The following is a 288,358-nucleotide window of genomic DNA, read 5'->3' as shown; positions in this document are numbered from 1 at the left end:
AAGGATGCAGAGCAGTTCGCTGTCCACACCGGCCCGTGCTGACTCTTTGGGAGGAAGAGAGCCGGGATCCTCTCCGGAGCACGTCCAGCTGTCAGCAGAAGCTTCCCCCTTTGATTGGCCGAAAGAGACCAAACCGCTCGCAGTAGATGAGGGGCACTGATTCTCACGGTAGAAGAGCACCGGTGAATCGAAATGTAGCCGGGAGAGGGAAGCACACGGATCCTGAGCCGGCATGGAATCACTCAAACCCGACTTTTTCTTCCTCCGAGGTTCCTGGGAGGTCAGAGACTGAAGAGCGGGAGGGGCGGGTCCATCTTCATGAAAGTAGGTGAGCCGCGAACAAAGCAGGGAGAGACTCATGCTCTCGCAGTGAGAGCAGTCCATCTCAGTAAGCACAGCCTAAGCGTGGGCGCGGCCCAGACAAGCGACGTACTCACTGTGCCTGTATCCCTAGTATGTGCAAAACAACACTTTTTTTAAATCAACACAATGACAAGTCAACAAATCAACTTAAAACACTAAAGAAATCAACCAATCTACTATATTACTAATCAACTATATTAGTAACATCTTGTCAATATCTGTATTAATAAATAAAACTGTTGTGGCTATCTGTGTCATTCTGCCCTTTTTAATTACAGCATAAGTGATAACCAAGCCCCCGACACCTATTTTGTTTATCTTTACAACAACGGCAAAGCAGAAGATCGGCTGCCAGTCCATGTGATAAGCTCATGCAACCTAGACATCTACACCTTTCCTTTTGATATTCAAACCTGCACCTACACATTTGGCTCATACAAACACACAAGTAAGTAATAACTTAGGCCATCAATTAAAATATATAATCATGATTAAGAACAGGCTAACATTCAGTTTCAATTTAAGGAAAGAAAACCACATTTACGTAAATTGTGTGGATAACAGTCAGCAGAATATTAAACTCTATAAAAAGTGTTTTCTGCATCTCGCTCACAAAATAAATGATTTTTAAAAAATGTACATCCACTGTGGCTGATGCAAATGAATTTCTCCCTTTACAGATAGAGATGTTCAAATATTATTTTCAGAAACAGTGGAGGCCACGTTTCAGAAATCTCAACAGAACATGGAGAATAAAGGGGAGTGGCAACTGACTGACATAACCGGACAAAAATCTGGCAACTCATCATACTTTAACATGGACGGGTTGGACAGCTGGGATGAACTTGTTTACAATGTTTGTGTCACCATCAATTCCTAAATATTGTAGTTGATAAATATTGTTATAGCAAGAAAATGTTATTTTTCAAACTAAGATTAAGTGATGTTAAATCCATAGAATTTAACCATTTAATCCATAGAAAAACAAAGAATTTTTAATTTGAATTAATTATTCCTTTGATTTTGTTTTGTTTATTGTTCTAATGGTTGTCTCGTATTAGATTGTCCTGAAGCGCAGACCAACTCTATATGTGGTGAACCTCCTGATCCCCAGCTACTGCCTGATTACCGTAGATCTGTTCAGCTTCCTCCTGCCTCCTCAAAATGTGGACCGTTCTGCCTTCAAAATGACTCTTATTCTGGGCTACACAGTCTTCCTTCTCCTCATGAACGATCTGCTTCCTGTTACAGGAAACACCATCCCTCTAATAAGTCTGTTATCAGACTGTACATAAAAAGCAGGGTCCAAAAGTCTTGAGTCCACTTGTGAAATGTTTCTGTATTGCATTTAATTCTAATAGAAACTTTTTATAACAAATTATATTTTTATTATAATTCTACGCTTCATGTAACGTTCTTTATTTTTTATCTTAAAACTTTACTTGCATTCAAATTTGAATCTCAGACTTTTGGACCCCACTGCACTTTTTGCAAAAACAATGCTTTTTTATATAAAATATGTAAAAATTAAAAATGTACATCATATACATCAGTGGTTCTCAAACTATTCAGGCACCTTTAATTAAATCAGAACTAAATCAGATCTATCTGCAGCCATGTTCCATCTAACTTTTTTCATTATTATTATTATTTATTTGTTTTTTAACACTCATATTCTGTTGAGATTGCCTTTTTATGAGATCCCAAAAATGTAGGTTTAAAAAACTTTAAATAAAAAAAAAAATTAATTTACCTCTTATTTTCCTATATACATGTGATTAATATGTTCCTCTGTACTCAAGAAAATGTAGTAGGTGGATATTATTGAAGCTTTAGCTGATTTTACCATAAAATTATCATGCATTTTGCAGAAATGTGACTGGTATTTATTCTAGTAAGTTTATTTAAACAAGTTTATTTTAAAAATACCATAGAAAAATACAATAAAGAAAATCTGTCAGAGTGAGCTTCTACCAGTTATAGTGAATCACAGCTTGTGGTAATTCATTTTTATTAAATTTTTTTATGTTTTCTATATCAGGGGTTTAACAATTTCATTGTGGTCATCTGAAGCTCATCAAGTATCATAAGATTAGTAAAAGTCATGAAGTATCCACCTGGTGCTTTTCAGTCTATTAAAAGTGTCTTCAGGTTATCAAACGGAAGATGAGACTTAATATTGTAAATTTCTAGCATCATGTTGTTTACCTTCTGTACTATAGTTTAAGACCCACTGATATATACATCAATAACTTTAATTTGAAGGTTGGGAACTTATGTTACTGTCTCCCTCTCTCCCTGCAGATGTGTTTTTCTCTATGTGTTTAGCACTGATGGTGGCCAGTCTATTGGAGACCATTGTCGTTACTAATATTCTTTGTGGCTCGAGTGACTATCCTCCTCTACCAAACTGGATTAAAGTGTTGTTCCTGCATTACCTGGCACGAATGGTTTGTTTGGGCCAGAGAATCTCTGACCAGAATTCTGCTCCTCAAAGTGAGTCTCATACCGGCTGAACAACCAGTCAAACATTTTCTGCAAAAAAAACAAGCAAATGAATTACAAGTTGGACTACTGGCAGTATAATGTGTGCATCTACATGAAAACAAATAAATAAAATACTGAATATATCATATACATTAAAATCATAAACTTTAAAAATGATCTATTAACAACATATCAATGATAAATCTTGTGTTTACTTATCTATAGATCACATTAATAACTCAAACTATTTCTGCCAACAGAAAACACCAGTGATATAATTTCCTGCTCACCTGAAATAGAAATAAACCAAATTAGATCCCGTGAAAAGGACATTAAAACACCATTAAATCTTGATGGGCAAGAACTGAAGGAACTAAAGATGCTACATGAAGATTTACTCACCATTCGCCAGCATGTTGATAAGCATTTCTCCAGTGATCAGAACTCAAAGGAGTGGATACAGTTGGGGGAGGTCATTGATCGATGTATGTTTGCTTTGTATGTTGTTTTCCTCACTGTTAGCTTCTTCACCATACTAATATTCTGGTTGTACTGGTCCAGTTTTGACAAAAAAGCATAAAGTCCCAGCTAAAACTGTACATGTTTAAATGCAGATTATCAAATTCACTGGTCGATCTCTTTAAAGACTGCTCAACTGCATACATGGACTCCTCATAGTGTCTTTTGTTATATAGTAGCTTTGGTAGTTTGCTATGTAGTACGCTCTTAATGAGTAATGGTGGACCAAGGTTTACCAAATATGAATTTTAGCCCACATTATGTGACGTTCTGTCCAATCCAGCCTAAAATGGATTTGAAACGTCTGGCCACAGGCAATAGAAGTATGCTACAAATAAAGTCAGGAAAAGAGTCATAAGAGAAAACATAATGTTCAATGATCAGAAGTTATACTGGTCTTATGATAAACATTCTGTCCTCTAATTTGTTTCAGCATTTAGTCCTGAAATAAGAATTAGAGTATCTTAATCTAATTGTAAATTATGAGAAGAATCTTTTAATGTTTTTGTTTAGTTTTATATGGCAAAGAAAAGAAAAAAATGTTTCATGTCTTAAATATTTAATTTTGCATCAATAAAGCAATGCTGTGTAAACACATAATGCATATCATGGTGGTGGCTTAGGTAGCAAGCTAGATCACCACATAGTCACTAGAGGTCACCCACACTTCAATTCTGTTATTCTCTCATTAAACTTCCATTGCAAATGTATTGCTGTAAAACCTTCTTTTTTTTTTACAAACTATTTTTTTTTACAAATGATGTTACCACTGCCACAGAGAACTTGAATGAACTTTCTTAATGCACGTAAATTATCAGCGAATGTAAGATGTAAAGTAAGTGTCAATGCAACACTGAGCCAATAAGTTGAGCCTATCATAAAATAGTAAATATATATATATATATATATATATATATATATATATATATATATATATATATATATATACTTATCAAGGTCCTGGAACTTTATTTGACATTACCACAGTGGTAGTCCTCTGAACACTCATGGCCTCTCACAGTCCTTTTCCACCAAAATAGTGAACTGAATTTCTCTCAGAAGCAGCCCACATTTCCAGCACTGACTGAAGAGCTGAACAATGATGTAATCAGCTATGTTTTTACTATCCTGCACCCCTACCTGTAACAAAGTCTTCATTTAGGGGTTTTGAGATCCAAAGTAAATTAATTAAATTAAAAACAAATGTGTGTGTGTGTGTGTGTGTGTGTGTGTGTGTGTGTGTGTGTGTGTGTGTGTGTGTGTGTGTGTGTGTGTGTTTACATAATTACGCCAGTAGGTGGCAACAAATGACCGTCTATATTAGTGAGTCATCTATGTGATTCGTTCAACTGAATCATTCAAAAACACTCATTCATTCAAACATCACAACTGTTTTTCAGACAGAAGCAATGGTATGAAATGTTACTACATATAATATTATAACTGAACAGCTTGGATTTTTACAACTGAAGCTAAACAAGTTTGTTTGTTTGCTTGCTTCTGTTGTTGTGTGATGTCTGACTGAAAAAAAAAATCATTAAACTTATGTTGCTGGCTGTAATAGACGTAATAGATAATAAATGGTCATAACATATTTTGATAATTTCTCTTTTACTTTCCTCAGCTTTGCTTACCGCGAACTACAGAAGAGCACATTTTACATTGCATTTATGGGTGATTCTTAGACTATGGGCACTTTTATGTTCTTTCTTTGGTCATATTTTAAAAAATACATATAATTTTGGACAAATTCCTCTTTCTTTGTCAAACTAACAATAAAACCACCTTAAAAACTTTTTACTACCTTTCTATTGTGATTTTTTCATACTTTCAACCTCCTTATAGGTGTCAAAATCACTGTTTTCTCCTTGTCGCACACCCAGACTTTTTAACTTCAACAATGAAAATACAGTTTAAAAATATGACTTATCTGGAAACTAATGTACCTGAATTAAGCACTAGTAAAATAATTAAAATACATAATAGTATTTAATGTGAGACCATAATTAATATGACTTTTTATACAAAATATGGCTGTTGCACAGTAGTGGTGTCATTTCCACCACAACACTGTAATGTCCCTTTAAAAAGTGTGTGTGAAAGATTGTTGAGGTGGTTTCTATGGAAATGTTCAGTGACATTATTTTGTTCATTGTAGGTCGGAAAAAATGTAAAATATTAACAATTTATCTTGTAATCTAAGTTTGTCCTCTTACACACCTTAAAACAAGACAAATTATTTAAACTTATTATGAGACTGTTACGTGACTTTTGAATAAGTTTTTTTTTTTTTTTTACTTCACAAGGCTAAAAGTGCCCCTAGTTGAAGAAACGCCCTAAATTGCTGTCAATGGAATAGCCAGCATTAATGTTTGTCACATAACAATAATATTAATCAATCGCAACATATCTGCATACACGTAATTTGTTGGTAAAGGGACAGCAAATGAGCCACTCGAATGTGTCGTTCAATATACACTTTAAATATTAACTTCCAAGATATGCGGTCCTACATATAAAAGCATGTCCAAACAATATGAAAAACGTAAACTGAACAAGTATTGTCACAAATAAAAATATTATTACCTTTGGCAAAGCCACAAAACAACTTCACCTCAGCTCCTCTTCCCACGTAATGAGAGAAAGCGCGCGTTCGGACCAAAAGTTTCTTAAAGCGGCAGTGCTCTGTACAGTAACAATCAAGCCATCGGCTACATGGCATTAACTCACAAAAACATAAACAGATATAAACAGAATAATGGGACAAAAACATGCAAGGCATTTCAAATAATCCATACATTCATAATAAAATTAATCTAATGTTATTAGAATGCTAGAAACAGTGGTGTAGTCTAGTTTTTTTGTAGTGAAGAATACTGTGATTTTTCCCTCCCAGCCTTTACTCACCCGTCCCAGAGCGTAAGCACCACCACACTCACTAATGCATACAGTTTGTCTACATGTAATTGAGAGCATTCTGAAAGAATGTATATGACCAAAGGGCGGTAAGACCAAAAATCTCTATCATGATATTTTTTTTAAGATTCTGGTGGTTTCAGGTAGGCTATCGCGTTTTTCCCCCACTGATACTTTATTGTGATTTTGGTTTATTTAAAACATTGTAAGGACAAATACAAATTTACTTTTAAAATGGTGGTAATCAAATCAATGAATAAAACTAACAATTTAGTTAATCTTAAAAAACTAAGACTTAGAACTTAGAACTTTCATTTTTTGGCAAGTTTACTGTTTAAAATAAAACGTATGAAAACTTGTGTGATATTCCTTTAAACTAATGTTTTAATAGATGTTGTTATTATTATTATTATTATTATTATTACTTTATTATTAGTATTATTATTACTTAAGAAATACATTTTACTGTGCAATTTCTTTCTTCAATTTCTTCAAGTTAGACCGAACTTTTAATTTGGCGGGTTGTAATGAAGACATTTGAGTTGCTGCATGTTTTAATAAACTGTATTATTATTATCATCATTATATCATATGTATATATATATATATATATATACTTTTTGCTCTTAATTGGCTCAATATGCTATTTATGTTTAAAAACAAAGGAAAGTAAAAAAAACATGTTCTGTATGTATATTGCAGTAGCCTATATGTTTAAATATTGCAAATTGTGTTTAGTGTATATTGTATTTAATTTACATGGCACACAAAAAAGATACTTGCATGATTCACACAACTATATTATATTCTACAGTCAACAGTTCAGGAAAGAAATTAAAAATCATTATTTATGGATTTTATGTAATGTAAAAAAAAGTAATTTAGGTTTTTTTAAGCCCCTCTAACACATCACACTTGAGAAGTTTCATTTGTTTATGTTTTGCATATCCTTGTTTAATCTAATTACAATACAGAAAAAAAGTTGCATTAGAGCAATAATGCAAGAGAACAACCTATTTTAGAATGTTAATGCTTTCCACTTCTTAACTGTAAATAATTTGTATGCTACATATCCCTGATGCTATAAACTATTTTGTTACTCAATAAAGGTATTGAGAAACAATAAAAGGAGAATGTTTGTTCTGAGGAAATTGAACTCCTTTAGTGTTAAAAAGCCTATACTGTATACATTTTATAATACCTTTATTAAGAGTGTTTTGAGTTTATCATTGCTCTGTTGGTTTTCGGCACTTTAAAGAATAAGAATCGTCTCCAAAGTATAGTCAAGTCGTGCTCAAAAATTACTGGTGTTCCTTTGCGGAGCTTAAAGGGTTAGTTCACCCAAAAATGAAAATTCTGTCAGTAATTACTCATCCTCATGTTGTTCCAACCCCATAAGACTTTCGCTCATCTTTGGAACACAAATTAAGATATTTTTGATGAAATCTGAGAGCTGTCTCACTCCTTCAGAGGCTGCTAGGTAATTGCATCTGCCGGCCCAGAAAAATTAGTAAAGGCATCATTAAAATAGTCCAAGTGACTACGGTGGCTCAACCTTAAGTGTATCATGGAAAGTGATAAACTTACAAAAAAATGGAAGGTATTAATCTAAAACTATGGAAGTAACTTGGAGAGAGTTAAAAGATTCTGCTTTTTAGGAGTTCACTTTGACTCAAGGTTCACATGGGGAGAACAAATCAGGAATGTGGAGGTTTAAGTGTAAAAAGTAAAAAAATATAATGATATGTTTAACAGGATTATAATGGGGAGCAGATTGTAAGTCACTGAAGTATATGTGTAAGTTTATGTGAACGGCCCCTAGAAGCAGACGTCTGAAATGAAAGGCAAGAACGGCTATTTATTTGGCTTTAGACAGTTACATGAAAATTTAAAAATGAAATATCATAATTATAATGTTTTGAGAGTTTACTTATGTAATTGTTGCATTAGGCTATGAATTAATAAATGTTTATTGATAAGATCTAGCTATTTCATGTCTTTTCATTTACAGTAGCATGAACCACGAGTAGTCGAGTAACTCGAGTATTGTTTTGATGAGAAATCGACTAGCAGAAATCAGTAGTCGTGCAACCCCTAGTGCACTACTATTTGAAGCAGGAGAAATGCCACTGAACATTCGACACAAACAATTGCTAGTAACATATTGTATAAAGGGACAAGGAGATCCAACCAAAAGAATACTGCAAGCTAACTGGGAAAGCGAGAGAGCACAAAAGTTAAGTTTTGGGTGGATAGGAGATGTGGCAGCTAGAGAATTGGAAGTGTGCGGAAAGGACCTCAGCGACCCCAGCATAGATGATATAAACTATTTAAGTTGATTTTAAATTACTTCAAATCAAATCAAATAAACAACAGTATGGATCTGGAAACAGAATTTTTTTTAATATAAAGAATTTTTCAAATATAAAGATTATATTCAGATTTATACCGATGGATTGAAGGATTCAGAAACATGAAGGACTGGATCTGCAATTGTCATTGTTAATCAATGAGGTGAGGTAAGCAGACGAATCAAAACTGATGATGAGTGTGTATGCAGCTGAATTATATGCCACCATGATGGCAAAGAATGGATGGTTAGGTAAGGGGAGGGAGGTTCAATTGATTGATTGCTTTATCAATTAAAGCACTGTCAGCTTTACTTGATAGTGATTCAGTGTCATCTCTGTACAGTCTCATGACAGGTATGTCCAATAGTCATCAGGATCTACTGCATGCAATAATTACAATATATTCAAGAATAGGGGGGAAATGCACTGAGATCGAACTGATTTGGATCTGCAGACAATATGAAAAACAGTGGAAAACATGATGGAAGAATTAGGAAAAGTTGGATTAACAGGGACAAGAATAAGGGATATACGGGAAAGTGGTGTGAATGAACAAGGCAGAAGATGTACTTTCAGCTTTTTAACAAGGACAGTTCTAATGAGGAGAATATGATGTAATGAACATTACAGGAAAATAAATCCAGAAGATGGCATTAGTGCAGCGCTTCTTGTTACTTTTAGTTTGTTATTGTTAAAACAACAACTCTGCATAGATCCAGCTTATTATTTTTCATCCTTTGCCTCAACCACGCCATGACAGAATACTGGACCAAGATATGGATCTAGCAGGTGCATTCATCCAACTCAGCCAGAGGGGTCTATCCTTACTGGAATAAACTATCTGCCTCTGTGAGTTAGCACAACAAACAAACTGAGATGATAACAGTCTCAAATTAATCTTTTGGATTGGTGCTAATCATGATGGTGGAATTACCTGAGATGGAAAAGTTCTCATAAAGGGAATATGTCCTCATTTGTTTGGCAAAGTTTTACACTGAGCTCATCCCTGAGTTCACTTCAGCCCCAGAGACCATGCTCATTATGGACAGACAGCCATCTTCACCCCGAACCCGAGCCCAGTAGTAGGTCTGACCAGGTGTGTGAGCTGGCAACACCATCCATCCTATTAAGTGTCCTTGTGGAATACAAGGGCATGAAGCAGAGCCCTGCCAATGCTCCTGCCTCTGAGGGTGAGCTGTAAATAATTTCTACAAAATTGTGTGAGGAATTGAAAGAGAGTGAAGGGATTAGCACCATGCCTGTTTCGTCTGCCAGCACCAAGTCTGGTTCCTCCCAGTCCCACCTCCTCTGTCTGTACCATGTCGGCCAAGGAGGCCGTATTTGAACTCTCTGCCTGTTCTATGTTGGCCAAGGAGGCTGTTTCTGAACTCTCTGCCTGCCCACTCTCTGCCTGCCAAGGAGGCCGTTTTTTAACTCCCCGCCTGTCGCGTATCGGCCAAGGAGGCCGTCTTTAAACTCTCTGCCTGTCCTGTACCGACCAAGGAGGTAGTTTTTTAACTCTCTGCCTGCCCTGTCACGGCCAAGGAACTTGTTTTGTAAACTTCTGCTTATGTTATCCAGTTCTTCTGCCCTGTCTTGGCTGGCTCCCTACAATCTTTCAGCTCCTCCTTTGCTGGCTCCTCTCGGCACCTCGGATCCACCTTGGACTTCTGGTTCCCCAACTCTACCCTGGTCTGTTGACCCTCTTGCTCCACCTCGAACCTCCAAGCCCAGTCAGCTCCACCTTGGGTCCTTGCTCCCTCTGCTCTGCCTGGGACCATCATCCTTCCGGGCTTCCTTGTCCCTCTAGCTTGGCCTTTGTCAGTCGTCGCTTTGCCTTCACCATGGGATTCTGGGTCTTTGTCTGCAAATTGTCCCCTGGCTCCATTGAGTTCCTCCTTCCCTCCAGCTCCACCTCGGTCCTTGATCGCTCCGGCTCCGGCTCCGCCTCAGTCCTACAGCATCTTGGCTTCACCTCGGCCACTGGTCCCCACGGCTCTGCCTAGGTCTCCAGTGTCGCCCGGTCTCTTCGGCTCCGCCTTCGTCTCCATCTCCACCATCTCCCCCTCTGTCGTCCCCCTGGTTCTGCCTTGCCTCTACATCAAGGCTTCACCATGGCTCCTCCCACCATCGGCTACACTGTGGGCCTGTATCCTGCTTGCTGTTTGGGGTCACTCCCTGGCTCCTCCTGCAATCGTCTCCCTAGCTTTTCTCATCGCCATCTCTTCCCTGGCTCATCCCGTTGTCATCTCCTCACTGGCTCCTCCCTTGTCTTGTCCCACGTGCCAGCTTCTGCATCTTCCTCATAAGCCCCTGCCCTTCCTACTCTGTTGGATTTTTTTGTTGGTGTTTTAAGGTGCTTGGACATGCCTTTTTGATGGGGGGTAATGTCACTTGCCCTTTGATTTGCCCTCATGTGTCACACCTGTTTCTAGTTAATTGTCTCATTTAGTCCCTAGTGTTTGCCTGTGTATTTATAGCCCTCAATTTCAGTTGTCCCTGGTCCATTATTGTCGATGTTAGATGGTTGTCCTGATTGTGTCTTGCTATTTATGAGAAGCTTGATTGTTTTGTTACATTTAATTGCTGTGCATAGATCCTGCTTTTGTTTTTCATTTCTGCTGCAGTCACGCTGTGACAATTCCAATTTTATATATAGTTTAAATGTGTAACTTTGGATGGAAACATAGCTTGTGACAGCACTGACGCCATCATAGGTACTTTTAAGGATTTTTTTGTTCTTCAACAGACCTCTTCTACAGCTTTTCAGATGACAAGGAGTTCAAAGACAATGCTGAAACTGGTTGTTTAATTTTAATCAAATGTTCAAGTTTTACAAAATCCCATCATTTGCATAGTGTAAGTGCTCTAAGCCATTTCTCAACCTTGGTTTGCTTAGTTTGAATGATCCATTAAACCCTTGTGGTCACTGCCTGAGTAGGTGACTATGTGAGGTTGTTATTCCTCTCATAATTCAATTTTAAAATTTGTTTGCCATTGTTTTCTGATGTAAAATTGTATGCCCTATGTCACTAAATCCTCAACTGTACTCAAGAATGTTAAGCTAATACCTGCTGTCCATCTTAATCAGGAAAGTATGAAGGATTGTAGTTTCTGTAGCCTTAACCTAAACTACCATCAATTCTATATAGTTTTGATGACTGTTGTGGCTCATACCAACTTAATAACTTTATTTTATTAACAATAACTAATTTGGGACTGCTAGTCTTATCTTACAATATTGTTTATTCATCAGTGTTAATTAAATTCTTACCATTTATATTTATGTTAAGTTAAATGGGATGTGCTTGTGTGTGTTTTATTATTAAATAAATAAGCTTGGTTCAAAATCCTAAAAATTTGTGTTGCTGCTTAATGACCATGGGAAATGTGAGTCCCTTGGCCAAACTAGTTGAGAACCACTGATCTAAATGACTCTAAGCATATGGAGTTAACCTGGGGTCTGAGAGTGTTCACATTAGCAGGTAATGAGCTTACACAAGAACAACTGACATCTCTCTTTTCAAACAGATTACATAAACAGAGAATATTTGTTTTCATTTTGAATTAGATCATTTAAAAATAGACAATTCAATATTTCTATATATTGTTCATGTCTGTGTGACAAAAATTCATTGAGTTTTGTTTCATTTTTGTGAATGCTCCAGAAAAAAAGTTTGCAGAGACCGGCAGAAAGCACACTCTGTATGTTTTCTTTATTTTACAGAACACAATGTTTTTTTTTGATTGTAAGTGGACACATATAAAAGTAGACTCTTTACAGTTTTGAATGATGTATAGCTTTTATCTGTATGACCATAAATTATTTTAAGTCGATTTCGCGATTTCGTTTTGGAAAATCCACCAAACGGAAAATTCGTTGACTCCAGAGCGTTAATTTGAGATTTTGAAATGGAGGAAGAAAAGGAATAAGAGATTGCTGATGAAAGAAAATGTGTTGGGTTACAAATGTAACGTTAATGTTTTTTTTGTGAGCATGCTTTAGATGTGTGTGCAGCACAGAAAACAGCACGTGAATGGTTTAACGTCATATTAGAATGCACACAAAGGAATCGATGAGAAGAATCGAAATTATAATTGTATGACAAATATCAGATTCCTGACCTATTCAATTCCAGAAATCTCATTCCATGTGCTGCTCATAATATTCTCTATATTAATCGCAAAAACAAAAATGAACACCATTCCTGCACTGCAAATGAGCTCCTCACATCCAACATCCCCCAGAGAGATATGGAAGTATTTCTTCCTAACAGACATAAGCACAAACAGCCACTTAAATACATCTATCTGAATAACACTAACTTTTTTTGCACTTACTATTTAAAAAACAAGCTTAACTCCCGTAAGAGCAAACACAACAACCTCTTGCACCCCAACACCCCTCAGAGAGAGGGAAGGGGATTGAAGGGAAGCAGGGGGGAACCAACAAGGATCTTAAGGCTTTGGCTTTTGCTTTCTCTTTGCCGAAATAACTTCCCTGAGATCCTTCTTCGCCTTCTTACGAGGATGCCGATTTTTTACCTCAAAAGTTCAGCCACAGGTGCCGCTCCGATAACGTCCGATAGTACGGGCCTTATTGCTGCTTAGTGAAGCAGAGGGTCTGTGGTGTGGCAGAGCTTCTGGATAGGGTCCAGGGACACCCCCTTGCCTTGGTTCAGGTCCTTCAATGGATCAGCCTGGTAAGCTTGCAGCACCGCCACAGTGTGCATGTCTCCACCAGCCTGGCCGCAATGTTGTTCGACAAGGCTTCGAGGGCAGGGCGGGGGTCTTCAAAGAGGATGCTGCACCAGGAAGTAGCCAGCAAGCGTCTCCACAACCTGGGGCATCCTCACATACCCATGCTCAGTCAACCCCTTAACTTTCGAGTAATGAAATAGATGAGTGAGACTTGCAGCTAGTGAGACTCGCAGATCTTAATCATCAAAGGCATCTGCTGTATCTAAAATTTCATCTGCTTATGTAAAGACTGAAGCGGAGCATGCTGCTCTGAGAGCAAGAGCCGCCACATTGGATAACCTCTTTCAAACCTGTTCCTAAAGGGCCACTGTCCTGCAGAGTTTAGCTCCAACCCTAGTTAAACACACCTGAATCAGCTAATCAGTTTCTTCAGTTCACTGTCTCCTGTTAATGTTATGTTCATGTGTGTAGTGCTCTTCCGTTCCTAGTATTTATTAAAAGTTATATATTCGTTCATTCTGCGTCACACATCTCTCTTCTTGGATTTATCTACACAGAAATCCCTGACAGGCATATCTAAACCACAGTTTTAGACAATGCCACATGCCTTAACCTCAGCTTAAGTATGCAAAAGAATGTTCCAGAAGTAAAATACTGACTTTTGCAAAAGTGTTCTTTGCTGCAACCCAGCACAAGCCAGATGACTAATTCATATTTGCCTAAGCAAATCAGCTATTCACCATTCTGTTATAATCACCATTCTAACACATTTCCTGTCAAACTGAGAAATGATCTTGAAATGAAAATCTGTGGGTCCCTGATAGTCACAACACTGACCAAGTACTTTATGGATATAGAACGTCTGTCAATATTCAAGGTAAGATTCAGCAATTAACAAGAAGGTTGGGTTTCAACTGAAAATAATTAGGAGTTGATTATTAGGAGTTAGAATGGGTTTGTTGGAAATAAACGTTTTGCTTTGTAGCATTCCAATAAGTTTATTCTAAGTATCATTATTCAAAAGTTATTTGTTTCACTCACAAAAGGTATTTAATGAATGTATGTGAAGATTTTTTAGAATCACAAGTAAACTGGTCAAAAAGACCGTTCCACATCTTACATGTACTTACTATGGTAATAACTGTAAATTAAGCAAAATTTCAAGTAACGAACCATAAACTAAAGCCTAACCCTAATTATATAGGAAGTACATGTTTTATTTAATATTACTCAGAACTTTGTATAATTACACTGTAACAAAGGCACCTTAAAATAAAGTGAAACTAAACTAGATCTGGGTCCGGTTGCATGAAACCTCATAAGTGGTTTGACTTAAGGGGGAAACAATCGTTGAGGTAAGGGCTTTCTTTGAAGACATTGCAACAAACGTCTTAACCATCACCCTTACCTAAGTGTTTACACTAAATATTCCATGATAGTTTATTGCAAAACATGACCATCAAGAAGCGGTTTATCTCCCATAATAAACAGAACTGATCACTTTAATCACTGATCAGTTTCAAATTTACTAAACCATACAGCTGTAATACAATATATAAGTTATGGGGATTAAACGTGGTCTGACCTAAAATTCAGGCAGAATGACATGTACGACGTCCTACACGCAATGCGGCTCGACGCCTAGTCCTGTCTACTAACCGGCTTTACAATAGGCTACTGGAACAAGAAATCTATGTAAATCTATGGGGGGGGGACTCACCCAAGCCTGCAGCTATAATAAGCCACTCTTGCGCACAAAATGAAAGCCTGGCACAGCGCACAGTGGAAGTAATGAAAATATAAGAAACCGGTGTTCATTCAATTTTATTTTTGACAATACACACTGCTTACAAAAAAACAAAACAAACATCAGTACTTCCTGAACCTCAATTAACATGAAATAATCCATTGCGTTTGAGTTCAGCAGATGATTAAAGGCAGGGACGGACTGACAATCTGTGCGTTCTGGACTTTTCCAGAAATATGCCTGTATTCATATTTAAAATGCTGTTATATTAATATAGTCATGTATTAAATGTAGGCCTAATGCAGTAATGTTTTGTTAAGTTATGGCAGTTTATTTTTATTTATTTTTTTCATTTATATTTATACTAAATGTTTGGGCTACTGTTTTTGATAACACATAAAAATAGGTTTATAGAAAATCAACAAAAAAAAATCTACAAATATTTTCATAATTTTTCAGGAATTGTTTTTTTTTCAAACGCTTGTAAGTCTGAACCAGAATATCAAGATATTTTATTATTTCCCATATGATGGTGAAAAGTAAAAAAGCTTCACCATGTTATGTATAATAAATATTGGAGTATAACAAATAAAAATTCCTTCTAGATTATTTTATCCCTTGAGTATAGCCCTCGCACACAAAAAGGTTGGACCCTGGTATATAGTTACTATATGTTTTATAATTACAAGTTTGTGTAATTTGGGGTTACTGTAGCCAGTGACATTTCATTATTTGTATTTTATGGCATTGTACATTTTTTGTTTTTATTTGAAGGCTGAGGCTTCATTAATAAACACAACCCCAATAATCATCATTGGTTTGGAGATGTTACTTGCTGTGAATACCTTGTCTGATAGGCTACAGTATTGTGGCATATAGTATCAGGACATCCTGGCTAGTGTCTGTCGCACACGGCTAGAGGCGAATGGCCGAATGATGGGCCTATTTGGGAGAAAGTCCAGGGCTGTTTTTTAGCCCCAGTCCGTCCCTGATTAAAGGGTTTTCTTAACATATGGGCTCTTATGCAACCGGAACCTGGTCTGGTAAAAACTGTTGTTAGTTTATTTTGAATTGAAAAATATTTTCCAAAGCCAAGAGGTCCAAATGTTCTCAAGAAACCTTCTTATTGATTTATTAAAGATTTGGTTGTATCATGAATACAGAAACAAATGCTTACATTTGTCATTGCAGGCTAGACAATGAACTGCCAATCTTCTACAACTCATTTCATCTTCACCTGCTTCATTATTCAATGTAAGATAATCATTTCAATAATCAAGTCCAAAACATGAGCAAATCCTAAAAAGAGACTGTCGTCCATGGCCTGTAATACATCTTTTTGGTTTAGTATGCATATAGCTTGTTTCCTTCATGACTATCTTTGTACTGTTTTCTCTCTTTGGGACCGAACCCTTCTGGCAGCTGCACTCATGAGATCGGCGGACACCTTAAACTGCTCTCAGCCAACCGCAGAGTCCCTCCTACAATCACTCAGAGAGAGTGTCTTCAACAAAACCCAAATGCGGCCAGTTATTAATCCAAAAACACCTACAAAGATCGGTTTGAGTTTCATTTTGTATGCCATTTTAGGTGTGGTGAGTAAATTTCCAAATATACCAATCACAGTATGCAGTCACATTACATTAATAATCTGCAAATGGCTAAATAGAAATTGTGGACGTTTTCCCTTCTAGGATGAAAAAGCTCAAATCTTGGAGTCATTTATCTGGCTGCGGTTTGTAAGGATCTATTATGAACTGTCACATTTGCCTTCAATTCCTAAAACCTTAAATATGATATTTTGATACTCATAATTTTTTTTTAAAGGTGTTTATATAAACAGAAAATTAATCAATTATGATATTTGCATTTTTGAAAGGAGTGGAGTATTGAAGGTCTGAGCTGGGATCCTGATGAATGTGGAACAGACAGAATTACACTGCCAAGAAAAAAACTCTGGAGGTCTGATATTGTCATCAATGAATTGTGAGTTCTAAAATACAACATTATAAATCAAACCATTAAATAAGGTTCTACTACAGGGCTGTTGAATGCTTGATTCTGTTTGGTAGACGAACATTCTAAGGTGTGCAATTTCTTCCCAGTAAACACACAACTAAAGTAGTTTCAGGCAGGTCTTGACCGCATTATCAATGGCTGATCTGCATATCAATGGCTCAAGCCTCCGTTACTACCTCTGGAATGACGTTTTGGAATTAGAAACTGAGGCTTGGCAATAGATGCGTAAGAAATTAGTCCTACACACAAGTGTTTTAGGGACAAAAATCGGACAAACATATTATAATAAAACATTTGAACAGTGTCTTGAGGTGTGGTAACCGTAAAACAAGTGGAATAATTGACTCTGGGCCATTGCATTATTAGAAAAATAATAGTGAATGTTACAGGCAAGACAAAATGGGTAAATTACTGAGAATTACTAAACGGATAGTTACAGATAATACTGGATGCTTCTTGGTCAATATACATAGTATTCCCCATCCCTAGTATGTGCAAAACAATATATTTTCAAGATCAGCACAGACAAGTTGAGTTGACTAATCAACAACCACACTAACCAACTATAATACTAATATTTTGTCAATAGTTCCAACTGTTGTTGCTGTCTGTGTCATGCTGCCCTATTTAATTACAGCATGAGTGATAACCAAGTCCCAGACACATATTATGTTTATCTATACAACAACGGCAAAGCAGAAGATCGGCAGCCAGTCCATGTGATAAGCTCCTGCAACCTAGACATCTACACCTTTCCTTTTGATATTCAAAACTGCACCTACACATTCAACTCGTACAAGCACACAAGTAAGTAACGTAACTTTTTTTTTTAGGATGTAAATTAAATGATCTAATCATGATTAATAAAATGTTAACATTCAGTTCTGGTTTAAGATAATATAATCAAATATACTTAATTTGTGTGGGTTTGACGATCTGTTTGGATAGCAGTCAGCAGAATATTAATGTCTTTAAAAAGACAGTTAGGTCGATTTTTATTAACAGTGTTTTAGTCATCTCACTTACAAAAAAAATAAAATAATTCTCAAGATTTCTTAAAATGGAAAATGCAAATGCAAATCTGCAATAATTATTAATCTGCACATACATTTCTCCCTCTACAGATAGAGATATTCAGCTATCACTTTTAGAACCAGCGGAGGCCACGTTTCAAAAATCCCTGAAGTACATGGAGACTAAAGGGGAGTGGCAACTGGTTGCCATAACCGGCAGAAAATCTTCCATCTCATACAATACCATTGGCGGGCTGGAGGGCTGGGATGAGCTTATTTATCATGTTTGTGTCACCTTCAATTCCTAAATATTGTACTTGATAAATCTTATGAATATTCGTGGGGAAAAAATCTACTAAGATTAACAGACATTTTTAAGTTCATGTTTAGTTCAGAATTTTTTATTTGAATGGACAATTTATTTGATTTTTTATTATTATTATTATTATTATTATTATTGTTCTAATGGTTGTCTCGTATTAGATTGTCCTGAAGCGCAGACCAACTCTATATGTGGTGAACCTCCTGATCCCCAGCTACTGCCTGATTACCGTAGATCTGTTCAGCTTCCTCCTGCCTCCTCAAAATATGGATCGTTCTGCCTTCAAAATGACTCTTATTCTGGGCTACACAGTCTTCCTTCTCCTCATGAACGATCTGCTTCCTGTTACAGGAAACACCATCCCTCTAATGAGTCTGTTATCACTGTATTTAAACAGTCTTGAATGTTTCAGTATTGTATTTAATTCTGATAGAAACTTGTTACAATTTTTTTTTTATCATTTTACTCTTCATGTAACATTTCTTATCTATAAATGTTTTTAAAATCTTAACTCTTCTTAAATTAGTTTTTAAATCTCAGACTTTTGGACCCTACTGTACTTGTAAAAAAAAAAAATGCTATAAATATATATGATATAAATATATATACTTTTTTTTTTTTTTTTTTTACTGTACCTCATATATTCCAGTGGTTCTTAAACTATTCAGGTGCCTTTAATCAAATTCAACCTTCAAGTACCAACTATCTGCAACCATGTTCAATCTTACTTTTTGGTAACACTTTATTTTGATGGTCCCTTTTGAACATTCTGTTGGCTATAAGTAACTTTGAAAACTACATGTCAACTAACTCTAATTAGAGTATAGACTGTCTGCTTAATATCTGCTAACTCTTTATTGTGATGCTCCCACCAGACATTCTACTGACTATAAGAAACTTTGCATTTATTAGGGCTTGGACAATAAAACGATTGCGATTCTTCAAACGATTCTGGAAGATTTCTTCCAATTCCTTACAGACACTGCTTGAATCTTCCATAAAATAATCCAATCGATTGAGATTGAGAGAATCGCATACTGAAAATCTCAGAATCGATTTATTGTCCCAGCCCTAGCATCTACAAGTCAACTTATTCTAACCCTACTAGTCTACTAATACTCTACTAACACTCTACAGAGAGTTAGTAGACATGTAGGTGCAATGTTACTTATAGTCAACAGAATGTGTTAAAGTGACCATCAAACAAAAGTGATTTTTTTATTATTATTATTATTTGTTCCCTTTCAATACCGTTCACTTGCTTTGCATTTTCTCAGAATACTGAAGCCTGATTGGTTCATGTCTGAGCACCTGCACAGACTAATGGCTTTTCAACCTGCCAAAACGGGCGGGCCGACTATTTAAGCCACTCTAAAAAGTAATTTGAGTCCGAATTTTTCTCCTTCAGCGCAAAGATCATCTGTCCTCACCACGGTTGACGGCGCAGAGGAAAAGGGCTATACTGAACTTCCCCCACTAGAGGAAGCCATCTCTGAGCATTTCTGCCCACCCATGGCCCTCAGCTGAAAATCTAAAGCCTCCCACCCATCCAAGCCATGTAACGGCCAGAGCAAATGCCATGAGCGACCAGGCTGGCTCCACCCCTTCACACGATGGCGGTCCTCCAGGTTTACCAGGCTAAACTCCTCTGTGACATAGACGAGAACAGCCCTGACCCGGCAGCCTTCAAAGAGCTGCACAGTGCAACCAACCTCGCCCTGCACGCCACTAAATCGACGCCCCCAAGCGATCGAACACATCATGACCAATCGGGTGGTTCTTGAGCACCACCTTTGACTCAACTTAAAGGAGATCAAGGATGCTGACAGCCTTCCTTGACTCCCCGGTCTCTCCTTTGGGCTTATTTGGTTCCGCGGTGGATGGCTTCACTGAACTCTTCATGGTGGCGCAGTACACATCACAGGCAATGTGTCATTTTCTGCCAAAGAGAACGAGTTCCTTGGCTGCTTCAAGTCGCCCTAAATCAACGTCGGCTCAGAGGCACACCAAGCCAGCTCCTGCAACTGCTTAGCCCCAGCAGAAGGCAGAACCCGAGGTGAAGCAGATCTTCCGTCCAGCAAAGCACTACCCATTTCCCAAGCGCCAGGGACCCCGCCCTAAACTATTACTGGACCATGAGCCGCCCAAGCAGCCCTGATGTCTTGGGCAGAAGGACGAGGAGGCTAAGTCCTGCCAAGGCCGGGCCGCCACCAAAACGAGCATGTGTGCACCTCCCAACCCCCTGTTCAGTTCTGGGTGTTGGAGGCATTGTGTTAGATGCCAGTACTTTTGTATTGTGTTTGTTAGGATCTGTGGATCTGAAGGATGCATACTTTCATATCCAGATAGATCCCCATCACATACCGTTCTTGAGAACGGTCTGTGATGGGGACCGTAACAGTATCAGATGGGAGTGGAACTGGGCTCAGTTTTCAGAAAGAAAGTAGTCTTGAAAGATGCCTCCAAGACTTGTTGGGACACCCTGTGTGACGGCAGGCAGGCCGGCCTTTGGCTTTTGGATAGAGCCAATGTCGGGCTGGCACAACTGCTTGGATATAATGGCAATGATTCTGGCCTTCAGGGAATTCCAGCCGGAACTCAGAGGGCACCGTGTCCTTCCAGCTCATACAACGTGATAGTGGTAGCCTTTATAAATTATCAGGGGGGTCTCAGACAATCTCCGCTCACTAAGAGCAAAACATGTGCCAGGCTCCATGAAAACTGGATCAGATATTCTGTCCCAGAATGGACCACCTCAAGGTAATGAAGACTCCACCCCCAGATGGTCCACAGATTTGGAGCATTTTCAGCTTCCCCCAGAAGGTCATGAACACGCAGCAGAAATTATCAATCTTCTCTGTCTGGTGTGCAGCCCGGCGTACAGACCCCATTTCTTGTGAGATCGCTTCCATTCTCTCTTTTCTGCAGGAGCTGTTGGATGGGGGAGTGCACTCCATCCACGCTCAAAGTATTCTTGGCAGCTATTGCAGCGTACCACGCTCCTATTGCTGGCCAGTCGATTGGGAAACATGACCTGGTGGTCAGATTCTTCGGAGGAGCAAGGAGGCTTAACCTGCCTCGCCCCAACACCATAGGGTGTACATTGAGCATTCCAGCCAATTCAGGCAGTCGAAGCAGCTGTTTGTGTGCTTCGGAGGCCACTCTAAAGGACTGTCAGTTACGAAACAATGATTGTCCTATTGGATAGTAGATGCGATATTGCTAGCTTACAAGTCCTTGGACTTGCAGTGCCCTATTGGGGTGAGGACCCACTCCACCAGGGAAATGGCCTCCTCTTGGGCTTGCTGACATCTGTATGGTTTTATAACCAAGACATCCCTGCTCTTCAGGCACGGATTCTGTCTGCCTAATCAATCTCCACACTCAGGGTTTTTTCTAGGAGATATCATACCCTCAGGCTCCGATCCCAAACCCGAGCGTGCCATCTTTGGACATTCTAGGTCCTTGACTCTAGTAGCCTGTCTGGGGACCTTGTCACTAAGCGCCGCCAGGCTACGGCCTTGCAGGACAGCTTCTATTCTGTGCTAGCAGCACAGCGTTTTGCAGTGCGTTCTCCATAATCATCCGAGATTGACGCAATGCAAGTGAAACGTATCGAAAGGGAATGTTCCGGTTACTAACGTAACCTTGGCTTGGGCTAAAAAAGCCATTTGTCTGTGCAGGTGCACAGATGTGAACTAATCAGGCTTCCATATTTGGAGAAAACTGAGTGTCCTCCATAAATGCCAGAGACATTGCTTGTTCCTGTTATCTCAGGAACGTTTTTTAACCCTCTACTGAGATTGTCCTTTTTATGAGAGACACCAGCAATGTAGGTTATAGAGATCATACACATTTCCTTAAGGAACCTATTAGTTTGCTATTTAAAGGAACCGTATGTAAGAAATGTATTTCAATTAATCATAAAATGGCCCTGATATGTCACTAGACATTAAGAAATCATGTTAATTGCAAATACTTATATCACTGACAACAGTAGTCCGGCCAGGATATTGTCATTTAAAAGTGAAGTTGCAGCCCTCAACTGATGTTGATGTTGTCATGTTGTGTTTTGGCCTGATGCTCCACCCTCCACCTATCTACCAATCATGAAGTCAGTAGTGTTTCGGCATCCGGGTTGCCAGCTCTGCTCTAGTTACCACAGCTGCAGCTACAAACGTGTCGGATAAAAAATGCCAGCCTATCTGGCAACCTCGAGTCAGGGGGAGGGGGAGGGGATACACCGCTCTACAGTTATTTGAAAGTGATTGCAGTACCAGTTTTGGCCACAATCTTACATACGGTTCCTTTAAATTTCATTAATACGTTTCTCTGCCCTAAACAAAATCCAGTAGGTGGATATTATTGAAGCTTTAGCTGATTTTACCATAAAGTAATCATGCACTCTGCAGACATGTGACTAGTATAAATACAATAAAGCAAATCTGTCAGAGTGAGCTTCTACAGTTTGCATTCCAGTAATAGTGAATCATAGTTTGTGTTAATAAATTTTTCTTAATGTTTTCTATATCAGGGGTTTTATAAGACCAGAAACAAAAGTAACATTTTCATGGTGGTCATTTTGAAGCTTTTTAAGTATCACAAGATTTGTAAAAGTCATGAAGTATCCACCTGATGCTTTTCAGACTATTAAAATGGTCTTCAAGTTATCAAACTTAACATGAGGGGGGCTAATGTTGTAAATTTCTAGTGTCATGTTGCGGACCTTCTATACCACAGTTTAAGACCCACTGATATATACATCAATAACTTTAATTTGTAGGTTGGGAACTTATGTTATTGTCTCCCTCTCTCCCTGCAGATGTGTTTTTCTCTGTGTGTTTAGCACTGATGGTGGCCAGTCTATTGGAGACAATTGTCGTTACTAATATTCTTTGTGGCTCGAGTGACTATCCTCCTCTACCAAACTGGATTAAAGTGTTGTTCCTGCATTACCTGGCACGAATGGTTTGTTTGGGCCAGAGAATCTCTGACCAGAATCCTGCCCCTCAAAGTGAGTCTCATACCGGCTGAACAACCAGTCAAACATTTTCTGCAAAAATATATATAATTAAATAATAATAATAAACCAGTTGGACAACTGGCAGTATAATATGTGCATCTACATGAAAATAAATAAATAAAAATACTGAATATATCAAATACATTATAGTCATAAGCTTTGAAATGATGCAGACTGTCTATTTACAACATATCAATGATAAATATTGTGTTTACTTATCTATAGATCACATTAATAAATCAAACTATTTCTGCCAACAGAAAACACCTGTTACATAATTTCCTGCTCACCTGAGAAAGAAAGAAACCAAATTAGATACCATGAAAAGGGCATTAAAACACCATTAAATCTTGATGGGCAAGAACTGAAGGAACTAAAGATGCTACATGAAGATTTACTCACCATTCGCCAGCATGTTGATAAGCATTTCTCCAGTGACCAGAACTCAAAGGAGTGGATACAGTTGGGGGAGGTCATTGATCGATTTCTGTTTGCTTTGTATGTTGTTTTCCTCACTGTTAGCTTCTTCACCATACTAATATTCTGGTTGTACTGGTCCAGTTTTGACAAAAAAGCATAATATCCCCGCCTATAAACTGTAACTGTACAAAACTGTACGTTTAAATGCAGATGTTCGAATTCACTGGTCGATCTCTTTAAAGACTGCTCAACTGCATACATGGACTCATCATACAGTGTCTTTTGTTATACAGTAGCTTATGTCTTAAAGCAGTAGAAGCTTTATTTTTATTGCAGACAGCATTCGGTAGTTGTGCAAGCACATGTATTATAACACTGTACGCTCTTAATGGGTAGATCACTGTTTAACTAAACTTAGCCCACAATATCCAGCCTTTGACCTAAAATTAATTTGAAACCTGGCCTAAGGCAATACAAGTGTGCTACAAATACAATTAACAAAAGACAAGCTATAAGAGAAAACTTGTTAAATTGTCAGAAGTTCTTGTGGCCTTATGATAAAAATTATGTTTTCTAATTTGCATCATCAGCATTTATGAATCACTATAGTCATGAAATAGGAGTTTGAGCATCTTGCTATGTAAATTATGAAAATAATCTTTTATTTTATTTGGCAAAAGAAAGCAGATTTGTGTAATGAATATTTCATTTTGCATCAATAGAGTCACTATTAGAGAGGACACTCTCACTTAAATTCTTGCTCTGATTCTTTGTTTTTCACTCATTAAACTTCCATTGAAAACATATTACTGTAAAAGTTTGCTTGTTATTTTTTTACAAACTAAGGATCAAGACAAAATTATTTTCTATACAACTTAATTGCATGCCACAGAGAACTTTCATGAACATTCCTAATGAATGTAAATGATCAGCAAACAAGATGTAAGTTTCAATTAGGGCTGGGTGATATGGCCGATTGAGATTATAACATGAATATTTAGCCTGTCATTCAGACCATGTATTCTTATCTGATTGTTTCTTGGCTGCATTTAATTTTGAGGAATTAAATATCTGTCTGGCTTTGGAGTTAGATGTCTGTATTAATATCTGAGGACCATCATTTTCTCCAAGAAGGCTTCGGGGAAGAGGTCCTGACACCAGTGGCTTCATTTGGCCTAGTCTTGTCACCCCGTATTTTGGCTCAATGTGGAGCAGATGGGGGTTCGGCATTGAGATGTCATCCTCCCTATATGAAAGTATGGTGGTTTAGGCTGAACGCTAAGAAAAGTGTGTTTTCTCCATTACAGAGGACCGCTTTTTCAGGTGTGGTGTGGGATTCGACTACAATGCAGGCACGTCTATCTCCTGCTCGTATCGGTTCTATCCTCACAGCTGTGAGCAAGTTAAAGCTAGGCCAATCACTCACTATAAAACAATTTCGAGACTGTTAGGTCTGATGGCAGCTGCGTCCAATGGGATACCTTTTGGCCTGCTGTACATGAAACCTTTGCAGTAGTGGCACAAGACCAAGGGGTTTCCCTGAGGGACAAGCCGTTCTGCATGATCAAGGTTACGCGCAGGTGCTTCATACTTTGGTTATGTGGAAGAAGCCTTGGTTCTTGTCCCAGAGTCCTGTGCTGGGAGCTCCTTGTTGTTGCGTAATGCTTATGATGGATGCTTCCCTCAAGGGCAGGGGAGTGACCATGGATGGTCGCTCAGTGTCTGTGGATGGGTCATCATCTATCCTGGCACTTAATTGCCTGGTGATGATGGGTCAGGCTCTACATTCCTAGGCACCAGATTCAGGGAGCAGACATCCTGTCGAGGCAGGGGCTGAGGCCCGGGGAATGGAGACTCCACCTCAAGGTGGTGGAGCTCATAATGAGGTGCAGATGTGGCTGGGGCTGCGTCTGTACTCAATTTCCCAGATTTTTCTATTCCCGGAAGTTCTGGAGAGCAGAGTTAGGGAACGTGGGTTTGACATCTGAGGGGGCCCAACTCTTAGACTGAGGTTGTTGAGGGCACTATAACTCCCTGCACAAGGAAACTGGCGAGAATCATCACTTGGATCCAGTTAACTGCCTGGTTGGTACAGTGCTGGAATTTCTGCAGGATTGATTCTCTGCAGGGTTATCCCCCTCCATTCTTAAGGTTTATGTGGCGACCTAGCTGCTTACCACGCATCTTTGGGTGGTGTCTTTGGGGAGAAACCGTTGGTGTTTCCTCCTTGGTGCATCGGATTAGGAGGAGTATGGTGCCTTTGCAAGCCTTCTAATAGGGGTATCCCTACAAGAAGTGTGTGATGTGGTGGGCTGGTCCTGTCCACACACATTCATCAGGTTTATAACCTAGATTTGGGCTTTACCCCTGGGTCCTGGGTGATTTCTGTCTTAGTTGTGCTTCCCTGATTTCACACAAGACAGGCACTGGTCACTATGGCAGCAATGGTATAGACGCTCCCATAGCATCAATCTCAACGCAGTGCAAGTTCCCTCGAAAGGGAACGCATCGGTTACGACTGTAACCTCGGTTCCCTGAACGAGACGCTGCGTCGCCCAGCCAAATCTGGCATGCCTGTGATTGACTTGCTTCTGCCTATCAGAAGCTGACAATGTTTGGTCTGGGTGCGCATTATAGCTTCCTGCCATGATGTCACCCGCCTATACACCATTGGACTGATTTCACAAGTGCTTCACGACACAATCACGCAGAGGGTTTATATTATTGATCTGCCTTACTGGTGGATGATGACACAATTTTCTTCTAGACACAAACTTTGTTGTATTATTTTCATGTTTTCACTGTGAAGATGCTTTGATACAATCTGCATTGTAAAAAGCACTACATAAATAAAGGTGACTTGACTTGACTTGAGGGTTTCCATAGCATCAATCTCGACGCAGTGTCTCGTTCCCTCTTCAGGGAACCAAGGTTGTAAAGTAAAGCAAAGTCGTAACCAAGGCGTTTTCCAAATTTGTTTTTTTATTAATTTTTAAATGTAAATTCTATAGTAGAAACGTTTCAATCTGGTTTAAAAGCAGCCCACAGCACAGAGTCGGAACTGTTGAAAGTTTTAAATTATATATTTGTTGGCTCTAGATAAAGGGGATGCTGTTATTCTGGTGCTGCTGGATCCGAGTGCAGCCTTTGATATGATTGATCATAATATCCATATCTCTCCTTGAACACATAGTAGGTTTAAAAGGTACAGTTTGGAAATGGTTTCAATCTTTTGTAAGTGATAGATATTTTTCAGTCAATTATGGAAACTCGACTTCACTAAAAGACGCCTACCTTGGGGTGTACCACAAGGGTCTATTCTCTCTCCCACACTTTTCTCTTTGTATTTGATCCCATTGGGCAGCATTTTTAGAACCCATGGAGTATCATTCCACTGTTTTGCTGATGACACTCAACTGTATTTACCACTAAGGCACCCGACGAAATCTTTGGATTCTCTTTTAGCTTGCCTAAATGATATTAAAAACTGGAAGGCAAAACTTTTCAGAATGTTAAATGAGGACAAAACAGAGGTCATTGTTTTTGACCAGCCAAATGACTCTACCAAGATCCTTTTAGATTCGAGCCTATTTGGCATCGTACTGTAAACATTCGGTATGAGATTTAGGCTTCCTAATCGATGATAACCTATAAATGGAGAAGCAAATCAATTCGGTGGTACGAGCTTGTTTTTATAATTTGCGTCGGTTTTTGTAACTCCCTCTATCTCTCAATAATCAGGCCCGCACGTATCTTGCAAATATTTTGATTCCTTATATTCTCCCCAGAGCATTGCATTCAGAAAATCAAAAACTTCTTGTAGTAAAAAGGTGATCGCGCTTTGCAGTTATGGGGCTAGCATTATGAATGAGCTGCCTCTATCTAATCACAAAAATGCAATCAAATATCAAGCTTCTCTCTCTCTGTTGCTCTTTCTCTCGGTCTCACTGTCGAAGTAACCATGGCAACGGACAGCGTATCCTGCTAATATGGCGGCGCCTTCCTGAAATGCGTGACGTCACATTCTCATTCTCTTTTAGACCTGATAAATCCTTACCAGTATTCAGGAACTTGCTGAAATCTCATTTAGCATTGGCAGCTTATAACAGGTAAACTCAATCTATGTGATATATGTGGTGTCTGTGATGTTTGATTTGTTCATATGTATGTTTTATCTTTTTTCTTTTTATGTAAAGCACTCTGGTCAACCTCGGTTGTTTTAGCAGTGCTATATAAATAAACAAGACAAGACAAGACAAGACAACATATACTATGTTAGTGAACCTTACGCAGGTGCAGATACCATGGTAATCTGAAAAACTTCAAATTCCATATCCAAAAAAACATAGTATTACCAAGGTACCATGTCCAAACAGCTAAAGTAAAACCATGCCATTTTGGATCATGAATCAATAGCTCTATTTTTGCTGCAACAAAACTTATGAAAAGGCTATGTTGGATTTGTTTGTTTGATTTTAATCAAATCTTCAGGATTACAAATGTCCATAATTTACATAGTGTAAGTGCTCTAACCCAACTCTCAACCTTGGTTTGTAGGTATGAACCCTTATAACCCTTGTGGTCACTGCCTGAAAAGTAATTTTTTACCCCACATTACTCAATTTTGAAATTTGTTTGCCATAATGAAATGAAATTTTAGTTTAATAAGTAAGATGTGCTATACTAGTATTTACTGAAATAAGCATCCAGATTAACATAATTCAAAGAAATTATTGTGGCAGGCAAGTAAATCACTGAATAGACATCGTAAAAAAGCTGCTTTAGAAGTCAATATACTGTGCTGTTTGTTTTATTTTCATAACATTGGACTACATTCTACAGCGTTCCATCTTACAAGTGAGATTGTCAAGCTGTATACTTAGAAGGCTTTTACACTGGTCATGTTTTCTGTGGTCCGAGTCCGAGTGTGATTGTTCCCGGTGCCCTCCACGGCGTTGGTCTGGTTTCACACTCAACTTGACTATATCGAACCCTGGTGCATTTGCATTAATTTTGCTTCATCACAAACGTGCACGGCGCATTACAGAAAACAGGACGCAGGTCAATATATTGTGTTTTTATTAATTTGGTGCTATTATGCACAGCTGAGTAAACGACACTTGGGTTTACTGTATGTGTGTCGCATGAAAGCAGCTTTCTGCTGCTTGCAAATGGACTCTTTTGAGGAGACAGCAGATTGCGAGCCTTTCATTTGCCGCTCTGATTGTACTCACTGTGCGCGAATACACTACATGCTCACTCGCTCGTATCCAAGGGAAATCATCAAGACTGTCATCCCTTACATGTGTTTTGTAGAACTAATGACTTCGTCGTCAACTAAAATGCATGAGCAAGTTACTTTACTTCTACTTCAGTCCCAGGTGCTTTCACATTCATGTCAATCACGTCACAGTTCCAGAGCAACCAAACTCAGAGCACCTCCTGCAGGTAGTCTCGGGTTCAGTACCCCGGTCCGCATGACAGCTTTCACATTACCAATTTTTCATGCAAACCGTTTCAAACTAAACTGCCAGTGTGAAAGCACCCGTAGTGTCATGGTGGCTTAGGGAAGAGAGTAGGAGTTGTGGATGTAAATGCAGTCATTATTAAAAGAAGATAATCCAATAGAACCAAGAACAGAGTAATCCACCAAGAAAGACAAAAACCCAAGTACAACATCTTACCATTACTGTAACAGCTAAGACAATAACCGACAACTCAAACTGAAAACAATGAGCTACAGAATATACTGTATACTGGGATAGTGAGGAACTTAACAAGACACAGGTGAACTAAATCAGTTAATATAGAAACATATGAGAACGTACTTGGAAACCTAAACTGTGTTCAAAATTGCCCCTCATTCAATATTCCTATATTCACTATACCTGTATGATATTATGCTGTACCCACTTCAGGGGGTTGCACACCGGATGAGAAGCGCAGCGCCACACCTTTAAAATTCAAAAACATTATTTTCTATGAGTGTCGTCATACCTGCACCACTTTATTGGACCAGCGGTTTGGAAAATGGATGAATGGATGATTGGGCTACAGGCGCCATCAGGCACAAGAATTACTTCGGCACGACCCTCACAGTGCATTATGGGTATTCTGTAGCCGTTAAGCGTACATTGGTTATACACTCGTTATTGCAGTGCATTTTGGGATTGAACGAGTGCACTTGATATGGTCCACTATGGTTATGGACACCACTACAAATGGCTGTTCCCTATTTAAGGGTATAGAGGGTGATTTCGGACACAGCTCTCGGAAACAGAAAACAGGAAATAAGAACATGGATACAACAGAACAAAATAAACATCAAAATAAGAGTCTTAAAACAGAAATTCAAAAGCAGGATATGACACTTAAGGCCCGTTTACATCAAGGACGATCACTATAACGATAACAAAAAAGATATTTTCTATCTTTTCTAAAGATATAGTTCTAAAAATCACTCTAAATATTAGTAGCAGAGTACACACCACAACTATCACTGCGCAGAGAAATCCACACTGAAACATCTGTAAACTCATATATCATCTCCATCGTAAAAGCTTGCTGAGGTGAAACTGAGACACCAGACATAATACATTTCTCATGCTATACTTCTGCAACGATCATTTTATTAGCAAAATATCTCAACACTCAATCCAGGTACATCCAGGTCACACTCAATCACCATTACATTTATCCTCCATTTTTACTGGACAAAAAAAATGCTGTCTATGTGTGGACGAAAGTCCAAAACTGAGACAAAGATGATGGAAAGAAGAAGATAGCAAAGAGATAAAAGACAATGCAGGATCTGGTTGTTTAATTTGAATCAAATGTTCAGGTTTTACAAATGCCCATCATTTACATAGTGTAAGCGAAACATATTGTTCTCAACCTTGGTTTGCTTAGTTTGTATGATCCATTAAACCCTGTGGTCACTGCCTGAGTAGGAGAACATGTGAGTTTGTTATTCCTCTCATGACTCAATTTTGAGATTTGTTTGCCATTGTTTTTTGGTGTTAAATTTTATGCCGCCTTCACATGCTATGGTCATAAATATGAGTTTGAAAATTGGACATGAACGCCGTCTCAAATGGATTTACTACTGGGAAGCTCGAGATTCATTTCGATACCCAAGTTCCCGAGTTGGGCGGGCCAAAAACTTTAAACATGGTGGAGGGGAGAACGATTGCTGCTGTGACTGCTCTTCTTTTATTTTTTTTATTTTTTTTCCCACAACAGCCACATCACCTTGTCTTTTCGTTAAAGTAGTGCATATTTACATATATGAATAATCATTTGAAGCATATTGTTTGTTTTATACATAGCGAAAATAGCCTGTATTTGCCCGAAATTCCAGAATCGTCAGCAAGCTAAACTATCTAGATAGTGCTGTGAATGTTTTTATGGTTGTCAGCGAATGGGACACTACAAAATTGAATATCTTTACATTTTGGCTTTAATAAGATTTCCTCAAGAAATAGTCAAGAATAAACCTGGTGTCCTCCATGATTCCTGTTCTTTCCGACAACAAATCTCTTGAATGCAACGAGCTCGTAATCACGACTTTAGAAGTGGGAAGTAGGACATTTCTGATAAAACTTGAAGGCAGCATAAATCCTCAACTGTGCTTGTTTTAGCAAGCTAAGCTAATTCCTGTTGTCCATCTTAAACAGGAAAGCATTATGGATTGTATTTTATAGTGGTCTTCTACATGGTTTACGCCACAGGTTTATTTATCCCATCATTTTATTTGAGCTTTTAGGCAAGATGGTAATTAAACAGACAACTGATGTTAGGGACATCACTGTACATGAATGAGACCAGGGACTTTACCCATTGGTGCTATATCAATAATGCTAAAATAAATAAGAACCCACTTTTAAATTCATTTTCAAGATTTTTAATTGTTAATTTGATTAATTCTGCCATCAAGGTTACTTAGAAATAATGATTAAATAAATAATCTACTAAAATTAAGAATAAAAACTTTAGAGAAAATATGTTTACACTCCATTTTCCATGTTCACACTTACATTCTTAAAAAAAAATAATATCTACATAAAAATCTTTATCCACAATAAAGAACATTAAATTTGTGGAATGGAAAGATTTAATGGATGTTAAAGGTTCTTCGTGGAACCTTCATCGATGGCAATAAAGAACCTTTGTTTTTAAAAGTGTGCAGTAAACTGTACGTTTTAGCTTGTTGGTACAGTTGTATTAATTTAGCTAAGTGGTTACAAAGGAAAAATCTATTAATGGTTAAAAACAGAAACAGCCAAGAACCACCATTGCCAAGACATTGTCAACTCAACCATCTCACTCACAGAAAGACAAGAACATTGATACAACTCTAGACAAATTTCATTTAGGTTGCCTGTAAAACATTTGCGAGAACTTTTCTTACCAGAGAAGCAGCTCATATTCTGGTTCAGGCCCCAGTCTGCTTTCATCTTGACTACTGCAAATTACTTGCTGGCAAGCAAATATTGAATATTGTTGAATGGCTGTAAAATACTGAGATTGATTTTGGAAAAATGGGTGTGAAAAAGCCATTGTCTCCAGTTCTGGTTATTCTAATTTGTGTAAACAAATAAGTCATATAAAAAGCAAGTGTTTAGGTTATTTAGCCATTGTGCTTTAAACCTCCACACATACAAATTGGCAAAGTAAAATCTGCTTAATATTTAGTTGCAACTGAATTGACTGAGGACCTAATGGCTTTTATCTGTCTTCCAAGAACACAGGTAAGAATAAGAAAAGTATGACAATTTTTTGTGTTATAACATTTTATTTACATTTTATGTGTATTGGCCATGGATTTTTATTTTTAATTAGGGTTTCCTTATTTTTAAGTATGCTGAAATGTTACAGTTGTTTCTTTATTTCTTTTTAGCTTGTCTTGACCTGGAGTTTTTAATTTCCCCAACTATCACTAAAAAGTGTTAAGGGAAATTATAATTTTGTACAGTTTAATATCTTGGTAATGTTAAAGAATCTTGGTAAAGCTTTTGTACAGAAAATATATTTTACAACTTTTGCGTTTGCTCACAAACCGTATGCTTTTCCATCAAGAAACATTGCGTTTGCTCGGGTTTCTCAGGGGAATGCAACACATTTGCAAGAGTTTTTTCTCCCATCTCATTTTTCTTTTCATCACCATGTCCCTTTAGGGGCTCCGTACTTTTATTTTAATTACTCAGTGGCATTGTAATTATTTTGTGCAAATTTGCCATATATTGCAAATACTAGATTCAACAGGCTTCAACATGGCTTTCCACTCACACTTGGTTCCAGTGGATCACCAACTGCTTCATTATACAATGTAAGATATATTTCCATACAAATCTTTTTTCTTTTTTTTTACTGTTTTGAGGTAATTTGATTGTAGATTTAAAAAAAAAAAAATCTTAACACATTTTGATGGTCCACTTTAGACGTTCTACTGACTATACGTACTTTGCAACTACATGTCAATTAACTCTAATTAGAGTATTAGTAGACTGTCAGCTTAATATCTGCTAACTCTTTTTTTTTTTATGCTCCTCAACACTGACTATAAGTAACTTTGAAACTACATCAACTTATTCTACAAATCCAAACCCTAACCTAACAGTCTACTAACAGTCTACTATTGGCGCTTTTCCACTGCATGGTACGGTACGGTTCGGTTCGGCACGGCGCGCTTTGGCGCTTTTCCACTGCATGGTACGGTACGGCTCGGTTCAGTACGGCTCACTTATGACGCGTTTCCACTGCATGGTACGGTACGGTACGGCTCGCTTCGGCTCGCTTTAAATGGTACCACCTCTGTTGAGGTTCCAAGCATACCGTACCGATACTAAAATGTGACGTGAAAACACTGCAGATCACTGATTGGTCAGACAGAATCATCACTACTGTACCAGCGTCATTGTATTTACGACACGAGACACTAAACCCGCTAGATTTAAATAGCCAGTAGACAACAGCCAACGCTGTAGCGCCTGTTTTAAAAGTATTTGCTTAAAAAAAAAAAAAGAGTATAAACTTAAAAAAAGAAATGGCTGAATCGTGGTCAGTGGACGAGGTGCAGACGTTCCTCTCGTTGGTTGCCGAGGAGTGGATGGGGAAACACGGAATGAAAAATTTGCATTTAATATGATGTTGTAATGCCAGTAGAGACGGTAACTATAACGATCAGTCCCACCCACTTTGAAGCGGTACTAACTGCAGTGGAAAAGCAACCGAGCTAAAGCGAAACGAACCGTACCGAGCCGAACCGAGCCGAGTCGTACCACACAGTGGAAAAGCGAAGCAAGCCGAACCGTTCCGCGCCAAGTCGAACCGTACCGAGCCGTACCATGCAGTGGAAGAGCGCCATAATAATCCAATGAAAGTTAGTTGACATGTAGTTGCAAAGTTACTTATAGTTAGTAGAATGCTTAAAGTGGACAATCAAAAATAAAGTTTATCCAAAAAGATGTATTAATTAACAAACACAAACCGCATTGTCCACTGCATAACCAGACCTTTAATGTCTATAATCTGATTGAAATACATAAAATGTCACTGAATTCAAGTATTGTTCTTTCAGCTCTCTTGCTAGGATCAGTAGAGTCGTTAAACTGTTCAGAACCAACAACAAAGTCTCTCCTTAATGCCATGAAAGAGGAAGTCATCAGCTACAGCGAGGCAAGGCCGGTTATAAGTCTGAAAACTCCCACCAACGTCAGTGTGGATTTGACTCTTTATGGCATTTTAGGAGTGGTAAGCAAATCTATGGAAGAATACAGCTTTTACTTTAAAAAAAGTCTACAAAATTATGTCATTAGAATAACACTAATTCCACAAAAAATGGTTACAGAATCCATATATTTTCCCTTTCAGAATGAAAAATCACAGGTGTTGGAAACATATCTGTGGGTGAGGACGGTAAGAGTCATGGCAGTAACAGCCGGTTTGCGTGATCCAATCACATTTTACAGTGCTTAATACATCCAAGACTGTTTTAACTATTGCAAGAGCACTATTTAAAGAGCAGTGCTGATAGAATTATCATTTTTTGTAGAGGTGGCAGATTGAAGGTTTGAGCTGGGATCCTGATGAGTGTGGAACAAAAAAGATCTCACTACCAAGAGAGAAGATATGGGTTCCAGACATTATCATTAACGAATTGTAAGTTGCACAAGTCAAATATAACAGCTTTGATAGTGACAAGGAAACAGAAACAACAAAACATTTTTTTACATTTCCAACCAGATCTCATAAAAAGTTTAATTTATGTGCTGGTGATTTTGTATGAATTTGTATAATGTGATTTGTATGGAAACGTAAGATTTTTTGAAAAAGTAATCATTAAGGTCCAACCCCAACCTAACTGTCACTGGGAAGTATAGCAGATTGTACGAAAACATACGAATGAGATCATATGAAATTTTATGAATTAGCCAACGATTCAGCAAAATGTAAAATAGTTGCCATGTGAGTGTGTTGGATTGTGCACATGCGAAAAGTAAAATTCTTGGTGAATTTCCCTGTCTGTCTTTAACCTGCCACTCACCATCATTTTGCAGCATGGATGAAAACCGAGCACCAGACACATACTATGTCTATGTGACCTCTACTGGTGAAGTTCTAGATGGATGGCCGATTCATGTGATCAGCTCATGCAAACTGGACATCTACACCTTTCCATTTGATTTCCAAAACTGCTCATATACTTTCAACTCTTACAAACACTCTCGTGAGTAAGCAAAGCTGAAAACTATATATCCTTGTTTGGCTACTTATGATTACATGGTTCTTGTTGGTCTCGTTCTCTACAGGTGATGATGTTCAGTTGTTCTTCTTTCGTTCAGCGAAGCAGATATTCAAGCAGTCTCTTGAAGCAATTACAACTAAAGGAGAGTGGGAGCTGATTGACTTGCTGACAGAAAAACCTGTACAGCTCTTTCTGGAAGGAGGATGGGATAACCTCGTTGTTTATGTTGGTGGCATTTTAGAGAGGGGTAATTCACTAAGAAAGAATCACAACAGTGATTTACTGTCATGATTTGGCGTATGTTACTCTGACTATTCAGCATTGCTTCAACACTGTGATCCAGACACCAACAAAAAAAGTTGTAAAGTATGTTTGACTACACTATGACCCTGTCCCAAATGGCACACTAAACACTCGCGGTCTTCCTCTGAGTCCGCACTTTTGTAACGTAATGCCGCTTTGACTGTCGGGAAGAAGTCTGCTGTGGACCGCGCAGCAGTGCGAAAATGCGAAAAGCAAAAGTGCGCATCGAGGGCGCATATTGACCGGCGACCGCATGGGGGGTGCTCGTGAGCACCCTACTGAAACCTAAAATGACTAAATTGGACACCCTACGGTATTATGGACTTAACGGACATGCGCACATGGCAGCCATTTTAACTCCACAAGTGCATATGAAATGTGCCATTTGGGATAGGGCCTATGTGTCTGGATATGACCAGTTACAGTATAAGGCTCTTCTTCATCATTTGATCATCATTCTTGTACAATTCTAACCATCCAAACCACTAACCATTAGGTGGAAACCGCCTTTGGAGGTCCTGTCCCATCTGGAGTTCCCACACTCCTTTGGAGTTTACTAAGTTGTATATGGCACAATCTGTAATGAGCCTAATTTTTACACAAAGCAGGTATATTACATCTTAAAATAACAATTATCACCTAATGGATTACAGCTCAAAGAGTGCAGCAGAGATGACATATTTTTGTAGGCAAAAACCCGGACTTTCGGTTCCATCGCTCTGAAGTCAAAAATGTTTTGAATGGGTTTTTTGGTTAAATACCTGAAATAAGGTCTGTGGTGAACACAAGCTGAAGATATTTTCATTCTATTTTACAACATAAAATACATCAGTAATACCCCCTTATGATTTAATAATAATAATAATAATTTAAAAAAATTGTCTATTGGGACAACAGAGGATGTCAGGATATTAATCGTCATCACATCGAACAGGTAAACTCATCTACTCAATAGTCCACTTTCACAGCAAAATCTTTCAAATTCAATCCTTCAGGGAAAATGTTTTTTTATTTTTTAAAATAAAGACTGAAAGAGTTGTCGGAAACTTAATGATGGTGACTTTTTGAGTCATGCGTCTGTGGTGTAGTTCGTTTATCTATAAAAACATTTAGCTTTTTACTTCTGCCGCTTGTATTTAATCTTAAAAATTCACAAAAGTTGTTCATTTGTAAAGATTATCATGATGGACAAAACGATGGTCACAAATTCTTTATAGTGGAAAAATGCTCTTTAGATTTTTAAAATGTTGTTCAGTCAATGGAAAACTTCTATTGGGGTTCTGTCGAATGAACCAGGGAGATGCTAAATTCCGGGACGGCCTATAAAAATATGTCATCACTTCAGCTCTTTATAGCCCCTTTCACATTGGGTAGTTCAAGGAAGTTAGTTATAGGAACTAGCCACCAGGGTGGTTCCCCGAGAACTAAATGGTCCTATCTAATGCCATGTGATTGATGCCCAATGTCGCAAGTTGAGCAGAAATACATAATCATGTTTTTCTTGGTCCCCTTAAAGTTGCGTTTGATTTTTTTCCTTCGCAAAAAGGTTGAGAGGTCCATCTATCACTGTTTTCCATGTTCGTAGAGTTAGTTCGTGGAGTAAATATATAGGCTATAATCTGTGTGTGTACACAGCTTTTATACGGCGGGTGTTGGTGTTTCGAGTGTGTTCGGCCAATCGGCTTACACTCACGTCACTGATGGTTCCTATTGTGCTGGGTAAGACCCTACTCTGAAGTAGGAGCTAATTTACTTCCCATAAAAGCCGTTCCTAGAACTAACATTGTTCCCAGTTCCTGCAAACACAAAAAGGGGATATGTTCCGCCATTAGTTCTAGGAACTATGAAAAGTTTCTTCCTGTACGTAAGCCCCTTATATCTCCGCTAATCGAACTTGGTTAGATGGTTAGTAAACAACCCAAAAGTATGATGTTATGCTTGATGTCCAATGCAAAAGGTGAGTCCATGGTACATACAACAAGGCCAGACCCTGACTGAGTGCAAGTGAATAGTGTAAATATTCCAAATGAGATGGTGATTAGCTACAGGTGTGTATGATTACAATTCAGGCAAGTGAGAGCGCCCCCCACTCTAGGAGCGGACCAAAATTGATCCAACAATCCATGGGGGAATGGAAGGAAGGAGGACCCAGGGAGGAGATGACAATGGAAGGAGCCAGGGAGGAGACCACGGTGGGCATGCCAGGAAGACGATGACAGTGGAAGGAGCCAGGGAGGAGATCATGGTGGGAGGAGCAAGGAAGGAGATGACGGTGGGAGGAGCCAATGGTGGCAGGAGCCAGGGAGTCACCTCAAGCCAGAGCTCCAGGAAGCAGGCCCACAGCAGAGTCATAGTGGAGCCTTGGTGGAGAGGCCAGGTGAAACCAGGAAGATGACTGACTGAGGTGGAGCTGGTGAAGGTAGAGACCCAGGTGGATCAGAAGAGAACGGGTGACACTGAAGGTCCTGGAGACCAAGGCAAGAGCCATGGGGAAGGAGGCCAAGTGTTATAAATGAAGCCAGAGTGCCGAAGGACTGAGGCAGGGCCAGTGCGACTCAGGACTGAGTTGAAGATGGAGGGAAGGAGGAGCACGACGGAGCCAAAAGGGTTGAGAGAGACGAGTTGCAGATGAAGGCCCGGAAGTCCATGGCGAAGGCAGGGCGACTACTGACCAAGGTGGAGCCGGAGGGACGAGGAAGTCCTGTTGAGCCATAAGAATGATGGTCCCAGGTAGAGCCGGAGGAGCAAGGAGCCAAAGTGGAGCCGCCAGGACGACGGGCCAAGGTGGATTGACGGGCTTGGAGGGTAGAAGTAGAGCCAGAGGGTCAACAGGTGGAGCTGGCGAACAATGTGAATCCAAGTTGCTAGGTGGAGCCAGCGTAGGAGGAGCTGAAGGCCTGAATGGAGCCAGCAGAGACAGGGCAGAAGAACTGGGTAGCACAGGGTTATGAGATGGCTTCCTTGGATGTGACAGGACAAGCAGAGAGGCCAAAAACAGTCTCCTAGGCTAACACAGGACAGGCAGAGAGTTCTGGAATTGCCTCCTGGTCAACACTGTACAGGCAGAGGAGGTGGGATTGGGAAGCAGGGAGAGTGCATCAACGATGAAGAAGACTTGGAGCTGGCCAACATAGGAGACTTGAAACTGACCTGAACCAGTGGAGAAGGAAGAGATTGGGAACAGAAGGAAATCAAGACATCAATTATTTCTGACTGAGAAACACTGGAACTCTCTAATGCTGGAGGATGATGATGATGACAATTCACTTCCTCATCCAGTTCCACCAAAAATTCCACAGGCACAGATGTAAGAACTGGCTCACACACCTGGTCAGACTGCTTTGGCTCAAGGACGGACAAGGCTGCAGGTACTGGCTCCGTAGAGGGCATCGGCATCAGCTCTGGCTCTGCGGTGGAAACTTTGTGTAGATGATCAAGGACATCATGAGGGAGGGAGTGGACTGGGAGGACTGCAGCTGAGTGGCAATGTCATCCTCTACCTCACCTATAGTAAATGATGAGCCACACAGCCACAGCAAAATTTCCATATATTGTGCCAGGGTCACACTGGAATCTCCTGCTGGCAACAATAGGTCGATGTTGTTGTTTAGTCCATCCAGAAAAAAGTCCATCAGAATATGATCATCCCACGATGTCAGGTGGCAATATTCCAAAAACTTCTCCACATACTGCTTGAATTTCCCAACCATTCAAGAAAATGGAAGACAGAATTTCCTCTCCCACTGGGTTCATGGTCTTTGGTCTGGCCTTTCTGTAACGACACACCAACACCGAGCAGGGAGACGAAACCAAGAGAGGGAGTTTATTGAAACAAATGGAGATCAAACAGGTGAGAAATGTGAGGTGAGTATGCAGGTACTGTAACAGTGTAACACACAGTTGAAGTCCAAATGAGATGGTGATTAGCTGCAGGTGTGTATGATTACAACTCATGCAAGTGTTCAGAATATGCTGTGACAATAAGCAGGTTCATGTTGATTTTCAAAAACATGGTTTTGCTTGTCGTCTGCACTTGTGCCAGAAACTGAATGCACTATTTGGTGGGACCACTCTTGTTGAAGAAGAGGATGGAAAATGTCAGAAATCAAATCAAATCAATCAAATAAAAACAACAGAAGATAAATTTGAAAACAACAAAAATGGATATACAATACAAGGAGGTTAGACAACTTCTTAGTGAATTCACCCCTAAGTGTTATGTTTGCTACTATGAAAAGAAGTTTACACTTGGGAACACTTGATACTAATATTTTCCCTCACTGTTGTGGACTAGATTGTCTTGAGACGTCGATCTACACTGTATGTGGTGAACCTCCTGATTCCCAGCAGCCTCCTGCTTTCTTTGGATCTCTTCAGCTTCCTACTGCCTCTTCAAAGTGTGGACCGTGCTTCCTTCAAAATGACACTCATCCTGGGTTACACCGTCTTCCTGCTGCTAATGAATGACCTGCTGCCTGTCACAGGAAACAACTTACCCCTTATTAGTATGTTCTCAAACCTTCTTATTCTCTAATTTTGTATCTTTTCATCTTTACCCTGCTAAAAAGGCAAAATGGTCACCAGCATATGTTGATGGTTTCCAGCATGGGATGCTGGTGCAACCTACCCAATAAGAGTATTTTGGTAAACCAAAGGGGTCAAAGTTTGGCTGGTTAGCAAGGCCCAGTTAGTGCTGGTATATGTCATAACAACCATCTGGGAGTACATTTCTCCATTGACGACCATCCTTGAGATGAATGGGAATGCTAACACCTAGCTTTTTCAAGGTATTAAAGACCTTGAGTTGACCAGTTTAATCCTGAAGATTGTTCTGGCTATTCAGCTTAAAACTGAAAGTAAAATTTTAATTTTAATTTTTGACACACAGTTGAAGGCATAGCCTTTTCTAAGTATACAACATTTAACATTTACGCATACAAAGGAGGTCAACGCATGTGCATTAACAACAACTTGCACTCTGTCTGCAGAATGCTTCATCCTTTTCATTCCTCCAATTTCTCACCATGAGTTATAACCCATATAAACATAGTGTTAATCTTTTAGCTAGAGTTGTAGAAATATGGGTACTTTCTGACCTTGGTGTGTCTGTCTCATCCCTCATTCTTTGACTATATTGTGAATTAATATCCCAGGGGCACTGTTACCACCTTGTAGACAAATTAAGAGCAAAAAATGTGCAACCTATGCAGATAGAGTATGCGTGAATAGACAAATCGGGCTGCAGGCATAATGTATGCGCGTACTGGTGATGCACTGTGTGCAGAAGCTAGCGTACAGATAAAAAGTGAAGTATACTTTGGACTTAAGTTTTTCAGGTCTAGGTTCTGACATAAAACAGCCTGGGCTGCGTTTCTCAAAACCATCGTAGACCATCAATGGTACTAATGGTCTCTACGATCTATACTTACGCTTACGAGATATTTAAAAAACACAGCCCAGGACTCTTTCAGAAGCAGGAAATCCTTCTTCACCTCCAGCCTTATCTGATCTGATCTTTCTCTCTCGATCTAGATGTGTTTTTCTCTCTCTGCATGGCCTTGATGGTAGCAAGTCTACTTGAGACTGTCATCGTCACCAATATCTTGTGTGGTTCCCGTGACTTTCCTCCCTTACCTAAGTGGCTCAGGATTCTGGTCCTGAAATATCTGGCTCAGCTTGCTTGTATGAAGAAATCTTGTGAAGAAAATGATAATGGTAAGGAAATACTTTCGTCTTCCCGGATTCTCTTACTAGAGCAGAAGTTTTCGAAGTGTGGGGCGCGACTCCCCTGACATGTTCTGGAAAGTTTTCAGTCCAAGGATCCAGTAAGCCGAATGCATTCAAACAGTCAGTCCAAAACAGCCCCAATGCCTCTCGGTTGGATAAAGCAAACCAGTGTTGCACTAGTAAAGTTTTGATGGATGACGATTGTAATCAAGGTAAAGACGATTACAGTGACAAACAGGAGTCATGTATTAGGCACACGAGACGAGAGTCCGTTATTATTGATGTGCAGAACAAACCATGTGTGTGCGGTGCTCTCGGCACACTGATCGCTATTGAAAATTTGTCAAAATTGGGGGGTGGGGAGGCGCCAATGTGTACATTGTGTCAAAAGGGAGGCCCACTTTCTTTGACTTTGAAAACCCCTGCACTAGAGTTATTTGTGCAAACTTTATATCAGATTTCATATCATTGATGTAAAATATGTTTTCCAACAGTGCTCTTGTTTCTTGTCTACAGCAAACAGATCTAAGAGCACTTTCTACATAAACACCATGACTGATATTCCAAAGAAAGGACAAGTCAGTGCAAGTCCAGTGAGTGTCAAGGAACAATGTCTAGAGGAAATGAAGAAGATGAGTAAAGATTTATTGGCCATCCGCCACCAAGTGGAAGAGCACTTCAGTAATGACAACAGCACCAATGAATGGATCATGTTTGGTCAGGTCATTGACCGTGTGCTCTTTATACTGTATACTCTCTTTATCATTGTGAGTTTAAGCACAATTATGGTTCTGTGGTTGCACTCGTACAGTCTAGACAAAAAGGCGTAGTATATTATTGCCTGCTCTGTGAACTGAAGACACCAAACGTTTGATGAGGTCAATGGAGCCCAGATTTATTCCTGATTTAATGCAAGGGATCATCAACAAAATACTCTTTATAGGAGCTTTAAGTGTCCCAAAACTTATAATTGCGTAGAATTATGTGACTTTTTTTGCTCTAGAATTTTTTATTATATATATTTAAACTTAGTAAATTAAATCTGAATATGACTGAAATCTGTAAACTGAATCTGACATTCTGTTTCATCTGTATCACCAAAACGTTTTATTAGTTTTGGTACAGGATGAATAGCAATTTCAACTTTAGTCTCTGTCCAGTTAAGTTTGAGGAAACACTTATAATAAAAATATCAAAAACTTTGCTCCTGGTTTTCTGGTTGTTTTTTCAAAGTGTTTGTTGAGTTGAGTTGAGTTGAAATAAATATATTTTAATAATTTTTTTTTTATTAAGAATTATGGTAAATGATGTAAATGCAATAATAATGCAGCATGTTAATAAAAAAAATAAAAATAATAATAATAATGTTATATGTTAGGTGCCATACAAACAAGGCCAGTCTGTGGATTTCAAGGTGGGATCGTGAAAATATAAAACTAGTCATGGCATTTAAAAAAAAAAAAAAAAAAACTGCAAAAGTAGATTTAATAAAGAAAGAGTGGCAACATCTTGAAGAGCCATAACAGCTCTTGTGTAAATCCGGTGTTCTTTCTTCTAATTAAATGTGTGACACTGAACATGTTTTTTTCGTCAAATGGAAAAACAAGATAGATCACTAATGAGTTCAACCAAATGGATCCAAAGCTATTAAAACAAGCTAGGTCAGTGGTTACTGAAGGTGTTAAACAACATGTAACCGCACATGATGTTGCCAGTAAAGAGTCAGCACACTTCACCTGTGGAAGTAAGCGGTGTGATTTAAACTTGAGCAGTTTTAAACAATAGGAAATCTCATCTACACACAGCATTATGGGACATCTTTTGCGTTTTCTTTTGGCATGTTTCATTCTACTTACAGGTAATGAACTGAACTTAAATGTGGAGCACGGACTTAATACTTTTGGTCAGTTTTGTCTTTGTAAACTTAGAAACAATAATGAAATATCTTGATAATGATTCAGCATTACATTTTATTCAGAATCAATAGTCTTTAAAAAAATTAATAAAAAATAAAAAATTATTTTAAAAGCAATTAATTCTGCTGGCTTCTAGAAGATGTGTGAAACTTCGTTGTTGTTTTGACTGTTTATTCATAAAATTATAATTACTTCACAAAAAGTGTTTTGTACAGTAATTACTTAAACTTCTATACAGCATCTTAATTCTGCTGTCATTGTGAATTTATTTTGCTTTCTATACAAGATAAGATTAGATAACATGGACTAAAAGGAAAATACTTTAATTTACGGTTTAAAGTTAAACGTGCTAAAAATATACAAGATAAAATATACACTTGGAAATGTTGGAAAGTAATTGCCTTAAAAGTGGCAGAATTCTTCACTGTAAAAAAATAAAAACAAAAACACAAAATTATAAGAGTATGTTTTACAGGAAAATACAATTTCAGTCTTTCTCTCTTAAAATGTCATGTTTAATTCAATTCATTGTGAAATTAAGTTCTGAGTGAAAATTGTTTCTACACCATATTTTTCAGTGTACAACTTACAAAAACACTGAATAGTACAGTATTTGCAACTAACTCCAAATAAAAAGTGCTAATAAATGTGAAAATTAAGTTAGACTAAGTTAGTTTCCCTGGTTTATTGTGTAATTAAGTGTTGCAGTGTGTGGTGAATATGCTTCAATGTGAAGACGGACAAAGTGGACCCACGTATGAATCTCTACAGCAAGTCATTGACAAGAAGTCCTTCAGACCTTCACTCAACCTCAGCACCCCCACTATCACCAACATCTCCTTCACTCTCTACGCTATCTTGGGAGTTGTGAGTCAATATGGGACTGGCTATATGTGTCTGTTTGTGTAAATTATCCTCGCATCTGAACATTTGATGCCTGTTCTGTTTTGCAGAATGAAAAAGCACAAATTCTTACCACATTCCTCTGGCTCAGGCTGGTAAGTTTGGTGCATAAACGCTAAGAGATGTTTGAATAATCACCTGAATATTACACAATCCTGTAATTTAATCATGTTTGGTTTTAGTACTGGTTCCATGAGTTCCTCATTTGGGATCCAGAACCCTGTGATGGCATTACGAAGATCTCTCTTCCAGTCAAAGATCTCTGGACTCCTGACATTATCGTTTTTGAGTTGTAAGTGCCATCTAGTGGGAAGGATCGGGACATGTTTTGTTTTTTGCTCAAAAAAATATTCCTAATATTTGTATATACCGAGCAAACAGGAAACATTCTCAGAACTATAGCTAACGTTCTGGCAAGGTATATATAAATAATGAACAAATGTTCTTCTAGTAGCCTAACTAGTATAGCATAGAATAGCATAGAGAAGAAGTTATTTGGTCTTTAGTGTATTTCTTTCTTCTGCTGAACGCAAAAGAATATATTTTAAAGAATATTGGTAACCAGACAGTTGATGTACCCCATAGGAAAAAAAATACTATGTAAGTCAATGGGGCCCATGAACCGTTTAGTCATTCTTCAAAATATCTTATTTTTTGTTCAGCAGAAGAAAGAAATTCATACGGGTTTGAAACAACTTGAGGGTGAGTAAATGATGGCAGAATTTTCATTTAATCATTTTCAATTTCAAATAATCATTTAAAGCGGCAGATGACAAAACTGCAAAACTTACTGTAACTTTCTTGATGTGAAAGGGCTTTAACTGAAACCGGCACTACATTTGTGTCTCACGTCACACTGAAAAAAATTGGCTTCGAAATTTACACAGAAATGGCAAGTAACACTTTGTATTATGCGCGAAATTTTGAAGTAGAAAAACTGAAATAGTATTTTTCCTGTAAAACCAATAATCTTTGAAAATCTCTCTCTCTTTTTTCATACAAATGAAACTGGCACCATTTTGCGTCTCAGGTGATCCAAAGACCTCAGAAGATTTATAGTATGAATATCAGCTATGTAATATTTTTGCAGTGTTCATCTTGTATTTAGGCCAGTTCTGTAAATTGTAATGGACGTCTTAGCAGAAGATAATAATATAGGCTACAAGTGAAATATAAAATAATTTCAACTCAAATGAATATTTGTCCTCTCTCTCTTCTGGTGTTTAGTGTGGATGATGATGTATCTCAGGCCTGTCCTTATGTGTATGTGAACCACACGGGCCACATCCGCTATGACAGGATGTTGAGGCTTGTTAGCGCCTGTAACCTTGAGATCTTCAGCTTCCCTTTCGACATACAGAACTGCTCTTTCACCTTCGGCTCCTACATGCATACCAGTAACATCACCGCTTTCATTGCTCTCCACATTTCCTGCCGTCTCAGTGCTTATTTGCCATAGAGGCGTTTCTCTTTGTGTGTTTCTGAGGCCTGTGAAGGTCCACGTTTCTTAGTTTCTGTGGACTTTCACATGTAGTAATGTAATATGGCAATAAGAAAATGTTTTGAACAGTTTAAATATAAGTTGTGAGTTTATATCTCACAATTCAGACGAAATAACTCACAATTGCGAGTTTATATCACAATTCAGACTTTATAAATCACAATTTTGAGATTATATCTCACGATTTGGACTTTATAACTCACAATTGTGAGTTTATATCCCAATTCGTACTATATTACTCACAGTTGTGAGTTTATATCTCACAATTCTGACTTTTTTTCTCAGAACAGTGAGATATAAACCCGCAATTCAAAAAAAAAAAAAAAAAGAGATATAAAAATTGTGAGATATATATATATATATATATATATGGTCCGAATTGTGAGATTCTGTGGTGGAAACAAGCTTCCATAATAAATACATAACTAAATACATAACTTAAAAAATAAAAAACCTTAGAAAAAATAATTGTATTCTAAGCTTCTTAAGATTTTTTTTTTCAAGAATGTCATTCTTTTAATGATATCAGGGCAGATAAATAAATAAAAAGAAGCTGTGTATTCAAGTCATTGTATGCGGGAATAGCATGGAAGTTTTAATGCATTTTGGAATAAATTAATAAATATGACAAAAAAATATAAACTGATTTCATGTTGACATGAAAACTAATGATTACAATTCAACAACTAATTTAGCTGATTAGGCAAAGCATGTTCCTGAATGTGTCTTTAACTGTAATTCTAATACCTGTAATACTTGTAACCCCTTCAGTAAAGGATGTGCGTGTCAGTCCTGCCCTGTCCTTTGCGGAGATGACCGGAAACTCACAGCGATACCTGCAGGCCAGTGGAGAATGGGAGCTGGTGGTTATACTGGGTGACACAAACATTTTGAAGTTTGGAATAGACGAATGGGACATCATCACTTTCTGGGTAAGAAAGGGACAAAAGCAGCGGGTATAAATGGCTCTGTTTAGAATAGCATGGTACTTTATTTCTCCAGTACATTTTCACAGCCAAATGATATTTGGCAAATTATCCATCTTATTTTGCAGCATGGAAGTAAATTATTTTCTGTGAATGTGTGAGACTTCCGATTCATTATCTGCTATAGGTAAATAACTAGAATAACAAAGTGTAGTAAATGGTAACACTATTTGCGCTATAAACCACTGTTTATAATTATGACAACAATACATTAAAATAATATGAAATACCAGTTTGCAATATAAAGCAGCATAATAAGCTGTTTTGTGAAAGCAGATCTGACACTGGAAGCCAGACATATTCAATGTACAAATGGTCACGCCCGCTCACATTAAAATTAAGGTGGATTGCATAGCATATAAAATAATTTAATAATTGAAAATGGCCACAAAATGTTCCTTTTCGATACAGTTCACTTCGCATTGCGTCAGAGAATCTTCTCTGATCTCTATGGGGAAACTCAGTTTTCTCAGAATACTGAAGCCTGATTGGTTCATGCCTGTGAATTTCAGACAAATGCCCTTTCAGCCCACCAAGATGGCCGGGGCCGACTGCCAATATAAATCGCACTGAATGGCTATCTAGTCAGATTTACTCTCCTTTACCGCAAAGATTAATCTCCTCGCTGACTCCGAAGAAGAAGCAGCCTCTACTCACTGTAAAGAACAGCCTCTGCGGCGGATCAAAGGCTCTTCAGCTCCAGACTCGCAGCTGGCATAGTTCCGGCAAACACAAAAGAGCAAATTTCACGCGTAAAGTCAAATATAAAGAGTAAATTTCTTTCCTAAAACAGCAGGGGTGTTTGTTGCAAAATGCCACACAACGAATGTGGATCATGCTGGGCTGCCCTGCATCCTTCGTACGAGCACTCTGAGTGCGTCAGCTGTCTGGGCCGCCCCGACTCAGAGGCTGCACTCATAGCTGCGAGAGCATGAGTCTCGCACAACTGCACTCACGGATCGCTTTCTTCAAAGAAGCTCGCACCCTCTCAAGCCGAGATTTAAGAAACAGCGGAGCCGCGGGAAAAAAAAGCTACAGGGCTGCAGCAAGCTCACGCCGGCCCAGCACCCACGTGTCTCGCTCTCCCCACAGTGTGCTGATTCAACAGTGCTCTTTACCCGCGATTCCCAAAGCCCCTCTTCTGGCACAAGTGGCATGGTTTCCTTCTTCGGTTCCGAGGGTGACTGTGATGACTCAATGTCTCAGGCCGCAACTAATGCAGAGGACTGAGCAAACTCAGGTGATGACTCCGCCCACCCAAAACCACAGCCCAGGCGATCGGGCAAACCATGGCCAACTTGGTGGTCCTCGAGCACTATCTTTGGCTCTACTTAACGGAAATCAAGGACACTGACAAGACAGCTTTCCTTGACTCCCCGGTTTCCCCCTCGGGCTTGTTCGGACCTGTAGTGGAGGGCTTTGCGAAGTGCTGGAGCCATGCGCCATTTTCTGCCCAAAAGAGCAAGCTCCTCAGCGGTGACTCAGAGCACACCAAGCCGGCGTCCACCTCCGCTCAGCCCCAGCAGAAGGCAGAACCTGAGGTGAAACAGCGCTTCCGCCAGGCAAAACGTTACCCTTTTCTAAGCGCCAGGGACCACGCCCTAAGCTAGTGCTGGATCCTGAGCAGTGCTGATGTCTTAGGCTCTAGGAGGAGAAGGCTAAGTCCCACCGAGGCCGAACCGCCACCGAAAAAACTGTGTGTTCACCTCCCAACCCCCTGTTCAGTTCCAAGCGTTGAAGGCGTTAAAGGTGTTTGTTGCCAGTACTGGACCCCCATCTCCCGCTGTTATGGCAAATCAAATAAAAAACGAATTCCTTCACAAAGAGCATTTCCCCTCAGTTTCATGCTGCTACAAGCGTCAGCCCCCCCCCCCCCCACAGTGCGACGGGCTGCCATCTGCGACTCTCCAACCTCTAGCCGCCCTAAGTCAGGCTTGGGAAGCCATTCCGGGCATGTCAAACTGGGTTTTAGAGACAATAAAATGGGGTTACTCGCTCCAATTCGCTCGCAGACCCCACCCCCGCTTCAGGGGCGTAATATACAATTTGTTATCGGACACTAACTCTCAAGTCTCAGCAACTCTCTTCTGCTAGAAAAGGGCGCAATAGAAAAGGTACCCACAGGGTGTCTACAGATATAAACAAGTAAAATTTAAGACTTTTTAAGACCTTTTTAATGCCACTTTGAATGAAATTTAAGACCAAACCTGTGATGGAAATACATATTATATTACATGCGTATTAGATTTTTAATTTGAGGGGGGAGTTTAGACTTTTTCTTTTATTTATTACATGTATCTGGCCTAAATGTATGCTCACTCATTGCATTTTTACAATGGGGTAATTTTGGTCTTAAGAATTTACACAACACAAGGAAGCTTGATTTCAATCTTTGAATTAAATTGAAAAAAGTAGCACAAATAAATACAATAGAATAAAGATACCAATAAAGAGAAATAAAGAGAAAAGTTTTTGCTTAGGTCTAACACTAGTATTCAGAAATACTACAGAGACTGAATAAAGTAATCAAATGTAAAATAACACTGGGTAGTATTTTAGTCCTGACTAAATTAAATACATAGGCTATTAATCCTGATTCCTTAAAATGAAAGCTATGGTTTGTTGTTTTGACAACCAAATGAATGACAGACACATATGGCTGCTGTCCCTTTAAGAGCTAGTGCACGGATCCTGTGTTCATTATACGGTCACGTGCGATTTATGCTTATTTAAGACATAACCGACTGTGTTTAGAGGATACTCACCAAGACCGAAATTGACATCATTTTCGCATGTTTTTGACTGTTAAAGCGATAAAATCCACGAAAAATAACTTTTGTTACCCATGAGCTGTTTAGGCGGCTTTACTCTATGTATGTGTGCAGAAAAAAACCCATCTCTCTCAGACAGCGCGCAAGTACTGAATAGTTTCAAATCGCGTGAATGTTTAATCAGGTAAAACTTTAAAAGACGTGCAAATGGTAAAGTTACTTATGATGCAATGCTGGCCCGATTATGCAAGTGACAATTCCGTCTATCCCGACTCCCGAAACGCGAGAGTGTATTTTTACCTCAGTAGTATGTTTCTTCTGGGAGTTTTTTTGTTTGCCGTTATGCTCATTTGTTTTGATTTCTTCCTATAAAATCTATCACAGAGACAAGCAGCGCGAGCCTCAACAGCGTTACCAGAAAAAGCCTACATTATCATTATCAATAGCTGTTTATGTAATAAAATCTGAATCATTCTCGCGATTCGATGCTTCACTTGTTATTTGACGGATATTAGGTCCGTCAGACTGGAGAAATTTTAGCGGTAACGTGACCAGAAATATTTAAGACCTATCGAATCTGAATTTAAGACATTTTAAGACTTTTTAATGCCTTTTTTTAGGAAAACTTTATTTAAGACATTTTAAGACTTTTTAAGGACCCGCGGCCACCCTAGCGAGTCAGGCTTTTACAGCCGCTACTTCCTGGTCCCCAAAAAGGATAGTGGCCTCAGGCCTATCCTCGATTTGAGATCTCTGAACCACACTCTAATAAGATGGGCCGTTCAGGATGCTAACCTTGAAACACATCCTCTTGCAGACCTTATCAATATACCGCCCTGCCATTCGGAATGTCGCTGACCACACACTTTTACAAAATGTGTGGATGTGGCTCTCTCCCCATTGAAACAGAGGGGAATTCACGTCCTGAATTACCTCGACGATTGGCTGCTCTTACCCCAATCAAAGGAGGAGCTGTGCACTCACAGATCTCTGCTCCTCAACCACTTAGCAAAAGCTCGTAGTCACCCAGCAAACACATGGCATTCCTGGGGACAGTACTCGACTCATCCAACATGCAGGCTTGGATCTCACCGGATCGCTCCCTGAAATTTCAGCAGCTAGCGACGGCTTTCAAACTGGGGAGCAACATCTTTTAAAAAACATTTCAGAAGCTACTGGGCCACATGGAAGCAGCCTCCTCAGTAGTTCCCTTGGGCCTTAAACATGCAGCCTCTACAAAACTGGTTGAAGGCCCGCATCCCACCTTGAGTGTGCCGCGAGGGCCGTGTCATTCTCAGGGTGAGCCACGGTTGTCACCCTGGAAGACACGCCATCTGTATCAGAGGGGCCTGGAATTGGGCTCAGTCTCCAGAAGGAAGGTAGTCGTGACAGCCTCCAAGACGGGGTTGAAGGAGGCTGGACAATCTCCTCAGGACAATCTCCGCTCGATACGAGCTCTGCATGTGCCAGGCTCTATGAACACGGGAGCAGATATTCTGTCCCGGAACAGACCGCCTCCAGGGGAATGAAGACTCCACCCCCTGACGGTTGGCATGATTTGGAGCATTTTCGGACAGGCATAAGTGGCTCTTTAGACGCACTGACCCACAGTTGGCCTCCTCTGCGCCTCTTTGCCTTCTTAGCACTGCACCCTCAGGTCATCAGCCAAATCAGGGACGACATATGCTCGGTCTTACTTGTGGCGCCCAGCCCGAGCTGTGGAGCCTCCACCTATGGCCTCCCGACGGGAGCCTTCAAGCCTCCCTTGGAGGGTTATGAAAACAAGCTCTAAGGCTAGGGCACCTTCTAGAAAATCTGACTAGATAGACTGTTCAGTGCGACTTATATAGGCAGTCTGCCCCTGCCATCTTGGTGGGCTGAAATGCCTTTTGTCTGTGAAATTCACAGATGTGAACCAATCAGGCTTCAGTATTCTGAGAAAACAGAGTTTCCCAATAGCGATCAGAGAAGATTATCTGACGCAGTACTCGTTCCCGTTATCGGGAACCGAGATTACGTGAGTAACCGAAGCGTTTTTTTTTTTGTTATGTTATGAATTAAGAAATTAAGAAATAATTTCTATGTCTTATTAATTGGTTTCCTCATTTTAGTTAAATCCTTGCCATGTTGTTGTACTAATTTATTTAGTCATTTTAATTTAATTACATTGTGGCCACGGCTTAACTAAAATCAGGGACCGAATTATTAAGTAGTGGGACCAAATGCTTAATGAATGGCCACAAATTTTTTTTTTTCACTTTGCAGAACATCAATTAATAATTTGTTCCCAAAGCGTATTAATTTGTATTACATTGTACGAATTCATTCCATGATTTAAAGGGAAAAAATAAACAGATATGAAATGTCAGTCCACATCTCACACCAAGAATGATAGCTACAGTAGATTGATAAAAAAATTAAAAATCATTCTAAAGTTAAAAGTGTAGCAGTCCACACCAACTGTAACCTTAACGACACAGAGGAACAATATCATTGAAATCACTTTCAGAATGTATTTTTCTAGATAATGAACAATAAAAACATTGACTGCCAATCAGAATCCATCCTGCTTTAAAGAGCTTAAGCATTAAAAGCAGCTGATGACAAAAGTGCAGCGCGTGTTTATAATAAATGTGCGTTGGTGTGGGCACTAATATAGTTATCATTTATGGTGTGAACGGACCTTTACCGTTTCTATCCTGCAGGTGGTGATAAAGCGACGACCGATTCTGTATGTGGTGAACCTGATCATCCCCAGCTCCTTCCTCATGATCATTGACATCCTGTCCTTCTACTTGCCGCCGCACAGTGTGGATCGATCCTCCTTCAAAATGACCCTCATTCTGGGCTATACGGTGTTTCTTCTCATTATGAACGACCTGCTTCCCAGCACTGCTAATGGAACACCTTTAATAGGTCAATTAGCCAAAACACACCTGTATGAGGCAATGTGTGAATGTCAAATGATGAACATTGGTCGATTACACCCTGGAGAGTAAAGTAGGCTGCTTTATTAAGACTCTACTTAAAGGATCAGGTCATCTAAAAATTACATTTGGTTATTTACTCACCCTCATGCTGGTAATTCAATAAATCTGGATTACTTCGTATCCATGCAAAGACAATTTTCATAGGTATATTTAAATCTCAAGGAGTGTAACAGCAAACATAATCCCAGCATCATTGAATGTAGAAAGTTCGTCAGACTTCACGTTCATTTACCAAGTGAACCCATTAGCATTAGCAATGTTAGTATTAAACATACGATAAATTTGCATTATTGTGTTATGAACTTTATTATGGACTAGTTATCTTTTAGTGGTTATTATTCTGAGCAACAGTTTGTTCTCTTGCTTCAGTTGGAGAATCTTTAGCTTTTAACCATCTATCAAATGTTGTATACTTTCAGATTTATTCTGAATTCCTCCAATGCCCTTAGCTAAACAAAACACATACGAGAGACATGAATGTATCACCAGTATTTTGCCTTGGGCAATGGTGAACTGTACCGTTTAAAAGTCATTATGCAAACGTTCTAGACCATGATGGACCAACAAGTATTCTAGAGCGCTTGGAATAAGTGTTAACCAATTAGAATCAAGAATTTACTTATGTAGTATAATGTGAACACTCATCAATCTCTAAAATTTGGTTTCACCTCTTTAGGTATCTATTTCTCTGTGTGTTTGGCATTCATGGTCATAAGTCTACTGGAGACGGTCCTCATTACCTGCGTTCTCCACCATAATTCAATGAGGTACAGGGAGGTGCCGCACTGGGTACAGGTGCTGGTGATGCACTTCATTGCTCGGCTTATTTGCTACAGATTCCCTGAAGACCCTTTAGCCAAACTAGAAGAGAAACAAGCCACCAACCCAACGCTCAGTCGACAGACAGCCACTAATGGTAAGACGCCCCAGCAAAATTTCACTAGCTATGTTTCCATCCAAAGTTGCGAATTTAACTTGTGTGCAAAATTTAAATATGGCATTAAACTTTTTGGCAATAAAGCACAGTTTCTATTCTATGTGTTCAAGAGAACAAAATCATTACTTCTTGGCAGTGTTGTAGTCGAGTCACCAACTGTCGAGTCCGAGTCGAGTCTCGAGTCCCCAGTGTTCGAGTCCGAGTCCAAGTCCGAGTCACCAAAGAAGAGTCAGAGTCGAGTCCGAGTCGAGTCACCATTACCTGAGTTCGAGTCCGAGTCGAGTCTCGAGGCCCCAGTGTTCGAGTCCGAGTCGAGTCATCAAGGTTGAGTCTGTGTTATATTTCAAGACTGCCTACATTTCTCCACTCTGGCACCTTTAAAGAGCTGATATAATTGTAAAAGAGGGTCTACATTAAACAAAAATGACACCACTGTGTATTAGTAGCCTAAATGTTGAAATAAACTTTAACAATGCTGTAGAAGTGCAGTTTATTAATAGTAAATGTTAACTAATGTAGTTAACTAGTTTAATAAATGGAACATTATTGTAAAGTGTTACAGATTTGTTATACACCGATTCAGACGTCTCGTGAATTCATTGTTGGACAGATGGTTAAAATGAGTCATTAGTTCGCGAATCGGATGTGTCATTAATGGACGTGTAGCCTACAGCACGCGTTGTGTGATTATCTGGGCAGTTTAGGACATCGCACAAGATTTGTGTCAACACAGAAAACATTACATCACTGGATAGGTTTTTTCGTTTATTGAAATTTTTGTTTATGTCAGCTGAATGTGCGGAACGCTTTTCAGAGAAGATAAGGCAAAAGTTTTTTTTTTGAACAATTCACACCCCGCGGTAATTCAGGAGAAAAAAATCTCTGAATGCTCCACGTGAAACTTCATTCTTTCGACCTTTTACTATCGTGTCAATTTATTTAGATTAATATGCGCGAGGGAGAGGGAGCAAGACAGCGCTCGTGTTGTTTGAAGATGGTGAGTGCGCGCGCGACCAGGGCTTTCTCTCTGCTCGTTCTTATATGCGGGGAAAAAAGAGATCCCGGCCGGTCTTGGAGCCCGAAATAGGAAAAGTGTAACATCTTAAATCAAAATTGTATAACCTATTTGGTCAGAAACTTCATCCAACGTCATTCATTTGATGAATGCTCAAGTCCGATTTTATATAGGCCTGTCCTCGAGTCCGAGTCCAAGCACGAGTCATCAGTCCGCGAGTCCAAGTCAAGTCACGAGTCCAGAGAATAGAGTCTCGAGTCGGACTCGAGTCCAGAGAATAGGGACTCGAGTTGGACTCGAGTCCGAGTCCAGGACTCGAGTACTCCATCACTGCTTCCTGGGAATTGGCGCAAAATATTTTTAATAAAAATGGAAGTTGCTTTATACATCATAAATGACTTTCATCTAAGGGTGTGTTCACACTTATAGTTCAGTTCGCTTGGTTAGTTTGGTCTGGACCAAAACAATTAAATTAAATTAAATTTAGTCCTGGTCTGCTTAGCGTTCACATTGGCATTTTAACACGGAACCTAAAGATACCGAACCTAACGGCTTAAGGATACATTCACAACCTGATTGGTCGGCTTTTATTACGTATATATCACGACAGAACTTACCGAACACCCAAAACAATGGTGTGTTCAGGGCTAAATGCGCTCATTGCATGTGTGTAGCTACATTATATGATGGTATTTTGACCAGCTGAAGAGCTTATAAAATGCGTAAAGGAGTCAATTGAACTGCACTAACAGAGCAATCGCACCAGAGTTTGTTTTAATCCAACCATGCCAAGTGTGAACACACTCTAAGAGCACTAAATCGCAATAAAAACGATCATGTCTGCGTTCCGAGGCGTATGGGAAACACAATCATGTGATACGGTTCTGAGAGGTCATCATCAACATGAGATCATCATCATTTCAGAACGAAAAAACCAATATTTGAGATGCTGTGCAATGAAATCAGTCCGCTGGTTAGTCCAGTAAATCCAATCAGATGCTCTGTTGAGGTAGCCTGGCTCCGCCCTCCTACGTACTTCCTCTCAATTTTCATTTTCCTTCAGTACGTCTTCTGGGTTTGTGGTATATTCGCGGGATTTCTCCGGCCAATTTTTACCTGTCCAATCAGCGAACAGAGGGAGTGGCTGAGAACGATGACGTTGAGGTTGTGCGCTAGTTTGAGTTGTAGGGTTACGTCACGACCAAATGTTAGCGATTGGCTATGGCAGATCCAGAGTGGCTCTGGGCAGATCCAATAGTTTTAAACTTCAACAGAGTACCCGAATTCAAGGAAGTTAATGCTTGTCAATGGGGAGTGGCCAGACTCCCTGTACAAATTAAATGTACAAGAGTCTGGTAGGACCAGGCTACTGTTGAGGCAAAGTCACATTACTTTGTTTGTAGTGCATCGAGGGATTCATTCGTTAAATGTGTTTCCATTGTAGTTTATGCACGTCTTCTTATCGGATAAAAAAATTAGCCTCCCCCTTTGAGCGCACAAGTTTTTGAGCATCTTGGCGTCTCCATCCAGCGTTTTTACATGTGAAATCCTGAAAGTTGCATAAAAAGAGGTGGATGGAAACAGCTAATGTATAGCATACTGACTTTCAGATGTTAAATGTTTGCTTTTTTTGTCCCCTAGTGTCTGGAACCATGACACTGGATGTGCCTGAACTCAGACAGATCAGTAAGGATCTTAGTGAGATGAACTCTTATTTGACCATTCTACGAAAGGAAGACCATCTACAGAACCAGTGGTGCCACGTGGGATACATCCTGGACTTCTTTCTCTTCCGCATTTACCTGCTGATAATCACAGGTTATGCACTTGTAATCATATGCATGTGGTGCATTTGGATGAAGCAATAGAAAAAGTACAGACTTAAGGAAAATAATGTTTAAATACATGTTTTCCCTTAGAGCATGTGATCACGTAGAGACAACAACACAATAATGACTCTAAAACAGTCTAAACATCTTTAATTGTCAGTAACATATTTTTAACAATAAGAAATTATATATGTATTTTTTTCAAATAGTGCATCAAAAGCCCCTGAATAAAAAAGGCAATTCAGTAATTTTACAAGAGTAAGCTCAAGTGAAGACATCATCAGCAGGATCAAATGAAAAAGTTATAAACTTAATATTATAGCTCATAAGCAACCATACAAAAGCAAGTTTGTTCATTCATTCAATCTCATAGACGTAAGGTCAGTGCAATTCAAGTCATTTAATGCTTGTTGCAATGTAGCACATGGTTGTTATTGCTTCAGATATACTCAAATAGGGTCTTTAAGGAATATATTTTATTAGATACTTCATTAACTGGTGGAACTATGATGTAGTGAATTATAATACGACTTACCAATGCAATAAACTCTTTTAATCGAATAACACTTTGGTACAACTGTCTTTTTGCATGAGCAGCTTCACTGGACAACCACGGTTTAAGACCATTGGAGATTTTGGACTGAATGTGAGATGTTCGAATGATGTTCCAGTTCAAACGTTAATACAGTTCTTGTTCAAACAAACATCAATCAAACTAGTGCAAATTAAATATCCAACAAGACAAGATTTGTTTAACACAGAACAGGAAATCAATACAAACAAAGTGCCATTTTTGGTAGGAGCAAAGTGTTAAAGCAAAAAGGCCTTTGAATTAACAAATAAAAATCAGTATTGGACCTCATTTGTGAAATGAGCTGAATAAATTTCAGTTTATACGGTTTGTAAAAGCATTCACGGCAAGTTGACTCATTCAGTTTTACAAGAGAACAAGAAGCTTCTGAGTAAATCACTCATAAAACCAAAAGAATTTTGGAAGAATGGGTATTCATTCAATGAGCGAGTGTGTCGGTGCTTCTTCTGGAAGTCTCTCCCGTTGCTGGTGTTTCTACAGCGCGAGTGCAGCTCTGAGCTCTCAACTACTGTTTTAACAGCATTCCTTTTCGTGTTTGTTTGTCTGATGGCCGGTTGAGGGCGAAGGTGGTGAGTGCTTCACTGGTACAGGCTGCACCATCCCTATCAGTGTTGCCGTGATCATTCCCCTGTGTGCTCCGGCACTGGTGAGAGTTTATCATTTCCTGAAAGAGCAACATGGGTGCGTTTGTGTCTTTTTCAAGATGTCATTCCACCCGTGCGTTTCTGGATGCGGTCGTTCCCTGTCCCCCTCTGACGGTCACATTAGTTGCATCACGTGTTTGGGATTACAGCATGCTGAAGCAGCTTTTGTGGATAGTTCATGTTCTCATTATGAGAACATGACTATAGCGCGTTGAGATCGAGACTCGCCTTCGTCGGCGAAGGTGGAGTCCCCATTATAACGCCCCACCCTAGGATGCCGTTTGGAATGGGTGATCAGAGGATCATAGTGATGGTTTCCCCGCCCAGTAACTAATCCCTGTGGGCCCCTCACTCCTCTATCAACCAGGCCTCAACGTGGAGCCGGCTGCAGGCAGGCCGCCCAGCCCGTCTCGGGCGCTGCCAAACCAGGTGGCAAGCGTCAGACCAAGCGTCCCTGAGACAGGCCACCCAGGGATGGGGGAAAGAGCTCTTCAGATGGTTACCGTTCCGCCGCTGGCTCCCCGGAGTCCAACGGTACCCGCATTGTCGAAGAAAGAGCAAATTCCTCTGTTCCTGGGTTCCAAGAGGGTCAGACTGGCGGTGTGCGACCCTGTAAAGCCTTGCACCCCTCAGCCCCCTCTTGTGTCACCAGCCGGCAGCTGGGTGCGGTTCGAGGACCCGATTACGCCTTCTCACACACCCCCTGCCAACCCGTGGAGACAGGTAGGTGTTGCATCGCACACTCAGACCTTCATAAGACTCGGTGGTACGAATCAGTTCGGCCGGCATCCGCCCAAGTTCAGCGCTGTTCGCTACACTCCGGTGTTGAGCGAATGTGCACCTGTCATGCACGTGGACATCGCAGTCCTACTGGCGAAGGGTGTGATTGAGCCGGTCCTTCCAGCCAATAAGAAGACCGGCATCTATAGCCTGTACTTCATTGTACCCAAGAAAGGTGGTGGGTTACGGCCAATCTTGGACCTGCTACTCTTGAATCAGGCCCTTTTCGGATGCATTTTCGAATGCTCCGTCCCCAAGACTAGTCTGCAGCGTTCGACCTGAAGGACGCGTACTTCAGATCTCTATCCTTCCACAACGCAGGCTATGCCTGTGTTTATGCATCCGAGGGTTCAAAGTCAGTACAAAGTCCTACCCTTCGAGTGCTCCACAGCCAGTTAGGTCTTGAGGTAAACTCGCCCACAAGCTGAGGATCTCTTTTTCCGGTAAGGAGATGGACTCGATCCAACACGTCTCTCAAGAGGAACGTGTCCGGTCGGTGCTATACAGAAGTGAGAAAGGGTCCTACTGAAACTTTTCAGAGGCTCCTGGGGCATACGGCATATAGAACGGCTTCCTCCGTATATGGCATTCCGTGAACTGGCTTCACGGCCGAGTCCCAAGGTGGCCGTGGCAGAGCGGCATGCTCCGTGTGACAATCACACTGGCCTGCCGCCAAACCCTCAGCCTGTGATCAGACCTTTTGTTTCTCTGGGCCAGCCGCCCCTAGAACAAGTGTCCACCAACACCGCCTGAGGGGCCACGTACAACGGGCATGCAGTAACGGGGGTCTGAGCGGGCCTCCGACTGCATTGGCAACAACTGCCTTGAGTTGCTAGCAGTACACCTTGCTTTGAGACGCCGCAAAATGCCGCTGCTCAGCAAGCATGTACTGGTCTGTACAGACAACATTGCGACCTTTGCGCTACGCTTCCCTCGAATGTCGCAACTTGCCTGCTACCTCCTCCTATGGAGTCAGAAGCTTCTGAGGTCGCTTCATCCATTTAAAATTCTTGCCTGCTCAATCGTGCCGCCGACGAGGCCTCACGACAGTCTGTGGCCTAGGGAGAGTGGAGACTCCATCCCCAGGCGGTCCAGCTGTTCTGGGATCACTTCGGGGCCGCACAGTTACATCTGTTTGCCTCTCCGAACTCGTCCCACTGCCAGTTGTTTACTCCCCAACCGAGCGGAAGACCCTGGGCACGGAGACGCTGGCCCACAGCTGGCCCGGGGCCTACGCAAAGATGCGTTTCCCCAGTGAGCCTTCTTGCACAACACTGTGCTAAGTCAGGAAGGAGAAGGAGAAGGTCTTCCTAGTTGCCCCTTAATGGCCTAACTGGACCTAGTTCCCCTGAACTTATGCTTCTCTCGACAGCCCCTTCCTGACCCATTCCTCTGAGACATCTCAGGGACGGGGCACCGTTAGCACCCACGCCAGGCCTCTGGAAACTCCATGTCTGGTTCTGAAGCGGAGGTTCTAGGGTATCTACCTCAAAATGATCGTAGATACCATCACTTCTGCAAGAGCACCCTCTAAAGAAATCAGGCTAGCTTACGACCTGAAGTGGAACCTGTTCATTGAGTGGTGTTCTTCTCACCGAGAAGACCCCCCGAAGGTGTTCGATCACTTCCGTGCTTTCTTTCCTGCAAGATGGGTCGGAGCGAGCTGTCTCCTTCTGCCCTCAACATGTATGCTTATTAACCCCCTGGGGTCGGCAGTCGCGCCGGCGATACCAGCTCGCTTTTTTTCTTATCAGTGCAAAAGAGACTCAAAATACTTTGATTTTGATCTTACATATAAGTGTTATACATCATTCAAAACTGTTAAATGTCTTCTTTTATTTGTGTACACTCATAATAAAAACAAAATGTTGTTTTTCGTAAAATAAAGAAAATAAACATGATGCGCGTTCTGCCGTCTCTCTCAATGTGAAGTCCATTCTGAAACGCGACCGAAAATGACCTGTAACTCAGCGAATGTGTCTCTGTTTTTAAATGATGTAAATTATATCAAAAACAAATATTCTCTGTTTAAGTAATCCGTATGAAAGCAACGACATGTACAGTTTCTCAAACACGTCCTCATTAACTCTAATGTAACTGGGATGTTTTCAGCTTCTAGGAATTGTGTACAGATCCTTGCAACATGGGGCCGTGCATTATCATGCTGCAACATGAGGTGATGGTCGTGGATGAATGGCACAACAATGGGCTTCAGGATCTCGTCACGGTATGTCTGTGCATTCAAAATGCCATCAATAAAATGCACCTGTGTTCGTTGTCCATAACATACGCCTGCCCATACCACAACCCCACTGCCACCATGGGCCACTCGATCCACAACATTGACATCAGCAACCTGCTCACCCACACGATGCCATACACGCTGTCTGCCATCTGCCCTGTACAGTGAAAACCGGGATTCATCTATGAAGAGAACACCTCTCCAAAGTGCCAGACGCTATCGAATGTGAGCATATGCCCACTCAAGTCGGTTACGACGACGAACTACAGTCAGGTCGAGACCCCGATGAGGACGATGAGCATGCAGATGAGCTTCCCTGAGACGGTTTCTGACAGTTTGTGCAGAAATTCTTTGGTTATGCAAACCGATTGTTGCAGTAGCTGTCCGGGTGGCTGGTCTCAGATGATCTTGGAGGTGAAGATGGTGGATGTGGAGGTCCTGGGCTGGTGTGGTCACACATTGTCTGCGGTTGTGAGGCCGGTTGGATGTACTGCCAAATTCTCTGAAACGCCTTTAGAGACGGCTTATGGTAGAGAAATTAACATTCAATTCACGGGCAACAGCTCTGGTGGACATTCCTGCAGTCAGCATGCCAATTGCATGCTCCCTCAAAACTTGCGACATCTATGGCATTGTGCTGTGTGATAAAACTGGACATTTTAGAGTGGCCTTTTATTGTGGCCATTATAAAGGCCTATTTATACTTCTGCGTCGAACTCCCGCCGTAGCTACGTCGTAGGCTGTGTGTAGCGCACGTAGCCTTCGGCATACCCTGACGTGCACCTCTCCAAAAATGTAACAACGCGTCAATTCTACGCAGACGCAAACGCTGTGATTGGTCTACTAGAACCCCTCCCTCGGGTTTCACATGCTCCCTCTGCATGTGTAATTGCGCGTCAACGCGGACAACGACGAAGTATAAATGAAAACCAACGCGTTACCTACAGCGTAGAGGCTCCGGCGTAGGTCCAACGCAGAAGTATAAATAGGCCTTAAGGCACACCTGTGCAATAATCATGCTGTCTAATCAGCATCTTGATATGGCACACCTGTGAGGTGGATGGATTATCTCGGCAAAGGAGAAGTGCTCACTAACACAGATTTAAATATTTGAGAGAAATGGGCCTTTTTTGTATATAGAAAAAGTCTTAGATCTTTGAGTTCAGCTCATGAAAAATGGTGGCAAAAACAAAACTGTTGCGTTTATAATTTTGTTCAGTATAGTATGGTTAACCTGATAGCTGAAGACCCACATTAGAAAGAATGGCAACTGGTTAGCATGCTAACCAATTAGCGTGCTAAGCTAACTAACATAAGACAACAAACCCAGGCTAGGTCAATTTCAGAGAGGAATATCTCGGGAACGGTGGCAACTATCAAAAATCCGTTTCAAATCCTATCAAAAATAATTTCTTTGTGGCTTGGTCCAAAGATCATCTGAGCAAATTTTGGGTAAAATTAGGCAAAATTTGTAGGAGGAGTGGTGAAAAAACTATTTATGATTTGCTCCAATATGGCGGACAGTAACATTGTTGGAAAATTAGAAATGAGATATTGTCGGAATCGGCATAAACCAAGGAACTTAATGACATAAAGAAATACAATTTTGAACAATGTTTTCAAAAGTTATAAGCGTTTCTGCAAAAAAAACGTATATCTCTGGAACACTAGGTGGCGCTGTGTTTAAACTTCTCATGTACCTTAAGGATATGGTGTCGTCCTGAATCTCTACCAAATTTTGTGCCGATATGTCAAACATTTTAAAAGATATTGCAATTTATGACAAAATTCAAAATGGCAGACATGTGGTACATCCAATCCTGGCAAAATGACACAAGGAATCCATAGATACCACATCTATGATTTTCTGACAAACTGTTAAAAAGTTATTGGCCAAAATAGCCATTTTCCAGATCTCATGACCTGTAGGTGGCGCTGTTCCCAACTTTGGCATGGACCCTCAGGTCATGGCTCCGATTAAGCGTACCAATTTTATTTTCGACTGATCAAAGTTTGGCCGAGCTATAGCTTCTGAAACAATTTTGGGTCGACCTCGTTAAGTTTGCGACGTCATAACTTTTGAACAAAGATGAATAAAAAAAATCTGTTCACTCATTTCTGTGCGGCTACACCAATCAGTGTGGATGAGCAAAGGGATGTTTCCATCCTTTCCAAATTACAGCCAAGGACAGCTCCTGGTCCGGACAGACTTGAGGGACGCATGTTGAAAGAGTGTTCGGCCCAACTAGGTGGGATGGTGACTCAGCTTTTCCATTTGTCACTGAACACAGGGTATGTACCTTAGGGGTTGCACGACTACTGATTTCTGCTAGTCGATTTCTTATCAAAACAATACTCGAGTTACTCGACTACTCGTCGTTCATGCTACTGTAAATGAAAAGACATGAAATAGCTAGATCTTATCAATAAACATGCATTAATTCATTTTAATGTAACAGTCTAAAGCCAAATAAATAGCCGTTCTTGCCTTTCATTTCAGACGTCTGCTTCGAGGGGCCGTTCACATATCGCGTCTTTCCGCGCTCAAGGTCGTTATTTCAAATGTAGGCGCGCGCTCATAATGAAAGCAACATGGTGCGCTAGTTTTTCCAGGCGGGTTTTTCCTTCTCATCTCCAGAAATATATCTAGTAGTAAAGCTAATGCAAGGGCTAGAAATCAATTAATCCTTTGCTGAATGATACTTCTTCGTCGTCATCATGGAGAGCGCAGTTTGGTTGCATAGCAACGACAGACGCCATGGGAGCGCAAGCGCTTGTATGAGACAGCGGCACGGCCGCGCGCGCTTTCCACACGTTTTTAGCATGGTTTTTAGACGCAATATGTGAACGGCCTCTTGCAGAGTTGGCCAATTACAATATTTTTGTCATCCTTGATGAAATACTTCCACACATCTGACGTGTGGTGTCTGTTGGTGAAGTGCGCCATTTTTAATTCATTTATGGTTAATGGACGCTCGAGTAGTCGATTGTTTCCGACAGCGTCGACTAGTGGTTGAAGTAGTCGATCTATCGACTACTCGACTAGTCTATGCAAGCCCTAATGTACCTAGAGCATGGAAGGAGAAAACCATTATTCTTATTCCTAAAAAAAACCCATGTCAAGGAGATGACAAATTTTAGACCTGTGGCACTCACTTCGATTCTCTGTAAGTGCGTGGAGAAGGTGGTGGCGGGGGAGCTTACCACCAAGGTAACTGAGTATCTGGATCCGCTCCAGTTTGCCTATAAGCCAAAACGGGGAGTTGAGAATGCCAGCTTAACTCTCTTGGATACAGTGACTGGACACCTGGACCTTCCGAACTCATTTGTTAGGATTTTATTTATGAGTTTTACATTTGCTTTCAACACAGTGAACATTTGTCTATTACTGAATTGCCTGCAGAGACTACAAGTTAACTCAACTCTTGTTTTATGGATTAAGGAATTTTAAAAAGATAGACCCCAACATGTTAAATTGTATGGGTTTAAATCTAATAGTATTATTGTAAATACGGGGGTTCCTCAGGGCTGTGTGTTATCACCTATTTTATTTTCTGTATATACGAACGAAATCAATTGTGATATTAATGGTGTCACTTTTGAAATATGCAGATGACATGGCTTTGGTGGCTTGCATAACAGATGAGCAATCCCTGGTCACATATAGACAATATGTTGATTACATGGTCCAAAGGTTCCAAGAAAGTTCTCTGGAGTTGAATATAAGTAAGCCGAAGGAGTTGTGTTGTGGGAGGTTTTGTTCATCAAATACCTTACATTCATTATCTGAACCACTTAGGCTGGGGGGGCAGGTAGTGGAACAAGTTGAGACCTTCACATTTGTGGGTACTGAGATTGATAGGCATCTATCCTTTACTCAGCATGTGAATAGCGTTTATAAGAAGGCTCAACAGCGCTTATTTCTCTTGAGAAGGTTCAAGGTTTTTAATGTAAGACAGAATATCCTGATAGCAGTGTATCACTCTCTTGTTGAATCAGTTATGACCTTTAATATTGCTGAAAACAACAAGAAAACAAACAAGAAAATAATATCCAGAGTTATCAAACAGGCATCTAAAATTATTGGGGCCCCGCAGATTCAACTTGTAGATCTTTATAACTGTGCAGTAAAGAGGAAAGCAGTCTCCATCGTTACTGACCCCTCTCATCCTCTGTACCCCTCTTTTCAGTTACTGCCATCAGGTTGCTATTCCTACTGCAATTTCTATTTTAAATAAGACTAAAAAGTTGTATTAGTATATTGTATTTAAGCCTTTATTTGTTTACATATTTGTAAGGTACTTTCTTTGTATTAATTGTGTTTTGTGATGTGTGCGATTGTACTGTGTATATGTGAGCCTTTATACAATTTTCTATCTAAAGACAAATTTCTATCATTGGCTGATAGATAATAAAGTTTTTTGAATTTTGAATTTGAAAGGGTTCAAAGGTTATAACCTTTAGGAGATTGACTTTTTGAACTGGTGGTGGCGCTATGAGTTGGTCCTAGAGACTTCAAAATTGGTCCAATTACTTTTCATGACCATCTTTACAATTGTGCCAAATTTCATCATTTTCCTATTTACGATTCATAGGGCTGCCATTGACTCCCATTTGGGAAAAATAATAATAATATCCCCTTCGGGGCTTGGCTCCTAATAAATACAGCTGCAAGCAGCAATACGGGGCCAAGCCGCTGAAAGAGCTGTAGCGAAATGCAAAGCCAAAAACAGCAGAAATAGAATGTACATGAAGAACATATAGGTTCAGAAGTACAGATAGGATGAAATCAAAATGAACAGAAGTTCTGATGAGAACGAACACAGAATGAAGAAAAAAAACACACTTATTTCTAATCCAAGAGTAAGAAAGTACAGCTCTTACCTGGATAATAAAGGAATTGAAATTACAACTTTATACACAATTTTAAAGTTGTCCCACACGGGACACAAACCCACTTTCTATGGGTCAGGTGCCTGTCACTCATCTCGTTGCTTTCATTGGATCTCTTCAGCTTCCTCCTGCCTCTTCAAAGTGTGGACCGTGCTTCCATCAAAATGACACTCATCCTGGGTTACACCGTCTTCCTGCTGCTTACATTAGTATGTTTCTCAAATTTTCTTATTCTCAAATTTTGTATCTTTTCATCTTGACTCTGCTAAAAAAGGCCAAATGGTCACCAGCATATGTTGATGGTTTCTAGCATGGGATGCTGGTGCAACCTACCCAATAAGAGTATTTTGGTAAACCAAAGGGGTCAAAGTTTGGCTGGTTAGCAAGGCTGGATTTACCACTGGATTTTATTAACCATAGAATAAAATAGTTGCCACAAGTACATTACAGAAGCCCTGAACCACAACATAAAAATAAAAAAATCTTAAATTACGAGAATAAAGTCATAGCATTTCGGGATTAAAGTCGTAGCATTTCGTAGCATTCCTATTTTCACTACATGTGCAGGGTACATAATGCATTAAAGGATTTCTCTTCTTTAGATGCGCTTGAAGTCCATCATACTTTCCAGACATATTACTGGTGTTGTCATATGACTGGCCTCTGCAATTTGACAGCTCCAAGCCTAAGCTCTCAACCATGGCAACAGCGCATTCTGCCAAACTTTCACCTGTGTGGCTTTCAATCGGCTCAAAAGCGAGAAAAGGACCATGAGATCTATTCTCATCGAAAGGGGTGCAGTGGCTTTTCATAACAGACGATCCAACTATCCAGCTTATGCCAGGGATAGGACCATTGGTGGTAAAAGGCGTTGCTTCAACAATGACTTACTTCTCATCTACCAAATGGACAGACAGTCTCTCGAGAATGGGTCATGTTCTCTCCATCAAATGGAAATATTTATTGTTTTGCATGTAAGCTTTTCTCAAAAAAGCATAAATCAGTTTGTGGAAGGATTTAGTGACTGGAAACACTCAGAACGCATTAGGGATCATGAGAAGAGGTATGTGCACAGGAGCTGCATGCTATCTTTACATCAGAGATATAAGGGCAACGCAACCATTGACTCATCTTTACTAAAACAAATGGAAGGAGCAAGACAATACTGGAGAGAGGTCCTCAAAAGAGTTGTGGCGGTGATTAAGTCTCTCGGGGAGAGAGGACTTGCCTTTAGAGTTGATAATGAGTTGCTGGGGTCCCCTCTAAATGGAAATTACCTCTGGATTCTAGAACTGATAGCTCAGTTTGACCCATTCTTAGCTAGACATATTGAAAAGTTTGGTAAGAAAGGCAACGGGAATGTTTCTTATTTGTCAACTTGTGAGGAATTTATTGATGTGATGGGAGAAAAAAACTAGGCAGACTGTTGCGGTTGAAATTAGAGAAGCCAAATACTTTTCTGTAATTGTCGACTCAACCCCAGACCGGTCCCACGTTGATCAACTTACTTTTATTTTCAGAGTTGTTTGGCCTTTTCTCGCTTTTGAGCCGATTGAAAGCCACACAGATGAAAGTTTGGCAGAATGCGCTGTTGCCATGGTTGAGAGCTTAGGCTTGGAGCTGTCAAATTGCAGAGGCCAGTCATATGACAACGCCAGTAATATGTCTGGAAAGTATGATGGACTTCAAGCGCATCTAAAGAAGAGAAATCCTTTAATGCATTATGTACCCTGCGCAGCTCACTCCCTGAATTTAGTCAACACCATAGAGGAAAGCAGCCCAGAAGTTGGAAATTACTTTAGCATGTTTGCAGTCACTGTATACATTTTGTTCCTCCTCTACCAACCGATGGGGGAAAGATTTCCACAACACCAACGGGATAAGTTTGAAGAATACTTTGGGCTTAAGTTTTTCAGGTCTAGGTTCTGGCATAAAACAGCATAGGCTGCATTTCTCAAAAGCATTGACTACGTTTACATGCAGCCAATAACCCGTTCAAAACCGGGATATTAGCAATAACCCGGTCGCGCACGGCCATGTAAACACCGGTAAAAACCCGGATATGCTCATATCCCGGTTTTTAAAAACCCGGATATTATACCTGGGGTACCCCCTTTCTAACCCGAATATTTGGTCATGTAAACGCGTATCGGCATATCCCCATCAAAAGGGACATTGATTTGTGTTCTGCGCATGTTCTATTCGCAAGGAATCTTGGTCTTTTGAGTAGAGACGGCGCATACAGAAACCCGCGTGCAGTATACCGGAAGTAAACAAGAAGTAGAGGTAAACATGGCGAGACGCAGCACAGCACCACACTTTTGGAGCGAGGAGGAAAGCGCAAACAAAGGCGATCGCTATCTGCCCCGAACTATTCATTATCCGCGTGCTGCTGCTGCTGTTGTTGTTGTCTTTGGATACAGGAAAAAGAATCGGAAATGACGCATATTGCGTCTTAAGGAAGTCCGTACGTCCAGACGCTAACCGCGCGTCGCCGTTTACATCGGGATATTGTAAATTCCATGTATACAGGAGTAACTCTCTCTGCTCACGCATGTAAACGCGTTATTCCGAATGTTTCAGAAACCCAAATAGTGACCCTAACCCGACCATAACCCGGATATTGGCTGCATGTAAACGTAGTCATTGTAGACCATAATGATCTCTACGATCTATACTTATGCTTACGAGATATTTAAAATCCTAAAATATTAAAATATTTGAAATCCTTCTTCACCTCCAGCCTTATCTGATCTAATCTTTCTCTCTCGATCTAGATGTGTTTTTCTCTCTCTGCATGGCCTTGATGGTAGCAAGTCTACTTGAGACTGTCGTCATCATCACCAATATCTTGTGTGGTTCCCGTGACTTTCCTCCCTTACCTAAGTGGCTCAGGATTCTGGTTCTGAAATATCTGGCTCAGCTTGCTTGTATGAAGATATCTTGTGAAGAAAACTGTGTTGGTAAGCAGATACTTTCGTCTTCCCGGATGCTCTTACTAGAGCAGAAGTTTTCGAAGTGTGGGGCGTGACTCCCCTGACATGTTCTGGAAAGTTTTCAGTCCAAGACAAGGGATGTAAGCCGTTCAGTAAGCCGAATGCATTCAAACAGTCAGTCCAAAACAGCCCCAATGCAGAGAAAACCCGGCCGATTTCATCAGTGATAGTGGAGAGAATAGTGTATTTGGCTTCAAAGCATGATCTCTCTCCTATTCTGTAATTGTTTCAGAGCATCCCAAGCTGTTTCTCATGGTGCTGTAAAATTTACACTGAACGGTTGTTCAAAACACCCAACCGCTGCATGAGCATAATGATACTCAAACTACAGCTCTCGGTTGGATAAAGCAAACCAGTGTTGCACTAGTAAAGTTTTGATGGATGACGATTGTAATCAAGGTAAAGACGATTACAGTGACATACAGGAGTCATGTATTAGGCACACGAGACGTGAGTCCGTTATATTATTAATGCGCAAAACAAACCATGTGTGTGCGGTGCTCTCGGCGCACTGATCGCTATTATTTTGACTATAAAATTAGTCAAAATTGGGGGGTGGGGAGGCGCCAATGTGTACGTTGTGTCAAAAGGGAGGCCCACTTTCTTTGACTTTGAAAACCCCTGCACTAGAGTTATTTGCACAAACTTTATGTCAGAGTTCATATCATTGGTGTAAAATATGTTTTCCAACAGTGCTCTTGTTTCTTGTCTACAGCAAACAGATCTAAGAGCACTTACTACAAAAACACCATGACTGATATTCCAAAAAAAGGACAAGTTAATGCAAGTCCAGTGAGTGTCTCGGAACAATGTCTAGAGGAAATGAAGAAGATGAGTAAAGATTTATTGGCCATCCGCCACCAAGTTGAAGAGAACTTCAGAAATGACAACAGCACCAATGAATGGATCATGTTTGGTCAGGTCATTGACCGTGTGCTCTTTATACTGTATACTCTCTTTATCATTGTGAGTTTAAGCACTCAGTTAACTAAATTGTGGTTGCACTCGTACAGTCTAGACAAAAAGGCGTAGTATATTATTGGCTGCTCTGTGAACTGAAGACACCAAACGTTTGATGAGGTCAATGGAGCCCAGATTTATTCCTGATTTAATGCAAGGGATCATCAACATTTATAGAAATACAGGCTGATGGTCGACCTACTGGGCATTGCTGCCTGACGCACCTCCACCGGTGCCTTTTGTGCAGGTGTGCTCCTCTGAGCACCTCGCTGGGCATAAAACGGATCATCAGCTGGGGACCACCAGTCATGGATGTTTCGCTGCTTTAACCCCAGTACATCTCCTGCTGGTGGAGCGATGGCAGGGATCACTCCCTGCCACCCCCTGCTGATGCCCTTTGTGTTATTTGGCCCCCACCCCCTATGCTTTCCTCCTTAGCCACAGCCAAAAGCTGCCCTTCTCTGCCTCCTCTGCCAGTTCTTTAATGGCTTTTCGACACCCTGCTCCTGTACATCCCATTTCGCGGAGCAGGCGAACCGTTGAGGACCCAAAGAAGCCCCTGCATCCCACTTAGACGGGACACGTGGTGGCTTTCCAGCCAGCCTCTCTGCAGTCTTCTATCAGGTCTGCATACTTGGCATGCTTCCGCTCGTTGGCAGCCTCCATTCCCTCCTCTCATGGGACAGTGAGCTCCACCAATCAGATGGTCTTTCCTGGCTCTGACCACATGATCAGGTCTGGCTGGAGCAAAGTTTCTACGATCTCCCTGGGGAATTGGAGCTGCCTCCCCAGGTCGACCCTCATATTCTACTCACTGCCAGATGAGAGGACTCTAGATGTTGCTCTCTGGTGAGGGTGGTTGATTTTTTCTCCGGCCCTTGCAAACAGGATGGGACTTCTCGTTGGCGCGGAAGGTCTACTATTAGCCTCCTGTCTACATGACTCTGCCACCTCTGCTAGCTTCCTCAACACCAGATCGTGTCGCCACCTATAGTGGCCTTGGGACAATGCTGTCTTGCAGCCCGACAGGATGTGCTGGAGGCTTGCATTGCTGGTACTGCAAAGGGGGCAGAGTTCTTCAGTGCCGAACCACTGGTGGAGGTTTCTAGGACAAGGTAGGTTGTCATAGGTGGATCTAATCAGGAAGCTGAGCCTGGCTTGGGGGATCTCACACAGATCAGACGATGACAAATGCCTGTCTGTGACACCTTCCCATGACATCCAGCCTCCCTGCCGGCTCTGAGACACCGCCTTCATGTTAAGGCACTCCTGCTCGGTCCTTGTCACTTCTGCCACCACCATGGCTCTCCGCTCTTCCTTGGAGGCCTTTGACCAGAAGAGGGGGGTCTCGCTCCTCCCAAGGCCTGCTCGACCCTCCTGGACTCTGCCGACTATTTCACGATGTTTCAGCCTGCTAATTGCCATGTCGACCTCTTCCTGGGCTTTCCACTTCCTCCCTGTTTGTATCTTAGGGCCAGCTGCTCTCACCAGTTGGGCAGTGGATTCCCTCAGCTCCAGCACCATCCGAGCCTTCTCCTGCTTGAATCCTAGGCCAATGGATCGCAGAGTTTGCTAGCCCATCCATCTTGTCTGCCACCGAGGAGGGGACTTCGCTCATCTTCAGAGGCCACATCACCCTTGGGTACAGTATGAATTGGTAGCTCCATACTTTATACTCTTTATAGGAGCTTTAAGTGTCCCAATACTTATAATTACGTAGAATTATGTGACTTTTTTTGCTCTAGAATTTTTTATTATATATATATACTTGTGCAATTCATATATATATATATATATATATATATATATATATATATATATATATATACACACAGTATATATAGATATATATATAGATATATAGATATATATGACTGAAATCTGTAAACTGAATCTGACATTCTGTTTCATCTGTATCACCAAAACGTTTTATTAGTTTTGGTACAGGATGAATAGCAATTTCAACTTTAGTCACTGTCCAGTTAAGTTTGAAGAAAAACTTTGAAAAAACAACCAGAAAACCAGGAGCAAAGTTTTTGATATTTTTATTATAAGTGTTTGTTGAGTTGAGTTGTAATATATTAAATTTTTTATTTTTATTATTAATTATGGTAAATGATGAAAATGCAATAATAATGCAGCATGTTAATTAAAAAAATATAATAATAATAATAATTAAAGCTGCAAGCAGCATTTAGCGGGGTTCAAGCATTTAGGGTCTTTAAGCACATAAGGCAGTTTAGTGAGTTGTCTGAGTTTTTGTTTAGGATTTACAGGCTTTTGAGTGTTTTTTGCCATACCCATTTTCTAAATGATCCTGTTATGGCTACCCAATGGGTAAAGTTAAAGTTTTTTATATAATTAATAATCTAGAGCTTCCAGAGAATTGTACTGCACTGGTATATTTCCGATCGGGCGAAAAACCTAGGACTAGTTCGCAAAAGTAGGTTTTTAACATAATCGCAAGTATTTAATGAACAAATTGATTGACAGCAGTAGTTCTTGAGGCAAAGTTGTTCTGTATGAGGAGATCTATCAAATGATATGCATCACGTGATTACATAGCCGTAAAACCTGTTAGCGTCAACTAGTGGCTGATTTTTCAAAATTCTTACAGACCTCTAGGGCCACGAGTCGAACATGCCCACCGAGTTTCGTTCTGATCGGCCTCCGTTAAGAGCAAACTAACAGCTTTGAATTAAAATGGTGAGGTATCCTGTTGTAAACATCAACCATGCCTGTTGACAGTTCTCTTTTGTGGGAAAGGAATGAAAAGTTCTCAAATCCGCAGCACAGCCTCAGACATAACATTTATATCCATGATCTGCCATTTTCACTATTGTCCTTGCTTGCTTCTTCACAATACCTGCAGATCTTCTGCTGATTCGGCTGTGCAGGTCTACATTAACACTGCCTGGCCTAGAACATGGACTGAAAAATGCAAATTTGGGGGGTATTCATTGTGATCTATATTATCAGTCCAATAATAATTTAAAAAAAAAATAGCTTTAACCATTTGTTTGTTGGCCAAAGCTGAAAGCTGATAAAAAGATTAATACTATGTCTAATACTATGTCTAATACTGCTGCTCCCTCTAGTTGACAACAGTGGAATTACAGCCTCCATCTTACAGTTGAAGTGTTTGAATGAATGAATGGGAATTTGGTTTTTCACTTATATCTCGGGAATGCCCAGGGCAAATTACACCACATTTGAATCGAAGCTAGTCAAGGACGGGCCCTTTCCAACGAGCTCTCACACAAGGTTCGGGGTGGTTTGGGTCGGGAGTTGCGGCCGTTCAAAGTCGGGGGTCCGCGGGCTTGCGATGCGCGGGGGGGCGCGCTCCCGAGGCCCGCGAGGACACGTTTCGATCAAGAGCGTGGAGAGGACCTTACCATCAAAATTTGAGCGCGCAACGACTTTCCGTTTTCAAGTTATGAGTGAATTTGTACTGGGGGGGCGTGGCCTAAATGCCGTTTTACTTTCGTTTTCATGTTAAATGTTAAAATAATGATTTTATAAAGTCTAAATATGAATTATATAACAATATTACGGAGTAGTATGATGAAATGACAGCAGGGGGCAGTAAAATACCACTTATTGGCTTAATATGTCATGGTATTCATTTTAAGGCTACATATTGAAGTGACCCTATTATAGCCATCCAAATGAAGAAGTTATACTTTTTCTGATAATTATTTATCTAGAGAGTCCAGAGAATTGCACTGCACTGGTTTTGAACATTATTATATGAACATTATATGTTCATAGATGGAAAACACTATTTACAGCCAATACAGGCAATTTACCATAGGAAATATATGTTTTTAAAGCCTTTTAACAGTTATAGCGCCACCTATGGTCCGATCTCCATAAAATGTTGCATGCTTGTTAATGATGTTATGTCACATATGCTCATCAATTTTTGTGAAGTTCTGAGTTTTCGTTTAGGATTTATAGGCTTTTTAGTGCATTTTGCCACGCCCATTTTCTTTATGACCCAATATACCCATGCGAAAAATGCAAAAGTTCAACTTTTTTTTGATAATTATTGATCTAAAGAGTCCATAGAATTGTCCTAGACTCGTTTGGTTCTGATCGGGCGAAAAATCTAGGACTAGTTCGCAAAAGTAGGTTTTTAACATAATTACAAATATTTAATGAACGTTTTGATTGACAGCAATGGTTCTTGAGGCAAAGTTGTTGAGCATGAGCAGATCTATCAAATGATATGCATTTTGTGACGATAAGTGTAACACCACGTGGTTACAGAGCCATAAAACTCGTTAGCGCCAACTAGTGGCCGATTTCTTTCAAAATTCTTACAGACCTCTAGGGCCATGAGTCGAACATGCCCATCGAGTTTCGTTCCGATCGGCCTCCGTTAACCTTGTCTAATAGGGGCTCAAATTCATTGGCCGATGGCGGCCATGTTTTTCGAGATACACCAATGTCCTCATAGACATACATGGCACCTCGGACCAAGACACTGCATACCAATTTTCAAGTCAATCGGACTAACGGTCAGGTGGTTATAGCCTGTTTTATGTTTTTTTCATGTTATAGCGCCACCATGTGGCCAATCGCCTCGATTTTTTTTACTGCGACCTCAGATTGATCTCTTACACGTGTGTACTGAGTCTGGTGAAGATACCTCATTTACTTCTGGAGTTATAGCCGTTTTAGTAAAATAGGCTCCTCCCACAACGTTAATTTTGCGCCCCCTAGCGACCGTGAATCGAAATTTCAACTTTTTTTCGATAATTATTGATATTCAGACTCCAGAGAACAGTTCTACACTGGTTTGGTTCCGATCGGGCGAAAAACCTAGGACTAGTTCGCAAAAGTAGTTTTCTGACAAAATTCAAAATGGCGGAAAAATTTGCATACCGGAAATGAAATCGGAGATATACGTTTTGTTCTTCAGGAGTCCAGCTTTCCATTGATATAAGACACTAGAGTCTACGACATATGGTCTAGGAGTTATGACCAGTTTCGCGCTTTTGGTCGCTATAGCGCCACCTATGGGCCAATCGGGGTCATACTCTCTGAACCTCTCCTCGATTTTTGTACTACCATCTGGCAAAGTTTCAAGGTTCCAGCTCTTACGGTTTGGGCTGCACGATGCGTTTTACGGCGGAAGAAAAATAATAATAAAAATCAGCACAATTACAATAGGGTTTCAGCACTTCGTGCTTGAACCCCTAATAATAATAATATTATTATTATTATATGTTAGGTGCCATACAAACAAGGCCAGTCTAATTAAATCTTTCTTCTAATTAAATGTGTGAGACACTGAACATGTTTTTTTCATCTAATGGAAAAACAAGATAGATTACTAATGAGTTCAACCAAATGGATCCAAAGCTATTAAAACAAGCTAGGCCAGTGGTTACCAAAGGTGTTAAACAACATGTAACCGCACATAATGTTGCCAGTAAAGGGTCAGCACACTTCACCTGTGGAAGTAAGCGGTGTGATTTAAACTTGAGCAGTAGGAATAGTACAATAGGAATAGTACAATAGGAAATCTCATCTACACACAGCATTATGGGACATCTTTTGCGTTTTCTTTTGGCATGTTTCATTCTACTTACAGGTAATGAATTGAACTTATATGTGGAGCACGGACTTAATACTTTTGGTCAGTTTTGTCTTTGTAAACTTAAAAACAATAATGAAATATCTTGATAATGAATCAGCATTACCTTTAATTCAGAATCAATTGTCTTTAAAAAAAAAATTAAATGAACAATTATTTTAAAAGCAAGTTTAAAAGTTAGTTTTGCTGGCTTCTAGAAGATGTGTGAAATTACAGTAATTACTTACGAATTCTATACAGCGTCTTAATTCTGCTGTCATTGTGTCATTATTTTGCTTTCTATACAAGATAAGATTAGATAACATGGACTAAAATGAAAATACTTAATTAACGGTTGAAAGTTAAATATGCTAAAAATATCCATTAGGGATGATCAAACAAGATAAAATATACACTTGAAAATGTTCGAAAGTAATTGCATTAAAAGTGGTAGAATTCTTTATACACTGTAGTTAAAAAAAAAAAAAAAAAAAAAAAAAAGATTTTTCCAAGTTGTAAATAAAACAAATTAAGTTCTGAGTGAAATTAAGTTCTGATTGAAAATTGTTTCTACACTACACTATTTTTCAGTGTACAACTTACAAAAATACTGAATAGTACAGTATTTGTATCTGACCGATTAAAAAGTGCTAATAAATGTGAAAATGGCCATCAGATGAAGTTAGACTAAGTTAGTTTCCCTGGTTTATTGTGTTATTAAGTGTTGCAGTGTGTGGTGAATATGCTTCAATGTGAAGACGGACAAAGTGGACCCACGTATGAATCTCTACAGCAAGTCATTGACAAGAAGTCCTTCAGACCTTCACTCAACCTCAGCACCCCCACTATCACCAACATCTCCTTCACTCTCTACGCTATCTTGGGAGTTGTGAGTCAATATGGGACTGGCTATATGTGTCTGTTTGTGTAAATTATCCTCGCATCTGAACATTTGATGCCTGTTCTGTTTTGCAGAATGAAAAAGCACAAATTCTTACCACATTCCTCTGGCTCAGGCTGGTAAGTTTGGTGCATAAACGCTAAGAGATGTTTGGATAATCACCTGAATATTACACAATCCTGTAATTTAATCATGTTTGGTTTTAGTACTGGTTCCATGAGTTCCTCATTTGGGATCCAGAACCCTGTGATGGCATTACGAAGATCTCTCTTCCAGTCAAAGATCTCTGGACTCCTGACATTATCGTTTATGAGTTGTAAGTGCCATCTAGTGGGAAGGATCGGGACATTTTTTTATTTTTTTATTTTTGCTCAAAAAAATATTCCTAATATTTGTATATACCAAGCAAACAGGAAAAATTCTCAGAACTAACGTTCTGGCAAGGTATATATAAATAATGAACAAATGTTCTTCTAGTAGCCTAACATTAATAGAACGTAGAAGGATAGAATTGAATAGCATAGAGTAGAAGTTATTTGGTCTTTAGTGTATTTCTTTCTTCTGCTGAACGCAAACGAATATATTTTAAAGAATGTTGGTAACCAGACAGTTGATGTACCCCATAGGAAAATAAAATACTATGGATGTAATGGACGTCTTAGCAGAAGATAATAATATAGGCTACAAGTGAATTAAAAAATAATTTCAACTCATATTAATATTTGTCCTCTCTCTCTTCTGGTGTTTAGTGTGGATGATGATGTATCTCAGGCCTGTCCTTATGTGTATGTGAACCACACGGGCCACATCCGCTATGACAGGATGTTGAGGCTTGTTAGCGCCTGTAACCTTGAGATCTTCAGCTTCCCTTTCGACATACAGAACTGCTCTTTCACCTTCGGCTCCTACATGCATACCAGTAACATCACCGCTTTCATTGCTCTCCACATTTCCTGCCGTCTCAGTGCATATTTGCCATAGAGGCATTTCCTTTTGTGTGTTTCTGAGGCCTGTGAAGGTCCACGTTTCTTAGTTTCTGTGGACTTTCACATGTAGTAATGTAATATGGCATATGGCAATAAGAAAATGTTTTGAACAGTTTAAATATAAGTTGTAAGTTTATATCTCACAATTCAAACGAAATAACTCACAATTGGGAATTTATATCACAATTCAGACTTTATAACTCGCAATTGTGAGTGTATATCTCACAATTCAGACTATAACACACAATTTTGAGTTTATATCTCACGATTCGGATTTTATAACTCACAATTGTTACCCTGGTAATCCAGAGTTCTCGTGAGAGCACAAGTTGAATTTGCTCAGCGAGTTACTCTGGTGTCGAATAATAATGCTCATTAAATATGCCCCTCGATCTGAGCTGCACCAATCACATCGGCTTATCTGATATAGGCGGGCCAGAGGCGAGCTAAACAGATGACGACAGCGGTAAAAAAAAAAGAAAAAAAAAGAAGGACGTTTTTGCTGTTTCGCCGACCGGATACGGTAAGAGTATAATCAGAGAATGTCTAATAAGGTTAGCTCCGCTGGTAGCTGGGGTTTATTGTTGTGATTGGTCGTAGTGTTATCCAGTTGCGTGAAGCGAGATTTTCAAATGCACGCTTGGTGCCGCCCCTCGAGCTGGCCGATTTTCATTAGTCGACGCCAGACCATTAATCTTTTAGATTTAGGTCTGGATTTCCAGGCTACACAATTGTGAGTTTATTTCTCACAATTCTGACTTTTTTCTTAGAACAGTGAGATTGAAAAAGTGAAAAAGTGCAAATTGTGAGATATGAAAAACTCATATATAGTCCGAATTGTGAGATTCTGTGGTGGAAACAAGCTTCCATAATTAATACATAAAAATAAAAAACATAAGAAAAAATAATTGTATTTCAAGCTGTGTATTCAAGTCATTGTATGCAGGAATAGCATGGAAGTTCTAATGCATTTTGGAATAAATTAATAAACAAAAAATATATAAACTGATTTCATGTTGACATGAAAACAAATGATTACAATTCAACAACTAATTTAGCTGATTAGTCAAAGCAGATTCCTGAATGTGTCTTTAACTGTAATTCTAATACCTGTAATACTTGTAACCCCTTCAGTAAAGGATGTGCGTGTCAGTCCTGCCCTGTCCTTTGCGGAGATGACCGGAAACTCACAGCGATACCTGCAGGCCAGTGGAGAATGGGAGCTGGTGGTTATACTGGGTGACGCAAACATTTTGAAGTTTGGAATAGACGAATGGGACATCATCACTTTCTGGGTAAGAAAGGGACAAAGCCAGGGTGTATACATGGCTCGGTTTAGAATAGCATGGTACTTTATTTCTCCAGTACATTTTCACAACCAAATGATATTTGCCAAATTATCCATCTTATTTTGCAGCATGGAAGTAAATTATTTTATGTGAATATGTGAGACTTCCGATTCATTATCTGCTATAGGTAAATAACTAGAATAACAAAGTGTAGTAAATGGTAACACTATTTGCGCTACAAACCTATATTCGTGAGAGGACGCTGGGGCTGTTTACTCGCCGCTTCTCCGTCTACTATTGCCTCTTGTGTTCCTGTTTCTTTGTGTTCGCTGTACCCCTTCCTCTGGACAACCTCTCAGCTGGTTCCCGAAACCGCTTGGGCTCTTCGGCCGGACTGTCGCCTCGTCGGTTAGCCGCTATCTGGCTGCCCTCGTTCACCCAACGCGTGGCGGCTAATCCTAGCTGCTTCAGCGGCTAACCCGATTGCCTACCTCCTTCTCACAGGCTACTCCACCAGATGCGAGCCGTGACCGAGACTGGATATTCAACTCTGCAACTGGTCGAACTAATCAACTACTCCATTCCATCCTGCATCCCAGTCATCAAACAGCTCGGACTTCTTCGTCAACCCCGTTACATCCACAGAAGCTTTCGCCGCAAGTTTGTTTACTTCCACCACGGACAATCCATTCCATCAATCTGGTCACCTGCATGCTCTGTCGCACCTCTCGCACGTCATCAGAATCCTTCCCCCACTGGATCACATAGAGCTGAACGCACTGTCAGGCTGCACAGAAAACCCGGTCTGGACTACAGTGCTATTCGCACTTCACATACACCTATTCTCCAATCATTTGCAAATTCACTCACTGTCCCTCCTCAACTGCAATACCCCCCCTCCCCACCGACCACACGCACTGTGAACTGGGACAACCTCAGATCTTTCCAGCCTGCCATTCCTGATGGAATGGAACATCCACCCTCTCACAACTACATCTGCAAACATTTACATTTACATTTATTCATTTAGCTGACGCTTTTATCCAGAGCGACTTACAATTGCTATATATGTCAGAGGTCGCACGCCTCTGGAGCAACTAGGGGTTAAGTGTCTTGCTCAGGGACACATTGGTGTCTCACAGTGGATTCGAACCCGGGTCTCTCACACCAAAGGCATGTGTCTTATCCACTGCGCCACCACCACCCCAACCCCAACCCCAAACCCAAACCCAACCCCTCCCGCCGTGGCGGTGCCCTCACCGTTATTTTCAATAAGAAATTCCGGATCACAGAACTCCCCCTCCCCTCAGTATCATCGTTTGAATATCTCGCCTTTACAGCTCTTTCCTCCTTGACAGTCATCCTCGATTACCGGCCACCTAAACCAAATCCCTCCTTTCTCTCTGATTTTACTGAACTCCTTACACTAGTCTCATCTCTCTCTTCACGTCTGCTGTTACTCGGTGACCTAAACATCCACATAGACTCCCCCACCTGCAAGCTGTCATCAGAATTCACCATTTTACTGGACAACTTCACTCTTACCCAACATGTCACATTCCCCACCCATGAAAAAGGACACATCCTCGACCTGGTCTGCTCCACAAACCAACCAAGCTCGACCTCCATCCATGCCTCTTTCCCCTCTCTGATCACAAACTGATACGGTTTCACCATCCCTTCTCCAAACCCACGCCCTCGTCTCCTCAGAAAAATCACCTTCCACAACCTTAAATCTATCGAACTCCACTGGCTTCCTATCTCCCACCGGATCACCTACAAAACCCTGGTCCTCACTTACAAAGCCCTCCACCATCTGGCCCCCTCATATCTTACTGACCTCCTTTCCCCCTACCAACCCTCATGGTCCCTCAGATCCACCTCAGCCAGTCTCCTCTGCATCCGCAAGTCCAACCTCCGCAGTTTTGGGGACAGAGCCTTCTCTAGGGCAGCTCCCAGGCTCTGGAACTCTCTCCCCCAAGAGATCCGCACCTCTGAGTCCCTCACCATCTTTCAGTCCCGCCTCAAGACCCATCTCTTCACCTCTGCCTACCCCTAGCCCCATGCCCCCTCCATTTTCATCTGTGCCTGCATCTTGTTTTGTTTTTGTTTTGTTTTGTTTTGCATTTTTCTTATTATCTACCTGCCCTGTAAAGCGACTTTGAGTTTGTGAAAAGCGCTATATAAATTCAATTTATTATTTTGATTATTACAAACCACTGTTTATAATTATGACAATACATTCAAATAATATGAAATACCAGTTTGCAATATAAAGCAGCATAATAAGCTGTTTTGTGAAAGCAGATTTGACACTGGAAGCCAGACACATTCAAATTACAAATGGTCATCCCCACTCACATTAAAATTAAGGTGGATTACATAGCATATAAAAAAATGTATGTGTGTTGTAAATGGCCACAATATGTTCCTTTTCGATACGGTTAATTTCGCATTGCGTCAGAGAATGTTCTCTGATCTCTATGGGGAAACTCAGTTTTCTCCGAATACTGAAGCCTGATTGGTTCATGTCTGTGAATTTCAGACAAATGCCCTTTCAGCCCACCAAGATGGCTGGGGCCGACTACCAATATAAATCGCACTGAGCGACTATCTAGTCAGATTTACTCTCCTTCACCGCGAAGATTAATCTCCTCACTAACTCCGAAGAAGAAGCAGCCTCTACTCACCGTAAAGAACAGCCTCTGCGGCGGATCAAAGGCTCTTCAGCTCCAGACTCGCAGCTGACTCAGCGCTTTCCGGCAAACACAAAAGAGCAAATTTCATGCGGAAAGCCAAATATAAAGAGCAAATATCTTTCCTAAAACAGTTAGTACTGGACCCCATCTCCTGCTGTTATGGCAAATCAAATAAAAAACGAAGTCCTTCACAAAAAGAGCATTTCTCCTCCGTTTCATGCAGCTGCAAGTGTCAGCCCCCCAACCACAGTCTGACGGGCTGCCATCTGCGACTCTCCAACCCCTCGCCGCCCGAAGTCAGGCTTGGGAAGCCATTCTGGGCATGTCAAACTGGGTTTTAGAGACAATAAATTGGGGTTACTTGCTCCAATTCGCTCGATGATTGGCTGCTCTTAGCCCAATCGAAGGAGGAGCTGTGCACTCACAGAGCTCTGCTCCTCAACCACTTAGCAAAAGCTTGTGGTCACCCAGAAAACGCATTGCATTCCTGGGGACAGTACTCGACTCATCCAACATGCAGGCTTTGATCTCACCGGATCGCTCCCTGAAAATTCAGCAGCTAGCGCCAGCTTTCAAACCGGGGAGCAACATCCTTTTAAAAACATTTCAGAAGCTACTGGGCCACATGGAAGCAGCCTCCTCAGTAGTTCCCTTGGGCCTTAAACATGCAGCTTCTACAACACTGGTTGAAGGCCCGCATCCCACCTTGAGCGTGCCGTGAGGGCCGTATCATTCTCAGGGTGAGCCACTGTTGTGCCAGAGCCCTGACCCCCTGGAAGTCACCACATCTGTATCAGAGGTGCCTGGAACTGGGCTCAGTCTCCAGAAGGAAGGTAGTCATGACAGATGCCTCCAAGACGGGTTGAACCATCTTCTGAACAGACTGGCAGCCCTCCTCCTGTGGGCACAGGACAATCTCTGCTCGATACAAGCTCTGCATGTGCCAGGCTCTATGAACACGGGAGCAGATATTCTGTCCCGGAAGGGACCGCCTCCAGGGAAATGGAGACTCCACCCCCTGACGGTCAGCATGATTTGGAGCATTTTTGGACAGGCATAAGTGCCTCTTTAGACGCACTGACCCACAGTTGGCCTCCTCTGCGCCTCTATGCCTTCTTAGCACTGCACCCTCAGGTCATCAGCCAAATCAGGGAGGACAGATGCTCAGTCTTACTTGTGGCGCCACTCTGACTCGCCACTCACTCTCTAAGGCTAGGGCACCTTCGAGAAAATCTGACTAGAAAGCTGTTCAGTGCGACTTATATAGGCAGTCTGCCCCGTCCATCTTGGTGGGCTGAAAGGCCTTTTGTCTGTGAAATTCACAGACGTGAACCAATCATGCTTCAGTATTCTAAGAAAACAGAGTTTCCCAATAGCGATCAGAGAAGATTCTCTGACGCAATACTCATTCCCATTATCGGGAACCGAGATTACGTGAGTAACCGAAGCGTTTGTTTGTTATGTTGTGAATTAAGAAATTAAGAATTAATTCCTATGTCTTATTAATTGGTTTCATCATTTTAGTTAAATCCTTGCCATGTTGTTGTACTAATTTGTTTAGTCATTTTAATTTAGTTACACTGTGGCCACGGCTTAACTAAAATCAGGGACCGAATTATTAAGTTGTGGGAACAAATTCTTAATGAATGGCCACAATTTTTTTTTTTCACTTTGCATATCATCAATTAATAATTTGTTCCCAAAACGTATACATTTTTATTATATCATACTAATACATTCCATGATTTAAAGGGAAAAAATAAATGGCTATGAAATGTATGTCAGTCCACATCTTAAGGCCCGCTCACACCAAGAATGATAGCTATATTGATACAATTTAAAAAAATCATTCTAAAGTTAAAAGTGTAGCAGTCCACACCAACTGCAACCTTAACGACACAGAGGAACAATATCGTTGAAATCGCTTTCAGAATGTTTTTTTTTCCAGATGATGACCAATAAAAACATTGACAGCCAATCAGAATCCATCCTGCTTTAAAGAGCTTAAGCATTTTAAGCAGCAGATGACAAAACTGCAGCGCGTGTTTGTAATAAATGTGCACTGGTGTGGACGCTAATATAGTTCCCTTTCGAGAGGTCTCTCGTATTGCGTAAGGCTAGCTTGCGCTATGGGAAAACTCCTTTTCTCGAGAATATTGAAGTCAAATCTTTAAAACGCAGTGCAGCTGCACAGCATTCACAGATGAGTGACGAGCGCGGCCATTGGCTGTGCTGCAGCAACTGCACGAACCTATGGCGAGGCGGCTCAGACGCGCGAACCAATCAGGGCACTTAGCGCCCTGGCACGTCAGAGCCCGCCAGAATGGGCATGGCTTATGGCTATAAGCACCCATTCCTCGCCTAGGAACTTCAGATTTTATCTCCTTCAGCGAACTCACCACTTCGCTGATCTCTTGATAAGAAGCTTTCTCGCCACCGTCGAAAAGCCTACAGCGGAACAAGCCACCTGCCTTGCAGTTCTGAGGGCGTCGGCTTTCCTGGTTTTTCAACTGGACACCGCCTTCAGCCCGCTGTTCTGCTGTGCCATCCGGTGCGCTATATATCCTTACAACGCATTAATGTGTTCGCCGTTGAGTCACACTTTTTCAAAAGAGCAAATTTGAGGCATTGTTGCAAATGCCTCGAACCACCTGCGCCTCGTGCAGAAGCCCTCTCTTCAGCGGAGATGGTCACATCCTTGCACTCGCTAAGGGCTCCCCACACTGCGGGCTCGACTGGATGGTTTAGCCGATGACAAGCCCCGCGTTTCCCGCTCTTTCTTCCCTTTTGCTTGAGCCGCGCAAAAGAAGCGCCACGCACAAAGGATGTCAGAGTGGACGGACACAAGCGATGTTCGCGCCTCGCGCCCACGGCTAGCTCTCTTTACGTTCAAGAGCCCCGCCCTCGCGCCCTCATTTCGCGCGTCATGCAGAGCCCTCTCGAGCTCTCTGCATGACCCAGACGGACACTGTGAGTTTTCAAAACTGCGTCACTCACATAGACGAAGGAAGAAAGAGAGTGTTTGAGTCCCGCCGAGGCCAGACCAACCTCCATTTCTCACACATTTCCCAGTCCCCTCTTTAGTTCGGGCGGCTGGAAATGTCAATATTGCAGCAAACGAGCCTGTTATAAAACATGCACACCTGCAAATAAACGGTGTTTAACAGGCGACACAAAACATGCCGCTCTCTTCTCTGCTCACGGTAACTGTCTTATGTCATTCCCCCCTGTGGCTCAGTGGTGAAATCTAAAGCCCCGTTCACACCGCCAGCGACTTTGTCGCTGTATGTCGCTAGTCTCTGTACTGTGAAGTCACTTGTGGGCGTTTGTTGTGCTGTCGCTCTAATGTTTTTGGTAGACTGCACGTCTGGCCATATCTATACAAAATACCATCACAAGTGATACAACTATGTCATTTTAATTTGACTAGGAATTAGGCTCAAAAGAAACAGTATGCTGTTGGGAGAGTGTTTTTATATTACCACAGTAGTGTTTAGTGGATTAAATAATTTAGCCTACTAGATTAATGATCAATCAATCAACAAATTAACTCATACTGTCATAAATTACTAAAACGTCATTCGAATTTGACAAGTAATCAATTTTCTTGTCCCTATAGTCAACATAATGCAGGGGAAACTGTAAAATGAACTGCAGCAGTGCTAAACTTGCGTCATAAAATTACAACACTCGAACTAAATGTGTGAATTAAACTCACGGAGACTGTCGACAGTTTCTTTTCCATGCATCATTTTATTATATCCATGCATGTGGTTACAGTCAAATCATATAAAACAGTGAAATCGCCCTTGAACTCTTTTGTCTTGCCTGCACTCGAGACGGTGACGTGAGCTGAGCTCCACTGAAAGTTTTCTTTCCTATTGGTTGTTGCTCGTGAAAATCGCTTCTCATTTGCATAAAGTTGAAATTTCTGAACTTTTGTCGCGGGTCTCGCGACGCTTGACGCGCCAACATTCCGTCGCCAACGGTCAATGTGTCGCCGGAAGTCGCCAGCGCTCCATTGAAATGAATGGGATCATGTCGAATCCCGGCTCTGGCAGGAGATGAAAATTATGCTGCTCTCTTCACTGCGCTCGCGGCCAGCTTTCTTATGTACAGAAAGCGGCCCCGCCCCTCGCGCCCTCCCGTTCACAATGGCGGGGTTCATCGCGCCAGAGACCCGAGTTCGAATCTCGGCTGCACTGAATCTTTTCACCAAAGCGAACAAGCTCACGCCGGCCCCGCCCCCAGACTCACTCTCTTTGGCAGTGTCTGAAGAAGGGATTGGTCGGGCTCAACTTTTGACCCCACACCCCATCTAAGCCCAGCATAAGTGCGATTGGACGAAGCATGGCCAGCTTAATCATGTTAAAGAGCCAACTCTGGCTTCCTACAAAAGGGGTAGTGAACATAATCCTCTTTAGCTCAAGCTGGAGGTATTTAAAATGTAGGTTTTGAGTCCACTGTAATGTACGCTTACCTGCAAACCTACGCTGTACCAACAGCGACTCTAATGAAGAAAGAGCGCTTTCTACCATTTTCCCCCTCTGGCTCATGCTGGAGGTGTTCTAAATGTAGGCTGTGTGCCCACTATAAAGTATGCACTGTGCCAATAGCACACAAGCATGGCCTATCATGAAGTGGTCTGGCCCCAGATTTCATTCAGCCATTGCTGGAGGTGTTCTAAATATAGGCGGTGTGCCCACTACAAGTGTGCACCCCTGCAAATGAAACGGGGACCCCGACCCAAGATTGTGTTGGACCCCAAGCCTCGAAAACCTTCCTAGCCACGGCGCTGGAGGTGTAATAAATGTAGGTCGTGTGCCCATTATAAAGTACGCACCCCTGCACATAAGCACTGTTCCCACAGTATCAAGCTTCCCCCCAGCTCACGCTGGAAGTGTAAAGAATGTAAGGCGTGTGCCCACTATGAAGTACGCACCCCTACACATAAACACCCCAGCCAGCGCGGGAGAGATAATAAATGTAGATTGTGTGCCCACTGTAAAGTACGCACCCCTACACCTGAAAACTGTTTCCACATCCCCGCCCCCCAAAGATTATTTAGTGCTTTGTAAATAATCCGCAATATATAAAAATGTATACGATGTTTAATAGGGAGCCAATGGAGTGTTGACAGAACAGGGCTAATATGGTCATACTTCCTGGTTCTGGTTCTTGCTGTGTTTTGGACCAGCTGTAATTTGTTTATTAAGCGTACAGGGCAACCACCCATAAGAGCATTACAATAATCTAGCCTTGATGTCATGAACGCATTAACTAATTGTTCCGCATTTGTCAATGAGAGCATATGACGTAATTTAGATATATTTTTAAGATGGAAAAATGCGGTTTTACAGATACTAGAAACGTGGCTTTCAAGTGAAAGATTTGAAAAAAAAAGCACCCCCAGGTTCCTAACCGACGACAAAGACTTGACAGAGCAGCCATCAAGTCTTAGACAGTATTCTAGGTTATTACGTGAGGAAGTTTTTTGTCCAATAATTAGAATCTCTGTTTTTTCAGAATTAAGTAGTAGGAAATAACTAGTCATCCAATTTTTTATATCAGCTATGCATTCCGTTAATTTTGTGAATTGGTAAGTTTCGTCAGGGCGTGAGGAAATATAGAGCTGAGTACCATCAGCATAACAGTGAAAACTAATTCCATGCTTCCTAATGATATCTCCAAGGGTAGCATGTACAGATTGAAAAGCATCGGTCCTAGTACTGAGCCTTGTGGTACGCCATACTGAACTTTTGATCGATAAGTCATTTCTTCATTTACTGCTACAAACTGATAACGTTCAGATAAGTCTGATTTAAACCATGCTAATGCAATTCCACTAATGCCAACATATTTCTGAGTCTATTTAACAGAATGTTGTGGTCAACAGTATCAAATGCAGCACTAAGATCGAGTAACACTAATAGTGAGATACAACCACGATCGGATAATAAGAGCAAATCATTTGTAACTCTAATGAGAGCAGTCTCAGTACTATGGAACGGTCTAAATCCTGACTGAAAATCCTCGCAGATATCATTTCTTTCTAAAAAGGAACATAGTTGTGAGGATACCGCCTTTTCTAGTATCTTTGACAGAAAAGGTAGATTCGAGATCAGCCTGTAATTGACTAAATCTGTACGATCAACAGTCTTCATTCAACCCCTAGCTATGCGGGCCAAGGCCTGGGAGGCTATCCCCGGTATATCAGAATGAGTGTTGACAGTGGGGAGTGCGAGTGTTAGACTACCTCGACGATTGGCTGATTATAGCTCAATCGGAGGCGCAGTTGATAACTCACAGATCCTGGCTCCTCAGCCATCTATAATGCCTGGGTCTCAGGATCTATATCAGATGTCTGGGTATCAGGATCTTCCAAGAGCACACTGTCTCCCAGCCAGAGTATTTATTTTTTCTGATATAAAAAATGATATTTCCTGATAGACTCTATACGAATGATACGCGCCTTACACCAGAGCGCGCGCTCTCCATTCAACGCCTAGAGGCATCTTTCAAAGCGGACGCCTTGACGCCTCTCAAAAGATTTCAGAGGATGTTGGGTCTCATGGCCTCAGCATCATCAGTACTCCAGCTAGGACTACTGCACATGGGTCCTCTTTAGCGCTGGCTAAAACCCTGTGTACCAGCTCACGCGTGGCAATCTGGCCACTTACTAATCAGTGCGAGCCACGGCTGCATCAAAGCCCTGACTCCCTGGAAAGCGGCCGACTGGTATGGGTGTGGTTTCAAAGAGAAAAGTGATCTCGACCGACGCCTCCAACCTAGGTTGGGGGGCCCTTTACGAGGGCAGGCCCATCTCTGGCCTATGGTCAAGCCCGGAGAAGCGCCTACATATAAACTGTCTAGAGGTGAGAGCGGTCGTTCTATCAATGAAAGCTTTTCTCCCATATCTAAAAGGCCACCACGTCCTGGTCCGAACGGACAACATGGCAGTGGTGTCTTGCATAAATCGCCAGGGCAGTCTCAGGTCAAACAACCTGCACGCCATGGCCAAGAGTCTCATTCTATGGGCTCAGCACAATTCGCTGGCTGAGGGCGGCGCATGTGCCAGGCATTCTGAATCAGGTTGCGGATATGCTATCCAGAGACAATGTTCCCCCAGGGGAATGGTCTCTTCACCCTCAGACGGTTCAGCTGATATGGAGCATCTTCGGCGAGGCAGAGGTCGACCTCTTCGCCTCAGAAGACAGCGCTCATTGCCGAACATTTTTCTCAAAGAGCAAGGACACGCTTGCCCACGACTGGCCGAGCCGTCCGCTATATGCATTTCCTCCGGTCACGATGTTACCACAGGTCATCGAACGGATCAGTGAAAGCAAGTGTGCAGTGCTACTAATAGCCCCTCTCTGGAAGACCCAGTTATGGTTCTCCGAAGTTGACACAACTGCTGGAAACAGCTGCTGGAAACAGTCCGCTAAGGAGAGCGAACGCAGGCGAACGGGAAAATCTGGCATCCCCGTCCCGACTTGTGGGCCCTTCATGTATGGCCCCTCAACGGGTACCCAGGTGTCTCCCGGATAGGGTGCTAAAAACGCCCTCAACTAGGCACCTCTACGCTCAGAAATGGGTGGTGTTCTCTGGCTGGTGCGCGGAGCCTGGACCCCTACTCATGCGGAGTACCAAGTATACTCGCTTTTTTGCAAGAGCTCTTGGACACGGGTCGCACCTCCTCCACGCTCAAAGTATATGTGGTGGCCATAACAGCATCTCATCCTCTTGTGGCCGGACAATCACTAGGAAGGAACTACCTCATCGTGCACTTCCTTAAAGGGGCAAGGAGGCCAAACCCTCCGCGACCCCCCTCTGTGCCTATCTGGGTCCTGGAAGCATTGAAGGGTGCCCTGTTTGAACCGCTTCGGTCTGTGACCTGAAGCACCTTTCGCTCAAAACCGCTCTTTTACTGGCGCTCACTTCAGTCAAGAGAGTGGGTGATTTACACGCGCTATCAGTGAGCGCGTCCTAACGTTTGGGCCTAACGACTCCAGAGCCGTCCTCAAGCCAAGGCATGGTTATATTCCTAAAGTGCTCTGACTCAGTTCAGAGCACAGGTTATTTCACTAGCAGCTCTTCCCTCACCAGAGGATAAAAGAAACGCAAATTTACTCAGTTCAGAGCACAGGTTATTTCACTAGCAGCTCTTCCCTCACCAGAGGATGAAAGAGACGCAAATTTACTCTGTCCCGTCAGGGCTCTCAGAGTTTATCTGGAACATTCTGCCTCATTCAGACAGTCGGAACAGCTTTTTGTATGCTTTGGCGGCCGCACCAAGGTGCTCGTCTAAAAGCAGAGATTATCACGCTGGATTATGAGTCTAAGGGCCTTCATTGCCCCTTAGGCGTCAGAGCTTATTCCACAAGAGGCATGGCCTCGTCTTGGGCTTGGTCAAGTGCAATACCCATTGAAGATATCTGTGCGGCTTCACCGTCCACATTTATGAGGTTTTATAACCTGGAAGTTCCCGCTTTGCAAGCGAGGGTTCTTTCAATACAAAATGTGTAAGGACAAACCCCCTAAACCTTGGGCCCGATACATATCCGGTCCTGGTTAAACTCGAACTACGGTTTCAATATATATACATTATAAGAGTTTGGCCCTTATTAGGCCTATTCCTTGTTTTTTCCCTTTACGAAGCCCGTCACGGACTAGCTTTATTGGGTTCATACTTTACTCTTTCTTAGCCTCAGGCATCTTGCCTCGGGCTACTGTATGGAGCGAAGTTAAGCACGTACGGCGTTTTAAACGGGGTTCCCATAGCGTAAGATGGCCTTACGCAATACTCGTTCCCTCATCTCAGGGAGCCAAGGTTCCATTATAATTCATGGTGTGAACGGACCTTTACTGTTTCTATCCTGCAGGTGGTGATAAAGCGACGACCGATTCTGTATGTGGTGAACCTGATCATCCCCAGCTCCTTCCTCATGATCATTGACATCCTGTCCTTCTACTTGCCGCCGCACAGCGTGGATCGATCCTCCTTCAAAATGACCCTCATTCTGGGCTATACGGTGTTTCTTCTCATTATGAACGACCTGCTTCCCAGCACTGCTAATGGAACACCTTTAATAGGTCAATTAGCCAAAACACACCTGTATGAGGCAATGTGTGAATGTCAAATGATGAACATTGGTCGATTACACCCTGGAGAGTAAAGTAGGCTGCTTTATTAAGACTCTACTTAAAGGAGCAGGTCATCTAAAAATTACATTTGGTTATTTACTCACCCTCATGCTGGTAATTCAATAAATCTGGATTACTTCGTAGCCATGCAAAGACAATTTTCATAGGTATATTTAAATCTTAAGGTGTTTAACAGCAAACAATAATCCCAGCATCATTGAATAGAAAGTTTGTCAGACTTCACGTCCATTTTCAAAGTGAACCCATTAGCATTAACAATGTTAGTATTAAACAAAAATAAAATTTCATTATTATGTTATGAACTTTACGGACTAGTTATCTTTTAGTGGTTATTATTCTGAGCAACAGTTTGTTCTCTTGCTTCAGTTGGAGAATCTTTGGCTTTTAACCATCTATCAAATGTTGTATACTTTCAGCTTAATACTGAAGTCCTCCAAGGCCATTAGCTAAACAAAACACATACGAGAGACATGAATGTATCACCAGTATTTTGCCAAGGACAATGGTGAACTGTACCGTTTAACAGTCATTATGCAAACATACTAGACCATGATGGACCAACAAGTATTCCAGAGCGCTTGAAATGAGTGTTAATCAATTAGAATCAAGAACTTACTTATGTAGTATAATGTGAACACTCAATCAATCTCTAAAATTTGGTTTCACCTCTTTAGGTATCTATTTCTCCGTGTGTTTGGCATTCATGGTCATAAGTCTACTGGAGACGGTCCTCATTACCTGCGTTCTCCACCATAATTCAATGAGGTACAGGGAAGTGCCGCACTGGGTACAGGTGCTGGTGATGCACTTCATTGCTCGGCTTATTTGCTACAGTTTCCCTGAAGACCCTTTAGCCAAACTAGAAGAGAAACAAGCCACCAACCCAACGCTCAGTCGACAGACAGCCACTAATGGTAAGATGCCCCAGCAAAATTACACTAGCTATGTTTCTGTCCAAAGCTGCGAATTTAACTTGTGCGCAAAATTTAAATATGGCATAAAACATTTTGGCAATAAAGCACCATTTCTATTCCATGTGTTCAAGAGAACAAAGTCATCACTTCCTGGGAAACTGGCACAAAATATTTGAAATAAAAATTCTATACTGTTATAGTTTGGTTAGTTTGGTCTGGAGCAAAACAATACAATTAAATTAAATTTAGTCCTGGTCTTCTTAGCGTTCACATTGGCATTTTAACACTGAACCTAAAGATACCGAACCTAAAGGCATAAGGATACGTCAGCAGCCATGTCACCCTGTAGCCCAAGACCGGTTGCAGACTGAAGCTAAGCAGGGTTGAGCCTGGTCAGTACCTGGATGGGAGACCTCCTGAGAAAACCAGGTTGCTGCTGGAAGAGGTGTTAGTGAGGCCAGCAAGGGGTGCTCACCCTGTGGTCTGTGTGGATCCTAACGCCCCAGTATAGTGATGGGACACTATACTGTCAAAGAGCACCGTCCTTTGGATGAGAGGTAAAACCGAGGTCCTGACTCTCTGTGGTCATTAAAAATCCCAGGATGTCTTTCGAAAGAGTAGGGGTGTAACCCCGGCATCCTGGCCAAATTTGCCCAGTGGCCTCTGTCCATCATGGCCTCCTAATCATCCTCATATACTGATTGGCTTCATCACTGTCTCCTCTCCACCAGTAAGCTGGTGTGTGGTGGGCGTTCTGGCGCAATATGGCTGCCGTCGCATCATCCAAGTGGATGCTGCACATTGGTGGTGGTTGAGGAGATTCCCCCCTTCTATGTAAAGCGCTTTGAGTGCCGAGAAAAGCGCTATATGAATGTAATGAATTATTATTATTATTATTATTACGTTCACAACCTGATTGGTCGGCTTTTATTACGTATCGCGACGGAACTTACCGAACACCCAAAACAATGCTGTGTTCAGGGCTAAATGCGCTCATTGCATGCGTGTAGCTACATTATATGATGGTATTTTGACCAGCTGAAGAGCTGTCGGAGTCAAAACAGTTCACACTTATTCAAATGAACCGCACTAACAGAGCAATCGCACCAGAGTTTGTTTTAATCCAACCAAACATGCCAAGTGTGAACACACTCTAACCCCGGATTTCCACCAACTGCGGAACGGCTGCGGATCGGCTCCGTGCTTCGTCGTCCTTCAATACCCACCAGGTCCGTATTCTTTGCGGAATGGCTGCGGCCATGACTGACAGCTGAAGTCACGAGGACCCACTAGATCTTGCGAATTCACGTATGATCGCGCAATATAAGTGCTGAATTGCTGCGGAGCTCTCCGGCATCCGGCAAAAATAGAAGCTCTGCGTATCTGCTCCGGAGGGCTGCGGATTGCCGGAGTCGGAACGCAGCCGTTCCGCAGTTGGTGGAAATCCGGGCTTAGAGTGTGTTCACACTTACCATGTTTGGTTGGATTAAAACAAACTCTGGTGCGATTGCTCTGTTAGTGCGGTTCATTTGAATAAGTGTGAACTGTTTTGACTCCGACAGCTCTTCAGCTGGTCAAAATACCATCATATAATGTAGCTACATGCATGCAATGAGCGCATTTAGCCCTGAACACAGCATTGTTTTTTATGCAACTTTATAAAGTTGCATAAAAAGAGGTGGGTGGAAACAGCTAATGTATAGCATACTAACTTTCAGATGTTAAATGTTTGCTTTTTTTTTTGTCCCCTAGTGTCTGGAACCATGACACTGGATGTGCCTGAACTCAGACAGATCAGTAAGGATCTTAGTGAGATGAACTCTTATCTGACCATTCTACGAAAGGAAGACCATCTACAGAACCAGTGGTGCCACGTGGGATACATCCTGGACTTCCTTCTCTTCCGCATTTACCTGCTGATAATCACAGGTTATGCACTTGTAATCATATGCATGTGGTGCATTTGGATGAAGCAATAGAAAAAGTACAGACTTGAGGAAAATAATGTTTAAATACATGTTTTCCCTTAGAGCATGTGATCACGTAGAGACAACAACACAATAATGACTCTAAAACAGTCTAAACATCTTTAATTGTCAGTAACATATTTATAACAATAAGAAATTATTTATGTACATTTTTCAAATAGTGCATCAAAAGCCCCTGAATAAAAAAGGCAATTCAGTAATTTTACAAGAGTAAGCTCAAGTGGAGACATCATCAGCAGGATCAAATGAAAAAGTTATAAACTTAATATTATAGCTCATAAGCAACCATACAAAAGCAAGTTTGTTCACTCGTTCAATCTCATAGACGTAAGGTCAGTGCAATTCAAGTCATTTAATGCTTGTGGCAAAGTAGCACATGGTTGTTATTGCTTCAGATATACTCAAATAGGGAATATATTTTATTAGATACTTCATTAACTGGTGGAACTATGATGTAGTGAATTATAATACGACTTACCAATGCAATAAACTCTTTTAATCAAATAACACTTTGGTACAACTGTCTTTTTGCATGAGCAGCTTCACTGGACAAGCACGGTTTAAGACCATTGGAGATTTTGGACTGAATGTGAGATGTTGGAATGATGTTCCAGTTCAAACATTAATAATGTTCTTGTTCAAACAAACTAGTGCAAATTAAAGATCCAACAAGACAAGATTTGTTAAACACAGAACAGGAAATCAATACAAACAAAGTGCCATTTTTGGTAGGAGCAAAGTGTTAAAGCAAAAAGGCCTTTGAATTAACAAATAAAGACCAGTATTGGACCTCATTTGTGAAATGAGCTGAATATATTTCAGTTTATACGGTTAGTAAAAGCATTCACGCAAGTTGACGCACTCAGTTTTACAAGAGAACAAGAAGCTTCTGAGTTAATCGCTCATAAAACCAAAATAATTGTGGAAGAATGGGTTCCTAGTTACAGAGCAAAAGATGAATGAATTTTACAAATTCATTGTAAAAATTACGCAAGACAGACTTACCATATACGAGCAGAAGAAATTTCGGCGAAAATATTTTGGGGAAAACCAAAAACAACGGATTTGTGAATGAGCAGAAAAAAAAATCCTATCTAAATCGCTCGCAAAAGTAAAAGGAGGAGGAATGATTTTATGCGCAAGCAAATTGTACTTGTGTAAATCGTTCATAAAACCAAAAGAATTTAGAAAGGGATTAAAACGAAAGAGCAAAACAAGGAATTTACAGAACCAAAAAATAAAAATGTAAGCAAGAAAAGTGGAAAAGTGGCTAAAAAATTTTGCCAAACCAAAACAACTTCCGCAAGAATGGTTTGTGGCTAAAATGGTTTTACGAACAAACAGAACAATTTCTGTATTCTTGTAGTTCTTGTGCAAAATTCTGCAAAAAATCGTTCTTGTATAAATAGTTGTCTTCAGTTCAATACAATTTGCGCTTCAATCGTTTACACAAAAATTGGTTTCACTTTTATTTGGTCCATTGTTGTATTCAAATGAATGTTTACGATAACACACAAACACATTCTGCTGGCATTTCACGCAATGAGGCCTATTGTCTTAGTAGCTTTGATCTTCAACACAGTAAGTTTGAACCTGACACTTCTAGAAACCTCTCGGGAAACAAAGGTTGTGCAAGACTCGCTGGAGTTCAGCTGCCCTTCTCCGTCTCTCATCGTTACAAACCAACGGCCATTAATGAGGCACGCGACAAGATACACGAATAAATATAACCAACAAAACGCGGACACATAAAAAAAACAAAAAACATAAAAGTTTACGACCCAGGACTCGACACCCTGTTGATTAAAACGAATGTGATTTTAAAGGACGGAGGCAACAGAAGCAAACAAGAACATGGCAAATCGTAAAAAGCAGTAGTTTTCTGTACGAAGGCAGCAATCCTTAAAAGCTGAAACATATTATTTGCACATAAACTCTTTGTAGCTTTAATTATCAATAATGCTGCAGTCAGCAGGACTTTTAGAGCAGCTTATTTGGGACTGGAATCAAGAAAAGTTTGTCTGAATATCAGTCTCTACATTCACTGTTCCGTTGTGCTCTCGTGAGATCTTACTGGTGTTATCATGTGCTAAGTCCCGCTCGCCTCGCCCTCATCTCCGTCCTCCTGCTCCTCCATGTTCTTGCGGGCCATCCGCTCTCTCCTCTCGGCAAGTCTCAGACAGCGAGGACACTCCTTCCCAGCCTTAAAGCAGCTCTTATGATAGCACGCACGACAATCTGCAAACACACACCAACCATTACAACCAAACATGGCAAAGGAAAAAAAAAAAACATTAGTTTGAAAACACTTTTTAAATACCTGTAGAGTGCAAGATAGAAAGATGAACAGACAACCCAAAGAAAACATTTTAGCCTAGTTTAATAAATGCATAAATAAATAAAATGTATAGATACATAAATAAATGCATAAATACATGCATAGAAAAGCATAAAGAAATAGACGAATGCATGCATAAATAAATAAATAAAACTGAATAAATAAATGCATTTAAGAAAGCATAAATAAAAATGTATAAATAATTAAATGCATATATATATATATGCATAAATAAAAACATGCACATACAAATAATTAAATGCATACATTAATAAATATAATAAATGTGTATAAATAAATGCATGCATAAATGGAAATGTATAAATAAATAAATGCACAAATAAGATTGTGTGTACATGCATAAATAAATGTAAAAATGTATAAATAAATGCATAAATAAAAAAGTAATAAATAAAAATAAAATATAAATAAATGCATTTATAAATGCATAAATATAAATATGTACACATGCATAAATAAATATAAAACTGTAAATACAAATAAACCCATATATAAAAACAAAAAAGCATAAATAAAACATGCATAAATTAATAAATATAAATAAAATTGAATAAATAAATGCATATATAAATACATAATGCATAACTAAAATTGCATAAACGAACAAATATAAATAACATGATATAAATAAATGCATATATTAATGCATACATTTTTTTTTTTTTTTATAATAAAAAAAAATATATAAAAATGCATCTATAAATGCTCACCATCACAACGCAGGCACTTGTTGAGCTCGTAGGGGAAGATAATGTCTTTGTCATTTCCACAGAACTCGCAGATGAAGCCCTTGGCCTGGCAGAGCTGTGGGAAAACGACAATAGACGAATAAATGAATCTAGATGATGAAATTTCAATTCCCCGTTTCAGACGCCTAAAGAAATAAAAAAGTTCTGTAACTCCTATCGAAAGTGTTTTCTCACCACACAGTCTGTGACGTGGCAGGAGCCGAGGCGGAGCAGATCCCGCAGCTTTGGGGCCAGGCAGCCGCTACGTACAGCGCTGAGGTCGTTGAGAGAAAACAGGTGAAAGTCTTCGGTCAGATGTCCGGGAAGAGTGTCAAACTGATCCAGCACACTGTCAACAGAGAGGAGACTTCTAATGCAGTGTTCATGGTGTTTCAAACTTTTTTAAAAATGCAGTGAAAACACTTACTCTTTAGCCAAACGGCAAGTTTTTAAGAGATTCTTCATGTGGTTTAACTGTTCCCTCAATGCCTGTAATAGAACCAGTACAAATACCAATCACAAATAAAAAGTCCCTACAAAACATTAAACATTACATGTAATTACACTGTAATAAGGACGCCTTGATAAGATACAATCATGTTCATGAGACATACGCGCACTGTCTCCAGGGCTTTGACCTTCTTGTAAAGGCCGCTGTTGATGTCGTTCGGGTTGAAGAGCGGGTCTCCTGAGATCTTGGCCAGCAAGTCTCGGGAAAAGTTGCTGACGTAGCTTTTACTGAAGTCCCACTTCCTAAGGACCTTTCCTGGCACCACGGCCTGTGCGTTCTCGTGACAGCACTGGCAAAAGTACCGGCCCAGATACTCACAGTACCTCAGCCTCTTTATATAGTCTATTGCAAAAAGAAAGCACTCAAGTCAACACACGTGTTCAAGTAAAGCAGGTTATTAGTGTTGGGCATCTGCGTTCTGTACCTGGATCGATGCGAATGCCACAGCCAGCGCAGCGGTAGTTCTGCTTCGCCACCACCACTTTCCTCCTGATAGGATCAATGGAGAGATATAACAGATACAGAGTCATGTACTAAAGAGAATGAGACTGAATGGTGATGGTCTTACTTTGGAGGAGGGTGAATGTTGAAGATGATCTGTGGTCTAGGAGGAGCCCACTCCAAGTTTCCTCGGACTCGGATGCGTAACTTGTAAATGTCTGCGTGTTCGCCATCGTCCGGTGAGATGGGAAGAGAATCTGGCATTGGAAGAAGCTGTAAAACAGAAAAATCCAAATTTTAAGGCAAGATTTTAAGCTATTTTGCTTCCATAACATGTCGTCTTTCAGTCTAATGGAAAGAAAACATCCAAAATGCACACTAAAGTGTTTGTTCGATTAAATTGAATATATATATGCATCTGTACATTTCAATTATAATACATATAATTAAAGGCAGTTTTCTCGTAATGAGTTTTTACTCCTGAACTGAGCCAGAAATCAGGGGTTTGCTCTAGTGTTCATTTTGTTCATGAAATCGATGACGAAAAATGTACGTCAAAGTCTAATGACTAAGACGAGACTGTGACGAGGCGACATCAACGTCATTAAAGGATTAGTTCACTTTCAAAAAATGTTTGCTGATAATTTACTATATAATGTCATCCAAGATATCCATGTCTTTCTTTCATCAGTTGAAAAGAAATTAAGGTTTTTGAGGAAAACATTCCAGGATTTTTCTACACAGAATGGACTTCAATGGCAACCAACGTATAGGTCAATGTTCAAAGAAGGTTCACATGTCCATCTCAATGCAGCTTCAAAGTCTCGACACGATCCCAGTCGAGAAATAAGGGTCTTATCTAGCGAAACGATCTTTTTAAAAAAAAGTGAACTAATCCTTTAAATGAGAACCGTGACAATATCAACATACAATATCATTGACGAAAAAGTTTAAAAGTTTAAACCCCCCAATCAGAACCAAACGCTTTTTCTACCTGGTGTTTTACTTAATCTTTGCCATTTGGCAACCATGCGCACACACTCTCTCTCTACAATACGGAAGAAGAACGGATGATCTGAAAACACAACCTGCCAAACCAAACATGTAAGCTGCAGTTTAACAATCTCCATTAAGATGTCATTCAGTCAGTCTGTGTTCTGTCACGAGCCACTTGCGCTGTTTCCTGCGACTAAATCTGCCATCAAAGCTTCTCTGTGATGAACTGTAATAAATCCAAACATGAATCTCGACTATATTTGCGATTGTGGTTGCTGAACAAACAGAATAATCACACGCATCACACACATGACCAGCGTCGGCCAATAGTGAGCCTACGTGGTGACGTAGAACCCAGACGCGCTGCGCTGTTACACTACGTGAATTCATTCAGGCCCACACAGACGAAAATGAATACTTGAATAAAGTCGTTATTTTTGTTGCTTTTTGCACGTAAAAAGTATTCTCGTCGCTTGATAAACTTATGGTTGAACCACTGTAGTCACTTGGACTATTTTAACGATGTCTTTACTAACTTTTTTGGTCCGGCAAGTTTCGATCTCATAGAAGCCTATGGAGGAGTGAGCCAGCTCTCAGAGTTCATCAAACATATCTTAATTTGTGTTCTGAAGATGAACGAAAGTCTTACGGGGTTGGAACAACATGAGGGTGAGTGATTACTGACAGAATTTTCATTTTTGGGTGAAATAACCCTTTAATGTTCTGCGATTAATCAATTGGGGAATTGTGTGATATCTATTTTTTTTATATATATTTTTACCGTATTCACCCGTTTCACGCTTGTTTCCACCATGGAATAAACAAAACAAAAAGTTAATTGCGACTTATCTCATAATTCTGACTTTTTTTCTCACAATAGCAACTTTAAATATCGCAATTGGGGCTTTATAACTAGCAATTCCGAGTTTATCTCACAATTCTGAGGAAAAAAAGTCTGAATTGGGAGATACAATATCGCAGTTCTGAGAAATTCACCATTAAACTCACAATTCTGTCTTTTTTCCAGCAATTGCAAGTTTTAAAGCCAAAATTGTGAGCTGGTTTTTTTCTCTCAGAACTGCAATTCCCATAACTCGCAATGACTTTATAACTTGCAATTGTGAGTTTATATCACAATTCGTTATATCTCAATTCTTGTGAGATATAAATTCAGAGTTGCAAGTTATAAAGCCCCAATTGTGATTGCAAGGGAAAAAAAAGTCTGAATTGTGAGATAAAAAGGTTTTAAATGGCGGAAACAAGCTTCCATAGTCTTGCCTTGATAGCATGATAAATGATTAAATAAACCATTATTTTCCAATATTATCAGCATTGCCCATTAAGTCAAGAAGATGTGTAATAGCGCCCCCTACCGTATAACACTGAAAACATGGAAAACTCCATCAAGCCCTTCTCAGTTGACCACTAGTACAGAAAACACTTCACACAAGGAAGCTCAAATTTGTATATTTGCATAGAGTCTGTTTCAGGCCTAAGGATGTAAATACATGTACTTTTTGAGGGGCGTCGTGCTCAGGAACCAGCCAGTCGAGCTCGGAGGCGGCGGGCAGCTGCATGCCCTCGAACTGCCTGAGGAGACCCATCGCCACGGACTCGGCAGAGTTGGACTGCAGCATGGACGGAGAGCTGTGACAAACACAAAGAATTCAATGATGCCCAAACAAAAAGACAATGAAAATGGAGTCTCTTCAAATGCCGAGTCACTGAGAGGTTTCAGAAGTGCTTACATGGAGTCTGAGCTGAGGAAGGATCTGCTGCTGGACACACAGCGTTTGATGTCTGCGTCTGAGAACAACGAGAAGAAACACTCAATGCTTCCTCCTATGAGAGCTGTGCGCCAATACACCAGTCATAATGTGACCGTTTTTGGATTATTTTTATATTATTGAGATGTGATTCATTCTTAGTGTCCCTAAAATATTTAGAGAAATTTATAAATATTGTGCAAATGTTTAGCACACACTAAATGTTTTTGAATATATAAGGCCAGACAAAAAATATATACATAAATTCTGAGTATATGTATATACATGTACTCTATATAATAATAATTATAAGTATAATGCATTATATTAATATTTAATATTTGTTTTTAAAATGCAACATTTCATTATACTTATTATTATACTGTTTTATGTATACATACATGAATATGTATATATGTACATATATTTTATATGTGTGTGTATGTGTATACATACAGGTGAAACTCGAAAAATTTGAATATCGTGCAAAAGTTCATTTATTTCAGTAATTCAACTTAAAAGGAGAAACTAATATATTATATAGACTCAATACATGCAAAGTGAGATATTTCAAGCCTTTATCGTACAGCTTATGAAAACCCCAAATTCAAAATCTCAGAAATTTTGAAAATGTTCATAAACTGTAAGCCATAATCATCAAAATTATAACAAATAAAGGCTTGAAATATCTCACTTTGCATGTATTGAGTCTATATTAGTTTAATCTTTTAAGTTGAATTACTGAAATAAATGAACTTTTGCACGATATTCAAATTTTTCGAGTTTCACCTGTGTATATATATATAAAATATTAAGTTATGTAGATGCGGAGTTTTATAAACAAAATGTCTATGCATACACATATTAAATAAAATAAAATAGATTATATATATATATATATATATATATAAAAAATGTATATTATATTTAAAAAATTATAACTAGTTGCAAAGGATTGATCAGTTTTCATTTCCCAAATGTCCCGTGTCCTAAAATTACATAACAAAATGGTATCAATCCCAATAACCATAAAGACAGAAAGCTGATTCGTGGCATTGGCTTTGAATAAAAGCTTTAAGATAAGAAAACTACAGACTTAATGATTAATATTAACAAAAAGTGATTCGGCGACATTATTTCATCCATTCTTATCATCTTATCATTCTGCTGCTAGCAGTGCTAAAGGTTGCAGGTTTATTTGTTAGTGCCATAAATAACAGACAGCAAGCGGCGACATGGCAAACAAAAGGCTGATACGTCATGCATAAAGACACACGGGATGGGATGAGGGGAGATGAACAAGCAAAGCCAAGGAAAAAGCAGAAACAGCTACTGTTGTAGAGGTCTAAACTCCTCCGAGCCCGTAGTCTATCATTTATCAAGCAGCAAAAGCTGAGACTGAACACATGGCTTCCCTTCGACCCCGTCTGCCTCTGGTACCTGAGAAGAGGGACGCGAGTGACAGGGACAGGCCGCTCTGAGACACCGCCAGCAGGGACTGACCATCACTGCCATCTGAGAGACACAGACCAGAGATAACATCTAAACTAGACACATTTACTGTCTTAATAAACGTCCTGGTCACGGCTCATCAGTGCAGAAACTGCTCTTGGTTCAAAAGGCAGTGTCAAAATATATTCATACAATGTCTTTTGCTCACCAAGGCTGTCAAAAATACAGAAAAAAAACATTAAATTGTAATAATATTTCATAATATTAAAAGACATGTCTATGTGAATATGTTGTAAAATATAATTTATTCCTGTGATCAAAGCTGAATTTTCAGCATCATTACTCCAGTCTTTCAGTGTCACATGATCCTTCAGAAATCACTCTGATTTCACGTTGACTTGTGCACTGAAGTATGATGTATTAAGTATAATAACACCTGCAATTACTATTCTGCTCTTTCCTGCAAAAACACACAAACCAAATCAAGAAAAACTTGATTCAAAGCTACAAATTAGGAATTAAAAATGAGCATAATCAGTGTGAAATCGGTAATGAGATTGGGACACACAACACACTTCTCATCACATGATATTATGGGCAATGAAGGCAATCGTGAGGATAATTATATGATCACAAGCGGGAATGAAGGCGTCACATGCAGAGATCTAGAGCTCCTACCTTTGAGCTCAATGTCCTCCACTTCTCTATCCGAGCCGGAGTCAGAGGGGTGAAAGGAGTCCTGGGAGCTCCTCTGTGAGCCCCCACTGTCAACAGATGGGACCTCTGTGGGGGATAAAAGCGGAGTATATTAGGGCTTTTTTACACCGGGTCATCATCATTCTAACGGGGCCGTGGTTTGATACATAATATCATTACTGTAATATCTGAAATGCTTAGAAAACTCATTTTCTGCAGAATAGATACACGTTACCAGCAGCTCTCTCTCTCTGTCATCTCTCCGACAGCGAGTTACACATAAACCCGCCTCCCCTCACTCGTTTCATTTGCTCCGGATGAATATTGTTGCTGTTAAAGGGCTTGAATTTCGGCGAGGGATTGTGCGTATTGTACAAATTGTACTAATTTCAATACTCTCAGTACTAAATTGAGCTCTTTTTCACTGCTTATTGCGCTTAAGCAGTGAAATACACACAAAATAATGTCAAAATGCCTTTCAACGTGATGACGTAGTTCCCTGTCCATTTGTTGATCAGCTCAATCTGAACTATTGAAGGTAAAAGTCTATAAATTATATATTTTTTGTGAAAATGACCTATCGTTTCGCTAGATAACAACCTCTTCTTCAGCTGTGATCGCGTACTGCATTGATTTGGACTTAAAAACGATGGTCACCAATGAAGTCCATTGTTAGAAGAAAAATCCAGAAATGTTTTCCTCAAAAAACATAATTTCTCTCCCACTGAGGAAAGAAAGATGTGGATATCTTGGATGGCATTGGGGTGAGTAAATTATTAGGAACTAATCATTTAAGTTGAATTACTGAAATAAATGAACTTTTACACGATATTCTAATTTTTCGAGTTTCACCTGTACTTATAGTAGAAATTGTAGTTGCAACTCTAATTGAAAGAGACTTTTTTCATGTTTAATACTGTTGCTTTAAAGAAATCTGTTGTATACAGTGCTAAACGTGACTTGACTGGAGTGCAGAATTGCAGAGCTGGTGCAAACATCCACATCTCTATGATCAGGTGCTTTCTTAACTGCTGTTTTCTCACCGCTGTCATTTTTGTTGTGCGTTTATTTTGTTAATGAGAGAAAAGCCTGCAGCACATATTTACATATTCATCTAAACGTCGCTCTCAGCAGCGTAGGCGGCGTCGGGATGTTCACTAACAGTAGATCTCTGCAAAGGTATTTCCAACTTCATTTGAACCCTGAGCGAATAACAAAAAAGTATGTTTATGTTAAAAGGCCTTAAACATCTCATCTTACGATTGTTAGAGGAAAGCGTTGGCTTCAGCCGCGTTCGGCGTATCTGCATTCTGCGCAGGCGGATTTTCTGCTTGAGCTGCTGGATTTCCGAGTCGCTGTCGCCCTCTTCCTCAGCCTCCTCTGCCCGCCTGCGCATGTTACACTTCATCAGCTCGATGGCCGCTATCAGGGACTCAGAGATGCTGAAGTGGGCGTTTTCCTGCAGTGACGGGATATGAATTAGAGTTATGAAAAACACGCATTAGATGAGAAAGAGGAATGCTGAGCGCAGTGAGGAGTTTGTGCTCACCTTTTCCAGGTCAGCACAGCTGCCGAAGTCCTGCTCGGAGAGGTAGCTGATCAGACTCTGACCCTCGGACGGTCTGCGGAACAACCCGTCCGGGACGCTGCTGTACTGGCCGTCTGCAAGTATGCATGAAGGGATACTCAACAACATGCTTATTTTAAATATTATATAAGATTGTCTGTCACCCTTTTTCAACATAGATCTGTACTTAAATTATTGTAGTTCATGAATGCTTTGAAATACAGACCTAATTATATTTATGCAGTATAATCCATTTATTCACTTTTTGAGCATAGACCTGAAAATGAAATTTCCGACGTAAACTGCCATAAATCTTGAATGCTTTGGAGCACAGACTGAAGTTTGGTCTCTTTTTAAAGATGACACTTAGCAGATTATTGTGAAGTGAAAAAGAGTTTAAAAAGTGAACTTGAATAAGTTCTTAAATTTTACATTTATTGTTATGAAAATGTACAAACATACCATTTTCTATTATTATATGAAATATATATTTTCCAAAATACTTTTTACTCTAAAACTGTGAGAAAATCAAAGCCATAAATCTAAACAAGCGGTGTTCCAAATATGAGGTTGATATCTCAAAAAATGAGCTTTCAGCAAGATTTTGTTTAGCCGCAGGACCAAATGTTTCCACTAGATTAACCTCCGCAAACTAATAGAAAACAACCAAAACAATCCAAGGTTTTTATTTAACACCGTGGCTAGACTAACAAATAAACAGACGTCAACCGAACAAAATATCCCGTTACAGTTCAGTAGTAATGATTTCATGAACTTCTTCACTGAGAAAATAGAAAGCATCAGAACCACAATTGTAAACGTTCAATCTTCATTTGCGTCTTATAATTCAGCTTCAATTATCACCCCGAAAGAACAATTACAGTGCTTTACAACTATAGAACAAAAAGAGTTAAATAAACTTATCACTTCATCTAAAACAACAACATGTTTATTAGATCCTATACCAACTAAACTACTGAAAGAAGTGTTACCTGTAGTGGAAGAGCCTCTCCTCAATATTATTAACTCGTCTTTATCTTTAGGTCATGTTCCAAGAACATTTAAACTGGCAGTTATAAAACCTCTCATTAAGAAACCACAATTAGATCATAATAATCTAGCAAATTATAGACCCATTTCAAATCTTCCATTTATGTCTAAAATATTAGAAAAAGTGGTGTCCGCTCAACTGGGCTCTTTCTTGCAACAAAATGATATCTATGAAAAGTTTCAGTCTGGATTCAGACCGCATCATAGCACTGAAACTGCGCTCGTTAAAATCACAAATGATTTACTTTTAGCTTCTGACCAAGGCTGTATCTCAATACTAGTTTTACTTGATCTTAGTGCTGCGTTCGATACTATAGATCATACATTACTCTTAGATCGACTACAAAATTATACTGGTGTTCAAGGACAAGCACTAAGCTGGTTCAAATCATACCTATCTGACCGCTACCATTTTGTCTATTTAAATGGAGAAAAATCGATCATAACTCCAGTAAACTATGGAGTGCCGCAGGGATCTGTATTAGGCCCTCTGTTATTTTCCATATATATGATGCCACTTGGAAATATTATAAGGAAACATGGAATTAGTTTCCATTGTTATGCTGATGACACTCAAATATATATTTCATCACGGCCGGATGAAAACGCTAAATTCTCCAAATTGACAGAGTGTGTTAAAGATATAAAAGATTGGATGACGCGTAATTTTCTTTTATTAAATCCAGACAAGACAGAGGTAATACTTATCGGTTCCAAAAAACGCCCACAAAACCTCGCACAATACAACTTTAACATCATAGGATGTCCTGTTACTTTATCCTCTACGGTAAAAGACCTGGGTGTTATACTCGATTGCAACCTGTCTTTTGAAAATCATATTTCATGTTACAAAAACAGCCTTTTTCCACCTTAGAAACATTGCTAAGCTACGTAATATGCTATCAGTTTCTGATACAGAAAAGTTAGTTCATGCATTCATGACCTCGAGACTGGATTACTGTAATGCTTTATTAGCTGGTTGTCCTGCATCCTCAATAAACAAGCTACAGTTAGTCCAAAATGCCGCCGCTAGAGTTCTTACTAGATCAAGAAAATATGATCATATAACACCGATTTTATCATCACTGCATTGGTTACCTATAAAGTTCTGTATTAATTACAAGGTATTGCTACTGACTTATAAAGCCCTAAACGGCTTAGCTCCAGTCTATTTAACGGATCTTCTATTGCCCTATAATCCATCGCGCTCTTTAAGATCACTAAATTCAAGGCCTTTGGTCATACCTAGGATATCCAGAACCATCAAAGGAGGGAGAGCATTTTCACATTTGGCTCCAAAACTCTGGAATAGTCTTCCTGATACTGTTCGTTGCTCAGACTCGCTCTCCCAGTTCAAAACTAGATTAAAGTCGCATCTCTTCAGCCAGGCATTCATATAATATTTTTAATCTTACAGTTCAAACTACAATCCGGCCTCTAGCTCATAAATGCCAGAGGAGAACTGGCCCCCGACTGAGCCTGGGTTCTCCCAAGGTTTTCTTTTCTCCATTAGGTCACCTGATGGAGTTTTAGGACACCATTGGGTCACTTGATGGAGTTTTTCGGTTCCTTGCCACTGTTGCCTTTGGCTTGCTCAGTTGGGGATATTGGGGATATTTAATTTAATTTTATCAATCAATAAATTCTACTAGAAACAAACCTTGTTGTATTATTTTAATTTAATACTGTGAAGCTGCTTTGATACAATCTGTATTGTGAAAAGCGCTATACAAAGATACTTGACTTGACTTGACTAGATTAATTTTCGCCTCCCATTCATTTCCAATGCAGGACCATTTTAAATTTTATAATCATGTCCATGATTTTTTGTGTGTGTGTGTGTGTTCACACAGCAGGTGCCAAAACCTTTACCAAGTTTTGTATCATTCCGATGAAAAATTCTAAAAGAAAAAGTAAAAAATAAAAAAAAATAAACGTAAAATCTTTTAGTCAAAAATTCCACCAGAATTAAGCATGTTTCAGCATGTTGGTTGTACCGCATTACTTTTTTGGTCGCACAACATGACTGATTAGATGGACAATTTTTTTTAAATATTAATTGCAAATTTTTATAAAAAATATCATTTTAAATTTGACTCTTTCTTCATTATATCAGGACAGTTGTACCACCCTGACATTTTGTACTTTTTGCTCCCAAAAAATACCTAAATGAATTTTAATTTACAACCTGAAAAAGAATGCTCATCACTGGTGTATTCAGGCAGAACTACATATTTTATGTATTTCTGAATAGATTAATAGATAGAGAGCATCATGTCATTGACCCATGAAAGCTGCATTCACTCACTGGACTCCATATAAAGTGAACTGTGGGAGCTGCTGTCGCTGCTCTGGGGCGAGAAAGGACCGCAGCTCTTCGAACATGGTGCAGCCGCAACAGATTCTGGGAAAAAAGCAGAAAAACATGACACCAATTATGAACAAATATGTTATATAGGATAAGGAAGCTAACAAATGCTTCTTCCTGGTTGCAGGATCTGATTCATGACGATAAACAAACACTAATGATAATGTAGATCTACACAACAAATAGTGCTTGAATGTTTCTAATTAATAACAGAATGGAAAAAATGCGAAGACTGAAAAAACAAAACAGAGACAATTTGTCCCAGGCACAACGGTGTATTTTCACTACATAGAAATAAGAACAAAAGGGAACGGCACAGGACAGGAATGCTGTGTCACAGCTAAAAAACGATGCTGAAGGCTGAAATAAAGAGAATCAAAATAAAAAGCGGCAAAAGTGAATCATGCAAAGGTGGCAGAAATGAAGGGGTGGACAAGATGCAGCACCACGGCACTGCGAACCTGCGGCAGGGTCCTCGATTATAATGGTGATTTTCCTGTGACCCCCTCCTTTACACACAGAGGAGAAAAAGAGAGAGAATAGAGTTGAAGCAGAGAATATTTCACCCTCATCCACAGCAAGACGAAAGAGCACAAGAGCTACAACAGATCGGAGCACGGGCTTGGAGATCCATTTACTGTGTTTATTTTTGCTTTTGTCTTTGCATGCAGTGTTGGGGAAGCCATTTTGAAATTTAAATCAAGATAATTAGATAGAATCAAAGATAGAGTTAACAAGAATTCACAACCCTTTTAACTTTCATAGCGTCACGTACAGTATAAACACGTAAACACAAAACTGACGAAACTTAGAGTGGGATTTGATTTTATACATCAGGAACTAAATTATTCATGAAAAAATGGTTAGAAACTGGGAGTTTAAGCAAAATCCGTCATCAGAGGAATTACAGAGATCTTTACATTTCTGCACTTTCTGAATGAAATGTTGCAAAAATGTATTTTATTTATTATCATTTTATTATATTAAAGGGATTGTTCACTTTGAAATTAATTTTTGGTATGTTTTAGCTTACCTCAAGGGCATCCAAGATGTAGGTGTCTTTTTTTCCGCAGTAGTTTCAATTTTGATATTTTTAGGTCAAACCGTTCTTGTCTGTCAGTCATATAATGCAGGTCTATGGTCACGGTCTCAAAACACAAGCACAGAGTCCAAATTAAAACAATTCCCCGTCGTCCAAATTAAACAATTCCCCATCGTAAGTACACATTGATGGCCTAAGACACGAAACGAGCGGTTTGTGTGAGAAAACGAACAGTATTTATATCGTTTTTAACTCTTATACGCAGACATGGCCGAGTGATCTGATCTGACGTGTGCGCAGACTGGTGCATAGATATATACACTAGATGTCGCCTTGTCTACGGCAGTTCATTGGAACGAATGTCTTTAAGGCGACATCTAGTGTATATATCTATGCACCAGTCTGCGCACACGTCAGATCAGATCACTCGGCCATGTCTGCGTATAAGAGTTAAAAACGATATAAATACTGTTCGTTTTCTCACACAAACCGCTCGTTTCGTGTCTTAGGCCATCAATGTGTACTTACGATGGGGAATTGTTTAATTTGGACGACGGGGAATTGTTTTAATTTGGACTCTGTGCTTGTGTTTTGAGACCGTGACCATAGACCTGCATTATATGACTGACAGACAAGAACGGTTTGACCTAAAAATATCAAAATTGAAACTACTGCGGAAAAAAAGACACCTACATCTTGGATGCCCTTGAGGTAAGCTAAAACATACCAAAAATTAATTTCAAAGTGAACTATCCCTTTAAGAAAGTGAATATGAGAAATTTTGACATTGGCTTTAGGTTATAATAAAACTACCTCTTTGGTTGCAAAATAACTAGCTACACTATCAGAATTTTATCTGACAAAAAACAATGGCATTCTTAAAAAAATTGGCAGCATTAAACCATAAACTGATAATATACAGCAATTAAAGTAGAGACAACATCCTAATTCAAATAAGATAATTAAATACACACAAAATCAGAAGAAACGAAATATTTATATTGCTATAATTCAACAAAATAAGCGCATAGTGATAATAACACAAGTTAGTCATTATTTACTAATTAATTTAAATTAATTATCTGAATGAACCTTCCAAACGGTACTAGAAAGAAGACATTTTAATGCGTTTAATAACTGATGTCTCGCTCAAGCATAAAACAATAATTTGAAAATGTTCAAATCAATTATGATGCCTATATCGATAACTATAATGATAACTATATTGGCGTCCACACCAACGGACAATTAAGCTTTTTTTATTATAAGCGCACGCTACCATTTTCTTCATCAGTTTCATGCTAAACCTCTTTAAAGTACAGGTGGATTCTGATTGGCTGTCAATGTTTTTATCGTTCACCAGCTGGAAAAAATCGTTCTGAAAGCAATTCCAACGACATTGTTCCTTTGTATCAGTTTAGACATCGCTATTCTCATAGAATTTGAATGATTATTAAAACTTTATAGTTATTGTTATTGCCATTAGTTGTCATTCTTGATGTGAACAGACTTTACGCTAATAAATGTTGTTTTATTAGTAGTTGTGACTTATAGTTAGTTTTGAACAAGGCCTTTGTTCTCGAGAACCTAATTAATTCAACTGTTTGTACGCACCATTTTTCAGTTTCTGGTTGAGGCCGGTGTCGGACAGCGAGCGAATGTGTCCCCTCGAGCTCCGCCCTGTGGCTCGCGGAGCCTCTGAGAAAGAGCTGCGGCGTGGAGGGGGCGGAGCCACAGGAGTGTGGGCGTCGGCCTGAGTGCCCATGTGTTCGCTGCTCTGCGTGGAACTCGACGAGTCGCGGCGTTTGTGCTTCCCCAGATTACCAATAGCCAGATATTCAGGCCCGTCGTCCAGATCCGCTTCCACACAATCCCGGAGGATCTCGGGCGGAGCGGGCGAGGCGGGTTCGGTGAGGGAGATCTGGGGGGTTCCTGCGTCCTGATGTCCTGTCCCGCACACCCATGGGGCACCCGGAGCACTGCTGGACGGAGCAACATCTTCAACACAAACAAAGAGAGTCACTGTGATTTTGAGGAACGGTCAAATTCGTTCACCGCAAGCATTGCTAACAGCCCACCTTCCATTCCCAGTTTTCCTCGCCAAACAACGGACTGTTCTCTGTCCGGGACATTTTTGACCGTAAACAAGGCAAGCATTTAGTGTGGTAATGGAGGCACAGAGCGGCCTGTTGTTCTGGCTGTGAATCTGCTGACCTGAGCTGGTCTTGGAGAGGGGGGTGCTGGGAATCTCTGCGAGGCAGCTCTGGGAAGAGACGAGTCTTTGGGATTGAGAGACATCCGCTGGCCTCCAGTTTCCTACGGCCCCGGGCAGCAAACACAGACTCTGGCTCTTCAGCAAACACAACGGAGGAGACTCTTTCAAATGTGAAAGCTTGAAAAACACAAGAGACAGAAGACATTAACATACACTGAACAAACGCAACACTTTTGTTTTTGCCCCCATTTTTCATGAGCTGAACTCAAAGATCTAAGACTTTTTCAATGTACACAAAAGGCCTATTTCTCTCAAATAGTGTTCACAAATCGGTCTAAATCTGTGTTAGTGAGCACTTCTCCTTTGCCGAGATAATCCATCCATCTCACAGGTGTGGCATATCAAGATGCTGATTAGACAGCATGATTATTGCACAGGTGTGCCTTAGGCTGGCCACAATAAAAAGCCACTCAGGCATACAGTATGCCATTGTTGATGGTTTAACTAACTTGAACTAACTGGCTCAGCATTATTCTCTTCAAACTGTTGCGTCCAAATTATAGTAGTTTAACTGAAAGAGAAAAATGACCATAGATTTCATTTCATTTATAAAGCAAAATTAAAACAACATAATCTTGTTGATCAATGTGCTGTACAGTCACACAATAAAATTACATTAAAAAAATTTACTTTCAGACAAAACAATGACTAACAAACATCTGTTAAGAGCCTCTTGCCAATTAACCTACTGAACCAAACGCTAGGCCTAATTCTAGCAAATGTAATTTCAGGTTAAAATAACCTAAAGAGGGAGGGAGTCCAAGATGTAAAAGATGAAGAAAGATTGCGCTCATGCTAACATAGCGTCCCTTCTGGCGACACTGAGAATGCAACAGAGTTTTGTTGAACTAGGCACTCTGACAAATTTTTAACAAACTGAAGCAAACTTCAAATCATGTATAATCGATTGAAGCACAATGTGAACATTTCACAGCGCAAAAACAGGATTTGTTTAAAGAAATTCTTAGTATAGTGTTGTGAATATGTTTTAAAGACGTGATGAAACGGAAGTAGTGACAGATCTTTTCTTCAGTATTGTGATGCATATCCCTAGTGAAATGGATTATCAAAACAGGAAAATGTAGGGCGGGTGCTTGACTATCCACTGTTGTTGATATGTGGGCTATCAAAACTGAAGGCAGATGAACGTGAGCTTAAAGGGGCGTGGTTTATCAGACTAAGGGGCCGTTTACGCAGCACCATTTTCAACTAAAAATGGAAAACTTTTTATGCGTTTTGGCCATTCATTTACACACCAGCGACGATTGATGGCCTGAAAATGCAAACCTTCGAAAACGAGTTTCAAAGTGCAATTTTTGCGTTTCTTTACAAAGTGACATTGCCAGCTACTGGCCACATACTGTAAAAGGTCCAGTTTTTACATTTTCATTAAACCTTGAAAGGTCTTTCTTTTTTTTTTTTACAAAAATTAAACATACATTGTTGAAACACTCACAATAAGATCTATAACTCTTAGTATAGTGTTGTGAACATGTTTTAAAGACGTGATGAAATGGATTTATATATATATATATATATATATATATATATATATATATATATATATATATATATATATATATATATATATAACTATCTTTATATGTCACATTAGAGCAAATAATATGTTCAAAATATGACCTGAATAAATGTTCTCAATAAACATGAAATGCAATAAACACACGTTGGTATACCAAAAGATTTCTGTCTGAAGATTTTTCTTTTTCTCCAAATGACTTAATTTCTTATTGGACACATTGATCTTACATCAACTTTCTCTGAACGGCAGTGAGATTACAACCAGGTTTGTGAGATTATGGACCGTTTCCTATAAAACAAACACAAACACTGACTGTTGCTAATCCTACAAATGCACAAATATTATGGTATAATATGAAAACCTTTCTCAGCTTATTACAAAAGCTTTATATGGACTTTGGCCTCCATGAATCCAAACAAATTCATTCCAACTAGTGGATGAAATCCCAACCATTGTTTGTTTGCTCAAGCAAAGTTATATATTACACTGCAGAGTCTCAGGTTTGTCAGTGCAAAAAAGGTGTCCTGAACTCTCAATCGTTGCTGTATTACAGCCAACATACGTTTACCATCTAATTAAACATTTAATCATTTAATTTCTTCAAGTCTGAAGTCAATTGTTTACAAGTTGAGTCAGTATTGATTTGTGACTTAAGGGCAACTCGAGTTATATTCTCGGACATGAGTTTCCATCCCTGGTAGGAAAATGTGTTCAATAAAGAGAAGAACAAATATTTATCTTCTGAGATATCTGAGGATCTCAGGATGATGCTTAATTATATCATCTAGATTCAGTGGTTACATCTTCTAGATTCAGTGGTTCCCAAACTGGGGTACGCGCACAGGATGCTGAGTTTTGCCGTTCATTTAATTCTACCCTGTCAAAAATAACATGAGCATGTATTTCTAACAGGCATATTACTACATATACTTACTATAGTAATAACAGTAAATTATGCATAATCACAACTAACCCTAAACCAAACCCTAACTGTAACTCTATAGTAAGTACATGTAGTTAATTAATATCACTCAGTCAGTACTTATTCAAATAATTATAAAACAAAGTGTAACTAAAATGCACCTGAAAATCAATTTAAGGGGGCAAATATTGTCCCTTATTGTCCCCTGGTGTATCATTGTTTCATTGTATCCATTAAAACTCATCTTCGATCACTAAATATAACATATTTAAACGTTTTTCTTTGAAAACAAAAATCTTCATGCCTTAAAATATCTTGAATGTAACTCTACACCCTTGCCTCATTTAGTATGCGCGGTTCTATGAATATGTAAATGAGCCCCGCCTCCACTCACTCACAGCAGCTCAGAGATCCAGTCATTGACGATCACTAGTTTGTGACGTCAGAAACACCAGCGATTTCAAACCGCGTTTTTGAGACTGTCTTTGATTCACTGCAGTTTTAAAGAGAAAATACTCCGCAATGGTGTCGACTTATGAATTTGCACATGGTTTGTCTTAAAGCATATTAAAAACACCACACAGACATATAAACAACATTAAAAGCTTGATTTTCACCACTGGGGGACTTTAATGGAAAAGGTGTGACTGCAGTCTAAGTGGAAGAGACGGGGGACGCAGAAGGATGTGAAATGCCACTGTAAAAAGTTTGTGAACCACTGCTCTTAATGCACATGCCTTTGACCAGAAGAATATAAAAACTAAAATGTAAAATGTCTGACCCTGACGGTGTCTATGAGAGCCAGCAGCCGAGGGTTATTCTGCTCCACCGCCTCCAGGCACTGGAACATGGCAGACACGTGCGGCTCACTCAACAGGAAGGCCACATCTACAGAAGATCACAATCATCAATGCTATCATCAGAACCAAACCACACAAGTATTAATGAAGTTTCGGTAGATGCTGAGATACCATTGTAGAATTTCTGTGTGTTTGCCTTGTGTTGCAGCAGTGGTTTGAGCTGGGCAGATAAGATGTGGCCTTGGAGACTGTGCAAAAGCCAACGCTCAGCTTTATAACCCTCGCCGACGCTCTGAACGCCACTGCTCAGCACCGGCTCCAACTGACTGAACTGCACGGGAAGAGAGTCAGGCGTCATTGAAGATGTCAGAACTACCTTTAAGAGCTCTATCAAGTGGGATTGATTTTTTGGATTGACGAATACCTGTTCTACGTGACGGGCGAGATGAGGGCAGAGATACCGCACACACCACACGAAACGCCAGTAGTCTTTCTGTTTATAGTAAAGCTGCAAAACAAAATAATCAAGTTAGATCTTGCACCACAGTGTAATGATTCGTACGTTAAAAAAATTTATTTTGGGAATTTCTGTTCATTTAAGTCAAAGCTGTTATAAAGACGAAAAACTGACATTAAAATAAAAAACAATGTAATAAATAAAAAAAAAGCAATGAAAACTAGGTATAAGAACTAAGTTATACAGAAAAAATTAGTTTTTATTTTATTTTATTTTATTTTAATTTTAATTTATTTTAGTTTATTTAAATGTATTTTATTTTATTTAAATTTATTTTAGTTTATTTAAATTTATTTTATTTAAAGATAAATGGTAGAGTTTTGATTGTCTGTAAAACAACCAAAGAAAGAAAAAAAAAGAAAAAAGAAAACACACATATACATATACACATAATATATATATATATATATATATATATATATATATATATATATATATACGGAAGATTATTGCAACATCCATTTCATGTTAACTTCCCAAAAAAAAAAAAAACTATTCATGGATGAATCATTCACGAAAAGTTCAATAACATTCATTCAGAAAAAAAGGATACAGTGAATTCCAATTTCATGCCAACTTTAAGTAAATAAAAACTATTATAGATTGTCAAAGCTATAATGACCCGGATGGAGGTTTCATGTTGTTAATCTATAAACTAATACAATCTTCTTCCTGGTTGGAAAGGTCACAGAGGCCATTTCTAATCTAATGACAAAAATGTAAGAAACATTCTTCCTCGTTTGATCCGCCACAGAGATTTTCAGTGTCTAATAGTTCCAGGTAAATGAGGCTGTTTTAGGACACATTCCTGGGGTTTTCCGCAGGACTTTCATGAAACACAGAGACATTTCTATCTTGTTTTTACCATACCTGTTCTTGTTTGAGGCCATGGCCCAGGATGTTGTTCATGTCCTTGTGCAGGCGCTGAAGACCCCCATAGCGGGACCACACATTAGGGTTGTTGGTCGACAGCAGCCCTTCAACAGTCGTCTTTAGATTCGACAGAAGTTTCCAGAGTTCCCATCTGAAACAACACATATGTAAAGTGCCACTACATATTTATAAACACATAGCGTGCCTCACACTGCAATACTAATGTCACAAGAGTGTTGTGAAAAAGAAGTGCCCTTAATGTATTGAACAGATACAAATGCCTAAAAAGGCATTTTTGTTAACTTTTTAAAGTACTATATAATTGATACTCTGGTCAATTTATTAGTGATTTTTTTGTGCTGATTTGATTAAATTATAAAAAAAAAAAAAAAGCTTAACAGAGTGGACAAGCTGATAACAGGGTGGACAAAATTATGACAGGGTGGAGAAAAATGATAATAGGGTGACGAAAAATTATAACAGGGTGGACAAAAATTATAATAGGGTGGAAAAAAATTATAACAGAGATTCACAATGCATCGATTTATTGTCCCAGCCCTATAACAGAGTGGACAAAATGATAACAGGGTGAAAAAAATGATAACAGGGTGAAAAAAAATGGTAACAGGGTGGAAAAAATGATAACACAGATTCACGATGCATCGAATTATTGTCCCAGCCCTATAACAGAGTGGACAAAATGATAACAGGGTGAAAAAAATGGTAACAGGGTGGACAAAATGATAAAAGGGTGAAAAAAATGATAACAGAGTGGACAAAATGATAAAAGGCTGAAAAAAATGATAACAGGGTGAAAAAAATGATAACAGATTCAAGGTGCATCGAATTATTGTCCCAGCCCTATAACAGAGTGGACAAAATGATAAAAGGCTGAAAAAAATGGTAACAGGGTGGACAAAATGATAAAAGGGTGAAAAAAATGATAACAGAGTGGACAAAATGATAAAAGGCTGAAAAAAATTATAACAGAGTGGACAAAATGATAAAAGGCTGAAAAAAATGATAACAGGGTGAAAAAAATGATAACAGATTCAAGGTGCATCGAATTATTGTCCCAGCCCTATAACAGAGTGGACAAAATGATAAAAGGGTGAAAAAATGGTAACAGGGTGGACAAAATGATAAAAGGGTGAAAAAAATTATAACAGAGTGGACAAAATGATAAAAGGCTGAAAAAAATGATAACAGGGTGAAAAAAATGATAACAGATTCAAGGTGCATCGAATAATTGTCCCAGCCCTATAACAGAGTGGACAAAATGATAACAGGGTGAAAAAAATGGTAACAGGGTGGACAAAATGATAACAGGGTGAAAAAAATGGTAACAGGGTGGACAAAATGATAAAAGGGTGAAAAAAATTATAACAGTGGACAAAATGATAAAAGGCTGAAAAAAATGATAACAGGGTGAAAAAAATGATAACAGATTCAAGGTGCATCGAATTATTGTCCCAGCCCTATAACAGAGTGGACAAAATGATAAAAGGCTGAAAAAAATGATAACAGGGTGAAAAAAATGATAACAGATTCAAGGTGCATCGAATTATTGTCCCAGCCCTATAACAGAGTGGACAAAATGATAAAAGGCTGAAAAAAATGGTAACAGGGTGGAAAAAATGATAACACAGATTCACGATGCATCGAATTATTGTCCCAGCCCTATAACAGAGTGGACAAAATGATAACAGGGTGAAAAAAATGGTAACAGGGTGGACAAAATGATAAAAGGGTGAAAAAAATGATAACAGAGTGGACAAAATGATAAAAGGCTGAAAAAAATGATAACAGGGTGAAAAAAATGATAACAGATTCAAGGTGCATCGAATTATTGTCCCAGCCCTATAACAGAGTGGACAAAATGATAAAAGGGTGAAAAAATGGTAACAGGGTGGACAAAATGATAAAAGGGTGAAAAAAATGATAACAGAGTGGACAAAATGATAAAAGGCTGAAAAAAATGATAACAGGGTGAAAAAAATGATAACAGATTCAAGGTGCATCGAATTATTGTCCCAGCCCTATAACAGAGTGGACAAAATGATAAAAGGGTGAAAAAAATTATAACAGAGATTCACGATGCATCAAATTTGCATTAACCGTGTTTGCATTTGAATGCATTGTATTTTTAGGACTTGCATTTTTATGGGTTGAAATTCAACATGGTTGTATATTTAATCTGTGAATATTTCAATTCCAAACATTTCATACACATTTTCATCATTAAAAATTAAGGGATTATCTCTAAAGTTACTGATGTGAAATGTTGCATTTTCTGTCGAATTTGAACCAATGAATTTGTGGAAGCGAAATAAAATGGACTGGAAATTGCCTAGATGAAAATTAGAAGGAATATTTTGGAAGTGAAATCTGAATATGGATTATTGAATTTTTTATAATGAAAATGTGTGTGAAATGTTTGGAATTGAAATATTCACAACTTAAATATACAACCATGTTCATGCAAGCACGGTTAATGCAAAGCATGTTTTTCAAGTTGTGCAATTCAACAAAAGCTTTTTTTTTTCAAAAACATTTGCCATTATTTTACTTCCATGGGAAACAATATGTAAAACATTGCCAACGAAATTTAAATGCACTTCTTCAACTTTAAACATAAATTACTTTCACAATCACTATGTTCACTCTGTGTCCTCTCTGTTGGCTCTTCTGATAAAACAGGGACATAAAATCAGACAATGAACAAAAACAAGCAAAAACAGAAGGTTTATTAAATATGATTAAATAATATTATATTAAAAATATGATTTTTCTTCTAACTTTTTTTCATATTTCCCTTAACAGGATGGACGTACTAAGGTTGACCACACCAAATTTAAAAGATAAAATTGGCAAAATCTACAATATTTTAACTATAACACTTTCATTTTATTGCAATAAATCTGCAATTAAGTGTTCAAAAACATTGCATTCAGTTCGCACTTAAGTATATTATTTTTAAAATACATTATTTCCATAATAAGTACTCTTGAAGTGTACTTGCTTTTTTAAATGTTTCATAACAATAACAAGAGTTTCTGTTATGTCATTTTATGAGTGTGAGTTTTTAGAGGCTCGTCGTGCAAATAACTTTGGAAAAATAACAGCATAAAATTTAATTTCGCGGTTACGTCTGCTATTTAACAGCTAATTGTGAGCGAGTCACAAGACTGTTGTTGTCATATGTTGTTTTTAAGTCGGTCTGCTGAAAACTGCTAGAACATACGATGCTGAATCGCACTATGAAGAGGGTCTGCCTCATTAATATTAATTAAGTCACGCTCCAACTCTTGCGGGGGCGTCTCCCATTGGTTGATTCTGCAGAACTGACTGCCGCCACTTACTAATATCCACAGTTCAGCCAATCAGATGATAGCATTGATGAATAGCGTCTCGTGACGTAATTAATATTCAAAAGGGACGTCTATACCATAGTAGGATTTACAACTTCACTAGCCGGCTAGCTCATATGAAAGCTGCAATCGATAGCTTTCTCAGCAAACAAGATTGTTATTTCACATATATCAGTTAAATGTTCTTAAACATATATATATAAGGAGTAAGAGGTGCTAAAACTGCTTAGTTAAGCACAATAATCTCCAAAACTAAAGCTGTGGGTCTAGCTGTCAAACTCAGGACTACTGTACATTTCAAGCGTTTTTGTTTACCTGCGCTCTCCATCTTCCGCCTCCACGGATATTTCCATCTCCACCCCAGGAAACGGCTTGATTTGGAGTTTAGGTCAGATGTAAGCACAGAAAGTCTCCGGACAGGTAGTAGGTGTTTCCACTGGGCGTCCTGCACCATAACAAGATAGGCGGATGTGACGACAGAGATGAGCATTCTTGAAATAGCGGAAGCAGATCATCTTTTCAAAATAAAAGTGAAATGGAGGATTTTATGGATTAAAAGCATAATGCACTATTTTGGTACATTTGAATGTCAATGTCAGGGTTCCTCATTTATGAACCCTTCGTGGTTCAGCATCCTGCAGAACTAGTTTGATAAGCTTTTGAATATAATATAACCTTATATATATATATATATATATATATATATATATATATATATATATATATATATATATATATATATATATATATATACACATTATGGCTATTTGAGAAATGACCCATATATTATGTGTAACCTCAGTAAATGTAAACACCAGCAAAATATTTACTAACAATTTAAAATAACTAAACAACTAAAATTCTGAATATGACTTGAAATAAATAAACAGAACCAGTGAAATTTCCATCTAAACTAATACAATATTATTCTATGTGGAAGCCATATTTTATCTCCAGCAAAGAGAAACCAAGTAAGAAACAAAACTTTAAAAACGAAATTTAAACAGTTTTTCAACTTGTTACTCTGTTGTTAATTTTTCAAATTGGTTGTTCAAACAAATATTTGATATTGCCTCATGTTTGACCACACGGTGGCGCTGTTCAACAATAATTTCTAGATGGTGTTAGGTGTGTTTATGACAGTAACTTCAGTACACTGACACTGAACTACTACAGGAGATATTCCACGAGTCATGTCAAGCTGACACATGAAAATCAAGACATTTTAAGGCTCTTTGCATTGACAGTTAGAGCCAAGGGCAGGATATTTCCATTTCGCTTCTGAATGTAAAATATGTTAGGATTGTGCAGCTGCAACCAGTCACTACATCAAACTATAATATAATATAAAATAATATAATATAATATAACATAATATAATACAGTAGTCAACATTTGAAGTGGATCAAAACCTTTAATCAAAGTTATACATGAATTTTGAACAATACCCGTTCTTGTCTTATGACAATTTTGATGAACTTTTTTTATCCACTTCAAATGTTGACTACTGTATAATAATGGACTCCGGTCAGTTGAATTATTAGAGAATAATGCACACCTGGGGTGGTAATGTGGTCACGACCTGAAGCAGTTACACTTCGGGTGTGCATTATTTTCTATTATAAAACGGATAGTTCCAGTCCTTGATTCTGATTGGTTGAGCCGCGTTCGAAGCCGTAGTAAATCACTCAACAAACAAACATCTGTGACCGCATTACATTAGTGTTACTGCGCAACTGCCGTTTGTGATTCTTTGTTGCTGCATGTGTTGCTTAGCAACTTCTTTGGAACTACATTGCCTGGCGGAGGAATACATGTGTTACTTATAACGTTATATTTTTTGTTGCTGGTGTTTATTTTATGAATAAAATAAATATTAAAATGAATATTTTTTTGGAGTAACGTTAACCGTTTTATAAAAGCAATAAGATAAACTCCGCTCTGCGTCGTGCCTTACAACGCAGCTGTTCTAAATCCCCTGTAAAACACAGCTTCAAGGGGCTTTTGCTTAAATAATTCAACGAACCGCAAAACATTGTTCGGGTGTATTTCAAGACATGTCAGGTTTTGTCCTTTAAACGCTCTTGTGAGTAGGACTAATTCCCGTAGTGTTTCTGTACAGCCTGGCATCACCATCCACTGGCCGGGCATGAACTAATACAGTGTTTCTTGTTGTTTTCGCGGATCCGTGTGAACGGGATCGACGCTGTCTCTGCACGCAAAAATCGCAAACGAAAAACGTTTCTATTTTTATTAAAACAGATGACGGTAAAAGTACCCTGAGGTTGGGGCTGTTTACACAACACTATTTTCAACTAAAAACTGAGAACATTTTATGCGTTTTGGCAGTTCATTTACACGACAACAGCGTTTTGGCGGGCCTGAAAAAGCAAACTTTTGAAAACGGGTTTCAAAGTGCAAGTTTTTGAAAACGATACCGTTTCATGTACGATACCGTTAGTGTCTCCATGTAAACTACAAAAACATGAATTTGCGAAAACGGTGATGTCAAGCACATGTGTATTTCCTGGTCAGTCTATAGTTACATAGTGTTTCTTTACAAAGTGACTTCGCCAACTACTGACATGGCATGAATAATACAGCGCTTTTAAGTCGTTTTCACGCGGGGATCGTTTTGACAACGTCGTCATCTGTACAAAGAAAAAACGTTTCGTTTTTAGTACATTGTTGTCGTGTTAAACCCTAAAATTCATTTTCATTTGCCGCGTTTTTAGAACTCCAAAACTAAACGCTCCAAAACGCGTGATATTCTTTTTCTGTACTTTTCATTTAAAACAATATAATTATTTGTGTGTGTGTGTGAAACTCATCTTTAAAAAGTTAGCAATTCATGTCAGTTAATATACATATTAAAACCAAAGTCTAACATCATGCAGGACGAACATTCTTCCAAGTAAATCCTTTAGTGTGTGTGTGTGTGTGTGTGTGTGTGTGTGTGTGTGTGTGTGTGTGTGTGTGTGTGTGTGTGTGTGTGTGTGTGTGTGTGTGTGTGTGTGTGTGTTGCACAAGAATATTAGAAAACATTTAAAATAGTCTAGTTCTCAATGGAACAGTAATTTATTTCTGACAGAAAACTAAACGTTTCAAAACAGCACATTACAAGGGTATTCTTAAGATATTCTCAAAGGCTCAGTGATCAAGTACAATACATTTTGCTTGTATACTACATTTCCTTCAACAAAAAAAGAAAACCAAGCAATCCTAACAAAAAAAACAAAAAAAAAGTCAGACCAATGCACAATGATTGTACAATATTTCTGTTTGGCTCAAACTGGGCAACAAAAATCAAATAAAACAAACCAGATCGCTGCATCAATAGTGCAAGAGGCACAAAAGACATTATAAACGAAGGACATATGCCTTATAGGTACATGACTTTAAATGATATCTGTGAACTGCAAACACTTTTGCGGCTTTTATTTATGATGTAATCAGTGTAAACTACACCTGGGAATATAAATCGTAATTTATTTTGTACATTTTCTGCAATGTAATAAACATTTGTCTGTATATCGAGTTGTACAACAACACCATGCAAATGAAAACAGATGGCTCAATTTTTATTATTTTTTTGCGTGTTGCAGGGACTTTGCACTTTCCAAGAGACCAAACATCGTTCACAGACTGCTTAAGTTATTTTAATGAAGAAGAGAGAGAAAAAAAAAAAAGAAAGCATGAGGTAAGAAAATGGTCTGATAGATCGTGTGCAGAACATGCTAATCAGCAACAAAGGATCGTTTGACGTGACGAAGAAAAAAAACAAAAATGCGAGCGAGAAAATGTGCGAAGCAAAACGAATGTACACAGCTTTTCTTCTTTGGTTACAAATATGATCAAATTCACAGCTTCTTCCCTCCCCCCCCATCCCGCAATCCCCAAATCCATCCCAGATTTGAAAATAAAGAACGTTTCAGAATTGAAAACCGGAATTTAAGTACTCAGGGAAAGTATATAATAAAATCCAACAGAAAAAAAAAATACTTGATAACTGATGCTCACCTGTACAACTGGCTATACTTATAATACTTTACAATCTATACACATGTACATTCAAACCCCCCAAACCAATTCACCTGTACAGGACTTGTGTGCATCAGCGACGTTGTTGAAATCACCTTTAGTGTTGGAACTGTGCCATGGGGACATTATTGCCTAAAACTTATTATCTTACATTTCAGAAACCCAAAGAAAGTTTCTATATATATATATTTATATTTATATATAATAGACCTCTGTTACATTGTTCAATTTACATTATGAAAATAGCAGCCCTCTAATAAATATATGCAAACAGTAAAACTAAACAGACGAAAGGACTTAATCATGCACGCCGGCTCTGGAAAACACACCAATCTCCCAAGCTTTTCCATGCTAGTTACCCTCCATTGTTAGCTTCCAGCTAACTCTCCACTTTTCTACCGAACTCTTTTCCCAATCGCCTGCACCAAACGGCAATCTTAAGAGCCAAACCAAATTTGCTTCTCCCAAAATGATTGTCTAATACTGGGAAAGCCAAGCAGCAAGGATAGTCGAAGCATGGCTCTCCGCAAGTGGCAAACGAAAGAAATCTCCTTTGCAGGTTTTTTTTGTTTTGTTTTTATGCAAGTCTCCAGAGCCCCATGAAGGTCTTCACGCCGTGGACACGTTGGGTTGCGGGGGCAAGGCCACGAGTTCGCCTCCTTCCTGCAGGATTGCGTTGGCTGGCGTCTGTTGGGGAGAAGTGCTTCCGGGGATGTTGTTCTGGGAGGTGAGCTGAGTCAACTGCTCCGTGTTGGCCAGGGATTTTAATACTGCGTTCTCCCTCTCCAGGACCGAGTTCCTCTCGTAGAGCTCCTTGATCTGCTCCTTCAAGACCTCCACCTCCTCGCGCACCGCGTACATTAGATGGCTTTTCACGAGGTCCTGGAGAGAAGAGCGGGACCGTGATTAGGTGCATGTTTCGAGCGCTTAGAAATTTACTTTTTTTGTATTCACAATGGTTTCTTATGGATTTCAAAAGCTTTTATGCCATTCAGCCAAAAATGTAAAATGATCCCATGATTTTCTCACCCTCAAGCCTCATTCTAGGTGTGTATGACTTTCATCTTTCAGCCAAACTCAATATGAGGTATATTAAGTAATATCCTGGCTCTTCCAAGCTTTATAATGGGAGTGAATGGGACCTGAGTTTTTGAAGCCCAAAAAAGGGCTTAAATATGTTATAAAGTTGTAAATATGGATATTTTTCTTACACACACGCATGGCTGTGCTTCATAAGGCCTTTATTAACCGGATTATGGATTACTTTTATGATGGATGGATGCACTTTTTTGGGCTTCAAAATCTCAGGTAGTATTTATAAATAGATATACCCATTATAAAGCTTGGAAGAGACAGGATATTTTTTAATATAACTCTGATTATGTTCAGCTTAAAAGAAGAAATGGCTTGAGTGCGAGTATTAAATGAGATCATTTGCATTTTTGGGTGAACTAACCCTTTAACTGCTTTAAAAATGTCATGTGGTGCAACAATCAAGTGTAAAAAAATAAAATAAAATAAAAAGTATAGATTACATGTCATGAATAATTAATTGCTAAATATCATTACATTTTGGGGAGTAATAAAATAACTTGAGGATGCCTCAAGTAAAATAACAAAAATATATATTTTTAAAGAAAGAACTAAAGTACTCACCATAGCTTGCTCTATTTTGTTATCAATGGCCACAACACTGGCACCAGAGGCACTGCAGGACAAAAGCAAAAGACAATGCTTTAGACAAAGAAGAAACGAGTTTGCATTGGTGATCTCATAATCTCAAGTCCTGTCAGACACGTTACATCACGTCAGTTTAATCACACTTCTAACGAACTGCCAACTATTCATGTGCAATAACTCAGAATTGTAAATCTAGATTACGTTTCCTTGTTGTGCTTATCAGCACATATCCTATAAAACCATACATTCAGTGGCACAAGATAAAAATCAGGAACGCACACACACGTCATCGCTATATTCCATCGCCCATTAAGAAACATTCAGAATTTGTGCATAAATAATGGCGTTATGAAGGTGTGATATTATTGCATGGTGCAAGAATTGTACATATAAATAAAAAACAGCTGATATCCAGCAAAATCCTCAATGTTCCTGATGTTTACAGCACATTTAAGGTGAAAATTGTTTTTAAAAATGTATATGTGGCGTTTTTAATATGCTTTAAGACAAACCATATGCTAATTCATAAGCCAACACCATTGCTGAGTATAAAAACACGGTTTGAAATCGACTGGTGTTTCTCACTGGTGTCGTCGACTGTATAATCGACTCTTCCACTTCTTCTGAATCAGTTTCTGGTTCAAAAATACACTGTATAAGTCTGAATTAAACCAGTATTCCCACTTGCCACTGAGCAGCATTCACTACAGTGGATCAGGTTTTCTGAGCTGGTGTGAGTGAGTGGGTGGAGGCGTTTAATTTGCATATTCATGATTACACCTATACTGAATGAAGCAAGGGTTTAGAGTTACATTCAAGATATTTCAAGGCATGAATAAAATTCACACATTTAAATATGTCATTTTGGTGATCAAATATTAAATTATTGACTAGAGGGACTTTAATTTACCATACCTGGCACCATATTTACCATTTTTATAAATACATGTAAAATCACGTTTATGTTGGAAAAACCATTATTAACCAATACAAAAGAGTGACCGAATTTAAAAAAAAAAAAAAAAAAAAACGCTTCAATGTTGTTGTTAGCCTTTCACAGACACGTGTTCTTGCTCACAATCTACGCTAACTTCATCACTGAAGACGCGCGTCACATCAACATCATGTGTCATGAGCATTGCGTTAAAACGCGTTAAAACTGTCCAACTTTACACTTTAACTTCGAGTTGTTTTTATTTTTTTTGCGATGGTCTTGAGTGCAATGCGCTGCGTGAGATCTAGCGCTCATTCAAGACCATCAAGGCTTTAATATACATATATAAATTTAATATGAAGTGCTAAATACATATACTAGTCATAAGCAGCACGAGCACACGTGTTTTAGTATAAGCGTACAACTTTCAATACAAGCTTTTAGTACATCTAGTTCGCGCGGCGTACGTGACATTCCCCTCATTCCACAATAAACCCAACATGTACGAGTCTAATATAATAATCATATTACATAGATACACCTTTCTCACACTTATGCTCTTTTACATAGACACACAACTCAAATAAGAATAAAAAATAAGTGTATCTTCGGAAAAAGCCACCCGAAGCACAAGCACATCTCAGCCATTACTCAAGAGTCTACCTATAGAAAACATCGCGCGATTTAATTCCGTTATGAAATCATAACATTTACCTGCATCGTGCCCTGTATGCTATTAGTCTGGCGGAGTATGTAGGAGAGGATCCGGGGGAGTACGGTAGACAATAGCTCATTTTGCAGCGCATGTTGGAGATGAGTTAGTCTCAGATGCAGAAGTGTGTGTTAGTAGTGAAGGAGCTCCTCAGCATTTAAGGAATCTGTGGTCTCGAGGGGGGCGTGGCTTCGGAGAGAGGCGGAGTCACACGTTCCACGCGCTTCGGTGTTTTTGGAACGCTGTCGCGCATGCGCAGCAGCGCCGCTTCAGTTTATGCCTGAACTCGCTCTCCTCTATCCTGCTTTCTTCATCGCGATTGTTTTATTAAACAAGATGTACATTGCACACAAAAACCATTCAGATGACTTTTCAATGCATTTTAAGAAAACACATTTAAACACATCTTACAGTAGAAACATGAAGGTTTAAGGAGGAAAAAAGAAAAACTTTTATTTTCAGTACATATGCTTAAATACGTTTACAAAGAAAAAGTAGATCTGTAGTTTCTATTTATACAGATGGTTAACATGCACAAACCTGAAATACATTTCAATTTGGTTTAAAGGTGAATAAACAGCATTCCTTGAATCTTACACTCATAACAGAATATAAACAGACACAAAAGGGTCATTTTCCTGGGATTCAGTGCCTTTTGTGTCCCCAGTAAAGATCATGATCTCACTTCAAATGTTGAACAATATTAATGTTAAAGCTGTCTTGCTCTTAAATAACTCCATTTGAAAGTTGAACATGAGACATTTAACAGCATTTTGAAGCACCACATATCAGCATTTCTCCTCGGTCCACCCTGTTATTGTTGAATACATTCTCTATAAATTAAAGTATAAAAAATTTTAATGGCATTATATCATAAAGCTGTCATCACTTCTTTTGGAGGGAAATCAACTTGGGCGAGTGAGCGAGATCCTCGATTACTACAAATTAGAAATATACAAATATTTCTAGACATTTTATCTTTCAAACTTGATGTGGTCAACCTTAGTACGTCCACCCTGTTAAGGGAAATATGAAAAAGTTAGTAGAAAAATAATAATTTTAATATAAAAATATTTTATCATATTTAATAAACCGATGTTAGCTTGTTTTTGCTCATTGGCTGATTTTAGGTCAGAATGTCCACCCTGTTAAATCAGAGAGAGAGAGACACAGAGAGTGAACTTATGTTTAAAGCTGAAGTAGTGCATTTAAAGTTATTTGTCAAAGTTTTAATATTGTAAAGTCCCGTTCAAAATAAAGTAAAATTGTAACTGGATGTCCATAAGAAATCATCCATCCATCCATCCTTTATACCACTTGTCCTGTTAAGCCGTTTATTTTTTGTTTGTTTTTTTACAATAATTTGATCAAATCAGGCAAAAAAAAAAAAAAAAAAAAAAGTATAATTCAGTGACAATGAACATTTACAAGAGTATCAATATTTGTATTACATTAAAAAGTAAACCAAAAAAAACATTTTATGCTTTAACACTTTATTTGTTATTTTTCTAACAGGGTGGACATTTTTGTTTAATAAATGGTTACATTTTATTTGAGCTTGACTAGAATATTTTTTCAAATGCTTTACATGACCCGATCATGACTAAACAAACATGTCTGTATGATGGCCAAAAGCCACCGAACACCAGGAATGACCCCCCCCCAAAAAAAGTGTTTTTCATTCACATGTATCTGTACAGTGCATTCAAGGACGAGGACAGCGAGAAGTCACCGGTCTCCAATTTAAAATGTGTGCACTCAGTGCTCCTACAAACAAGCTGAAGACTTCTCTAGGTACACGACGTGCTTTCTAGGACTTATCCTGGTGTCAGCTCCGACAGTAACAGCTCCCTGATCAGGGAACTGGACCACAGGCACGTCAAACACACGAGCATGGCAAACCCAAACATGCACACAATAAAGGCGTGTCCCAAAGTGCATCAAGTGCCTTTAACTTTCACAATCCTGTGCAACTAAAGCCAACGCGTTCCTTCAGGCAGTAAAACTGCTGTCAAGCAGATCTCAGCCTACAAGAATCCTCCATTAAATGGCCGATGGTGATTAGAAACCATTCATGTGTAAATCCTAATTTCATGAATGCATTAGCATTAAAAAGCAGGGACATCACTTCTGCTCTCAAGTCAAAAAAAGTGTGAAAGCTGCAATTAACCCCGAGTACGTCTCCGGTGGCCACGGGGTCTTTGTTGCCAAGAAGACTGGCTGCGTATGAATACGGCATGTGTCTATATATACACACACACACACACCGACTGACTATATAAACCTTTCTAAATCTGGAGTTGTTTACCCAAATACGACCTTTAGGAAAGACTGTCCGGATTGTACACACAAGTTTCCACAAGATCCGGAGTTTCTACTTTCTAGGAAACGAATCAAATAATACAATCATGACTCAATCTCACTGAATTTGCGCTAGTTGTTGCCAGAATATTGCAGTGGCTTAAGTTGGAAGTCTACGGAAGCGTATTGCATTCACTTGAGAGAAAAAAATCTACTCTGTTTTTCTGAATTAATGAGTTAATTATCTCAGAATTACTAGATAATTTTTCATAAAAAAAAATTTTATTCTGTTTTTCTGAATTAACGAGTTAATTATCTCAGAATTACGAGATAATTTTTCATGAATAAAAAGTTTTTGCTCTGTTTTTCTGAATTAATGAGTTAATTATCTCAGAATTATGAGATAATTTTTCATAATTTTTTTTTTTATTCTGTTTTTCTGAATTAACGAGTTAATTATCTCAGAATTACGAGATCATTTTTCATGAATAAAAGTTTTTGCTCTGTTTTTCTGAATTAATGACTTAATTATCTAATTAAGTCATTAATTCAGAAAAACAGAGCAATTTTTTTTAAATGAAAAATTATCTCAGAATTCTGAGATAATTAAGTCATTAATTCAGAAAAACAGCAAATATTTTTATTTAAAGAAAAAATTCTCATAATTTTGAGATAATTAAGTCATTAATTCAGAAAAACAGAGCAAAAACGTTTTATTCATGAAAAATTATCTCGTAATTCTGAGATAATTAACTCGTTAATTCAGAAAAAGAGCAAAAACGTTTTTTTCATGAAAAATTATCTCGTAATTCTGAGATAATTAACTCGTTAATTCAGAAAAACAGAGCAAAAACGTTTTATTCATGAAAAATTATCTCGTAATTCTGAGATAATTAACTCGTTAATTCAGAAAAACAGAGCAAAAACGTTTTTTTCATGAAAAATTATCTCGTAATTCTGAGATAATTAACTTATTAATTCAGAAAAACAGAGTAGATTTTTTTTTCCTCAAGTGAATGCAATACGCTTCCGTAGAAGTCAGATTATAATCCTTCAAAAACTATCAAGATATCAAGAGTTAAAAAACAAATTTTATAACCTCTGGCACTTGATTAACAGACGCAGAATTATTTGTACACTTTTTTTGCTGAGTTCGTTAGTATGAATTAGGGGTCGACCGATATATCGCCAAGGCCAATATTTTAACATTTTTAAAATATCGGCAGATACGTTTTTCTGATTGTCCGATGTGTTGGAAGTGGGACTTTTATTTTGACGGCGCTCTGGACTTTTATTTTGACTGGCGGGTATATTTGTGGCAATAGCCAACAATACATTGTATGGGTCAAAATTATCGATTTTTATTTTATGCCAAAAATCATTAGGATATTAAGTAAAAGATCATGTTCCGTGAAGATATTTAATACATTTCCAACTGTAAATATGTAAAACATTTATCTTTGTGAGTGAGTGCAGCACAGTCGCCAACACAAATGCACAACTTTAAAGGCGATTTTCTCAATGTTTAGATTTTTTTTGCACCCTCAGTTTCCAGATTTTTAAATAGTTGTATCTTGACCAAATATTGTCCTATCCTAACAAACCATACATCAAAGGAAAGCTTATTTAATCAGTTTCCATACGATGTATAAATCTCAATTTCAAAAAATTGACCCATGTGACTGGTTTTGTGGTCCAGGGTCACATACAGGCTTTATATCGCCAATAAAAAAAACAATATCGGCCGACCACTAGTATGAATGAGCATAACACACCTGTAAATCGTGGGATTATGTAGTTCTTGCAACATCAATAGACATGACATCATCTCATCTCATTCTCAGCGCCCTGTTTTACACCGTATGGTTTATGAGTATGTCGAGTAGATTATATCTACATGTTGCATCGTGACTAACAAAAGAAAACTTGAATTCCAGTCTGTTCCAGCTAACTTCCTCCTGTATAAATGACTACACTGGGGAAGTTCTGGAGAAAAGACTCTGAAATTAGTAATGAAAACAAACATGGATATACGTGGAGAGGAACACGTACAAACAATTCTTCTGAACTCACAGGGAATTCATATAAAAAAATATATATATTTCCATCTCAAGTCCAAACTTGTTTTTTAAATTGCTTCCTCGTGATGAACTTGGTGTTTTAATGCCACTCCAACTTTATTGCCAATTTTCATGGAGATTAACAAGTTGAAATACTATAGAAGAGCAATTTAAAAATGTAAATAAGGTATTAAAAGGTATTAATATAATGGACTCAGGGTTTAAGCTGTTCCTTCAGAGGGTTTGCTAAATAATATTTGCTAAAAATTTATATTTTAAGAGAACTTAACCCTCCTGTTACCCTCAAATCTACCAACATTTTTTACCCACTGGGGTCAATTTGACCCCAGCAATTGAAACCCCCAGAATGTGATTAAATAATAATAAATAAATAAAAATAAGTTAAGGTTTTAAGAATTCAACTGATTAGACATGTTTGTTCACATGGGAGATGTGCAGCTTTTTATTTTTCTTATTTTTTTCAAAAAGTAGACTCATACTTCCATAATTTTTATTTTGTTTTTTATTTAAAAAGTTTGCTTTAATAAACCATAAGTTCAACCAAAAAACCCTATCTGTTTTCATTCATTTAAGGGTCACTGTAGCTGATGATTATAATAAAATGATTGTTTAATACCGTATACCGTGAAACTCTCATACCGTTACAACCCTAAGTTAAAGCTATCTTTTTTTGTTTTATCAGCATTAATGACAGACACATATTAGGCTGCTGTCACTTTAAGAGCTAGTGCATGGATCCATTATACTGTTGAGCGTATCAGCTGCTTATGTTTATTTAAGGCATTGGCCTAACCGACTGTGTTTACCGGGATACTTGCCAAGAATCATAATTTTGACATAAGTGTGTGTGTTTTTGACCGTTAAAGCGCTATAATCCATGAAAAAGTACTCAGAAGACGCAGCGACTCAAACTCGCAGTGCTTTCTGAGATGGAGCAGCATTTACTGATCACAGAGCCGCTCTTCACTAACACACTCTCACGCTGTGCATATATTCATTTAAAATAAAAAATCAATAAAAAATCCACAAAAAAAAAAGTTTGCGGTTTCGATTTTGGTTTAATCGTGCAGACCTAGTGTGGACTAGGGGTGGAACGGTACATGTATTCGTATTGAAATACGAACCGTGACGCCCGTACCGCTTCGGTGCATGAATATACACGGAGAATACACGGTATAAAATTAAATAAAACTCACGTGCAAATTAAGTAATGTAATGCGGAACTACTGTTATATACGCGGGTTCTTTAGGGACAACTAATCTGTAGCTCCAACTTAGCTCTGAAGCAGAGCCGTTAAATATGTTTTTCAACGGCTCTGCTCTGAAGCTCCGTGGCTATAATGGACAGGCTGCGATGTCAAGTTTGCAATGCTGGAATATGTTGTGTGCGTGCGTGCGTGAGAGAGAGGCGCGGGCGCGATCGAACAGTGGAAACATAAAAACATACTCCGTCATTTTGTTCATAGGACATCATTCAAACTGCAAAGTGTTTACTTATATTTACTCGCAATAAAACACAACATTGTGCTTTTGTCAAACTGTAACCTACTACAACTGTCACCCAACACAGTAAGTTACACATTCTACATTGATTAAAAAAGAAAATCTAATTTGTTTTTAATGGTAGTATTATTTTATACAGAAATAAATTTATAATTCAGATGAGAATAAAGTTAGTGTTAATTAAAATTAAGGAAAACAAATATATTGATCTGAAATATAGCAAATTAATTTTAAATTCATTCAGGTACAATTACCAAACAGATCTCAAGGTCTTTTTGTCTTTTTATTAATTTAATTAATAAACGAATTATATAAAACCATTGTCAGTGCACTACAAATAAACTGGTTCTATGCCTTTACTTTATTGAACCGAACCGTGACTTCTGTGTACCGTTCCACCCCTAGTGTGGACGGTGTCGGGATTCAGGATGTTTGCTAACAGTTTATCGCTGCAAAGGTATTTCCAACATCTTTTTATCCCTAAAACAAAGAACGAAAAAGACCTCCGCTGTGAGTATACCAGGGCTTTTAAACATCACCGTTTCAGCCAGTTATTTTAGCCATCCAAAAATATTTTTGTTGCCAAAATTTTCATGCATCGCTACGAGAAACGTTTAACTTTTAACTTGAGCACTTGGCATTTCAGAATGGCCTGTGGTGCGTGAGATGCTGCAAAAAAAAAAGAAAAAAGAAAGATGCAAGTGCAACAGTCAAGCATATACATATGAGAGTTAGGCCTATCTAGGTATATAACAGCGTATAAGCATATGTTCACATAGAAATACAAAGGAAAAGCAGCTGAGTCAAATGAGAAACCGCAGTTTGAAATGCCGTACAGTCGTTCAGAGGGTCTCTTCCCCCAGATGCCCTGTAAGGCATGTGAAGTTTATGTAATTCCTTCAGCTCCAAATCAAAGCCATGAGAGATTCATCCTCAACACCCATTTGCTGTAAACAAGTCCAGAGTCTTGAGAGACGCCGCTAATTAACTCGTTGAGCTGTTGCATAATGTTTTGGGACAGGACACAGCTGGCCTAGAATCAGTGACCTCCTACCGCTGGTGGACTCATGTGGATCAGCCAATGGTCCTGTTACCGCCTCCATCCGCTCGCTCTACAACAGGCGCCTCCTGCTGTTCGCCGATGTGAATATAGTAGCTTAGTTAAAGCTTATTTAAATCTGCAAGCATTCATTGTTTAATGGGGACAATTAGGATAGATATGCTGATGAGTCTCTACACTATGAAAACACTTTTTCAATTGAATAGTTCTTCTAAATGAAAATTCTGTCCTCATTTACTCACCCTTAAGTTGTTTCAAATCCGTATGAATTTCTTTCTTCTATTGAAGACAAAAGGAAGATATTTTGAAGAATGTCGGTAACCAGACAGTTGATGAACTCCACTGTAATAAGTAGGAACTTATAACCCAACTTCCATAGTAGGAAAAACTAAACCATCAACTGTTTGGTTACCGGTATTTTTCTAAATATCTTCCTTTGTCTTCAATAGAAGAAAGAAATTCATACAGATTTGAAAGAACTTAAGGGTGAGTAAATGACAGATTTTTCATTTTGAAGTGAACTATTTCTTTAATGAATCAATTAATGACTCAATCTAACATTGAATCATTTTGCTTGTCAAACTGTCCAACAACCCATACACTTAGTCAGCTGTCAACAGTGCAAAAGGCAAAAGTCAAGTGAAGTGACGTAAAGGCCAAGTATGGAATTTGTACTTACTTGGAATTTCTACTCTGCATTTAACACACACAAGTGCACACACTAGGAGCAATGAGTAGTGAACAGACACACACACACACACACACACACACCTGGAGCAGTGGGCAGCCATTCACAAAGTCAAGTGCTCATACTCAATGCCAAGCACATGGTGTCCAAAAGAGGGGCTCTTAAAGGGATATTTCAGCGCTGGAAAGATGAATGTGTATTTAAATTGGGTCATTTATGTAGTAGAAATGTGAAATTATTTTAGAAGTTGGTGCCTTCTAGACTGAGAAAAGCAAGAAAATGTATTTTTGGCTCATGTGGATGAAAGACAACAACACCCAGAATGCACTTGCTTCGCTGCCCTACGAGGACACTCCCAAGCCACGCCTACCGGTTACAGAGGGCAGTATCGGAAGAAATGATACAACTAGGCTACTAGTCGACTCGAAACTGAAAAGACGCCGTTTTCTCGTGAGAGAAATCGGCTAATCGGTGAAGTATCCCTTTAAGTAGCCATTTTATTTTTTACAGTCAACCCGACTTCTAAGAATACACTGATTTTATTGAAGGTAGTCGTGACAATTTCCACATTGAAAATCAAAAATCAATCTTACGTAAGATCCTTCTCTTTAAGAAATATCTTTAATGAATTGGATTTAGACTGATTTGCTGTGAAGAATAAAGCTTGTTTCTGTCGAGGTCTCCCAACAGCATACATCCCAGTTGAGAAAATGGCTATTTGCAGGATATTTTGTTTACTTTGATTACATAACACAGTTCAAAGTTCTGTCATTATCCAAGTCTGGCTATTTTTAGAAGTAAATGCACAATTGAACTTTACCTGTTGGATAAGCAGCTTTCTTGATCTACTTCTGACAAGCTATAGAAACTAGTTCATATCTTTGCTCTGTTGGTTTCTTTCTTCATTCTTAAATTTAAAACAAGATGCAAGGCTGAATTTGCTAAATAATTAAATTACCAAAATTAAACAATCTCTTATTTGAACTCTGACTTTTAAATGGTCAACAATGTGCTTCAATTAGCCAGTCAATGCAGTTTCCAAGAATATCCGAGAGAAAAAAGGTCAAACCAATTCAATTATTCATCAGGTACAATTGATTGCATAATCTTAATTAGTAAGGAAATCTTTACAAAAAGAGAAATGGAACCATTCAGGTTCACCAAAAAAAAAAAGTAGCTTCTGTTGAACCAAAAGAGCGACATTTGGCAAACTGCCCAAATTGCTCTTTTCACCACAAAATAAGTAGACTGATAACATGTCAGGGTAAGTTGAGTTATGGAAAGTTGAGTTATGGAAGATTTTCAGTAAATAACTGACTAGATTCATTGCATGGAGAAGGGCAGCTTGAACTTTCTGCAAAATATCTCTTTATGTCTGGCAATCAAAGATTAGATTTTATTTATTTGGGTGAACAATTCCCTCAAGATAACTATTCAGGTCACACTTCAGATTAGGGTCCAATTCTCTCTATTAACTATGACTTTTGCCTCAAACTCCTAATTACTGCTTTTTATTAATTAGTAAGGTTGTTAAGTGATGTAGAATATGGTCATGCAGAATAAGGCATTAATATGTGCTTTATAAGTACTAATAAAAAGCTAATATCCTAGTAATACGCATGCTAACAAGCAACTAGTTAATAGTGAGAATTGGACCCTAAACTAAAGTGTTACCAATATTCTACATTCATTTGCAAATATATTGTAATTCTGGAACAGCGATGACTCACAGATATAACTGGTGGAATCAGTATCACTAACGACAATTAATTCTACCGAAAAATGATTTACAGTAAAAATGCAAATATTCTCAAATAAAAGTATTTTCATGGAAACTGCCTGTAACCAAAAGCCCTGGAGTGTTTGGACGAAGATAAAAGAGCAGGATAAATAGTCAAATAAGACATATCGCACGCTTTGCTTGTACCATAAATACTGTCAGAGAGACGTCAAACTAATGACAAGCATCAAACATACAAAAAAAAAAAACTGTCCTAATGATTTAGAACAATTATTCTCATGCTTTTCCTAAAAGTGCTGCAACCACCAACAAAGCTGTTAAATTGTTTTATAGTTTTGCATTAGGGCCGTAAATTTCCATGTCTAAAGACGTTTCCATTTTAAACATTTCCATTTGCACGTAAAGTGACAGCCCTATTCTGAATATAAGATGTCAATTCGGTTCATCTAATTATGAAAAACTGCAGAAATTCAGGTGAGTCACAGCACAATAAATCAGTCACTTAGACCTGCTTACAAATGCATATGGGTCACAAAACAAAAAGCCTCAGATTTTCTTTCAGGGCAATGACTTGACTAGTGTAAACGGTTGAACACTGTGCTTCTGTGGGGACAGGAGCGAACATGTAGCAAATATCAGAAATCTGACATGAATACCATACTTCCCACCAGAGTTATGAGTCACGCTAATTTTCAATCTCTCTGGCTCGCTGTCAGCACAACCCTGCCTTTTGTTCAAGAACCAACGACTTCTCAATCATAATCAAATGTCAATTTGTGCCTTTGAGGTTTAAGAAAGCCCAGGACTCAATGTACTTTAAAACCACATAAAAAAAAAACTAATATATCAAAAGGAAAGAGAAATAGATCAACAAATGACACATTTTAATCAGACATTTACCGAGGACTCTTAGAGCCAATTAAAAATCTGTTCAGGAGCTTAAGGATGGGAAAGACTACATGACTTAAGTCTGAACAGATTTTAAAACACTAGGCATCATACACTTGCAAACGTTGTTAATGTTACAGAGGAAAAACGAGCAAGGATCACACACACACACACACACTACCAGACTTTCAGGTTGTTCCAAATGCAACAAACTCATGCAAAATAGTTTGGTAGGAGATGCATGAAAAATGGTGTTGAAAAATTCTCCAATTGGATGGAGACTGAAATAAATCTGTCCAACATACAAATTGTGATTTTCAATTAAATCAGTCAAGTCAAATATGCCAGCTCTGACATTTGGCAACTAGCATAGACTCGTCCAGACTGTAAATCAGGGCAAAAATGTGGGCAAAAGTTGTGTATTCCGGCCTTTACTGAGGTTACACATCATATCTTCTTGATCAGCCCTTTCTTTGTGTGTATGACGAGTGCCCTTAAAGATGCCAAAGCAAAACCTGCCAAAGCAAAACCTGTCAACAATGGACCATTTTCACATTTCCAGGGCTCTCAGGAGTGGAAGGAGTCATAGTTGGGGTACACTAGTGGTCAAGAGGAGACCACAGCAACAAACATATTCCCATTTTGTCCAATAGAAAACGAAAAAATACATGATAGTAATTCCACGACTTTACAAAAGAGGAAAAAATTGAAAGAGAGATTGATTGCGATGTTCAGAAGAGAGAAAGACGTCAAATTCACCATCACTTTCTCAGCTGTTGTATTAGAAACTCCCTCACGGCAGTGTTAACTAGGGCTGAACGATTTTGTAAAATAATCTAATTGCGATTTAGTTTTACCAATATTGCGATTGCGATTTAATATGCGATTATTTTTTAAGCTCTTTATCTTTTCTATTATTCAACAAAAACAAGCAATAAATCATTGTAAAATAGGGAAGGGAATCTTTAGGCACCTCATGAGCCGATAAAAAAAAAAAATCTTTAATTGATCTTAATAAAACTTAAAATATTTAATTACATAATTATAAGTAGGCCTACTTATAATAATTACACATTAAAAAACTAAATTAATTCAATTACATGTTAATAATTTTAACAAATATAGCTTCAAAACAAATAACAAAGAGGGGGAAAAAATATTACAAGCAATAAACAGTGCTTTCAGTATTTAAGAGTAGGCTGTCTGAACGTTTCTATCCCTTTTGAAATTATAAGATGTGGTTTGTCCTGTATGTTTAATAACTTAAGATATAACTGACTGTCACATTAATTTCGCGTCATAAAAGCATTTTGAGATGCAAACATTTAACCACGTAGACGGAGTCGCTCACAGCCGCATGCTCAAGCACTCTTCGCAAAGCGCGCGTGAGTATTTGAAATTGAAAGCAGCTTCTGTCTGTGATTTTCATATTTTTAATATATAAGCCAACTGCATTCCAAGACATATGATGCCTTCGTAGAACATTTGTAAGTAAAATACCGGCGGGCGAGACCGCGCACTACAAAAGTAACATCACGCAGACCGCGCGTCTCATATCTTGTGCAGTGAAGACCGCGAATGTCCTTGTAATTCGCTTCAACTTTTCCGAACTTTATTAAAGATTATTTCTCGTACGGTTCGAGTGATGTCGTGTGTGTGTGTGTGTGTGTGAGAGAGAGAGAGAGAGAGAGAGAGAGAGAGAGACAGAGGAATTAGAAGCAAGCAGAATACGGTTGTTTATAAAGCACACGCATCATCACGTAGCCTATCTGTGTTTAAAACTAAGCTCAGACATAAATCTGAAATTATCTTAATCGATACAGAATCGTTGGAGAGAATCTATAACACAATATCACATAAATTAAACATAAACTGTTATTTCCTGTAGCCAGGCCTATATGCGTAGCGTGCCAAGTTGATGCTTCATCTGCAATACAGACTGGTTTACTCTCGAGTGTCATGTGACCAGACTGTAATCGCAGCTTTGCGGTTAAAAAAAATCGCATTTCATCATATCGCGATATTATCGCAAATGCAATTAATCGTTCAGCCCTAGTGTTAACTACTTTTTAGTCATTTAATGTAACATTATAGTGTTATAGATGTACATTACATTTCTTAAAAATGAAAATATAAAAAAGTAGCTATATTTACAATGTAATAACTGCATAAAAAGGGTGTTACTTTTAACAAATGTTAAATCCGTCATTTAAAACACTTAAATAAGAGTTTAAAAAGACAATTGTTTTTTTATATAAAGTTAACAGTTGTAATGTTATTTTAGAAATTCAATCTTTTTGAGGAAATAAACCCTTCAAATCCACCTATTCAGTTTGTGTTGAAGTGTGAAGGGTTAAATGAAAGACGCACGTTTTCTCCATTTCTCCAGAAACGCTGATAAAATAGCAAGCGCTGTTCATTATGGAAAACGCAAGTAACATTATTGGACATTGTTGCCAATTTATTATCCATATATAATGAAGAGCTTAATTTGGTGCAGAAAGCCAAAGCTTTTTAAAGCATTTCATCCGCAGAGATTACAAGCGATCCACCCGGATGACAGCATCAACACCAAGAGGCTACAGCTTTACTGCTGGAATTGTTGGCCGTTTTATGTTACGCTTTATTTGAGAAGACAGTCATTTTGCAGAATTACTGGTCTCGTTACCAACTCGTTACGCACAACTGCTGTAATTCTGCAGAATAGCTACATTTTCCCCGAACAAACCACAAGTTTATTACGGTCTGTTACATTTCATCGGCTGCAGTTCCAGTCTATTGATATGATTAATTATCAACATTGCTTGGTGGGTTAAAACATGCCACGATCGCGGTTATAATTTGGAAGTGACTGTCCCTAATTTGTCATGATATGACGGCTTAAATTTCATTTTGTTGGTGTTGCGTGTCATACATTTTGCAACCCGGCCAGTTATCACCATATTCCACTGAAAAAAACACATTTATGAGTAATGAGGATTTGCATTTTATCACATTTTGCTTTAGTTTGGTGATAACTCTCACACTCACATAACAGTTGCATTTCTTGTCAAGGGTAACTTAGTTTAGTTAAGGCTGAGTTTACTTTTTCCTCGTTGAGGGAAGGGGATAAGAGGGCCAAGGTTCAAGAGTCATGGTTCGCTACTGCTATCAACTCGCATACGTGTGGTTAAGGAAATAACGTCTATATCAGCAGGTATCAATAGTCTATATTCGGCATTCAAATAGGGAAACCGAAAACTAGGATGCAGATATACAAACCGTAGACAAAGCAGCGCTAGCTTAGCATTTTGAATAACAATCAAAAGTATTGAGTCATGAAAATATTCAGGCCCTGGAATGCTCAGGTAAGATGATGTCAAATGAAAATCTCCTTCTGTACGTGCTGTCTTGTCTTTGCTTAATTTCGCTTTTTATTCCCGTGCACTGTAGTGTTGTCATAAGTAGTGTTGTCACGATACTAGAATTTCTAACTTCGATACGATACCTTGAAAAATATCGATATTCGATACCATTTTCGATACCACGGAGAAAAAAACTGCCACAATATTACGTTTTTTTTTTTTATTATTTAAAGCTAAATATAACAAGTCTAGAACATGACAATGAGGGATATTTTACATGAACAAAAATGTCCTGAAGTAGTGCACTTGTTCAAAAGCATTAATGCTGGTTAATACATTAACGTTATTTGATGAACAGATTTAAACACAAACGTGTGTGCATTATATGCGATAACAATACTATTAGTGCTTTTAACAATACAGATTGTGTCAAAGCACTTAACAGTATCAAATTGGAGGATATAGTGTCAGTTATATCCGGATATGTATAATAATAAGATAAAACATAACATTTTCAGTTAAAGGCATTTCATTATTGAATTCAAAGATGTCATTCAATAGCTCAGTTTAGTTTAATTAGTATCTGTGTAATCAAATTGATGATAAGATATGAAGGCAAATTGCAGAATTAAATACAAATTTTTGAATAAAGTTAAATAAGCACAAGTTAATTTACATTTGACCACAGTTAAAATATTTAACGTTACTTGTCTAAGATTTCTCAGTCAGATTATATTAATTTTAAGAATTACGGTGAAAAAACGAGACAACACACACTCATATCAACAACAATACTAGGCCATCTTGGTTAATGTTTCAGAAATGTTAAAATGAGAAGAGTTACCAACCTCTCGAAATTATTTATATAGATCCCGATGTCGGTCTTTCAGGTGCTTTGCTATATTAGGCCCCGATCACACTAACGCGTTTTTCAGGTTCGATCACGCGCCTACACAGCACTCATCATCACACAGAACGAGCAGTGCGCTGCGTTTGTTATGTTGCTCGGCAACCACTGAAACAGCTGTCCTGTCAGTCAAGTAAACGTCAAATCAGCCTTTTATTAACTTTATTTACTTTCTGTTAACATTGTGGTAGTTACGGTTCGTGAAGTCGTTATAAGCTCCTGGTAACCCGCGAGAGCACCACAAGTTTATCCTCCATCATCGCACTCTCCGGGCGTTCAAGCAACTAGCTTTCATCATTAAAACAGAAGACCCGCGAGGCGCAGCAGGCACATAAACAGCGCGCAGAACGCTCGCTGGAAACCAATTGAAAATAGGCGCCTCTCACTGCAAAAAACACGTCAAGTGTGATCGGCCCCATTCACTTCACTTTTGCTATTTAACCAGAGCGAATGAGACGAGTGCGCGTGTGGTGTTTGTCAACGCGCCTTTGGAGAGAAGTGAAAGTGACAGCTCGGCTAGTATCGATACTTCAGGAAATTAGTATTGGTATCGTTCAGATATTTCAGTATCGATATTTATCGAAATATCGATATTTTTGACAACACTAGTCATAAGAACCGACTTTTACCGAAATTTAGAAAATGAGACGATACCAGCATTTCCCTCAAGCATTTTGAGCGCTGTTGAACGGATTCTTAAACACCTGGTTGGCCATTGTGTTCACGCGCTCAACATATATGTCTGTGATTGGCTACAATGGTCAACGTTTTCAAAGGAGGCGTCTATAAGCGGATCCCTAATATATCCACTGATGGACGGATCCGCTGATAGACACCGCTTTCAAAAGTTCACGTGCGTATCTGTGTAAGCCCTCGGTGAAGAGCGTCAAAGACAACATGTTTCTGAAGCATTGATCATTGCAGCCAATCAGAGACATATGTTGAGCGGGTGAACACAATGGCCAATCAGAGACATATGTTGAGTGGGTGAACGCAATGGCCAATCACAGACATATGTGTTGAGCGGGTGAACGCAATGGCCAATCAGAGACATATGTGTTGAGCATGTGAACACAACGGCCAATCAGAGACATATGTTGAGCGGGTGAACACAACGGCCAATCAGATCAGAGACATATGTTGAGCGGGTGAACACAACGGCCAATCAGAGACATATGTTGAGCGGGTGAACACAACGGCCAATCACAGACATATATGTTGAGCATGTGAACACAAGTTCAAGTTAAAAATTTATTTAGCCATTTCAACATTACAGTTGATATGAATTTGTCTTGGTATGCTCACATATACAACTTAATTAACAACAACACACTAACACAACAACACATTCCACACATACCTCACATACCCCCCAATAACATCAAATACACAGTAGTGATCGACCGATGTATCGGTTTACCGATATTTTTACCGATATTTAAGCATTTTCCCATAATCGGGTATCGGTTTTGTAATATCGGATTCGCCGATAAACGGCGCCATCTTGTGGCCGTTTTGAGAATTCCGCCATTGCAGCCCGCGTCTGAGGAGATCAGTCAACAACAACTCTGTGCACAGGTAAAACATATGTTCTGCTTGCTTTGCTTTAATTTTTCAACTTTATTTAACATAACAGACATGCAGAAATGAGATTTGAGACATGAATGCCTGATATAGCCTAGTTTATTTATGCAGCTTGGTTCTAAAAAATTGAGACGAACTCATGGAGTCACGTAGCGTAATCCGTCATGTCCTGCCCCAATAAAGACGTAACTTTACATGAATTAAATAAAACAGACATGAATGAGTGCATGTTGAAAATAAAAGCACTGAATTTAATTCTCTATCAGTTGTATTTGCTCACCATTAGTCTCGAGAAAAAAGTTCGTTCATATTGCTGAGCACTCACTGGGTTGATGATCAGGATGCTCACGGCCACTGAATGAAACTTTTGACAAGATTCTCTTGTTTAAACATCCTAGATTATATTATTTACTACATAGCAATTATTTCGCTAATAACGTTACACATCTAAATATACCGCTTTGTGGAAATTAATTATGATCAGGAATGCTCAAGCACGGCTACTGCATGAAACTTTTGACAAGATTATCTCGTTTAAACAACCTAAATTATATTATCATTTACTGCATAACCATTATTTCGCTAATACAAATCTAAATAAATACCGCTCTGTGGAAATTAATTATTTATTATCTCCACGCGCGATCGCGGTTGAGTAAGTTATATAGTTCTGTGTAAACGCATAGATAAACAGCACTTTGTCAGAAAGGATTTCATGATCTAGACCGACAAAAACATTATTAATAATTAATAACATACTAGTTGGAAAATGCAAATATGCTGTTTTGTTTGTTACTTTCCTGATAATGTTATATTCCAGCTAATATTATTCAGTGAATTAATATTACCCAGTGAATTATTCCTCACTCTTTAAACCTATTAAATGGCACATATAAACCTTCTAAAACTGTTTAAAATGAATTGCATTTCAATACAAAATACAATACAAAAAATACCTCCAACATGTGGAACCACTTAAAGATACATCACTCAACTATCTTTGAATATATGTTAGAATAATTTTTGTGCTTTATTTTTTACCTCATCAAAGCTTTTATTTTTAAACAAAGACACTTAGTAACAATGCACTTTATTTTTTGGACTCAGACCCCTCTATTTATTTGTGTATAAATATAACGTTTTTTATGTATGCAAGGAGGGAGTGATTGTTATAAATAAAATTGTTTGTTCAGTTCATTTGTGTTGTAATAATTGTGTCAAAAACAGAATTATAACAGTAAATAAATATCGGTTCTGCATATCGGTAATCGGCACATAAACATGCAAATAATCGGTATCGGTATCGGTTATAAAAAATCAATATCGGTCGATCACTAATACACAGACATTAACACATATTGCACATTAAGTGTGTCAGCAGGTTATAACCAGTCCATAAGTGCTTGGTGCAAAAGGCACAAGGCAAATACTCATAAGCATAAGGAGTTAAGATTGGGGTAAGTAAGGGTGAGTGGTGGGGTGGAAAACATCCAACTAGTTCATGAACTTAGTTTAATATAAGCATTCAATGTTCTAGCTTCAGACGATGTTTAAATAATGTATGGCTTGGGGATAGGTACTATCTCTGAAGCGTGATGTTCTGCTGATGATGCTTCTGTACCTCTTCCCTGAGGGCAGTAGAGTGAACAAATAATGTGCTGGGTGATAGGGGTCAGTGGTGATGTTTCTCGCCGCCTTAATTCTGGAGTCGTAGTGTGAGGCTATGGTAGGCAGACTATAGCCAATGATCTTGGAGGCTCTGCTCACTACTTTCTCTAGCTGTCTACAACGTCCAATCACAGACATATGTTGAGCATGTGAACACAACGGCCAAATCAGAGACATATGTTGAGCGGGTGAACGCAATGGCCAATCAGAGACATGTATGTTGAGCGCATCAACACAATGGCCAATCACAGACATGTTGAGCACGTAAACACAATGGCCAATCAGAGGTGTTTAAGAATCTGTTCAACAGCGCTCAAAATGCTTGAGGGAAATGCTGGTATCGTCACATTTTTTAAATGTCAGTACCGACTTGGTACCGAAGTCGATTCTTTTTACAACACTAGCGCACTGACTAATTTGCTAAACTGAACAGCCTATCAGAGCGATCTCTCTCACCAACGGTGATTCAACATGCTGAACCGGGCGAACTCCCGCTGACATGAGCCTGACTAGAGTCGACGTGTGGAACACACCACAAAAACCAGCCCAACAGATGCTGACGGCTGACCATGCTTGGTACATCACGGCCCTTTGACACTTGAGCCTGAAACCACTTCAAGAAATGCCATGCTCACTCCATGCACACTCACGGCACAAACCAAGAGTGCAATGTGATAGATACACACAGCGATCATACCCATCACTGATGGCCTTTGACCTGCCGATTGGAAAGGCTTGATAGAAAGCTGTGGAGGGGTTCCTTGCAGATACAAAAAAAAGAAAAAGAAAGAGAGAGAAATATGAATAAGGTCAAATATAAATGTCAAAGGTTTGGAGGGGAAAGATCAAAACAAATTTGCTTTGACTAGAAATAAAGCTTTTTTTTTTTTTTTTTTTTTTAGTGCTTGGATGCCTCAGGGGCTTTCAAGACAAAGTTGAAGTGAATGGCCATTCATATCTCAGAGTGAAAAACAGCACTGGCGTCGGAGCCACCAGAAAAAGCCCTGAAGGTTTCAGTTCAGCATGAATATGCCAAACGGAAAAAAACAGAACAGCCTTCGAGTGAGAGACACGGATCCCGAAAACAAATGATCGCATTGATTAACGGCCAAGTTTATACAGCCTAACTAAAAGGAGATTAATTCGATTTACTTTGGTCGATCATGCAACACACTGAATGTTACAAAGTGACCATTATCCTGTGACCGGCAATGTCTTGAATCCTTTATTGATTTTAAGGATTTTAAATCAGGCTTCACTGGTATAAAAGTCCAAGACGTATGGAAAATTATAAAAATCTAAAGCATCCATAAACCAAATCTGTTTAAATATGGTCTAGTATCAAACTTTTGGTCTAGAATACAATACTTAATAATTTAACATTTAACGTTACAAAAAAAGCTGTCGTATAGAAGCCACTAAGTCAATAAAGTCTAGATAGAAACTATCATTTGTTTTTGGGAACAAAAAAAGGTTCAGAAAAGTTTGTTTTGCATGGTTAACTAATCTGGGTTAAGAAATAAGGGTGAACAACATCATACCTCATAATTAATACATTACCTTTTAATAGGGGTGGAACGGTACATGTATTCGTATTGAACCGAAACGGTACGGGCGTCACGGTTCGGTGCTTAAATTTACACGGAGAATACACGGTATAAAAATAAATAGGCCTAAAACTCACGTGTAAATTAATGAATGCGGAACTACTGTTAGATACGCGGGTTCTTTAGGGACACCTAATCTGTAGCTCCGCCTTAGCTCTGAAGCAGGCTGCGATGTAAAGATTGCAATGCTGAGAGAGAGAGAGAGAGAGAGAGAGAGAGAGAGAGAGAGAGAGAGAGAGAGAGAGAGAGAGAGAGAGATAGATAGATAGATAGATAGATAGATAGATAGATAGATAGATAGATAGATAGATATATTTGTGTGTATGCGCGTGTGTGTGTGTGTGTGTGTGTGAGAGAGGCGCGGGCGCGATCGAACAGTGGAAACATAAAAACATACTCCATTTTGTTTATACAGGACATCATTCAAACTGCAAAGTGTTTAAGTTACTGTTAATTAAAATGAAGGAAAACGCATATATTAATCTGAAATGTAGCAAATTAATTTTCAATTCATTCAGGTACAATTACCAAACATATCTCAAGGTCTTTTTGCCTTTTTATTAATTTAATTAATAAACCAATTATATAAAACTATTGTCAGTGCACTACAAATAAACTGGTTCTATGCCTTTACTTTATTACTACAAACTTATTTAAAAAATACAAGGCTTAAGTAATTTATTTTCCTTTGGTGGTCCAGCCTGAGACATGCACAAGCCTTCTGCTTTTCTGTTTTGCTTTTCCCTCCATTGTACCGAACTCGTACCGAACCGTGATGTCTGAACCGAACCGTGACTTCTGTGTACCGTTCCACCCCTACCTTTTAATAAAAAATAAAAAATGTAAAACACCTTGCATATCATTGATAGGCCAAGACAGGCAAAACTTAGGCAAACTTCACATTTTGGAGCTAATTTTGAGGAAGAACCTGTGGATTTACTTAATTATGAAATTATGTTAAATGGGGCTGAGAATGCTACACTCTAATTGATACATGAAAGTGATTTTGCCAATTTAGAGCAATTTAGGATAAATGAATAAATGTAATGATTATATATGAATGTGCAAATGGAGGGGGAGGCATTTTGCAAATGATTAGCGTGCAAATTGTTATCAATAACCAATATCAAACCAAATCGAAAAGTTATGGGCTACAGCTTGTAAATTGAGGCACTAAAAAATTATAGAAGAAAAGCAAAAAAAAACAAAAGGACTTCATGGATTTGTGCTCAAATTCTGTTGAAATCGGCAAAGTTTCCATGTGTGCTGGAAAGAGTTGCGTAAATTTGCCCCAAAACCGACACGAATGCAGTAACACCAGGAAACTATAAACCCTAAATGGATTATTAGTGAAATTCGCTCAAATTGTGCACAAAACAAACGCTCATGGAAATATTCTTTGATGTTTCCATCAAAAGATGACGAGTGACGGGTGGAATTGGCCTGAGGAAAGTGAAGCTGACAAGAGGATTACAGAGAAACAGGTTTCTGCACACAGAGGAGTAATAACTCTATAGTGCTAAAGACAATTAATCTATAGAAACATCTCAAGTTAATTCAAGGAAGTGGGTTAAAACTAGGCCTGTCGCGATAATTAAATAACCGTCTGATCGCGATTATTTGATCTAACCGCGATTGTTTCAGACAACCGCGATTATTGCACTCTTTTATAGGCCTACGGCACAAGGGGGAGTCATGGACCAAAATAAATAGACAAGCACTAATTACGTTTTCCAGCAATATATTCAAAGTCATCTGAAGCCATTCCATAGCTTAATGTGAGGGACAGTATTTACATTGTTAAATTAAAGTTCACAAACTCGTCTGCAGCTGTCAATCAGTCCGTTCAGCATTCAAACTCTGCAGCTGTCAATCATTCCGTTCAGCATTCAAACAGCGCGCGTCGTCCGGTTACGACAGGATACACGGTAAAACTTTCTCCAATGTGACATTGACGTTATAATGCTTGATCTGTAGATAAAGGGCTGTGGATTTGCATAAAATGACTTTATTTTGCTGGAGTTTTTTGCTGTTTCTAAATGACTCGCTTGCTACCGTGTGCCTACACAGCACAAGGACTATGAATTGGCATCAGACGCACAATAACTGGAGTTTAAAACTGTTAAGAAACAAATTATCAATAAACTGTTGCCCTCGACATTTCTTCGCTTTGTGCCGTGAACTTTTAAATGCGCACTTGTGCAGCGCTGCGCACTGTGACTCCATGTTGCTTTGAGCACATCATTCTGCACCCGCGATGCGCATACGCGCTTTGTTCCGCTCTGTTTTGAAGCGTATCATATTATCATGGTTTGTGCACATTTGTTTTTGTTAACATGTTTAGATTTTTTATTTTTTATTAAATTACTGTGCAGATGTTTTCAAAAATTACTTTTTGCTGCTGATTTATACACTCACTAAGTTTAATAAACTAATTGTCATAGCTATTGAATATATTTATTTAATATTTAAAGGTGTTAACTGTAATCTTAGGATTAAATTCATCACAATTATTTAATGAATGAAGCACAAAGCCCTAAAACAGACAATTAATCGGCATAATCGCCAAAGCCCTAACACAGACAATTAATCGGCATAACCGCAATTATTTTTTAGTCAATTAATCGTCAGCCAAATTTCATAATCGTGACAGGCCTAGTTAAAACTAATACTCTGATTTATTTTTCAGGATGTCAGCTAATCAACTGATATTAAAATAAAAGTGTCTATAACAGGGAGCTGTAGAAATATAACCCCTCACAACCTAAATTAGCTTGAAACAAATAAAGGGACGAAGGTACAAACAGAGGAAGTGTTGTTAATGATACATTTAAATTCATTTTATCAGTAAAAACACTTCCTCATACTTGGAAAATCACAGAGTAACGTCCGGATATTCAAGTTTTCTTCATCTATCACCCATGTCAATTTCTAGAACTGTAAATGTTAGTGTTGTCACGATACTAGAATTTCTAACTTCGATACGATACCTTGAAAAATATCGATATTCGATACCATTTTCGATACCACGGAGAAAAAAACTGCCACAATATTAAGTTTTTTTTTTTATTATTTAAAGCTAAATATAACAAGTCTAGAACATGACAATGAGGTATATTTTACATGAACAAAAATGTCCTGAAGTAGTGCACTCGTTCAAAAGCATTAATGCTGGTTAATACATTAACGTTATTTGATGAACAGATTTAAACGCAAACGTGTGTGCATTATACGCGGAAACAATGCTATTAGTGCTTTTAACAATACAGATTGTGTCAAAGCACTTAACAGTATCAAATTGGAGGATAGAGTGTCAGTAATGTATAATAATAAGATAAAACATTACATTTTCAGTTAAAGGCATTGCATTATTGAATTTAAAGATGTCATTCAATAGCTCAGTTTAGTTTAATTAGTATCTGTGTAATCAAATTGATGATAAGATATGAAGGCAAATTGCAGAATTAAATACAAATTTTTGAATAAAGTTAAATAAGCACAAGTTAATTTACATTTGACCACAGTTAAAATATTTAACGTTACTTGTCTAAGATTTCTCAGTCAGATTATATTAACTTTAAGAATTACGGTGAAAAAAACGAGACAACACACACTCATATCAACAACAATACTAGGCCATCTTGGTTAATGTTTCAGAAATGTTCAAATGAGAAGAGTTACCAACCTCTCGAAATTATTTATATAGATCCCGGTGTCGGTCTTTCAGGTGCTTTGCTATATTAGGCCCCGATCACACCTAACGCGTTTTTCAGGTTCGAAAACGCGAGGCACACAGCTGCACTTACCATCACACAGAACGAGCAGTGCGCTGCGTTTGTTATGTTGCTCGGCAACCACTGAAACCGCTGTCCTGTCAGTCAAGTACACGTCAAATCAGCCTTTTATTAACTTTATTTACTTTCTGTTAACATTGTGGTAGTTAACGCGAGAGCACCACAAGTTTATCCTCCATCATCGCACTCTCCGGGCGTTCAAGCAACTAGCTTTCATCATTAAAACGGAAGACCCGCGAGGCGCAGCAGGCGAATAAACAGCGCGCAGAACGCTCGCTGGAAACCAGTTTAAAATTGCGCCTCTCACTGCAAAAAAACGCGTCAGGTGTGATCGGCCCCATTTACTTCACTTTTGCTATTTAACCAGAGCGAATGAGACGAGTGCGCGTGTGGTGTTTGTCAACGCGCCTTTGGAGAGAAGTGAAAGTGACAGCTCGGCTAGTATCGATACTTCAGGAAATTAGTATTGGTACCGTTCAGATATTTCAGTATCGATATTTATCGAAATATCGATATTTTTGACAACACTAGTAAATGTCATAAGAATCTAAATATATTCCAGTTCATTAAGAGAACTTGCAAATCCGAATGGGCTTTATGCACAGCTGCACTACTTCCTGAACTTCAGGCAGGTCCTTTGTTTCCTGTCTGACATTATTGGACAAACTGATTAATCCAGGTGTGCCTGACCACCTGGATTAATCAGTTTGTCCAATAATGTCAGACAGGAAACAGAGGACCTGCCTGAAGTTCAGGAAGTAGTGCAGCAGTGCATAAAGCTCATTGCCACTTTTCCTTTGTCGGGCCAGTGCGAGCCAGGGCTAACAACATGCTGGACGGGTCAATGTCCTCGGATCTTTAGCACCGAACCCAAAATCAAGCTGTTTCCCCACTGTCGGCCCGCAGCGTCACCCTGAAATCACGCCTCCATAGAGGAGAGTCACACAACACCTCACCCGTTTCACCAGCTGACTCGTTTCACCAGATCGAGCTTTTGCCGTTGCTGCACCAAAACTTTGGAACAGCCTACCTGTTTTTATTAGAACTGCTACTACACTACATGAGTTTAAAGCTAAACTCAAAACCTATAATTTTTCTTTGGCTTATAATTGTAGCTGATTTGTGCGGTGTCTGGTATGTACTGTGTTTTGTCCTGTATTTTATGTTGTAAATGGTGTTAATTCCAATGTTATGTGCAATAATGTACAGCACCTTGGTCAACAACCGTTGTTTTTAGTGGTGATGTATAAATAAAGTGGAGTTGAGTTGACTGAAAAATCTTTTTTATTTTTTTTTATTCCAGAATCGATATTAATTCAAATTCAATTGCTTTTTTTTTTTGTCCTTGCTTGTGGATGAGGTTGCCAGAAGTTGCCAGACTGAAAAGCACTAAAAAGTCCTCGCGCTACTCATATTGAGAGAGATATAAGACAATAGAGCTGCACGATTCATCTTTAAAAGACTGATCTCGATTCAAACACCCACGCGATCTTTCAATTCGTCTGTCTATTAAACTTTGACAGAATCATATCGCAACATTCAGAGCTGTGTTGGCGCTGGCGCTGACCCGGAGAGAGTCGTCATGAAACCGCTTCACAAACAGTCTTTTCAACCTCATAGTATCATTATTTCTGTGATGCAATAGTTCAAATTATCATAGAAGTACTGGGATAAAAGTTTACAGTTCAAATATGAACACTGATGTCTACGATAGAGATCAAAATCAGCTTTTGATAGAAACTTGGTGCTTAAAATAACGCATTTATCGATTGCATTGTTTCGCCACTAAGTGACGATAAGTGACTGTTAAAATGTTGATTTGTTATTGAATCATTTATTCAAGAGAATGTAGTACTTTATGATGCTTCTGAAATAAGTCAGAAAGATTCATTGTTTTTGTAAATATGACTCATCTTATACATCGTACAGTCTGTGTAAGGGTATGATTTAACTTTGGAAGCCTTTATGAGCCAGTTACAGTCTCAGCTGTAAGGTCAAAGTGCAAGAGCACACCTTCCAAAACACGGAGGCATAATGGCATAGTATATATATATACCAACAAACCCATGACTGTCAGAGAGCCGGCGACGGGGCTGACTCACCTCGACATTACTGAGAGGAATAAGACATCAGTACCACACCTGCCTTTCAAGTGAACAAATAAACTAGTAACTAATAATGGCTACTGCCATTTCTCAAACAGGTGCAAAGCACAACAGCATGGAAATACGCCAGACCACACTCATTCTTCAAAATCAACAAACTGATAGATAATGACGGCACTCATGAGTCAGGTAAGTGTAGTTGCACAACCCTTGGAAGATAAAATCTACAACCACACAGGATTAAAAGAATAATAAACTCTCTTTTAAGTGAGAGAGACAAAAGTCTGTACACTAGCTGTTCAAAATTATTCAAAGCTGAGCTATTCTGAGCCCTGTAGCAAATCCTGAGGCGTTCATCGTTGCTTCAACCATTTTAACAAGTCAATAAACTGATTCATATCTTCATATCTGTTAAAAGGTCACTTCCTTTTTCTTATGCTGTTAATAAGGGGAACAGAAAGTGATGAGTGAAAGTCAAAATTATCAAGGGCCATTTCCTGGGTGTTTAGTGGAGGAGGATATGCAAGAAAACCGTGACATCTCGCATCCTCATCAGTTAATGCAATAATCTTCAGTATCCTTAAAAAAAGACTAACTAGTGAAACGCTGGTGTCTCTCGGTCTAAAAGGCAAGAGAACAGATTATTTGGAGCAAATTCCCCTTTTAATAGCAGACCTAAAATTAAGCTTTACACACATCCTCCAAAATACCAAGTAAAAAGGTAGTTTCCAGAAATCAAGGTGAATATGAGTATATGAGTGTGTGTGTGTGTGTGTGTGTGTGTGTGTGTGTGTGTGTGTGTGTGTGTGTGTGTGTGTGTGTGTGTGTGTGTGTGTGTGTGTGTGTGTGTGTGTGTGTGTGTGTGTGTGTGTGTGTGTATTTAAGGCAAATAAAGAGGAAAAGCATGTTAACTTCCATCAATGATGGTACACAGGCATTCTGAAAACGTACACTTCCTTTAAAGCTTTACTGTCTTTCCTCTTAAACCTCGGATTTATTTGCCGCCCACTTTGCAATATTTCCGAGCATTCTCAAAATAACACACAGTTCCTGCAGCTCTTTCTGCATCTTTGTTCCCTAATCTGAGCTGCACAAGTGTTAAAGTCAATGCAATCCAAAATAAAAGCCAATAGTACTGCATTATAGAAGTAGTATTAATTTAGTTCGATTAAAATCAGCATAAAGTACAACACATATTAACATGAGAACAGCACTTAAGAAATCTACTTTAAAATTTAGATGGTTTAAATTAAAGGAGTAGTTGTTCACTTCAGAATTACAATTCTGATAATTTACTCACTCCAATGTCATCCAAGATGTGCATGTCTTTCTTTCTTTAGTCGAAAAGAAATTAAGGTTGTTGAGGAAGACATAGGGCTGGGCGATAAAACGGTATCGGTATTTATCGACGGTACACCATTGTCGGTAACGATATAAAAAATGTTCGATATAGCGCTTAATATTTTCTTTTGAAATGCGCGAAACGAAGCGGAATGAAAGCGGAACAAAACTGTGTTATTATTTTGTGCTTCACGGACCGTTTATCAGTTTGGACCATCAATGTCAGTGTGAGCCAATCTTGATCGAGCGACACTGTTACTACACAGTGCTAAGAGATCCAGTAAAGAAAGCATTTGAATTTGCTACAAAAGTAATAACATCACTGCGAGATCTAGTGAGAAGCATTCACACTTCTCCGTTATTAACGGATCAAACAGCGCTGACGTGGAAACCAGGAGAAACATTGTGCCATGAATGAACTAGTTATAGGCTTCAAGTGCACAGATCAGCAACATTCATTGTTATAGGCTATGCATTTAATGTAGTAACACTCACTGTAACCATGGAAGTGTGGCAGGAATAGTAAAATGCTTTCGAGTACGTCACACATCCTTTTCCAGCACTTCAAAACTCAAATATTATCATATTTAAATGTTATTTTTAATGTGATGACCAAAACATTATTTGTTCATCCTTCAAATATATTACCCACATTTATAAAACTAAAAAAGTTTCAAGATGTAGGGAATACTCTTTTTTAAACATTTAAAATAATTTCTCTTTTAATAATTATATATTTTTTTAAATCAAGGAAATTTCTGTGGCATTTCTTTCTTTTTGCCGTATGGAAAATGCACCTAACCGTGACACCACAATTTTGTGAACCGTTACACTCCTACGTATTACAGATGTTGATCTACCTCAAAGTTTGCCTTGATTCTTCTACGTTTACACTTTTACATTGCACACATTGTGTAACATTTTAAGAGCTTCTTTAACACTTACTTTTTTATCTTAATATAAGACAAAGATATTTTTGTTTACATTTTATTTTTGACTGCTAAAACTAAAATAATTTGTTGTTTGCCTTAATGTGGATAAATAAAATACAAAACAGTGGTTTAAATTCAACTTTTCTACTCTTCTTAAAAAAAAGGTTATATAAGGTTATAAAAATGTCAATTATCGATACCGAACGATATGAAACATTATATCGTGATATTTTTTTTTAGCTATATCGCACAGCCCTAGGAAAACATTCCAGCATTTCTCTCCATATAGTGGACTTCAACGGTTATCAACGGTTATCAACAGGTTGAAGGTCCAAATTGCAGTTTTAGTGCAGCTTCAAAGGCTCCACACGATCCCAGCCGAGGAATAAGAGTCTTATCTAGACAAACCATCAGTCATTTTCTAAAAAAAAAATCATAATATTTATATACTTTAACCACAAATGCTTTTGCACGTTCGCTTTGTAAACACTAGGTCGGTACTTACACCTATGTCACGCTTGACCTTTCAATGTGATTACGTGATGTGTGGCGCATCCCAGCAAGTGCAAGGCGAGCATTTGTGGTTAAAAAAAGTATATAAATGTTTGTTTGTTTTTTTAGAAAATGAACAATGGTTTGTCAAGATAAAGCCCTTCTTCCTCGGCTGGGATCGTGTGGAGCCCTTTTGAAGCTGCATTTTGGACCTTCAACCAGTTGGACCCCATTGAAGTCCACTAGGCTATATGGAGAAAAATCCTGAAACGTTTTCATCAAAAACCTTAATTTCTTTTTGACTGAAGAAAGAGAGACATGAATATCTTGTATGACGTTGTGGTGAGTAAATTATCAGGACATTTTTATTCTGAAGTGAACTCCTTTAATTGTCATTAAAATCAAACAATAATGGAAATATTAAATGGCCTTATGCAAAGAAAATGTGTACAATTTGGCCTAAACCCAAGTATGTTACAGGTCGACCTCTGAATAGCTCTCAAAAGCCTGTCAGAAACGGGGACGGCGTGTTGCGCAGCATCAGCACAGAATGTACAGATTTCTCCTGGATTCCTACCAACCGCTGACAGTAAACAACATCCATTAGCAGCATAACATCATGCAGATGTTACACATTTGAAGGCCTTATCAGTGCCTGTGCATAGACTGGGTCGCAGCTTCTGCACATCACAAGATAGGAAACACATGCTAACATCACCTAATCAGACTGAAAAAACAGCTCAACTTCTGCTGGCAAGCGTACAGGGAGGAAACAGTGGCACTGAAAACAAATCTTTAGGAACTGGACAGTATTGTTGCCACGATATCAAAATTACGGCTTCGATAAGATACCCGACTAAAAAAAGCGCGATTACCAATGCTGAATCAATACCACAGCAAAAAACTAAAACTACAGTACAAGTAATTGAATAATATGACAACTTAAATTTCATTGTATCATAATCATAATATCAATCACATTCGCAAACCTTTCACAATTCTGCACAGGTTAGGTCAGGGGTGCCCAACCCTGCTCCTGCCGATCGACTGTCCTGCGCAGTTTATCTCCAACCCTAATCAATCACACCTGAAGCAACCAATTAACGTCTTCAGGATCGCTTGAAAATGAAAGGCAGGTGTGTTTGATTAGGGTTGGAGATGAACTGTGCAGGACAGTCGATCGGCAGGAGCAGGGTTGGGCACCTCTGGGTTAGGTGATATGACCAAAATGTTATTTTTTTTAAATAAGAATATATTTTATAATCACAATATAGGGGAGCGCGGGGCACTACGTAACGCAGGGCTAGTTGTAACACTTGTTTTAAATACTTCCACACATGCTAGCATGACGAAACTTGGTGTATTTACTAGTTGCCATATCAACACAGTGTTGATATGGCAACTAGTAAATACACCAAGTTTCGTCATACAGAGAAAAAATTGCGCCAAAATTAAAAACAATTTGGAAGATATCCAAACATTTATTAAACCATAGCAAAAGTAAATTTCTTAAGTTCATTTTTCATTTTTGTGTTTATTTAAAATTAGACAAATCGGATATTATTTTAATCTCCAATATGTTATTTAACAGTTGATATAGTTCTTTAATGCTTCGCTAACTAGCAGAAGACACTAGCAGGGTTTAAATCCCAGTTGTGCAGGTGGGTCATGTTGTCACACTGCGTTACAATGTGCCCCTATTAAAAATATGCTATTATAGTCTATACTTTTATTAATTCTATTGAGAAAACATGAGAAAAAGGTGAATAAAGACTGAGAGTCAATGTTCAGAAATTACTAATTATTTATTTGTTTTGAGCTATGTTGTATAGGCTAGCTGTGTTTTCCTGTGTTCGTAGTCAAAACTCAAAAATGAGTTTATATTTAATTATTAAAAAATGCCATTATTTTATATGAAAACTTTAATAATTGCATTTTATTTGGAACATATTTTAGTTTGTCTTGTATTTTTTTTTTATTAGATCAGATAACATTTTAAGCTGTCATATGGTCATGTTACAATGTGCTCCCTCACATGTTACAATGTACTATGGGGCATGTTGTCACATTTCACTTCCATTCTTTCGGGGTATATCAAGAAAAAAGTACTGTATTAATAAAACAAAACCACATAATTGTACTAGACACATGTGAAATTAATGTGGGGGAAAATAAATACTCTGAAAGTAGATTTACACAAACTGACAAAGTCAAAAAGCCTTACTTTGTGCCCCGCTCTCCCCTAGTTATTTAATTTTTATCTTAAAATATATTTAAAATTATTTTATCTCTGAAAATTACAATCAATATGACAAATACAAGAAAAATACAAATTAAATAAACAGTGCTTTAAATGTTTCAGGTGGCTGATGTAGGTCTATTTAACAGTAGCATTAAGAACAACACACAGAAGGCACTCTAGCAATTTTACGGCAATTTCCCGGGATCAACGCGCTGTGTGAAAGGGGCTTAAACCACAGACATCAGCAGGTTTATTAGGCTGCCGTCTCTTTAAGACCTGACGCAAGGATCCAATACATTAGAACACACCTGATTTCTTTCTAAACCGTTTATGTTTATGGACATACCCGACTGTGTTTGCGTGGATACTCGCCAGGACGCGTATTTTATCATATTTTTGACCATTCAAGCGCAATAATAATTGAAAGAGAACCGACTTCACAACCACATGCTGTCTGAGAGGTGTGCTCCAGGCCTGAGCCCGGCAGCGTGAGTGGCGCTTTGAGCTCTTTTTCAGGGCTTATTGAGCACAATAACAGTTTTAAACATCAAACACGTCCCGCTCTTTATTTACTCTTATTATTTAGATCAGTTAGTACCGTTTTTAATAGCAGGGCATCAACACAACAATTGGGTATTGGGTACATTTTATGGGAATTTTTTTTTTTCTTTCACAAGGTCACTTGAGTCAGAAACTAACACTAATATAACTTTCCAAATGTTTTACCACTGAAAAGGTGACTGTAACCACAGGCAGCCCTGTGTATAAGCAAGTGTAAAGTGGTTTGCTGGACGGAAAACTGAAGTGCAAACAGTTGATGCTAGGTGTTTCCTCTGAACCACGCTTTGAGCTATTCATGCAAAGAACGTTTAAACCAGCTAGTCGAGTTGAATTTTCAATTCCCCTTCACAAAGTCTCACAATGTTTTCTTCATTTCTATTCTGTGAAACAAATGAAGATTAAAAGCCATAGAAACCGCCATTGTTTTGAACTCAACTGACTTTCATTGTACAGACAAAATAGTTCCTATAATATTTTCTTTTGTGTTACGCAGAAGAAAAGAAAAGACAAACACACCTGAATCAAGGTGGTCAGGATTACTTCACTACTATATCTAGCTAAAGTAGTCATGTGAAATAGGCTTATGGTTTTTAGCTCAAAACGTCTGGTATAACATGATTTGAGTTAATAAAATAATGTAAATAAATAAAATACGAGCAGTGCTTCCCAAACCTGTCCTGGAAGCCTTTCTGGATGTCAATGCAATGTAAATGAGCTGCTGATTTTAATTGGGTCAGGTGAGTAAAGTTAAGCGACATCCAAAATGTGCATATAAAAAACGGTAACACTTTACAATAAGGTTCATTAGTTAATGTATTAACTAACATGAACTAACATTGAGCAATACATTTGTTACAGTATTTATTAATCTTTGTTAATATTAGTTAATAAATATCCAGCTGTTCATTGTTAGTTCATGTTAGTTCACAGTGCATTACTAATGTTAACAAGCACAACCTTTGATTTTATTAATGTATTAGTAATGTTATAATTAATATTAACTAATATTAATAAATGCTGTAGAAGTATTGTTAATTCTTAGTTCATGTTAACTAAGGTAGTTAAATAATGTTAACTACTGAACCTTATTGTAAAGTGTTACCAAAACACACACAGCAAACTCCACCTAGGACAAAATTAACTCCTACAACAGGACATGTTTTCAAGGTAACATGCTTTCAAGTTATTCCAAAGTAAATATTAAACTAACATTAAATAAAGTAACACCTGCAATAAAATGTGGTTTACTTGACAATTTAGAATTTTCTTTTGCAACTATTATCAATAAAACTTGAGCAACATGAAGCATAAAGGTTTACCTGTCCTCATCCCCATCAATGTGAATAGCTATTCCAAACAGGCTGTTGACAGCAGGCGTGGGAAGCTGCAATCCCTCGGGATTCAGGGGTCTGATGGCATCTCTTCCCAGGAGAACCGAGCTCTGGAGCAGCAGCTCAGTCCTCCTCTGGTTCTCACCGGCCGGGCCAAAGCCACCGGGAAGCTGGCTAAAGATAGAGGGGTTCGTCTGACCCCCCAGTCCCGCTGCCGAACCGCTCGGGACTCCCTGAGGCTGGTTCTGCTGGGGCGGTACAACAGGGACCGGGGGCTGTTTTGGCATGCTCTGGGGGGTATTAGAGGCACTGGGCAGAACAACAGGCACATTTTGCACACCAGGGACCACAGCATGAGTTACTGCTGGCTGAACGAGCGGCACTGGTGCCTGTGAACCCGCAGATGTGGCTGATACGGTCCCTAGAGCGCCGCTGATGTTGGACTGGGGTAAAAGCCCCTGAACATCCATCGGCTGAGGAACTAATCCCAGCACATGAGTGCTTCCCGCCACGGGAGTCAGGACCGTTGACGGGCCCTGTGTCACTGAAGAGCCAAGAGGCTGATTCTGTAACCTATAGTCAGCCTGATTAGACGGGATAACAGTCTGAAGCATCTGGCCAGGTTTCTGTGCCTGTTTACCAGGGTAAAATGTCTGTGGTTGAGCTGTAGAAGGCATGCTGGGAGATTTAGCATGGGCATCACCGAAAAGGTTCTGGGCTACAAGCCCTAATCCCTGCTGCACAATCCCAAAAGTTTGCTTTTGAAGCTCCACAGGAGGGTTTGATAGTGAAGATACGTAACCACTGTCCGTATGCGGTTCTGTGAGGGTTGAAAGCGCATTATACGCCGCCACCGAACCTCCTAGGCCGTCTCGGTCCGCGCTGTGGTCCGCGGTGCCGGCGTGTTGTTTAGCGTTATCCGCAGTCCGAGCAGACGAGGAAGCATCTGTATCCCGCTCATAAAACTCAGTGCAAGTCCACCTCCCTCGTTTAAAGGGTTCACCTGTACCGTGATCCAATTTGATGACCCTGAAACGGGAACTGCAACCACTTACTGTAGCAGAACTGCTAACTGATGTTGATGATGCCTGGGACGCACTGTTAGATGCAACTGAAGCTGAAGTCTGGGATGGGCTCATTTGGCCTGCTGTCCCACTGACTGCACGGACATTTGGGTTTACCTGAACCGCACTTGTGCTCCGAGAGCCAGGTAACGTTACGGCACCATCTTGCGCGCTCGCGGTTTCAGCTTCATTATGTAGCGGTTCGTCCGTCAAACTGACGTCACACGCCTCCTGCTCGAAATCGCCACCTTTGGACATGTCGTACATCTCAGAGGACGACATGTCCTCAGTTCTGGACTCGTCCGGGTCGTCCAAACTCTCGGTGTCGTCCGTGATGCTGTTCGCCGCCACCTGCGCCTGCGTTACGCTCGTGATCTGGAAACAGCTCTTCTTTTTCGACGGCATTTTAGACATTTTGAAGCGCGTGAAGTGTGTCACTTCGACCTCGACACGTCAGACTAAAGCGTACAGCTCCAAGTTAAACGTGGTAACTCCTCTTAAATGAAAGTGTCATGTAATTTTCAGTTAGCGTCACGCGCTAACTCAAGCTTCCCTCCGAGCTCCCGTCAGCGCGCGTGCGTCCTCATCGCGGCATTTCTAGTACTTTTAATCCGTTAAATTGAAACTCACGAAGCTCCAAACACAATGACAGCTTAATTCCAGGTGTGTTTAAGCCCTCCAAGCCCGTCTCCGTGTTATCCGAGGCCTAAATGAAGGCCATGTCCGGGTGTGAGAGTTTCCCTCAGGCCGCTCGCGCGAATGAAACTCCAGTCGCTGGACACACTCGACTCTGAGGCGCCTTCAGTTATCAACACTCCCTCGTCTTCAAAAGCACATATCCTCCACGAAACACACTGCATATACATCTTGACACATGATAACACATGTTTACCATCCGCTTCTGGCGTTGATACAGTCTGTGGAGGGTAGACTGGGTGTGTTTGTGTGTCTGTCGAGCTAACGGCTGCTCTCTCGCTGCTGCTGTACACAAGATGGCTAACGCTACGTAGCGCACGCGCGGGACTATGGGTGGACTGCGCACAGGCGTGCGTAAGTGCGTCGGGAATACCGATCACGACGCAATAGTCTTGTCAAAATAAATGTCAGGGGGAATCAGCCGGCATAAATACTTTTTCCACACATCCCAAAACCTTTTATTACACTTTTTCTTTGATAAAGTGTTTGATAATCTTATTCATTTTAACAACTAATTAAATGTTAAACTAATTTAACATTTAATTGCTTTTTCTCCTTTGTACAGTGATTAAAACCAGCACTGCAATATAATATAATGTAATATAATAATATAATATAATATAATATAATATATTAAATTATGTTCGCCTGTGTACAGTGATTAAAATCTGCACTGCAAATATAATATAATATAATATAATATAATATAATACAATATAATATATTATAATCGAATATAATATAATATTATAAATTATGTTCTCCTGTGTACTGCGATTAAAATCTGCACTGCAAATATAATATAATATAAAAATACAATATAATATAATTATTGTTCTGTGAACACTGTTTCAAATATGCACTGCAAATATTATGATATGTTATACAATATAATATAACAATTAGCAGTTTTTAAAATCTGCACAAATATAATAATATAATACAATACAATACAATATAATATGGTAAATGGTAAATGGACTGCATTTATATAGCGCTTTCACAGACCCAATGGCCACCAAAGCGCTTTACAATATTGCCTCACATTCACCCATTCACTCACTCATTCATACACCGACGGCGGTGTCAGCCATGCAAGGCGATCCAGCTCGTCGGGAGCAGCTGGGGTTAGGTGTCTTGCTCAAGGACACCTCGACACTTGGTCAGGTGGAACCGGGGATTGAACCACCAACCTTCCGGTTTGTAGACAATCTACATGAACCACTGAGCCACTGCCGCCTGTCATAATGTAATATGACAATTATTGTTCTATAAACAGTTGTTTAAAATCTGCACTGAAAATATAGTAATATAATATAATGTAATGTAATATAATGTAATATAATATAATATAATATAATATAATATAATATAATATAATACAATACAATATAATATAATATAATATAATATAATATAATAATTAGTATTCTGTGAACAGTGTTTAAAATATGCACTGCAAGTATTGTAATACAATATAATATAAAATTATATTATATTAAAAAAAATTCTGCACAAATATAATAATGTAATACAATAAAATATAATGCAATATAATACTATACTATACGATACAATATTATAATTATTGTTCTGTGAACAGTGTTTAAAATCTAGACTGCAAATATAACATAGGCCTAATATAATATAATATAGTGTAATGTAATGTAAGGTAATATGATATTTATATTATATTATGTTACGGATTTAAATGTATATATAAAATTATATTATATTATATTATATTATATTATTTTCAGTATTTTGATTGTTTTGCTATTTACATATCTTACATTTCTGCCTTTTTTTCTGTAAAAAGTGTAATTTATTTTAGTTGTATAAATTCTGAGTCATACACAGGGGGATTTAGGTGGCTTATGTACATTTGGAAAGCCAGACAGGACACCACCAAAATAGATTTTCCGTTAGTTCTGCTGAAAACATAAATATTTTTTTGATTTCTTCACTTTTAATAGACATTGAAGTAGCCCAAAAATAAGAATGCAAATATATGAACTGATGTTATTCCATCTTGTTTTAATTAATGCGTAACTACAGATTTATTTATTTTTGCCCAGTCATTCTTCAAGCATTTAAATCATGTTACGAAATACAACTTCTTCTTTGTTTCGCCTTTGGGGAAAAGTTCACGCAGGGGGCGAGAAGGAATGCAGCGAGTGCAGACAGAAACATATTTGCTGGAGTTTGTTTATTAGTTCAGCTCATTATTTTAGGCATGAGTCTATTCCAATAAGCAGAGGAGGCTGTGTTTGTTTTGCCTTTGAGTTTGACCATCCTCTCCGCTTCCCGATCCAAACACCCAACACACTGAAAGAAACACTTGACGAGCTTTTTTTACATGAGAAGACACAGATGTAGCTTTCTAAAAACTCATTGATAGAGTAAATAGTTGATTTAACGGTAAATCCTGATGTTTATAAAAGTTACAAAATATCAACAAAAGTTGCTTGGGAATTCGGTGTCACTCAGAAGTTACACAACATGTGACTGTTTATTGTCTCTGCCTCCGTCCCGCGGTGAACGGGACACGCTTGTTGTTTTAGCTGGCTGTCCAAGTTCTCAAACCAGTTTGCATTTTGCCACACGAGGGCTTTGAGTCAAGCGTCTGAAGCAGGTGCTATTTGTCACGTCCAGGTCCAGACATACAGACTGTCTTTGTCTGCACTGCGGTCTCGTCCGGTTCATACAGCTTTTCCGAGATGTGCAAAAAAAAAAAAAAAAAAAAAAAGTTTAAAGGGAATTTTTTTTTTTATTATTATCTTTTTATTTTATTTAATTTTTTTATTTTATTTAGAAAAACAGGGACAGCGTACAATAAACATTAACCTCAAGGGGAGAGATGCATAGTACCAGGTTTTAGCTCAAGAGCTCATTTCCACCCGTAGTCCCTGGGCAGGCTGATGTTATAATAAAATACATAATACATCATACATACATGAATAATGAAATTTACATTGACCAAATAAATAATAAAAGTCTTCATATGCACAACAATCAGATCTTCACACCTTTCATTTACTCAAGTCTACTCTTATAGAACACATACTTACACACACACACATACACATACATACATACCTCCGGTCACATGTGGGTGCAAATTTGATTTGACAAGAGCCATTTCTTTGCCAGGCGTGAAAACGTATAAAAGTTTGTGCCTCTTATCAGCTCTGTAGGCAACATATTCCACTGACGAGCGGCCACACAAGAAAAGGCAGAGTTTCCAAATGCTGTCCTGCGTTTAAGGATCCTACATTCGCCTCGCACTGTAGATCTAGTGGCTCGAGCTGTTGTTTCAGAGCCCAAAGATATAAACTCTTTTAGTGGAGGAGCAGCGGTATCATGAAGGATCTTATACATCAAACACAGATTTGTGTGGATCATCAGATTTTCAAAGCTGAGAAATTTGTGTTTTACAAGGATATGACAGTGATGGAATCGTCTGCCTTTCTTATCGTGAATCTTTAGAGAACTTTTATATAATGACTCAAGAGGCCTGAGGACAGATTTACAAGCCTGCTACCAACTTGTCAAACAATAAAGAAAATGTGGAACAATCATTGCATTTAGATAGGCTCCTGAGGCCTCGATTGTAAGGGAATTTCGAATGTATCTGAACTGTGCCATATTAAATTTGATTGTATTTGATAATTTTTTTTATGTGCCTTTTAAAGCCTAAATTTGGTTCCAGTATAACACCTAAATATTTTACCTGATCTGGATTTGAAATGATTTGTCCATCAATTAAAATTTTAGGACAATTTTGTATTTTATAACGATTTGTAAAAAACATCGATACAGTCTTATCTAGATTTAAGTGAGGCCACAAAGAAACTTCCTTCATCTCTTTGGTCAGTTTTTGAGCGACTTCTTCCGCAGTTTTACCATGTGCATATAGCACCGTATCATCAGCATACATAGTAATTTTACTCTTACACACAGTTGGCAGGTCATTTATGTATAGTGTAAACAGCAGGGGGCCCAGAATGGAACCTTGTGGCACTCCCATGCTGCAAGATCCTAAGGGTGATTTTGTATTGTCGACCGCAACACATTGTTGTCTGTCATTAAGGTAAGATTGAATCCATGCTATATTGTATTTGTGTCAAGAGAAAAATCAGATAGTTTGCTGATGAGAAGCTGGTGATTAACGGTATCGAAGGCCTTTCTCAAGTCCAGAAAGACCGCCCCTACCACCTCCACCATCAAGACTGGATTTGATGTCTTCTAGTAAGTAGCAGCAAGCAGACTCTGTGGAGTATCTTTTCCTGAATCCAAACTGGCAGGGATGTAATGCATCAGTGTGGTCAAGATGCTCCTCTGCCACCACCTTCTCAAAGATCTTGGAGATGGCTGGTAGGATACTATAATAGGTCGATAATTTGACACACAGAGCTTGTCTCCTGACTTGAAAATCGGCTTAACTACTGCTTTCTTTAACGCCAAAGGAAAATTGTTTTCATTTATAGATTGATTCACAGCTATTGTTAGTACAGTAATTTTGAAGTTCTTTTAGAAGGGATGTATCAAGTCCAAATATATCCTTTGTTTTACTATTTTTCAAATTTGCTATTATTTTGGAAATTTTGTCTTTATCTATATTCTGCAACCTACAATAAGACGCATTGCCATCCCCATGATCATCTTGGCAGCAGTTCACTTCAGGAAAAGTCTCCGCCAGGTCTAACATAAAATCCAAGAAATAATCATTGCAGTGTTTAGCCAGAATAGAGCCCTCATTTTGAACTATTCCATTGATTTTGAGCTGTAAATGCTCCTGGTATATTTTTTCCCTTCCCAATAGTTTATCCATGCTCCTCCACACATTTTTACAATTACCTTTTGCCTCTTTGATTAAGTTTAGAAAAAAAATTTGCTTTTGCTTTTCGAAGCAGCATGGTAACTTTATTTCTCAGAGATTTGCAAATGTAATAATCAGTGGTTAATTTAGTTTTAAGAGAAACCTTGAGAGCTTTATCCCTCTGTTTCATTGTGTCCCAAAGGGATTCATTAAACCACGGGAGCCTCTTTTTATTTTATTTTCCATGTTTGAGCTGTGTATATTTATCAATTTTATTCTTTATAGCAGTTATAATATTATTGCATGTATGTACACAGCTTTCTCTATCAGTTTTGGAGGCCCAGTCAATTTCATTTAAATCATTTTTAAGGAGCTCTTGATTTATTTTAAGAATATGAGGAATTTTGCATTGTTTGTTTGATTATTCTTTATTTATGTATCTTGATTTATTTAATTTCCTGGCTATTAGAACAAAATTATGATCAGACAGTCCCGTTATTAGGTTGTATGTTTTAATTACCCTGTCTGGTTTATTTGTGAATATTAAATCTATCAAAGTTTGAGACGTTTTTGTTATTCTAGTAGGCTTTTTAATCATTTGTATTGAGTTTGCAATATCTTTTAGGTGTTTCCTCTTGCCTTTATCAAGCCAATTTATGTTGAGGTCGCCCATGAGCAATATTTCCTTTCGGTCATATGTTTTTAGAATTTTTGTTAAAGGAACACTCCACCGTTTTTTGAAATAGGGCTTTTTCACCTTCTTTCCCACATTTAGATAGGTGGGCAAATGCATTTTTGTCTCAGTGCATGCATTGTTTTAGTTTGACGGGGTCGGCGTGAGCTTAGCTTAGCATAATGAATGGAATCCTTTGTTGCCAGCTAGCATGTCCTGAATAAAAGTGATATAAAAAAAATAAAAAAACCTACCTAATTACTTCTTGTGGCCTGCGTATTCACAACAAGTACAAATAGCGATGCAGATTAACACTAGGCGATTTCCTAGGCAGATATTGACTTATATATTAAAGGTATAGCGGAGGATGTTTTACTTCCTGGTGGGTAGTCTAAACTATTGGTCCTCCTAATTGTCAATCATTCTGGTGAATCAATCAAACTTTTCAAAAAGTGGAGAGGGCGGGTCTTATCTAAAATTTGGAAAGATCCTCCGCTATACCTTTAAGGACTATATTAGGGGGAAGCACAGGCGAAGCACTGCTACTTGGGCGTGATATCTCTGCGCCCAAGTAGCAGTGCTTCGCCTGTGCTTCCCCCTAATATAGTCCCAAGTCAAAATCTGCATAGGAAATCGCCTAGTGTTAATCTGCATCGCTATTTGTACTTGTTGTGAATACGCAGGCCACAAGAAGTAATTAGGTGGTTTTTTTTTTTTTTTTTATATCATTTTTACTCAGGACATGCTAGCTGGCAACAAAGGATTCCATTCATTATGCTAAGCTAAGCTAGCGCCAACCCTGTCAAACTAAAACAATGCATGCACTGAGACAAAAATGCATTTGCCCACCTATCTAAATGTAGGAAAGAAGGTGAATAAGCCCTATTTCAAAAAACGGTGGAGTGTTCCTTTAAACCAGTATAGAAATCGCTTGTTGCATTTGGTGGTCTATATACACAAAGTACAATAAATGACATTTGGGGCGACAGTCTAACTGTAACACCAACACACTCTATAGTTTGATCTGGAATGTCTATTTGGTGACTGTCAATACTGTCTTTTACGTAGATCAAGACCCCGCCCCCTTTTCCCTTTCCTCTGTCCCGTCTGTATACTTTGTATCCAGGAATCATAAATGCCGATACAGGAGTTGTAGCTCTATTTAAGCTCTATTTAAGTAGCTCTAGGAGTTGTAGTTGTATTTAAAATCTTAATGGGAAGTTGTTTTATTCACTGTAAAAAAAAAAAAAAAAAAAGTTGCTTTCTTAAATTTTTAAGTACCATCAACTTAGATGTTTGAGTCATTTCAACTTAAATTACATGACTGTAAAAAATGAGTTGAATCTTGTTGTCAAAACAAAATTCAAATTTGATCAAATTTTGATGAATTGATCACTTGTTGTCATAACTTATTGATCATTTCATCAGTGTGACAACAGGCTGGTTCATTCTGCCTCGGAGAAGTTCAACTAAGTTAAATCTGGATGACAGTGTCGGGGTTTTTGACTCGTGTCAGGGAGTTTTTTTCAAAGGTGATGAGAGTGTTTGGTTAGTTTTAGGCCAAAGGTCTGTGGTTGTACATGGAAAGTGAACATCCTGTACATCTACTGAAACCAGACGACGTGGTTTTTGAGGTGTCCAAGTCAAATTTCATGTCTTTCAAGGCCAAGTCTCAAATCTCTTTTGATGATAGTGTTTTGCTTGCAGGTTAGTTTTACAAATCTACAAACATAACAAGATTTATATAAGGGTGTTTTCCTTGTTCATTTCCTGAAGAGTAACAACTTGAGTCTGGACTTTCAAATGCACGGAAAACAGGATCAGCAGTAAAACAATAAAAACATTTGAACTAAATCCCACATGTTTGGAAAGGGTTCACTGAACTGACATGAGGAGGAATTCCCTGATTTATGATTTATGGAATTAAGTCAAAGAAACAAATCAATTAATTATTGAAATTGCTGACACGTGCATAGATATACACACACACACACACACACACACACACATATATATATACAGTGCTGCTTGAAAGTTTGTGAACCCCTTGCAGAATCGGTGAAAATTTGTATAATTTTAACAAAATAAAAGGGATCATACAAAATGCATGTTTTTTTTTTTCATTTAGTACTGTCCTGAATAAGATATTTTACATAAAAGATGTTTACATATAGTCCACAAGACACAAAGATAGCTGAATTTATCAAAATTACCCCGTTGATAAGTGTATGTATGAACCCTTGGTTCTCAATACTGTGTGTCATTACCTGGAAATTCTTCAGTTTTCCAGCATCTTTTGCATATTTGAACCCTTTCCAGTAGCAAAAAGCCAGGGGTGAAAACTTTTTGCATTTGAAGATCAATGTAAATTGTACTCAATTTGTCTTCCGGGATATCTTCCGGGATATCAAGTAGCCTATCTTCTGTTGCTTCCAAAGGGCTGTATACTAAATGACTTTTTTTTTCTTTTTTTTTAAACAAAGTAAGAAAAATGTGGACATCTTCATCCTGTTCAAAAGTTTTCACCCCCGGCTCTTAATGCATCTTGTTTCCACCTGGAGCATCAGTGATTGAAGATATGCAAAAGATGCTGGAAAACTGAAGATTTTTTTTTTTATTCATTTAAAAATTACAATACATTTTTATAAATGTAAAAAAAACAAATTTTGTTAAAGTTATTCACATTTTCACAGATTCTGCAAGGGGTTCACAAACTTTCAAGCAGCACTGTATATATATATAAACTAAAACTCTCAGTAACTATACAATTTCCAGTTAAACTTAAATTGAGTTAATAGTTTAAAACACTTAGCCTAATTCAAAGCTGTTTTAAAATAGATTGTATTTGTGAATTATATTTTCCAAACTAAAATTTCAAAATCATCATATTTTTGTTGTAGCTGTTAAAATCCGATTCCATTGACAAATAAACTCAACAATATAATATTGAAGGAACACTACAGTTTCAATACAAGGGATTTTTTTTTTTTTTAAATAGACCTACATGTCAAGCTTTGAATGTTATTATGTTACTTATTAATTTTTAAAATGTACAAATTGTTGTTCAAAATAATGTTTGATTTTTTTTTTTTTTTTTTACTTTTTTATATTTTATATTATATTTTTGCTCTATTAATGAGCTGAAACCCGGCCATAACACTAGTTTAATGGCAGGTTCAGTGGTGACTGTTGTCACAAAATGTAAATCAGTAAAACACCTGTTATAAGATGTCTCGGCAATAACTCTGAAATCTCTCAACATAGATCATATATGATTTTACTGTTGCTCATCTGCACATTTCATGTAGTTATGCCGGCTTTATTCGCAAGAGGCCGCTAGCGCAGCGTAGAGACAACCGAGCATCACTTCGTGTTTGAGAAATCGCGGATACACTGTATTTGATGGTCCCTTTAGCGCATTCTGTTGACTGTAAGTAACTTTGCAACTACATGTCAACTAACTAACTTGTAATTAAATTATATTACATTTTAAAATACTCCTAATCAGACTACAGTTATTTTTTTATTGATTACAAGTTATTTTCACAATGGCAGTAAATTATTCATAATTCATTTATTCTTCCAACTACTTCCTTTTTATATTTTAAATGTTCCTTTCTAAAACGTCCACTGCTTATATCCGTTCAGAAGGTTTTCCAGGTTTGTGGAATCACACAATGTTTTCTCAAAATTGAATATCTAGTCAGCTCCACATTAATTATTATTTAAATTATTCCTCAGTGAACCATTAAACCATATATTACATGTCTTTGGGAGGAGTTTGTCAACAAAAAATTATTGTTTTATGTTGTACATACTGTACACTTTTTCATTGTATGCTTGAAATAAAATGACAAAAAAAAAAAAAAAGAATAAACACGTTAAAATCTTCAAAACATAATTTTATATGAACATGCAATGTAAGGGATTCCCCAACTTTTCTGTCAGCAGCAATATATAATATATTTACTTGAAGAAACCCCAGAGATTTCAGTTAGGTCAATAATAATAATAAATAATAATAAAAACGAAGTTCGCGGTTCTCTGATGTCGGTTAATGGTCACGTAACATGCAGGTAAACAACAGGTTTTTGTTTTTTTTAGTAAATGTTTTATTTTGATTGTTTTTTAAAATTGTGTTTTAAAATTATTTATTTGAATGTCTATGATTGAATTACTTATAGCTTTTCATTAAACTCACAAACCCTCTGCAGTTCCATCACGAACCCCAGTCTGTAATGATAATAGTACGGTAATATTTAATGCACTTAATATTGTTGACAACAAAGAATGGAATATATATATATATATATTTTTTTTGTATTTTATATGGCACAAGTTTATCTATTCAAATCAATGGGATAAATGAGTTAGGTCAAAAGTAATCTACACGTTGCCTAAAATGAGTGATCTACATCACATTACTAACTACAATGTTTTGTGTAATTTGTCATCAGTAAACGACTACAGTGTGTATATAATCTACCAGCTCTGGACTAGTAAAACGTTTTGCTTTTTTCAGAAGAGGCTTTGTTTAAAAGAATAACACACATAGCCCTTTATGGAAAATATCAGCTACTTTGTATATAAATATTTGCTTATGCATGGGTTCAAGCTTCTGGGAAATTACACTGCATTTGAATCGTTGCTTTAATAATCTCTCTGTTCAAGAACAAGAACACAGACACTTTGTCCCAGGCAATAACAGACCGATGCAAATATGACAATAAATTTTTTTTTTTTTAAATCTCCTGAATTAATAATCATAACTACAAAATAGGGCGTATTTACTATGGGCCGTACTAAAAATAGAATTACAAATAAAATGTAGGTCCATAAAACTGACTCTGACTAATTGTGTCGTTACAGGATTCGTTCACAAGAGGTCGCAAGAGGCCATGATATTTGTGACAACATTTCAGAGCAATTCTGGTTTTTCACGTCTCACGTTTCATAAGCTTTACTTGTCAGTCTTTGATGTTATAAAGATGTAGAGCCAGTCAGAAATGATGTTAATGAACTCTATTGTTAATAAAATCTCTTCCACTATCCACATGTGTTCCATCCATCCTAACCAGATGTATTCCCCAGCTCTGTTGCAACTCAGATTGAAGCTCATATGTCTTGATTTCACGTTATCTATCAGTAGTGAGTCGGTGAGGCGTGTCTCTGCTGAATCACCGCGGGTCACGAGGACAGGGCGCTGGCTGAGGAGCTCTCTAAACAAAACTGTTTGAAGGAAAAGACCCGAAAAGGTCATAAAAAGGCAAGCTAGGTTTATACTGTCAACTGTAATAAAATAAAATTAGGCATGAAACATAAGTTGATAGTATTTTCTTCCCTATTGTGACGTGTACACGAGTGAAAATTCTTCGCAAACAAGTATAAATGTAGGGAGGGACCACTGATCGATCTCGTGTGAGTGACAGGTTGTCCCGCTCTCGTGCCAGGAGTTGCAAGAGGAATTTTTTTTTAAAATACTTAAATAATAATAATAATAATAAAATATATTAACAACAATTATCATGAGGGAGGGAAAGTTATGGGGCCTTTTCACAGACTTTTCAAGTTTCCTATATTTTAATAAATAAATAAAATGTATGTACATTTATAACACTATAGTTTGTATTATTTTACATTTTTATCTAATTAAAAAAACTAGTTAACGCTGCTGTGAATGTGTTAGCGGTTAGCGGCTGTGGGAGTGACGGTAAAATTGACATCTTTTTCTCTTCCGGCTGCCATTGTCAATCTTCTCTGTATGTTTTTATTTTATTTTATTTTATTTTATTTTTTACTCTTTTTGAAAGTTGTGAAAACACTATTGTGGAGTTTTATTTGGCTAAATAAGCAAATGGGAACACACAAACAAATTTTTTATTTAATGTAGTCTCTCATAGAAGTTTAACACAACTACGACGACTTCCGCTTCTGAGAATCCTGGAAATGTGAAAACGTGTCTATTTTGATTAAAGACAACGAGGACACATGAGTTTAAAATAATGTGCACGGATAAAACATTTATAATAAATACTGCAATATTTATATATATATATATAAAAAAATAAGAATCTACAGTTTTGATTTCATGGTGACTTTATAAGTAGTAGCCTAGTCCTAGCATCATGTTACTGTTTTCAGTATTTAAATAATATATTACACACATTAACTAACTTTCTCATACACAACGTGCCTTCTAAACACCCATTCGTCCAATCAGAAAGTGTATCAATCCGCGCACATGGCTTTGTCCTACTGGACCGCAGTCTTACGCGGAGGGATATTTGAGGGACTACACCCAGAGTGCCGTACAGCCGGGACTCTTTACTGCTCAAACTCACATTAGAGAAGGGGGCGTGCAGGACAGGACGGGACTCTCTCTCTCTCACACACAAATATACGGTAACCGCAAACTGAGACCGCGCAAGACTGTCAGTCCCGTCTTTTCAGAGCAAGTGTCGTGTGGGAGCGTTTGAAACCAGAAGGCGAACATGTCGTGGCAGAGCTACGTGGATAACCTGATGTCGGATGGCAGCTGCCAGGACTCCGCCATTGTTGGGTGCAACTCAGACTCAAAATACGTGTGGGCAGCGCAGGAGGGGGGGACGTTCATAAACATCACGGTAAATAAGTGTTATTAACACAACAGCTCTCTTTCTGCTGCATATCATGCAATTAGTCATTTACTGAAAACTGTGGCTGTGTTTCAGTCTGCCTCCCCAGACAGGACTCGCAACGTGCCTCTAAACTGCTGTTTAGTTGGAGCTAAAGCGCAGAAATACCGCTTAATTTAATACGCATCAGACGCGGTTTATTTTACATCGCGGTTTATTTTACATCGCGTAGAATTACGTGCGATTTTAACGAAGTTGGTTTAAAAACGCGCCGAAATAAACCGTTTGTTGGAAATCCAGGGCCTGATCAGCTTGAGTGGGAATGAAAGCTAACACTGGCTGGACAAAAGCAAATTGAACACCAGATGTTTAATTTGGAGAGAATTTTTCACTAAGTATGAGAGTTTTTGTGTGTGTATGTTTTATTTATTTTTTATTTGGACTAAATCCTGTCACTATATCATCGAGGTTAAATGGATGTAACGTTATTCGTCGAAAAAACGCGAAATACAGGACCTCGTGATGTTAAAAACCGAGTGTCGCGCGTTAGAAGTTCACGTTGAGACGGTTTAAAGTTAAAGAAATGCGTTTTGCAGTCATAAAGAGGGAGGTGGTGTTAGTGCAAACAGGCCGATCAGCTCCTAAGATCACCAGACTGCGTTCATGCACTTGTGTCTGGGAACACACGGGTCATTCAGCCGCGGAATGTGCGTAAAGTCCTTCGTGAATCCGGGATCCTCGCAGTACCTGCCAGTCCAAGATGGCGCTCAATAAACGGGTGTTAATTCATCTAATAACAGGCTTATTTACACACCGTCCTATGCTTTCCCCAGCTTAATGGACCGCATTCAGTGGCTGCTTATAAGGTTAAAATATGTAAACATTCGTTTTACATTTGTTAACCTGTTAAAGGGATCGCCCAAAAATAAAAATAAATATTTTTTTTTAATCAATATCTTACTCTCATGCCGTTCCAGACATGTAAGGCTCGCTTTCTTTTGCACAATTCATAATAATATAGTTTGTAGAATGTTGGTAACCAAATAGTTTAGGTGGCCATTGACTTCTATTGAATGGATACTACAGAAATGTATCAGAATAACATCTTTTATCTTCCACAGAAGAGAGTCAGTCATACAGGTTTGGAACAACATGATGAATGATTGATGACACAATTTTCATTTTGGGTGAACTATAGTATGCAATAACAGATATGTATACACACACACACACATATTCATTCATTCATTCTTGACATTTATTCATAACTTGTGTATTCTGTAAAACAGGTTACATCGTTTCAGATTCAGGTCTTTTTGCGGGCTTCTTTACATTTTAATAGAGCTGTTTTACTCAAGATGCCTTCAAATGAGCTTCCAAAGATGATCATAACCGATGTCTATATCGATTATGCATATTGATATCTAAAAGTTCGTATCACTAATATTCGGATATTAATACCCTGATAGCACAAGTACATCTCGGAGATGTCTATTTGATGTCTGCATTTACATCTGCAACATGTTGGCCTATTTTATTTTTTTAGTGTTTGCTCATCAGGAATAGGACATTTCCTATTGTAATATCATAGACATTTAGAAGTTTAGATGTCTTTAATATGTTTAAGATTTGTAAAACAGTTTTTTTCTAAGACGTTTAACAGGTGTTTTTACACAGCAGATGCTTTCCAGGTTAACAGATCTTTATCAGTCATCTTGCTGACGTACCTGTGCTATCTGGGTATGGAATGAAATGGCAGTAATATAAAGAATGAGCTAGGCTGGCTTTTTACCTTAAAAGTCCATTTATATCGCCGTCATTTCCTAAGTAGCTGTTAACTCTTTCTCTGACAAGCGGATGCGTCGAGACCTTTTTCCCGTTTGTTCATGTGATGTTTGGCGTAAAGACTTTTGCAGGGTTCCTATGGTCATTGAATACCTGGAAATGTTAGTGAATTTTAAAACTGATTTGAAGGTCTGGGTAATTTCAAAATCAGAGTAGTTTTTTTTTCTTGTTAGGCTCGGTTCTGAAACATTTCTTCCAATAGAAATTGCTCTGGGTGAGTAATTCTAACAAGAACTGTCAAGATGAAAAAAAAAAAAACTTCAAACACTGGAAAAGTTATGGGAATTCAATGGTTATAAGGTGAAGGAATCCTTATATTGTCTGTTAAGGACGGTTTTAATGGGTTTTCACTATGGAATGAGATTAGATAAGTTTGCTTAATAAGTATGCTTAATATTATCTTCCTCCTTTCGTAATAATTCAGTAAGGTGAAAGTTTCTGAGGCTCAAATGAATCAAGTTGTGATTGTAAGGCGTCTCCATCCCAGAATTGAGTCACCTCATGTTGCTCCAAACCTGTACGACTTCTTCCGTTAGAGCTTGACAGCCTCAGCCAGTCATGCGGGTTGGGAATGGCAGTCGGAGTGGGTTTTGCTGCTTAGTTTCCTGTGTTGCTGGCCAAGTATGAGTTTAAAAAGGCTTCTTAAAGTTAGTCCTCCAGACTGTGTCTACTGCCATACCAGCGCTTCCGAACCTACTGGAAATAACATCAGCTGGCTGATTCTCACCGAAGAGTAGCTGCTTTTAGTGGTTTGGCCTCGGGGAAAAAGGCTCGGTAGATTCGTAGTGAGCCAGAACAAAAACAAAGCTGCTTTGATGTGTGATGAACGAACGACAATGAAACCAATAAGAAAACTGCACGTTCAGACTTGATCTGTCAGCATTTGACAAATAAAACCAATGTTTAATGTGATTAATGCATTCCAGTTTGAGGGTTAGGCAGAATGTTTCCCAGATTTGTCGAGTAGAAGTTCCTTTTAAGGAACAAATAACCTCCGTTCAGCTGCGCTTTCATCATACTCCAGAAATATCCTTTTAAATGTTCAGAGAACTCTAGAAATAAACATCTATCCAAAATTAATGATCAAAATAGAGCATATTTAGTCAGAGTAGTTTGTCATTTGTTGGACGACCAATAGTCAAAATTGACTAGCTGTTGGGTTTGTCTGCATGACCAGTTGAGCAAAGGTGCGGTCACATAGGGTGTTCAGCAAGTTTTCAAGGTCAAAATCAAGTCATTTTAAAAGGAATCCACGTGATTGGGAATTTCACCCTTGGGCAAAATATTTTCCCACGCAGATTTCGCAACTGCTTTAAGTTGGCCCTGCGACTTCGGTGTGAGCTGTGCTTCATGTGTCGCTACACTATTGACATGGGCCTTTTTGCCCGCAAAATTTTGCTAATGTGAACGCACCGCAACTCTTTACCGTCAGTGTTTTTGAGGAAGGTTGCCAGTCAGTGCCAGCATTTAAGCTTTTCACAATTTCATGGCCCCCAGAATATTTTGTTGTATGAATATCTGAACATGCGATATATCAAAAGAAAGAACAAAGCCTCTGCTTTTAAACAAAAGCAGGACGTTTTATTCCAGCTTCATGCATTCCTTTTTCTTTTTTTAATCAACACTTGAATGTTAAGTTTCATAAAAAAAGCAACATTTTGATAAGGAGATTCATTGCTCTTGAAGATGCGTAATAGCGCCGCCTACAGTATAACAGTGAAAACACGGATTGCCGGAAAATTCTGTCAATGGCGGGGAAAGAGTTAATGAGGTACATATTAGCCGTGTCTCAATTTCACAAAAACTCCCATATATCACAAGAGTTCTTGTGGTGGTTTTTCAGGCAATTCGAACAAGGAATATTTTGCAAAACTGCAATGGAAAGTTTTTTTTTTTTTTTTTTTGCATTTACAGGTCACCTGACGTACGTCACAGTCGATCATTCTTTAAAGAAGGCGCGGTGTGTTTGGACAGAAGACGAGACAGAGTTCATTAAACTCATAAAAGACAAAAGTACCATGGGAATACTGGATTCTAAACAACAAAGAAATGCCACAGATTATCAAGGCCTTGAAGCAGATAAACACCTCATATGAGCCGCTCACAAGTATAAGGGGCTTTACTTGCCAATAATGCTTTGTACACACGCCTACGTCTCCTTCCATTAAAGATAATGTCTAGTGCAGTGGCTGCGATATATATGTAAACCTTCTAGCATCCGCTGCCTTGGTTTTTGGAGTGACTTTTTGCGAGAGGAAAAAACATTGGTTAATGGAATATAATATAATGGAATGGAATCCATTATATTATATTATCATAATGGAAACTGTCATTTCGCAACAAAATGTTAGCGACATTTAGAAAATATTGCAAAAGTTTTGCGCAAATCTGTACAATTTTGTGGGTACAATCTAGTAATTTCAGAAGGTATCTGTCAACTTGGGGTGGGATGGTATGAAAATTTCATATCACGATTATAGTGACTAAAGTTGTGACAATTATCGTGATTTATCAATATTATCACGGTTTTGTTAAAACGAGATGAAAGTGTTCAAAAAGAACTGATGCTCACACTAAAAACAGTTCAATATTTGAAAATCAACAAAAACAAATAAAACTAGCAGCTCTATGCACTTTAAGCAAGATGTGGCATTTCCTTCCTTTATAATGACCGTCGTCAATAGCAACGCATTATAACGGCGCACATCCATGTATCGCAACGGACGCGCTCTCTCGTTTCATTCAAATACAACTTGCCGTCTTGCGTCTCCGTTTTTGGACGATTGTTTTGTACGCTGTACAAAATGGATTTTTAAACGGGTAAGATTTAAAACATTAATCTCAATTCAATATGTCCCCGTAATTATCTGTGTAAAAAAATCTGTGTAATAAGTGTACAATGATATACATTATTATCCCTTAAATGTAACACTTAATAGTCTTGTTTGAACTTGATTGTTGTCTTTGGTTCAAAGCCACTTGCTGCGAACTTTTCTTCGCGGAAGCTTCACATTTATTTCAAGTGAGTGAGAGAAAATATTTCAACTCAAAACAATATTTTGTGCCCAATTATTTCCCAGACGTAGTTTTGGTATTGAGGTCAAAGTTAACTTGCCTTGCGTTCTCTATAAACAGTGGGTGATGGTCACACAAGAGGACTCGGCAGATTTGAAGTGTTTCCCCCCCTATTGTAGTGACCATCCTCGATTAAGTTTCACTCAGGACTTTTGTAAAAGCCAAAATATGACCACACCTCAGATTTGGTCCTCTTAAAAGGCTGAAAAATCTCCCGAGCACGGTCACTGCCTTCCACCATTCCTTCTCGAATAAAAAAACAACAACATTGCGCGCTGTGCCTGCGTCAGACTGTTGCTGGCTGGACAGGATTTACAGTGAGTTATTAAAATTCACCACACTGACCAACAGAAAACGGCTTGTTTTAAAAATGACTTTTGTGTGAGCTGTGCTTCATGCATTTCACAAATGTGACGCCTCATAAAATCTAAATTGAGTTGTCCGGCAGATGTCAACAATTGTGTCCTGGCCTGTTGCACAATAGCAGCGAGTGTCATTAGCTGACCAGCCCACCATACTGACTTAGAGAGGCTTTAGTATAAAACTGCATAATGAACTTTTGACACAGTCTTCATGATTCATTGATGTCAAGTGCAAAGTTCTACTACTCTGTCTCTTTAGTTCATCTAAATTATCTGCATGGATCTTTCCAATATTTATCTACCTGCCTTCTTACATTTGTTGATTTGCATTTGGCTGATCATTAATCCACAATAAAATGTAAAAGACTAGACAAGAAGATGCACTTCTGCTATTAATATTGTGTTGTTTTCTTTCTAATATCAGCCAACAGAAATCGACGTCCTCGTAGGGAAAGACCGAGAAAGTTTCTTCACCCACGGCCTGACCTTAGGTTCAAAGAAGTGCTCGGTCATCCGAGACAGTCTCCATGTCGACAGCGACTGGACGATGGACATCAGGACGAAGAGTCAAGGAGGAGAGCCAACATACAACATTACTGTCGGTAAAGCTGCCAAAGGTAGTAGTCCTTTCTTATATTCTTTCACAATTACCTTTTATTCATAAAACCTCTTTTAATAAGTGAAAATAAAGTTTTTAAATGGTTTGAAATAGTTTTAAGAGCTTAACGGAAGACAAATGCCATTTAAAGCCTTTAGAATTTGGTGTTGCAAAGTAACGGCAGGAGTTTGGGGGAATAAAGCCAATCTAAAAGTAGCGTTTCATTGACTAGCTAGTCATTTCACGCGGTTGATCACGAGACTTGAGCTCAAGTGTTGAGGAAGTGTCTGAGACCTGTTGAGGTACATTCCCTCTCGTTTGCATGCGTTTCTGCTAATCTCACACACCTCTTGGGTCTATCGCACTTTAAAATGTGAAAGGATTTCCTGTTTCCTGAAAATAAAAATGTTCCTTCATGAATCAGTCTCTTTCATATACCTCATGGCATGCATTGAGGACAGGAACTAAACCTGCTTTCCTGCACTTGATTGAAGCTTTTTGATTTCACATGCTTGCATTTAAATGTTCAAATGAATAATAAGTTAAATGTTTGGTCAATTACTGGACCAACAGACCTAATCGAAATGGTAACACTATAATAACTTTCATTATATCACCGTGCACCGTGAAATTCTTGATTCACATTAATAAGGTGTTGAAGTTTCTTCACCGCATTACAGGCACATTATTCAGCTCTTTCAAACAGCCTTACAGCCGACAACAGCAAAAGAACCAGGAAAGAGGATAGTATAAAAATGGCCAAGATGTGCAAGAAAGTAGAAAGTACTTAATGAAGTAGTTTCATTTAAGTGTTGTAAGGATGAAAAACTTAGAGATAAAAACATGTAAATCTTAAGATTTGGTGATCGTGGTATAAGCGGGATAATTTATGATAAATGAATGCCATATTACCACCTCTGAAGTACATTAACTTTTAATAACTGATAAAATAATTGAAGAATAACTTAGCGGCCCGTCGTCAATCATTACTTCATTTATTCTCACTCACTCTCTCTTACCCTCTCCCTCTTACTCTCTCTCTCACTCTTACCCACTCTCACCCTTTCTCTCTTTCTCTCTCACTCTTTCTTTCTCTCTCTCTTACTCTCTCTCACTTACTCTTACCCTCTCTCACTCTTACACTCTATCTCTCGCACTCACTATATCTTTCTCACTCTTACTCACTCTCTCTTGCTATCTCACTCTTACTCTCTCACTTACTCTTACCCTCTCTCACTCTTACACTCTCACTCTCTCTCGCACTCACTCTATCTCTATCTCTTTCACTCTATCTCGCTCTCTGACTCTTACTCTCTTACTCACTCTCTCTTACTCTTACTCTCTCTCTTTCTCTCTCTCTCTCTTTTACTCTCTCTCACTCTCTTTTACTCTCTCTCACTCTTACTCTTACTCTCTCTCACTCTTTCTCTCTCTCTCTCTCTCACTCCCGATGGTCCTGAAGTGCCTCGAACAAAGCTTTATTTTTCAAACGATCAGTGCCACAAACCTCGCAGAATTTGGGAAATGTTAATGAAAGTTATTAAAAGGTGTTACCAGTTGTAGCTAAATAAAGGTATTTCCTCTAGCCTGCAATCTTTCACTCTGCATGCCTGTTATCTTGATCTCTGCTTTTTATTCTGTCCTATCTCAGCTTGTTGATCTTGGTTTGGCTTTTTTTCTCTGGGGCTGGGATTTCCCTGTCCTCTTAACTTCCTTTCTCTGTCTTTCTCTTTCAGTCTTGGTTCTTGTAATGGGCAAAGAAGGGGTCCACGGAGGCGGCTTGAATAAGAAGGCATATTCAATGGCAAAATACTTGAGAGATTCAGGGTTTTAGCTATTTTCTTTTTTTCTTGATCAAGTAGTGAAATTTAGGGAGGGAAAAAAAACAAGTCATCCACATTCCCAAAATAAGCTGTGAAGATTATCCCCCCCCCCCCCAATCATTGAAACGCATTTAAAGTTTTTGGACATCATAATGGCAAGGAAGGGTAATGAATCTTGTGTCAACAATTGCATCCCTTTTTTGAGTTGGGAAAGTTTTCTTTTTTTTCCCCGCCCCTCAAGTTTGTTGATTTTTGTTCTTGTTTTGTTTTTCCTGTGTACTCCAGCATTGGTTATAGTCATGGGCAAGGAAGGTACCCATGGAGGGCTGCTCAACAAGAAAGCGTATCAAATGGCTGAATACCTGAGGAAATCTGGATATTAAGACACCTGCCCACCTATAGCTGCTCATTCCTACCAACACTAACCTTTCTTTTCTAGGAGAGATTTGCTTAATCATTTATTTGTTTTCAACTCTAATTTCTTTTTGTTCTACCCAAACCCATCCTTTCCCCAATTACTTTATAACCCCGTCCCATATATTTCCATTTATTGTGTTCGTTCCCATTTTGGAACTACGTTCCGTTGCTAAACATGATGCATTTAAGACAAAATGTAAGTGTCTCATTTCTGCTTATTCATGAAACAAAAACATTTGGGGTGTTTAGTTTGTTACCAAGGGCTTGAGCTAAACTCAAATTCCCTTTCCTGGATCAAATCTGGGAAAGGTCGACTGTATGCATATCTTTGAATGGACCTTAGTCAGGATGGGCGGCATTTTTTTATTTGACACCAATTTTTTATTAGCGCCAAATTAAATGTGCCGTCTGCGCTAACAAATGTCCACTTCTTTAAGTTTTCCTCAACCCAAAGTTTGTCGTCATTGACGCCTCAACTCAACCTGTAGATGCGACACTTCCTGAATGACAGATTCATATTCTTTCCCTTTGTCGCACCAACATTCATGGAGTGGGAGGTCGAGCTCTTAAATAGTTGGCGGTCCGTCGAGTGCAGTAATTTTTGGGCTTAGGTAGCATTTTCTCCCATCAACCCCATATTGAATGTTCATGGACATTCCGTCATTGCACTTGTTTTGCTAGCTTATGTAATATATATATTTTTTATTTTCAAGACGACTGCCATTTGAGACAGTGGGTATCCCGGTGTAAGCGCTTGGAGTATACAGTTTGAATTCTTTCATTTGGACCAATTTTCGTCATTGCTTGGGTTATTTACACACTACGTTGACCAACAAAACACTAGCGTCTGGTCACAGATAAGACTTCGGTCTTGTTTTGCCAGCTCTTTCAACACTTGAATTGAATTTAACCCATGAATGAATTGTCATGACTGTGGGATAAATTGCCTTCGAGTCATGTCTGTCCAAATGTATAACACTCCAATCATAATGTGTATTCTGTGCCATAATGTAGAGCGAATCTGTTGCTATTGATTCAGACAGCTTCCCAAATGATTCTATCAGTTCTTGGTTCAGGGGTTTTTAGTATCTACAGAAGTTCTGGCCTTGTGGGATATTTGTACAGGTTCAAAACCTCTTGACTATAGTTCATTTCTTGTTTCCCTGTACTTTTTTTTCATACATCTTGGATACATTCTGATATGTCTGATTTCATATGCATAAACCAAGAAATGCCATAAATTAATCTCACCACCTTGTTTACAGACAAATTAAATAAATCTATTCCAACCAAATTACTTGTCCGTTTCTTTTGCTTGCATGTTATTTTTAAAGGGGTCATTTTCATGTGGAATCTGTTTTTCTCAAAGTTAAAGTAGATAATAAACTAAAATATGCTTTGTTTGTACAAAAATTGGAAAATGTTAATGGAAAAAAATGTGTTTTATTGCACAAACAAAAAAAGTCCTATTTTGCACACAAAAATGGAAAAGTTGGGCTTTTTTGTCAGGGTTGATCATTTTCACATTTCCCCCCATTTTTGTTGATTTGCATTAAAAAAAGAATTGGAAACTTTCTACTAGGACAGCACGATATTGAAAAAATTTGATATTCGATATGCGATACAATAATGCTTTGAGTGTGTAAAGTAAATTTAAATGACATTCAAATATAATTAAAAACTGAAAAATATATTTTTGTGAGAAGAAAGCATCCCTATAACCTCTAAAAGTGAACAGAGTTTTACTGTAGCATTACATGGTGCCATTTTTAACGTCTAAGGTTTCAGGTAGGCCTATTTAACAACAGAAAATGTAATAAATGTAAAAACAAAACACTGCTTAGTCTTCACAGTATGAATTAAATATACACGGATTCTTATTAAAGCTACAAAGTTATCCAGTAGAGAGCAGTGAGTGATTTTCTCTTTGGATTTTGTTGTTTGATTAACCAATAAGCACACATACGGAATCAGGTTTATTAGGCTGCTGTCACTTTAAATTCAGCACAAATCCAATACACTGTTACACGTGTGCTTTCTCTCTCAGCTGTTTAGTCCACTTAAGACACAACTGACTGTGTTTGTGAATACTCACCAAGATGGCCTTTTTGATGTTTTGTGTGTGTATATGGATAAGCTGCGGAGCTGAATTCAGGATCAAGCGTTGTCCGAGTGGTGGCTTTCTGTGCTAATTGCATTTCATAACATTAAGCATGTCACACGTATGTAACAGTCATGTGTCCAGTCTACTCTGTTGCTCTAAAACTTGGACTTTGTCGTAATCTTTAAAGTATTAAAATCATTGTTATCGTAAGCCATGGTGATATGTAGATTTGCAATATTTTGATATATTGTGTAGCCATACTTTACCATACCTTCAGCAGTTATTAAAAAAATTGTTAATAGGGCTACATTTCATTTATCTGGTAATGAACAAAGAATTTGAGGAAATGTGCAATCTTTTTCCCCCTAAAGAAAGTGTAAATGATCAAACTAAAATCTGATTTTTCACACACACACACACACACACACACACACACACACACACACACACACACACACACACACACACACACACACACACACACAAAGAGATCATAAGCTAAAATGTGAGTAGGGTTTATTGCACACAAATGGAAATTATTCATGAGAAGTTTTATTGCACAAAACATTTCTCTGAGGACCTTTTTTTTTTTTATCTTAAAACCATGTGCCACTTTCCAAAATGATGGATGAGAAACGGAGACGAAAACAGCAAAAGGTGTAGTATTTTATTCATGAAGAGAAATGAATATAGACTACTTATAAACAAGGGTGAGCAGAAAGATATATTTACAGTAAAGCAACATTAAAAGGCAAACAGACATCGGGTAACGGTTCAAAACGATAATCAAAAAACCTCCGACTCCTACTTACCCAACTTACTTCCTACTTACAGTACATAAATGATGTTAGACTACACTTCGAGTGACTGATATTTAGAACGGTTCCACTGTTAATGATCGAACTAAAAGTGTGACGTCAGTACAAGTTCAATAATAAAGTCTCATTGTGTCGTATAAAACATGCAGTTGTTCGCGATCGGATACACGTCTTGAGATGAGTTTGGCGTTTTGTCGGCAAGCACAAATCACATTCCCAGAGGTGACGCTCATCTGCGGAGGTTGGCAAAAATGTGCGTGATAAATTTCGCAGCATCTTTTGAAGGTGGTGGTGTGTGTGTGAGAGGGGGGGAGGGGGGGATCGTGATTTGTAGAAAATTTCGCTGTATAGTATCGCTGTATGTTAAATTCCGAACGATAAATTGTAAGTGATGGTGAAACGTATTGGAATCTCTATTAAGAGTCCGAGTCGTGATTGGCTAACGTTTAAGCGTCGGCCTCCATGTTGTCGGGACGCCCCTGTTGCAGCTGTACGACGACCGTTTCCACGGTGACCTCCTCGTCGCTGTCGGTGGTGTCGCTGTGCTCGTCGTAGTCCGACGACTCCACTTCGCGCTGGGATGGCGAGCCGGACATGGTGCCGAAGGAATGGGCGCTGGTGGAGGCCAGGGATCGCAGGAGGGGCGTGTTTTCCGAAGCTTCATTCTCCTCGCCTCCGCTGTCCCCGGAGTCGGACTCGGACTCGGAGTCGCCGTCGGACGGCACCACTTTCTGCTTGCACACCGGACACGTCTTCTTGGTTTTGGTCAGCCACGGGTCAACACACTTGCAGTGATAGGCTGATAATTGGTGCAGAGAGAATTAGTGCGAGAGATCCTGACAAACGTGATCTATATTATGTATATCTACATTTGAAGTGGATCAAAACCTTTCAACAAAGTTACACATGAGTTTTGAACGATACCCGTTCTCGTCTCAGGACAACTTTGATGATCTTTTTTGATCCACTTCAAATGTTGACTACTGTAATTTGAATTAAAATGAATCTTAAAGGGATAGTTCTCCCTAAAATTAAAATGAAGTCATAATTTACTCACCCTGGTGTTGTTCTAATGCCGTATAATAACGTTGTCCTTTCTTTTTCGGACCACAAAAGGAAATTTTTATAAAAAATGTCCCGCTCGCACTCATAATAGCAGTGAATAGTGACCAGCATCAAGCTTTTTTAAAAAGACGCAGAAGTATCACCGAATGATCCCATGCAACTCAAGAGTGTTCAGGGGGTTTATGATAAGTATGCCATTATAATGTAATCTATTATTTAATGAAAATCCTGACCTTGGTCTTCTGTGCTCGACTGAGGCTCTATCAGCGCTCGAGTTCACTCCGACTCGCCCAGAAAAACACACGTTATGAGATATCAATGTATCTTCTTCTCTGAGGTGAATATATCCGTTGTGTCCGTCGTGACAAGAAGTTATCCCGTTCGCATCTATCATCAGACAAACGTTCCGGTCCAGTGATGTGCGACTCAGTGAAGAAACTACGCGGATTTCTAGGCATTGTATTTCATGCCACATATTTGTTAGTCTTCATTTCTCATAACTTGTGTGTTTTTCTGGACCAGTACCATTTCGGCAACGAGAACGTTTCTGAGCCAAATGAAGCGTGTTCTGGTGACTGGCGTGTTTATTGAACCAATCAGATTAAGAGTAAATTGAGAGTCAGCGAGAAGCTCATGTGATTGGCTACATGAAGACGGTGGACCCGCCCTCCTCTTCGCGCTTACAAAACTCAGTGAGTGTGAGAATCGTGCCAAAACTGGAAGAGCAGGTAAAAGAAAGACGCAACTGTACAAATCGGGTTATTTCGGGGACACAACAAGCCATTTAGACCTTTGCAACAGTTTTTTTTTTTTTTTTACACAAACGCAATTAATTACGCAATTAAGTTCCTGACTGTTGCTTTCGGCTGCAAATTGCTGTTCACAGGCCTGCCGTGCTTCTGGCAGTAATTGTGCGCAAAAACCGTGAATACAGATCATATTTATTTTGCGTTAGCTTGAAGCTGCAGTTTCACAATACATGAATTACACCTACGAATACACTTAAGAATATTTTTTTCTTACACTTGAAAGGCGATTTACACCTTTAAAAATCTTCTCTTGCGCATGCAAATTTAATTTACGCTTGCAATCTTATGTACACTTTCACAAAACTTCTTTATGGCATCATATTACCTTTATAAGAGAAGCAAATGGATCGCTGCGATTCGTCGAAACAACGAATGCGCACGTCACGCAGAGAAGCCTAACGGCCAAGATCAGGAATTTCATTGAATAATACATTAAATTTCGGTCTGTTTTTCACCAAACCCTCTCATAAACGCCCTGAACACTTGGAATATAAGTGTCGCATGGGATCATTCTGTGATACTTTTGCGTCTTTATTAAAATGCTTGACGCCGGTCGCTATTCACTGCCATTATATGAGGCATTATTTTAAAATTCTCCTTTTATGGTCCGTCAAAGGAAAAACGACCCAATGCATTATATTAGAACAACACCAGGGTGAGTAAATGATGACTTAATCTTCATTTTAGGGCGAACAATCCCTTTAAAACTGAATATAGCCTACAGTGTACCGCAAGTAGTGTGTATATATATATAACTTTGATTAAATTTCATATACGAGTTTTTCGAATTATTATTCTGAACTTGAATGTCCTGAGTCACATTTTCAGCGAATGCTCTTGTGGCAACTCCATCGATTTTACCACAACAAAAATTTATAATTTAGTTAACTAATAATTTGGGTCATAGAAACAAACAAAAAGCAGACACTGTTGATCGAGCTGAACTTTAAATCCAAAAACATTCCTTTAACTGATATTAGGCTGTGAAGTCCTTCCCAAACTGCATTATTAGCTGATCAACTCACCATGTGAGCAGGGCAGGACCCGCAGCTTCTCGCCCTCTTCATACTCATCCAAACAAATGGCACAAACATCATAGGAGTCACCTAGAAGACATTAAGAGACGGCTAACTGTAGATATTAATCTTTTAAAAATGTTCTATAATAAAACACAACATAAAAATGTGTAATATTTTATACTGTAATGCACATTTTCACACCGAATCTCCAAATTAATGTAGAAACAACAAAGACGGTATACTTTACATATTTGATATTTCATTTTATGAATGAAGTTTAGAGAACTGCTACTGATGTCTTTATTTTTCTCAGTTTCTAGTTATAGTCATTCAACTTTATAGTATATTTGAAAGCCATCATTTTATAGGCTTTTTAATTGGTTAACTAAAAATAAAAATCACAAACTTGTATAACAAGTGCCACGTTTATATACATAGTTATATAGTATATATCTTTTCTGTGTTATTTAGTAATATAGTGATGAATGAGAGCTATTTAAAACGTTTGGTATCAATATTTTTTATAAGGGTTGATCCTCTTGATGCATCAGTATCGCAAGTATTAACACTTTTCCCCGCACGTTTGTGAGACAAACACGTCACTGACGGGATCAAAGTTAACGGCTTATTTTTGACAGCCGTAATTAATCAATTGCAATGACGTTTTACCTCATTTCACATCAATATCTTGACTAAATGGGATTCTGATCTGCACACTTGTGATCGCAGCGTTTCCTCTCAGATCCTGTGTGTCCCTGGATCAAGGAAAACATTCCAGTCTCAATAAGTCCAGGAATTTGTCCTGCCCTCCCTGTGAATTCCTCTGCCTTTTTTCACTTTTCTTTCCACCAATGGAGGAGCCACTCTGCCGATGGCCGGTGTTTATAGAAGCAGTAAACGAACACATTTTCTCGCGGTCTCTCAAACCAGCATGTCTGTGTGTGACCGTATATGGATACGCTTATATCTGTCACTACAGGCTTTATTTGTGCTCACTGCTCTGGGGTTTGTTGAAGAGTTTACAGTGAAAGCTGGTCTGTAGGAACAGGTTTGGATGCTACAGATATTCACAGTTTAAAACTGAAACATCTGAACACTTTTGTGAAGCGAATGACCTTGCAGAGAACATTCTTCATTCGGTCAGAACTGAGGTTTATGATTTAGGATAAAACCTCCTCCTACTGGGTTACCCAGAACAGTGTTCGAAAGCCATTTCATAATAGTTGACTGCTGGGCAACACATCCAATATTCATGATATACTGGCACTGACTTTATGGCCAGAGAAAATGAACCAACATTGATTTGAATATGCGAATTCATTAGACATATTCAATATTTGTGATGTATATTTGCACTAATCTGTGTCTTGTCCACTTTCAACCTCTTCTGTCCTGGTTTCTTTGATGGGAGGGTCTATGGGTGGGTAAATGTATGTGTTTTTTTTCCAGATCTTTCGATCTAATGAACGAAATAAGCTCACGCAATTGGTAACGCACCGAAGACGACGGAAAAACACACAGCAGTAGCTTTAGTTTCTGCTTTCTGAGATTAAGCCGATTGTGGTAAGTGTGTGTTAGAAATCAGGAATGGTGAGAAAATTGTGATTGGTACGTTTTTTATCTTCAAACCGAACTTTGAAGACAAAGTTTAAAGTTTAAAATGAAAATTATACCATGATTTACTCACCCTCAACCCATCCTAGGTGTATAACTATCTTCCAGACGAACAAAATCTGAGTTATTATTAAGTAATATCCTGGCTCTTCCCAGCTTTATAATGGGAGTGAATGGAGCCTGAGATTTTGAAAAAGTGCATCCATCCATTATAAAAGTAATCCATACGCCTCCAGGGGTTAATAAAGGCCTTCTGAAGCACAGACATGCGTTTTTGTGCGTAAAATATCCATATTTATAACTTCATAAGCTAAAATAACTAGCTTCCGGCAGATGGCCGTACACAAGTCTAGTTCCGGTGGAAGAGTGACCTCTGACCCGACGCATGACGAGTGACCTCTGACCCGACGCATGACGAGTGCCCTCTGACCCGACGCATGACGAGTGCCCTCTGACCCGACGCATGACGAGTGACCTCTGACCCGACCATGACGAGTGCCCTCTGACCCGACGCATGACGAGTGCCCTCTGACCCGACGCATGACGAGTAAACTCTGACCCGACGCATGACGAGTAAACTCTGACCCGACGCATGACGAGTGCCCTCTGACCCGACGCATGACGAGTAAACTCTGACCCGACCATGACGAGTGCCCTCTGACCCGACGCATGACGAGTAAACTCTGACCCGACGCATGACGAGTAAACTCTGACCCGACGCATGACGAGTGCCCTCTGACCCGACGCATGACGAGTAAACTCTGACCCGACGCATGACGAGTAAACTCTGACCCGACGCATGACGAGTAAACTCTGACCCGACGCATGACGAGTGCCCTCTGACCCGACGCATGACGAGTGCCCTCTGACCCGACGCATGACGAGTAAACTCTGACCCGACGCATGACGAGTGCCCTCTGACCCGACGCATGACGAGTAAACTCTGACCCGACGCATGACGAGTGACCTCTGACCCGACGCATGACGAGTAAACTCTGACCCGACGCATGACGAGTGCCCTCTGACCCGACGCATGACGAGTAAACTCTGACCCGACGCATGACGAGTGCCCTCTGACCCGACGCATGACGAGTGCCCTCTGACCCGACGCATGACGAGTAAACTCTGACCCGACGCATGACGAGTAAACTCTGACCCGACGCATGACGAGTAAACTCTGACCCGACGCATGACGAGTGCCCTCTGACCCGACGCATGACGAGTAAACTCTGACCCGACCATGACGAGTGCCCTCTGACCCGACGCATGACGAGTAAACTCTGACCCGACGCATGACGAGTAAACTCTGACCCGACGCATGACGAGTAAACTCTGACCCGACGCATGACAAGTGCCCTCTGACCCGACGCATGACGAGTGCCCTCTGACCCGACGCATGACGAGTAAACTCTGACCCGACGCATGACGAGTGCCCTCTGACCCGACGCATGACGAGTGCCCTCTGACCCCATGCATGACGAGTGCCCTCTGACCCGACGCATGACGAGTAAACTCTGACCCGACGCATGACAAGTGCCCTCTGACCCGACGCATGACGAGTGCCCTCTGACCCGACGCATGACGAGTGACCTCTGACCCGACGCATGACGAGTGACCTCTGACCCGACGCATGACGAGTGACCTCTGACCCGACGCATGACGAGTGCCCTCAGACGCGACGCATGACGAGTGACCTCTGACCCGACGCATGACGTATTGACGAACGCGGAAGCGCAGAGGATAGTGTAAAACAAAACACAGGTCATGAATTAGAAGTCTAAAACGAGAATTTTGTCTGAGGATTGTGATATAATAGAGGAGCTTGAGTTTGTTGCCCAGCCCTGTTTGTTTGAACCGCAAGAGGCGTCAACTCTCACCTAAGCTTACGCTACTCTTACACCCTACACCCTACATCATGCGACGGGTCAGAGGTCACTCTTGTAGCGCAAGTCGACTTGCACAGTATTTAAGTTATAAATATGGATATTTTTCATACAAAAACGTTTACACTGCGAAATCAATCCGGTGAATGCGTTTCCAACTACCTCTGGAAGTGGTTGAAAGTGGAAAAGCTCAAAACGTTTTAGACCCCGTTTACACGTGTATTTAGTGCTGTCCTCTTGTGATCCGATCAACCAAAGCGCATTTTGATACCAGGTGTAAACAGGGCCTTTGTTACGCTGAAATGGTGAGACAGCTACAGATTCTCAAGGTCTGAAATCCCCGAGCCGTCTTGATCTGCACGCTCTGCTGGTGGAGTGTGTTTTCCGAGAGTGTGTGTTTCCGGTGCCTGTCGGCAGCTGTTGGTGGAGTCTGTGGTCCAGCTGCACGGTCACACGACAGGACACACACACTGGGTCAGTGAGGCGGAGACTGATGAATCAGCACTGCAGCGGATGAAGGAAACCAGCGCGTCAGCAGAGGAGGAGGAGGAGGAGGAAACGAGGGTAAAACATGCGTTTATCTGTGTGATGGGGGTAAGATGTGTCAGTGGGTTAATCTAGCTGACTGAAGGGATGTACCCATATATTTAGAGAGGACTCAACATATACATGATTTTGGGGTAAGTTGCACCAGTGGATCAACAAACGGCTTTTCATCTAAATGCTGAAATTGTTAATGTTTATAATATTACATATTCTCCTGGCTGGTTTATGAAAATGTAAACAATGTGCTCATTTATAGTATTTATACTGTGAACATTATTTTCTTTCTGCAGACAATACCTACACATTCGAATGGGTATAATTCCCTACTATATAGTAGGTAAAAGTCCAAATTCACAGTATTAATAAAACAGAAGGAGAAAAGTACCCGGATGACCTACTTCTTCCGGCGAGATTCTGAAGTGCGCATTCAATGGCCACTTTGCTACCCCATCAGGCCACGGGGGAGGATTTATGAATGCGTAACTGATGCTGGTAGGTCACATGACAACAAGAACATCACGGCTTTCATTCATACTCTAGAACTTTAGTTGTGTCCCAAATGACACACTATGCACTTATACACTAAGAACTCGAGTCTGAAGCCCTGTCCAACATTACACACTTCTTTTTTTTTTTCTTTTTGTTAATTAAGCGCATGGATGGAAACTATCCCACAAAGCATTTCAATGATGAGGTTATGTGACAACTACTGCTTGAAATATTTATGGTTGCGAAATGCTTACTGATAAATAGTAGGCCATATGTAGTGTAAACTGCACAGTAGTCAGTAAATAGGAAGCTAGTATTCTATTTAAAATCTAATATGATTTGGGGATAATATCACTTTCCATGTAGCAACCTGTAAATATTGGGTTATTGGTTCAGCTTTCCTTAGGTCTCCAACTAGCGCCACAATGAATAAGTTATATACTATGCTAATAAAATATGTTATAAGGACAAAACGCTTTTAACATCAAAGGTCTCAGTTAAGGGGGTGTTGTAATAGGGGGTGTTGTAATATACGGTTATTGACGATAATTAGGATATTAAAAAAATTCAATGCCGATATCATGTTAATACACTCCAACATAGTAAGTGGCGCTATTGTGCCTTAACGCTGGTAGACAACCATCAAAAAAACGTTAAAACAACAACTGTGTGTGTAGCTATTACTGCCGCAAAACATCATGTCAGAAGAGATGAGACTACCTGTATCCGAAAAAATTGCTATAAACTAAAATTATAGTAATTAAATCAAAATTAACTAAAAAGTCAAAAGAACAGCGAAGTCCATGGGCCCTATTTTAACGATCTGAAACGCAAGTATCAAACGCGAAACGCAAGTAACTTTGTGGGCGGATCTTGGGCGCTGTTGCTATTATACCGGCGGGATAAATGACTCTTGCGCCCGACGCAAATCTAAAATGGGTTGGTCTGAAGTAGCTTCATTACTCATAGGTGTGGTTTGGGCGTAACGTGAAATAAACCAATCAGAGCGACATCTCACATTCCCTTTAAGAGCAGGCACGCTTGTTCCATGGCGGATTGATATTATAACGGCGGATTTACCAGACGCGCGCCAGGAGCAGTTCACAGCCGAGGAGACCGACGTTCTCGTCAGGGCCGTAAAACACAGAGAAGTGACATTGGGGATGGAGAAACACACCAAAATTAGCTTCGGTCAAACAGGTGTATGCTAATTTGGGTAAATGTGTAAGCTAGATTTATGCCTATTTTTTCACATCTTCATGGACACAACAATAATTTCCCTCATGTGGTAATATTTTTCCATGTAATAATGTAGCCTATGATTTGCAAAAATGAGAACTGCTGCTTCTGTGTGGATGAGAGAATCAAAGTGTGTGCCGTTGTGCACACGCTACATTATAGCCAAGCACGCGCCCTTAAAATAGCATCTGAATAACATGCGCAACACGTCCTGGTCAGTGGCGGAATTGTTTTCTGAAACTGCAAAATAGCACCAGGGAACGTTTGCGCCGGAACACGCCTCCTCTTTTCACTGAACCGCCCCCGGGAGCGCAAGTTCATTCCCTAATTTACCGACGTGTGTCTGTGGATGGACAAGTCCGCTGTGCGTCGGGTGCAAAATAGGAATGATACATGCGTCGTGTACAAAGTCAATTGTGCTGGGTGCAAGATAGGGCCCCATGTCACTGGCGAACGTTACTTTTTTCAGAACGATTTTTTCCATAAGATTAATTATGAAAACATTGAGAACCAATAAGAATCCATCCAGAGTTTATAGAGCTTGAGCATTTAAAGCGACAGACGACAAAACTGCGGCACGTGCTTATAATAAACAGAATGATATCTTATATTGGTGTGGACTCTTAATCGTTATAATTATGTGTGAACGGCTCTTTAGTCAGCTCAGTCTGCAGAAAAGTTAAAAGTTATTTTGCAAGCTTTTGAACAGCTTTGGTTACAAACTCTCTCTCTGCCTCTTTACACTCGTAATGTGATTCATTGGCCAAAAAAAGAGAGAAGCTTAAACATCTTTGTTTTAGGCAAGCTGCCTCCCTCATATCCATATATTTTGCATAAAAAGAAAACAATGCCTAACTAACTTTAAGCTGGCGTCCAGTTGGCATTTACTCATAATGTGGTAGATAAATGATCCACATGACATCTGGTAAACAGATGAAATGGAAACAATTTCAAGTGACCTTCACACTGATATGACTCTCATTCGCTCTGAGTATCTGAAGCGTAAAAGACTGGACGAAATCTCGCACACCTTTCATCTAAAGGAGGATCCGTGAGCACGGGTGTCTGTAACCTAGATCACCTATACTCAACAGCAATCAGTGAAAGTGACGCCTGACACCTTCTTCAGGAGGAACGTCTACAGAACGATACTGAACGCAATGTGAGCGAGCTGAACAGGATGCTCATTCATGCAGACACACAGTCAATGGTCACGGTGTTGATGTGGTTGTAAAAAAGGATTGATGATTCACTGAGGTGGGAGGGGAATGCCACACTTCACCCACATTCGTCACGTGCCACCAATGCCAGGCTGTCCGACCCGCACGGAAAATGCTGACGGCCCAGCAACATCAAAACACAGAGGCTAAAAGTTATATTTTGACAGTAAAGACATCATTAAAGTAATCCATGTGACTCCAGTGGCTAACCTCAACTTTATAAAGGGACACGAGTGCTTTGTTAGCGCAAAGAAACAATTTAAGTTGTAAAATGCACATCAGAGATTAATATTTTGTAAATAAAGTTGTAAATTGTGGGGTTTTTTTGCGCTAACAAAGCACTCGTGTCCCTTTATAAAGTTGAGGTTAACCACTGGAGTCGCATGGATTACTTTAATGATGTCATACTACCTTTCTAGGGTTTGAAAGCGGTAGTTGCGTAGACTGTCAATGGAGGGACAGAATTAAAATATCTTCGTTTGTGTTTCGAAGTCGAACAAAAGTCTTACGGGTTTGGAACGACATGAGGGAGAGTAATTACTGACAGATCTTTCATTTTTGGGTGAACTAATAAGTAGAAGAACATAAAAACACTGCATTTTCCAACAAGACAGACATTTTAAATCAACTTGATTGGGGTCTTTGACATTTAAGATCAGAAAATGTTGACCGTTTACAAAAAAGAAAAGAAAAATGTATTATCTCAATATTTTTTTTTAAATAATATTTCTTTTGGAATGTATGTCTTTGCTTTGAAATGGCTTTGGAAGGGAATTTTTCTATATTTCCAGAGGAACTACAAATTAATTGTGGCTGAATTATTTCAAAATGGACAGTTTAAAAGAACTGATTGGTTCAGACAGCAGCAGAAAACAGTTGTCAGTTTTGTATGAGACATTTTATGCATTTGACCTCTGAACCGCAGTGCATTCTCAGTGCTTGCTCCTATTTAATACACGTCTTACCTTTCTTAAACTTGTGAATGGGGAGTTTCTTCAGCTGGTCCTTGCGTAAGCGACTTCTCCTGGCTCTATGTCTGTCCTGTACGAACTTTGTGATCTGAGATTAAAAGGACGTAAATATGTCTGTCAAAACTAATACATTCAGTTGTTTTTATTACACACAATCGCGACTCACCATGAAAACTACAATGAGGATGAGGCAGATTCCAACGATGATGAGGAAGGGGATCAGGTAGTACTCCAGAGGCAAACTGAAGTCCGGCATGAGAATCACATGACCACTGAAAACACAAAGCAAGACTGTGTGTGTGAGACATTGCTTTTAAACAGGTCTATAAACAAGAAGTTGATCCTGTAGATATATATTTTTATATACAGTACAGGTCAAAAGTTTGGACACATTACTATTTTTTTTAAGTTTCTTCTGCTCATCAAGCCTGCATTTATTTGATCAAAAATACAGATTTTTTTTTTAAATATTGTGATATATTATTACAATTTAAAATAATTGGCTTTCAATTTATTATACTTGAAATTATCATTTATTTCTGTGATGCAAAGCTGAATCTTCAGGATCATTACTCCAGTCTGTCACATGATCCTTTAGAAATCATTCTAATATGATGATTCATTATCAAAGTTGGAAACAGTTCTGCTGCTTAATATTTTTTCATAACCTGTGATACTTTTTTAGGATACTTTGATGAATAAAAAAAAAAGCAAATGTTTTAAAAATAGAAATCTTTTGTAACAACAATATACACGACTGGTCAGTAATTTGGGGTCAGTCATTTTTTTTTCTTTCTTTTTTTGAAATAAATCAATACTTTTATTCAGCAAGGATGTGTTAAATTGATCAAAAGTGATAGTAAAGAAGATTTATATTATTAGAAAATATTTTGAATAAATGCAGTTCTTTTTAACCTTTTATTCATCAAATATATTAAGCAGCAGAACTGTGTCCAACACTCATAATAAATCAGAATATTAGAATGATTAAGGATCATGTGATAGACTGGATTTCACATGTGACACTGACGACTGGAGTAATGATCCTGAAAATTCAGCTTTGATCACAGAAATAAATTACTATTATTTTAAGTTGTAATAATATTTCACAATATTACAGTTTTTTTTCTGTATTTTTGATCAAATAAACGCAGCCTTGATGAGCAGAAGAAACTTCTTTCAAAAATATAAAAAAAACGTAAAAATGTTTCCAAACTTTTGACCTGTCAACCTTTCAATTTTTTTCCAGAGAATATAGCCTAAAAATTTGATGTAGTTTGGAATATTTTATATTTGCAGACTGTTTCTGGTGTCATATGACTGGTGGAGTGCCACCGCAGCAGATGTTTCTGTTAAGTAAGCATCAGAACAGTGAAGTATTCAGAAGTGAAATCTGAGCCCTCACCCTTTCTCATAGATGTAATCCTCTTTCAGAGAGTTGGCCGCTTCTTCACCAATAAACACTGAGGGAATGTCGATCTGCTTCAGAATATCCACTGCAAACAAAACATAAACATACAAAATGTCCATTAAGACGGTAAACTCCACCAGATCTTATTCTGATTCAGTCTGATTCTTTAAACAAACCCTTGTAAACGTATTATTTGGAGTGCGTTTTAAAATTGTACAAGTCAATTTTGATTTTTATCTCCACTTTAAAGGGATAGATCACTTCAAATAAATAAATGAACAAATGAGAAGATCAATCCTACACTCCATTCTTATCAATAAAACACTGTTCAATCTATTTGGAGAGTTGCCATGATTGAAATATGGTAATAATTCAGTAACATTATATGCATTAGTGTTGTCACGATACTGGAATTTCTAACTTCAATACGATAACTTAAAAAATGTCAATATTCAATACCATTTTCGATACCATGGGGAAAACTGCCATATAGATATTTATTATTATCATCTCATAATTTTTTTTATAATTTGGGTAATTTTGTTGCAATAGCTTACACACACAGCACATGGAGGCTTTATATGAAACTTTAAATGTACAAAAAAAGCCAAGTAAACAGTCAATAACAAAAAATTAAATAAAATAATAGCAAATGATAACACAAATAAATACAATAGAATAAAGAGACAAATGAAATGAACATGGCTTTAGGATTTTCAGGTGTGTCTAACAGTAGTATCCAGATAAGAAATACAACAGAAAGTAATCAAATGCAAAATAACACTGGATAGTCTTCATTGTAAAAATCAAATACAGCGTAATGCTTACAATTAAAGCTACAAAAGTTATTCAGTCAAGAGCAGCGAGTGATTTGCTCTAAACAGCAGCAGGTTTATTAGGCTGCCGTCACTTTAAGAGCTTATACACGGATCCAATATACTGTTACACAACATGTGTTTTCTTTCTCAACTATTTCCTTTCCAAAACTGACTGTTTACACCTGAATACTCGTCAAGATGGGCATTTTTACATCATTTTGTGTCTATTTGATCGTTTAAGCCATGGAAATGAGACAAGCGAGTGAGAGGAGGCGGGTGCGTGTCAACTCGCAGTCGGTGGGAGAAGAGAGAACGAGAACTCACAGCTCGTATCAGTGTACGTATAGAAATATCAATATCACTAATTTACATATTTAAAATAGATATTTTGCAGCTGTCTTAGTTGATATAATGAAAGTCAATGGGGTCCAAAGTTGTTTTGATACAACATTACGGCGAGTAAATGATGAAGGTGAACTATTCCTTCAAGAACGCTGAAGGTTGGTTCCTCCAGCTCGGCCTTCATGGCTTCATCCCGAACGGCATCACGACTCGGTCAGAATTCATAAATACAGCAGCGGTTATTATCAGCACAGAGGCCGGGGTTTGTGAATCACAGCATTGTCCCGCAGCAGAACACACGAGCTGTGTCTCCGCTACATGTTTTATGCATTCGTGTGCAGGAACTTACGATCATTGGATCCCATGCTGATTAAGTCATCAGAGTCCACATTGTGGACAATCGCCGCCTTGTAGCCGGCCTTCTGCGCATGGAGGACCTGAAGGAGGACGAGGATGAAGACAGAAGCATTGTGTTCAGACAAGCACAGGCGTCACACGCACACACTGCTCATGCATGACACATGTATGGCTTGGTTCAGTGAGCTTGACGATCAGTGCAGGAGAGATTAACAAACTTGCTTTTGTCAGAGACATTTCAGCTCCGCCTGATTTTCTCATCTTGTTTTTGGTATGATGAATTTTAACAGCCTGATTTTCCATCCAGGTGTTGCGAGCCTAAGCACAGTTAAAGGGTCAGTTCACCCAGAAGTGAAAAATTATCCCATAATTTACTCATCCTTAATCCCAGGTGTGTATGACTTTTTTTATTTCAGCCAAAAATTATCAGAGTTATATTAAGTAATATCCTGGCTCTTCCAAGCTTTATAATGGGAGTGAATGGAGCCTGAGATTTTGAAGCCCGAAAAAGCACATCCATCCATCATAAAAGTAATCCATACGCCTCCAGGGGTTAATAAAGGCCTTCTGAAGCACAGACATGCGTATTTGCAAGAAAAATATTCGTATTCATAACTTTATAAATATAACTATATTGATTAATTTATCTATATTTATTTTATAATATAACTTTATTACACCATGGTCTGGGTGCTCGATTCTGATTGGCTGCAGGGTGTCCATTAAAAAGTGATAGAGGACACCTAGTGAAGGAGTTCTGGTGAAACTGACTGTTTACCGTTCGAAAATAATAAATAAATGAGCTAGCTACATCAGATGTGAGTAACCATAGCAACAGGATTGAGGGCGAGTAAATTATGGGATCATTTTGATTTTGACTTGAATTGTCCCTTTGACTGCACGACAGCGGCCACTCATGGCAGAACTAAGAACTGCACGACTAGATTTTCACTTTCAAATGCAAAACAACCAATATTACAACCTAAATCTCTGCAAAATATATTCCAGTGTAGTATTACTGTGTTTTATAAAGTCTGTGCCCTTCGCAGTGTGGTCTAGAGTCAGATTCTGGCAGCGCTGGATCAGTGATTAGTGAATGTTTGCGCAGACAAGAGATAAGAGCATTCAAGACATTCCTCGGAAATGAAAATCTATCACACTCAAGTCACGTGAAGGTCGCAGATATAATATCAGGAGCATCGAGTCGAGTGGACAACTCGACTAAAATAGTAAAACTATTTTAATGGATTGAATTAGAAAAATATTAAGATGTCAAACTTTAATGCTTTTTTACTTTTATTTTACCACCATTCTCTCTCTCTCTCTCTCTCTCTCTCTCTCTCTCTCACTCTTCTCTCTCTCTGTTCTCTCTCACTCTTCTCTCTCTCTCTCTCTCTCTCTCTCTCACTCTTCTCTCTCTCTCTCTCTCACTCTTCTCTCTCTTCTCTCTCTCACTTCTCTCTCTCTCACTCTTCTCTTTCTCTCTCTCTCTCTCACTCTTCCTCTTCTCTCTCTCACTCTTCTCTCTCACTCTTCTCTCTCTCTCACTCTTCTCTCTCTCACTCTTCTCTCTCTCTCTCTCTCTCTCTCTCTCTCTCTCTCTCTCACTCTTCTCTCTCTCTCACTCTTCTCTCTCTCTCACTCTTCTCTCTCTCTCTCTCTCACTCTTCTCTCTCTCACTCTCTCTCTCACTCTCTCTCTCATCTCTCCCTCTCTGCACATTAAAAAAGGTAAACAAATCCCACAGCGCTGTATATGATTAACCTGTCCAACGGTTTATTGTGGTATTGGAGAAGTATTTTTAGCTATATGCAACAGGCGTTACGTTTGGAAGTCGTCCAAAGTCCTGCAGGTGAACAGAAACTGTCGGCAGACCCTCTTGAAGTCTTTGCATATTATTTCCCCACAGCGTGAAACATGTGCGCACTGAGGCACGTCTTGAAGAGCGGGGGAGGATTTTGCATTTAGGGGCGCATTTGCATACTTGGAATGTTTCTTTATTACCCTCGTTTGTATTTTTTAGTAGCAGTAGTAGGACATTTATAGTACAAGTTGTAAAAAACAAAAAACGTATTTCAAAATTTATAAAAAAATCTATATTTGATAAAGCTTTTTTTTTTTTAAATACACAAACATTTTATAATTTATAATGGTTTATAATGTATTTAAAATATATATATATATATATATATATATATATATATATATATATATATATATATATATATATATATATTTTTTTTTTTAAACATACATATAATTTATAAAAGAAATATAATTATAACAAACACAACATGTACAATTTCTAATTCATGAAGATATAATTTATAAAATGTATTAAGAAATTATTTTGAAATATATATATATTTTTTTTTTAAATGCATGTCACTATAAAAATGCAATGTATAACTATAAAAAATAAACATTATAAATGTAAAAAAAAAATATTTTAATTATAATTTATTAAAAAGAAATTATAATGACTGAAGGAATTAATAATTTATGAACAAAATATATATATATAATTTTTAACATCTGGCACACATTGCGTCAAATGATGATCGATCAGTCAAAACTGGCACAATGCCACATTGTATTATTATAATTAATAATATAAATATAAAATTTGTATTCATGTTGGTTTCATATTCAAATATTTTCATACAATTTACAACAAAGATTTCATGTGAAAAATGTCATGTGGTGTAACCATTAAAAAGCAATAACACGTTTTCCTTACACTGAGAGATGAGAGTGTGTACAAAATATAATCATTATTATCAAAAATATCTTTCAATGTAAAAATATATTTTTTAATAATATATAATATTTTTTCATGATGTATATATATATATATAGACTGTTAGCATTAAATCAGCATTGTTATTCTTACCTAAAACCAAAACTATTAAAAATCATTCAGTAATTTAAATAGAGCTGAAATAAAATCAAATAGAAATATTAGATGAAAAACTTAGAAATAAGTTCTAACTGAAATAAGTTCAAGTACTAAAATGACAATCTAAAACTGAGATAAAAACAATTAAAGCTAAATAGAAATGTTTAACAAAATTTACTTTACAATAAGGCTCTATTAGTTAAACTAAAAATGAAAAGTACTTCTAAAGCATTTTATAATCTTAGTTTGTTAATTTCACCATTTACACATCAAAAGTTGTACCTGCTAATATTATATTACATTATATAATCATTATTATGTGTATTACCTGATATTACAGTTGCATAATTACATGCAGCAAACCCTAAACCAAAGCCTATAGTAAGTGCATGTAGTTCATTATCATCTCTCAGTACTTACATGTATAATTACACTGTAAAATAAAGTGTAAGATAAAGAAGAGCATGAAATGAAGTGGATGATGACTCAAGTATTGAGAAGGAAGTTACAGTACAATGATTGTGTGAACGTTTCCCAGGTTTTCAGTGGGAATTGTGTGTTATTATGTGTTTCCACAGCTCTACATGTGTCTAATGATGGTGTGAGACGCACCTTGATGTCGAAGTTGCAGTCGAAGCGCCTGATGAGCACGATGAAGGCGCTGGAGAGGTTGTCCCTCAGGGGAGGAGGCTCGATCGGCACACAGCCGTTCTCCGGACGGGCACCAATCAGGAAACCCTACGGACCACATCAAACCAAACTGTGTGAGCTCAAGAATCCCAACAGCACCCTCTGCTGACACACACACACACACACACACACCACAGCAGCAGCTCTGCAACATTACACTCTTATCTTCACACACTTCCAAACACGTTACATGACTCGGTTCTCGTCCGCATTATCCAGCGTCGCTCCGGCAAGCGGGACAGCTCCTGTGTGTGAGGAAGGGGTTATTGGGCCAGGCGTGAGGCACATGACTGAGGACCAGGAGAAGTAGGCCACGGAAACACTCCAGGACACAAGACGTCTCAACACATGAAAGACACCATTCACACACTACGCTTTCACTACACATCACAGGCGATCAGCTGATTTAATGATGTCACTTCCTTCATTTGTTCATGAACTGCTGTTATCCAACAGAAAAGAATAATAAAGTGCAATTATTACAGTAATTACAATAACTGGGTAATAACTATGTTATTAACCCTGAAACATAACCTTATATTACCAGAGCTTTCTCAGGTTAGCACACTGAGTTCACGTACTGTCAAATAAAGTGCAGGCAATCATTTAATTACACTGATAAATGTTAAATCTTTAGGCATTTTCTAATTTAAAATATCCATTTTTCAGATTGTACATTATAATGATGCCTTAATTCACTTAAAACAACTCATTTTAGTTTTTTTGTTTGTTTATTTAGACAAAATATGGATTTTAATAATTAGCCATAATTATTATTAAATGATTATATTAAAAGAAAAAAAAGGAATATTTATTTTTCACAACTTAAATTTGTATTGTTATCATTTGTGATGTTTGATTTTAATGATGTTGTTTAAACAATTAATAATTAGCCATAACATAATTGTTATTATATTAAATATGTATTAATAAAATTAATTATATTAAATTATTAAAAATGAATATCTATTTTTCACGCATTCATTGTATTGTTGTGATGCCGACACTTGCTTAAAACATTTGATGTTAACATTTTATTTTTAACTTAATTAGACAAAATAGTATAGCATTTAAACAATCACTATAACAATTTTTATAATTAAATGCGTATTAATTAAATTAATTATATTAAATTAAAAAAAGTATATACATTTTTCATACTTTACATTTTAATGTCGTGATGCTGAAATTCCCTCGTTTAAAATGTTTTCACTTTAAATTTTTTAGACAAAATAGAAGTTTGAATAATCTGCAATAAACAACTATATTAACTGCATATTAATTAAAACATTATATTAACTAATGAAAGATGAATATCAATTTTTCATGCTTTTAACTTTACAATTTAATTTATTAGATGTTCCCCCTTAAAATGTCGAGAAAAAGTGAGAAAAACGATATACGGTAAATGTTTATATATATATATATATATATATATATATATATATATACACTATTATATGGTTTTTTTTTATTAGCCATAATGTAATTGTTTATATTAAATAATTACATGAAATACTTAAAGAATTATAATAAATTGTAGTAATTTTAGGCTTCATTGTAAATGTATTCAGACTAAATATGATTTTAATATCAGCCATTTATTGTTATAAGCCAAAAGATAATTATGACATCATTAAATAACTATTTTAAAATACTAATTAAATTATGTGCAATAATCATCAGCTGGAATTATAAAATGAGTGCATTTCTAAAAAATAAAAGATGCTATGAATTATTATTTTGTTATTCTTTAGTAATTTTTGTATTTTATATATATATATATATATATATATATATATATATATATATATATATATATATATATATATATATATAATTATTATTATTTTTTCTATTTAGCTTTAATCGATTTCAGTTTGTGACATGTCTAAGTTTTATAAATATTTATCATATTAACTTTTTTTTTAATTCAGGTATTTTGCAAATATTGAAGACAATTTTTCATAATTTTAGTTTGAGTAAACAATAACCAGCACATGTTCCACTGCAGAAGCTGCAGATCTGGAGCCGCTGACATCAGGGGCCGTGTCAGGGTCGAGCCACTTCTCCAAACACAAGACAGCAACAGTAACGGCCACAGAACGGGGTTTCAGGAAGTGGTCGAACACTACTTCCTGTTGCAGCGGTGGCTCTCGGCACGGGCGCCTCCAGCGGGACTGACCAGCTCATGACTAGATTAGCATGTTCCCATAACAGGATTAACTCCCAACTCAATATTTAGACAAAACAGATGACGATAAGTATATTACGCTGTGTCCATCTGAACAGGTCAAAGGTGAACTCTGTTGCTTAGCAACTAATGTTAAAAAAGCTGCTTGTTGACCTCTAGAAAAACCAAATCACTGGTTTGATGGGGAAATCACACTGGAATGGGGAAGTGGCGCAGATGTGAAGTAATGTGATTTTTGACGGTTTTCACCAGCATGTCATGAGGTTTGGTGTAGTTCACATCAGCGAATCAGGAACAGAAAATGACTGCACATGTGACCAGTAGGTCAATGACATCATCAAAACTGGTTTATTAATTCTGTTCTTATGATATCATACCCTTAACTGTCACTAGCGGCACGTTTAAGTTTACTTCACTATATTACAATTAAATCCTAACCTAATCATGACAAACTAGATATCGTTGGAAAGGTCTAAGGCTCCTAAATAGATATGTTAGCACTGTTTTTTGTTAGAAATTATGTAGGAACAGAAATAGATGAATTTATGACAAGAGTGCACCTCAAAAAATCTACAGTTTTGAACTTTGTCACACACTTTTAAACGTTTTGAAACGTTGATTTTCATGCTAAAAGTTCATAATATAACGTATAATCTAGTATTTGTCAATAAAAAATTATAAAATAATATTATCCTCTAAAAATTATAATATATACATTATCCTCTAAAATATAATATCTTTATTATCACATATTTTAGTAGTTATCATAGATTAGGTATCATTTGAAAGCTTACAAACTCAGAATTCATCCTGTGAAAACCGTTTTGAAATTGGACATTGCGTTACCGTAGAAACGGTACTCTAAATGATTTTATCAGGCTCCTCCCCATTTTAAAATCTTTTCTAATCTTGACAAAACAGAAATGTATTACATTTTTTTTATGGCAGAATGCATACAATTAAATTAAATGGAATTCAATGTCACCCGGTGGCTATTTCTGGTATTACGCCTAAACAAAAAATCTCATGGGAACTTCAATTTTTGTGATATCAACTTCAAATTTAGAACAAAACTTCGGTAGATATATGGCTTTGATTTTATAGTAATTTTATAGTAAAAATATTTTGTAAAACATATATTTTATATAAAAGAAAAAAATATTAAATCAATTATATTTGATTTAATGTCAATTTAAACTTCCATAACTTTTTCATACTTTAATATTTTGAAGTGCTTTCAATTCAGCAATAATCTTAAAGTTAAGGGGTTAAATTACATTTACTTTTGCTCTGCAAACTCTTGTGAGCAAAAAACCAATGGGAAATGGCGCAATGAAGAATTTTCCAATGCAAAGTTTTGCACTGGGTTCAAATGTGCCGAACTTTGACATGTAAACGCCAACACGTGGCGGAGCGGGTGCGGGCGGCGATGCGTAACCTAGCAACAGAGCTATATCACACACTACATGAAAGGTAATACCCGAAAAAGTGCTTTAAAACACGTCTCATCGACGTCTGGTGTCTTATTATAGTGTTTCCTTAAGATCGGCCAGTCAACTAGTCATCCGGGAAACCGATTTAGGAAATGAGAAGGTATGCACGTCTTCTCCGATGGCGTTTCTGCTTTGAGGTCATCAGCTCTGCAGATGAGAGTGTGAGCGCAGCGGTTCTGGGTCAGTCATCTCCACTCCTCTCGTGGGACAGGGTCAGTGCTGACATCAGACTCACTACATCACCAACTCTGAGGTCTAAGGGGGGTCAGGTCAAAAGATCTATTTCTAAATGCTAGCCCCCTCTTCCACATCTCAGAAACACCTGACACTCGCATGAACTCTCCTCTCATCCTCTCATGCACATCTGGCTCGGCCTGTCATGATCACTTACAGTGTGAACTTAATATTCATCTGATCAAACACTCATTGGACTGTTTTTTGTTGTTGTAAACAAATATTGCACAAATACACTTTCTTCAGGTTTCTTTGATGAATAAAGTTACATTATAATTGTCGTTACTGTTACTTTTGATCAATTTTATGCATCCTTTTACACACACACACACACAAAATAAAGGGGGAATTTCTATATTTAATTAAAACTTCCTCATGTGGATGACAACACTGTACCAAATTTAACTGCAGTTGATCAAATATTTACAAAAGCAGGCAATTATGTAATAATCAAATCATGCCTACATCAGTCATGTGTAACCTCAGCATTTTTAATAAACCTTACACTTCATAGTGAATTGAAAAATTGAACAGTGAAAAATGTAATCAAGCTGCATTCACATAACAGCAGATCATAAATGTATGATCATAATAACCGGGTGTATCATTCATCACTCACCTTCAGTCCTTCACTGGGCAGCCGGTAGCCAAACCGGGCCGGAAGGTCATCAAAGTTCTCCGTTTTATTGTCGAATGAATACTGAAAAACAAACGCAACCATTAATTATCGTCCGGCAACCGTGTGTTTAACTGTTGCAGGACGAGTGTTAGAAACTCACAGCTGATATATCAGCCTCCACAGGCAGGAGATTGAGGAAGGCAAATATCTGAACCGTGAAGATGGTGTAGATCTGTGTGGCAGAGAGCATCAGCATCCCCAAAGAGAGCAGCATCTTCAGATCTGCTTCAGTTACACCTGCAAACACACAGAACTGGTACATCACACGTCAACAGGAAGTCCCCTTCAAAACCATTTCCTGTTTCTGAGGGGCCAATTCCAGCCTGTTTGTCCGTTCAAAGGAAACGGATGGAAAAAATCCAGTGTATTGGACATTTTTAAGAGCCTTCTAAAATACTGGGCACTGGTGAAATAATCCGTATAATATAATGAACTATTAGCAATTTGCTTGCAAAAATATATATTATAAACAGGGCTTGACATTAGTAACACCCGCCAAATGTGGGTGTATCCAGTCCCTCCTAATGGCCACTTTGGCACGTTGAATAATATATACATTTTTCAATTGTAGTCTTATAAAAAGGCACCTGAAATTATAAACAAAGTGCCATGAAGTATTGCCAAAAATAAGCCGCCTCTCAGCACTACATTTAGCTCTTTTTCACTGCTTATTGTGCTTAAGCAGTGAAATACACACACAATAAAGTCAAAAAGCCAGTCTTGGTGAGTATTCACGTACACACAGTTGTGTTTTAGATGAACATAAAGAGTTGAGAAAGAAAGCGCATGTGTGACAGTGTAATGGATCCGTGCGTCAGGTCTTAAAGTGACAGCAGCCTAATATTCCTTCTGCAAAATTATGAGATAATATTAAAAATATCTATATGAGAGTTTTTCCCCATGTTATCGATGTCAAAATTGTGGCCAGTGAAAATGCTGGGTGGCTAATAACTTTGGAAAACCACTATCCACAAAAATAAATAATGTCAAGCCATGATTATAAATGTAACGTTACATATTTTTGGAGAAAGTTTCTTTTGGCCACATTTGCAGTTCCAGGGCTAATGATAAACAGCCAAACCTTGACCCTAGTCGATTTCTTGCTCAACAATGGTGTGAATTTAAGGCTGAACTAAGTTACCAAAAAAATCTATATTTTTGCAACGCCATTGTTGTCGTAATCAGAGGTAATCAACGCCTATATTTAGCAGACCACGCACTCCTATTCATCGCTGAAAACAGCAATACTAGCAAATATGCAATGTACTAAACTGTGTTAAAACTAATGATTAACTAATAATACAATATTAATACAATGATACGGGTATTAACATGAGCTGGCCATCAAAGGGTGCGGGGCCAAACAGCTTATGTCATCTATAATTGTACTTTAGTATCTTTCATTTTTAGTATTTACTGCATACAAAAATACAGTTCATTGTACAGTTCTTAAGCTACAGCTAAACAGACTTTTGAAGAAAAAACAAGTTTATTTAACCTTAAATAAACCCCTTTATGACATCCATTTAAATGTTTATCTCTTGTATGGTTTTAAATGATCTACTTCACTCATCTGATCATGCAAACACTTCCTTTTTATTCTCTAAACAGCATATTGTACAAACATCGGGCTGCATAAAATAAATGTTATCTTAAACTGGCTCGAACTGACTGTTTGTATTAGCACGCTGGCTAACACACTTTAGCTTAACGATCTACTTTACATCTAACGTTACATCACATTACCAAAATCTGCACGTCAAACATGCCATTATAAAACATATCGATGTTCACACTGACACGCAAAAGGAGAAAATGATCAAAGAGAACCGCAAATAACCCAAACGACGTGACTGAGCCTCTATCTGCAAAGAGAAAGAGAAAATAAAGAAAACTACAGGATAAAGCAGCGACTCACCATTACATTAGACTGTGCGCTTTGGTCCTGGTATATAATAAAACCCCGATGACATTACAGCTGAGGGAAATTATAGGCTTTAAACTGCTTCGTACGAGCTCATATGGTCGGCAGGCCAGACTGAATGTCAACAGTGATCCAAAAACACACACTCACACACACTCTCACACACTCCTGCTGAACGACACACAGCGTCCTCTAGCGCACGGACGTGTGTATTCAATTTACATATTAAAACTAGTGTATGAAATGGCAAAATGTACATTATATAATTGAATTTTCATTTTCATTTTGCACCAAACGTTTCACAAATGTAATGGAAAATGTAAATTTAAATACAGAAATGCATTGCCATTTTACATATTACATTTCAAATTGAATATTGCTGCCCATTTATGCTTCCTTACTGACCCAAGATGGTCTTTTGTTATTAATGGGCGACAGTGTTGGGGTTACTCGTTACGTAATCAGATTACTTTTTCAAGTAACTAGTAAAGTAACGCATTACTTTTTCAATTTACAACAAATATATAGGCTAAGTTACTTGTTCAAATATGTAACGCTAGTTACTTTTTCACATTTATTGACTGACAGCTCTCCTGTCCACATGTTGAGAGAAATAAATTGAGGAGGTGTTGTGTTCGCTGTGTGTGTGTGTGTGTGTGTGTGTGTGTGTGTGTGTGTGTGTGTGTGTGTGTGTGTGTGTGTGTGTGTGTGTGTGTGTGTGTGTGTGTGTGTGTGTTCGCTGTGTAAACATGATGGTTATTTTAGTTCTAGACTAAATGTGACTCATCTCACTTGTACGAAAACATTCAGTATTCCTCAAAATGAATAAAAACAGTAAAAGGCAATCTCCGAATTTTACGCAAAACTTTTAGAATTCACTATATTAAATTACACAAATATACTTTATGTATTTAACCTCACTTTATTGACCAATGTCTTTGCTGCTGACCTTCAAGATCTAATTCAACCATACTAATGAGCAAAACTTACTTTAGATTAGATTAGAAATAAGAGTGTTGAACTTTCTTCTACTGTATCCTATTGTTCTGTAGTCCAGAATATCAGCATCTGAGAGGTTAGTTTGAGCGGCGCCCTCTACTGTACAGGCGTAAGTATGCATTTCCTTCCTTCCATGAGGCTTGTTCATTTCATCTTTGATTGAAAGAGCCTTTACATTTGCCCAAAATATAACTTTTTTTGTTATTAAAAAACAATCAAGCAAGCCCAGCCCAGGTGAGAAAAAGTAATGCAGAAATAATGTAACACATTTCATAAAAAAAAATAAAAAATAAAAAAAAAGTACTCAGTGAATTCGGACACTAAGTGCATAGTTTGTGCTTTTTAATAATTATTTGAAACTTAGCAAACTGGCTAGATAAAAACATTTATCTTGAACTCTGTCATTGAAACTATGTATAAAACTCAATTGAACAGGTTAATAATCAATTTAAAAAAGTGATTTATACCTGTATGGTATTACGCTGTACCCCCATTGGACCAGCGGTTTGGAAAATGGATGATTGGGATGTGAGCGCCATCTACTGGTCACACGCGGGAATTCATTCAGCACGACCCTCACAGTGCATTATGGGTATTCTCTAGCTGTTGAGCGTATATCGTTGTACAGTCCTTATTGCAGTGCATTGTGGGATTTAATGAGTGCACTTGATAATGTCCACTATGGTTTCGAACACCACTATAAATGGCCGTCCACTCAAATAGTGCCCTACTCAAGGGTATGGGGGGCGATTTCAGACACAGCCATTGAATTTCGTTCAGAGTTGTGCAACAGTCGATCACTGTTTGTGGATACTATAGAAATGACCCAGAAGTGCCGTGAACTGAATCGGCAGTTTTCTATTATTCTATTATGCTACACTTTAAAAACAATTCTGCTCACTATAGTCCTGTACTGTTAGAAATTTATTTTAATGTATTCATTTATTTTAATATTTTTTGTTTAGATTAAACAATTTACTTTTTACAGTTTTACTCTGCATTTTTCCCACAGCTTCTGGAACAAGAATAAATGTGGGCGGGGCTTGATTTTTTTTTCCATGGGGAATTGATTTGATGGTTGTGGTTCGCTATTGGTGGATCTCATGTGATTGACAGGTTGCCCCGCCCTCGCGCCAGTAAACGCATCATCAGCGAAGAGATGCAAAGAGGAAGTTGTTTTGATTCAAGATTAAGAAGCACATAAATTAAAAAACAAAAATAAGAGATGCACAGATAAATCGTTTATATTACAATATATACTGCAATATTCCATAAAAATATCTGAGAAAAAAAAAAAATTTGTCCATTTTGATTTCATGGTGACTTTAATGAATCCTTCAGCCTCAGAGGACCTCGAGTAAAGAAGGACCCGAAACCTAAATAAGGTTTTTTGAAACCAACATGAAACTGTGACGTGAATGAAAGCCACAATTACAAAGTTCTGCATATTCACCTCTGTGAGTATATTAATAACTTATGATGGAAATATGCTACATTTTACATTTCTAATCCACTTTAGTGTAAAACAACGTGTTTGCATACAATCAAGTGCATTTTGGGATACAGAATTCAAATTCTGCTAAATATAGTTAGCTTTAAAGTCGCATACTCATCACAGTGTGCTGCAGACATAAGCTGTTCGCTGCGTCGCCACGGTCTACATATATTTTATGGCTTTTTTATCATTTTATTTTGCTGTCGTTTCCTTTACAAGTGTTATTGTTGTGGTTGATATGTGCTTTAATATTATGCTTATTTTTCTGTATGTTCCCTTTTTCTGCAATTATTATATATATATATATATACAGTCCCTGACAAAAGTCTTGTCGCTTGTGTACAAATTGACCTGAAGTGCCGCTGAAATATATTTCGAATCAAGATTTTTTTTTTACAAGAAATGGCTCATTTTAATCCCAACAGCTTTTGTAATAATGTTTCAGTGCAAAACGAAACTGTCAAAAAGTATTCTAATATTCACAGCTTGGTAAAGCCCATTGAGTAAATTTTTGCAAAGACATAAGTGTTGTCGCCTTGTCATATGAGCTTCACCTGTGACTAATAATGGATCAATTAGGTCTCAGGTGTGTATAATAACAACCCCAGTACACTAGACCTCCACATCAACTGCAACTAGACCTCTGCAAACATTCACCCTGAGACTAAAGTTTTGATTATCAAGAGGCTGAAGACCAGATCCACTGCTGATGTGGCAGACACCTTCAATGTGTCTCAGCGTCAAGTACAGAGGATAAAAAAAAAACATTTGAAGACACTGGAGACGTTTTTGACAAGCCCAGGTCAGGCAGACCCCGCAAGACAACTGCTCGAGAGGACCGTTTGTTGGCTCGAAAATCCAAGGCCAGCCCATTTTCCACTGCAGCAGAGCTCCACGAGACCTGGTCACCTGAAGTCCCTGTGACCAGAACAGTTTGTCGGATTCTGTCTCGAAATGGCCTCCATGGTCGCATCAGTGCCCAGAAGCCAGCCCAGCACTAAACAAAAGACAATTGAAAACTTTCTTTGCTATTCCTGATGACTTCATCAATAAATTGTATGAATCCTTGCCAAACCGCACGGATGCAGTCCTTCAAGCTCACGGAAGTCATACAAGATATTACATTTGGATCTCACAGCACCACTACTTAATTTGCTGACATATTTTTGTATTTGCAGTAAATTTGCTCAATTTCTGTATAGGCGACACAACTTTTGTCTTGCCAAACTTTGACCTTTCTGCCTTGATTAAATGATAAATCTTTTTTCAGTGAAACTAATTTATTTCAGTGCATTAAACATCATTTGGGAGGGTTTTAGCTTTCCATATGAGCTATTTCTAACACCAATTGATTAATTAAAAGTCAGGTTTATAGCAGGTGTTTCTACAAAATAGATAAGCGACAAGACTTTTGTCAGGGACTGTGTATATATATACAGGACAGGCCAAAAGTTTGGAAACATTACTATTTTTAATGTTTTTGAAAGAAGTTTCTTCTGCTCATCAAGCTTGCATTTGTTTGATAAAAAATACAGAAAAAAAATGTAATATTGTGATATATTATTACAATTTAAAATAATTGCTTTTCGATTTATTATACTTTAAATTATCATTTATTTCTGTGATGCAAAGCTGAATTTTCAGGATCATTACTCCAGTCTATCACATGATCCTTTAGAAATCATTCTAATATTCTGATTTATTATGAGTGTTGGACACAGTTCTGCTGCCTAATATATTTGATGAATAAAAGGTTAAAAAGAACTGCATTTATTTAAAATATTTTCCAATAATATAAATCTTCTTTACTATCACTTTTGATCAATTTAACACATCCTTGCTGAATAAAAGTATTGATTTATTTCAAAAAAAGAAAGAAAAAAATTAACTGACCCCAAATGACTGACCAGTCGTGGATATTGCTGTTACAAAAGATTTATATTTTTAAAACATTTGCTTTTTTTTTTTTTTTTTTTTATCAAAGTCTCCTAAAAAAGTATCACAGGTTATGAAAAAATATTAATCAGCAGAACTGTTTCCAACTTTGATAATGAATCAGAATATTAGAATGATTTCTAAAGGATCATGTGATAGACTGGAGTAATGATCCTGAAAATTCAGCTTTGCATCACAGAAATAAATGATAATTTAAAGTATAATAAATTGAAAACCAATTATTTTAAATTGTAATAATATATCACAATATTACATTTTTTTTTCTGTATTTTTGAGCAAATAAATGCAGGCTTGATGAGCAGAAGAAACTTTTCAAAAACATTAAAAATAGTAATGTATATAAGGCTGCATCAGACAGACGTGAAAGAAGTTGATGAAAACATAACACTATATTAAAATCCACGATTCAGTGTCAAGCTTGTGTAAAATTATTCTCAAATCTTTCTTTTATTACAAAAGAAAGCGCTATACATAATTACAGCATTTCTTTTACAACAAGTATGCTCTAGTGGTTAAAATAGAGTTCACTTTCACCTTTTGTACTGTCAACTTAAATTTTAATCAAATTAATAAATTTTACTCATCATGTAATACAAAAACAAACCAACAAACAAACCTAATAAAACAAACCTAATTCTTCAGAAAATGGCACTGTAGAAGATAATGAACAGAGTAAAGCAAACGTTTCATCCACAACTGGTTACGTTTCGCTAAAGGAAAGGGGAGAAAAAACAAAACAAGATGCCCGTGCTTCACATTTAAACTAATATATACAGTCCACTGAATATATCCAGGGTGCAGAAACATTTTAATTTCATATGCAGCCATATGAGCTACTTAAAGTAGGAAATCAGATTATGTACAATGAGGGCCATATACAGGTGGTACATTCAACACTTTCCTCTAGTGTTCACACAACTTCACAAGATAACAGCCGATAAAAACACCATCAAACACCCAGGTCATATTTCACTCAAAAAAAAAAAAAAAAAAAAAAAAAAAAAAAAATAGTACTTCGCATAAATTAAAAAACAATTATAAGTGTGAAAATATTTCATGATAAATGTACTTTTCCAAAATGTGATTATTACTAAGTGCAATATAGTAAAAATATTAAAAGCTGTTCAACAAATACTTAGACAATGCCTAAACACCTTATAATTTAATATCTCACTGATTTATTATGTTGTTGCATCAGAAATGAGCAAAAATGTGGTTAATCGTCATGGAAATGTCAAAAATATGTTGTGTTTTTTTTTTTTTCCTTCTGGTTGTGGAGTGAAATATGACCCTGGCAAGTTCTTGAAGAGATTCACTCAAAAAAAAACATCATAATGGAAATCAACAACTCAAGAAATGTTCCCCCTGGATTTAAAACGCGTTAATACTGAATAAAACAATCAAACACTTTTTGTTTCTGGCCGCTTTATAAATCCCACACACTTTCCCCCCCCCCATTCTTTCTTCAGTTTACACTGGTCAAAAAAACAAAACTAAACAATCACACACACAGTCAACATGCGCTCGGGTCCACAAACCGAAAATCCACGAAGAAGAAGAAGAGAAACCGTCATTCCTGAAACTCTCGGTATTGCTGTGGTCCACTTACATCCGTCAAGGCTTTACGCTCCACGCTCGCAGTGTGTGTGTGTGTGTGTGTGTGTGTGTGGAAGAAGAGACCCGCCAGTGCCACTGGTGCTTTACAAATCTGCAGAGAGAGACCAAACGCATATACGAGCAGACATCGTCGACATATACAGCCCTTTGGACGTTTCAAGAAACCAAATCAAATATTTGGAAGAAGAAAAAAACAAACACAATTAAGAGTATGATGATCAAAATGAAGAAAGAAATCACATACAATATTAATATGTGGGTGCACGTATAAACAGTTAAACTACATTGTGTATTTAATTTAAGCAAATTCAGTGAAAATAACAGTTGTTTTGAGCAAAACTTGCCATTCTTGTACCTAATAGCAGATCCATCACACGTGTTATTATTTTGGTGAACTAAAGAAGCCGTGAAGCAAGCTTGAGCGAGTCCGTCTATTCACCTGTGATTCTGCAGCACCAGCGTTTACGGTACGTTGTCATGCAGAGCAAAACGTGAGTCAGTGTTTTTCCTGTTACAGCATCATCAACAAGTGGCTTGAGCTTGTGTTTGCCTGAAGCCGAGAAGCAGAGAAGTGGACTCGTCCAGCCATCCACAGGTACAGTATCGTTTGGCACAGCATCACGACAAGCCATCTTCTCCAGACATTGTTATACTATTGATCATGTCTAGATCCAAATTATAGCAGCATGTTCAAATAATCGGATCGTTTTGAGATATCGTAAAACTGCTAATCGAGGAACAAAAGGCCATTCAGGATGTGATGAGGGCGAACAATTATATATTTTTTATAGACATGATGTACTACAGTGGTATTCAAACTGTAGACGAAACCCCCAGTGAGTGTCGATGGCAGTGCAAGAGTGTCCAGCATTGTTTTGAAGGCAAGTTTACTCATTATTTCACCCTCATGTCTTTCCAAACCTGCCGATTCATGATGCGAATAATCATTTAGGCTGTTTAGCTCTAAAAAAATGAACAAAATTTGACAAAGAAAATTACTTTAAATGCCAGTCACCATTTAATTAAATGGTCTGACACGGCAAAATAAGTGTTAAAAAGGTTTGAAATGACATGAAGTTTGGAAAAAAGATTTGGTGAAGCATTCCTTAATGACGCACGAACAGCCATTAAACCCACAGCGAACTTACTTCACAACAAAAACTTTTTTTTTACCTCAAAAGATTGAGATCTTAAAAGCGATCTCAAAAATGAATGATAAATCAGATCAGATGAGGCGTTCCCAAAAGAAAGAAAGATTCAACTGAAGATACTTCAACTGTGGTACAGGCTTGAATGTTTACTGAAAGTGAACATGATCGTATTCCACTGTCCGACATCAGAGTCTTTCGGCATGAAGGTGAACACCCAGCAGTGATAGTGCAGACGTCTCTATGAAATACTGATGTAAAGTTGCGTATAAATGTGAACCAAAAATGATCTGTTATATCTCACTACCTACCAAAATGAGTCCATGAGGAGACGCAATCCTCCTTCAAACGTCCCGTTACGCCTCTCAGTATTCCTGTATGTATGGGTGTATGAACCCCACGGCACGCAGCAAGGCAGTAATAAATACAATGGCAGTCTGATTGCATGGCATGAGTGATCCCTGGAATATCAGTGAGTGAACAGTCACACTGGCCTCAGTCTCCTTTGGGATTGTCCATGTTAACCACCCGCAGCTCCGTGAGCGTGGCACCGCTGCTGCTACCCGAGGGCTGCTGGTTTATCAACATCTGGAACGGCAGAAACACAACTGTGAGAGGAGCCCAATGACGGCATGTTCTTATGCATCTTCATCATAAGATAAAAAAAGTTTATAACACTTTCCTGGCTGTCAATCATACTATCACCTACAACTGTGTTTCAGTGTCAAATTTAAAAACAGCGGTTACAATGTTTTGAGAAAAGTCGATGTTATGAGAACAAAATTGTTTTGATGTTATGATAATGCCATTGCAATGTTTGGAAAATAAAGGCATTTTGTTACAAGAATAAAAGTGTTTTGAGAACAATCTTGTAACATTACAGGAACACAAGGCATAATGTTACGAAAATAAAGACGTAACATTACAAAAATAAAGGCATGTTATGGGAATAAAATCATAACACAATATACACAATAATAATGGCATTGTGGTACAAGAATAAAAGCGTAACATTACAAGAAAAAAGGCATAATGTTACGAGAATATAAAAATGCAACAAGAATAAAGGTATAATGTTACGAGAATATAAAAATGTAACAAGAATAAAGGCATGTTACGACAATATACAAATGTAACAAGAATAAAGGCATAATGTTACGAGAATATACAAATGTTACGAGAATAAAGGTATAATGTTACGAGAATATACAAATGTAACAAGAATAAAGGCATAATGTTACGAGAATATAAAAATGTAACAAGAATAAAGGCATAATGTTACGACAATATACAAATGTAACAAGAATAAATGCATGTTACGAGAATATAAAAATGTAACAAGAATAAAGGCATAATGTTACGAGAATATACAAATGTTACGAGAATAAAGGTATAATGTTACGACAATATACAAATGTAACAAGAATAAATGCATGTTACGAGAATATAAAAATGTTACGAGAATATAAAAATGTAACAAGAATAAAGGCATAATGTTACGAGAATATAAAGATGTAACAAGAATAAAGGCATAATGTTACGAGAATATAAAAATGTTACGAGAATAAAGGCATAATGTTACGAGAATATAAAAATGTAACAAGAATAAAGGCATAATGTTACGAGAATATAAAAATGCAACAAGAATAAAGGCATAATGTTACGAGAATATAAAATGTTACAAGAATAAAGGCATAATGTTACGAGAATATAAAATGTTACAAGAATAAAGGCATAATGTTACGAGAATATAAAAATGCAACAAGAATAAAGGTATAATGTTACGAGAATATAATAATGTTACGAGAATAAAGTTATAATGTTACGAGAATATAAAAATGTAACATGAAAAAAGGCATGTTACGACAATATACAAATGTAACAAGAATAAAGGCATAATGTTACGAGAATATACAAATGTTACGAGAATAAAGGTATAATGTTACGAGAATATACAAATGTTACGAGAATAAAGGTATAATGTTACGAGAATATAAAAATGTAACAAGAATAAAGGCATAATGTTACGACAATATACAAATGTAACAAGAATAAAGGCATAATGTTACGGGAATATAAAAATGTAACAAGAATAAAGGCATAATGTTACGACAATATACAAATGTAACAAGAATAAAGGCATAATGTTACGAGAATACAAAAATGTAACAAGAATAAAGGCATAATGTTACGAGAATATAAAAATGTAACAATAATAAAGGCATAATGTTATGAGAATACAAAAATGTTACGAGAAGGCATAATGTTGCGAAAATATAATAATGTTACGAGAATAAAGGCATAATGTTACGAGAATATAAAATGTTACGAGAATAAAGGCATAATGTTACGAGAATATAAAATGTTACGAGAATAAAGGCATAATGTTAGAAGAACAAAAACGTAAAATGACAAGAAAAAAGGCATAATATTATAAGATAAAGAATCATAACATTACAAGAACAAAGTCATAAATGCTACGAGAACAAAGGCTTAATGTTACAAGAAAAAAAATTAACAATACAAGAATAAAGGCATTATATTATGAGCAAAAAGGCATTGTGTTACAAGAATAAAAACATAACATTGTCAGAACATTATGCCTTTACTCTTGGAATGTAATGTTTTGTTTTCTTGTAACACAATGAATAAAGGCTTAATATTGTGAAGTATAAACATTGCAAGAAAACCCCCCCACAATATTACGTGATAAAAAAAATAATAAAAAAAATCTTTTCTTGTATTTGCTAGAATGTTTCAGAAGCTCCTTTGACATACAAAACCCAATAAGCGTTTAGATACGATGCAGTTAAACTTACAGAAAAAGCTGTACGAGTAAAATTATACAGTGAACAAAGGTTTCATGTAAAGAAATGCTCACGGTTTTAATATATTACCGAATGAAGCGGAACGGCTGAAACTGGGATCTGTACAGTTCCTGGAGGTCCTGTGAGAAACATCTGAGGAACTCCACCTAAACATGACCAACAAACAACACAAACACAATAAAACCACTTTTTAACAATAGAAATACAACAGTTAATGGAATTTCCATACTTAGACGTTTTCCAAATCGATATCTTTTCACTATGCCAATTCCAACGAGACATTAACACACCGATACGCACATGCATCTGTCCGACTGACCTGAGTCTTGGGCTTGCGTGTGTGACACGTGCATCGCAGCGTGCGACTGTGGGAAGGTATTGAGCACAGTCAGACCCCCGTCGGCTAGGCCAGAGGTGGATGTAGCATACATGACGTGCGCTCCAGGGTACATCATGTGACCCGCCACTGAAGAAGGCACTGAGGACGTGACTATAGTAGCAGTGTGGCTCACTGTGGGAGTGCAGAAGAGACACAGATGATGTGTGACTGATTGACAGTATGGAGTCAGAGAGGAGTGAGGAGGTTGTTGCAGTGAGTACCGGCGGAGCTGCTGGAGGTCTGGCTGATCTCGGGACTGCTGTCACTGCTTTGAGGACTGGGGTGAACCTGGATGGCCTGTAACTGTTGAGGCATCGCACCACCTGATACACAACAGCAGAAAACACACACACACACACACACACAGTGCACTTTTAATACCAGCCATAGTTATATACATGAATGAACTGCACACCTGACAACTAAAACTATTTAAAATAGTTTATGAAATGTAAACTTTCAAAAAAAGCAAATATTACATAAAAATGTTTACCTAAAATGATTCAAATTAAAACTTATAAACTACCCAGCAAGCAATTTTGTGTTTAAAAGACATCTAATAGCCGTCCGTACACAGCCCAGACATCTAGGCTAAAACAAGGAAAAATTTGGGCTGTCAGAGAAAAATTTATAGACGTCTAAACCAGAGCCCAAGAATAGACTAGTCATCAATTAGATAACGAAATGCAATGAGTGAAGAAATGAACACAAACACCTTGTAATCACGGTTTACTTTTGCTTACATTATGGAATGCCAAACATCTCACAAGTTATTTTGGCAAAAACGACATTCAAATTCAAGGTTATTTTGGCTAGAAGTGTGTTACTCATAGCTGGACTATATCAGGTCTATAGTTAACCTAGACCCTACGGCTATTGCTTGCTGGGTAACAAGTTATAATATAACCTTTATGTAACAAAGAATAAATTAAAGCTAAATAGAAATATTTTAAAAAATAGATAAAAAATTACAAGCATATACTAAAATAACACCGACACACACAGTCTCACGTGTCGATTACGTGTCGCTTTAAAATGCAGTATTTTAATGGTTTATTGCAAAATTATATGAATTAAACCATTATTGGTGATGTACTGTTTGTGAGTCAAATTAATTAAAACATATTAAATGTCACATACGTCAAACCCGTTACATTTAACTAAATGTTTTGAAGAATCCCTTATTTTTTGCATTAGTTGTGTTACTTGCAATGCCACCACTATAAGAACATAATTTAAGAAAGCTGTAGCATGCAAATCCAACACACATTTGCAGCCCCACAGTGAGTCGAGTTCCCCTCCAGACGGCCCCACACACACACACACACACACACAGAGAGAGAGTCTGAGACACACTGACCTGTAAGCGAGACAGCGGCCGGCAGGCGGAAGAGCGTGGCCTGAGCAGCGGGTTGTGTGTGTGCGGAGACAGCGGAGGAGGAGGTGCTGGTGCTAGTCATGGCGTGGCTGTTTTGCGTCTGTGGACACTGTATGGCCAGAGAGTGTGTCTGCAGCTGACTGAGAGGAATAGTGTGTGTGCCAGGCGGGAGAGAAGCGCCTGCGGGACACACAGCGACACCCTCAGCAAGCCACGCAGAACTCGCATGTTCAAGGCCTAGTCACACCGAGCATGGGCTCCAATTCACTTCCAAATTCAACACATTTCTTTAAAATTTGAAAGGTGCTAACTGGAATGTTACGCTGCAAAATGATAACTTGCTAAGGATTAAATTCATCATAATTATTTAATGAATGAAGCACACTAAAAAAAAATGCCCTAAAACGGGGAATTAATCGGCATAACCGCAATTATTTTTTTGTCAATTAATCGTCAGCCAAACTTCATAATCGTGACAGGCCTAACTGGAGAACAAACGTCTGGTGGGGTGAATGAGTTTGAACAGATTCACAGTGCTGGGTTTATCATCTCGGAGATATTAATATAAGCATATTTCAATAAACATCTGGATGCTCTCAAACGAGCGAGTCAGATCTCAATCCATATCTTGAGTCCGGTGTATAATCTTAGTCTGTGATGTACATGTTTGATATGTGGGTCAATGACGAACAAGAATGTTTACGATCCAAGTTTTAAATTCTTAGTTTAAAATGTAATATTTATGTTGGTTTCATATGGTTTTATATTATGTTTTTTTTTTTTAAGTAAAAAAGTAATGTGGCGTGAGCATCAAGCAAAAGTACAATTTTCCTTGCACTTTTACTGGATGTGTGAGTGCACACATATTGATATTAATTTGATTTTTTTTTTTTTTAGCTTTCAAAGTATTCTTTTTAAATATTATGACCTTCAAAACCATCAAACATTAAGCCTTCAAATTTCTTCAAACTTTCTGGTCAGGCTTTCTCAAGTTAACTTCAAAGTTTGTCTTATGATATTTAATACCTAAATAGCATCATGCCGCACCACATGACATTTTTACACCTGAACTACCCTTGCCTCATCATTAAAAGGTCAAATTATCTGATATTGTGAGGGTCTATGATATATGTCCATGACACTTTTTCAAGCTGTTTGCACCACATGACTGATTTGGCAGACAAAAGTTTTTTTTTTTAAATAGCAATATTTTCCAAGAAAGAAAATAACAAGATTATGCCATTATCTACTTTAGGAGGATTTTTCTTCTTCTTAAAAGTTTTACTGAAATTTTTAATCCATCTAAAACTTAAATTTTAATTAAATAATTGATTTAAATTAATAAAAGCACACACACACACACACAGAGAGAGAGAGATCAAAATAACTTTAAAAACATCAACCCTCTACGCACTCCTTGGCAATAGAATCGCCATTGGCTAGTAAATATTTTGGGTTACTCGCCAAACTGATATACAATTTTTTATATATATGGCACAGCTTTTTAAATATCTAAATGTACACTCTTAAGATCAGTCAATCAAGCATTATATAATGATATTATGATAGTCAAGCATATTTGTCATTTTAACTGAATTTAGGACTGGAGGTGGTGCTTAAGATATTGTTGTTCATTCATTGTTTCTGTAAAAAAAAAAAAAATAAAAGTAATTGATAATAGTAATTATTATTAAAAGATAATCCTACTACTAACTCTACTACTAATAATGACAATACACAACAAATGAGTTGTTGGGCTCATGAATGTTAATCACGTTGTCAGCGTTCGCTCGAACTGATTTGCTGAAATTAAAACAGGGATGAGCGCCAGCCAATGAGATTGCCGTATGCGCATTAGCTCCGCCCACTACCGGAGAAACCGGGATATCTTCTGCTTGTTCTTAAAAGCAGAATTTGAAATACTAGTACAGATCGCTTGACGGAGAGCAAAACTCTCAAGCGCTCAGTCAGTGTTCAGCGAGTGAAAGTATATCTATGCTAAACTTATACTTGGCATCACACACACACACACACTGGCGAGTAAAATCTTAGAATTTATCAGCCAATGGCTAATGATTGACATTATTTAGTCGCCCAGAGTGAAATTTGCTCTCATTGTAGAGGGTTGGACATAGAAACTTCCTGAATTGAATTTTAATGATTTTTGAATAAATACATCGTAAATAATTTTTTATAAACGTTAATTTCATGTAAATTGTCTAAATATGTTGCGAGTTTGTTAATGATTCGATTTGTTTGTTGCATCGCTCTTGATGTGAATAGGCCTTTACACAGACGAAATCAGTTGGAAGCAGAATTCAAAGTGAGCAGGCATGCAAGCAAGCCAATAAGTTCATGTGCATTAAAACACGACAATGTCATGCAAGCTGATGCAATGCATCATGCAAACCCATCTGCAAAGTCAAATAAGAGTTAATCTGGACTAATCTGTAAAAGGAAGAAATGCAACAAAGGCACGACTGAAGGCAGGCCCGCACCTGGCATGAGTGTGAATCCTCCGGGCAGCTGCATCACGCCGGCGGGAGAGCTTTTGAGCACGGTGCCGTTCGCACTGGAGACGCTCTGAGCGCTCATGGGCCAACAGGTGGTGCCGGACAGCGAGGGGACGCTGCTGTGAGTGTGTGTGTGTGTGTGCATGGCCACTGAGGAGGAGGAGGGAGAGGAAGACGCCGAGGACTGTGTGGTCGTGCTGTTGGTGCCTCCAGGTAAAGTGGCAGAGGTGAACGTGGGCTTCATCATTTCCTGCAACAACAAAGGCAGAAATTTTAAGATTTTAAGGAGCACAAATTTAGAGGGACAATCAATAATCTTTTTTTTTTTTGGTCACAATACAACATAGATATGCTCAAATCGGCACTTATCTGTTTATAAAAATAAGACACTATTGCTAAAGGGCATTAGATAACTTCACTGATAAACTTTTAATATTACATATTAATACGTTTAATATTTGACAGGTGGCATATTTGTGTGTGTGTGTTATCTGTGTATATGTACTGTATATATATATATATATATATGTAAAAAAAATAATAATAATAAAAAAATAATATATATATATATATATATAATAAAAAAAGATATAAAAAATTATAATAAAAAAAATTATAATAAATGTGTTTTTTTTTTTATAAATTAAAAAAATTTATTAAAAAAATACATTTTGTAGTTATTTAATATTTGAAGTTAACTTGACAGGTAACATATTTGTGTGTGTGTGTGTGTGTGTGACACACACAGTATGAAAAAGTATGAATCAAACTAACATTTGTAACTATTTGAATGCATTTTACTTAATTATACATGACGCATTATATAATAAATATACTCAAAAATATATTATATAATGTTAACAGCATTCTATGAGTGAAGTCTTTGCTCATGGATAATTATGTTGGAGTAATTATCCAAACTGTTTTGTGACAAAAAGCAGAACCATTTACACGTTACATAATGTAATAACGCCCATTTGTCAAATAACACTTCACAAATGAAAGGTACTTCATCTTTTTGTTATTATTTCGAACGCATTTATTTGAAACTCGACGGACACAAACCAAATTATAGGACTATTCATATAACTAAACGAATGAGAAGTCTGGGATCGCTTTCATAATACAGGGTTCGTACAGATCCTGTAAAAAGAAATTCCAGGACTTTTCAAGCACTACTTTTCTGGTTTTCAAGGATTACAATCCGACATCTCACTTATCAAACACTATCTTTAGCATTTTTAAAACTCAAATTACAGATATAAGGTATCCAAAATACAACTTACAACGTATTTAATCATATATATTAAATACAAAGTTTATAATGGCTATTATTGTTCAATAAATAATAGTTTATATTATAATGTTGCCGTACTTCGTATTATCAGACAGGCTGCAGTGTTAATTTTGCGTGAAAATATTGTATTTTTTGTGTTTTTTCCGAAAAAATATATTGTATTTTAAGTAAGTAAAGCACTTTTTAAGTACCTCTTCATAAATATGGCTGTTTTCAAGGGTTTTCCATGAGTTAAATGTCAAAAAGTCAAATTCAAGTACTTCAAGCACCTTGAACGAACCCTGATAATATGAACGAAAACATCTAAAACTTTCTAAAAAATAAATAAAAGACAATCTTTTGTGGTCTGAAGAAGAAAGACGACATTCATTTGATGTGTCAGAGTTTTCCTGTGGTGGACCAGGAGTGATTGACCGCAGCAGAGCCTGTCGTGTGATAAAGGCAATTGTGTCACGGCTATCCCGGGAACGGCAGCTGCCTTCGCAGGAAAACAGGTGTCCACACAGCGAGAGAGAGAGAGAGAGAGAGAGCGCTGCTATTTCAGGCAGCTCTCAACAAAACCCACCGAACGGGGACGATGGATCCGGCAGCCGGTGAGCTGGAAAACATTTTCTCTTCGCCATCAAAACAAGGGTACAAGAAAATACAGCCAAACTGAGCTTGACTCAGAGCTAATCTGCATTTAGACAATCAATAAACCATGAACGTTTTACAATTCTGGATACAAGGGCAAAAATGAATATGAAGTAAGCGTTTGTTAAACATTCAAATAGAATCAAATTGGTACAGGAATAATATCAAGAAGCCTTTTCTATTAAAGGGTAACTGTTGCCAAAATTCAACCTAGGCTCTTTTTGTTAATCTGCCCGAGTCAAACTTTCGTGTAAAAGCATAATCAGAATGGAAAAACGCCACTTTTAGGATTGACCGTATTTTTGTTTTCGGTCAAAATGTCTTGTGAATGGGGCACTTTTATGATAGCATCAAAATCGCTATTTTTACAACACTAAGAAGGCTCGACACAACATGAAACTTTGCTGGAAGTGTCACCAGGGGCTCTACACATGAACTCCAGCATTGAGAACATTGTTAGCTCATTGTTAGTAAACAAGTTTACTAAAAAGAAAGGTTTTGAACGACTCACTTTATCAGTTAGTGTTTCCGGTGGCTGGAATTTTGTCAGTCAAAAGTAGTCGATCTCCGAATGCAACGTAACGAACTGACTCCATATGAGGAAATGTCACGAATTTGTACTTTCAATGAAAAGCATGTTAACTTAGATAAAAAACTATCTGTGAATTTATATGGAAACAAGCTCTAGGAGCTTTCCATCTTTACTCTCCTCATGTTACGTTGCATTCGGAGTCGTAATTACGACTTGGGAAGTAGGAAATGTGCAACGTTAGCGTTAGATTGTGATGTGCTTTTACGGTTTATTGTTTGGTTTTTCCCCTGTTCACATTAATGTTATAGCCTCTGCCCCTGTCGATCCTGGCATGAGGAGACCATCGAGTGTCAATCCGTTCACACTGGCAAAGAAAAAAAGGAAAACTGATGGAGGAGAGGCGAGATGAGTGCCACAGGTTTGCTGCCTTCTCCTACAGTGGAGGCTCCATTGGTGGAGGTGTGTAAGCTGTGTTGTTGTAGCTTTACTGTTAAGGTTGTTGGCCAGGTGTCTAGGTCATCTCTTAAATTAGCATAGATAATGTTTTTTGACCATTTATAGTAAGCAACAATGATAAAACAAGGCTATTTTTATGTTTTGTGTTCTGGTGATGTCAACTATAGGGAGATGATAAGGGCTTTAAACCCCAGATATCAGTCCACCAGCCGAGACATGCACTCAAATACCCTCATATCTGCAGTAGAGAAAGAAAACGTCAAGTTACAAGATGTGAGGGATGTGGCTGTGACTGCTGATGGCTGGACCACTACCTGACAGCGTCAGTCCACTATGCCAGACAGGGGAAATTGTAGCAGAAGAGATTCAGTATAAAAGGACAGAGTAGTTGCGGTTACAGTAGATAACGCAGCAAACATTGAAGCAATAAAAAAATGAGTAAATAAGAAAAAAAACAGTGCATGGCAATTGAAGTAAGAACAAAGACCACTAAGATTCAGGCTTTCAGATTCGTCCTCAGTGAGTCCAGTAGCCTGGTGGTGGGACATGGGGGATACTCTGCCAATGCTTTCTGATTTGGCAACAAGGCATCTCTGTTTGCAATCATCATCTACATTATCTACAGCTGGGGACATTATCAGTCAGAAGCGGGCTTGAACATACGGACTTGAAACGGTTGCACTAAAACTAGGCTATTTGAACTTTATTAAATCTATTTGCACTGTTTTATTGTGTTACATTTTGTTCCTTTGTGCACTAGCTCAGGAGATAAGTCTTTTAGTCTGTAAAATAAATCAACAAACTGGAAAAATAAAACCAACGTTTTTTTTAGAGACAACTAAACCAAAAAATCCTGCCCAAACTGTGACAAAGGAAATGATCTTGTGCATGTCTGTGAGCAAAACCCCCTCAAATGATCTGCTAAAAGCATTGTCTATCTGAGATTGTATATGTGTGAGGAGGATCCCATTCCCATGATGCCTTTTCAAAATGAGCTTGTCATCAGCTCAACAAGTTGAGGATCTGCTTTAAGCAATATTTTAAACAGAGGTTTGGTTTTCTAATTCTGCGTGCTCACTCACTACTTGCCCTAAATCAGTAGAGAAAAGGGGGGGATATGTCATCCAAATTTGAAAACAGCTGCAGCTTATGCGGAATGTGATCAGCCATGAGCCAAGAAAGTGTACTGGGAAAACCAGACTATATAAGGACATGTAGACAGCATCTAATCCTTATCAATGAGAGTTGGACATTGTGAATAATAGAACGCTGCCATGCAAAGACGTGCTCGGGGGTGACGCAAATGTTCTTAAATGTGGGCAAAACTGGTATTTGCATGATAAATACTGATAGTAGAAAATGGGGTTTTGGGTGAAAGTTCTTTCAACATTAAAATGAGCTATTGTAGTCTGGAAAACTGAGACCTACAAAGGTCAAGAAACACAGGAATGGGAAAAGGTTTCCACTTAAAGTGAAACTCAAATGATGGACCAAGCTATGGAACTATAAAGGATGATTCGTGTTTAGATTCGATTTCAGTCAACTAATCCATCAACCAACTAGTCTGAGACTAATATAGACTAAACTAGACTAGACTAAACTAGACTAGACTAAACTAGACTAATGAGGTCAACTAGAATGTTTTAGATTTTCTTCTTTTCTTCTTTAAACTTCAGATTGGACGTAAATCTGTTGCGCCACGCATCCCGAATCAAGTTTTCTACCAGCTTTGAAAACATCCAGCTATTGCGTCTAAAGCGTCTTACGTGAACAAACGACAAGTGTCTGGTCTGCGCAGTTTGTTGCGTAGTGCGTCCTGATCATTCTTAAGATGATGCATCAAATGAACACGTTAACTTTTTACTACCAACTTTCACGTTTCTACCAACTACTACATTTTCAAGATCTCAAGACCCATTTTGCTCGACCCATTCTTGCCATCGTGAACAGAAAAATGCGTCCTAAGTGAACAGCGCTTACATAAACGTCTAGACTGTGTCTTGTGAACAACAATTCTAAACAAGAGTAATTTTACAGAACTTACTTTTGACCACCTAGTCGATTCATTAGACAACTCGCTGACTAGTAGATTGAAAATACGTGGTAGAAACTCTGTACCTTTGGCTCTGTGAGACCATCGGCCTCTGAGACCTGGTAGGTGAGATCCGTCTCCTCGAATCCCGTGGCACTCATCCGCTGGTCTGTCGAAGGGTCGGTACGGGGTGGAGAATCAGGGGAGTTTAGGCAGGTCTGGATGAGGGCTTTCCCCGTCTCACTGGTGATCATGGGCTGAAGTTTCCGCGTGGCAAATGTGTAGACGTGGCCTGTCTCGCTGGCAACCAAGAGCAAAACTTGCGTCCCCGTTAAGGTGGACAGTTCGTAAGCCTGGAAATTGAGAAGAAAGCAAGATAACAATAAGATCTTCTATTCTAAAGTGACGTTTACTTCACCAGTGGAACACTAACTTATAAGCACTGGTGAACTCGTGTTTTTTAACCTCAACTCTGATTGAGTGGACAACAATGATGGTAAACATCACAAATGTATGCGCCAAATAAATTTGGGCCAATGCGCTTGTGCGACGCAATGCAGCTTTATTTGTGATTCTTGAGGTAAGAAACAATGAGAGGTGATGACAGCAGCCCAAGCAAAAGAGATAAAAGAACTGGTAAGAAGGGATTAACTGCAACTAATAAGTTAGTCACTAGAGAACCTACTGCAGGTTGTCGTTACACACTCCGTGCCCGGCTTCTGCAAACTAGGCCGGTCCTCAAGATATGCAAATGCGTTAACAAAGTCTACCGCAGTGGTAACCTGATCAGTCATCTGGCCTATTTCTGCTGAGACAGGAATGAATGACAATTGAGGGGCCAATGACAAATGAGTCAGAACAGATGAGGAAACTACCTTCAACTGAGACACTGAAGACATCAGAAAGTAACAGAGGAGGGATATGTGATAGTGTGATATAGAGATAAACAGTGGTAAACTAGTATCAGTATAGAGCTATAGAACTAGTACTTGTAAAGTAGAAGGCTATAAATACAGTACTAGCATGTTAACTAGTATTGGAATAGTACTTGTAACAGTATAGTTTAACACCACAGTGTTAGTGAACTACATCAACATGGCACCAGTACAGCACTGGTGTAAGTATAGTGGTTTGGCACTACTAGCCTACAGTAGTCAACATTTAAAGTGGATCAAAAAAGTTGTCCTGAGACAAGAACGAGTATTGTTCAAAGTTCATGTATAACTTTGCTGAAAGGTTTTGATCCACTTCAAATGTTGACTACTGTAGTACGAGTACAGTACTAACACTAATATAGTGGATTAGTAAAGGTATACTGGTTCTAGTATCAGCATAGCTTGAGTATCAGTATAGTTAGTAATGCACAATCAGTAAATGCATATAGTGCTAGTAACATCTGTAAATATAGCAACAATAATGGAGCAATAACAACATTAACATGTTGATAAAGTCCGAACAGTTGTACATAACTAATGTATGGTGTTATAGCACTACGATAAGTAAAGTAGTATAGTACTAGCAAGTTAAGTCATATTGGTATAGTACTTGTTACAGTATAGTCTAACACCAATGGTATAGTATTACTATGAACACAGTGGTATTGTACTAGTATTCGTGAAGTACTAGTACAAGTACAGTTCTAGTTTTCGTATAGTTTTAAGGCACAAGTAATGGTATAATTGTACTAGTAACAGTATAGTATGAGTTATCAGTATATCGATACAAAGCTAGTAAAAGTTTAATACTAGTATGAGTGGTGGTACTAGAATTGGTAGAGTACTAGCAATAGCAGATTGAATTTAGTTGTTACAGCACTAATAATGGTATGGTACTAGTAAGGTTCAATAGCTCAATCAATTAGTTACAAAGACGCTGTCAATGGTAGTGTGAGTGATATAGAGATAGTATCAGTATAAGTACATGACATGTATGGGAACTTTACTAGTATCAATAAATGGCAAATAAAAAAAACAATAATAGCGGTTCCAGTTTTAGTATGAGTAATAGTTTAGCAGAAGTCACTATAGTGGATGCTGATAGTAGCGTGTTACAATGCTAGAGATAGTATAAGTATTGATACAGAGTTAGTATCAGCACATTAATACATAACAAGGATACAATTAAATAGTATAATGGTACTAGTTTCAGTGCTGTGCTATTATAAGTTGATAAAGCACTAGTTGTGATACAGTACTAGCAATTGTGGTACTAGTATTTCTGCAGTATTAGAATCAGTAAAGTAGTATTAATACTAGTAGTGTTTAATACTTGCATCAGTTTATTAGTACAGCACCAGTAGTAGTTGCAGTACCAGCATTAGCATAGTGGTTTAGCACTAGTATTGGTGTCGTACATGTTCTGGTTGAACGTTACCTTCTTCATAATGCCAGTCTTTCTCTTGCTGAAGGTCGTGTATCTCCTCAGCTTGTTGTCAATAAACTCCATCTTAATTTTAACCCGTCCTCGCGTTTTCTTGCCGGGTTTTGCACCCGCCACCCCGCTGGCAACTCCTCCATACCCCGCCGACAGTGCAGCGATCGCTCCCGAGGATCCCCCGACCTCCATCTCGCTCCTCTCCCGCTTCACTCCTCTCCTGTCCAGCACGGGACTCTCTTCATCATCCCCGGAGTCCGAGTCTCCATCAGAGCCGCTCAGCACTGCCTCGACCGACGGCCTGTCGTCGTATCTGCCCCCATCGGGCAGGTTTATGGAGGAGTTCACCGCCCCTAAAGCCCCAGATGTGCTGCCCACCTGTAGATGGGTCAAGCCTGTGCCGTTACCTGAGCGTCCAGCCCCCCTGGCCTTCCCGTTTCCCCCCAACATCTCCGAAACCCCGACCCGCTAAGCAGCACCACTGCAGTCTGCGGTAGATGTACGGTAACAGTTAGCAGATCTCTTCACTTGATACCGAACTTACCCTGCATATGCTAGGCTAAGAAACATTAGCTCAAATAAGCACACAACTCGGGACTAAACGCGAGCTATCCTTAGTTGAATTCCTGTATGAAAGTCGTCTTGTAAACTACAAAAACAAACCTTTCAAAACTAGCCCTTTACGACCATCGTACAAAGTTTACAACGTATAGTTTCCGCCTACAGTCCATCAATCAAACCTCAACTGAACTTACGCCACATTTGGAAACGACGAATCACGACCACACAATGTACCTCCGCGAACAGAACTAGTTACCGACAGCAACGTCGATATCACGCTTGATATTTCACGTCGAACACGTAAATTACGATATTTTTGTTGTATAGCGATTTTAATGTTTTTTGGGAGAGCGTAAAGGATGATTCCGCGCTTATTTAGGGAATTTAACTCACGAGGACGTTCACCCAAAGATCTACTTTCCTCCATATAAAGCGAGTCGATGTTTCCTTATATGGTGATGGCTGTCCATGTATGGTGAGTCACAGTGCTGCGCTGCGATTGGCTACGCAAACCGCTCCGACTTTGTGATTGGTTCAAATCTGATTTGGCCGACTGAAATGGCTTACGTCATACACGGCGAACTTGGCCGTTCTTGGACCTTAGACCTGAACATTAATATTACCGACATTTCTGGCGGAAAATGTGTGATAAGGTAAATCAAAATTACTTTACTGTCTTTTAAAACAAAAAGTGTTTTGTGAGACCGACCTGTCAGATGTCAGCTCTGCGAGAGCTGTGTAAATGATGCGATACTCCGTATAACCAGCAGATGAAGCTGTTACATTAACTATTGGTTTAAAATTACACTAAACTCAGGCTTTTAGCGTCTCACGCATTTAATTTGCTTACAACTAAAACATATATATATATATATATTTTTACACATTTATCAGTCTTCCATTTTAGACCTTTTTGCTCTGACATTTACAGTGTTATTGCTTTTATGATAGACATGCTATCTTCAGCTGGTTGCAAACAATAGTTTAACTTAAGAAAATCTTTTGAAATATCACCCTTACAAGCAATATTTTAAAGGTTTTGCATTGGGGCCCTGTAAATACAAACATTTTACACCAATATTACAATATTAGTAAAGTAGTATAGCCTTGTGCAAAGAACAGGGCACGTTTTGTAAAAGTTTTAACCCACCAAACCTAATGTTTCTCACATAAAACCACCAGAAAGATGACTACCTAATCATATATTCTCATTATTCAATAACAATAAGTTAGCCATAAAACGTTAGAAAATGACTTTAATGTTTTTCGATTTTTGCATACACTTCATAGGCCACTTTTTCTTTTTTATACACTGAAATCTAAGCAAAGACATGCAGTTCATGTATGACTTGCATGCTTTCTGTAAATGAGTTGGCTTTCAGTGTGTAAATATTCTTACAGGAACTGCTCAACTATTGTCATGACAACATCACATAGTTATATATTCCCATCTGCAACCGCAGGAGGTAATAACTGCAGATGAATCTTGGTGGTCCTCTTAAACTGTTCCAGTAATATACCAAACTGACCCATGCATGTTATGCAATACTAGCAAAAGATTTTTCAACGTGAGCATTTTCTTTTCTGGTTTGTTTTGACACAGATGTATAGATTTTATTTTAATTTTTTTAACATGAAGCAAACGAATGAATAAGCATATCTAAAAATGACACAATTGTTACTGAATTTATTTTTATTTCCAAAATCTTTGCAGCCGAATAAATGGCACAAAGGCTAAGAATGAGTAAAAAAAAAGAAAAAAAAGTGCAACTTGAGAACATACTGAAAATACAGAAACATAAACGATAGGTGCAAATCCAATTCATTTTAGTTAGTTAGACAATTACAAAGACCTTTGTTGTCCTCAACAGGTCCACACCAATTTAGATAAAAGCACAAAAATGATCTCAATAAGAGAAAAACAGGGAGCATTCACCATGCGTGAATCAAAAATAATGCATGTTTGATCATACGAGAAAACAGATAAGGACTTGCAGGCATCCATATTACATTACAATACTTAAGTCAGATCATTATGGAGCCAATATGAAGATTGTTTGCCAAAATAGTTTCATACACCGTGGTGGTGGTGGTGCGCGACCCATTCCGGCCTCACCCACGACCACGTCTCTGGGGGTGCTGGGTGTGACGCAACGGTTTAAGTGTTTGTCACAGAACATCGACACGAAACACTGCAGAAGATCAAACGCCGCTCTGGCAGCCGTACAGACATGTTAGGCAACAGTTCCATTGCTTATGCGACCCTAAACCCTTGCCAGCAATTTCCTGAAAACATCACTTCTGTTTCCAAAACATTATTGCCTTATTCTCATAGGATAGGAGGTCATTTCTGCAGTATTTGCAAGGCGGAGGACACATTCACAGATTTCCATTAGCTAAGGATGCCATTAGATTACGACACAAACTGTTCCACCTAACTATATGCAGTTTGCCTTATCCGCATGTTCCAACTATAAAACACTTTTTTTTCCCCCAGCTAAAGTCAAATCTAGTAAGGAATCTATAAGCACTTTTTTGATAATTACATTCTGATTTGACTTATTCCTTGTACAAGAAACGTAAAGCTTTGATTTATTGATAGATTAAAAGGTTGGTTTACTCAAAAATGAAAACTCTGTCATCGTTTACTCGTCTGCATGTCGTTCCACAGACTTTCTTCTGAGGAACACAAAAGGAGAAGTTTAGTAGAATGTTCACGCTGCTCTTTTCCATACAGTAACAGCGAATAGGGACAAAAAAAAAAAAACACAATAAAAGAAGAGCATATGACGTGCACTATATTGTAAGTCTTTAGCTTGAGGGCTCGAGCACCCACAAGATATTTCTCCTCCATCGTAACCAATCACCAAATCGATTGAGATTCGGGAACCTCTCTGATTGGTGGATCACACATCGGGTCCCGACAGGTCATAATACACACAATTCTACTGTTATGTTTAACATTACAGCATAACAACCTGTCACAAAAGCTTGTGCTTTCTGTTTTTTTTCCACGATAATAAATTGCATTTTAAGTAATTAACTCCAAAATCATCAGGTATATCAGCAAGAGAGCGACCCGACCCGTGACAACACTCATGGAAAGAATATGTGGTTTTCTTTGGTTGGTTAGATGTATTTGTTGTTTCTCCTCGTGAGACACAAATAACTTTAGTGTAATGAATTCATCAAGCGCACCATCGCACGGAAAAAAAAGACAGCAGGCCTATTCTTGAAAAACTAACACCAAGTATAATTGAGTATTAAGCAACGAGCATGTTAACATTTTTAAGGGTCATTTGTTGCGTATGTGTGTGTTGCTCATGGAAACAGAGGTGAATAGAAATGTGTTTATATATGGTTGTTAATGTATTTGCACTTGGGGTTACGGAGCGTGGACACCCACCGGTAGAAACATAAATTGGGGTCTGTGTTTTAAAGCCATATGATAGTTTTGTGTCAGTAAGGGGTCCATTCACATGGAATGTGTTTTTGTATTCCTCTCTGTTACTTCTATGTAAACATGTGCTACCTACATTGATGTCTTTGGCCACTGAGCTCAAGTCTTGTGTCTTTTACACATGACACTGTGCTCTAAAACTGCACAACTGAAGTTAAAATAAGTTCAACAACCTTGGTTTTTACCCCCCATTCCATCGCCCACGTATTGCATTTTTGCAATGTGTGAATGGCCCCAAACAGGCCAAAACGTATGGTTGGTAAATGCTGCATTTGACGTAACGAATTGTGAGAGCGATTTGAATATGGAGAGATTTGAGAGCTGTGGTGGAGGGAACAATTCCAAGTGTATAACCTACATTTTGGTCTTTTCAGAAGACTTGCAATATAGCTGAGCTTTTATGGTGCGTTTTGTCTTTTTTTTTGGAGCTCCACAGCTTCTGTTCCCCATTGACGTTTAATGTATGGAAACAAGCACGTGGGACATTCTGCTAAACTTCACCTTATATGCTCTGTAGAAGAAAGAAAGTCAAGAAGTGAGTAGGCCCATGGACCCATGCAGCAGAATCTCGAGAAAATCCTCTTACTATCAAGACAAAGAGTGACCTATAAGTGCTTTTCAGAATGAAACTTGAGCAACCGTGTTTTTTTTCTGTTATCCAGCTGTGTTGTTTTCCAGATATTTCTTGGTCTTCATGTCACCCTCTCAGACCTTGTCTTTCATTTTTCAAAGTACAAATTACTTGAAAGCTTCAATAAACCAGACAGCCTACTTTTTATGACTAGTAAATCAATTCCCCAGTAAATATGCAACTATCTAGACCAGTGGTTCTCAGCTGGTTTTGCTTCGAGGGGGGGCACGTTTTACATCGGACTCAATACAGTACCATGAAATGTATTATACAAAAGATTTATCATATAAAGATAAACATTCCAATATTAATGAATCTATTGATTAATTTAGAATTGGTTTCCATCTATGATCCATTTTTGGGTTAAAACCAACCAGTTAAGAACCACTGATCAAGGCCAGGTGACCATGCTGTGTTGAACATTTTAAACATAGTAAGCTGCAGTACAAACATTAAAACCAAGGTGCTGATTCAGTCAAAACTAGATGATTTAGAAAGGGTATGGACCCACTATAATAGTGAGCCTCAGCAGTGAGCTGGAACGGTAGCTCAAGGCATTACTCTGGGTGACCATCTCCAGATCCACAACATGTTCTCTAGGTCCAGTCAACGGTTTGGTCATTACCAACATGGCACTTACATTACTGGAGCGCTGAAAGACAAAGAGAAAGACAATCACGAGAGAGACTACACCACAAGCAAATGTTATTAGTCAAAGTGACTCATTTATATTAATATAACTGTTTTTTTTTATTTATATTGTTCTTGACAAAAAATGCGACTATAAGTAATCTGATGTTGTGGAGTGCTAGATTTTGCACTGATCTTCAACCCTGTAACATTCAGCCACACAACATTTTAAATGTAACAGGGTTGGTGCTAAACCTCTTTTGGAGTGTCATGGGTTCAAAGTGAGGTAAGTAATCTCTTACAGTCTCTATCATTTTTTTTTTTAATGTAATGTCATCAACCCCAATTATTGTTCAACCCTGTTATGGGAAAATAAGAGTGATCGGTTTTTACAGAAAAAGAAATTCTTGGCAAAAAGCACAAGACGACTGACTAAATAATCAGAAGTTTTGCAGTGCAAGAATAGGTCGTTATTAGACCTTTTTGCACTGATCTTCAATCCTGTAACTTTCAACCCCAAAACATTTTAAATGTAACAGGGTTGGCACTAAACTGGTTTTGGAAGTGAAATGTCATGGGATCAAAGTGAGGTAAGTATCTATAACAGTCTTCATCAGTTTAAAAAAATATATATTGTTTATAGTTATGTTGTCAACCTCAATTGTTCAACTCTGTTATGGAAAAATAACAGTGATCTTTTTCTTTTTTTTACAGAAACAAATTCTCAGCAAAAAGAGCAAGAATACTGACTGTAAATGTTGTGCATTGTTTGCCATTATTAGACGTTTTGTACTGATCTTCAGCCCTGTAACAATCAACCTGAAAGCATTTTAAATGTAGCATGGTTGGTGCTGAACCTGTTTTGGAAAATGAATGTCATGGGTTCAAACAGAGGGAAATATCTCTTACAGTCTTTATACGTTTTTGCTTTGTTTACAGTAATATTTTCAAGCACAATTGTTCAACTCTGTTATGTAAAATAATAATGATTAGTCTTTTACAGAAAAAAGGCCATTAATAGACCTTTTTGCACTGGTCTTCAACCCTCTAACATTCAAACCAAAAAGTTTGGTGCTAAACCTGGTTTGGAAAATTAATGTCATGAGTTCTGGTTCAAACTGGTAAGTATCTCTTACAGTCTGTACAAGTTTTTTTAATTATGTTTACAGTTATATTGTCAAGTTCAATTGTTCAACTCTGTTATGAAAAATAATAGTGAGAGTCTTTTACAGAAATAAATATTAGACATTTTGCACTGATCTTCAACCATGTATGTTCAACAACAAAAAAAGTCAAATGTAACAGGGTTGACTTAAGACCTGTTTCCGCGGAGAAATGCCATGAATTTAAATAGGAAACTATCCCTTTTTTTATGTTTGAAAGGCTGTAATCACTGATTTAAGATTGGGTAAACTGAAAAAATTGTCACGTCTTACCCTCAGGTAGAATTCTCCTCCCTCATTGCCGGATTTGATCGTGAAAGTGTTTACCATATTGGGGTAGACACTGGTAGCTTGAATCTGGAAGATATCCGCAGGCACTGAGCGATCGGAAAAGATGCTCATGTACTTGTAGACAATGACAGGCGGCAGTCCCCGGCAAACATTTGGCGACTGGCACCGACAGCGACTGTTGGTGGAGAGTTAAATGGTTAAAAAAACATTTTTTTATTGCAACACAGCATGATTTTATTAGGACTTTTGACACACCCTTCTCCTGTTTTCACGTATGGCTCACGGCAGGGGTTTCTGGGATAGCAACGGAATCCTCCGTAGTAATTCCAACACATTTCATCTTCTCTGCAGTTGTGTGTTGCTTCACACTCATTTACATCTATTAACAGGGTGGAAAAGGTCAATGAGCAACTTCAGAAGCCACTTCAGGAGCCCTGAACTAAGCAAACGGGAATCTACCTTGGCACATCCGTGTCCCTTGGAGCTGGTATCCCTCAGGACACACACAACTGTATCCTCCGGGTTGATTCACACATTGGAACTGGCACATGTAGTTTGAGAAATCACACTCATCGATGTCTGGAAAACACAAGGATATTGCTAATCACTGCGTAACATTCCTGGATGTTTTCAATTGAATGTCTCTGGACCACATCTCGATAAAAATTAAACAAAAGTTTACTACACTACACTAACATATGACAACCAGAAAGTGTCCACATACTTTTTGTCTTGATTTGAAAATAATATATGGATAGTTTTGTAATTTTTAACTTTAAGTCCCATTCTTACCAGGGATGATAACTATAATGATAATGATAACTATAACTATAAAGTGAAATCACTTTAAGAAGGTTTTTTTTTTTTTTTTTTTTTTTAGCTGATGAAGAATAAAATCATTGACAGCCAATCAGAATGCAGATGACAAAACTGCAGTGCAGTATTTTTCCATCAATGTATTTATATATAATATTTCAGTGCCAAGTAGGCTGTTATATCAACAATATATAAGACAATATATGTCATAACTTAATCTCATTTAAATGGCTATTTCACACATGACATTATATACCAACAAATATTCAATATCATAAGGATAACATGCTAACAGGTTACCCTCTTAAGCTAACGTATCCTTCCGTTTGCAAGCAGGCAATATGCAAGTTAGTAGAAGTAATAGCAAACCTACACTGAATTCTGTGTTCTCTGTGTTTGATATCGTAATAACTATATTTCTTTATGAATTTTAAATGTATAATCACATAATACTCAATTGTCCAATGGTCATTAAAATCATTAAGATATGTGAGATATATATACATGGGGGAAAATACATTGTGCAATGTTATTGGCATTGAAATACTGTTTGATTGTGAATGTGTTGATCTGATTGGCTACAACAGGATAGTGTCGATGTTAGCAACTCCCTCATGCTAAGACACTGTGAGATTCACCTCAACTAAATGAATCGAATGTCAGTCGGACGTTTGTAAGCATATTGCTGTGAATGCTTTACTCATTTGTTTACATACACTTAGGGAAGAGTCGTAATTGTTGTCTTTGTTACTAGGTAAAAAAAAATATCCAGGAATATTCGCACAAAAACTAGCATGCAATTAAAACAAAAATTTAAAAGCTATACTTTCTTTCATAGGTTTATAAAGTGTAAAAAATACTTTAAAAAATAACCTTGGCAGGAGACGGAGTCTGAAGCCAGTTCGTATCCGACTTCACATTGGCAGAGGTAAGAGCCAATCAGATTGTAGCACTGATGTTGGCAGGGGTTTGAAGTGAGACATTCATTCACATCTGTAAAAAAAGAAAAAAAGAAAAGTGGAACGCAATTGAACATTAATGACAAATGATAAAAATAAAAAATGCAAGTGCATGAGTAATAAACAAAATAGCTGCTGGCCTGTTAATGCAATTCACTGCCCATTTAATTCAGTTCCTCAAATATAACACTAATAACACCACTTATTTAAAACAACAGGTAGCATAATCCAAAACACACATCTTTTCTGCACTCCTAATCATTCTTTGGTATGTCTGGCGAGATTTCCAGCTTAGTTCTGGAGTGCAGAGAGTGTCCTTTCACAGTGTGGGGGCCATCATGGGTGGTCTGCGCTTATCTGCCAGGTTTGGTCAAGTAACTATATACAAAGGCCCAAGAATAGCCCAGTTTTCTGTGATTCATATACAGGCTATTGGATGTGCAACACATGTGAGTGCAAAACCTTCTTATCCAAACGAAAGGACGTTCAGGCAGATTCCTCCTAGTGATCTATTTGAAGCATTAATGTGAGAATAATGTCAACGCACAGATCCGAAGCCTCCCGGGGCCTCTCGTCGACTGTTTCCAAAGCTTTTACTGACCAGCGTTTGGGCCCTTTCAGGGGGTTCAGCACTGCTGATAGCCAAACTGGCCGATGCACACTGGAAAAAATGAGGTGCGAGACCTCGCAGGCGAGAGTTCAGACAAAAAGCTTGCAGTTTTCTCGCCCACCTTTCTGAGAGAGGCACACCTGGAGTCTGTGATCACCCACATGATGTGATTTAATTCCAACAAACTGGTGTCAGATTCCAAAGGAATCACTGCCAAGGCACTTCTGAAAGAGACTGGCCGAAAATATGTAAACATCGAAGGAAGGCCGACTCTCTTTGCGGGAAGAGGCCCAAGCTAATTGTTGACTCATTTTAATGGGCTGAGAGATGCATGTCCTGACCTATACTTCCTCAAACAACTGCACATAACCTGTTAGCTGTTTGATTACAGAAAGAACCAGTTATAATACAATGGTTGGTGCACTAGTCTTGTAGACTAAGTCGTGTTTAAAGGTACCAGGTTGATGCAATGATCACTTCTGATAAATATATTTTAAAAAATCACATAATTCAGGTTGTAAAATGTCATGTGGTTTTGGTCCCCAAAAATATGATTAAAATGTATTAATTAATAAATAAAAATGTTACCTTTAAAAGTGTATTTAAAAAATCTTGTGTGAAAATAATGATTACGATGTGTACGCTCAAATGAATTCAAGGTATAAGGAAAATATATTATTACTTTTTGATGTCACCACATGACATTTAAATAGAAACTTTTCTTGAAACTGGTATGAAAGCTGCACCAGCTGTGTTTTGCTCTTAAACAGTATGATCCACCAGCAAGACCAAAAACCAAACCAATGCTAACCAGTATGAACCAACTCTGACCAGATGCGGATTTCTCCTGAACTCTTCAGCAGGACCTTTACGAAAAAGAAGTTTATTCAAGTGTTCTATTAGTATACTTCTTTTAAACTAAAAATAAGAAAGTATACTTTCAGTCTACTTTTTATGTACTTCTCAGAAATATACTTCAAATTGCACTTAAGTATACTTGACTTATACTGACAGAAAAGTCTAAGTATATTTGGCCTATACTTGTTGATCGAAATATACTTAAAAGTATAATTAAGTATTCTAAGTATTCTTGGCTTGTACTTGTGTTTACTATTTTGATTGAGTAGCTTATTAAATACTTTTTAAAAAACATAATATTACACACCGTCTTATAAACTAACATGTTCAGCTTTATATAGTAACAAACTTTCGGGTGGAATAGCTTATAGAGTAAATAAAATAAGCATGGAAAATAAGTTTATTCAAGTGTTCTATTAGTATACTTCTTTTCAACTAAAAAGAAGAAAGCATACTTTCAGTCTACATTTTATATACTTCTCAAAAATATACTTAATTACACTTAAGTGTACTTGACTTACACTGAGAGAAAAGTCCAAGTATATTTGGCCTATACTTGTACTCAATCTTTTGATCGAGATATACTTAAAATTTGAATTATTCAAAGTATACTTGGCTTGTAGTTGTGTTAACTCTTTTGATCGAGTAGCCTATTAAATATACTTTTTTTTTTACATCGTTTTTCATATACAGTCTTATGAAACTTTGTTTGAAAATATTGCTTAAAATATTGATATAAAACAGATATGTTTCTAATTCTGCGTATCTGAATTTTTGTGTAGGCTAGTCCACTGGTAGTGTACATATTTACTTTAATTTAACTTTTCCCCACCATTGACTGAATTTTCCAGCTATCCATGTTTTCACTGGTATACGGTAGGGGGCGCTATGACACATCTTCTAGTACAGAATCTCTGGATCAAAACACAGGGGAAGAAGAAGCTGAAACAAGTGATAGAAGATTGCTCACTCAAATGTAAAATAATGTAATATCAAACATTAAACAGCTTGTAAATCAAAACTGCTTAATGTTTCCAAATGAGATGAAGCGTAGGCCTAACCCATGAAGACAGTGAAGCTTTGGGGGTGTTGGACTCGATCTACTCCACCTGTGTTTTGATCATCGTTCTGGATCTGATCAAGGCGTAGTCTTTGACAAAAATGTGATTTTCTCAACTATTTTGTTTAAAATGTTGCCTTTATGAAACTTACTGACATTCAAGTGTTGATAAAAAAGGATGCATGAAGCTAATAAAATGTTTTTAAAATTAAAGTAGAGTTAAAGGTATTTTTCAAGTATAAAAAAATAACATTTGAACATAGTAGTATAGGCCTACTGCAACTGCAAAAATTGTATATAAATAGTAAACTATAAGTATAATGTTAAGTTCACTTAAAGAAAACTTGTAGAATAAAAATACTAAACTAGTAGTTTACTGAGAGTACACTAAAAGAGTAAAAATAATATATAAATGGTAAACTATAAGTATAATGTTAAGTTCACTTAAAGAAAACTTGTAGTATAAAACTACTAAACTAGTAGTTTACTGAGAGTACATTAAAATAAAACTTGTAGTATAAAACTACTAAACTAGTAGTTTACTGAGAGTATACTTCAAAGTTGCTACAAGTATTAAAATAGTAAACTACTAGTATACTCATAAGTTCACTTGCAGTACAAATGAGAAACATAATTATGAACTTAAAGTTTACTACTGTTACACTTATAGTACACTTAAACATATACTTTTATATACTTCAAGTGGGCCAATTTAGTCCCAAGCGGTATTAAAATAGTACACTTACAAGTTTACTACTAGTACATATTGACATTAGTATACTTACTACATAAAGTATACTTAAAAATATACTTGAACATTACTCAAGTATACTTCATAAAATGAACTTGAAGTATACTTTTTTTTCGTAAGGGGAGTGGGATTAGCCATCAAGAAATACAGCAAATGGAATCCGTGCAAACGACTGCTCATGGTATCTAATAAAATGATTTAAGATTGGGAAACAAATGTATTACTCTTTTGGGATGAAATGTTAGTTGGCATGTCTTTGCAATTCATGTCTTTCAGTCTCATCTTGAATGGTTTATGCAACCTAAATTGTTTGCTTCTAGCACAGGGATTCTGCATGCTGTAACACGACTGAGCCATCTATCAAGTTGGGAAAGAAAAACATCATTAGCACACACACAAAAATTGTTTTATCCACCAGATAGAAGAAGACAGACCCAGAGGAAGCAGATTTCTGGCACTGCATCCTCTGAACAGATACAACAACATCCCAAAGAGTGACACAATGACTTCCCAAGGGGTCAGTGTGTTTGGCTTGTTAGCATGGTCTGGTTAGATTTCAAGTGCTGCAAACTTATTAGTTATAGGCTAATAAGCTACTTTAAATTTCGCTAATAACTTTGGAGCTGTGTGGGACAGAATACGTTTTCTCTTCATTTTAAAAACTAAAACCTATTTTTTCAAACACATCCTATGCCACAAAATTTGGAGTGTATCATCTAATAGACAAAAATATTTTTTGCATGAGTAAAACGCAAAGTATATCTCATTTATACACTTTCAACTCCTTCTTGCGGACATTATGTGTGATGCAATTTTCATAACCAACCATTGTGTTTTTCAATAGTGTTTTCACTGTATTCCAATGTATCAGCCAATTTTCTGTCCCATAGACTGTAAAAAAAGATGGACAATGCCCCTTCGCTCTCTTCCACTGGTGAGAAGTGAAGCCGCCAGTGTCCCGATATGGCGCTGACATGTCGGGACCTGAGTCTGCGCAGTAGCGATCTGATTTCGATTTTTTTATTAATTATAGAACTTTAGATATTAAATATTTAGCTCCAATCTCCTCAGTCCTCCGAAAATCCTGAAAAAAAGTCTGTTGGTGCTTAAGTGACTACTTCGCTCAGAGAACCTGTCAATCACAGCTGTCAATCATGACATCAATCATGGGAGGCGGGGTTTATGACCTATACTAGGACCAGTCACCGGGGGGCGATCGAGACGCTTTGGCTTCACTTTTCAGGGCTTGTGCGGCACACATCTGTACCATGTTGCCACCTTCATGTGACGTATGCTGCCAGCTGTGTCACTTCCCTGCCATCCACAACTCCTCTCCCGTTCTATATAGTATTGGAAGTACATGGTTTCGAACAAATCAACAAGAATAAACAGCAGCCAATCAAATTTAAGCAGCCATTTGAAATGAACTTTTAATTGAAAGTAAAATTTTAATCCGTTCATTGTGAAATTTGGTATACATGTGCAGGGTGTCCACAAGAAGCTATGTACCAAATTTTGTGAGAATTGGACACAGGGTGCCACTGTAATACATTTTTGCTCCGTATGGCAGAAATATTTTTGGGGGAATTTGATATAATTTAAGGAATCCTTCTTTTTTCCAAAATTACACTTAAAAATAAAGGTTCCAAAAGAGGTTTTCACAGCAATGCCATAGAAGAACCATTTTTGTCTTGGCGTGGAGAACATTCTAATAATCAATAATCCTTTTTCCAGATAAAGAACCTTTTGTGGAATGGGAAGGTTCCATGGAAGTAAAATGTTCTTGATTGAACCATTGATGCCAATGAAGAGCAAGTGTATAAGCGTTTCGCCCGATATAATGCAATGTCCAGACCCCCAAAAATTGGGTGCACAAACACCAGGACAACATTTAGAAATTTAACACCAAACTATTTTACACACGCCATTCACAGAGATCTTTAAACTCCATAATCACAACAAATACTGCAAATAACCAAGTAGACACAGCTATTGCTCACCTCTGCAGTAGTTCTGAGAGTCTGGCATGAAACCGACACCACACTGGATTGTATGTGTTGCGCTTTGAATGACTCTGGAGTATTCGCCCCTGTAATTGGGGGCTATCCCGTGCTGAACATCTCCTCTTTCCACGGGTGGGGCAGTAGTGGGCTCATCCTCGCCGTTACTGACGATTATCTGAGCGTTGTGGGGTAAGCAGAGGTATCCACCAAAATGGTTGACGCATTTCATGCCCCCTTTGCAGGCGTCCTGCACTGTCTTGCATTCATCTATATCTATGTGTAGAAACATGATTAGATATTATGGTTCAACATTAATGCTTGTACTATAAAGAAATCTGATTGAGGGGGAAAGAGTTGTGTTACCTTTACAGATTTGTTTCTCAAAGTCAAATTCATAACCTTCAGTGCACTGCAAAAGAAAAATGTGTAAGAAGCAAGAGATCATAAATATGAGTTCATAATTAATGATAAAAATTGGTTTTAGCAAGATATCAAAAAACTGATGGCTGATTAAAAATTCACCTCTGACTATTTATTTACACATACAGATTATCTATCTATCTATCTATCTATCTATCTATCTATCTATCTATCTATCTATCTATCTATCTATCTATCTATCTATCTATCTATCTATCTATCTATCTATCTATCTATCTATCTATCTATCCATCCATCCATCCATCAGATTTTTGAGAATAAATAAAAACATGCATAAACCAAACACAAAACAACATTTACATATACAGATTACTGATGTGAAATTTATGTTTATGTCTATCTATCTCTCTTGCTCCCTTTTTTTGTCATCTGAATAATCCGCACAGCTGATTTGGCACATGTTTTATGCCAGGTGCCCTTCCTGCCACAACCCAGCACTGATCTAAATTTTTTTAAATAAATAAATACACATAAAACACAAAACAAAACAAAAATATAGCTGGAAGCAGCAATTAAGTGGCCCAGCACGAAAAAAGTCATGATGAATTATCCACGCATTGCTGGGAGCATCAGATCGACTGCAAAAATGAGTAATTAAAGACATTTTTTGATTATTTACCAAATGCAATCATTTGATTTAATTGCTTATCACTTTTGACCAGTAGGTGGCGCTGAGGTGACGATAGCTACGTTTAAATGGACGATTTTTGTTTCAATTGAAACGAAATCACTCCAATTGATGAATCTGAACATAGTGTTTACATAAACACTAAATAAAGTGTTCGGGTTGATGTGCGCATTTAGGGTTTACACGTACTATCGAATGGATTAGAAAAGTTTTAAGCCACCCCTTACAGTCCGAATGAAATTTTGATTTGGCCATTTGCAGATTTGGCCACTTCATTCCACCTGACGGGGTTACATGTGACTTTTTATACCAACTGTGCAATTAGTCTGATTACAAACACGTTATTAGGGCCCATGTAAACGCAGCTACTAAATGATCTGAAGATGCTCTGAGCCTATTCAAAATGGCGGACAACAAGTTCGACCGAATATGGCATAATTGTTATCATTGTTCTTGGTATGACTCAAAGAATCTACCAAGTTAAAATAAGCTAAAATTAATCAAAAGCTATTAAAAATTTTTGAAATTTCATTATACATTTTGACCAGAAGGTGGCGATGTTACCTTCAGGGCATGGTGCCGATGACCCACACTTAGTTTCGTAATGATACGCTAATGTGTTCATAAAATACAGCATTTTGCAATACAATTAAAAATGGCCACCACACAAAATGGTCAATATTGGATCAATTGGGTATCATTCGACTCGGTATGCTGCCCTGAACCCAAAGAGATACGTTTTTGAGCAAACCGTTCAGAAGTTATAAACACAAATAGGCATTTTTCATATCTCCTGACCCAGTGCTGTGCCAGAACGCTGCATGTAGCCTCTGGTCATGCTTGTGAATACATGTACCAAGACTCATCTCGATAAAGTGTTGCAGAGATATGGCCTCACATTCATTTAGACGTGTTTTTTGTCTAATTCGAAATACTAAACACCATCATGGTGACACACATGACACTCGAGTAATGCAACAGTCCTTTGACAACATTAGATGTCATTAGATAAAACATTAGATAAAACATTAAAACATTAGATAAAACCCTAATGTACATAACTGATAGAAAAAAAACTAAGAAGAAACAGTTAGCCTATTTCAACAAAAATACATCAAATGTGAAGGGAATTATGGGAATGCCAATTTATGGTTCAATGGTACAATGACTTCCAAAAACTGTTAATTGAACAGTATTTCCTTTTCTGTAAAATTACATTAAATGTAAGGTTAGATCTATTACATTTATTCACTGTATTACTGTTAAGTAATTAGCAGGTTTTTACTGTCGTATTTATACAGTCATTTACCGTTAAAATCACGATATTTTTTTTATAGTGTAGGACGAGTTCGAAAAAGTAGGTTTTTCCGTAAAATTAAAAATGGAAATATTTTCATGCCGGAAAATCAAATAATTTTGTGCCAAGAAATCAGAGTTTTTGTCTCTTGCCCGTATGGTTCAAAGGGTATTAGCATAAACATATTTGGACAGTTGGTGGCGCTAGAGGGATTGAGTTAGAGACTCCAAATTTGGTATGGTGACAGTTCAGACTGTCCTCTATCTGTGTGCCAAATTTCATAACTTTCCCGCAAGCGGTTCTTTGGGATACCATGGAAGAAGAAGGAAGAATAATGACTAACGGAATCAATGGGCGCCTAGCACACACACCTTGACACATAAAAACAAAGCAAAACACAAAATATAAGCTATACCCATAAGCAGCTGTTATGTGTTTTGGACTACTTGCCATGTATGTGACAGGCTCCTGGGCTTCGGCTTCCTGAGACACCGCAAAGCGGACGGCAACACTCAAACACAAGCAGATCCCGAGCATTGTGACCTGCAACACAGGGGGGAAAAAAACATGATCACTTTTTTCATAAATCACCATCATGCGCCTTCAAACGCATCTGCACCGTTTCCACCGAAACCCCAATTACATTTCATCCGTGCTGCAAAGGTCACATTGTTTCGTTTGAATACAACTGCTGTTGACGCTGGCTCAGTCCTGCAGAAACTTGGCAGAGTCCTCCACAAAACAACAGTGTGCCCGTTCACCCACTTCATAAAAGTAATTATGCCATGGCACATTTTTCAAAAGTAACACATTGTCCTTGTGCAGACGAGCATATCCGGCATATCTGAGGCATCAGATCTCATTTCAACACTGTGGGAAATGTTCTTGACAAATTCACTCTTGTAATATTGAATTTAATGGGTTTCCCCGAGGATGCGAATCTCTGAAGCTCGCTCTGAACCTCCCAGATTGTGTCAGAGAGAAACAGTTCAAATAAAACACAACAAGTAACAGTAAATCTACAGTACAAGGCTATTACAGCGATTTCAAAAGTAGTGCAACTGAAGGCATGTACCAACTAGTACTTAAGACACCATATTTATCTGACAAAGCCCTCAAGCAACCTCCAGTTGAAATTGTTGTTTTCTGTTCAAGAAAAACCTCCTATTCGTGTAATCATGCTTTCTTTTGTTTCCGTGAAGACCTGCAGAAGTTCATTCCCATTCAAAAGCACTAAGTATTCGTGTAATGTAACAAGATTCTTTATGTGCACCTTATTAAACAAAGCGCAGTTGTTCAATTGTTCAATAACTCGTTTTAGCAAAACGTTACTATAGTTATCAATCAAAATGATGTAAAAGTCAAGTCATAGAGTTTATCATGCAATGCAAAAACAATATACCTTAGACAATAGGATTGTCCCCATCTTCCCAGCAGTCCTAAGTGTGTGTGTGTGTGTGTGTGTGTGTGGGGTGAGAAGAGATGCTTACCGTGTGTGATTTATCCCTCTGTAAGTTGAGGAGCGCTGGAGTCTCTCACACACGAGGTGCCTGCGATCATGTTCTTATAAGAGGAAGGTTTTTCTCACAAGCCTTTTCAAATTATGTTTTTTCTCACCGCTACATTCTTGCTGGGATATAATGGCAGTGGATGTGGCTCCACCTACTGCTAAACACTCAGACCTACAGTGATACTTCTACAGATGAGGAGGGAGAGGGACGTCTCGCTGATGAAGAATTATCATGTGATCATTTATCTGCATCATAAACGGGAATGAAATATATTAGTTGATAATCAACTTTTGATTTATTCATTCAACTCCGTTTTCTCTAAGAACTTCTATAATTAATATAAAATATAGTCTGTTTATGAAGACATAATCAAGAATTATATTATGATCATGTATATTATACCATGGTAATTTATATGTATCATCAAAATCTATTAAATTAATATGATTTAATCTGTAAAATAACTGTTGATTTAATTTTTTTCTTCGTTTTTCTTCTAAGAAAGCTGTGTTTTGTTTTTGTTTTTTATCTAAAATTAATAAAAAATTAAAGTCTGTCTATAAAGGGAAGAGAAAAGTCTTACCAATAATCACGAATTATATTATGATAATTTATATCATACTATTATATTAAACTATGATCATTTATATGTATCATGAAAATCTATTAAATGAATATGATTTAATCTATAAAATAACTGTTTTCCTTAGTTTTTGTTTTTCTACGATTTTTTTAATTAAAATCTAATCTTACCAATAATCAAGAATTATATTATGATCTTAAGTATAGGCTAATAAATATCTATTCAATTAAATATATAATTTAATCAATAAATTAAATAGATGTTTCTAAGAAAGCTATTTATATATATATATATATATATTTAATCAAATCTATATAATTAATTAAACATTAAAATGAAATGACAGATTAATAAAAAGAGACATTTTTATTTAATTTTCATCATTTTGTTTTTCATGCTATATACCAAGGTTTTAGAAATAAAATCTGCTTTTCAAATCCTTTAGCATATTGAAGTATGATGGTGTTACAGATGTACATTTTGGACCGAACCGCTCGCTTCATATGGATTAGTTTTACGATCTCTTTATGAAGTTATTAAAGCATCGCAGTGGTAGTTGCGTAGACTGTCAATGGAGGGACAGAAAGCTCTCAGATTTCATCAAAAAATATCTTCATTTGTGTTGCGAAGATGAACGAAAGTATGACGGGGTTGGAACGGCATGAGGGAGCGTAATTAATGACAGAATTTTAATTTTTGGGTGAACTATCCCTTTAAATATCTCTATAAATCCATAAAAGATTGTTGATGTCGTTTCATAAAAATGATTTGGGGTTTTGTTTCCTCATAATTCCTCATTCCTTATTTGATTGATTTGGGTATTTATTAATTTTCATCAAATGTACTTATGTTTTAAAACGTTACAACATCGTTGTCACTTACATGTCGAAGTCTGTCTGAACTGTCGACTGAAAGAGCCGTTAACATGACTAGCAGATTACACGATACCTATAATTGACCTTTATCTTTAACAATAATAATCAATTGACTCATTTAATTTGAATTATAATGTATATATTACAAGTACAACGCGTCTATTTATCATATCAGTAAGCGAGCCCCGGACGTGACGTAAACACATGGGCGGGGTTTCGGCTCCCACCGGAAGTCAGCCGAGCGAAATCACTGGTTAGCTTCAAGAGTGATGGGACAGCTACAGTAATTCATTTACTCGGGTATGAACATTTTATTGAATTTAGTCATTTAAACTAATATATTCCAATTAAAACCCCCACCTAAAATTAACCGCTGGAATGTTATTTATTTATTGTGTTATTGACACATGCTAAGGGAGTCAAGCAGTTTAGCTTTGATTCGTAGCATGATCATCCCATATGGAGACTATAGTGAATTATCATTTAATAATATTCATCTTGAATAATTGCATGCCTCTTAGTGTCTGCAAGTGATAGTATTTGATCTGCCAAACGTGTCCCTTTAATCAGTATAATGCCTGGAAGCTACATGCTAAAGCTAAACTGTCAAAATATGCATGTAAACAAACTGACAGCATCAAAACATCATGAGTTATTTATGAACCTCGACCTCGTGTTTCAGGGGAACAAACTTCAAGGGAAGATATGTGTTATCTTTGATATTTGTTATGGCAGCTTGATAGTCATATTAATGTGCATGTGTTTGTGTAGTTGCAGGTGTAAGTATGGCTCAGACTGAGAAGAAAACAGGACTTCTGAGGAGAACCTCCTCTTCTAAGAAGCCGCTGAAGGAGAAAGTGGTGCTCATGTATGAGGAGATATTTGCGGTGAGCCTTCATTTGAATCTTCCGAATTATGTTTTTAATAAAAAAATAAAATAAAATAAAAAAGTCTGTCTATGAAGGGAAGATGAAAGTCTTGGCAATAATCAAGAGTTATATTATGATCTTAAGTACTATGATCATTTACAAGTATCATAAAAATCTATCAAATTAAATCTAATATTTAATCTATAACATAAATAACTGTTTCTAAGAATGCTGTTTTTATGTTTTTAATATAATATATAATTAGTCTGTTTATGAAGGGAAGAGAAAAGTCTTACCAAGAATCAGTAATTATATTATTATCTTAAAAAAAGAATTATAATTAATCCTGTACAATAAAATTATTGTTGATTTATAAATTTTTCTTAACACAGTGTTTTTTGTAAGAATGCTGTTTTTAATATTATCAATAACATAAAAGTTTGTTTATGAAAGGAAGATGAAAGTCTTAACATTAATCAAGAATTATATTATTATCTTAAATACTATGATTATTTATCCTTATCATTTTCTGAACACAAGAAAGCTTTTATATATATATATATATATATATATGTATTTAATGAAATCTGAAATTAATCAAATTAAAAAGAGTGTCTATGAACGGAAGACGGACAAATCTATCAAATAAATAATCGTATAGATTAAATCTGTGAAATACAATAACTTTTTCTAAGAAAACTTTTGATATATTTATAATAAAATCTGTAATTAATAGAAATAGAAATAAATTATACAATAAATTATAAAAAAAAGAGACGTTTTATTTTATTTTCAGTGCTTGCGTTTGCATTTGCATTTCAAATCCTTTAAACAGTGTGAAATTATAACAAATGATCAATGTGTTAATCCTCATTTCAAACTCTGCTTTCATTTCTTACCAAATGTAATATTGTAGATTGTAAACACAGTTTTTGCTCTTTCCCATCAGAAAGAAGACCCTACCAAGAACAACCCTCGTTTCTGGGATGAGCTCTTTCTGATGAAGGTCACTGGTCACATAGACGTGTTTGCTCTAGACTGATGTAGAACACCGTTCTGTGAATAAGTGGACGATACAGGTGATGTGTGTATCTGCTTTGTCCAGGTGAATCTGGAGTATCTGGAAGGGAAGTTGGAGTCTCTGGATGGGGATGAAGTCATGAAAGTCAAAGACAACATCAACAGTTTGTTCCATCACTGTGTTCAAGCCCTGAGCGAAGAGCACCAGATCAAAGTAGTCAATGCACTCCAGGTAAGAACAGTGCTCATTAATGAAGGAGTTCAATCATTCATCACCCATATATATATATACAGTACAGGCCAAAAGTTTGGACACATTACTATTTTTAATGTTTTTGAAAGAAGTTTCTTCTGCTCATCAAGCCTGCATTTATTTGATCAAAAATACAGAAAAACCATGTAATATTGTGATGTATTATTACAATTTAAAATAATTGGTTTTCAATTTATTATACTTTAAATTATCATTTATTTCTGTGATGCAAAGCTGAATTTTCAGGATCATTACTCCAGTCTATCACATGATCCTTTAGAAATCATTCTAATATTCTGATTCATTATCAAAGTTGGAAACAGTTCTGCTGATTAATATTTTTTCATAACCTGTGATACTTTTTTAGGAGACTTTGATAAAAAAAAAAATAAAAAAAAGCAAATGTTTTAAAAATAGAAATCTTTTGTAACAACAATATCCACTACTGGTCAGTCATTTGGGGTCAGTAAATTTTTTTTCTTTCTTTTTTTTGAAATAAATCAATACTTTTATTCAGCAAGGACGTGTTAAATTGATAAAAAGTGATAGTAAAGAAGATTTATATTATTAGAATTTTTTTTTTTTTTTTTTATAAATGCAGTTCTTTTTAACCTTTTATTCATCAAATATATTAGGCAGCAGAACTGTGTCCAACACTCATAATGAATCAGAATATTAGAATGATTTCTAAAGGATCATGTGATAGACTGGAGTAATGATGCTGAAAATTCAGCTTTGCATCACAGAAATAAATGATAATTTAAAGTATAATAAATTGAAAACCAATTATTTTAAATTGTAATAATATATCACAATATTAAAAAAAAAATCTGTATTTTTGATCAAATAAATGCAGGCTTGATGAGCAGAAGAAACTTCTTTCAAAAACATTAAAAATAGTAATGTGTCCAAACTTTTGGCCTGTACTGTATATATATATATATATATATATATATAAATACATACAGCTCTGGTAGACCACTGCAAAATGATCAGTTTCTCTGGTTTTACTGTTTATAGGTATGTGTCTGGGTAAAATTAACATTTTTGTTTTATTCTATAAACTACTGACAACATTTCTCAAAATTCCAAATAAAAATATTGTCATTTAGAGCATTTATTTGCAGAATAATGCAGTGTTGTCAGACCTCGAATAATGGAAAGAAAATAAGTTCATATTCATTTTTAAACAACACAATACTAATGTTTTAACGTAGGAAGAGTTCAGAAATCAATATTTGGTGGAATAACCCTGATTTTCAATCACAGATTTCATGCTTTTTAATGTTTTCGGCTTTGTTTGATGGCTTGTGACCATCCATAAAATTAATATGAACTTAATTTCTTTCCATTATTTGAGGTTATTATTCGTTTTCTGCAAATAAATGCCTCTAAATGACAATATTTTTATTTGGAATTTGGGAGAAATGTTGTCAGTAGTTTATAGAATAAAACAAAATTAAAAATTTTACCCAAACACATACCTATAAATATTAAAACCAGAGAAACTGATAATTTTGCAGTGGTCTCTTAATTTTTTCCAGAGCTATATATATCATTAAGAAAATGAGGCGTATTTTGGGGATCATTGAAATATTTTGTATATAATATTATTTTCATGTCACTTGATTTTAATTTAAATTTTTTCCAATACACTGTATTTTAAAAATGCCATTCTCATTACAAACATAATGATATATTATTTAAATGGTATTTATACATTATTGTAGTGTTTGTTGTATTGATTTTACTTTGTTCATTGTGTGACAGAATAGGAGGATTTTTATTTATAGTATTGAGAATTTAATACCGAATAAGGATCACCATTGAGAATAATAGGAATAACTAACAAACAAACTCGAAAGATAAACATCTATACACATCATTTTGCATTTATGATAATGATAATTAAGTGTGCTTAATTATCATAAAAGTATTAATCGTGCTAAAAATACACTACCGTTCAAATGTTTGGGGTCAGTAAGATTTCTATTTTCCTGAAAGAAATGAATACTTTTGCTCATCAAGGATGCATTAAATGGATCAAAAGTGACAGTAAAGACATCTATAATGTTGCATACAATTTCTATTTCAAAGAAATGCTATTGATCAAATCATCCTAAAATCTGAAGCTTTTTCAACATTGATAATAATAGTAATAAATGTTTCTTGATCATCATATTAGAGTGATTTCTGAAGGATCATGTGACACTGAAGACTGGAGTAATGATGCTGAAAATTCAGCTTTGATCACAGGAATAAATTACACTTTACTGTATATTCAAATGGTAATAACTTTTCACAATATTACTGTTTTTACTGTATTTTTATTAAATAAATGCAGCCTTGGTGAACATAAGAGACTTCTTTCAAAACAGGACAAAATATACATTTCTCTTTAGATTTTTAGGTTTAAACGTTGACCTGTTGGAAACATAAAACTGTGTAGTTGTGAAATCAGCTTTTGTGTTTGGAGACACACCTTGCATTCGTTTACTTACTGAACACATCATCGAGACACAATGTAACAGTTGCTTTTAACCTAAAGATCTGAATGAAAACGACTACAAATTTGTCTCCGCTTCTTCAGACCCTCTGTGCGCTCTTTAGAGGAGTTCACCAAAAGAACAAATCAGCCACAGGCTTCGACATCATCAACATGCTGATGGGCTTTGACAAAGCAGAGCTCAGGATGAAGGTCAGTGGTTTGTCCCACGTACACGTGATCTGCGGCTTTGAGTTGGATGCCAGTTTAAGTTGTGATGTGATTGTCCACACAGGAGCTAATGGAGAGCCTGGACAGTCTGCTGTGTGGCGACGGGTCAGAGAGTCTGAAGAGTTTGTGTCTAAAACTGCTGCTGTGTCTGGTCACTGTAAGATCCACACATTCATGCTCGCTTTCGTTCTTTCACTTACAGAAAATCATGTATACGCACACCTCAGCTGGGAAAAGCAAGCAAAAACGGTCCTTTTACAATGGAAGTCAATGGGGGAAAGGCATTGGACCAAAAATAAGTGTTAAAATACACAACGTTTCAAAAGTATAGCAAAAATTATATATGCTCATTGTTCACATGAGACTAGTGTGATATAATATCCTTTTCTCGGCTTTGAACCCCTCTGCTATACTTTCCCCAAAGGCTTTCAGTTGTAAGTGCATTACTGTAAACTGTGCGTTTTTATCATCATTAGGCGCGTTTCCATTACAGATTTGCGCAAAACTATTGCGATTTTTATTTATTTTTTCTAAATGCCGACAAAAAACTATTTCGAAATGACGCCGTTTCCATTAACCGAAGTTATGCGACTAAAACTTAATTTTTTCCTCTCGCGATAAGTTAAATCTTTCCAAAAACCATGGTGATGGACGTTGGTAGGTTTATGTACTGTATCCCAGCCACTGCACTGGCCATTATTATTAATGGAAGGAGACGTATGTGTGTTTTCCAAGCATTAATGGTGAGGAACGACCCTTATTATACCTGTGAGCGGCACATATGAGGTGTTTCTGGGTGTTTCTCCCTCATTTCTGCTCCGAGGTCTTGATTGTGGCATTTATTTGAGGTTTAGAATCCATTATTCCTGCAATTCTTTTGTCTTTTATGAATTTAATAAAGAACTCTGTCTCGTATTCTGTCCAAACACACCGCGTCGTCTACGTCAGCTGACCTGCAAATGCGCAAAAACTGTTTCCATTGGAGTTTTGCGAAATATTTCTTTTTCGACTTGCCTGAAAAACCTCCTCATGCGAGCGTAATTTTTTGCGATAAATGCGAGTTTTTGCGAAATTGACGTGTTTCAATCGGGCGTATTTTCAATGCGCAATTTCAATTTGCGCAATTTGAAGGGTAATGGAAACGCGGCTAGTGACTCTAACTCTCATTAGATCATTAGTAGACTTAGGTTAGGGTTCGGGTTAGTAGAATAAGTTACTTATAGTCAGTAGAATGTCTAAAGTGAACAATCGAAATGTGTTACCAATGTAACTAAGTAATGTAATTAGTTAAATTTTAGAAGTATCTTCCCCCAACATTAGTTATAATGTGTTTTTTTTTGTCTTTTAGGTCACAGATAATATTAGCCAGAACACCATACTGGAGTATGTGATGATCAACAGTATATTTGAGGCCATTCTGCAGGTAAATCTGCAATTGCTTTGAGTAATTTCTCAGTATTAATAGTGCACCGTTTTCCATCTCATCCGCCTCTTTGTGTCCAGATTCTGTCTGACGTTTCCAGTCGATCTCAGCATGGCTACGATGCAGTGGTGCTTCTAGCTCTACTGGTCAACTACAGGAAGTATGAGGTAAATACTGAAGTGTTTTAACACTAAATATCTGAAGCACTGATTGTAATATTTCTGTGAGACTCATTGTTTCCTCTGTTATATATAGTCTGTGAATCCGTACATCGTCAAACTGTCAATAGTGGATGACGAGCCGACCCTTGATGTGAGTGATCAGGGAGATTCTTTCAATTCAAGATGGTTATCGAGTCTTTGCAATGTAGAGATCTAATGTAATCTTTTCACAGGGCATGGGAATGGTCATCCACCACGCACTTACAGACTACAATAGGTAACATCACTGTGAAAAATTATATTATCAATAAGTTTGTTTTTTTACGTTGCTTTAACACATCAAAATAAGTTCACTTTTTTATGTTATACAAGATACAAGTCAGTTTAATGTAATTTAAGTTGAAATGGCTTAAACATCCAAGTTGATTGTACTCAATTTAAGGCAGCAACTGTTTTTTACAGTAAGAAACATGCAATGCAATCTGTTATTTTGTTTTTAGGAAACATTTATATGAACGATTTCATGTATTCTATCCAATATCCACAGGCAGTATAAAGACAAAGAAGAAGAAAACCAGGGAGGGTTTTTCTCTACACTAACCAGCATGGTATAAACCTTTTCTGTAATTTACTCATGTCTTTCCAAACCCGTTTGACTTTGTTTTTGGGGGAACACTAAAGGAGATATTTTGCAGAATGTTCTTGCTGCTATTTTTTTCCATTCAATGAAAGTGACTTTGCAACTACAGTTTTATTCTAACACTTCTTTGGTCTACAGGTGGGCAGTATGTTCATCGCTGACGCAGACGAGAAGCTGTCAGTGCAGTAAGTAAACACTAAAACACCTTTAAAAATGTAGTTTAGTAGTACTTTTTAAAGGGATGGTTCAGAGTAATTTCAACCTAGGGCCCTTTGCACCATGACCTCGAGCCAAACACCCCTCAGAAGCTTTTTTCCTTTGGTCGAACATTATTAAAGTTAGAGCTTATTTAGAGATATCAGCCGGATGGCTTAGTGCAGGCGCTAATGGATCCAAGGCTGTATCTCGTAAATTACCCCACTAATAATGCCCAGAATGATACCAATCTTCTACAGTAGTGCAAATAGGTTCTGTACTCGTAAAACGAGGCATTGGAAAGTTTGTAAGTACATCAGGAGTTTATTTAAATAACACTTGCCTGATGGCTAATGCTACCGCTAACCCGGACGTCGACGTCACTTCAGTGAGTTGGGAAAAGCACGTAAAAGCCCTGGCAGTTTTTTCGGTATATCCAAAAAAATATATAATTTTTTCAGAAGTGTTGACAACTTAGTGTTCACTAATAATTGTTATAAACTGGTACTACCAACAAAATATTAGTGCATTCCTGGAACTGGGCGTCGTTACAATACATCCTTACATCGCTTTCTGCCAGGACTTTTACGTGCTTTTCTCAACTCACAGAAGTGACGTCGGTGTCCGGGTTAGCGGTAGCATGAGCCGTCAGGCAAGTGTTATTTAAATAAACTCCTGATGTACTTACAAACTTTCCAATGCCTCGTTTTATGAGTACAGAACCTATTTGTACTACTGTAGAAGTTTGGTACCATTCTAGGCATTATTAGTGCGGTCATTTACGAGATACAGCCTTGGATCCATTAGCGCCTGCACTAAACCAATCCGGCTGATATCTCTAAATAAGCTCTAACTTTAATAATGTTCGACCAAAGGAAAAAAGGCTTCTGAGGGGTGTTTGGCTCGAGGTCATGGTGCAAAGGACCCTAGGTTGAAATGACTCCGAACCATCCCTTTAAATGGTGATCACAAAGAAAATAGTACCTAAATTGCAATTATTTTACATATACACCCCCATTCAAAAGGTTGGCGTCAGTAGGATTTTTGTAATGGGACGTAACACACACAGTTTCTGCCAATCTCATGTTAATCTTCAGTACCTATAGAGTAGTATTGCATCCTTCGTATCTCCAAAGAGTCTTTATTTTTTTGGCCATGTTTAGCATGAGAATCCAACTCTTTTAACAGTGTAAATAAGTCGGAATGCATGAAATGGCATTAGACATCCCCTTTAATGTGTTTGAAAGAATCTCTTATGCACAGCAAGGCTGCAGTTATGATGAAAAATCTTTCCCTTCTTGTATTACATCAAATGCTCCACGTGTCCTGATGACTTTATTGTCCTTTAGGACTAACGAAGCCATCCTGCTGGCTCTGTATGAGGCCGTACATCTCAACAGAAACTTCATCACTGTTCTCGCACAGGTCAGCACTACTCAGTGACAGTGTAATGTTCATTACTGTCTTTAATGCATTGGCGTTATTTTACACTTGCATGTATATATTAATAGGCCTATGCTATACATTAAGAGGTTGTGGTTTATTTTCCACAGAGTCATCCAGAGATTGACATGTCAGCAACCCCCGCTGCTCCGGTCCCAGCCTCTCCCACAACCCCACTGGGCACGACACCGCCCTCTCTGGACAGTGAGTTCTGGGAGATCTCATTTACTCACACTCATGTTAAAACCAAATGACCTTCTTTTCTTCTGCAGGACTCGAGAGTAGAAGTCATGATGCACCATATTTGAATTGAACATGAACACAAATTAGATTTAAGATTTACTCTTCTCTGATTGGTCAGACGGCCCAGTCTGTTGTGAGTGGTCTACTCTGCTCTGATTGGTCAGATGGCCCAGTCTGTTGTGATTGGTCTACTCTGCTCTGATTGGTCAGATGGCTCAGTCTGTTGTGAGTGGTCTACTCTGCTCTGATTGGTCAGATGACCCAGTCTGTTGTGAGTGGTCTACTCTGCTCTGATTGGTCAGATGATCCAGTCTGTTGTGATTGGTCTACTCTGCTCTGATTGGTCAGATGACCCATTCTGTTGTGATTGGTCTACTCTGCTCTGATTGGTCAGATGACCCAGTCTGTTGTGATTGGTCTACTCTGCTCTGATTGGTCAGATGATCCAGTCTGTTGTTATTGGTCTACTCTGCTCTGATTGGTCAGATGATCCAGTCTGTTGTTATTGGTCTACTCTGCTCTGATTGGTCAGATGATCCAGTCTGTTGTTATTGGTCTACTCTGCTCTGATTGGTCAGATGACCCAGTCTGTTGTGATTGGTCTACTCTGCTCTGATTGGTCAGATGACCCAGTCTGTTGTGATTGGTCTACTCTGCTCTGATTGGTCAGATGATCCAGTCTGTTGTTATTGGTCTACTCTGCTCTGATTGGTCAGATGATCCAGTCTGTTGTTATTGGTCTACTCTGCTCTGATTGGTCAGATGATCCAGTCTGTTGTGAGTGGTCTACTCTGCTCTGATTGGTCAGATGGCTCAATCTATTGTGACTGGTTGCAAATCTGTTACAAAGCTACGCCGGTTAATGCAGGAAGTAAGACTGGAATTTTCTGACCACTTGTTTCAGGCAGTTCAGAATCGGTTCTTTGTTTTCGGAGACAATAGACCTTAGTCAGGGTAGTGCCATATTTAATTTTGTTCAGTCGATTGTAGTTTTAACAACGTACCCATTGTTCAGCTGATGAAACGTCTTCAGAAGACAAAAACTTCACAAAACAGTTTTAAAAAGTTGTGAGTTGTGAAAATGACATAATCTAGGACCTTTATACATCTATCCCTCGTTTTAATCTGTGTTAACTTCAATATGGCGTCTGACCTGACTAAGGTCTTCATTTATCTGCACTTTTGATCTTTGAAACTTTTACAGACCTTTACATTCACAAACAGTTTCATTTCACACTACATGAAAAGTCATATCCGAAAAAGCATGCATTGCTTCATATTACTTTCAGTGGCTGTTATATAATAAAACAAACCACTATTAAATGGTCATAGCAGTAACCAGTAGGAAGGTTTGTTTGAATAATAAAATGCTTTGAGCTTTTTAAATAAATGTTGACCCTATGAATGGTGCCTTCAGTCTGTGTTATATAGCAGAGCAGTGCCACACTTCCTTAAACTAACGTCACGCTTACATTTGCCTCTAAATCACGTGTCACTTATGCTGCTTTTCGCAATGCATCCTTTTGAAAACATGATTTCCATTAGCTGTATGAAATATTAAATCCACTCAGATCTGGCAGACTGAAAATCCCATGGTGCATGTGGCGTGTTCTCATGCTCGAATGGGCCAACAGAGCTCAATTATCTATAATCATGATGGCACTGATTACTTGGTTGGTCCAAAAAATGCACTATATAATTACCTTATCTTAGTTAAGGACCATTCACACCAAGGACAATAACAAGAGCATTTAAAGTGTCAGATGACAAAACTGCAGCGCACACTTATAATAAACAGATTGTTGTACACTGGTGTCTGCGCTGCTATTGTTATTAATATCATTACTATTGTAATAGTTAGGGTTCTTCTTATTGTTGTTATTGTTCCGCTCTGAAAGTCTATGGCCGCCCATGGAACCGTATGGTAAAAAGTTATGAAATTTGGAACAATGATAGAGGAGAGTCAGAACATTGACCACAGCAGTTTTGGAGTCTCTAACTCAATTTCTCTAGCGCCACCAACTGGTCAAAAGTGATATGCAGTTTATTCATATTGCATGTGATTTGTATTTGTGAAAAAAAAAAAATTCAGCCATTTTGACTAAAATAATCTAAAAACGTCTTTAATTATTGTTACAGTGTTTTTCTGAATCTCCCAGCCAGGCTTGCATGTCCCTTTTGTGCTTGTTCCCAATAATATCTGCTCGCAGATGTATTTTTTGTTGTTATCGGTATAGTCTTACTACATACTCTAAAATGTTGACTTTCTAATTAACACTTTTAGTGTGTAGTAGAAATACACAAATTGGGGCGAATGATAATTCTCAGAAATGATTCACCATTCTTTCATTCTCTCTTGGCAGTGATGAATAATCCTGAGCTTCCTCTGGACCCGAACTTGCAGACAAGTAATCTTCTTATAACGTTCCTGAAATATTCCTCCATCATAATGCAGGACACCAAAGGCAAGATATCACTTTCCCTGTACTCAACGTTTTCCCAAAAGCCTAGTGAGCTTCCTTGCTGCCCACTGCGTCCGAACTCAGTTGAAACTGGTAGACTCGGCTAACTATTGATTTCAATGGAGTTTGTTGTTAGCATGTTGCTAAGCTAATGACATGATACTCTTATAAGCATAAAAACAAAAATTACACACACTTTTTGATAAAATAGTAAATTTTTTATTGGTATTTGATTAATTAAATGTATTACCTTATATTTATCATCAGCATTTTTCCTGCTGCTTCCACCATTTTTGATTTTGGAGCTTGTTGCTTGCAATGCATTATGGGATTGCATTCTTTGCAAAGGATACATGTAGTCTTGCATTTAGCCGAAAGAAGGTGTCAGAGAAGGCAACATAACTCTACCTACTATCTACTTTTTTGGAACGGCTTCTGAGTTAACGCACTTAATGCCTAAAAGTGCTGCCTACGTAGGGAGCTCACTAGATTTTGGAACGGAGCCATTTATTTATCTTATTTTTAGACCATGATTGTGCACAGCTTACAATAGTTTCTCTCTGTATATTCTCAGATGAACACAGACTCAACAGTGCCCGACTGTGCCTCATCATTCTGACCTGTATAGCTGAGGTATGTTTCATTATAATTTTTGTGTTTGTGTGTGTGTGTGTGTGTGTGTGAACGATTCTCTCCTTTGACCACTTGTCCTCTCGCTGTCTGTTTAATAGGACCAGTATGCCGATGCCTTTCTCCATGATGATAACATGAACTTCAGGGTCAACTTGCACAGAATGGTAAGAGTCTCATTTCCCAGGTCTGTAAATGGCAGAATCCAAATGGAGATGATGTTTCTGGCATACAAAACAGCCAACCTCCTGACCCCATGTTACATCCAATCCATTATTAAATGGTGCGTCCCGACTCCCAGCCTCACTGCTGCGGTAAATCCCATTTAAAAAGCTCCCGTCTCTCCATGTGAAAACAGCCCACCTGTGCAGTCTAACTCCTATACTTTTGACTGAAATCAATCTTGTCCAAGTCAAAAATGTAAAAATAAATAACTAAATGAAGGCCATACACTGAAAGTCAATGCTGTTTGGACTGGTTGAAGTCATATCTTAAATATACCGGTCTCTTACTGACATCACATGTGTTTCAGCCCATGAGACACCGGAAGAAAGCCGCGGATAAGAACGTGCCCTCCCGACCTTTAGTGTGTGCGGTTCTGGGTGAGTCGAGTGTTCAGAACCAGGGATTTCTTTTGTGAATGATTTTATGATTATATGTGTAATTTTGTGAATGTTTATATGAGTATTCCTTGTCTTTGCAGATCTGATGGTCGAGTTCATTGTTACTCATATGATGAAGGAATTTCCTATGGATCTCTATGTGTGAGTTTCTTTTCAATATGAATGTGTGTGCGTTTCTACGGGAGTGAGAGCTGGAGAAAGAGAGCATAGATAAAGAAACGTAATTTTGTGGGTAAAACATGGAATTTTTTAGTTATTATTATTTTTCTTTGTGGGTTTTGGTTCATTATCTGTCGTAGGCTGTAAAGACCTTTGAAATAACTTTGAAATTGCATTTGGCGATATGGACCCGCCTGGAATTACGTTAGCCGTGCGTTTACTGGATAATAATTGCACTCCTTAAAGCGTTTGTCAGCCAGTCATAATCAAGCATTGGGCAGCCCTGTAGGATAAGCCGTTTTAAATACTGCAGTGCTTGGATACATGTGGATATGGTGAGAATTAATTGTTTTATTTATTTCAGGCGCTGTATTCAAATAATTCACAAACTGATCTGCTACCAGAAGAAGTGCAGAGTTAGACTGCACTACACATGGAGAGACTTCTGGTCAGGTACGAGCGTTACAATGTGAACAAAAGGCAGAAGTGTTGAAATTATTATTATTTTATTTTTTTCTGTTCGTTATTTTTTGTTTAGCTTTTTCTTCTTTTATTTATATGTTATGCCTTTTCTTTGCTTTTGTTTTATTTACATTTTTAGTTCTTTTTTACATTGTTTTATTTTTTTGTTTTTTCATTTCATTATTTGTTTTGTGTTTCGCTTCTGTTTTAGTTTTTTTTAAATGTTTTTTATTGTGTTCATTTATTTATTTATTTTTTGCTTTGTTTCGTTTTTGTTTTTTAGTGTTTTTTTCTGTTCATTTATTTATTTATTTTTTGTTTTGCGTTTTGTTTTTTACAGTGTTTTTATTGTTTTTTTGCGTTAATTTATTTATTTTTTGTTTTGTTTTGTTTTTGATTGTGTTTTTTTGTTCATTTATTTATTTATTTTTTGCTTTGTGTTTCGTTTTTGTTTTTTACAGTGTTTTTTATTGTTGTTTTTCGTGTGTTAATTAATTAATAAATTTTTTGCTTTGTGCAAGTGTTTATTTCTACATTGTTTTCATTTATAATAAGAATAATAAAGGTAAAACTCTTTGAATATTTCTCTGCAACCCCTTATAATGAATCTGTTAACGATCATCTAAATCTGCGCTGGCAGTCTGTGTGGGGGTCACAGGTCAAAATAGTCATCGAACAGCTTCAGATGGCTCTGTTGATTTGTGTTTTTCCAGCTCTCATTAATCTCCTGAAGTTCCTGCTGTCTAATGAGACCATCCTTCTGGCGAAGCACAATATCTTCCAGCTGGCTCTTCAGGTAAACCACACTCACTGTGAGCGGTACAGATACACTTGGGGTTCACATTTCACCCTCTAGGAACCTTTACGTTTTCTCACCTTTCCCTGACGTCCTCGTTCTTTCTTCTTTTGTAGGTGGTGAACCTCTTTAATATGTTCATCACATATGGAGACACGTTTCTGCCCACCCCCAGCAGTTACGACGAGCTCTATTACGAGATTATACGCATGCATCAGGTGTTCGATAACCTCTACTGCATGGGTAAGTCACCACTTCAGTCCTGCTGTGTGTGTACATGCTCATTTTTACCCATAATCCCTAAAGCACTAACCTGATCTTCATGACACCTCAGTGCTGAGAGTCTCCACCAACGCTGGCCAGTGGAAGGAGCCCGCTAGTAAAGTTACGCACGCTCTTGTCAACGTCAGGTAAAACCCTTACATTAACATCTTTTGAAATGGACAGGTTTATTGAAACTATCATACTTGATACATCAGGTGTTTATGGCTCATATAGTATGATATAGTGAGAATTTGTAGCTCGTACTTGAGGAGAAAAACACATCAGCTTTATTCAGAGGCCCAAACTGAGCACAAATATGCAATTTGGTGCTTATCCTGATATTTATATGGCCAAAACAATATGATGAAATTGTAAAATTACCCCTGAAAGATCTTTTAAAGTCATTATTGTGTTAGATGAGAAAAGCATTGAATAGAAAAAATAGCTTTAGAAAGAAATATTTTTTATTTGATATTTGATCAATATCTCATTTGCGCTCGTGCAGATATTCAGGGAGAAACCGGCACACTTGCTTATGTGATATTGCTAAACTGAGATGAACAAATAAATATTCCTCAAAAGCCACATTTTGACATAAGTTTTCTAACAAATAATGTACGGTTAATTGTGTGACGCAAAGTTGCTTCAGCCCAGTAAGTGAAATATTAATAATAATAACATAATGAAAGTTATCCTCACGTTTACTTTATAAAAATCAGTAAAGCTTTCACCTCAAAAGGACACGTGAACCACCTGGACGTTTGTACAGTTATACTAAAAGGCCTTTTACTCGCTAAAAAGTATAAACTACCAATCAGACGACAGATTGTGTTGATCATTTAGAGGCCATAGAAGCTGCATATCAAATATGATACAGTAGGCTGTATAGGGTTCATTTTAAATAATTTTCATAATAAATATTGAGATGATTTATTTCACTATATCATAGTTTTAAAAAAATAGAATACTTTATGTAATTAGCAAAAATATTATAATTTTTTTTGTACATTGAAGGACTTTCTATAAAAGCCATAAATATGACTATAAAAGAAAAAATGTAGGATAAAGATATGATTGAATATTTAGTCTACTTATATAATATATGTTAATTTGCATACCAGTTACATGTATGTTATAAAGATGCTGGATGATATCATGGACCGCTTTAGTTTAAGCCTATGACTAACATTCAGAGCTTTGGTATTGTGTGCGGTTTTGTATTATTTGGTTTGGTTTGGGGCGTAGTGAATAAATTATTGATTTTAGAGTCTGAGGTAATGTGGAAGCGTTCTATGGGCTTGCAGAGACGTCACCGTGTGTTTGTGCCGCACAAAAGAAGTCGACCGTTGTTGTGTTTTTAAAGCATACATAATGCAAAGCATTACAGCAGAATATCTGAAAGAACCACTCCTTTGAACTTCCATATAACGCTGCCTTTTATTCTCACGCAGGCATGTGATAGGACAAGCTAGTGTGGTGTATTTCAGTGCGGGTCACATACTCTCAAGTATTTGAAATATGTCTCATTTTGCCTGTTTTTCTTTGTTTTTGTACTTTCAGAGCAATTATTAACCATTTCAATCCTAAGATTGAGTCGTACGCTGCTGTGAACCACATCTCGCAGCTCTCTGAAGATCAGGTAACTGGATACGTTCACATCTCAGATCGACGCTCATATAACAATTCGGTGTCTTATAAAGATCAAATAAAGAAATACATTCATGAAATCAGACTTTAATGGGTTTCTGCAAAGAAAATGAACTTTTAGCCTAGTAATTATTATAATTATATGGTTATTATAATTGATTATAATGTTGAAATCTATAAATACACTACTGTTTGAAAGTTTGCAGTCAATAGGATTAAAAAAAAATATATATATATATATATATATATACAGTACAGGCCAAAAGTTTGCACACATTACTATTTTTAATGTTTTTGAAAGAAGTTTCTTCTGCTCATCAAGCCTGCATTTATTTGATCAAAAATACAGAAAAAAAAAAGTAATATTGTGATATATTATTACAATTTAAAATAATTGGTTTTCAATTTATTATACTTTAAATTATCATTTATTTCTGTGATGCAAAGCTGCATTTTCAGGATCATTACTCCAGTCTATCACATGATCCTTTAGAAATCATTCTAATATGATGATTCATTATCAAAGTTGGAAACAGTTCTGCTGCTTAATATTTTTTCATAACCTGTGATACTTTTTTAGGATACTTTGATGAATATAAAAAAAAAAAAAAAAAAAAAGCAGCAAATGTTTTAAAAACAGAAATCTTTTGTAACAACAATATCCACGACTGGTCAGTCATTTGGGGGCAGTCTTTTTTTTTCTTTCTTTTTTTGAAATAAATCAATACTTTTATTCAGCAAGGACGTGTTAAATTGATAAAAAGTGATTGTAAAGAAGATTTATATTATTAGAAAATATTTTTTTTTATTTTGAATAAATGCAGTTCTTTTTAACCTTTTATTCATCAAATATATTAGGCAGCAGAACTGTGTCCAACACTCATAATAAATCAGAATATTAGAGTGATTTCTGAAGGATCACGTGACACTGAAGACTGGAGTAATGATGCTGAAAATTCAGATTTGATCACAGGAATAAATGACATTTTACAACATATTCACATAGAAAACAATTATTACTGTTTTTTTGTATTTTTAATCAAATAAATGCAGCATTGATGAGCATAAGAGACTTCTTTTAAAAAGAGAAAAATAGTGAAATAAATATATTACAATAAATTAAAATAATAATAGATTGTTGACTAGTAATGTAATAATAGATAGTGGACCGAAATTTCCCCGTTACGATCTGGAACACCAATTGTCAAGTTTATAATGTAATTTCTACCACATTTTTAGATTTTCATTAAATTTGTGCTGGAAATGACGGCGTTGGAAATGACGTTGTAAAAATGTTTAGATCAAAAGGACTATAACTAGCTTTTTATGTATCTAAAATACATCCACACTTTATTTCTGTACCTTTGTACCGTGGCACGGCATCTAGTCATCCTGTGAAATGAGGGAATTGGTGTGGAATCTGAATAGGCAAAAACTCTATATGTGTCTGGATGAACACCCTCTTATAGAAGAGCTGTTCATCAGGGCCGTCACAGGTGTTTGTGGCCACAGGTGTGGCTTAATTACCCTTTGATCTGTTGGGTAATGATGCCATGTGCTGGAAGTGAGGTCAGTTTTACAGATGGTAATGCCAGCTGTCAGTCGCAATCCCAAAATCTCTTCTCTTTTATCTCGCTGTGCCAGATGCTTCCACACGACCTCTATCTACCCTCTCTGGCTCGCTTCGTTTAGTTGAAGTGCATGGGTGTGTGTCTTTCCATCAGCCTGTCCCAGTCAAATTCCAGACCGATCCACTTTAAAATCACTCTTCACAATGTGACTTCAAACGGCCTGTAGTTTGGGAAAGCTAGAGTATCTTGCCACAATTACCACAGAAAACTGCTTTGATTTGTCTCTCATTGTGACTAAGACAGTTGTTGGACATGGTGCCATTTGCAAAGGGTCTTGGAGCATCTAAACCCCTCTGAATAGAATGAGAAATTCAATAAAAATATATAATTTGGGGTTCTCTTTTTAAATATCTACCAAAATAATCTTCCAAAAATGTAGCAGAACCTACCAAAATATTTATTTATTTTTTCTTCAAGATAAAATGTCAGAAAATATTAAGTATTATTTCAAAAAAAGATAATTACAGTTGTAATAATGTTTATTCAAATGTATTGTATTTAAATACAGGAATAAAATAACATAACATAATGTAACATTTGCTTTATGTAAAAACATTAAAATAATTTCAAAAGTAAAATTCAACATTTTGAGACTCAAACTAAAATATGCTTACTTGTAGCTGGTCAAATACAGGACAAAACAACAAGAAAAAACTTTATCTAGGGCTGTTTGTCTGCATTAAAGCTCTAATTCATAATGAATTATACAACCACAAAAGCTTTAATGCAGAGTTAAGGAGCTTTAGATACAGTTTTTTGTGTTGTTTTGTCCTGTATTTGACCAGCTACAACTACAAGTAAGCAAATATCTTGTGTTACATTTTATAAGATGAATGCAAAGTTTGCAAATTGAGTTCTTGCTTGGTCAGCTGATATTTAGAGAACAGTGCGACGGAAAGCGCGTGCCATTTGTGGTGGTTCGTGTCTGTATCAGAAGTCATGTGATCATTCCAGTGTCTTTTTAGACATTAACCACATGTCTTTTGACCATTGTTAGAACATAGATAATATTACATAGTCTTCCAAGTGGATTTGTGTTGATGCATTTTTTATTTATTTTTTGGTAACACTTTACAATAAGGTTCATTAGTTCATGTATTGACTAGCATGAACTAACCATTAACAATATAATTTTTCTTACTGTTTTTGTTATTATTTGTTAATGTTAGTTAAAAATACAGTCGTTCATTGTTAGTTCACAGTGCATTAACTAATGTTATCAAGATTTGAAAAAAGTATTAGAAAATGTTGAAATTAACATTAACAAATATTAATAAATGCTGTATAAGTGCAGTTCATTATTAGTTCATGCTAACTATTAATGTTTAACATAATAATTAATGTTATTGTAAAGTGTTACCGTCTTTTTACATTCTGAGGGGACAGTCGAGATTGTGGTAACCGATGCTGTGCATAGAGATGAAGTTGGGTTAAACCTGTAATTTTTGTCGTTCTCTGCTCTGAAGGTGCTGGAGGTGGTACGGTCAAACTACGACACACTAACCTTGAAGCTGCAGGACGGTCTGGATCAGTTCGAGCGTTATTCAGAGCAGCCTAGAGAAGCGGGCTTTTTCAAGGAGCTGGTAAGCTTTTGAGTCGCTTGGCAAGCTACTTCCTTCCTTTGGTTATGTTAACTTGTCTGGTACAGTATACAACACCGTACAGTCACAGAATAGGAGAGACTAATACACTATTCTTTCCGTCATCTCCGATGAAATCAGCTGTTTTCTCTACATTAGGGCTGTTAAAGACGGACTGTTCGAATATATTCGCTTACTGGGTCCTTGGATGATCTGATCGAAAACATAACATTCGATCTCTTGTCCAAAAACCTGGTTATTTTCGCTGATTTAATGTATTGATTGAAATTATTAATCAGTTTATTTATTTATGAAATAGTGATGTTAATCGAATTATAAATGTCAATTCATGATATGTAAATATATCACATTCAACTGTGTACATTGTGTCAAGTTATCAATGCTGGAATTGTAAAGCCGAACATTTTGGTGTCAATCCAACCTACTTTTCCTACTGAACTGAGCCCACTTTGCCCTTAGGAACACATTGTTGCGTAAAATTTTAATGTAAAGTGAATATATGACCACGCACACACCTGCCTCAACGCTTTTCTTTTCATGGTGGCAGGATATCAATTTGTTTTGATGCACAGATGCTGTTTTTCTCTTCTTCTAGGTGCGCTCCATCAGTCTGAACGTGAGGAAGAACGTGTCTCTAAGCACCATGAGTCAGGATCTTCTTCTGAAGGAATTCTCCTCTATATCCTGAATCAACAGCACTTTTGACCTGTGTTTAGGACCTTCATACTGACATTTCTATCACCCATCACATCTGAGGCTTCTCAATGACAGAACTGGATTTGATCCCCAGACTGTATTATTGATGCTGTGTGTGTTTGGTCGCACTCAGAACAGACTTGTATTGGCTCAACAAAGCAATCAGCCCATCTTTGCACAATGTGTGGTATTTTCTTTTCTTTTCTTTTCTTTTTTTTTCTCCTTATATTGGTGGTCTGGTGTTTTTTCAGTTGATTAAACTGCATATTCTTCATTGCCTTAGTATAAAACCGATCAAACCATTGTGCTCACACAGACTTGCCACTTATTTTAGTCATTTTCTATATACCGCTTTTGTGTCCAGTCGAGTGAATGCACACAAAATAACCTTGCATGAACCTGAAAAAATGTCTGGGTCATCATTGATATATTTAAAGGAAAGAAAATTATAATTTGCGTTAATAAAATGCCATTACGATTTTTATTAAGATTTGCACTCATTTTCATGACAATTAAACAAATTTTCTCAAAATTCTCAGTACCGTAATGCAAAAGAATATAATTCTCATTACAGTAATGCAAAAAGAAAATAATTCCCATTACCGTAATGCAAAAAGACAATAATTCCCATTACCGTAATGCAAAAAGAAAAGAATTGACATTACTGTACAGCAAAAAGAAAATAATTCCCATTACCGTAATGCAAAAAGAAAATAATTCGCATTACCGTAATGCAAAAAGAAAATAATTCCCATTACCGTAATGCAAAAAGAAAATAATTCCCATTACCGTAATGCAAAAAGACAATAATTCCCATTACCGTAATGCAAAAAGAAAAGAATTGACATTACCGTACACACAAAAAAAGAATTCACATTACCGTAATGCAAAAAGAAAAGAATTCACATTGCACTAATGCAAAAAATATATATAATTAATTAAAACTAATTTAAAACATCATAAATACAGTATAACTCATACTACTATAATGCATACTTGCAATTTAAATATAAAAAAAATGATGTTATGGTAATGAGAATTTGGGTGTCATAAAATTGACACAATGCAAGAAAATCTTAATGTTCCTAAAACATGTTTCATTTTCATGACATTTAAGCACCTTTCCTATAACCTTTATATATTATTATAATGTGACAATATTATTCTCATCGTACCATAATAAAGTAATGGTAATTATCCTGCCCTTTTTTAATTTAAAAACACATACTCCCATAATGCAAACTTAAAATTTGTACTTTATAATTTAAATCATATTTATCTTTATTATGGTAATGAGACTCATTTACTTGTCATATTGAAAAAAATCAAATGGGCATTTTTTTAAGCAAAATATAATTTTCTTATTCTTTTTAAAATGTGAGTCGTGACCGTTTTAATGAGATCCACCCTTGAGTATGAATGCATTAATTTTTTAAAAGACTGACATTCTCTTAATTTTCTTCTCTCAGTATTCCCCAGTATTGCAAGAAGTTTCAGTGCGCCATCATGAAAACATATGAAGTTGCAGTTTAAAAACAGCTGTATATTGAGTTATATTGTAACACTATATGTAACAGCAAAAAAAGAAACAAATGTATTAATTTCACACACTGGAAAGAACATTTCTGGAAAGGTAGTTTGTATGAGACCAGTTCTAGAGAACCCGCTGTCAGTGTCGCTTTGGATTTAGAACATTCTAGAATCCAAACCAGTTCTACTATAAATAAGTCAGAATTTAAATCAAACCATGGAGGATAGCAACATAAAACAGACACGTTTCAAAGAAATTCTTTGTAAATTCTTCCTGGGCTTGGTTTCTAAATGAGTTCCTTTGCATTAGTATTATTTATGGGTGTTTGTTTCCTAATTAAATCTCATTTTGTACAACATACACAATGATGGCCAGTGTCTTGGTTTGAGTTTCGGTGAGCACATTGTAGTCTTCTAATAAATAATGAAAAATTAATAAAAAACTTTTTATTCATTGTCTATATTTTACCTCTAAAAGAAACAGTTAATAAGTTAAACTCCTTTCCATTAAAGGGATAGTTCACTTTGAAATTCATTTTTGGTATGTTTTAGCTTACCTCAAGGGCATCCAAGATGTAGGTGTCTTTTTTTCCGCGGTAGTTTCAATTTTGATATTTTTAGGTCAAACCGTTCTTGTCTGTCAGTCATATAATGCAGGTCTATGGTCACGGTCTCAAAACACAAGCACAGAGTCCAAATTAAAACAATTCCCCGTCGTCCAAATTAAACAATTCCCCATCGTAAGTACACATTGATGGCCTGAGACACGAAACGAGCGGTTTGTGTGAGAAAACGAACAGTATTTATATAGTTTTTAGCTCTTATACGCAGCCATGTCCAAGTGATCTGAGGGCGCTCGCGCATCCTGGTGTGTGACGTGTACGCAGACTGGTGCATAGATATATATACACTAGATGTCGCTTTGTCTACGGCAGTTCATTGGAACGAATGTCTTTAAGGCGACATCTAGTGTATATATCTATGCACCAGTCTGCGTACACGTCAGATCAGATCACTCGGACATGTCTGCGTATAAGAGGTAAAAACGATATAAATACTGTTCGTTTTCTCACACAAACCGCTCGTTTCGTGTCTCAGGCCATCAATGTGTACTTACGATGGGGAATTGTTTAATTTGGACGACGGGGAATTGTTTTAATTTGGACTCTGTGCTTGTGTTTTGAGACCGTGACCATAGACCTGCATTATATGACTGACAGACAAGAACGGTTTGACCTAAAAATATCAAAATTGAAACTACCGCGGAAAAAAAGACACCTACATCTTGGATGCCCTTGAGGTAAGCTAAAACATACCAAAAATGAATTTCAAAGTGAACTATCCCTTTAAGGATTTATTCCCCGTAACTGCTGAGTTGGAGACATTTGTGTGTGGCAGTGAGATAAAAGAGCTTTTACTTTTTCCTTCAAAGGGCATATGCTATAAAAAGATAACATTATCTGCTTAAATGTAAGTTATGGTGACATTTGAATACATCATGCATTAGCTGGATGCAATTTGGCTTCCAATTAGGTTCACTTTAGTTAAAAATAATTTGTTAAAGAGGTGGTTGATTATAATTTCACTTTTCTAACTTTAGTGTAATGTTGATGTTTGACAATGCTCAAAGTTCAAAGCAAAGGGAGATATTTTATTTTAAAGAAATTGCTTTTTAAGGACTACAACAAACGGCTGGTAGAGACTACACCACATTCCTCCCGGGTTAGTGACATCACCAACCCTAAAATTTACATAAACCCCGCCCCCGGGAACGTGATTTATTGATTATCAAGACAGAATATGCTAATCGATGACTAGAAGATAACTACACATCAGCTACATAAATTTAAACAAACAAAAAAGTTTTTGACATTTTCAGGACACAAGCTGTTGTAGCTCCGCCCCCTGTGCCGGGAGCAGCAGCTCATTTGCATTTAAAGGGACAGACACAAAACCTGTGCATTTTTGCTCACCCTTAAAAAGTGACAACTTTAACATGCTATATAAAAATGTCTGTGGAGTATTTTGAGCTAAAATTTCACATACACACTCTGGGGACATCAGAGACTTATTTTACATCTTGTGAAAAGAGCATTATACCACCCCTTTAAATAATCAAGCAATTTTATATAATTAAACTTTTAGGCTATATCACTTTTACATACATTTTTATATACAGTAGAGGTAGTGCAACGTCCGCACATGTGGCTGATTCATAACTTGTCCTCAGAAGGTGTGCGCACATTCTCTGTTGTTTTGCGGGTGAAATCCAGCCCTTTAGGAGTCCGTGCGATCGGGAGTTTCGCACAATGGCGGAAAAGTTACTCATGCAGATTTCACTCGTATTCTCCGAAGTCCCTTTAAAACCAAGCAACGCAATATTGGTCAAAAGTATGGAAGTTTAAAAAGTAAAATAAAATAAAAAGATGACATTTTGGGGTGAACTATTCTTTTAAAAACAATAACATTTGTATAGAGTTACCTAATTTATGTAATAGTGCTTTAACGAAGACTTGTTTTTTTTGTTTTTTTATGGGGAAAAATGAATGAAAAAATACTTGATAAATACTGAAAAATTGGGCCGGCACTAAAGGTGTGTTGAAAAAATAAGGGTCCATTTTCTGTTCACTATAGCAAAGAGGTGATGAAGCAAGACACGTCCAGAACAAGCAGCTTTTTGTTGTTGGTCATCGCAAGCAAATTTGCGGTCATGAGAGAAATCATTGTGGAAAACATTTTTCCTTTATGTGAAACTCCCAATTGTGTGGAATCTTGACTGAATTTTCACCTGCAAAAGTTTGCTAAACAATGGTAAATTTGACTGCATGCACTCTAAGGAAATCACCATTTTCACTCGCAAAAATTCAAACAATGAATTTTCGACATAACTGTAATTGTATTGAAATTACTGGATCGCTCGCGAGACATTTTCCAAACAACAGTAAATGCGACCACAACTTTAGTGCAACATGTTATCTATCGAACACACACACACAAAAAAACAAGAGACTAAATTTTGACGAACCAATGAACATTGATCACAGACTGATCTCTCGTTACCTCATCTGAGGAGATGGATGGGTGGATGGTTCAGTTTCTCCCAAGAGTCCCGTGTTTGGACGGATTTCCTGAAAAGCTGCTTATAGAGACCGTATCCATTAGCTTCACTAAGGCTGAATTGCATAAAATCAATGTTGATTTTCTTTCTTTGGGCTTATCTTGCCCAACCATATTTCCACTCTTCAATCTCTTTATTTTCTGTCTCTATCTTCATTCTTGCCTTTTGTTTAACTTACTCTTTCTTAAACTTTTTAACTTCCTATTCAGCTATTTATTTTGCAACTGTTTTCTTGAAAGCACATGAATCATGTGAGATATAAACTGGGAAAAATTGCTGTAAAATGTACAGTAACTTACTGGCAATTTTGGGCAAGTCTGTAAATTAACAAGAGTACTGTAAATCATCAACTACAAGTATACTGTAAAAACACAGCACACCTGTAAATGACCCAGATAATCAGAGACTCTACAGAGATGAGATCAGGTCACTACTTATTTATGACATGCTGTATTAAATAATGAAGACATCATCAATACATGGCCAACTTCACCAAATCACATCGCCATAGCAAATTTTTCCACACAATTACAGCAAACAGAGAAAAACTAAAGGGTCAACAGCCAAACTAAAGCAAACACCGATCAGCATAATGGCGACTACAAACTAAAACAACCCCTGTTAATTCTCAATAAGAACTTCTGTAGATGTATGACAGACATAAAGTCAAACTGGTTAGTAATAAGTGAAGCTGCATGTTGATGTTGAGATGTTTAATCCTCCTCTGCTGAGATCTAGAGAAGTTTATTGTCTTTTATCTTCAGGTGATTTCATCTAAGGCTGAAGTCAGTGGTTTACTGTCAAATCTAATGGTCTTATTCACTAAACGAAAAAAGAAAGAAAAATCTGTGAATTAATTTCTGTGAACTTAATGATTGATCATGAGAGTAAATGTTGAACTGAAGTGATATATGGAGATATGTTAGTGTTTAATGGTCTGTTGGGATTTAAAGGGTGAAGAATATAACCTGTGCTTCAGTCCAGGATGAGCGGAGAAACACTGATGTTATGACCAATTTAAGAATATCAGTTTCCTCAAATTAAATGAGTTAACACAGGTTTTAGTGCATGGTATTATGATTACAGTAACATACTGTAAAGTAGATGACAGTAAAGATCTGTAAATTCACAGCTGATCTTGTTTTGCTGTTTTTATGATTGCAGTTGATGATTTACGGCACTCTTGTTAATTTACGAGTTTGCTGGAAACCAAAATTGCGACAAGTAAGTTACAGTAAATTTTTTACAGTTGAAAAAACAAATGGCCAACACATAAACAATATATTGTTGAGGGATATTTGCTGATTTCTATAATGCCACCGACACATTTTAACGTTAAGTCCATCAATTATATAAAGCATTATATCTAAAATAACTCTATCCCATCATCTAACTAAGATCACATTGTTGCAGTTCTTAAAAAGCTTTTTATTACAACATGTAGGGCCTACAAAGTGCATACTTTGTGCGCATCAGAGGAGCATTGACTCAGTATTTTATTATTAGAGCATCTGAAATGCTCGTGATCAAGAATCTGTGCTGTCAGCCCACGTCCTTTTCTTTGCTCTCATGTTTTCAGACTTTAAATGGATAAATATAAACCTAATATTATATCAGAAGATGTGCTTACGGATTCATAATCATCCTAACAGTTATATATCCTAACAGCATTATGTCATTAATTTAGCTTTCGGGAGAAGATAAGAGAAATCTTTTTTTGGAGAAGTACGGTTTAAAAATAGTTCAAGACAAAAAAAACATCATCCTTGCACTACAGGCTCTGGTCTATGAAATATTAAATATGTGCAAAATTTTTAACCACAAAAAATGATTTATTCATATTATTTAGACATTTGGAAGACTCGTTTGAGAAGAAAAGGTATTTAGAAGATTCATGCGTTCCCATCTATGAAAGCATCAGTTTGGCTAATTTATGCTTTTGACACAAACTACTTTTCATTTGGATTGTGCCAAAAATATACAGTGGAATGCTGATTTCAGAAACTGCTGATTTGGAACCCCTAAAGTCACTTTTGATATGAAATGCTCAAACAATGATTTTGGAAAAAACATTTAGAATGCAGTAAAAATGTTGCAAAATTTGGAGCCTTTTGATTTGGACTGTATAAAACAAAATTATGATTCAGAATGTGCACAAAAATGCTTTTGATTTTGGAATGTGTACTAAATTATTATTTACAAAATGCCAAAAAAATGCTTTTGATTTGGAATGTGTACTAAATTATTATTTGCAAAATGCCAAAAAAAAATCTTTTGATTTGGAAAATGTTACTCCAGAATGCAACATATTTGATTCTGAATGCACACCAATTCTTTGATTTGGAGAAAAAAGATTTGGAATGAGTAAGTATTATTTGGAAAAAGCCAAATAGGCTTATGATTTTTAATGTGTAAAAAATGCTTTTGATTCAGAATGTGCACAAAATTATTATGTGGAAAACAAACAAACATGCCTTTGATTCAGAATGTGTACAAATGCTTTTTGATTCAGAATCTGTAAAAACCTATTTTATTCATAATGTATAAAAATGCTTTGGATTTGGAATGTGTGCTAAATTATTATTTGGAAAATGCCACACACCACACATCTGTCATTCCAGAATGCAACATATTTGATTCTGAATTCACAAAAAAAATTTTTTTTTTCAGAACTAGAAAGCATTATTTGTGGAATGCAAAAAGAAGTTTGGATTTGAAATGCACAGAAATGTTTTTGTGGCAGAACAAAATTAAATGCTTTTGATTTGAAACAAAAAATTTACTTATTCAGAAAGAGACAAAATTATTATTCACAAAGAGCCAAAAATACTGTTGCTTTGGAATGCTGATGCTGGAACGTTTTGGAACGCGCTAAAATGGTTCCGATCTGTTTTGGAACGTGCCAGTGATGATGATGCCCAAACATGCCGTGTGACTCAGGCTTGAAGACACACAGTCCTGATTCACTGAGCAACTTCATTCATTTTGCAGTAGGGCAGAGCAGATGGCAGTGAGGCGGTGCAGAGACTCTTTTATAATAACACAGAAGAACTGTCTTTGATAGTACAGTCATAACAGTCTACACATGTTCCGCATGAACGAACCGGATACTGGAGCAAATTCAACCCTGCACGACCGATGGGAACTTCTAATGGAAATATAACAACATTATTCACACTCTAAAGCTCTGCATATACATTACCTGGCTTTATTGGCAGGTAATGCAATAGTGTTTCTCTCTCTGACGGGATTGGAGGTATTTTATCTGAGTGTATTCCGTGCGAAGACGACATGAAGGTGAAATCTAGAGATGAGAGTTTGAACACTACTGGAGAATGCGAAGGGTCCAGCGACCTACTGACTGGTGAGTGCACTAAACATCACACACGAATGATACGAAACACTACCACGACGACCAACTATTTATATTTTTCTCAGTTCTCGGATAAAGTTTGCTGACATCATGCCCGACAAACACTGACTGACATTTTAGTTGTTTTGTTTAGGTTTTCACTTTTCAAAAATACTTGCCTGATTTCCCATGTATCGAATTCGTCAAATTCCTAAAAAAAACAAACTGTTAATGTTACAGTTGTTGTGCGAACGACGCATTTTAATGAGAGATATTGCAGTTTAATCATATACGCTTCACCGTTTTAATGTTGAAAGGCTGTTTTTGCATAATAGCCTACATGCTGCGCTTATCCAGATATGATTTAGATTAGCATAATTTCACTTCGTCACTGTCGATTCTAACTGTAAATTATTTATTTAACTTAACACTGTTAAATTAGTCACGTTTCGTGTTTCATATTTGAAAGAGACGTCACTGCAATAGCCGATCTGGGTATCGACATGCTTAACTCCATCTCAAGCTATATTAAAAAGCATGAATTATTATATATGATAATTAATGTATGTCGTTTTTATGACCTCAGTTTTTGCAACACTGCAGTGCAATAAAACTACTTACACTGGTGGTGACCAGTCACAGCATGTGAAATATATATTTAAACTTAAGTTAGCAAGTCTGCCTTGCTAACTTAACTGCTAACCAGCTAGATAACTTACTAACTAAACAAATTAGTATACTAGCTAACATACTTTACAACTAGCTAATTTTCTGTGAAATCTGCAACAGTAACAAACTTGATAATATATCTACATTGAGTATATATACATTACATTCATTACAAGTTTTAGATTTGTAAATTTGCAGTAAAATTACTAAATTAACAACCAAACTAACACACTTACCAACTATCTTATTAAACTAATTTACCAGTCAACCGACTATAGGCTATACTAATACTAATCCCCCAGCAAAATAGGCTATTAAATCACTCGACCCATCTCATGTTAGTCAGATCTCATATCTTGTCACAACAAGGCTTTATAATATCGCTTAAATAATTGATAAAGTATAGTTTATTCAGACCTCCTCTTTGTCAGTGTCACAGCTGTACCGTTGCCTGAAGTCAATCTATAATGTTAATATAACATTCACTGCAGTGTCTCAATAACTGTGGTCATAAAAACTGCATGGACAGATAGATGGACGAACAGATTGTTGTCACGTAACAAGAAAGGTGTCAATAAATGAAGTGCACGCAAGTTGATAAGGAACATTCTCTTTCTCCATAGCAATCGGTTGTAGGCTAAGCCAAGTGATTCATTATTTCATTCATTCGTTAAATAAATATACATGAATGTCCAACATGGAACTGTGTTTGTGAGACGACAGTCAGAAGATAACTTCCCGCTACAACCACATGACACCGCTGCTATTCCTCCACTGGAGCTTCCTATTCAAAACAGAGGATCCTAAAATCCTAAAGCTGGCCCAGTCAACAATTTGATCTCACAGTGATCTCACCATGAGCTCCCAGGATACTCACGATGTGGTCTCAACGTGAGGTCACAGTGTTTGCTAAAAGTGTAACCTCACAGAGCACTCACTCTGTGCTCAAACTGTGAGTTCACCGCGTGAGACCTCTGTGATATCATTGTGTCAAACTCTCATTCTGTTATATTAGTGTGAATTCACTGTGATCTAACATTTCTCTACAATATGGAGACAGTATGGCAGTAACTGAAATCACTACATAAAAATCATGATTCATCAATAACTTTCGTACTGAAATATATTCTAAATTTACGAGAAAATGTTGGAGCAACTGAAATCACACTTACACAAAAGTCATGATTAAAATTTACAAAAAAATAGGAAAAAATACTCTGGGTGGCCGTGTGTTAAGATTAAATTTTATACATATATATATATATATATATATATATATATATATGTCATATTAATCTGCCATTTAGACATTATTGTTATGTATAATAATAATAGGAATAGGGAATAGGCACACTACTTATCAATGTACAAGTGACCTCAATCATTTGGCAAAGCATAGTTTGTTTAGTGTGCTGATGTTCATAACCTGAATGTGGGGCAGTGATGCTTGTGCGCATGCGCTGTGTGTTCAGCGTAGCGCTGGTTTTGTTTGTTTTTCCATCCCAGTGCTCTGGAGAACCAGGTGTTTGAAATAATTCACCAAAATGAAGTGACATGAACTCGGTTGATGATAGACGTACATAAAGCTCAGTGCCAACAGTAACAAATACATTCAATGAAACTGATTTCAGGTCTGATCTGAAATTATAAGTTATTTAATTTTTATTTTTTCTCTGACTTTTAGTTTGATGCTTTATTCATGACTCATTAGCACTGGTTGTAGTGAGTGTGGTTTGTTCCAATCCAATGGTCCACTTTGATACTTTAATAACTGTCTGTGTTTGTGCATTCAAGACAGGCTATTGGTGATCTAGTTAGGAATTTTTTGCAGGTTACATCAGTAAGTGCCAAAAAGTGACTGTGTTTATAAGTGAGTCATGATTCATTCAATCATGTCACAAATAGCAGTTGGATAGCACTGTGTGCACCACTGAGTTTATTTAGACAAACAAAAATAAGTGCTAATAATAAACAATATATTACTTTTGTTTCACTTACTGTTAATGCGCTGAGCAGCCAAATTGGTTTTCCAGATGCAACTTTGACTTGAGGGGGGTTTCCAGTTAAAAGTTCCTACTGGGAACTAGGCGTTTCCCACTTGTGAGGACAAATGGAACACAACTACTATGTTGCATGCTCTTAATTTTAGTACCACCAAATTACCAACTCACAATGTGGTGAGTATGGTCTCTTAAAGTTACTGTATAAGATAACCAAGAACATTCCAGTTACATACTACTTATATTCGTAATACTTTGGTAATATTATGATGTAAAGTAGCTGCAATGTCATATGTCTGTAATTTCATTACCATGAAATTAAAATTCTTTTAAAATGTTCTGATAATTTGTCAGTCACAAAATTTTTATTTCCCTTAAAGGGATACTCCACCGAAAAATGAAAATTCTGTCATCATATACTCACCCTCATGTTGTTTCAAACCTGTATGAATTTCTTTCTTTTGCTGAATAGAAAGGAAGATATCTAGAAGAATGTCAGTAACCAGACAGTTTTAGATACCATTGACTTCCATAGTATATTTTTTTCCTACTATGGAAGTCAATGGTATCTAAAACTGTCTGGTTACTCACATTCTTCTAGATATCTTCCTTTCTGTTCAGCAGAAGAAAGAAATTCATACAGGTTTGAAACAACATGAGGGTGAGTATATGATGACAGAATTTTCATTTTTCGGTGGAGTATCCCTTTAAGAATTAAAAATTGTCTTAAAGCTGGAGATACGGATGATAAGCAACTATCTCTATAAGTGATTCAATCATTCAGTCAACTGATTTGCTCAAATTAATTCAGGAAAACCACAGCAGTCCCAACAAACACAGAACGTTCCCCTAACGTTCCCATATGGTTCCCATTTGGTTATTTTTTGGAAACCAAATAAGAATGTCCTGGGAACATATTGGGAATGTTAGGGGAACATTGTCCAAACCTACAGGGAATGTTCTATTTATGTAAAGACAACTTTTCCTGGCTAACCAACAGGGAACATTAACATTCCCAGAACATTCTGGGAAAAAATGTTTGCTGTCAACTGTCTGTCACAAATGGTTGCAGCAAGGAAGAGTAGATGCAGGAACTAGTTGCAGCAGTAAAATTTTAATAAACAATAAATCAAAAAACCAAACACTCAGGAAATTATTAGCACACAGAACAACTAACTAATATAGACGTAGAACAGACAAATCAACAAGGGATACTCAGGACTTAAATACACAGAGGTAAATGAGGAAACTTAATGATCAACTGGTGAACTTAATTAGACTAACAGGTAAACACAGGGAAACTAGGGCTGTGTCTGAAATCGCCCCCTATACCCTTAAATAGGTTACTATTTGAGGGGACAGCCATTTGTAGTGGTGTCCAAAACCATAGTGGACATTAACTCATTCAATCACACAATTAACCGCAATAACAAGTGTAAAACCAATGTACGCTCAGCAGCTAGAGAATACCCATAATGCACTGTGAGAGTCGTGTGCTGAATGAATTCCCGCGCCACCATACCAAACCGTGCTAGTCCAGCCTAATATCATACAGGTATAAATTCCTTTTTAATTGATTGTTGAATTGTTTAATTACCGTTTATACATGCTAGTTTCCATCTTTTCATTACTAACGGAGCTGCCAGTTTGCTAGATTTCAATTAATTATTAAAAAGCACAAACTATGCAAAAGCGGCAGCCCTTCCGGCGCACTCATGTCCGAATTCACTCACTCGTTTTCATTCACTCCTTCAAGTGGACTATGTTAGTGGAGTAATGTTGGGAATAGTAAATTAGGGTATAAGGGCCAATTTCAAACAAGGCATAGGTCAGGATACATATGGCAGGAAAACAGAAACAGAACCAAATCAAAATACAATGAACAACACAATTCTGACAGTACGCCACTTCCGGAAAGACGTGTCCTTGCACCGTAACACGAAGTCCAACAGAGGAGGCAGGGTGGGGAGGAGGGGCTGGCAAACGGCAGGACATCAAAGGAGTTGACGGAGGGAGAGACCAGGGTGGCAATGACAGTGGGAGGAGCCAGGCGGACCCAGAACACAACCCAGAGGAAGGAGCCATGGTGGAGGTTTGGCTGATGACACCAAGGGGACGACTGATGGAGATGTAGCCGATGGTAGTGTACCGGAGGCGGAGCCACAGCGATGAGATTCAAAGGTGGAGCCGGTGGGACCAAGGGCCGAAGCGAAGCCAGTGGGAACATGGAGCCAAAGGGGTGGAGAGATGGGACAGTAAGTCCGTGGAGCAGGCGGGATGATGGAGGGACGAGGGAGCCTGGCGGAGCCGCGAAGATGATGGTCTCTGGTGGAGCAGAGGGAGGGAAGAGCCAAGGCGAAGCCGGAGAGACGAGGGAGCCAGGTGCAGCCGCGAGGATGATGGTCTCTGGTGGAGCCGAGGGAGGGAAGAGCCAAGGCAAAGCCGGAGGGACGAGGGAGCCTGGTGAAGCCGCGAGGATGATGGTCTCTGGTGAAGCCGAGGGAGGAAAGAGCCAAGGCGAAGCCGGAGAGAGACGAGGGAGCCTGATGGAGCCGCGAGGATGATGGTCTCTGGTGGAAACGAGGGAGGGAAGAGCCAAGGCGAAGCCGGAGGGACGAGGGAGCCTGGTGAAGCCGCGAGGATGATGGTCTGTGGTGAAGCCGAGGGAGGAAAGAGCCAAGGCGAAGCCAGAGAGACGAGGGAGCCAGGTGCAGCCGCGTGGATGATGGTCTGTGGTGGAGCCGAGGGAGGGAAGTGCCAAGGCAAAGCCGGAGGGACGAGGGAGCCTGGTGAAGCCGCGAGGATGATGGTCTCTGGTGAAGCCGAGGGAGGGAGGAGCCAAGGCGGAGCCGATGGGTCCACAGGCCGAGATGGAGTGGCGGGATCAGTGGCTGAAAGCGAAGCCGGGGGATCCGCTTTACAGGGTGGAGCTGAAGACCAGAAAACCAGAGGTAAACCCACAATGTGGAGAGGTGTCAGAGGAGGAGCGGAGGTGGGGCTGAGGAACTGGCTTTTTGAAAAGGAGGCAGGAGAAGGAGACTAAGGTAAACATCCTCTTCTAAGTCACCACATAAACAGTTTGCAGAGGCCAGCTGCAGCTCACCCTCAGTAGTGGGAGTGTACTCCGATAACGTCACACGGTGTTGCAGACTCACGCAACTGGTCAAACGCTGTTCGCGGCTCGGGCTCCAGGGTGATGACTGGCTCATGCATCGCGGGATGATCAAGCTCTCCGTCTGCGCTGGATCCACTACATATCCACACCCACTCCACAAACTCCACAAAATCTTCCCTTGGACCGTCCACTTGGACAGCGGTTCGGATAGCGCTTCAAGTACGCCAGATTGATAAAGTCCCAGGCATTGTCCTCCAGTGGACGGTCCCCTGCTCCAAGCAGAGTTACTGGAAAGCTGGTAAATCCATATTTCAAAATGAAAAAGGAAGAAGAAAAAAACGCTATTTGTTATTTGATATTAACTTTTATTGAACGGTTGTATAATTAGAGTAATTCCACACTGTGGTCTGAATATCAGAACAACAACACTCTTGCTTGTGTGATATTGTTTTTTTTTTTATCCATGTGATTGTATGGAAGGTTAGGTATTTCTTAGAAATGTGAGGTAACTCTTAATTGCTAGTTATATTGTCAGAATTGTGAAATGTAAACTTGCATTTGCAAGTTCTAAAGTCAGAATTGTGAGCTACTTTTTTCTCAGAATTGCAAGTTTATATCTTCCAACTCTGACTTCATAATTCGCAATTTGCAAGTTTATATCTCACAATTATGAGAAAAAAGGCAGACTTTTTTTCCCTTGAAATTGCGAGTTTATAACCTGCAAATGTGACTTTTTTTCTCCAAATTGTGAGAAGAAAAGTTAGAAATGTGAGATAAAAAGTCACAATTACCTCTTTCATTTTTTTATTCCGTGGCGGGAACAAGCTTTCATACGATTCACGTGAGGGAGAAATTTCCCTGTGCAGATTTCACATTTGATTCAAATTTGTTGAACTGTTACTCGAATTCACCATGTTAATAAATATATATAAAACTGCTTGGTTTGGCTTCTGAATAAGCGGTGCTTCATGCATCGCTACACTATGAACCTACTGTACTTTGTCCCGTGAAATTTCACCGAAGTCTCAATTTGTCCCACTTCTATGGAATTTACACACTGATATCAAATGCCATGTCCAGCACACGCAAAAGGGTCAAAGAAACAGTGTGTGTTAAATTCAATTCTTCAGATTCAGTGATCCGATTCATTTTTTTAATCAAAGCCAGAGCAGCAAACTGTGCCAACTGACTGTGACTGACTGCCATTTTGCGAATAGTTTTGTGTCCTTGTAATGCAATTGATTTACAAAGCACTTCTGCGTAGCTAAGCAGTTGCCTGTGTTTGCAGGTAACCCTCCCTCAGGCCAGAGGAAAAAGAACATGAAACAGCGCTTCCTCAAGCTCCTGCCCTGCTGTCATGTGGACTCAAACCCAGCTGTCAGGCAAAGCAAGTGACCCACTATCTGATGCTTTCTTTCTGTGCATTCTTTCTCCTTGACTGATTAGACATATTTCTCTAACATAAATTCAGTACTGTTTCTGCAGTTTCTGTATGTTTCTTTAATGTTTTCATCTGTTATATAGACAGCATTGAGGAGGATTTTGAGATTGCTACCGTGTGCTACAGGCCGGATAGTGTGGATAAACTGATGGAACTGACCAAGTTCACCAGAGCAGAGCTAAAAGTCCTCTACAGAAGTTTCAAAAATGTAAGAAACGTAATGCCTTTGTAAGGTCCTCTCCAGTTTGGCCTGTTAATAGACCCAACATTAAGGGTGTGTTCACACTTGGCATGTTTGGTTTGATTAAAGTGAACCCTTGTGTGATTGTTCTGTAAGTGCAGTTAATTTGAATAAGTGTGAACGCTGCCTTCCGAACCCTGGTTGCGCATCAAACAAGAGGATCGAGCCCCTTGTAAAGGTACCCTGGAAATCCAGAGTTCTCGCGAGAGCACAAATTGAATTTGCTCAGCGAGTTTACTCTGGCGTCGAGTAATGATGCTCATTAAATATGCCCTTGTATCCGAGCTGCACCAATCACATCGGGTTATCTGATAGAGGCAGGCCAGAGGCAGGATGACGACAGCGCTGTGACGTCGAAGTCATTAGTAAACATTGCAAGATGGCTATGGATGAACACCAGTTGTTTGAAACGGCTTTGGCCGCTACAATGAACGAGTTAGACTTGGCTTTTTATCTAAAAGAGGAACAGAAGACGCCGCTCGAATCGTTCCTTTGCAAGAAGGGCATTTTTGCTGTTTTGCCGACCGGATACGGCAAGAGTCTAATCTACCAGTTTGCTCCGCTGGTAGCTAAGGTATGGGGCTTGTTGTGATTGGTCGTAGTGTTAGCCTATCCAATTGTGTGCAGTGACATTTTCAAATGCATGCTTGGTGCCGCCCCTCGAGCTGGCCGATTTCCATTAGTCGATGCCAGAGCATTAATCTTTCAGATTTGGGTCTGGATTTCCAGGCTATTTGAAAGGTTGGTTTTGGTATGTTTCTAAACAAACTCTGATGCGGTTCGACTGAGAGATGAACACTATATGGACTAAAGACATCTAAACAAACCAAAAACCAGACGTGGTGTCACAAGATGCGACCCTAAAAAGGACAGAATGCTCAAGCATACCTGGTTCTTCTCATCATAGTTTACACATATGTACGCACATACAACAAGCGCATTTAGCTCGGCACACAGCATTGTCTCAACACACCCTGAGTTTATACATTTATATACAGTTTTTACAGTTTTTCCGTTGAAGCCGTCAGCCCTTATTTTTAAAAATCATGTTTAACAGCGGAATTCATGGTATGAAACTACATTACCCATGATTCCACCAATCAGAGAGTCACAACCAGCTAAATGGCCCAAAAGAGCAAAAGTTAGAATCCATTTGCAGGAAGTTTATTGAAATCACACAGCAGACAAATCCAAATTGAAAAGGGAGATGTAGTTGAAATTACAGGCAGAAATTCAGTAACTTCAAAACAATCCAACCAGGCAAACAAAGCAGAAGGGCAATCCAACAAACAATATCCAAGGAAACAGACATGAAGGTCAAAACAATAGACAAGAACAGCAGGCAATGGAAAACACTTGGTAAGGCAGTGGAGACTGGCAATACTTCGCAAAGTGCAGTGGCATGAAAATTGCTGTTTATACATGTGGCTAAAGGGATTAACCACAAATGAAACAGTCCAGATCAATACTTGGGAGAGGGCTCCCTCTGGTGGCCGGATGAATGGGAGTCAGCCTCAGTAGTTACTGTACAACTCCCATGAAGCACTGCGAATGATGTAGTCCACACGCTCAAAATTCTTCAATATTTGAATTTATATGCAAAATTTGCTATAAAACTTAAAATATATAGTTTTTCTCTATATAATCAATATTTATAAATGAGTCTCCATTGTTTTTAATTCGATTATGCAGTTCTTAAAAAAAAATAAAAAAAATTGTAGTTCCATTTCTAAAGCCGTTAAGTACATAGTCTTGTACCTTTGTCTTTTTCAATCAAAGTTTGCAATGTTGCGATTGACCTTGTAGCTGGTTGGTTCATGCATTGTAATGCTTTAACGAAGACATTTGTGAAATCCCTATGGGAGAAATGAATGGAAGAAATTCTTTGGGAATCAACGCCACTGAAAAAGTGGGAGGCCGCTAATGCACTCTATTAAACAGGCAAAAAAAAGTTACTGTACCTTTAAGACTATTAAATATATTGTAAATATGTAAATATTCTTTCAGTATATTTTTGTCTATGAGTATTTTATTGTGCCTTACAGGAATGTCCCACTGGAGCAGTAAATGAAGAGACTTTTAAGTTAATCTTCTCTCACTTTTTTCCTCAAGGAGGTAAGTGAATAAAGCATGAAGGTAATTAAATTGAATTAATTTGTTCCAACGCTTTAATTAATCGAATTTAGACCTGGCTGGCCTTTATAAATCCCTCTTTTGTTTCTCAAATTAAGTCTAATGTTTTACGCTCAATCTTTTGCAGATTCTAGTGCATACGCACATTTCCTGTTTGAGGCTTTTGATCGGCGCAGGAACGGAGCGGTTAGTTTTGAGGTCAGTTTGCCGTTTATTCATATACTTATACTTATTTTAATTCATTTGAAACCATATAGTAATATACAATTGTTATGTAAAAAGTAACTTCAAGTCAATTACATGGATTTAATTTTCATTTGAAATTGTTATCTTCTCAAAAATCAGATTATGTAACCAAATCAATAGATGATTTGCTGTTATTGTCATAAATATGTTACGTATTTCTCATTGGCTGCAGGACTTTGTGGTTGGCCTGTCCAACATTCTGCGTGGGACCGTCACCGAGAGACTGTGCTGGGCCTTTAGCTTGTATGATCTCAATAAAGATGGCTGCATCACTAAAGAGGTATTTTATGTTTTATTTGTATATATTTTAACCTTTATTTCGGGCATTTAGCCATCCATTGTGAACCCATTACTGTTTTCATTCATTTATTCTGTCTGTTTTAGGAGATGAATGATATTATGAAGTCCATTTATGATATGATGGGGAAGTATACGCATCCATATATGAAGGACAGTGCACCTACAGAACATGTTGAAAGTTTCTTCAAGGTATTTTCAATGTTACTACTTGATTCTAAAGTAAAGTTCCCATAATTACTTTTTCATAACTTAATAGGAACGTTAGCAAAATGTTCTTAGAATGTATTTTTGTTAGCTGGGAGTCCATAAATAAAACTAATTATTGTTATTTCATTTATTATTGAATTATTATTATTTCTAATAATAATCTGGCACAATATAGGTCTCTAATTATTGATTATTTTTTCCTGTTTGCACTCAGAAAATGGATCGCAACAACGATGGCATCGTCACAATAGAGGAATTCCTGGAATCATGTCAAACGGTACAAGGGCGACACCAAAAACTAATTATGATTTCTAGATTTTTTATGCTTTTGGTATTAAATAAAAATGTTGTGACTTTTTGTTGATTGTTAATGTGACTACTCATTATAAAGACATTATAAACTAGTCAAAATTAACATTCCAAAATGCATTTTAAATGAATTAAGCCGATACCTACATGACCTGTAATGATATTTAGTATGTTCTTTGTTTTGTATTTGATCTTTTTACCAATTGTTTTCATTTTTGCTCAGGACGAGGCCATCATGGAGTCCATGCATATGTTGGATCATGTACTTTAGCTCTGCATGATGATATCTGGGAAATATTGCTGAACAACAACAGTTTTTGGTCTGTTGTGGCGTCTGGTCTGCTTGATGAGTTCCTCCATCTCGTATAAAAGACTGACAGTGAACCCCAGAACTGGTGCAATATGAGCATGCCACGTTATTTCACACCCTGAGGATGAAATTATGTCTTTAAAGATCAACTGTTATATGCCACTGTCTTTGCATTTTTTTACATATATTTTTAAATATAATGTGATTAGATATTTTAAGCCAGTTCAACATAAAATGCACTTAAAATGTGAATCTTTCAGTTTGTAATTTGTCTGTCACTTGTAATTTGTTTAAAGGTGCTCTAAGCGATGTCACACGTTTTTTAGGCCGAATTTTTTTTTTGTCACATCCAGCAAACATCTCCTCACTATCCGCTAGCTGCCTATCCCCTGAACACACTGTAAATAAACGCGGTCTAGACAGCCCAGGCTCCACAAACGGCAAGAAAAACCAACTGGCCCAGCCTGGACCACGAAACATAACAAACAGTGTTCCAGCCAATAACCGACAAGAATGATTTTAAAAATGATTAAAATTGTATATTCTTGAGAATGTTGATATGGCCGACACACGACCAAAGAGACGATGCTCCGATGAACAAATAACAAAGAAGAGGGAAAAAGGGGAAGGAACGCGCAAAGTCCCGAATTTACATCGGAGAAGTGTACAAAGGGTGGTGAGAACTCCGCCGGCAGAAGGGCTTCCAATCCGACATTCGGGTGGCTCTGTTTTTTGCTGGACAGGCGTGTAAATCCAGTTTGTTTTTTCTAAATGGTTCATGACTGTTTCAGGAAGCACGGAAGGGAGGGGGAGGGGACGGGATGAGGAGGAGGGATCCTCCGTTCCATATTTCGAACGTCAACAAGAAGTGACGTCACCCAACATCGCTTAGAGCACCTTTAAGTGCACTAACACTATATATAATGTCACCATTATCTCTCAAGAATGTGTGAAAATCCTATAAGCGCAACCTACAAAAATTATTGATGTCAGATGTTATTTACTCATTTGTGTTGTAATACATTTCTTAAGATTATTGTAAATATATGCACAGCAATTTTCAATTATCAATGGAATTTGACATGAACTATGCAAAAGTGGGACTGTTGTTGGTTGATTCGCTTTGGAGCATTGGTAAAATGTTTTACATTCTCATAAATTCATTTATTTATATATGATTTTTATTTATTTATTCCATTAATGCAGTTTATTTCCGATGAACAGAAATCGCATTACACTACTTAAGCAATTTTACGTTTATATATGTTTTAAAAAAAAAATTTTTTATTGACCATGCAATCATTTATAGACTATCGTAGATTATGCATATTTCATGCGATTTTTTTGTCATGTTTTTGCCAAAATCAGATGTTTAAGCTGTCAGAATGTGTGATGGTCCACCTTTTCAAGTTTGTTTTATTTATTTATTATTTAAAATAAATGTATGATTGCTATGCACAGCAGTGTTGATTGCATTTCTATAAATGCTCACAAAATCCCACTTACAATACTTGAATGATACACCTGAATGTGTCAACATTTTAGCAATAATAAAAAAATAAGAAATAGTAATCTATAAATATACAAATAATATTATAAAATTGTAAAGGGTCACTTTTCATATATTTTTAAATAACAACGTCCTGGCTGCTACAGAAGACTGTCTTTACATGGCTGATCCCAGAACTGTTGTGCACACTGCAGACATTTGAACGGACCAATCAGCGCTCAGAAAACCCGCCTGGCTCCAGAGCTCCTCCCACTTTCCCCTCACTGCCCAATCATGATTAAGCGTCGGTTAACGCCTCGGCAGCGGCGGATTCAAACTGAAGATGAAAGATGGCCGCGGAGAAAGACACCGATGTAAATAAACGAGACAGAAGGTAACCAGTATTTATTTACCAAAAATCTTCGCTTAATATACAAAGTCTGA

At 38.0% G+C, this 288,358-nt stretch overlaps 15 protein-coding genes and 3 long non-coding RNA genes across 26 annotated transcripts in view; 12 read left to right on the top strand and 6 right to left on the bottom strand.

Moving 5' to 3' along the window:
- Nucleotides 1–2,801, top strand: part of LOC309475369 (5-hydroxytryptamine receptor 3C-like) — a 9,604-nt gene extending 6,803 nt beyond the window's left edge. The window contains exons 5-7 of the mRNA XM_082138144.1: nt 642–811; nt 1,044–1,219; nt 1,425–2,801. Of these exons, the coding sequence (XP_081994270.1) occupies nt 642–811; nt 1,044–1,219; nt 1,425–1,658 (580 nt within the window). The 3' untranslated portion in view covers nt 1,659–2,801. The remainder of the gene's footprint in view (nt 1–641; nt 812–1,043; nt 1,220–1,424) is intronic.
- An 11,329-nt stretch (nt 2,802–14,130) lies between these two features.
- Nucleotides 14,131–24,137, top strand: LOC309475360 (5-hydroxytryptamine receptor 3C-like). Its single transcript, XM_082138131.1, has 10 exons — nt 14,131–14,214; nt 16,276–16,338; nt 16,507–16,679; nt 16,779–16,823; nt 16,964–17,070; nt 17,741–17,910; nt 18,228–18,400; nt 18,600–18,810; nt 23,261–23,452; nt 23,722–24,137. The coding sequence occupies exons 2-10, from the start codon at nt 16,284–16,286 to the stop codon at nt 24,039–24,041; spliced, it is 1,446 nt and encodes a 481-aa protein (XP_081994257.1). The 5' UTR covers nt 14,131–14,214; nt 16,276–16,283; the 3' UTR covers nt 24,042–24,137.
- Nucleotides 24,138–34,528: 10,391 nt separating this feature from the next.
- LOC309476651 (5-hydroxytryptamine receptor 3A) lies at nt 34,529–42,557 on the top strand (the record flags this gene model as incomplete). The annotated part of the gene is made up of 8 exons (XM_082139773.1): nt 34,529–34,633; nt 34,754–34,798; nt 34,935–35,041; nt 35,440–35,609; nt 35,692–35,852; nt 40,225–40,435; nt 41,463–41,645; nt 42,174–42,557. 8 exons carry the CDS (start codon nt 34,529–34,531, stop codon nt 42,485–42,487), a joined length of 1,296 nt encoding a protein of 431 aa, XP_081995899.1. The 3' UTR covers nt 42,488–42,557.
- Nucleotides 42,558–44,293: 1,736 nt separating this feature from the next.
- LOC309475414 (5-hydroxytryptamine receptor 3C-like) lies at nt 44,294–57,527 on the top strand (the record flags this gene model as incomplete). The annotated part of the gene is made up of 9 exons (XM_082138175.1): nt 44,294–44,440; nt 44,527–44,571; nt 44,659–44,768; nt 45,704–45,873; nt 46,749–46,909; nt 52,440–52,650; nt 53,401–53,793; nt 55,740–55,840; nt 56,287–57,527. 9 exons carry the CDS (start codon nt 44,294–44,296, stop codon nt 56,542–56,544), a joined length of 1,596 nt encoding a protein of 531 aa, XP_081994301.1. The 3' UTR covers nt 56,545–57,527.
- A 4,749-nt stretch (nt 57,528–62,276) lies between these two features.
- On the top strand, nt 62,277–69,684 carry LOC309475413 (5-hydroxytryptamine receptor 3A-like; the record flags this gene model as incomplete). Its single annotated transcript, XM_082138174.1, has 4 exons — nt 62,277–62,286; nt 65,696–65,899; nt 68,434–68,681; nt 69,283–69,684. 4 exons carry the CDS (start codon nt 62,277–62,279, stop codon nt 69,682–69,684), a joined length of 864 nt encoding a protein of 287 aa, XP_081994300.1.
- A 5,359-nt stretch (nt 69,685–75,043) lies between these two features.
- Nucleotides 75,044–93,129, top strand: LOC309475412 (5-hydroxytryptamine receptor 3A-like; the record flags this gene model as incomplete). Its single annotated transcript, XM_082138173.1, has 9 exons — nt 75,044–75,082; nt 75,927–76,085; nt 76,172–76,216; nt 76,304–76,413; nt 76,847–77,016; nt 78,218–78,378; nt 89,954–90,164; nt 90,911–91,150; nt 92,903–93,129. 9 exons carry the CDS (start codon nt 75,044–75,046, stop codon nt 93,127–93,129), a joined length of 1,362 nt encoding a protein of 453 aa, XP_081994299.1.
- Nucleotides 85,813–86,757, top strand: LOC309476561. Its single transcript, XR_014198275.1, has 2 exons — nt 85,813–85,973; nt 86,049–86,757. It is a non-coding gene; the product is annotated as an uncharacterized lncRNA (long non-coding RNA).
- A 94-nt stretch (nt 93,130–93,223) lies between the features above and the next one.
- Nucleotides 93,224–118,896, bottom strand: rubcn (rubicon autophagy regulator). 2 transcript variants are annotated; one of them, XM_082137693.1, is made up of 21 exons: nt 118,728–118,896; nt 115,039–115,192; nt 114,076–114,159; nt 113,823–113,982; nt 113,633–113,739; nt 110,329–110,506; nt 109,729–110,112; nt 107,013–107,108; nt 103,637–103,749; nt 103,348–103,546; nt 102,070–102,174; nt 101,380–101,454; nt 99,922–99,979; nt 99,688–99,820; nt 97,305–97,450; nt 97,161–97,225; nt 96,840–97,078; nt 96,653–96,714; nt 96,421–96,574; nt 96,208–96,301; nt 93,224–95,376 (listed from the first exon to the last, which is right to left on the bottom strand). In XM_082137693.1, the coding sequence occupies exons 1-21, from the start codon at nt 118,763–118,765 to the stop codon at nt 95,228–95,230; spliced, it is 2,793 nt and encodes a 930-aa protein (XP_081993819.1). In that variant the 5' UTR covers nt 118,766–118,896; the 3' UTR covers nt 93,224–95,227. The 2 variants fall into 2 exon arrangements, with proteins under 2 accessions (XP_081993819.1, XP_081993820.1); XM_082137694.1 differs by lacking the exon at nt 101,380–101,454.
- Nucleotides 118,897–121,456: 2,560 nt separating this feature from the next.
- On the bottom strand, nt 121,457–160,024 carry tsc22d2 (TSC22 domain family 2). The gene is made up of 3 exons (XM_082137695.1): nt 157,938–160,024; nt 124,110–124,161; nt 121,457–123,335 (listed from the first exon to the last, which is right to left on the bottom strand). Exons 1-3 carry the CDS (start codon nt 159,425–159,427, stop codon nt 123,063–123,065), a joined length of 1,815 nt encoding a protein of 604 aa, XP_081993821.1. The 5' UTR covers nt 159,428–160,024; the 3' UTR covers nt 121,457–123,062.
- On the top strand, nt 125,870–129,170 carry LOC309475079. The gene is made up of 2 exons (XR_014197500.1): nt 125,870–128,251; nt 129,119–129,170. It is a non-coding gene; the product is annotated as an uncharacterized lncRNA (long non-coding RNA).
- An 11,511-nt stretch (nt 160,025–171,535) lies between the features above and the next one.
- pfn2b (profilin 2b) lies at nt 171,536–181,232 on the top strand. 2 transcript variants are annotated; one of them, XM_082137958.1, is made up of 3 exons: nt 171,536–171,827; nt 177,525–177,717; nt 179,807–181,232. In XM_082137958.1, exons 1-3 carry the CDS (start codon nt 171,696–171,698, stop codon nt 179,902–179,904), a joined length of 423 nt encoding a protein of 140 aa, XP_081994084.1. In that variant the 5' UTR covers nt 171,536–171,695; the 3' UTR covers nt 179,905–181,232. The 2 variants fall into 2 exon arrangements, with proteins under 2 accessions (XP_081994084.1, XP_081994085.1); XM_082137959.1 differs by lacking the exon at nt 179,807–181,232 and adding an exon at nt 179,435–179,768 and having other exon boundaries at nt 171,681–171,827.
- Nucleotides 181,233–182,695: 1,463 nt separating this feature from the next.
- Nucleotides 182,696–206,915, bottom strand: rnf13 (ring finger protein 13). The gene is made up of 10 exons (XM_082137894.1): nt 206,751–206,915; nt 204,933–205,069; nt 204,773–204,853; nt 200,155–200,280; nt 196,636–196,723; nt 195,121–195,211; nt 193,882–193,987; nt 193,710–193,803; nt 185,760–185,840; nt 182,696–183,659 (listed from the first exon to the last, which is right to left on the bottom strand). The coding sequence occupies exons 2-10, from the start codon at nt 205,044–205,046 to the stop codon at nt 183,307–183,309; spliced, it is 1,134 nt and encodes a 377-aa protein (XP_081994020.1). The 5' UTR covers nt 205,047–205,069; nt 206,751–206,915; the 3' UTR covers nt 182,696–183,306.
- A 5,080-nt stretch (nt 206,916–211,995) lies between these two features.
- Nucleotides 211,996–229,341, bottom strand: srfa (serum response factor a). 2 transcript variants are annotated; one of them, XM_082137864.1, is made up of 8 exons: nt 228,393–229,341; nt 226,106–226,372; nt 221,055–221,319; nt 218,539–218,736; nt 217,400–217,501; nt 217,119–217,310; nt 216,869–216,945; nt 211,996–214,559 (listed from the first exon to the last, which is right to left on the bottom strand). In XM_082137864.1, the coding sequence occupies exons 1-8, from the start codon at nt 228,840–228,842 to the stop codon at nt 214,467–214,469; spliced, it is 1,644 nt and encodes a 547-aa protein (XP_081993990.1). In that variant the 5' UTR covers nt 228,843–229,341; the 3' UTR covers nt 211,996–214,466. The 2 variants fall into 2 exon arrangements, with proteins under 2 accessions (XP_081993990.1, XP_081993991.1); XM_082137865.1 differs by lacking the exon at nt 218,539–218,736 and having other exon boundaries at nt 228,393–229,333.
- A 2,374-nt stretch (nt 229,342–231,715) lies between these two features.
- Nucleotides 231,716–246,191, bottom strand: LOC309475191 (EGF-containing fibulin-like extracellular matrix protein 1). Of its 3 annotated transcripts, none has more exons than XM_082137889.1 (9): nt 246,042–246,191; nt 245,002–245,094; nt 242,549–242,594; nt 242,183–242,458; nt 236,818–236,937; nt 235,588–235,707; nt 235,384–235,507; nt 235,111–235,303; nt 231,716–233,696 (listed from the first exon to the last, which is right to left on the bottom strand). In XM_082137889.1, exons 2-9 carry the CDS (start codon nt 245,086–245,088, stop codon nt 233,535–233,537), a joined length of 1,128 nt encoding a protein of 375 aa, XP_081994015.1. In that variant the 5' UTR covers nt 245,089–245,094; nt 246,042–246,191; the 3' UTR covers nt 231,716–233,534. The 3 variants fall into 3 exon arrangements, with proteins under 3 accessions (XP_081994015.1, XP_081994014.1, XP_081994016.1); XM_082137888.1 differs by lacking the exon at nt 246,042–246,191 and adding an exon at nt 245,954–246,018; XM_082137890.1 differs by lacking the exon at nt 246,042–246,191 and adding an exon at nt 245,195–245,410.
- A 1,514-nt stretch (nt 246,192–247,705) lies between these two features.
- On the top strand, nt 247,706–269,020 carry armh3 (armadillo like helical domain containing 3). Its single transcript, XM_082137826.1, has 26 exons — nt 247,706–247,820; nt 248,292–248,407; nt 249,339–249,395; nt 249,495–249,641; nt 252,253–252,360; nt 252,443–252,535; nt 253,727–253,801; nt 253,882–253,968; nt 254,057–254,113; nt 254,196–254,239; nt 254,510–254,570; nt 254,741–254,787; nt 256,147–256,222; nt 256,351–256,444; nt 258,847–258,948; nt 259,520–259,578; nt 259,677–259,742; nt 260,108–260,177; nt 260,279–260,339; nt 260,722–260,810; nt 261,533–261,615; nt 261,732–261,858; nt 261,950–262,025; nt 263,440–263,518; nt 266,624–266,740; nt 267,354–269,020. Exons 2-26 carry the CDS (start codon nt 248,306–248,308, stop codon nt 267,444–267,446), a joined length of 2,070 nt encoding a protein of 689 aa, XP_081993952.1. The 5' UTR covers nt 247,706–247,820; nt 248,292–248,305; the 3' UTR covers nt 267,447–269,020.
- LOC309475257 lies at nt 268,145–270,571 on the bottom strand. The gene is made up of 2 exons (XR_014197585.1): nt 270,324–270,571; nt 268,145–269,484 (listed from the first exon to the last, which is right to left on the bottom strand). It is a non-coding gene; the product is annotated as an uncharacterized lncRNA (long non-coding RNA).
- Nucleotides 270,572–275,096: 4,525 nt separating this feature from the next.
- kcnip2 (Kv channel interacting protein 2) lies at nt 275,097–287,877 on the top strand. Of its 3 annotated transcripts, none has more exons than XM_082139797.1 (9): nt 275,097–275,466; nt 282,542–282,625; nt 282,763–282,887; nt 284,966–285,035; nt 285,181–285,251; nt 285,472–285,579; nt 285,684–285,788; nt 286,021–286,083; nt 286,339–287,877. In XM_082139797.1, the coding sequence occupies exons 1-9, from the start codon at nt 275,394–275,396 to the stop codon at nt 286,384–286,386; spliced, it is 747 nt and encodes a 248-aa protein (XP_081995923.1). In that variant the 5' UTR covers nt 275,097–275,393; the 3' UTR covers nt 286,387–287,877. The 3 variants fall into 3 exon arrangements, with proteins under 3 accessions (XP_081995923.1, XP_081995921.1, XP_081995922.1); XM_082139795.1 differs by having other exon boundaries at nt 282,527–282,625; XM_082139796.1 differs by having other exon boundaries at nt 282,527–282,629; nt 282,767–282,887.
- Nucleotides 287,878–288,237: 360 nt separating this feature from the next.
- Nucleotides 288,238–288,358, top strand: part of arhgap19 (Rho GTPase activating protein 19) — a 13,096-nt gene continuing 12,975 nt past the window's right edge. For both annotated transcript variants that reach the window (XR_014197530.1, XM_082137777.1), the window contains exon 1: nt 288,238–288,308. Coding sequence is in view for 1 of the 2 variants with exons in the window: in XM_082137777.1 (XP_081993903.1) it covers nt 288,265–288,308 (44 nt within the window). In the remaining variant the exon portion in view is untranslated. The remainder of the gene's footprint in view (nt 288,309–288,358) is intronic.

Source organism: Leuciscus leuciscus, assembly GCF_965113295.1.
Source record: "Leuciscus leuciscus genome assembly, chromosome: 15".
Lineage (NCBI taxonomy): Eukaryota > Metazoa > Chordata > Actinopteri > Cypriniformes > Leuciscidae > Leuciscus > Leuciscus leuciscus.
Note: the sequence above shows the minus strand (reverse complement) of the source record. Positions and strands in the feature narration are given on the sequence as shown.

Coding starts and splice junctions, on each gene's coding strand:
- LOC309475360 (XM_082138131.1), top strand. CDS start 16,284: ATGAACTGCCAATCTTCTACAACTCATTTCATCTTCACCTGCTTCATT. Junction 16,824..16,963: donor CATTTATCTGGCTGCGGTTT/GTAAGGATCTAT, acceptor CATTTTTGAAAG/GAGTGGAGTATTGAAGGTCT. Junction 17,071..17,740: donor GATATTGTCATCAATGAATT/GTGAGTTCTAAA, acceptor ATTTAATTACAG/CATGAGTGATAACCAAGTCC.
- rubcn (XM_082137693.1), bottom strand. CDS start 118,765: ATGGAAATATCCGTGGAGGCGGAAGATGGAGAGCGCAG. Junction 114,160..115,038: donor ATGGCCTCAAACAAGAACAG/GTATGGTAAAAA, acceptor TTTGTTTTGCAG/CTTTACTATAAACAGAAAGA. Junction 113,983..114,075: donor TCGCCCGTCACGTAGAACAG/GTATTCGTCAAT, acceptor CTTCCCGTGCAG/TTCAGTCAGTTGGAGCCGGT.
- tsc22d2 (XM_082137695.1), bottom strand. CDS start 159,427: ATGTCTAAAATGCCGTCGAAAAAGAAGAGCTGTTTCCAGATCACGAGC. Junction 124,162..157,937: donor ATTGATGGGGATGAGGACAG/GTAAACCTTTAT, acceptor TTTGTCCTGCAG/TGCCTCTGGTGCCAGTGTTG. Junction 123,336..124,109: donor ACAAAATAGAGCAAGCTATG/GTGAGTACTTTA, acceptor TCTTCTCTCCAG/GACCTCGTGAAAAGCCATCT.
- pfn2b (XM_082137958.1), top strand. CDS start 171,696: ATGTCGTGGCAGAGCTACGTGGATAACCTGATGTCGGATGGCAGCTGC. Junction 171,828..177,524: donor GGACGTTCATAAACATCACG/GTAAATAAGTGT, acceptor TTCTAATATCAG/CCAACAGAAATCGACGTCCT. Junction 177,718..179,806: donor TGTCGGTAAAGCTGCCAAAG/GTAGTAGTCCTT, acceptor TGTGTACTCCAG/CATTGGTTATAGTCATGGGC.
- rnf13 (XM_082137894.1), bottom strand. CDS start 205,046: ATGCTGCTCTCTTTGGGGATGCTGATGCTCTCTGCCACACAGATCTAC. Junction 200,281..204,772: donor TGCCCAGTGAAGGACTGAAG/GTGAGTGATGAA, acceptor TGTGGTCCGTAG/GGTTTCCTGATTGGTGCCCG. Junction 193,988..195,120: donor GATTACATCTATGAGAAAGG/GTGAGGGCTCAG, acceptor TTGTGTTTTCAG/TGGTCATGTGATTCTCATGC.
- srfa (XM_082137864.1), bottom strand. CDS start 228,842: ATGTTGGGGGGAAACGGGAAGGCCAGGGGGGCTGGACGCTCAGGTAAC. Junction 218,737..221,054: donor AGGATTCACACTCATGCCAG/GTGCGGGCCTGC, acceptor TGTGTCCCGCAG/GCGCTTCTCTCCCGCCTGGC. Junction 214,560..216,868: donor CAGCCGTTCCGCTTCATTCG/GTAATATATTAA, acceptor CTGCCGTTCCAG/ATGTTGATAAACCAGCAGCC.
- LOC309475191 (XM_082137888.1), bottom strand. CDS start 245,977: ATGGGGACAATCCTATTGTCTAAG. Junction 245,095..245,953: donor GGACAATCCTATTGTCTAAG/GTATATTGTTTT, acceptor CCTGTGTTGCAG/GTCACAATGCTCGGGATCTG. Junction 235,304..235,383: donor TACGTGAAAACAGGAGAAGG/GTGTGTCAAAAG, acceptor CTCCACCAACAG/TCGCTGTCGGTGCCAGTCGC.
- armh3 (XM_082137826.1), top strand. CDS start 248,306: ATGGCTCAGACTGAGAAGAAAACAGGACTTCTGAGGAGAACCTCCTCT. Junction 254,114..254,195: donor ATGACGAGCCGACCCTTGAT/GTGAGTGATCAG, acceptor ATCTTTTCACAG/GGCATGGGAATGGTCATCCA. Junction 254,571..254,740: donor TCTCTACACTAACCAGCATG/GTATAAACCTTT, acceptor TTTGGTCTACAG/GTGGGCAGTATGTTCATCGC.
- kcnip2 (XM_082139795.1), top strand. CDS start 275,394: ATGAAGGTGAAATCTAGAGATGAGAGTTTGAACACTACTGGAGAATGC. Junction 282,888..284,965: donor TCTACAGAAGTTTCAAAAAT/GTAAGAAACGTA, acceptor TGTGCCTTACAG/GAATGTCCCACTGGAGCAGT. Junction 285,580..285,683: donor ATGGCTGCATCACTAAAGAG/GTATTTTATGTT, acceptor TGTCTGTTTTAG/GAGATGAATGATATTATGAA.